We start from the raw sequence: 226,194 nt of genomic DNA on the forward strand, positions 1-226,194 counted from the left end.
AAGATCGTGCAGCAGAGACCAGTGTTGGTGGATTTCGAGAATGAAGCAAAAAGAAAGAAGAAAAAAGAAGAGAGGGAGTAGAAGCGATTGATGGAGAAAATCGAAAGGAAAGTGAAGCTAAAGAGGCTGAGACTGCATAAAACCTTTCATAGAAGTGATGGCTTGACAACTTTTGAAGAATATTTTCTGTTTCTGCTGCTGGTAAGTGTCGAAAATGAACTCATCTTCATTAGAAATTGAAACGTCCTCCATTATTTGCATAGCAGGAAGGTAGGAACTTTAACGCTCGGGAGAGCTTTGTCTTTGCATCTGTTGCCTTTTTAATGGAAGTGCCGCCTCGAAAAGGAAGCATTGCACGTGTAAGACAGACTGCGTTCATGTCTCCATACAAAACCCCAGTTGGGAAAAGAACCAGAGCCCATACCTCTCCACGGCGACATCTCTCCAAATCCCACTTTGAAACGGTTTTTGAGCGATTCTGAACTGGTACATGTGTTGGTAAGCTTTGAAGAAGAAAGCTGTCTCCTTCTTATCTGCTTCTCCTGTCTCTTCTCTGCTTTTCTTTCTAGTGGGTTGATGAAATGGGTACGCAGATGGGAGATGGATTGTTTTCGACAGCAATGGATGGACATTGGAAAGAGCGGGCGTGAAGCTTAACAATGAAGGAACCCTCTCGAAAATTCTAATCTTGTGTTTATAAATTAGAAGAATTTTTTTTCAAGAAACTGGTTTTTGATTTTGGTGGTAGATTGATTTATTATTTATACTGTGGAATTAAACAAGAATTGAACAAAATAAAAGCTTTCGGAAATGTCAAATTTAGCAGGAATAATATATCAAAGTTACCGGAGCAGAAAAAGAAGAGAAAGAAAGAAAAGCCATGGATGTTTCATTCCCTTCTTCCCCGCTTGGGCAGCTCGCAGAAGTTCTCTCAATGTAATCAGACTCACAAAGAACCCACGGATTTGTACATGCTTCTTCAATCAACAAGTTGAAGAACCAGTGGATTAAGAACAAAAAACAAGAAGAAGACAATTGAAAGAAAATAAGAACCAGTGTCATCAAATCTCCCCTTCCTGCCCAACTCCATTTCCATTTAGGTCCGTATCTGTGAGAGTCCAGTGATCTAGTTGCATCTTTCGCATCTATTTTTCTGCACTCCTTCAGTAGGGAGGGCGGCCTCCGCCTGCCCAATAAGCGTCGCTAGGTAATTGACAGGAGTTGAGAAGGTTGGGAGGTAAGCTATGAAAAAGAGGCGTGTTGGGGTCCGGCAAGAGCTGCTGCTGCTGTTGTTGCTGTTGATGCTGTGGACTAACTAAACCCCCACCGGGAGAGCCAAGTGGCCCTCCGCCGGAGATTGGAATCGGCTCTTCGTCTTCCAAGGGCAGCCTTTCATATGCTGCGTTACCGAATGAGGCTGCCATTATTACAACTGGACCCGATGCCACTAGCGCTCCTACAACGCTTCCTCCAACCACCTGACCTTGTCCCCCAGCCAAGTATATCGTCAATCCCGTCGCTGCGGGTGGAGCCGGCGGGGGTAAGAAGGACCCTGAAAGGGATAGGATTTCAAACCTCCCATGTAAGGTGACAACTGCACCGGGGGCCGCCGGCTGCCTTAATGTGACGTTCGTGACGGTTCCGGTCCCGCTCAAAATGCAGACTCCCCGCTGGCGCCGACGTGCAAAGGTGGCGACACTCTCGCCGACGTCGCATCCATTAGCGATCTCCATCACATGGGCACGGAGAGCGTTGGCGCTATCCCGTGTGATGATAATCGGTGGTTTGGGCTTGTTCTTGGAGCCGGCGGGCCGGCCTCGCGGTCTTCTCGATACCTCACCTTCGCCGGTGGCGGAGCCTGCTTCTTTACTCTCATCTTCGTTGTTGATACCGTAACTTCCATCTCTGTCCCTTTTCTTGCCCCGATTGAGTCCAGAGCTTCCGCTATGTTCCTCTTCGGAATTCTGCTGTTGTTGCTGCTGGTGATGTTGATGTTGGAGATGAAGGTGGTGTTGTAGATCTCTTGTGTGGAAAGGAGGTGGAAGAGAGTGGCCATGCGCTGATGCTTGTATGGGATCCATACTGCCACTAGCAGAATTCTTTCTTCTTTTTCTATTTCTCCCCTATCTTTTCTTCCAGAGACAAGCTACAAAATCCTAGTGGATTGAAACCTAGGAGATGGAACAGTATAAAGAAAGGAAAGATAGGGAGGTAAAAAGAAAAAAAGAAAAAATAAAGAGAAAAAAATAGGGAGAGAGAGAGAGAGAGCACCCGAGAAGAAGAAGAAGCTAAAGAAGAAAAAAACTAAAGAAACAAAGAAGTCCGCTGCCACTTCTCAGCTCCTTCTGTTGATGAGTCAATCAATCGCGACTCTACCCTTCACCGGGAAAGCTAACAGGAAGACCCTTTTGGCATCACCCACCAATTTTCCAGCGAAATCTCCCATCTTATCTCTCTCTAACCTCGTCTATCGGGTCTTTCTTTGTTGGCCGGGAAGTGGTAGTTCGAGTCCAGCTTTTGGGTTAGGGTTAGGTCGTGGGAGCGGATCGATGATGGGTTGATGTTTCGGTAAGACAGCGTGCGCAAGGGCGGTGCCCGGCCCCACCTTTTTTCTCTCTCTTTTGTCTCCTCCTGCACACCACCCTGTCTCCCTCTTCGCTTCCCTCCTTCCTCCTCTCTTCGCTATATAAACCCTTTTTTTTCTTTCCTCTATTTCTTCTGCAACTTCTCCATGCAAACCGCAGACCTTTCTCCTTCTTCTCCTCAAGTCATCTAAAATACCATATTCATCTTCTCCGTCCCGTCTCTGAATATACTGTATACCATAGTTAAAGCTAACACTTAACTGCCCAGAAAACAACACGAAGAGTTGACTAATGGCGTTCCGGGTGTTGAGCTCTCCACTCAGCGAAAGGAAAAGCAGTTTTTCTCCACCGAGAAGGCAAAGCAAAGGCTTTTGGATTAATGTTCAACAGCTCTGATCGTAAAGGAAGACGGCGTCATTTTGTTTAATTTATCCATCGCTGCCCAATATTTTAAGACCCAGTGATTCGTCTTCTTTACATTACCGAGCCATATAATATTTCACCATTAATAAAAAAAATTACGACCCAGTGATTGACGTTGGTGGCTTGCTGACGAATAACGTTTCTGGGCATTTTCTCACCTTCAACCTCAGAGAGCGAGAGATTGATTCTTTTTCTCTTTTTACTTGTCTCGCATTTAACATTTTGATTCAGAAATGTGGAGAAAAGTGACCGGGCACTGAGAAATTGGAGAGGAAAGATTGGAGAGACAGAATGGGATGCAAATACGAAATTGCAGAGAGGTGCATGTGGGTCATGGGGAATTGGAGCGGAACCTTATAATCACGTCAGCGTTTGTCTCTACAGCAGGCTCGAATCTCGGGCTCTCTTCTCCACCCGCCACTGTTACAGTAGACACGTTTCGCCTCCCCAAACGATCTGCTCTCTCTTCCTTCTGTCTCTTCACTCCCTCTCCGGGCGGCTTTTTTCTAGAGTAGCTGGATGGAGCCTGGCAGTAATGGGACGTTTGACACGTGACAACTGCATGTTAAGATCCCGGAAGCACGTGAGATAAAGTGAGCACCGATCGCTGTCGCCGGCACGGCGGGTAGCCGCTGATGTACGTGCCGTGACGGTGACAAAGCGGTAAAAGTAATCTGTAAAAGGCTCTGCGTTACGACAGTTGAAACTTTTAAGAAACTGACAGAAACACCCTTGACAAGATAGGAAAAAGGGTCAAAAGGCGCTGAAAAGTACGCCAAGCGATGGAGGGCTTTTTGGGTCAATTGCTGAAATCAAGGAACGGACTCCGGCAGAAGCCAGAGATTGGACAAAAGCCCGCCGTTTACTCGTCAATTGGACAAAATCCTGTCGGTCGTATTAAGGAACGGTCGCCGGCAGTAGCCAGAGATTTTCGGGACTTTCTTCCTGAAAAGAACTCCGTTCACTCGTCCATCGACAAAATGCTGTCGGTCGTATAACGGAAGGCCGCCACGGCTGTAAAACGATAGTGGTGTTATCGTAATTTCACAGAAAACAGAGTGAAGGTAGTAAGAAAAACAAAAACTCATGTTGTAGCTTTGGGCATATCGAAGATAGTCTCCATGTCATTTAATATAAAATACCTACATATCATATCATATCATAAGTTATTTTTTAACCAAACTTTTTAGTTTGACTTACACCAACTAATACTAATATGGGTAGATACTAAGGTTTTCTAACTTTCAAGATCGGATTTTGGACCGGCCAATCGAGTTGTAGGGATTCGACACTTCTAGCCTGGTCACTGGACCAATACTTATCGATCTGACTCGAATTTTCATGTGTCCAAATTGAGTATTGAATCTGAGCTAAAAAACCCAGATAGATATCGCCTTAAATATGATACCAAAATGCTCATCTTTAAATATTTCTATGGCAAAGGGGTGGTAAGGTGTTTTATTTATTAAGAATTAGACCCCTCAAAACCAAGGTTCCTTTTTCGAAAAGCCTTGTAAATTCTCTCTTAAAATTTAATGATAGAATCTTAGTGAGAGAGTGGTTTAGCTATCCATTGAAGAGTATAACATCAAACTTTACCTGCTTGTTTTGGTGTTTCTTTATGATTCATTAACACATCTCTAATCCCAAACTTAGATGGTACTTTCATTTTGATGTTTTAATCTCTCAGCCTTTCTCTACTTCTCCATTATCAGTAATTTATCGTAATATACCCTCCATTTCTCACGAAATATCACCCAAAAAACATTAATTTTTTCAAAAGATTGACGTTGCCTTCATCTCTACAACACTGTCGTCAAAGAAAATCTTACTTCTAAAGGTTTTTCGCTCCCATTCGGTACATAGAAACAAAAGCATCAAGCGAACTCTTACCTTCGTTAGAAAAAAAATGCTATTGCTTAATGGAAATTCGTACCCTCGTATCAATGGTTAGAATTGGAATTGATAAGAGAATGAGAAGTTCTCTGCCTTATGTAAATCTATATCCTTTAATATAAAATAAAATAAATTCTCAGAGTTAATGAAAAAAGAGTCTAACATGTTGCCTTCGAATAAATTTCTATCATTTTGTGTTATCACATAAAAAAATTATGAAAAAATCAAATTTGATTTTAACTATTTTCTCAGAGAAAATTTTTATATTGAAAAATAAGTTTAATTCACAAGTTATCTTATATTGTCATTCCCTAAAATTGACAAAAACACTTGAGTAATTTTGTCCAAAAAAACTTTCATTTATACTTTTTTCCCTATAGTTTCATATGAGTACAAAGAGAACATTTTCCATTGGTTGAATCTTAAGATGAATGTGTGATAAAACTTGGAAAAAAAATAAATTTTATTTATCAACGAACAATTATTACACATGTCCACAAACAAGAACACATAAATTTACCATCTTAGATGGTTTAGAGTACTTTACATATGTCTAATGGACCTAAACCTCCATGAATGAAGAAAATTTTAGCAATTTGCATGGATGGATCAACAAAAATCCTAGAAATATTAGAATAACATGCCAAAATTTGAAAATATTTTTTAAAAAATGTCTATCTAAACAATTTATTCACCGAATGTTTGATCAGAATAGTCTAAAAAAGATTCATATAGCATTCAAGATCATCTTTTCACACATCAAGTGAACCATACGCGAAAACGGAGAGGTTATCGACATACCAAGTGTTAAAGTTGGGTCTAGGTTCATCCTGAAATTACTAATAAATGAATCGATAATGAGACCTTTTCTCGATCAATAATCACACAAGTTTTTTTTTTTTTTTTTTAATTTGCATGAGATTATTATTACTTACTAACACAAGATAACCCTAATTTTTGAGACATATCTCTTAAATTTTTTTTGTGATACCAATACAGCTATGATTTACATATAGACATGAGACCACTTTTTAAATGGCTAAAAATCTGTGGGTGTAGCTGTTTTCAGAGCAGAGAGAATGATCTGTTAACACAGAATGGCATATTTTGAACTGATTCTCCGACGACGAAAAAAGTGTTTGTTAATGGCGGAGTCTTCAGTAACAGGAGCAGCTACCCAGTTGATTCGATCAGTTCAAAATCCCGGGCACTGATTTAAGTTCAAAAACCCACTTTGGATTCTGGCTGCCTTGGATTCTCTCGGAGATTACGATCTGTGTAAAGACGTTCGTTCCTGCATTTGTGAAAAGATTTTTTTTTTTTTTAAGCGAATGCGTCCAATTAATTTACCCTTCTGTAGCCAACTCCAAATCGGAACAAAAAGAAAGAAGTTTGCGGATTATCCGGAGGGTTCGAAGATCGAGCGGACAAGCCTCCAAGCGTGAGGGCCGCTGACAGGGAGAGACTCACGGAAGGGAGCAGAGCTCAATGGAACAGTATCCGCCCACACCTGAATCTGAGAAGAGAACCAACCAAGCCTTGTGCGCAGTGATGAGACGCGCCTGCTCTGCAAGCTTTTGCTTCTTCTTCTCTGATCTCTGCTCTCTCTCTATCTCTCTCTCACGCTCTCTCTCTCTCTTCGTCTGGGATTCTTAAACACGCTCTCATGACCCACGAGCGGGTTTCAGGAAACCCATGAACCAGAGATGCTCTTTGTCGGGCCATGCAGTTCTTCCTCCCTTTCTCTCTCTAGTAATTACCAGTGGGACCTGCTCACTCTTTACGTCGATCCGCTTTCATTCTTGATGGAGATGGAGGGCGACGTGAAATCTTCCATTGCTCAGCTAAGAAGATCCATGGAAGAGACGAGTTCATATTAATGTTCGTGGGGCCCTTTCCGGTGCAGCTTATCTCATCTTCGACGACTGGGAGAGAGAAGCGAGAAGGCAGGCCTGCTGGCAAGAAACGAGACCTCATTGTATTCGAAGCCTGAAACTGCTTCGTAAAAGTAAAAGAATTCGTCTTCGTTCAAGAAAGCAAGATCAGCACCAAATTCGCTGATTCAACTGCTATTCTACACTAATATCTCCTCAGATTCCGTGCGAGTCTCTACGTGCAGATTCAAACTTGCGAGACTAAATCAACCTTCCGCGATTCGTAGATAATTATCTCTTCCAGAACTGAAGAAACAGCTTCTACTGAAAAACTGTAACGATTATGTTTTCTGAGTCTAGCATCAATTTTCAGGAAACTAAAAATTCTCGAAAGTATGATTTCAGCAGGTGAGGAAGGTCTTCTGGGCAAGGATTTCCAGATTCACATAGTCCGCCTTTTCAAATCATTCTCTGAGCAGAGAATGTTGATCAAATCCTACAAATTCGGTTATTGTCTCTTCTGGCTCGCCAGGTTCCAAATTCCTCTTCCAGTGGTACCCCCCTCAGTCAGTCTCCAGAGTCAAGCAAGTTGGATGGAAACCAGTTACCTGAATTGCCACCATCAAGTTACTGACTCTTGAGAATGCTAATTCCAACCTTTCTAATTGTTTGAGACTGTAATGATTTCATATCGATCAAGTTAAGGAAAACCCTAATGAACATGAGCATCACTAATCAATTCTTCAAATCTGTTTAGGAATTTGTTTCTTTTCTTGCAGACAAACTGTACTGTTTCGATTCTGAATATGTACTGTTTCTCATGGCAGAACTGTAAACTATGAAAACATAACTATGATCAAGGAGCCCTGCTGTGATTATCCAAATCATGGATGATCGTAAGCTCCATGTCTTTTGGATTAAACAAAGAAGAGAAAAGCCGTCCGATTGAGTGAGCGAGAAGCAAGGAAGCTGACCGATCCAACTGCAGCCTGTTTCATGCCCACAAAACAAGGGCGAAGGCTGCATTCAACTTTCTTATCCGTTTCTTAATTGGGTGGAGCTACTGAAGCATCACAAGTCCAACTCCGGGGTGACCGCTCCGCTTTCTGCTCGTCTTCATTCTCATCTCCACTTTTCGTTTCTTCGTCTTCCTTGGAAATCAATCCATCCATCAATCAATCAATCAACAAACGCAACAAGACAAATCAAACTCTGCCCAATCCTCGCCACTGAAATCCATGAATTTTCTCCAATCACAATTTATTATCCTGTCTTTTACTTGTTTACTATTTTACAGTTATTTCTCTTTCCCTCGCTCTGAGTTGCACAGCTGCAAGCTTCTGGGAATCGACGCTTTTCCATTAAAATACAGCTTCAAGTCAAGAATCCCAACAGTAGAGTCTCGAGGCGATCAAGCTTGTTAGTTTTAACTGTTTAGAATTCATGGAGCCTTATGGGAAAATGCTTGCGAGACCCATAATTTGGCCTAAGGTCAGGCAGGCGATTGATCCCGAAGTGTTCCGAGAAGACAGATGGATTTAGGTGGACGATGATGTGGGCACCGGTGAATAAGGGAAGTTGGGAAGCCAGAGGTCTTCAATGGTGGTCACCCTCGTAGAGATTGTTGCAGCTCGAGAACAAGTGACATAATAATATTCTCCAAACGTGTATCTTAATCAAGTCTGGATTATTCTATTTGGAGAAAACTAACCCATTACCGTCTCTTAATAAACAATTGCGAGCATCGCGGTAATCTCTGGACCACTTTGAGGATTAAAAAAGGGCATGTCCATGTGACCGGCACCACAACTGGTCCAAGGGTGTATAGAGTAGCATGCCTCCACTTTCTCAGATGTCGACTTTCCCTGCAAGTGACCCATAATTGTCGCTTATCGGCTTGTTTATCGTTCGGAGTAGACTAACGGAGAGCTTTCATGAGAGGTTAATTAATCCGATTTCATCGAGTTTTGGGGATTATTTTATCAATAAGCAACCGACTTCACAGATGTTCCCACGTTATCGATTGCGATCGATTTGGAATCATGCCAAGGATTCTCCTCCTCCTCCTACTCCTCCCCTTTTTCTTCTTCTTCTTCTTCTTCTTCTTCTTCTTCCTCCTCCTATTTGATCGAACATGAACCAGTGTTTTTGTCCCTATCCATTTTGTTAGACAAATTCTCTTTGTTAGGATTGTGGCCAGTACTATAATCCCCTACTTTGGATTTTAAATTCTTCACTATTATCAAAGAGCTTATCAAAATTTTCAGTTTAAATGAAAGCCAATTAGCTTCACAGCTCGATTTTGTCACAAATGAAACTTATTATAAAAATTTCTGTGAAGAAAATCTAAGTGTTCTCATTGATAATATTAGAACATGACAACTAATATCACTCTTTTATGATGAAGAAAGTATCTTTCTAGTTTCTAAATCGACGGGGTAGAATGATTCCTGGCCGTCGGCCCTATGAACTCCAACATTACGAAACCCTAAAATATCTTTCGTCTTAATCTAAAACTAAAAGCAAAGACTAGGTGTAGGTTTTCTCTTAAATAAATCAGGAAATCATTCTCATAATGCTGCTAATATCAGAATGAACCAAAAGTTGCTTTGTATTGAAAGAGTTTAGCAGCTGATATCAATTTCTTTAGGGTATGTTTGGAACCCTTAGAAAAGAAAAGAAAATAAGAATTTGACCATTATTATTCCTAAAAATAGTTAGTAAAATTGAGATAATGATCAAATTCTCCTTTTCACAAACTAATTTTAGAAATAATAATCGTCAAATTCTCATTTTCTTTTCTTTTCCATGGGGTTCCAAACAGACTCTTAGGGAACAGCTAGCAACCTCTTCAAATACTCAAAAAGGAGATGGATAATTAGTGCAAATGTCGATAAGCTACAATCAACAACCATATTATACTCACTAATACAGAGAAGAAAAATATTTCTCTTCATTTGTTTCAAGGTACAATACTCGAGTTCTATGATGAAAATGCAAGATAGTAGTACTCAACCTCAACTAGTGGATTTTGTTTTTCAGCAAGAAACAGTAATCTGGCACTGATTTGCAGAAGACATCCAGATAAATCACCAACTCCTAAATTATTTAGAAAACCCTGGCCTCATCATGGACATGTTGACAGTAATGATTTTGTTTCATTAATCTTCTACCTTTGAGAAAAGAATTGGGTGCTCAAAGCTTCTTTCATTATGTCAAGCAATTAAACAAGTTTTTCTAAAATACAAACCCAGAAATCCCTGTACATGTTTTAAGCTGAAACAATACTTTAACCAAGAGCTTTCTTGTGCTAGAGAGAAGGAAACTAGAAAATCATTGCTGCCAACATCTCTGAGTTCTAAACTAATAAGAAAACAGAACCCTTTTGAAGCTGTTCCAAAAGGGATTTAAGATTGCCTAATCATGGTAGTTCTTGGTCGGGAGTATCCAAGACAACTCTTGCTTAGACTTCGATATCGATAGAGTAATTGCAGATGGAAAAACACTTTAATTAAGCTTTACCTCAAAGCTGAAGCTTACAGTAAACGTGAGTAGCTGTTAACTTCTGGGTTAATCTCTGGTCATATATAATCAAGGAGAAGGGATTCCTTCTGGTTCGATCGTTTTCTAATGTTTTTAGTTGCAGAGTTATGTTAGGACAACTAATGTGCAGTCGATCCAACAAGCCAAATCTGGATAAAGCCCAACGTGCAGCCATTTGACCATGAAATTACACTGGTGACTAATCCTTGTGATTCAACCCTAGATTTTAAGATTATGAAGGGTAAGGGGAATCAATATATCAAAAAATACTCTAACCAATGAAAAATTTGTTGCTAAACTGTCTTTTTTTTGCAAATTTGTTTCCCAACTAAAAGTTTCGACATGAAAAAATCGTCTGTAGATAGCTATCATGTAAGATTTTAAACATGAAAACCCATAGTCATCGTAAAAAAAATGTAACTTTTAATGACTCATGTGATGTTAATAGGTAAAACTAATTAAAACTTGATTTGGTTTTTAAAATTCATCTTTAATGTAAAATTGTTTGTTGTTTGAGCACTACAACAAAAAAAAACTTTTAAGTACAATTTATTTAACAATTAACTAAATTTCATCGTCAAAAGGAATCTCCAGTTGTCATCAAATGACAATGCATAATACCTATGAGAGTGGCAACTTTCGGAAAAAAAAGAGTTTATCAACAAAAACAATGTTTCGTCATAAAAAAAAGATATCTAAGTATGGGAAAATTTTTTTTGCCCTTTTCCAACAGAAGTTAAGCTCATTGCTTAAAATAATGTTTAGAGAGCTACTTTCTTAATGATTTTTTTCATTAGACCTTTCATTTTTCTTATTGTTTTGCTCTTGCAAATTCATAGTTGGCAAAAATTAAAATTCTCTGATTTTTTTACCGAAATTTTTTTTTATCAATAAAATATTTATTCAAAAATAAATTATTTGAATAAATTAATTTTTTATCAATAGGGTTTTAAATGTTTTTTAATTTAATTTTTTAGGCAAAATTTAGTTTTCTCGAGAAAGGGTTAGGTTTATAATCAAGCTCTAGAGGGTAGGGGTTGTCAAGAGGAGAGTGATAGGTCCGGTAAGGAACAAACCTAGAGGGAGAGGGGAGAATATGTTTGTTTAATTCTATTGTTAAATTTAACTCTTTTTTAATTTATTTTAGTTATCCTTTAAATGTGTTCATGATTTAATTGATTCAATGTGTCAAGATGGTTTCAAACAAAGGCTTGTGTATATCAAATTCTAGGGTCTTATGCATAGACTTGCTTAGATGAACAAGTGAAAAGGGTTGAGAAGCAAGAATGAAAGAAGAGGAAGATGAAGGAGAGAAGAGAGAAAGAGTTTGTGAAGAGTGTAAAAAATGAAACACTAGAAGAGGCAAGGCTCTTCCACAAGAGCATAGATGGCTCTCCTCCTCTCCTTTCTTTATAGCCAAATATAAAAGAAAATTACAAGCATTGACAACTATTCCCTTAGGGCTATGTAAGTGTATGTCAAGATGAAAAGGAATCAACTTTAAGTACAATGCTTCTTAATCTTTAATACTCCCTTTCAAACTAGTGTATAAACATAAAAAATACCCATCTTAGAATATGCATTATGAAGAGAGTTGGCAGCAACTCCTTTGTTGAATATCTCTATTTTTTCAAAGGTATGTGATTGCATGCTGATGATTCCACCTTGGAGCTTCTCCAAACAAAGTGATAATCAATCTAAATATGTTTTGTTTTTTCATAAAACACTAGATTAGTTTTTATGTGAATGATTGTTTGATTGTAATAGTGTAGCTGCATAGGAGTTGTGATCGAGAAACCAAGTTCTATTAGCAAGGATTTCTACCATAACATTGCACTCATTGCATATTTCACAGCTCAAAATTTTGATTCAACACTTGATCATGTTATAATATTCTGTTTCTTACTCCAACAAAGGGCATGGTTACCTCCTTCCATTGTACAAATGCTTGGAGTGGATTTTCTATCATCAGGTGAACCAACCCAAGTAGTATATGCAAATCCTTTTAAATTGATACGTGCACTACAATTTTTTTTTGAGATACAAGAAATCAAGTCCTTTCTAAAGCTTTCCAAAGTGTTAAAGTTGATGCATAAATTGGATAACTACACTCTTTGCAAAAGGAATATCTGGCCTAGTTACAATAAGATATATTAACTTACCAACCAATTGTTGAATGTTTTCTGCATCTACATCGTTGCAAGTTCTTGCACAAAGCTTCACATTTGGATCCATAGGAGTGTCAAAAGGCTGACATCCCAATTCTTTCTAGTAAGTCCAAAATATACCTCCTTTGAGCCAATGCAATCCAATTTTTGATTGCATCACCTCTATCCCAAGGAAGTACTTAAGTAGCTCGAGGTCCTTTCTTTGAAAGATTGTGCTCAATCCATCTTTAATCTATTGATTGCCACTCTTGTCACTGCTTGTTAGCATAATATCATCAACATAGACTGCCATGAGAATCATACCCTAGTTAGTATGTTTAAAGAAAATTTAGTTCATTGCACATCTTTTGAAGATAAAACCAAACATAATTTAGTAAAACTTATCAAACCATGCCCTTGGAAATTGTTTGAGTCCATATATGGACTTAGTCAACACGCCTTTCGCCCGTCAACCACAAATTTGGGTGGTTGAGACATTTATACTTCTTCGTGAAATTCACTAATAAGAAAAACATTTTTACACCCAATTAATGAATAGACGACTTGAATTAGCAGTTATAGAAATAAGATCTCTTACTGAATTGAGTTTGATCACTGGAGAGATTTCTTCATATTCTATGCCATAAGGTTGAGTGTAGCCTTTAGCAACTTAACACTTTTAGGATAATATTGGGTTGGTATCTCTATCTAAGAAGTCTTATACTACATACTCCAAGATAGACGATTTATTTTTACTTAGACTAAAAATGAATCGCATTGATTTAGAGTTTGTAAAGACTAGTGAAATTAATAAAGCAAGTTTGTCACTATCCATAGGTTTAAGTTAAAATGTTGAATAATTCCTAATGAGATATTTGGCTGCTAGATATCTCCATGCTCAAGCTAAGAGTGAAATTCTAAAATTTGTTGGTTGAGAGTTTTTACCAAAATTTTAAAGGTATTTGATTTCTGGTCATTTTGGAGATTATAGAATACAAGTTGGTTATGAAGTCTTAGAGTTAAAATTAATTCTACCTCATTAAACAATCTTGAACTAGTTCTTGTATAATTAAGTTAACTTAGAAAATTTAAATTCCACATTAACTAAATTATGTATAGCACTTGTTTTAACTTAGTTGAGGATTCAAAAATTAGATGAGTTTGAAACTTTAAGCATAGATTGTTTGAAACCTCTTAAGGCTACTTGATTGAAGTTTTGACCTAGAACACAATCTGAGACTTAAATCCATAGTCGTAAGTTAAAGCTTTGAAAAATAGTTGTATGCATAACAAAATGAATTTGGATTGACATAATAAATTTAGCGATTTAGTTGACATGAGTTTATTTCATAATTTTTGGTTTTTAGGATTCCATAGATAATAACTTTGGGCAAAAGAGAGAAGGATTAAGGAAGCAGAAAGAAGAGAGAAGAGAAAGAGAGAGGAGAGAATATGATACATGTCCAAGAGAGAAAAAAAAGAAGCTAATCTGTGAGGAAAAAAGAGGAGGAAACTAAGGTCTTAGACTTTGTTCAAACCATCCCCCTTAAGTTGTATTTATATATTTCAAAAGTATTAATATTACAAGAATACCTTTCACCCTAATAAGACTAAAGAAGAGACAAAAAAACATAAACTAATTACATCATTGCCACCCTAATTACATTATATCTTCCAACACTTTCCCTCAAGCTGGGAGGTAATGGCAGTGATCCTAGCTTGAACCAAATAACATAGATGTAGTAATAAGCTTATCCATCACGTTGTCCCAACACCGAGCACATACTCTCAATGGGTAGAAATGGGTGATAAAATATGAGTCGAAACAAACATCAAAGGATTTCGACCAAATATAGTGATAATAATCACTAGAGTGTGTAATGTATGTCATTCACAAGACGATGATAAAAGGCCCAAGGGTACCAATAAAACGTCTCAAAGGATTCGAATCACTCATATAAATAAAAGGGACCAACCAAAGCAACATTTCAAAAAGGGTTGGCCAATGGGTTAAGTAAGAGTCAAATAAAGAATAGTAGGAGAAAGGGTGCCAAATAATAAGAGGGTAATGGGAATCAAAGGAAGATAAGATGTTGGGGTTGCCATGTGCTTTATTTTCCTAAGAAATTCAAATCTTCATTAGAATAACCAACATTGATAAAACTCAGCAACTAAGGAGTCCTTCAATAATAATGTTTCAGTCAAATAGACACAATAGCAGCAACGGATATGGGCCAATGCCCAAATAACACATACCAAATAAAGAAAGTCCTTAATAAGGACACATGAAATAATCCGCAACAAGTTCATCCTAGAATAAAGAATATGTGCACCAAATAATAATAAGTTTAAACCGAGTAATAACTGGCTAATAATTCAAGATAATAATCAAGTTTGAGCCTAGAAATTGGGTCAAGAGACTTGGTGGAGAGGACTGAGTTGACTCGCGAGTCCAAGTTGACCAAGTTGACTGGGCCCAAGGCAGACATTGCTGGTCAGAATTAATCCAAGTGAACCTGATCCGGGCACTGGTTTGTCAGTCCGAGTTATGAAGAATCAGCAACTTAGAAGTTGCTCTATACTCAACAAGTTTTATAATGTTTTGTTGGTACCAATCATATGCATATGATACTAATAAAAAAACTCAATAATCGTAGATACCAAACTTGGGTAAACTCTTGGCAAGCAGTCGGCAATAGCAGAGCCAAAATACGTTGGCAACAACAGAGATACAATACAGAGAATCAGCCAATCAGTCGATACTAGGCTAGATATACTATGTTAATCAAAGAAAACCAAGAAAGGAATGATAGGATCAGTCAAGTCACAAGTATTAGGAAGTAAGCCTGATTTGAATGGCCAAATTAATCTCACGGGACCAACTAGAGATCTCATGAATAGCACCTGGACCAACTATAAGATGTATTAGAGGAGTTGCAACAACGTGTGCTGGAATTCAGGAGAGATGAGATGGCAGCAACTGCTTCTCTTATCAATGCAGGTGACACTTGACACAACACTTTGGTTTCTGAGTTTGTCTTAATACGGTGAGCAAAATATAAACCTCTGCTGCTGAGATAATTCAAATGGTGACACTTGACACAACACTTTGGTTTCTGAGTTTGTCTTAATACGGTGAGCAAAATATAAACCTCTGCTGCTGAGATAATTCAAATCAAAACCTGGTGCTCCAACGACTACTCTCAAAAGAAAACGGAGGAGAAAGAGCTGCTATTGCAAACCAGAGGAAGATATAATTGAGAAGAAGACACTGCTGCTGCAAACAAAGAAGATACCAAAGCTGTTGGAAGAAGAGGACATTCTCTTGATCTCTGTTGCTACAATTTTCTTTTCAAAGGAACCAGAGAAGATACATGACAAACCTGATCTGCAATCAACAATGTGCATTAGATGTGTAATATGGTGTCTGAGAAAAGAGATTACAGAACCAAGAGAGTTTTGAACCCCAAGCTTAATCCAGCCTGTAACGTTTGACTTATAGAGAGCAGCAGGGATTAAATCGAAAAGCTTCTAATCAGCAAGTATGGAAAGTTTTTGTAATTGCATATCTCAACAGTAAATAACAGAGATTTATAAAGAAACTGAAAATCTATAATAAGATTAACATATCAGCATTTAATGATAAAAATTGCTGTTAGAATAATCAAACTCCTCTTTTGATGAATCAAAGAAACTCAAATCAAAATCCTTACTTTGCTGCTACCCATCGGTGGCAGCAAATACTTCTCAAAACAGAGAAGAGAATGACCTCTGAGGCTTAGAATATCGTCGTCATATAAACGTCAGAATACGCGCAACTTCTTATTTTTTGATTTATGAAGGGACAAATTATCCTTGAAGATGTATGTAAAAAAACCACGATCATCCACCAAGAATAATTTGATTATGCTTTGCAAACTCATTCACCGAACAACAATTAACAATACAGAGAAGAGGATCCTTAGAATAAGATTCACAACTTCATGATTCATAATCCTAGCAGAAAAATAATTTGAATCCTAAAAATCACAGCTCTTATACAATGTTGATTTTTAGGATTACATAGATAATAAATTTAGGCAAAGGAGAGAAGGAAGAAAAAAGAGGAAAGAAGAGAGGAGAGAAAGAGAGGAGAGAATATGATACACGTCCAAGAGAGAAAAGAGAGGAAAATATGTGAGGGAAAAGAGGAGGAAATTAGGGTCTTGGACTTAGTTCAAACCCTCCCCCTTAAGTTGGATATCAAAAGTACTAATATTATAAGAATATCCTTCACCCTAGTAAGAGTGAAGAAGAGACAAAAATAATTACATCAGTAACACCCTAAATACATTATATCTTCCAACTAATGATTGATTTTCTATTCTTGCAAGTCATGATGTTTACATTTACTTGGGTAAACTATAAATGTACATTAGGTATTTGCTCAGAACTAGAATAGTTACACATATAGGGAAATGTAAGTTTGTTAGAGAAATGAAACTCATGAAATTATTGTCTCTTTCCAAAAACTAAACGAGCCTAAGATGATAGAAATTGATTATGACTCATTTAGAAGATAATTAAAAAACTTTTAGGTCCTACTACCACTCTGGTCACTGTAACTAAAATTAGATTAAATGTGAAATCTTAGACATGTGGCTACTGAGGATGTCTTTTGCCTAGTCCATGAAATTGAATTGGAATTATTTTAAGAAAAATATATAAAGATATTCCAATCAACTTACACTGTTTGAGCTTTACTTGGATAAAAAGAGCTAATGAGTTGGGTGAGTTAAAAAGGAAAATACTTGCTTATATCTATAATAGGAGTTAATGTTTAGGTACCCTATACTTTTGAATTAATGTGTTTGTATTTTGTATCTCTATCAAGAACTTGAGAATCTCACCTTATGGCTATGAATATATTTTCACTTTAGAATTTGATTCTATGCATGATTTTTATGCTTAATTCTTATACATTGTTAATAACATAGACATAAATGATCTTTTTAGAGTTCTTTATAGTACTTTAAATAGTATTTTGATGCTCAGTGCAAATCTAATTTGCCTACTTATGCTATTAGAATTTGACGTTCACCCTTCATGGAACAGTGAAAATATTAATGGGAAATAGTATAGATGCATGCAAAAGATCGTAACAAAAGCACATAGGTCTATGGTTAGATAATGAATTTTATGAACTAGACCAATGATAAAATTGAAAATTATGTTGTGCTTAGATTGGAAAGACCCTCTTTTGAGTCTCAACCAAGCTCAATCTTTAAGTGTGAGGCTGTACTAGTTAACTCTTTACAAATCAAATATTAAACCTCTCATTAGAAATTGAAGTCAATGCCTTGAACAAGAAATTGAATCTTCTATTAAAATTTGACTTCGGTCCTTGAACTTGAATTGGACAAATTCTTCAATTTAAGTTTTGATTGGTTATTTAGTCAAAATTTGATGAGTAACAATGAAGAAATTTATTTTGAGACCCTTGTAATCTATTTATGCATTGGGCATGCTTGTTGAGTGATTCTAAGTGTGTTTTATTTCTTTTGGTTGAAAGTCAAGTGGTAGACAAAAAATTGATCTTTCAACATGAAAATTTGAGAAAACAAACCTATTTGGAAGATGGGGAACATTTGTTTCTTCACTAGTAACCAATATTTCATGACCCAAACATGTCATATTGTGGTCCAAGGGATATTTGAGAATGTTTAGTTGAACTTTAATGGGATGAACCTTTAAAATCCTAAAAAAAAGTCCAATTTCTTGAAAAGTTATCTTTAGGACCTAGAAAGTTGGCAGAAGGCAGGTTGAGTTGCCTTGAGCATGCTAAAGTCACCTTACATGGACACGAGATGAATTGGAAAATCTACTCCCACTTTGAGTCATTCGGCAATAAAAGCCATTGCCCATTTTTGTATATATAATCCCCAATACTTACCCCCATAATTTATGAAGAGTAATTTAACTCCTGATTGTGCAACAATTGGAATCATGAATATTAGTTGCTCGGAATGAACTCATCCATAAAATTAGAATTCCACATCTATTTATTTTAATATTTATTTTTAACAAATGACAAAAGGGGGGAGAAAAAGAAAATTTGAAGAGAAAATTTAGCTTTAGTGGGAAAGTAAATTTATGAGTACATTAAGCTATGAGACCTTCCTAGGGCAATAATTGTTAATGACCCACAGGAAATATGATAAGTTTCTCATTCCCTCTCTAAACTCTTTTTGATGACAACAAAAGTGGGAAAAAGTAAAGAGCTTTCATCTAGGGGGAACACATATGAAGGGGGAGTGAAGTCCTTGTGTTAGAATGTTACAATATTAGAACTTTATTCATATGATTGATATATTTTGGAATACGACTAGAGTTATCATATATTAATAATATTATAATATTTTTTAATTATCAACATATGTTTTTGTTTGTATAGATTTCATGTTAGGGATTTTGTCATCATAAAAAAATGGGAGCTTGTTAGATTGAGTAAAATCATGTTGGTCTCTATTATTTTGATTATAACAAGATGGGTAGCCTAAAAGTGTGATACTAATGGTGTTTTCATTTGTATTTAGACACAAGACTTTTAGCACAATGTGGTCAATGGCAAAAGCTCAAGTCAAATGTTAAAAAATCAAGTTACCAAGTCAAGACCGAAAATAAGAAGACATTAATATATGATATTGTGAAAAAGAACTTACATGAAGAGTATCTTAAAAATTGAATACTAGAGTCTAGGATAAAAGTCTAGAATTCAAAAATTCTAGGAATGTAAGAGTAATCTTCCTTCTTCCAAAGTTTGATGTAGCATGAATGGATCATTTGGTCATTCATATTTTCAAAACCATACGTAAAATTATCATATATATTTTTAGAGAGGTTTTGTAATTATAACAAAAGTTTTCAACAAATATAAACTTCATTTGAAAATCAAAACTCATTCTTTTGAACTTCAAAGATCATTGATTTCAACAAAAGATATTGGGGAATTATATTTCAACAAAATCTTTAGAATCATCATATAAATATTTTAAAATGTCTATGGAACCATCCTTCAAGTTTCACTAAGTTTTGAATCAATTTAAATCTTGAAAGGGGTTAAAGTGAAGTGTTATTATAACCTGATGACAAAAATCAATCATTGACTTACAATGATCAATAATCATGATTCATCATCCTTTATAATGCATGATCAATCATCCAGCATGCAAAAAAGAAAAATTATAAAATATAATTGATAATCTGTAGTGTATGATCAATCATTGGGATTTACCAAACCTTGAAAACCCATAGTAAATGGTATGATCAATCATTAGGATATGAGAATTCAATACGGAGAGCTGTTGGAGGCCAATGATCGATCATTTAAAAGTGGATGATCAATCATGGGTTTAGAGTTGTTTTTTTCTCTCTTCTTCTAATGTTCTAAATAGATTGTTTTTCTTTCTAACTTAAAAATAGGGGGTCTTCAGCATATCCCAAATCATGAACAAACACACAAATCCTTTGTACTCATGGAAGCAAATCTCTTTAAGTGTATTCTTGAGAGAGAGAGAGAGAGAGAGAGAGAGAGAGAGAGAGAGAGAGAGAGGTTTTTGACTCATTTTTTCAAATCCTTGCAACCTTCCATTCATTTTTCATTCACATTCTAGTCAAAACTCCAAAATCATATGCTAGCTTGTGCTTAAGGTTAAAAGAATTGGAATCTTCAAAACGAGTGGTGTGGTTATCTATGTTGTAAGTTTTGTTTCCACTTTAATTTCAATTCTTCCTTGCAAAGGTTGTCTACAACCTTGAATCTAGAATGGGGGACTGTCTAAAGCCAAGAATCTAGAAAAAGTGCTTGCCAGAGCCAATGTCTAGCCTTTATAAGGAAAATCTCTTGGGAAGAGATTTTGGGAGTGCTAGAGATTGCATTGATTGGGCTCAAAGGAATTGTGATTCCTTTTTTAATTTCACTACAGAGATTAGTGAAGTTTTTCAACTAAGTGTTTTTGGGCAATGAATATAACTAGGGGAACAAGTATCAAAACTTATTGGCTTCCTTTGTGTTGTGTACATTCATCTTTGAAATTGTTCGTCTATTTTGTCACACCCCCGATTGCTGTGTCACAAATCAAAGCAGTGAGAGGTCACACTCAAAGCATTTGAATAAATTTCCTCAACTTGTCAAACACAGTAGGTGAGGATCCAAAAAAGTTGGATCCAAGTAGGAAAATGTTAAGTTGTGGAGCCTAATTAACACCTTACACCTTACGTGGATCGTTGTGTCATGGATCAACCTTCGTGATAAGGTTGCCGTGGGGGTTGGAAGGGGGCGGAGCCCCCGAAAGGTTCATGATATATTGATTGTTGTTTCATTAAGGGTAGTTTGGAGATTTCACACTTGTATTACGAATGCCCTAGTTTTCTCTTTATATTTAAGGGCACTGTTGTTAGGATTATCACCCGGAGGAGCATCATCAGTTGCGGCTGAGAGAGGGTAGAGAAAAATACGAGTGTGTGTGAATTCTCTTGTAAACTATTTAATCTTTATAGTGAATTACTATAGCAGCAAAAGACAGGACATAATCTCACCTTGAGGTGAACCTGTATATATCTTATTTTTTTCCATGCTTGTTTTTTTCTTCTTCTACGATTATTATTGCTCTCATTATTGTTGAATTTGGGCGTCTAATTCCTAACAAGAAATTTTTTTTGTTATTAAAACACAAAAGAAGACCATAAAGTAACTCTTGCATCTTTTTACTTTGGAGATGTTAAATATTGGTTTAGTCATTGGAAGGGTTCGCACAATAACATCTCATGGAAAGAATTGAAGAAGTCCCTTCATATTTAGTTTTTTCCAATCAAATATGAAAACTTAGATGTAGCTTTATGCTTTTTGAAGCTGATAGGTTCAATGAATTCAAAAGGCTAGCTACTAGAGTGCATTGGTGGTTAAAGAATGCCTTGGGGGGTCGTTTCATGAGCAGCCTCAAGGAGGATTGTTGTAGAAATTCAGATATTTGCACATCACAATATTTTGCAAGCCATCAATCTAGCTGAGATGGAAGAAGAGAATCTAAAGATAGCTAAGAAGAGTGGAGTACCCTTCCTACCAAGAAACCCGTGTAATTCAACCACTACTTTCAGCCAGAAGAAAAGCCAACCAAGGTACACAAGAAAAAGTGCCTTACAAAAAGCTAATCCAGACAAAAAAGTTAGCACAATGTGGGAAAAGGTTGTGGTGCAATTGTGACGAGAAATTTACTCTAGGGCACAAGTGTAAGAAGCGACAGTTATTCATGCTGAAATTGATTCAAGATGCTCCACCAAATAAGGAAAAACCAAGTGAGACAGATGAGGAAGAAGTTCAGCCATAGAGTGTCCACTTTTGTCAAGAAGTCTTGCAGCCACTAGGCACATTGGCACCAACCACAACTACTTAAGCACATAGTGCTCACATTCTTAAGTGGCCCCTCAAAATAATATCATCATTAGGAGTGCAAATAGGAGATGGAAGTAAGATGATCTCCAAAATAGATGACAATTCAGGTTTTCTTTGGTGTCACCTGACAAATCTTGGCCAACATTTAGAAATTACTTTGAAGCCAATTTTTATCTCATGACAAATTTAAATCATGAGACCATCTTGGGTGGCTAGAGAAGATTAGAGATATAATATGGAATTTGATGGACGACACAATACTCCTATAAGATAAACACATATATTTTCAGGTAAAGAGAAAAATATTTGAAGGTGACCTAGCTTCTAAACTAGTATTGGAAGATGGGCCCAAACCCACACGACCAAGGAAGGCCCAAACATCCAAGTGTGTTAGAAGATGGGTTCAAGTCCACAAGACCAAGGAAGACCCATATAGAGAAGCTCTCTTCCTGGAGGTCCTTCTAAATATCGCGATATTCTTTCTAGTGCTTGCCAGTGAGTAAGTTATGGTTTGTGCATGTATTGACTCACCACACTTACTGCATATGATATATTTGACCTTGTTACACAGAGATAAATGAGTTTTCCCACAAGTCTTTGATATTTTCCGATATCCACATCTTCTTTAGTGCCTGTAGATAATTTTTTATTAGAATCCATAGGGGTTTCTGTTGATCTACACCCCATCATTCCTGTCTCTTCTAGTAGATCAAGGACATAGTTCTTTTGAAATAGTATCATCCCATGTTTGGACTGTAGTACTTCAATACCTAGAAAGTATTTAAGTAGTCCAAAAATTTTTGTCTTGAATTTTTCACATATCTTTTCCTTGGTTTCCTGAATGCCCTCAGGATCACTACCGATTAAGACAATATCATCAACATATATGGCCAAAATCATTTTTTCTTTAGGCGTGTCTTTAAGAAATACGGAGTGATCTATGGAACATCTATGAAATCCGGCCCCTTTTGAGTGCTTGGCTAAAATTATCAAACCCAAGCACGAGGAGATTGTTTTAGACCATAAAGAGATTTCTTCAATCGACATATCGACTCCCCCTCAACTACATATCCAGGTGGTTGTTGCATATAAATTTCTTCCTTTATATTCCCATTGAGAAAAGAATTTTTTACATCAAGTTGATTGACCGGCCAAGAAGAATTAGTTGCAAGAGGTAATAAAATATGTACCGAGTTCATTTTGGCCACCGGAGAGAATGTTTCCTCATAATTGATCTCATAACACTATGTATATCCTTTAGCAATGAAGCAGACCTTAAGGCGAGCAACTGACCCATCCAGATTGTGTTTAATAGTAAAGACCCACTTACAACCAACATGTTTTTTATCTGATGGAAGAGGAACTAGAGCCCATGTCTGATTCTCATAGAGTGCCTGCATTTCTTCGTCCATTGTTACCTTCCACCCTTGATGTTTCAGAGCCTCCTGATAGGACTATGGGACTGAGATGGAGAAGATAGAAGCAAAAAATTGACAACATGAAGGGGATAAACGATGGTGGGACACAAAATTGGATATGGGGTAAGAAGCAGAGGGCCTAATGCAAGTTCTGGGTTATTTTCTTAAGGCAATGGGTCAAGTATCATATTGTGGTCCAAAAGGAACAGGAGAAGATGGACTTACCTTGATGGGAACCACAAATTCCGTTGGTGTGGTGTCAGGCAACACTTCAGGGGGTTGAATAGTTTCGTAGCACGGGGCACATCGATCGAGGAGAGGCTGGTACAGAAGAGAGACCTGGAGGATCATTGTCAGAGCATTATGAAGAGTCTTAAAAAAAGTTACATCCCTGGATACAAGTAACCTTTGGAGAGTGGGATTGTAATAAATATATCTCTTCTACATGTGAGAGTATCCTAAGAAGATACACTTGACAAATTTTGGATCAAGTTTACTATGTTGTGGGGAGGCCATATGAACAAAGCATGTACAACCGAAGACTTTCAAGGGAAGCGAAAAATGATCACCATGTGGAAACAATAAAGAATACGGTGATTTATGACCTAGAATGTAAGAGGAAAGCCTACTTGTAAGAAAACATGCAATAATGATGGCATGCGACCATAAAAGTATGGAACTTTCATGGTATACAATAAGTTGCGAGCTACTTCAAGAAGGTGACGGTTACTACACCATTCTGTTGGGAGGTGTAGGTACAAGATGTTTGATGGATAGATCTCTGGAAGTATATTATTTGGCATTATCAGACCTAAGTACTTTGATTTTATGACCAAATTAAGTGACAACCATAGCAAGAATGGATTTTAAAATGGATGGTATTTTAGATTGCTCTTTAAAAAGAAAAAGCCGTTTGGTACGAGTAAATTCATCAATAAATGTAATAAAGTACTTAACTTGGGAAATGTTTGAGACGCTCAAGGGTCTCCTTACATCTGTGTGGATCAACAAAAAATGAACAATACTTTTAAGTTCTAGGCGAGGTGAGTATGTGGTCCTCTAGTGTTTGCTTAGTTGACACACTTGTGCAGATGGATGTCCCAACCAATTGTGTCATAGAATTGTCTCAGTTTCCTTGGTTGAGAGGACATTTATTTGACCCACGTCGAGGTAATAGATCCCCCCTTGTTCACGACCTCCACCAATCACCTGCTTCATTGTAAGATCCTGAAACACACATGAAGAGGGTGAGAAAGTAATTGAGCAATTAAAATATTGTGCTAGTTGACTAACAGATTAAAGATTCAAGGGAAAAGTAGGAACAAAAATAATATTTTTGAGGGGAAGTGATGGTGTAACAGATGTGGATTCTTTCCCGAGAACTTTAGTTTGGGAGCCGTCAACTATGGTTACAAATTTATTCGAGAGACAAGGAGAAACTGAGTGGAGTAGATTTTTGTTACCTGTGAAATGTTCGGAGGCCTCTAAGTCAATTATCTAGGATGAAGAGGAGGAAGTGGCAAAGAGCATACCTGATGCGATGGTGGCAGTAGCAGTTGAGGAGGAACTTGGAGGAGAGACCATCAGTGTTTTCCTTTTCTGGAATAAGTCATACTCATCATCCGTAAGGGTTTTTCTTTCTGAGATAGATTGGTTCACTTTTGTATCACTTACTGAGGCTTGATTAGCCTTAATCCAATCCGATATGCCATATATTTTAAAACACTGATCTATAGTGTGGCCATATTTACCACAATGGGTGCATTCTCTGTCGTCTATTATGAAATAACCATTCCTCCCACCTCTTCCTCTTCCTTATCCTCCTCTATAATTTCTTCCACGACCTCGACTGCGATCAATTGATGCTTCCCTATGCCCGGAGTACATAGCGGATGATACTTCAGTAGGAGAAAGAGAAGAAGAGTCTGGAATGCGGAGTAATGTGGTACATACATCATCAAAGGTGGGAATAACAGAGGCTCTAGGGAGTTGACTTGTAGCAACTTCAAGATATGACGTAATGTTTGCTAGGAAAATGATGGTGGTTAAGGTTTCTTTCTGTTTGTCTTGGATAGAGACATCAGTGGAGGTACGTTGAGCTAGCTTCCATTCTTGAAGAAGACCTTTAAAACGAGCCAAATATTCATGAATATTTTCTCTTTGTTTAGTGTTGAACATTCTTTGGAGAATATCATAAGGCCTATGTAAGTTGTTGGAGCTAGGGTAAAACTTAGAACATGTCTCTCAAATTTGTTTGGCGGTGTCGAGATGAATAACATTGTCGAAGACAGGTTCTTTCAAGTTGTCGATGAGCCAACTAATTACCAAATTGTCATTTTTTTAACCACTTAGCATAAGCAATATCTTCTTCATCAATGAGTGACCCAAGTTTGGTGAGGTGATCAAGTAGATCCCTTGTTATAAGGAACCATTGAACCGATGTGGACCAGCTCAAGAAATTTGATATCCCTCACAAGGGTATGGTAGTAATCTGGAGAATATCATTCTTGTTACCCATGTATTCTTCAGTCATAAGAGACAATTCAAAGGTAATAATGTACTCAATTTTGAAGTAGCCTAAGTAAACTGCTTGGAGATTCAAGACCAGTCAAGGCTAGCTTATCAAGTCTTTAAGCAAGGAGGGAACCCTCTTAAGCCAATCAACTTGCTAGCCAACTTTTTATATAATTAATTCTCTAGTCTTCCTTGTAGAGAATAGCAAAAATCAATCAATAAGCATAAGATCAAGTAAGGTAAAGTAACAATTCCGAATTAGATCTTTCCAAGATCATTCCAAAAAAATATTTGACTCCAGCTTGGGATACACCAATATATATTAATTTCCTCATGAATTAGGCAAGATATAATTGATAAAAAATAAAATAAAATTAGGCCTAATCAAGAAGATATTGTAAGATATTCAAAAACAACAATCTTTCTTCAAAGGGATTGGTGTCAACCAGCCACTTCCTTTCTTATTTTGTTCTTGATTTCTTTTATGTAAAACACAATATTCGATGTTTGATTTTCCAAGAACAATCATCCACCTCGTGGCTCTCCAAAAAAAACACAAAATCGAGTAGAGTTCTTCAAACAACTCTGTTAATGTAGAAGCTTTGCATAGAAACTAAGTAATTAGAATTCTGAAATCCAATGGATGAAAAACCACTCTTAATAGGCTCAAAAAAAAAAATTCTTCATTAGGAAAATCTTGTTCCCACAAAATTATAAACCGATTTTCAACTAAGAACTTGCAAACCCACAAAATTGCCTTGGTAAACTTCTTCTAATCTGAGATGCATAAATCTCAAAGTAAACCGATTTTCAGCAAAGAACTTGTAAACCCACAAAACTGCCTTGGTAAACTTCTTCTAATCTGAGATGCATAAATCTCAATAATTTTATAAGATGAAGACAACAATAAAATCATCTTTGAACCATCTTCTAAAGATCCGAAAACCAAGAGCATGAAGTAATAATAACAAGAATGAAAAAACTTATCTCACAAGCTTCAATCTTGCTTCACAAAGAGCCTTCTATGAGTAACTTTGATCATAACTTCTTAGAACATTCTTTTGATGTGGGGATCCTAAATTTTATGTTCTAATACCATATCAAATTTAGGACCCTATGCTTGATACCTCAAACAAGATGAGAGAGGGAGAAGAAAAAGAGCAAAGAGAGAGAGAAAGCTCGGGAAGAGAGGAGACAAGAGAAAAGAGAAAAAAAAAAGTTTAGGCTAGAAAGAAATTCTTCATGAGTTGAGAAGTGGAAACTTGATTGAATCCTTCAACCAAGACCCCTATTTATACTATTTCAATTGCATATTAAGAGATAAGATAGGATCCTACATCATGATTATCTACATCTACATAAATCAATGGAAGAAAATCGATTAAGGAAGATTGTCAAATCTTTCAACTGATGTGATAAGGATTCCAACTCGTGTGATGACTCATCATGCTACCTGACATGATCATGTTGGGTCCACCTTGTAATAGTTTTAAATCATCCACATCCAAAGAAAATTATTTAAGTTCTAAAGCATTGTTTGAATATGAACTAAATCTGAATCCAACCAAATAAACCTACTGTTTGTGGGTTTGAACATACTAATCTCTGCCCCAAATCAAGTTGTTGTTCCCACTCAACCAATTGATATAAATCAACAAAGTTGCGTCAAATTCAAGTTTCTTTGTCGATCCGATTCGTAGACTTTGTCTCTGGTTGTTCATGACTCGCATTCATTAGACAATCAACTGTATTCATTTCCATTACCAACCGAAAGCTGGTGCCGTTTTATTTGATTTCTGAAGAGAAGTCGTCCTTAAATTTTTCGGTCACACTGTTTGCTGACATCTTTTGCAGTAAGCAAGACAGAGACCTTTAATTTAAGATACCCATCATATCATTTGACAGAGGTTTCTACTGTATCTCAACTGTTGGAGACTTCTCTGGTCGGAGCTACATTTCCAGTCGTCTTTTGCTAATTTGTCTCTGTGCAGATTTTCGGCTCTTTGTTGCATAATATTACCAAATTTAAGACTTCGATTCTAACATTTTGGAGGAAGACAATGAAAGAAGGACCCAGAAAGAGCGAGGATTCATTGTTTCTTACGAAGAAGACGATAATCATAAGATGCCCAAGAAGCCAAAACACTAATAATTTCTTGATTCAAGTGTAATTTTGTAACTACATGGACGAACTTCGAAGTTAGTCAATTACCCACTGTTTTTCTCAATTCTGTCTTGCAGTAATCTACAAGTAACTTCCTACAAAATCAAAGTCTGCAACTGTTCTTGAAATCACTGTATGGTTATCTCTGTTCTTCTTCATCGAATGACAGATGTTTAACTAAATCAGGACTTAAATCCCGTCATCATTGATTGAAATTCTTCGAAATCGACCAAACCATCTCCGTTCCTATCGACCCCTCTGATCATGAGAAGGCACTCGTCGAGATTGCACTTTCTGTGTCCAAGACTGACTAGCACTCTCTGCAACTCATCCGCTGAGATGAACCCGTTTTTATCGGTATCAAACATCAGAAAGGCCTCCATTAGATCATCTCGGCGCCCACAGGCTTCCTCGCTCCTCGAACCCATTATCTCCATAAACTCATCCAAATCGATAAATCCGTCTCCATTGAAATCCACCTCTTTCACCATTCCCTCAGCTTCAGTCGCAGCTTTGGACTTGTCGTAGCCCAGGCGGACGAGCAACTCCCGCAGCTCCATTGCGGAAATCCTTCCATCTCCATTGGCATCGATAAGTTTGAAAACATGTTTCAATTGGCTGGACACTTCCATGGCAGCAAATGAGCGCGAGAGCCAGTCAAACCCGTTGGACAGCCTTCTGAGCCTTCTTCTCTTGCATCCACATCTCATTTGGCTGAGGAGAGACAAAACCCATTTCCTTGGAGAGGTGAAACGAAGAGGGCAAAACATGGCTCGGACGGAATGTGGAAGATCTGTTAAGAAACAGAGGTTGGAAGATGGTGGCTGGTAGTTATATGGTAAGATCGTTTGGTGCAAGAGACAGTGATAGTTGGAGAAGAAGGTGGACCAAGCACATGAGATGATTAGCAGCATGTGAGGTTTCCATGTGCGAAGGGTCTCTTTTGGTGATATTTGTCACCTTGCAATAATTCTATATCGAACGAGGCCCACTATAGACCAAAGGACTCTTCGCCGGAATCTCTCTGTCTATCCCTCTCCGGCAGCATCTGCAGGCTGCGAGAAAGAGAGAACAAAGAAGGGAAGAAGAGAAACACGAAGGAGAAGCGCGAAGAGTTTGGGACTGGTAAAGCAGACATGAATTGTTTCTTTCTTCCTATTTATTAACAGCGATAACTCCAATGGAAGGTAAGATTTAAGAACGGGTCCGGCACACTGAAAGAGAGATTTAATGAGGGCTCCTTACGTCTGGCTTTTAGTACTTGCCGGCCGATTATGCAGAAACGTGCCGGCATTTATTCTCTGATCCTTCCATTTTTTATTCACCTACTTTATAATAAAACTCTCGGCAAGTCATGGAGGATGGAAGACCTCTTGACCCAGTCCGAGATCTGAGGCTGAGCGCCTTATGACTTCTGTACCTTCTAACACAGACCATGGCCGTGCGAAAAACCAAAGAAGGGCGCCCTGTTTGAAGGAATTAATAAGACGGCAACGACCGTGCCAGCGGAATCCACAGCTATTCTACAACTACCCATCTCAGAGGCAATTATCCAAACAGGTCGTATGCAATCTTTGGTGTAAACTTAACATGATTTCCACCATTGCTGCCGGAGTTTAGCAAAGGAATTGATGGAAACCGTGTTGGGTCCACGCGCTGAGTACCATTTTTTCCTGGCCGAACTGTCAACTTCGTTCAGAGGAGTCTTAAAAAGAAGGCAACAAGCAATCGCTGCTGTGTTCGGTCTATACATGACAGTTGTAGAATGCAAGATTGTGGAGGCCACGCTGGTCTATTGCTTGTAGATTATGGCACTGAGATCACTCCTTGATTGGAGCAGATGTATCTGGTTTTCTGAGTTTTTCTATTGTTGCATCTGTTGATGAAGCAGAGCATGGGCAAGAATGTCCTAGCTATCCCTGGCCTCACAAAGGCATTCTCAGCTCCCTTGGCCATGCATCGATCCATCGAGGCCATCAAGTTTGTGCATCTTGCCACTCGATGTCTCTTGTTTCTTATCGTGATCTTGTGGGAGTGGCATACACTGAAGAGGAAACCAAGGCTATGGCAGCTGAGATTTGAGGTTTTCGATGGGTAAAATGATGAGAGTGAGATGTCACTTAACTCGTCCTGGGAAGTCAAGTGATGGCTTCCCTCAGCCTTATGCTAATGCATACCCTGCAAGGTTTGCTAATGGAGGGGCCTACCCTCCTGATCTTAGCCTCATCAAAAAGGGAAAAATTATGTATTTGCACTTACTAGTTATCGTGATCCTCGACCTCGTGTATTGGAAGATATGATGTAATTAAGTTGTCATTGATGTAATTAGTTTATATTTCTTATCCATTCTTCACTCTTATTAGGGTGAAGGGGGTGAAGGGTATAATTATAATATTATACTTTTATTAGTTATAAATAGAGTTTAAGGGGGAGGGTTTGGATACAAGTCCATAACCTCATTCTTTCTCCCCAATGTGTGTTCTTTTTCTTTTTCTATGAGGTAATCCATAGAGTCTTGAAAACCGACATGTTATCAGAACATTGATTTTCAGGACTCATAGCTATAGTTTTTTAGAATTCTAAACTTGTTTTTGCTTAGTAGAAGAATGACTTGCTAATGGTATCTCATTGGTTTACAACGTTGTTTTTTTGTTGTCTTTGATGGTTTCTACCTTACTGTCATTGGTATCTCTTGCTAATACTCATCACCATATTTTTACTAGAAGTTTGCTCTGTTCGGCCTAATGTTATTGTTTGGTATCTCATCCTATTATTGCTAATCTCCTCTGGTATTTCGTGTGATCTCGTTGGGAGAAGCACCAGCCTCCATTGCCTAGTGGTGGAAGAGGCTCTCTTGGAGATATAAGTTCACCATACAAGCTTGTGGCAGACACTCATCTCGGATTATCCAGTGAGTCCAGTCCGAGCTGAGTCGAGTTAACTCGACAGAATTGCAAACAGTAAACAACACTCGGGTCACTGGTGCACTGGGAGTCGTAAAACCCAGATCGAAGAGAAGAAATGCAAGTATCTAACTGTCATTGCTGCCATTTCCAGCCAACTCTCGATATACATCCTTCGTCAATCTCGTTGGACGAGTCAAGCTGGAAGTTGCCGTCATCGACGATAACTCACAAACTGGTTTAGTAATCCGAATCATTAAGATTGACATGTCGTGAGAAATTTTTTGCTCAATTACAGTTTTTTGTGTCAGCTACTGTGTTGCTCTATGCACTCTCTCTGTTCATTAATGTGCCTTTTTCTTGCATTGCTCTCATTGTTTGGCTGTCTCTGATTGTCAGTTCCTATCTTGTTGTCTATGCTACATTTTCGTCTAGAGCCTTTGGATATCCCGAGGGGAAGTTTCGTAACTCACTGATGTCTCCTTCTCTGTTCATTAATCTCGCTGGTGGGAATATTTGTTGTAATCTTGTAATTTTTGTTGATGTCTCTGTTAAAAGGATAGTCTCACATACATTAGTGAGTATAAATATCTTATATTTATTAGATAACAAAAAGGTTTCTTAAGTGGCTAGTCATTTTGGGATAGGGCCTTCGACCCAAATTTAATAGTCTCATAGTTGTCTCTATTAATCACTCTACCTGATCTCCACTGTCATCCAACCCAAGACTTCGAGCAAATTTCTCTGCATCAATCTTTAGCTAGCATCGTTATTATACGAAAGCTTCTCTGTTGGATTGATTTATTTCGGGAAATTTTTCATTAGCTCGTCTCCGCTGATCTAGCCTAGTTTATCCTTGGTTTACTTTGGCTCATCTCATCTTACTATTGTTTCTGTAATCCTTGGTTTACCATACTGCTAGTTGGCGCTAATTTATTTTTGGAAGTTGCACTGGCCACCGCTGGTATTGTTGCACTAGAGGACGATGACTCAGCGATTGCTATCTCTATTATTGCCGAGTTACCCGCTATTGATTTATTTGTGTCCTTTTTTTCTTTATCAACCGTGTTTGAATTTAATCTTTTGGGTACAACACCTGCTTTGTTTTTGTTTCTAGAGGACGAATACTCTACCGCATTGGTCCCACTGAGTTATCTGCCATTACTGGCTATCCACATCTTTCGAGTTCATCACTGCTTTGTTTTTGTTTCTAGAGGACGAATACTCTACCGCATTGGTCCCACTGAGTTATCTGCCATTACTGGCTATCCACATCTTTCGAGTTCATCACTGCTTTGTTTTTGTTTCTGGAGGATGACGACTAGGTCTTGACTCAGCTCAATGTCTCCTCTTTTTTCTGGTACCGAGTTACTCTATCAAAGCTCGAACTAACAATCTAATCTTCGCGACATTCTATTGATTGAGTTAACTCAGACCGGGTCAACTCGGACCGAGTACTAACTCGGCTGACTTGCTCTCTGCCTCTGTTATACTAGTCCAGGTCTTGAGTACTCTATCAATTCCTCATGCGACTCGGCTATATTGATTTGATACCTGACTCGGCTTGACTCGGTCGCTTGCCTCAATCTGACTCAATCCCTTGGCTTCGGCTTAATTATTATCTTGGATTATAGGCAGCTTATTACTTGGTTCCAACTTATTATTTGGTGTACTTCTTCCTTATTCAAGGATGGACTCGTTGCAAATTATTTCATATGCTCTTATTACTCATAAGGACCTTCATTATTTACTGAATTTTCACTGTTGCACATTTGGTATATGTTATTTGGGCATTGGCCCATTCTCGGTGCTGCTATTGTATCACTTTGATTGAAACATTATTACTGAAGCAAAACTCCTTAGTTGTTTGCCTTGGGTTCATTATTTGCTTAAGAAAAATAACGCACATGGTGAACCCAACTTCTTCATTTTATCTCCCTCATTACCCATTCCCTTTTCATCATTTGGTAACATTTTTCCTACCATCCTTTATTTGACTCTCACTTACCCCTTTGACCAACCCTTTTTGGAGTGTTGCTTTGGTTGGTACTTTTACGAGTGTTTTTAAGCCATTTGAGACTTTTTATCGGTACCCTTAGGTTTTTAATCACCGTCTTGTGAATGACAAACATTAGCCATTTTAGTGATTATTATCACTATATTTGCTCGAAATAATTTGTGTTTGGTTTCAATTTATCACCTATTTCTACCCTTTGAGAATTTATTCCCGGTGTTGTACTTATCCTGGGATACCATGATGGATGAGTTTATTACTATGTCTATGTTTTTTGTACCAAACTTGGATCACTGCCATTATCTCCCAACTTAAGGGGTAATGTATTAAGATATGATGTAATTAAGGTATCATTGATGTAATTAGTTTATGTTTCTTATCCCTTCTTCACTCCAAATAAGGGGGAGGGCTTGTATACAAGTCCATAACCTCATTCTTTCTGCCTTTTCTCCCCAATGCGTGTTTTCTTTCTTTCTCCATGAGGTAATCCATGGAGTCCTAAAAATCAACATAAATTAAAGTATTGACTCCCCTCACCCCATCCGATTTAGCTTTCTAGAAGTAACATTGAGACATAATTTTAGCAGCTTCCTTATATGCTGAATAACAAAATATAAGCCATTAAAAAGATGAAACAATCTACGAATGTTGTGGGAAGCATTTCATGGAGAGAAACTCTGCCAGTCCTTATTGACACCAGAAAAATGGACAATCCAGGCACCGGCATGGAAATACGAGGTTGCAGAATGATAACAAGGTACTAGGAGAACGATCTTTGGAATACGTTTGCAAAGCCAAGTGTAGAGACAAGCCCCACGATGATTATGGCTATAAAAGCCAGTTTAGAAATTGAACCCACATCTTGAGTACTATTATAGCTTTTACAATTAACTGGGATGGGTAGCCTACCAGTTTTGCTGGTATAATGTATCTGCTATTGAAACTTTTTTCTTGTAAGCGCAGTTGGACAGTCTCAGAGAATACAAGGGTCCAAACAGGCTATGCCAAAAGACATTTTTACTGAGAAGGGAGAATAGATTTGCAGGAACTGATTTCACCCATACCCTAAAAACTGTGGTTGCAAGTGGAAAAAATACCCTGAAACAAACAAAAAAAACGGGCGAGCCTCCAAAACAGTTCAGACATATCCAACATATTCAAAACTTTAGCTGAATTTGACAAAGAGTACTCATAGTTTGTTGCGGACTCACGACATGTACATCTAGGTCTTGCAAACAGTAGTTTTATCCATACATAACTCAGCATGCCACCTTATGTCCTTAGCTGCATTATTTGATGTAAACAACTGCTAAAGTAGTAGCTTGAGCAGAAAAAAGCTTAAGACCTTGTGCAGGACCGGCTTCCATTTTGGTGTTGATCTTGTATCTCAGGAATGGATTCCACCCACCCCACATGAAGAGATCTTGTTCCCACAATGAATAAGAGTGAGCAGTTTCAAAGAATCGCTGTTTTTTCCTTTTCTGGTTTCAGGATCATGTCATGCTTCAAGTGGAGAGAACCTCTGCTGGAATTCTTTTTTACATAACCAAATAAACTCTCCCTTGTCTTCATTTTTGCTGAGTAGGAGCCCCCAACACAATACCCCTACAAGCTGCACAAACTGATCAATAACACCAGATTCATTTTTTCACCTAAATGGAACCTAGTTACATGTCATAATATAGGTCTCTACACTATTGGAGAGGGAAGTTCGTCTAACTTATGAAAAATTTTCAGGAAGGAGAAACTGGAAGAAATAGCCATAAATAAGTATTACAAAATTGGTCACTATTTACAGGAAACAAATTAACATTGGGACAGTGAATATGCTACGGGTTGGGAACTCAAAGGGTTCTTCTGTATCACCTCCTATATGGCATGAGATGGTAATGTGGGAAATCAGAACCAAATTTTAGTGACTCTTCATCAAGCTTTTTCTTCAGTCTCCTCCAAGTCCTTAACATATCAGACTGTATTAATCCCTTATAAAGTGTTTCAAATGTTATCTTCTGAGGTAGAAAACCCTTCTCTATCATCTCCACAAAAAACTCACATGCTTCTCTCCACTTCCTTTTCTCACAAAGTCCATGAATGAGTGAGGTATATGAATCCAAGTCCGGCCCCGAGCCAGTCTCCTCCATATCATTGAACAGTTCCCTCACAATCTCCATTTTATCCATCTTTAAAAACATTCCTAACAGTATGTTGAAAGTGTCCATGCTAGGCAAGCAAGAGCCGTCTGATTCCTTCATTTTCCTGTACAATTTCAAAGCATTTTTTGCATCTTTTCTCCCTCGATACTCCTTAAAGAAACAATTATACGTTGCAGCTGTGGGAGAAATGCCATTAGCCACCATATCATTCAGCAGTTCCTCTGCATCATCCAACCTCCCGCATGAACACAGACATTTAATCACAGAAGTGTATGTGGCGATTGTGGGGCAAATGCCACTTTGCCTCATGGAATGAAACTTGGCAAGCGATATATCTGGCTTGTGTGCCCGACTATACACATGAAGCACAATAGAGTAACTCGTTATATCAGGGTCTATTCCTCTAGTTCGCATTTCATCAAACACCTTCTCGGCCGCGCGGATTGTCTTCTCAAATCTTTCGTCCGGATGAAGGCTTGATTTCCGGCAAATCCCATTTAATATTACATTGTAGGTAACAACATTCGGCTCAAGCCCTTTATCAATCATTTCTCTCAAAAACCGCTCGGCCATATCCACCCTGTTGGCCCTGCACCACCCATAAATCAACACTGTGTAAATCTTCTCGTCCAGTACATAATCAAACTTTCTCTTATTAAATATCTCTGTGGCAACCTTGATATAGCCATACTTCGATAACGTATCGAGCAGAGTAACAAAATCCTCCCGACCCGGTTCCCGCTCAATAAACACAGCCATGTCGTCAAAGGTCCGGATGGCCTGGCGGGTGAAACCCGCAGCAATGTAGCGACGAATGAGAATGCAGAAGGACTTCGCAGAGGGTTTAACACCACGTTGGTCCATATCTATAATTAACTGCCATGCCACATCAAACTGCCGAACTCGTCCCAATATATCGATCATGAGTTCGAAAATATCGACGTCGTGGTCATAACTGGGCAGAGATTTGGCCCAGTCGAAGAATCCCAAAGCGATTTTCGAGACGTTTCTGAGGCGTAGAAGAGTTTGGAAAACAAGGTCGTGGGACAACGTGATCCCGTTCAATTGGAGAGAGGATTCCATGGCGTGAAAAGGGTTGTGGTGTTGAATGAGGATTTTGGAGATGATTTCTGCATCTTGAGATGGTTTCAGGGTTTGAGAAAAGCCGAGACCTGAGCCTTGTGTCGAAGAAAGGTCGGAGAATAGGCGACGCTGCCGCAGGAGAAGGGGACGAGCAAGCATGCACCGCATGGTTATGGCTCTGGTGTGAGTATCCGGAGGAGAAGGGGAGACGATACGTTACAAAGTATAATCCTCGTCCTCATCTATTCACCGAGTCTACTCGCCGAGTCGGATCGAATTTCTGACTGAACAAATCGAGTTAATGGAAAGACTCAGACTTGCACTCTCAGACTGAACAATCTCCATTTTTACATCATCTTGCACTCTCAGCCTTGGCACCTTGAGTGCATATTTAATTGACTTCCATTTAGAATTTGATTTAGTGATACCATCTTGTGCTTTTTATTTTCAAATCATATTAAGATCGGCTGATACTCTGGTAAAATCACCTAGAATGGGTATTTTGATCTTACTTTTTTAATATTTGCCTAATTAGAGGCATTATTATGCTTCAATTGTAACGTAAGTGGCATTAACTATAATTCTTTTTGTCGATCGATCGACCATTTATCCCAAGTGTAGATAGATGTCGTTAAGCTGGTGAACATAAGGAATTAACTTTGAAGCACAAATACTTTGGGAGTGGATTAGTAGTTCGTACAAATGGTTATAAACCACTATTAATCGTTGTGTCATTAATTGTAGATACTATGTTTTAGTTGATTATTGTCTTACTTATGCATTTGAATTGCATTAATCGGAAGTAAAACTATAACCAATCATAAAATTTTGATAAGTCTATAAACTTATTCACCTCCCCTCATGTTTGTTATTGTAGAACCTAACATTAGATGCTTTAAATGGAACAAAAGTCATGGTTTTGCAACAACTCGCCCATGTCAATTCTTGCAGAAAGTAAATTGACTTGGTTTTTGAAGTAATCAATTCGGTGTCACGTCTATATATATATACAACAATCCCACAAGTAATATAAGAAAAATCATTGGTTATGAATAATAAGCTTCTTTGAGGTATACTCCATTTAAAAAAAAAAAAAACTTTATCGATGTTTCGTGAATTATAAGCATATTTAGCTCATATAATACACTTGTGGTGCAAAGTTGGGTCCAAAGCCTATCCCAAAATGATTAGCCAACTTGCTCTGATACCATGTAAAGTTAGGTCCAAAACTTATCTTCTTCTGCGAATATTCCATTTACTAACACTAATCTAGTTGCAGTTTAAACATCTATAATATTCTAAAGGCTATCATTAGGGATAAAGATATCAAAATGGAAGCAACCTTTACACTTAAGTTGGATTGATGGGTGCTCCGCATTAACGAGGCATTTCCAGATTTATTATACTCGGAAAATCTTTTTTGAGTCACATCTCAGCATGAGATAGAATCAGGGTCATTCATTCATATGAGTCCCACTTGAAATATGAACAATGGCTCCATCTAATGCAGAGATAAAGCTCTGGAAATCACAGTTCATAATTCTTCATCGGCCTTATCAGTATCTAGAATGAATCAGTTGGGTGCTAATGGAAGTAGAAAATGATGTTGATAATGTCTTCTTTGGATTCTGAAGCTCAGGATACGTTTGTTCTGCATCAAACTCTGGTTCTTCACTTCCGAATGATCTCACCGCAGTTTAACCGGAACTGAAACTCATCTGGACTTTCGTGGATCTATCTACAGTGACCAACTAGTAATAAAAAAAAAAAAAAGGAAATAAATCTTGAATCAGCAAGGGAGAAAACCATGAAAATGAAGAATCAAAGGGTCATCCCAGTACCTCACGTCTCTTGCATGAGAAATCAGTATCGATGATGTTTACTTGTTACAGACAAGAATTAATCATGGAGGCGAATGATAGAGGGAGAACGAAAGCAAAAGGGGGTGACGAAGACGCACTAAACGTACAGATTTTGTTGCTTTAAGAGTGGGCTGCAAAGTGGGAAATAATTGCTCTCTAAAATAGGATACGTGCTTTAGTGCCAGTCCACTACAAAGAGCACTCTCCTGCTAACCTTGCTTCTCTCTTTCACTCGTCCAAGCTTGTCTCTTTCTTCTTCATCGCACATTCGACGAGCAAGATCAGTTGTAGCTCAACCAGCTCTACTGTATTTCCGTTCTCAGCCATCGTGTCAAAGAAAAGTAGCCTTCACAAAAGAGAGATTTCTTTTCGTTTTAACAAATTGAAGGTTGTCTTATACTCAATTGGCCGGAACCGGACCGGTGCTCAGGACAGAGAATTCTCAAACAGGAATACCCTTTGTAGTAATTCTCGTTTGGGTAATCGTAATCTATGACGGAGTATTACATGTTTCAACGCATAAATCCTCGCCAGGTGCCAATGGCGGTTACAAAAGGAGAGTTCTTCTCACGCATTTGAAACGATGAACACAAGCTCGCTGTGACAAGAAAAGACGATAGATATCTCTCAAAGTTCTATGGAATCCTCCTCCTGTTTTACTGAAGGATGGGTAAGAAATCCCAGAAAGGATCTTCTAGCAGAGGTGAGGAAGCAACGACCAATCGCGCTTCCGTTGATTGTGATGAACTTGACGTGGTTTGCAAAGATCGCGATCACGACGGCGTTTCTGGGCAGACTCGGTGGGCTTCAGCTCGCCGGAGGGACGCTAGCTTTCACCTTTGCTAACGTCACTGGTTTCTCTGTTTTAGCCGGGCTATGCGGAGCCATGGAACCCATCTGTGGCCAAGCTTATGGGGCCGGAAATTGTAAGCTCCTCCACAAGACGCTGCTCATGGCCACTCTCCTCCTCCTCCTGGCTACGCTGCCCATCTCTTTGCTCTGGTTCTATATAGACAAGATACTGATGACCTTCGGCCTGCAAGAGGACATCTCAGCTGTAGCAAAATCTTATGCAATGTATCTCCTCCCGGACTTGGCAGTCACTTCGTTCCTTTGTCCGCTTAAGGCTTACTTAAGCTCCCAAAGCATAACTGTTCCGATCATGTTCAGCTCAGCTTTGGCGTTGGGGTTTCATGTTCCGATCAATAGCTTGCTCTGCAAGGCCAAGGCGCTCGAAGGAGTTGCCATGGCAGTCTGGATCACCGATCTCTTCGTCGTGATTTTGTTGGGTAATTACGTGTGGGTGATGGAAAGACGAGAAGGGAAGAAGAGATGGAACGAAGGAGGATGGTGGGATCAGGGACTGAAAGATTGGGCTCAGCTGCTGAAGCTATGCGGCCCCTGTTGCCTCACCACTTGCCTTGAGTGGTGGTGCTATGAGATCATGGTTCTGCTCGCCGGACACATGACTGACCCAAATCGGGCAGTCTCGATTCTCGCCATCGTCCTCAACTTCGATTACTTGCTTTACTCCGTCATGCTTTCTTTAGCCACGACTGTGTCAATTCGAGTCTCGAACGAACTCGGTGCGAACAGGATGTGGGTTGCTCGTCGCTCAGCCTATCTCTCACTGGGAGGAAGCATTTTGGCTGGTTTTATAGGTGGGGCTGTAATGGTGGCAGCCAGAAGGGAATGGGCAGGTCTGTACAGTCACGATGAAGGGATTATAAGAGGGGTGAAGAAGACGATGCTGTTAATGGCTCTTGTAGAGGTGATCAATTTCCCTTTGGCAGTCAGTGGAGGAATAGTGCGCGGGACAGCCAGGCCTTGTTTGGCCATGTATGCTAATCTTGGAGGCTTTTACTTGCTGGCTCTCCCCTTGGCCGTGGTTTTGGCTTTCTGGAAAAAGCTGGGGCTCGGAGGCCTGCTTCTGGGTTTCTTGGCAGGGATGATAATTTCTGCTGTTCTTCTGATAGTAATGGTTTCCAGAATTGATTGGGTTGAAGAAGCTGGTAAAGCACAAAAACTTGCATCTGCGAGCCACAATGTTAATGGTGATGCAGAGCTCAAAATTGTTGCTAATGATCAGGATAACAACAACAAAGAGGAGAGTCTCGAGTGTACAACGATAACACCTTCAATTTTCTTGCTTTAATATCAAAGAATCCAGATGTTTCTTGTAAAATAACAAGAATGAACTGAGATAAATGAGAAGGAATAATATGAAAATACAACATCCATTCAGCTTTATATCCAACCTAGACCTATTGCTTTCTACACAACAAAAAGTAACACACATTACCCACTCGGTAACTGTTAACTCTTCTGCCACTAGCAATCTACACATCCTCGATGATAACTAACAAGAGAAAACAGTAGAAAAAAAAAATTTATGTATAAAACTCCATCTCTGCTCAACAGGATTGAAGCAATATGGGACCGAGAGTAGTCCCTAACATGTTACTTAATGCAAGCTGAACTTCACCAGACCCATGCTCACAACTGATGAGGCCTGCTAGCAGTGGAAAGAACAGAGCCAGGTTCTTCTCAAATGAGGAATCTTCGAGTTCACAAATTGCTTGGAGAGTAGCAACAACAAGGGGGGCACGAGCTGCCAGCTCTCTTCGCCTGGCAGAACCAAGTGGGATCGACCACCGAGGCTTTGGTTCAACAGCTACTGTTGTCTCAGGTCTAGCAGCTTTAAGGTAGACTTGTAAGATCTCTTTGCACAGGTCGATTAGTTTGGCCTCCACTGGGACCTCATCATAGCTTAGCGGTCTATCCAGCATGAGATTCTGTAACAACGTGAGGCATAACTGGTAGGACTCATTCTCAAGGCGCAGTAATGGTGGATCCTGCAACTGAGTCACAGAACCAAGCTCCTGAAGCTTCAACCGCAGATTAATATTGCTGTTTATCTGATGCACATGTGATGCTACTGCATGCAAAGCTTCAAAAAGTACAACTGTGTTCTTTGCAGAAAGTTGACTTCTATATGCAGTGTAGATCTCCATTACGCCCTACAAATTTTGGGAAAAAGAAAAGAGCTCAAAACCCTGCCATGACAGACTAGAATTGAAATGGCATCATTTAAATGTGCTGGGACTTCAGAAGGATTACAGATGGAAGTTAATTATAAGTTTAGTATTAAGAAAGTGGTCTTAAACTGAACACACTACTACTTTCTTCATCAACAGTCAGGTTGCAAGTAACAGTTTTACTTTTAGGAACTCAAAATTATGTTAAGTTAAGAGTCCTAAGTATTCTATTCTTATGGGTGTTATGACACTTCATTTTTGCATTGAAGGTTTCACTATGAAGGTTAAAGAGCTAACTGAAACACCAGTTTTGACGGTTCTCTTTTTCTTTTTGTTTCTCTTATAGATTTGTTTTTACATGTTATGATAGCATTTATGGTCTGATTTAAGAATTTTTATCAATGAAGGGGGGGGGGGGGGGGGGGGGGGGGGGGGGAACTTCTAGAAGAATCAGAGCTCTTGAAAGTTATATTTACATTTTTCCATTCATGATTCTCCCTCAGATCTTCTATTTTGATCAATCTTTTAATATTTTCATTTCTTCCTTACTGAATGTTACATCGACTGTAAGTCTTAGCTTCTAAAATAGACATTGAATAATCAGGCAATCATTGTAGAGAGCACTTTTTTCTCTCCATCTAGTGAGACCAGACACATTGTTCTGTTATTTAGTGTTGAAACTCAATTATCTTGGTTTTGAATTCAGAACTCCTGTTTTATCTGTTCAGACCTAAAACTACTCTCTTTGGTTCAAATTTTTATATTATCTAAGGGAAAATGAAATCCTCTTTTGGAAAATTCATCTCAAGTAAGTATCAATATGCTGGTAATCTTTGGCTTCCACCTTCGCACCCTTTGCCCGAGCATCCAGCCTTTGAAAGCATATCTATAGGCAACAGCCCCACTATGTGGATGGTTTCTCGATCTAGGTCAAGAGAAGGGACCTCAACTCTTTCTAGTTGGACATCTGGGTGAGAGAGCACTGTTCTGCAGATTCCTTTCCTATACTATTCACCTAGCTTGAGATCTTGGAACATGGGTAAAAATTCATAAAATTCCGTCAACGTCTCCTGCAATTGGAGGGTGTCATTGAGGTTGTCATGCATTGCCTTTTTTTATGTAGGTGCACTGATCACAGAAACAGCAGATGACAGCTCTCATTTCCTTCTCTCACTTTCTCCTCTCTGTTTCTCCTCTCTGTTTCACTTATCATTCTTGCTCTGTACAAAATAAAATTAAGGCTTCCAATCTGACAAAAACAAAAAAAACCTTGAGAAAAGAATTTTTCAAAAGTCTTAAGTCAGATCATCAAATTCATGTAGTACCGCACAGTCCTTGTAGCTAGATCTATATATGCTATTCAGGGCTACTACAATGAAGTCTTTGACCACACTAGGGCTGGGAACTTGACTGTGCAAGGCAAATCACTTGGAACTCACGGAAAGAAGTGCATATTTCCTGCATTTCATTTTCTTTTTTTGAATTTCATTTAAAAATGCACTGAATTTCCAGGCAAATTCTGTGATAATTTCAGCCATTTCCTCTAAATAAACACAGAAAACAGAACAACAGGAAAAACACAGTCAGTTATCCAAAAGATGCAAAAATACCCTAGAAACCACTCTGATTTTATCAGAGAAACTACTAAATAATGTCCGGAAAACACAGGAGGCAGCGAGGAGCACCCACATGGAATATACTGGTTAATGCTTGTCAAACTATCCAATATAGAGCTCACAATTAGATGAAGCAACAGAAACAATTTTTATTTTTGTTTGTTAGTTTATTAAACCAAAACAAATAATACAAAGGAAGAAGACAAGCAACAGGCCTTGTAGAAAATGGTACTGATGCAGTCACCTAGCAACATTAAAATTTCATTAAATAGTCCATCATATATTTATTGACCAATTGTTTGGCCAATCCTGATCCACCATCTGAAAGGTCCCCATTAAAGATTGGCCATGATCCAAAATCTCACCAATTGGGAAGCCAATTCATCCCAATGCATGTAAAAAAACCATAAATTCCACAATAAATGAGTTGATTTCTTCCATGTCTTAGCTTAGCTCTGGAATATAATCTTCACCTTAAAAAAAAAACAAAAGATGCTTGTTCCACACTACATATTTTATTTGACTCAAATTTAAGCCAGGGTCACCATCATGTGCAGCTTCATGCACTAGCTCCACAAGTTACAACGATGAATATTTTTGTTAACAAAGAGACAACAATGAGGTTTTTTGTTTTGAAAACAACAATAACAAGATTTTTTAAAAAAAACAACAATAGTGAGTACTTTAATCCTCTATATGTATCCTAGATGTCTCCACTTGGTACTGGGACCCAGATGTGGTTATCAGTCTCACCCATTTCTTTTTCTCAAAAGGGCATTCAGAAATTAATACAAAATATTATTTTGCATTTTGATTACACCCAAACAGACATGCATTACACCCCAAACCCTGCTAATCAATTTTATAGAAACCAAAATGGCCATCGAACCAGGGCATGGCCAGTTCTGGTCAAATCCAATTGACCAGGTTCAACCAGTGGTTGGACGGAAAGAGATTTGTTCATCTGTAACAAAATAAAATTGTAAACATACACTATTTCAACTTAGAATGCTAAAGAACTATTGGATATACTGGCAAAATAAATTCATCACTTTCTCACAAAAAAAAATATACTAGTAAAAGTCATCTCTTCTAATCCTCCTCCCAATGTTATGTATTTAACATGAGACTTCAAGTATCCCAAGTAATTATCTGAACCAGAGTTGTTCAACTGGTCAGATTTATGGCCAAACCGGGTCAACTGGCTAGGTCCACCAGTTTTCAGCACAAAAGTAGTCACTTAACCAAGAGACAATCCACAAAATCAATTCAAAACTATGGGAAGAAAATGAAGAAGACAGACTATAAGAATGGGAGTCAGTTTGCTTCATACCTGAATCAAGAGAAGTTGAACAGCAGCTCGGCACTTGGCATCAGTGATTGCAAAATGAGGGCTTCGGGCTCTCAGGCTCTCCATATTATCATCAAGGACAACTGACCCACCTAAATCACTACTACCAGGTTTGTCAAACAGCTCTTCAGAACCACTACCAATGATCTCGTGGTCAAGTTCATTCATGATAGCTGAAAAATCTGGGGCTGTAGCCTTAGCAGCTTCCTTTAAAGACAAGACCACCTCTAGCCACTTTTCCTCTGACAACAGATATCCAGCATTAGTCATTAGACGAACAAAAGCAGCAATACCAATCCCAGCAAGACTTTGATGAGGCCGCTTGATGAAACTTATAAGCAAAGTCAGCACTTTTTTCAAGAGAGGATTGACTGTATCATAAAATTTAACAAAGAGGTCTACGACCAATTGGAGCGCAAGAGTGCACGTTTCATAGAGCCATGTATCTTGATCTTCATTTGCATCAACTCCTAGCGCCTGGTCTGGCAGTGTCCCACCAGAAGGGTCTATAGCATGCCGGACATAGTCAAATATGGGGAAAAGGACAGAATCAAAGACTCTTTCCCACAAAGGCAACGAGAAAAGATGGCCATGGTTTCGTAATGTTTCAAACAGCACCTGCAAAGCACTTTTCCTGATTTCTGGTCTTGGATCAAAGCTTAGTTCTGACAACCCTGCAGGACATAAGAAATGAGTCTGTTACCAGCAATACGTGAAACATGAATACTATTACAATCACATTCAAAATAATAATAATAATAATAATAATACAAATAATAATAATAATATTAACAATAATAGTGATAATGATTATAATTATATCTTACAATCAATGTGGATTACTATCCCTTAAGGCATTGCCAAAAGACCAAATTTTGTTTCACTAAACAACAACAAAAATATGTTTTTCTCTGGTTCCAATATTATGTTTAGTACATCAGTCTTAAGTGCCTTTTTCACACAGCCTCAATATAGACTTAATCTACCATATTTGACACTAGAGGTAAGCAATCAGGTTATTGATACTTCACAAGAATCTTGTTTGCATGATGCAATAGCATAGTATTTTCAGCCACCAAATTAAAGAAGACATCCCACCTACCTATTATTAGGAACTGGAAAGCATTTATCAATTCAATGGTTGGATACCCCGTCTGGATGGAAGGCTTAATTAACTACAAAGGAAGTTTTTTTTTCTTTTTAGAGAACAACTTCAATGGAAACTATTAAATTGGGTCCAAGGCCCTATCCCAAAATGACTAGCCAACTTAGGAAACCTCTTTCCCAACTAATAAACTCAAGATCTTTATATTCACTAATCCATATAGGACTATTCCTTAACACTTCCCCTCACGTGTAAACCCTCTTTTATGGCTCTACAAATAGATAGTTTTTTAGGTGCAGACCCACATATGAGTACCTGCTCTGATACCATGTTAAGTTGGGTCCAAGGCCCATCCTACAATGACTAGCCAACTTAGGAAACCTCTTTCCCAACTAATAAACTCAAGATCTTTGTACTCACTAATACATGTGGGACTATTCCTTGACAGAAACTCACAGGGCAATCCTAGGCCATCTAGTGGGAGTGGTGTTATAAAGGATTCTCCAGGTTAATTCTCTTGTTTTCCCTGATGGTTTGGTCACTGAAGGTCCACGTTTGTGGACCTAAGAGCCCTACCCAGGGTCTTCAGGTATACACTTGCAGATTTTCATGTCCCCTAATTGTTGAGACTAGGTGGTGGTTATCAACTGGAAAATGAGAAACAAAGCTCCCCCAGGATTCCATTTACTTGAATGAAATAGAAGACATCTGTAGAACATTATTTACAATCTCCTAGAGAGATCAATTTCACATAAACATTGGCTAAGGGAGGTGTCACCCAACAACAACCCATCAGCTCCTGTTTTCCCCCTTCACCGTTGTTGTATCATTTAGCGTATCCCATATATATTTTTGGTTTTGAGTCTTGGGCTTGTATATACTTTTCTCCCTCAGGAGTTGTCTTCACAGTACTGCAATACAAACTGATTGCATTGTTTCATTACTTGAAGAAGCACATATAAAGAAGAACAAGGACTACTGATTATTCTATCCACCACACATTTGAAAACCTGACTTACACAAATTTGTTACCTGCCAATAAAGGAAACCAGAAATATAAATGATCCTCTTTATCCACAAGCTGTGAAACCTCTTGTTTCCCATCTCTATCCTTGTTCCTGGCAGCAGAGGCCAGATCACCTTCTGCAAGCTTCACCGCACAGAACCGAAGAAAATCTATAGCATTGAGACTGATATCCTTGTTGAACCTACTATTAGTAAAGGCAATAAGGCAGTTCACACAGTCTGTAAATGTGGTTGTTTCTGTCTCGGTTATATATGGAAAATAGTCTCGTACAATCTTCTCAATTATCTCAAATGCCAAAAGAACGATATTCTTATGGTCATCATAAGCTGCAGTAGTAAAGACCTGAAAAAGAAACCACAATTAGAACCTGAACTCAGAACCTAGACCTGATACTGGAAAGAAAATGCATCAAATGAAACAACAATGCTTCCATTAGTAGTAATTGTTTTCAGAAAAACAGCTTTAACAGGGCAAAAAAGTATGGACAGGTGTCATGTTTTCTATCAGTGTATGCCCACTTTCTCAAAAATAAATAAGTAATACATATAACATATATCTTCATATCTGTGATCTGATAGACACATGCATGAACTGGTACACCAAAACCCAGGAGTAAGATAGTATGCTAGCCCTTCAAATTGCTTATCCAATAAAACATGATTCAATAGATTTATAGAGGTAATTACCATGAACATGCTTTTCCACCCAGACTTGACATTATTAACACGAGACAAAACCATTTGTGAAACACATCTGATGATTAATTCTCTGATCTCAACAGCACTACTCCTGCGCATTACAACTACAAAGGGCTTCATAAACTCATTCTGAAAGTTGTAATTGGCCAATTCTTCTCTGTCCAGAAACTTCATTGCCAACTGGCGAAGGGAATCCATGGCAAATATTGCTATTGAGAGGTTCTCAGAGCAGCCAATAGTTACAAAAAAATTGGAGAGAACATGCCAGATGCTGGACCACACAAGCCTAATACGATTCATGTTATAATGCCTGAAATCACAAATTTCTATGGTTATCTCTTGTGGAAAGAAAAAAAAAAAGAAAAGAAAAGTTGAACATATGAAGACATGATTTCTCACGCAATCTCCACGATCTTCGTAAGACTGAACACCCGTGGATCTGATGTAGAGCGTAATTCCTCCATTGAGACCTTGCAGAGAGCCTTTACAAAATCTACTATTGCTTCACTATTCAACTTGGGGCTTCGCGTAAATATACGATTCATCTCAGAGCTTCCAACCTGTTCTAACATGTTTAAATTAGAAACCAAATTAGTCATTTGTTCAGAAGTGACCACTCCAGAAGCATGACCTCCAACTCCAGCACTATCATAAGAGCCTCTTCTAGCAGCTGAAGCTGTATATTGGGTCCGTCCAGGACCCTTTTTCTTCAATACAGGAAGCATAGTAGATTTAGATTGTTTAGATTTGTCAAGGTCATTTTGATTAACTGCAAAAAAAGTAGCATCTGGTGGGGCTCCCTCTCCTAAGAGATGCAAATGTTCAAACCTTGACACACATGTTAAAATGTGCTCCCAGGCTTCTTGTAGATAATTCCCATCTTCATCAGCAATTTTAAGGATTGCCTGCAAAACAAAATGAAAAGTATCCTTGTTGAGCACTACAGGTATATTAAAAGTAAAAATATGCAAAGCAAGGAAAAAAAAATACTCAAAAAGGGATTCTTATTAATCAATATCCTCCTGGTCAGAGAAATGTCTTTAGTTATAAGAAAAAATCTTTTCTTGCCCACCTTCATGTGTTTTCTCATTTGATGGCTTGTCACGATAGACTAGCCAAAAAACAGCTCTTTATTTTTGCTTGATCCATGCAAAAGTTGTTTGTTTAAGCAAATGTGGCCACTACGAAGAAATCGAATATAAATAGGTGTGTTATCCAAAGTGATTAGTTAAACCTAGTATAATATAAGGCGCAACTTCTCTCCCCTCTAGAGAGACACCATCTGTTCCCGATCTTTCGGTTGGCTGTTAGACTTTTTGTTGGCGACGAATCCGGTCTCAACTTTTGGACTGATTGGTGGGCAGGTGTTGGTCCTCTTGCCTCCTCCTTCCCCCCGCTTCTTCAGCTCACTACATGACACGACCTTTCTGTTAGTGATGCTTGGGTAAATAGTTCATGGGATTTCCATTTGAAATGTGACCTCTATGATGAGGAGGCCATTGCCGTCCGCGGCTTGATTGATGATCTTGGTGATATCACTATTTGGGCTCATGTGGTTGACCAAATGATTTGGCTCCCCGATGATAGTGGCCGTTTTTGTCTCCTCGGCTGACCGGCACCTCATGGGTTGGACCAAAACCCCTACTACTCACCCTACTATTACAATTTGGCGCCTCATGCCCCCCCCCCCCCCCCCCCCCCCTCCTGTTAGATTATTCCTTTGGAGTGCTTCCCTCAACAGGATTCTTACAGTTGACAACTCATCGCCAGATCCTCTCTGCCCTTTTTGTGGGGTTGAGCAGGAATCTACCTGTCACTTACTCTTGCATTGCTCTTTCACCTGGCAGGTGTGGTTATCTCTTCTCAGCAGCTTGGGCCTCCAGTATTGTATACCACAAGATCTCAGCACTTTGTGCCTCTTCCCCTTTGGGACTCGCCTACCTAGATTGGGCAAGCTCCTTTTATCTACTTGCATTGCCCACATCCCTTGGTGCCTTTGGATGGAGAGGAATTCGAGGAGATTTGAACTTATCTACCACACGGCTGCAAAGGTCTCTTGCAGTGCCACAGGCCTCATTTCCACCTGGATGCACTCCAAAAAGGAATTTGAGTGTCTCTCTTGTACTTTGTTGTTTTTCTGGCTTTTCCTTAAATAAAATTCACTCCTTTAAAAAAAGCACATCTATATTCTATATTTTTTTAAAGAGAGATTCTTCACTTCAAGAAGGATCTATGGAAAATTAAATTTTAATGTTCCATAAAATTATTTTAGGTTTTGTTTAATTTTATGATCTACTTATCTATTTCATATTTTATATCTCATAATTTTTTTGAAATTCCTTTAACAATTTTGATACGGCTCTATTAATGATTGAATGAGTCATGACCCAATAACCGGAGATTCAAATTTAAAAGCTCTCCTCTAGAGGTACTTGTGGAAAACATTGTTGGTCAGGTCTCCTCCTAGCTTATGAAAAAGAAGGATTTTATTCACCTCAGTAGGACTGATTTTAGAGGGAATTGGGCCTAGACATTTGGTTGGATTTTCAACTCCTTCAAGTTTTGAGAAGATGGATTTTAGGTCAAGTAATTGGAGCGGGGATGAGTTTTTGAACCTGACCATGTCCACGCCTAAACAAGACAGAGATGGGGTCGGCTTTTGAGCCCTATCATGGGTTTTTGAGGGGATGGATTACTCGTCAAGTTTACAAGATGGGGACAGGTTCTTAAAACCCCACCCTTAATTGGAGGTGTTCAAAGGAACCAAGACAGTCAGATTTATTGAACTTCTAAGGCCCTTTTGGGCACAAAGACTCTTTGCAAGCCAAAAGTCAGGCTATACTTCAAAGATAGAGGCTCTAAAAATACTACTATAATCAGCCATGGTGGTTGAAGGAGAATGAGAGTCAGTAATTGTGTGTAAGAAGTATTTAGATCCTCCATGAAGGTTGAAGCAATACTTTTAAGCTAAGGACATAGCTCAACTTCTTGAAATCTCTAGGAATTATACTCTCCAATCCACTAAGTCTACTGCAAAATGAAGGTACTAGTCAACGGCTTGTTGCTGGTCACCATGTGCCTTTTTAATTTTTTTGTTTCCTTAAGTATGAGTAGCTTTGGCCTCACCCTCTTATTTCTCTCTTTGTTGCCTTCTTTCTCTTTGGTTTCGTTAGAGAAATCACAATTCAAAAAAGAAAAAGTATGGCCATGCCAAACTCCATACTTTTACTTTATGACCTTATTTCTTATTGCTCATTTACTTTCTAGTTTATTTTTATTTTTTGAATAGTGAAAATTTACCTTCTAGTTCCCAATAACTTTGGGTCTACCCAACGAAGTCAAAATTAGTATTTTTTAATTACTCCATATGAGCATCCCGAAATACAACCAGGAGGCCAAAAAAAAAAAAAAATCAGGGGTCTTGACACTCTCCCACTCATCCTTTCCTCCCCCCCCCCCCCCCCCCCCCCCCCAAAGCTTCCCTTGAGCTTAACTTAGCTTGCAGCCTTCAAAAACCCCAATCGATTCTTTTCACCCCCTAGGTGTTCTAACTTTCTAAGGCACTTTGGGTGCTGCATCTTCAGAAGCATCAAATGGCTCCAGCTCCAAATAAACAATGTCATAATACCAACCTGGTATAGCCCCTACTCATTTATAAAATGTCAAATCACACCAAATTACTATTGATCATTCATTTACACATTTACTTTTGACTGAATGGTAACAAGACGACAAACCAATATTTCTTAAAAGAACCATACCAAATTATTTTTGCATTGAAATTCTCCTCCACCTTGGAGGCTCACAATGGCATTTTTATAAATATAATAAAGTAAATAGCATTCTTGTAAATAAACTTTTCCAAGGAAGGAAAACTTGGGTGCAGCGAAGGTTGGCTGTACTTGAGTCCAGCCTTCCTCCTGTCAGAAATACATATGTATATACATACATACATACATAGAAACACATACATACACATAAAAAGACAGTACAGAACCAAGGGAAAATCTTATTGCCATACATCACAAGAAAAAAAATATAGAAACAAGGACAGACCTTGATAGCATCAATATTCTTCTGCTTGATATCTGCAGCAGAATGGAGGGAGGTGAACTTTGCAAGTGAGGTAACAAAAGCATCTCTGTGAGTCTTCATGGACATTACTGCAGTAATATGAATTGCATGACGAAAGCCCAGAAGACACTGGGATATTACTTCTTCTTCATCACTCTGATCAAGTGGAACACTAAAGGCAGCTAACATAGGAGCCCAGCAGACTTCGATCATGAATTTTAAAATTACTACATCTTGTGCTGCATAATAAACTGACCTACACTTCCAAAAACATTTCAAGATTAATAAGTGACAAACCTTAGACAAGATTTCAGGACTAAGGTTATAGTGTCTACAAATGTGTGCCAAGTAGGAGGTCCTCACTCAGATTTGCGAGCTTTTTCCTTAAATTGCTCTTGCATATGCTTGATGAGATCATCACTGGTTTCCATAGGTCTATCATCCACTCTGTGAATCACAAGGTTTAAAATACTATCCAAACCTAATATTCTATTTGAATTTGTAGAGTGCCTATGAGAGGCAGACAAATCTTCTTCCTTCATTTTAATCTCATTCTTTGATATACGTTCATACAACGATCTCAAGTACTCTTTAGGCAAATCTTTTCCATCATCAATGCCACGATTGTTTTTTATGAAGTCCTCCACCTTCATCTGGATCAACCAAAGCATTATAGAGAACTTTTTAATACTGATACAACAAACGATTAATAAGTTTAAGTTTAAGTTTTTCTATTCAAAAAAGACATTAAGTTTACAAATGACAAACCTTATCCTTGACCATAGGATTGTGAGCATCAGTGTTCAGCAATATTACAGAGTATGCCAGGACATAGGCAGTGTCTGCACTTATAAAAGCTTTTGGATTGCATTTACAATAACGCTCTGCAAACTTTTCCATGATTCGGTCAATCTTCTGTGCCTCACCAGGCAGCCTAAAACCTTGCAGAAATGCTCTAATAGCTTCATCAAACTCCAAACCTTGGAAGTCAAATGAGTCTACATATGCATGCATCACTTTCAAAGGTAATTCTTCCCTCTCTCCTAAATAATCACCGATTAGAGTCTTGTTTAACCCAGACTCATTTTTAAGGAAAGCAGCAATCTCTTCTGGCGATTCTCCTACTTTCTTTGCATTAATAAGGAATTCAATACCCTTTTTTGGTTTCTGATTGAAAAGTGAAATACCTTCCTGCAATACCTTCAAGATTAGATTCCACATGCAAGATACAAATATTGCTGCTAAGATCAGTTCAAAGAAAGAAAGTTTGTGAAGGTGCCTCTTCTGCCTCACATGATGTTTAAACCCACATTCACTTTAGAACTTCTGAATGGAAATATTGAGGGAATATTTATTTACCTGAAGTTCAAGCTTGTAAGCCCTACGTTGCTCTAAAGCCTCTGCTTCAGACACCTCATTTGAAGCCTCAGACTGGGAATCAACTGCCTCAGAAGACTCCTCTACTTCTCCATTTGCCAGAAGATTGTTTCCAGATTCAACATCACTCTCAGAAACTTCTGATTTCTTAGGAGACTGGTTGTCTGGAATGCGTAATTGCCTGTTCATCCAATCTCCCATAGACCTCAAAATTGCCACTAAGCATTTCATGGCTTCAAGTTTCATTGTAACCTCTTGAGGTGGCAATAAGGTAGTCGTTACACCAGGTGGTACACCTTGAGCAGTTTTTAGCAAGCCATTTACCATCCTGTGACAATAATAAATTAAACAAAGAGCTTCCTCTATCTCACCCAAGAAATGAAAAAAAAATTGTTTGTGAGAACTTTTTAAGGCCAATCACAATGTTCAAAATTATAACACTCATCCGCTGTTTGGACACAAATAATATCACAGCCGATCGAGGACAACTATGGCAGTGTCCCTTCGAGGAAAAACCAAATTGATCTGCTAAAATATGACCATTTGTATGGTGTGCCATGCAACTTGAATGATCTAAAATGCTGTTGGCCATGGTCATAGCAACATGATTCTGTGACCAAATCTAATCAGTTTGCATGTATATTTGGATGAACTTGCAGTTGATTTCTTCTTTACAAAGATTTTAGTCATGGCTGAAAAGAGAAGTGAAAAAATAAATAAATAAATAAATATGGTATCAATAACACTTGTTTGACAAACAAATCAGGTCAATTGATGTACAAAATTAAATAATGAACATATCGAAGCATTTCAACATCTTATGCAGAACAGTCACCAATACCTCTCAAATATATTTGATGAATGAACATCGCAATCATAGTTGATGAAAATATCCACCAATATCTGTGAATCAACACAAAGCTTGTCCAAAAATCGCAGTACAATCATTTTCTGTTGAAAATTAGGCTGGGCCACATTTTCCAGTACTCTGAGAACAATCATGGGAAAGAAGACTCCTATCTCTGCCTTCAACCCAGCTCTAAATCTAGAAACCAGACTAATAAAAATGGAGCAAGATAGCTGGAAAACAATCATAAGAGTTGAAGCGCTGTTCTTCAGAAGAGATAGACAGAGATACTGCTTAATAGCACCTAAAAACCTGTTTAAAAGAGCAGTGTGTCATCAAAGGTGATCCAACTGACTGAGTAAATAAAGCAACTTAAGCAGTAAGCAGGACATGATTAAAGAAAACCGAAAAGTTTACAAGTACAAGTGGATCGACAAGCCACGCCGATTGGCATATTGATAGCAACAAATTTTTGTAGTCTGATGAATGACAGAGTATTTTTATTAAAGTTAACAACAATCAAGAGAAAATTAAATGTAGACAATACAATCTGAGTCAGTAACCCGCTCTTAAGGCAAGTTTTGCCTCCGTATCATCTTCCTACCAGCCTCAAGTACTGTTAATCTTCAGATAACTGATTACAATAATTGTAACTTTGTCTATGTAAGATATAGTCTACCAAATGAAGGAGCTGCTCCATACTTTTTACTCAACTGCCTTTGCTGGCTTACAGCAAAAGAAGGAAGTTTAGGCAACAAGATCAGTGATTTAAGCAAATGCATAAATGCAAGTAATCCTTCAGCCAGCGTTAAGTCTGCCATCAGAGAACTAATTACGTTGCATGACCTGAAGGTTCTTATCATAGACAAAAAATTAATAAGTGTTATCTTTGTAAGTTTTTTAATGTCAGATTTAGTCAACCACATGAAGGAGCTGTTCCTTGTGTTTTTCCCAATACCGTCGTTGCTTAGTTTAAAAGATGGAAGTTTGGCCAGTAAGGTCAGCTAGCTAAGAAAATGCATAAAAACTTGTAACTCTCAAACATGAAGTAGAATTGCATCATAAACTAGCAAATTCTCTGGCTAAAGGAGTTCTGACATAATCTCTCTTAACCAGTTATAGTCATTCTCGAATGTCATTTCTTCCAAGTTTTTTGTTGTTTGTCTTGATTTTACGATGCTATTATTCCTCACTTTCAGAAACATATAATTATTGTTTACTTTTCAGCACCAAAGATGAAAAGAGAGGGAGAGACATGACAGATCCATATTGGATACTAGTTATTGTATACTTGATAAACAAAATATTGATTATTTGAACATGGCAGATCCAAATCCATTGTTAGCTGATCCACCCTATATCAGTTATTTTAGCATTCTTGAGCGCCGCTATGGCATCGAAAAATAATTATCGATCCAAATTAAATAGATCAAATGAATAGCAAGAAGTCAAACTTACACATTTCAAGTTCTAATTGAATCACCGACATAGTAAAAAAGAAACAACACATACCTCTCGCTTGTCCTAAAGATGGCCCCTGCATTCTCCAGCAGAATTTTGAGGAGCTCCAAAGCAACAATCTTTCCCCTCATTAATGAGGGATCTCCCAGCGCCTCCTTCGGAGGAGTTTTCATGGAGAGCTTACAGAGTGCTCTAAACACAAGAAAGGCATCCCTTCTCAGCTTATTACCAATCTGAACCTCCAAATCATCATCCCTATCCATCTCCCCATCGGCCAATTCCCCTTTCCTCCCTTCCAATGCAGTCTTATACATACTGATCTCCCAATATTTAGCATCCAACATATCCTTATCCGTAGAATCCAGTAAATCCGCAGGGTTCGTGGTCTCCACCGTTGTAGTTTCAAATGCGCCATCATGGACACCAGCAGCGGACTTAGAAGACGGCGTCGTTGGGTTTAAGACAACGTCAATATCCTGCATGATCTTGGTGATAAAACCCTGCACAAACTGGGTCATGTTCACGTCGGCCCCGGATTTCTCCAAAGGCTCCATCAGTTCCGCAACCACAATTGGCTGGACAGGCACCGTCGACGAGTCAGCCTCCATTCTGCGGAAAACTATAACCAGCATTTGGGTCAGAGAAGCCTTGGCGGTCGTCTGATTAACCACATTCTTACTCCCCAAATACACATCGTAGCAAGTGCGGACGATCTGCAAGAGGCAGTCCCCGTGAATACGGAGGGAAGTGGAAGTAACAGCGGATAAGAGGGTCCTGAGCACCATGAGCTCGACAGCATCGTCCCCGAGGTCGTGGCACTTACAAACGGAGTCAATTAGGCGAGAGAGAAGCTTGGAATCGGGGCCGCCAGAAGGGTCGGCCTCACCACGAACGCAAGCATGGGCGATGAGCTTCTGGATGCAGTCCAAGGCGGGATCAGCAATCTTGAGAAAACCGGAAGAGCAGGCGGAGAAGAAAGGATTGAGAACGATCTCGGACTCGGCGAGTGAGTGCTGAAGAGGGCCATCGTGGAGGGGTCCGGGAATGGAGTCGGAGGAATCCGGGGAAGTGGGGGAGGGAGGGGAGGGCGAAGAGAGGCGATCAATGAGAGCTTTGCACTCGTGAGCAAGCTTGGAGTGTTTGCGCCATGACGCGTTCTTGATGATTTTCTCCAAGGCAGGGATGAGAACGGGGTTGAGGAGGGAATCCGCTTCCGAAGAAGCCATTCCCTGGCGTGAGAGGGCAAGGCGATCAGATCTGTGAGTGTAGTGTAGGGTTTTTGCAGAGACAAGTCAAGTCAGCTTTCCACCGTCAGTAGCCAAGGGAATCCAAATGCGACAGCCGATCCACGAAGGTGGAAGGCGCCTTGGTGGGCAACCGGGAGAGGAGCATCAGAGTATAAGAGTAGGGAAAGAAGAAGAATTCAGAAGGAACGGCGGCTCCGTTGAAACGGAAATGGGCAGGCAAATCGTGACAGTTGGAATCGGAAAATGCAGGATTGCGGCTGTAAATTTCACCTTAACCCAACCCTCTCGTGTCCTAGACAGTCGTCCTGTGCGAGTGGCGCGTCCTCCGAAACCTGTCCAGACTCGAGGGCTCCGAGCAGTACGCGTGAAACGTAAAAATGTGAAGTACATGTCGCTTCCATGGCGTGCCAAGCAAACTCAGTGATCAGTAGTGAGTGATTACAGGGGGGTAACGCGTCTGAATCTCTTTCGTTTTCTAAAACCCTTCGGCTTTACGTTTCATTTAATGCTTGACAGTATTATATGATCTTAATTCTCGTGTTTTTAACTTTCAACCATGAGCAATGGAAATTGTACATCTAGGTTAGTGTTGATCTTAATTCTCGTGTTTTTATCTTTCAACCATGAGAAATGGAAATTGTACATCTAGGTTAGTATTAGAATGTATTTTATCTTTTGAATATTTTATTATTATATAAATTTATAAAGTTACTATTTTACCCTTTGTAACCTGTAAACTATACGAAACTTGAATATACTATTTTGAATCCGATTTTCTCGTCTTCTCGACTAAGTCTCCCCGACGACAGAGCTCAACGACAGAGCTCAAGTTGGTCCCGAGTTCGAGTCCCGCTCCCACCGAATTTTGTCTCAGGTATTTCTAGTGAATTTGTCCTGAGTTTTTCCAGGAATTTGTCCCGGGTTTTTTCGGTGAATTTATCCACGGGTTTTCCCCGTGCGGGAGAGTATTGGAATATTTGTTTGTATCGATCAGGGCAATCTTTGTATAAGATTCGTGGGGTTGCTTTCCTATTAGGTTCGAGCCTTTTAGATCAATGGTTTTAACATGGTATCAAAGCGAATGATCCGCCATCTCTGATTTTTTTTCGGACGACAATATACATTCGTCTCTCTCGCCTATTTTCAGCGATTCTTCCCGGTGACGCTCACCGCCAGTCATTTTTTCCGACAGAGGGATTTTCGTTCCCTTTTTCATCTCTGTTCGGAAGGGGCTCCGCGATTCAAGCTGTAGGGAGGCGATTTCTGACGTTTCCGGCGTTCTGCAGAGGTTAGGTTCCTCGCTTCGTTGGTTATTTCCGGTAAAGAGGTTAGATTTTGCCCCTCTTTTATTTTTCGTCTGGATTTTATTGCCGAGAGGCTGGCTATGCTGTCTGCGTTCGATCTCTGGATTTTCGGCGCCGATTTTGAGCGTTTTCTTTGACGAGATATCAGATCTCTGTTTTATTGTTGGCCGAGAGGTTGGCTCTATTCGTGTGATTGGTTGGATTTCTGGCTGGCCGAGAGGTTCCGATTTTTTCTTTGGGTGTTCACGTTGAAGTATCGAGGACAGTGCATATTTTGGTTCCTTCTCTGGATTATTCCCGCTCGAATTTTTTTTCGATGTCACTATTGGATTCAGACGTTATGTCAAAGGAAGTGATTTTTTTTGGAGAGGATTTGGTGGAGAATTTATTTTTTTGGCGCTGCATTGACAGTCAGACATTCAGATTCGGTCAGTGTTCCATGGAGACTTATTCCTCGATGGGTGCTTCTGATTCTGGTCTTCGTACCAGTTCGACTCGTTCCGTTTTTTAAGAACCATCAAACCCCTATTATATTCACCATTCGGACAGTCCCGGGCAAGTTCTTGTCTCGTAGCTGCTTACCGATGAAAATTACATTAGTTGGAGTCGTGCGATGCTCATTGCCCTATCCGTGAAGAACAAAGTGGGCTTCGTCGATGGTTCCATCCCTGAACCCCAAAGTGTTGATCCCATTTTGCTCAACTCCTGGACCCTGAATAATAATATGGTCATCTCTTGGATCTTAAACTCAGTTTCCAAAGAAATTTCTGCTAGTGTTATTTTTGCTGCTTCTGCCCGAGAAATTTGGCTTGACCTTTAGGGTCGTTTTCAACATCGAAACGGCCCTCGCAATTTTCAGCTTAAACAGGAATTGATGAACTTGCGTCAAGACAAGGATTTCGTTAGCACTTATTTCACCAAGCTAAAAACCATTTGGGAAGAACTGAGCAATTACCGTCCTCACTGCTCTTGTGGGAAATGCTCTTGTGGTAGCGTTAAAACTCTTACGGATTACCACCATATGGAGTATATCATGTCCTTCTTAATGGGCCTTGATGATTCTTTCTCCCAAGTTCGTGGTCAGTTGCTCCTTATGGAGCCGATGCCCTCCATTAATCGTGTTTTTTCTCTGGTTATCCAAAAGGAACAACAAAGGAGGACTACTCATACCTCGAGCTCGAACCCCCCCACTGACACGATGGCATTTGCTATTAAATCTGGGAAGACAGAAGTTACTAAACCTAGTTCACTAACCTCTCAGAAATTTCATTCACCTTATAGTGCTCCACGGCCTCCGCACTACAATGCTTCCCGGAATCAGGATTACAGTGCTCCTCTGAATCAGAACAAGGACCGATATTGTACTCATTGCAAGAATATGGGTCATACTATTGCTCGTTACTACAAGCTCCATGGTTATCCGAATGGCTCTACATCCAAAACCAACCACAATTCTCATGTTGCTGCTCATCAAGTTTCTATTGCTGTTGATAACCAAGGTTCTCCTACTGTTGGGAGTTTTGTTCAGAATCTGGACTCAACTCAATATCAGCAACTCATGTCAATGCTTTCTACCCACTTGAGTAACTCAACAAAGGTCACAACTGCTCCGGAATCCTCTACATCCAACTACTTGGCAGGTATTTGTTTTTCTGTATCCTTAAATTCTCTAATTTCTTCACCTCATTTCTGGATTGTCGACTCAGGAGCTACTCAACATATTTGCTCTCAAGCTCATGTTTTTGTTTCCTTGCATGCTATCCCTCACACTACAGTTACTTTGCCCAATAATTCTCAACTTTTGGTCCACTTTGTTGGTGATATTAAATTGCATTCTCACCTTGTGCTTAAAGACGTATTGTTTGTTCCTCAATTCAAATTCAACTTGATCTCTGTTAGTGCTTTAGTTACTGACTCTAGCCTTACAGTAAGTTTCCTTCCTGATTGTTTTATTCTCCAGGATCTATCCCGGACAATTGGCAAGGGTGACAAAGTCCAAGATCTTTATGTCCTCCGCACTCCAAATTTGAATTCTGTTTCTCATGCTTTTGTAAACAATGTTTCTGGCCATGTTTGGCATAATAGGCTAGGACACATTTCTTTCAAGAGACTTGCTTTCTTGAAAGATCGGTTGAACTGTGATATAACTAGATTACATAAATCAGATCCTTGTTATATTTGTCCTCTTGCTACACAACGTAGGCTCTCTTTTGAATTTCATAATCATTTGTCAAAATTTCCTTTTGATCCTGTGCACTGTGATATTTGGGGACCATATCAAACTGTTTCTTATACTGGTCATCATTTTTTCTTAACTCTTGTTGATGTTTGTACTAGATTTACTTGGATTTATCTATTGAAGACTAAATCTGATGTTGTTTCTGTGATACCGCAATTTTATAACATGGTTTCTACGCAGTTTAATGCCAAAATTAAAGTTTTTCGATCTGATAATGCACTAGAGTTATCTTTTATTGAATTTTTTCAAGCGCAAGGTGTGTTGCACCAATTTTCATGTGTTGAACGGCCTCAGCAAAACTCGATTGTTGAATATGAAAACATCAACACCTTTTGAATGTGGCTTGGTCATTGTTCTTTCAATCCCGCATTTTCGTCTCTTTTTGGACATAATGTATTCTTACTGCGACTTTCTTGATTAATAGAACTCCTTCTCCTCTCTTGCAACACAACACACCTTTTTCATTTGCTCTACAACTCATCTCCTGATTATTCTTTTTTTTGAGTCTTTAGCTGTTTAGCTTTCGTTTCCACCTTAGCTGCTCATCGCACCAAGTTTCACCCTCGTGCTCGGGTCTGTGTGTTTCTTGGTTATCCAGTTGGTGTGAAAGGTTATAAATTCTATGATGTGGAGACCAAACAGGTTTTTCTTTCACAAGATGTCGTGTTCCATGAGGATGTTTTTCCTTTTCATACTATTACAGGTTCAGATCAAGTTACTGATCCTTTCCTGATTTGGTTCTGCCTCACTCCTCCATCCACACTCATCCTCTTCCCGCACTTGATTCTTCACCTATTCATGATTCACCAGTTATTTCTGATGTTTCAGTTCATGATCTTCCACCTCATACTCTTCCCACACTTGTTCCTTCCTCATCCGTTGGTGCTCTTATTCGAAAATCTACTCGGCAAACTCATACACCGCATTACTTGCAAGATTATCATTGCAATTTACTTGTTGGTTCCCCTCCATCTACTTCACCCTCTTCGCCTTATCCACTCTCTAACTCCATTTCTTACCATGCCCTTTCTACTTCGCACCGACATTTTGCACTCAGTCTATCTTCTCAGGTTGAACCTCAATACTATCACCAAGCAGTAAAGTGTCTTAAATAGCAGTTGGCTATGCGTGATGAGTTAGACGCTCTGGCAGCAAACAACACTTGGACCGTCACTCCTCTGCCTCCTGATAAACATACCATTGGCTGTATATGGGTTTATAAAATCAAGTTTAACTCTGATGGTTCCCTAGACAGATATAAGGCTCGTTTGGTAGCTAAAGGCTATACCCAATAGGAAGGTTTGGATTTTGTTGACACTTTCTCTCCAGTGGCCAAATTGGTTACTGTGAAGGTTCTTTTTGCTCTTGCTGCCTCCCATAGTTGGCATCTCGCTCAGCTTGATGTCAACAACGCATTTTTAAATGGTGATCTTTTTGAAGAAATCTATATGGATCTCCCTCTTGGTTTCCCTCGACAGGGGGAGCCCACTTCCTCTCACACCAAACTTTTGGTTTTCTTCAATCGAAATCCGAATACTCTCTTTTTACAAAAGGTCATGGTCCCTCCTTTGTCGCACTATTGGTTTATGTGGTTGATATCAACCTTACTGGTCCTTCCTCTCACGTTATTACTGAGCTCAAACACTTTCTGCATACTCAGTTTAAGCTCAAGGATCTTGGTTGTCTTAAACACTTCCTTGGTCTTGAGATTGCTCGTTCCAAGCCAGGTATAGTGCTTTCCCAACACCATTACACCTTACAATTACTTGAAGACACATGTTACTTGGCTTGTAAATCAACTTCTGTTCCAATGGATCCCAAGCTTCGTTTAAGTACCACTGAAGGTGAGCTCCTTCCTGATATAACTCACTATAGGCGGCTTGTTGGGAAACTTCTTTACCTTACTTTATCTCGCCCTGATATTACTTTTACTGTTCACAAGCTCACTCAATTAGTGGCCCAACCTTGTCTTCCTCATCTCAAGACAGTGCATCACCTGCTTCGTTATCTCAAGAACAGTCCTGGTCAAGGGTTGCTGTTTTCCTATAATTCTTCCTTGACGATGCGTGCTTACTCTAATGCTTGTGCTCCAGTTCATTTAAAAGCTTTTTCTGATGCTGATTGGGGATCATGTCTTGATTCTCCCGATCTACTACCGGCTTTTGCATATTTATTGGTGATTCTTTAGTCTCTTGAAAGGCTAAAAAGCAAACCACCATCTCTCGCTCCTCTGCAGAGGCTGAATATAGAGCTCTTTCTTCTACCACCAGTGAACTTATCTGGTTACAACAACTTCTTCAAGATTTTCAGGTTCAGGTTGCCTCTCCTACGCTGTTATACTGCGACAATCAAGTTGCGATACATATTGTTTCTAACCCCATATTTCATGAGCGTACAAAACATATTGAGATTGATTGTCATTTTGTTCGTGAATGGGTTACTTCGGGCCTCCTCAAGTTACTTCTCATTCGTTCTTAGTACCAGTTAGCTGACATGTTCACTAAACCTCTTCCTTCTACCCAACTTTTTTCTTTGTTGTCCAAGATGGTTGTCAAAGACATTTACAAGCCACCTTGAGGGGGAGTATTAGAATGTATTTTATCTTTTTAATATTTCATTATTATGTCAAATTTTAAAGTTACTATTTTACCCTTCTCTTGTATAAACCCCTCATTGTAACCTGTAAACTATACGAAACTTGAATATACTAATTTGAATTCGATTTTCTCGTCTTCTTGATTGAGCCTCCCCGACGACAGAGCTCACCGGCTCTCTGTTCGTTTGAGTCTCTAACAATTAGCAATGTTTTTCTATTTACAAATTGGAATTGTTGTGTTGAGAATCTGTAGAGAAGAAGATGGCAATCACATTGTAGAAGAAAATAAAATCTTTCAATTCCAAAGATCTCTTTTATCTCGAAGATGAAGATGAAGAAGAAGAAGACGAGTTTGGATTAGTATTCCCTTTTGTTTGGCACTGGTACAAGAGTCTGCATAAGGTTCCTACTTCATTGATAATAAGGATATTAGCAGGCATAGCGGAGAAAAAAAAAACTTAAAGAAAATTGTTTGTAGTATATCCAATCGATTGAACAACCTAATAACAATTGTTTGATCGAATTGGAGAGAAAAAAAAATCTCAAGAAACCTTCATCTGGGGCAGATTTGAATGGCCCAAACGAAAGGTCAGCACAACCAGCAAGCGAACCCATATAACCGGTAGGAGAGAGAAAATTCTATATTGAAGACCATTTGCACAAACATCTAAACAACTAACCTAGAAGAGGTAGAAGAGAAAAGATGAAAATAAGGCCATATAAAAAAGATGTTGGATCAAATGTAGACTATCTAAATGAAGATGAGAGGGAAATGTCTCGAAAAACATCTATTTGATAAGTCATTTGGATAACATGCCAATGAAGCTAAACACCCAAAAAAGAAGAAAGAGGCATCTAAGAAAAATCGTCAGACCAGTCCACAACCTCCAAATGACCCATTCCATAAAAACTATGGAACAAAATTGAAGATGTCTATGTGATTAGCAAATCATCACGAAAATATTAAATATTTTATCATGATTTTTAGTAGATATTTTATGAGTGTCACAAATGAACAAAAGGGTTTTTTTTCCAAGCTCAATGGTTCATATCTTGAATGTTGAGAACCTTTCTATCTAAGTCTCTTGACTCTAAAGGCTTCCACGATCACTCCCAAGTACTCTTACACTTTAAAGTCAATTAAGAGATTGGCTATGGATTTTCCAAAAGACTATCCTGCCAAGAGCTAAGTAATTTCAAGTTTTTACTTTTATATCTTGTGTGCTTAGCATCTTTTATACTAGAATCGTTACTAATATACTCTAAAATCATACCATTCATTCTAGCATTTAGATTTAAAATGGAATGTTGCATAATGTTAAACGTTTGGGGCTAGACTTTCAAAATCCAAGTATTTAAGTGTATATATTTGAAATAAATTGATTATACTTGGGAAGTAAGGTTGAGAACCTAGATTATAGCTCGAAAATTTTAAACCTATAAGTTTTGTAACCATATGTCCCTAAGTGGGTCAATGAAGAAGAAAATTAGACCACTTAGGACGCTATTTGACTACGTGTGAAAAATATATAAATCTTCACACCAAACAAGCTTAGAAGAGTAATTTTTACGATTGTTTGATATAGGTAAAATAGGCCTGCATGAGTCCTAGCCTCACACTATTGTTATAAGCAAATGACTAGACTAAATGAGAGGCAAAAGATGTTCATATGCATGATAAGCATAAATATCCTTGGTAACCATACTTTGATATCAAATGCTTGTGGTTTGGTTCATATTCAAGATTTAGAGAATCTAATCTTGTGGCAGAATATATCAACTATGATCATATTGTGAAATCTATTATTTGATTATTTTGCCTGGAAATTTGATTCTCATTCTTGAACTGTGACCTAGACATAAGTGGTTGTTGTTATTTAGTTATTGTGCTTTTTAGAGTGTCTTGAATTTTCTTAGAGGAATTCAAATATGTTTACCCATTTGAAGATTGAATTAGGTATTCACCTCTCCATATATTTGGGGAAGATCTTGATCTTACATAGTTAAATGTATGACACATCTTCAAAAAACACAAAGGTCCTAAATCAAGATTAGAAAATCTTAAGATTGGTACCTAAACTTGAGCTACAATTCTCAAATCAAATTGTGTTTGACAGATTGTGATCGCTTTAGCAACCCAATTTAGCTTATTCATTAAGTTTTGGAGCATAAAGGTCTGTCTATAAAACTCAAATGTCAAAATGTGTTAGATTGATTGAGAAAAGTCTTAAATTGAAACTTGAATCAAATATGAGCATTAGATTGTAGCACCTACGAGATTGGGGTTAATCTTCTCACTCTACAAGTGAACTAGGCAAAAATTAAATGGATGTCAGCACATCAACGATCCTTGAATTTATTTAAGAAATGAACCATAGAAGTTAACATCATAATGTGTGTTGTATTTGTACATGTGTCTCCATGGTAGGCTGAATTTATGAATGTGTTTTGTTGTTTGTGCCTAGAGCAACGAAATCTTTGGTGTGTCTTAATCAATCTACATCTTTGAGTATTGAAACACATCCATGTAAAACTCAATGTTCAAATCAATTACCCACCCATTAGAATCAAGACCTCATAGTAAATTTCACAAGTTTGACACCTTTAACACAAAATTTAAAGATAGGCAAAATTTTAATAAACAAAACTTAACAAGAAATTGATGAAATAAAATGCATCATTGACAGAAATTGATGGAAAAACCTAGGGTTGAAATGAGAATTAAAAGTCTCAGTAGCACAATCATTTGAACAACCACAAATTGTCCAAACAATCCAGCTTTAAAACTTTAGAAAAATTGAAACAAAAAACAAATGTCAAAGCTAACAGTTTGAATGGTTAGTAATTGTTTGAATGCTGCATGTAAAAGTTGGAAGTCCCAAACTATCCAATTGAATGGGAGACCAAAAAAGAATTAAATGAACAAAACCCAAGAGCTGCATAAAGCAAATCATTCAGCCAAATAGCATCCAACTGAACGGCTATTTATAGGTTATAAAAGCATATAGTGAAAGTAGAAAAGTAGGAGAATGCAAGTGAGAAGGAAGAACCCATAGAGAATGAGTAAGGGAGAAAATCTCTTAGTGCCCAAATCAACGTTAAGGTCATGATTCTTGAAGGTAACAAGATAATGATATGCAAAGTGGAGAAGCTCAGTGAAAGGTCACCTTGGTGTCAAAAAGCTAGAAGAGATGGTTAATTAAAAAAATGATATTAGATGCAAAGGACTGAAGCAATGGGAGATGATGAGATGGAACTAGACTTTAAACTAATTGCATCTCATTTGAATAAGAAAAAGATAAAATCCCCTAAGGAGTTAGAGAGTCTGTAGAAAGAAAAGGCGGATAAAACTAAGCCATTTACACCCCCAAAGAAAAAGTAGAAGTGTAAGCTCAAGATTTTTGAAGGCTCATGGATAAAAGAATGGTAGGCCTTGAAGAAATAATTGAGGTAATTAGGATAAAAATGGAATGCATGCTTGAAGCATTAATTGGGACTTTTTGGCTAAGGAGGGAGTAAGGAGGAAGAAGTGCAATATTAAATTAAATAAGGAAATAACAACAAATAAAAGAGCCAATGAACAAAGGTAAAGAAGGAGTAGGGCTGGCTCAGAATCAAATACAACTTATAGAAATAGTTACACAAGTCCAAGTCGTAGATTTAGAGGTGGAAGAACCTCATAGAAAAACAACGATGGAAGGTAGAGGAAATGAAGGTAGCCTAAGTTGTGAGGCTATGGAAAATATTTCTAAAGAAATTAACAAAGGAAGAAACCAAAAAGGGAATGGATCCAAGGAAAGAATTCTAACTCAAGAGGAATGTTGTAGAGAGTTACCTCAATTTATTTCCCCATGGTAGTTGACTCATCTGCCTATCAGGGGATGATCTAGATTAAAAGACAATTGTAGGTTAGTCTTTGTCTATGGTCTATCATTGTATGATATTGTAGTCATCCCTTACTCTCATGACGAGACTCGTTTTGGGATGTAATAAATGTTGTGCTTGAATTAGATTTTGAAATATAATACTGATTCTGTATGATTGGATACCTTCATGATTTGAATTTTTCCAGTGTGATTATGTTTATAAATTGATATGTGTGAGTGTCTAATATTAGGACAAGGTCCATTAACATAAAAAAAAGGCAAAAATAATGAATAAAGAATGAGTAACCCAGTTATCTACCTACCAAAAAGAATGAAATGCTACCTACTAAAGAATTATGGGTACAACTCAAGAAAGTCTCCTAAGAAAAATACAAGTACAACTATACAAAAAAATTACACATTTTGTTATGCCTACTATTTTTTGCCTAAAGGAGGCTCTCCTAGTTGGTACTAATAGCTGACAATACTCAGTCTGTCCCCCGATCATCTAAAAATGTATCAAGACATGTGTAAGAAAGCTTAGTAAGTTCTATTTCTAACCACAAATAAAACTACAAAACCATATGGAGAGTCCAAAACTATATATATGTAGAGAGAGAGAGAGAGAGAGAGAGAGAGAGATTGATTATGGTACATAATCAAATCCAAAACTTATGCATGTTTAACTCAAAAATCTTGTATATCTCAAACTACCAGGAAACCCTACACATGTATATTTATGCATGCACACTCGACAAATACGATAAAATACTATCTAATAATAATAATAATAATATTGCTTTAACTTGGAAACTTGTAAAGATATTTGGCATATACATGGATCTAATTCAATTTCAATTCTTTAGTCATACAAATTTGCATACTAGTAAATCTTGGTACGGATATCTCTTGTATATAACACCGTCTTAAGATATATCCTTGTTGAATACGTGAACACGGTCCTTGCCCCTCAACACTGGTGAAAAACAACAATTTCAAATTTCATATAATTTCATTTATTCATATAGACACACCCTTACTCACTTGTCAAGTAAGGTCCTTATTTTTCATGTAGTAGTTGTTCTACTCATAGTCATATAGCTTTATTGGTTTCCTGACAAGATCTTTATTTCTCGTGTACTCATTGTTCTACTCACACACACATATCCTTATTGGTTTCCAAATTAGGTCTTTATTTCTCATATAGTAGTTGTTCTGCTCACACACACATACCCTTATTGATTTCCCAATAAGGTCCTTATTCCTAGGGTAGTAGTTGTTCTACTCACACACACATGCCCTTATTGGTCTTCCAATAAAGTCCTTATTCTTCATGACAAATGACGCATAGCACTTTCTAGAGTTGGACTTATTAAGTCCATAAATATAATACTAGCTAGTCTATATCCCTCAATTAACGTCCAAAAAGAGGTCATGATTCCTCACTTGGCATCCAAATGAAGTCCACATCTTCTTGTCAGTATTCTGACAAAGTCCATATAATCTTCCTCTGGACAGCCAAGTGAAGTTTAAGACTCCCCACAACTGAGGAGACCTAATTATTTTTCCTCTCGTGGTCACCCATTTAAGGTATAGAATGGGGCACAATATTTTTTCTCTCCTGGTCATCCAGTTGAGGCCCACATTTTCTATTGCAGTTGGGGAATAATTATTTTATAAGCATATGCATAACCCCATATGTCAAGAGTCTAAATCTTGTGATTGGTTTTCAAAAGAATTTCACAATTCTACACTCTTTAACTAAGGTCATTTATGACCATCCACTCATTTCTATTGTAAGACTCTTAGTCGAAGTTTTGAATGTTTTATCCACTATTATTGCTTATAAAATCACTCCTTGACTCATAACAGTAATTCAATATGACTACCTCAACATTTCTTGTTATTCAAGAAGACATACAGACTAACTTGTTAGGAGTCTAATCCTAACTTCCTAGAACTTGCATTCATCGTGACTTTTGCCAAGATTTCTCAACAAAGGAAAAACCTCTGGAATGTTGTCAACCCCTTTGTATAACGTTGAAAGGAAACTAAGGAGCAAAATTCAATTGGGATGTAAGTTGACTTCTTAGGCTCTCCACATTAATACAAGGCAAATTAGTAGAATATTGTAACTGCATACTCTTAATATTTGGGACATAATCATATATAGTCACCTCACGAGTTAAAAGTTCACCATGCCCATTCCCATTTCTCTCTTTTAAAATAAATTTGTAGACATCAATAATAACCAACCGGATACTAGATTTGTTGTTTGTGAACAAATTATAATTTTACACAACTGAACAATCAACTCTCAAATATCCTTACATATGAATGAAGAAGGTAGCTAATAGAAAGGGAGGAACATATGGAGGAGTGGTTGTGGGAGCCTTAGTAATCGAGAGCTTGAAATTTTGGGATAAAAATCAACTTAAATAAACAAGTTCTAAATGTTAAAAAATTGAACCATTGAGCTTTAAAAGAGATATTTTGTTTTTTTGTAAAACTCGTTAAAATCTAATCACATAAATAGGTCACATATTTTTGAGACCTATTTTGGCCGAATAAAAGCTTGGAACCTCTTTGATAGATGCCATATTCTGACATGAGAAATAAGTTAATTATAATAGAATAACCTTTATAATTGTGTTATAGGTGGTTATTTATCGATTTTCAAATGAAATGAGCATTTATTGAATTTGGTATTAATCACTGTCGATATTGCATATTTTTCTCTCCTGAATTATATTTCATTGTTTTTAAGGTTTATTTCTTCCTGAAATGCTTTTTATAGATTCAATTATGGAATTCAGGAGAATTTGGGTGGAGAAGAAGATATTTACCAAAATGCCCTTAGTGAAATGGAGGTAATTTTTAGGGCAAATTGTTTTAAAATAAGGAAAATCGTATTTAAACCAAAAGGGGAGCGTCGAACGAAGGGGGGAAGCGTGAAGAGAAAACAGAAACGGAGACCAAAACAGAGGACTTTGACCGGAAACAGGGGAGCACCCGAGAGGAGTTCCCCACCGTCGTTCGTCGGGCCAATACCTTTCGCCGCGCCACCGTTGTCCACCGCCGTCCAACAACCGAGAACAAACCCGAGGAGAGCTCGAGAGAGTCTCCGTCGAGGTGAGTTTGACAGTCGTCGCTCGCCAGGCCGAGAAGTGATCCGAGAGGGCTTCTCCAGTGCCACTTCCGCTTTCCGACCATCCTCCGGCGTCGGTTACGTATTTCTGACCATTCCCAGAGCGACTCCGACTCCGATCGAGACTCGAGAGAGCCGGTTAGAGAACTTCATCTCTGTTTCGTTCTTCGCCGGACGTTACCTCCGTCCGTCGGCTTCCAACCTTCGTCGCCGGCGTCGTCTTCACTTCTGGCCACTCACTCTTGTTACCCGAAGCCATTAATTTTGGGAAATTGCAGCACCCGTGAGAACGAGTTGCTGCCCGAGCGAGAGGAAGAAGAAGGGGAGTAATTCGTCATTATTGAATTTAATTTTTTATATAGTTTGAACTTAAGTTTTGAATGTTAATTGAATCTGATTTGATAATTAATGTTTATTTAAGATTTATTTTTTGGATATTTGATTAAATTAGCTAATTAGGGTAGGACTATAATTAAGGTTGGATTTTGGTATTTTAATCTGATTTCTGTCTTTCACTCTATGCGCCCGAGAGGGTCTAGACGCAAGGATTGAGAAATCGGATCCGTGGTTACGTGGCGCTCGAGAGAGGCACGAATCACTGTAAAATCTAGAGTTGACGTTTCCTGTTGTGCAAGTAGTTAACCAGATGATTGCTTGATAATTTAGGATATAATTAGTGTTTAGTTAATATTAATTCATCATATTTGGTTAGGCTAGTTGACTGAAGAATACACAAAATTCAATCCTCCCTGTGGATATGACCCTCGCTTCCCGCTAAATTACATGAACGATTCGTACACTTGCAAGGTATTAAAGCCGATGTAACTAAATTTTACATCAAGTTTTTGGCGTCGTTGCCGGGGAGGCACGTATTAAGTGTATTTCTTTGTTCTCCATGGTCTTAGGTTAGATTTATTTTTATTTTATTTATTTTATTTTTTGCTTTCATAATTTTAGTTTGGTGATTTTTTATGGAATTATTTTTATTTCTTCTAGTTAGTTCATATTTTTAGTAGTGAGTTTGTTAGCTTAATTGATAGTTCATTTTGTTTCTTTTTTGTGTTTTTATGCACGGGCGCCGCTCCCTAGGTGGACCATTAGCTCCCTTTGTTGAAGAGGTAGAACATATTTGTAGGAAAACACCCGAAGTCAAGTTAGGAGTTACCATGGCCAATCAGGGTGAGCCATTACAGTTACATGCAGCAGGTGACCGTAGAGCCCTGAGGGATTATTCTATCCCATCCCACTTCACATCACCTTCTTGCATTATATTGCCACCCACTACTGCCGCGAGTTATGAGTTGAAACCGGGTGTGATCCAACTCCTCCCTACATTCTATGGGTTGGAGAAGGAGGACCCATATTACCACATCAAGGAATTCTTAGATATTTGTGCAACTTTCAAATTCCAGAATTTCTCAGATGACTCTATCCGGTTAAGACTTTTTCCATTTTCACTTAAGGATAAGGCCAAGTCTTGGCTTAATTCCTTAGAGGTGGGCAGCATTACTTCATGGGACACATTAGTCACAAAATTTTTGTCCAAGTACTTTCCCATTTAGAGAACTACAGGCCTCAGGAGAGAAATCTCCAACTTTATGCAGCAAGAGGGATTTGATCCGTAGGTGTCCGCATCATGGGTTTGAGAAATGACATTTAGTGCAATACTTTTATCAAGGTCTTACACCCCCGGTTAGATCCATAGTAGATGCAACGAGTGGTGGGAGTTTGATGGGTAAGAGTGCTAGTGAGGCGTGGGACTTCTTTGAAACGTTGCGTGATCAATCTCAGCAATGGGGTTCGTCATTTAATGTCAATAGGAGATCCCATGAAGCCAAAAGAGGGGTCTCTACGAGGTTAGTGAAACACCTATGCTCATGGCCAAGATTGAGGGGTTGATTAGAAAAATTGATGCCCTTATGGTGTCCAAGAGTTCACCTGCTCCTAACCCATCTACTGACTGTGCCATATGCTCTAGTTCCCCTCATCCCACACAAATGTGTCTATCTAGTTCATCCTACCCAGAGCTCATTGAAGACTTGAATGCAGTCCAAAATTTTTATAGACCAAACCGGAACGATCCTTTTTAAGAAACATATAATCCGGGTTGGGCTAGGCACCCAAATTTCTCATGGTCCAAGGGCCCACAGGTTGGGGGTCCTCCAGGGTTTACTCAACCCCAAGCTCTGCACCCACACTTCACTCAACAGCCATTGATTCCACAAAAACCTTCACTTGAGGATACACTTCAATTATTCATGCAGAATACACAATCCTCCATTGCTAAACTTGAAATGCAAGTGAGTCAGTTGGCCAACCACATGAGTGAACAAGCACAAAATAGACTCCCGAGTCAAACCATTTCTAACCCCAAAAGCACACATGAGAGTGGGTTGAGTTCCAAACCCCACCATGAGCAAGCCAAAGCCATAACCACCCTTAGGAGTGGTCGTGAGTTGAACAATGGGGTAGGGATCACTAAGTCTAAGGAGTCAAAAGATGACAATGGGGACACATCATTGAGTGAAGAACCTCCAAGTTCTCCACCAACAGCCAAGCAGATCCCTAACCACGTCCCACTAGCTCCTTATCCGCAGAGGTTATCGGGCCCAACTAGGAAAGGAGATAGCATGTATGAAACGTTGGAACTGTTTAGTAAGGTTCACATTAACATTTCACTTCTTGATGCTATTAGGCAAGTCCCTGCCTATGCCCGATTTTTGAAAGACCTTTGTACACAGAAGAGAAAACAACATGTTAACAAAAAGGTCTTTCTTACTAAGAATGTAAGCTCAATTCTGAAGCACAACACTCCTCCTAAAGTTAAAGATCCTAGATGTCCCACAATTTCATGTGTCATTGGTGAACATACCATCCAGAGAGTTCTTCTTGACTTAGGAGCAAGTGTGAATTTGCTTCCTTTCTTTGTATACTAGCAATTAGGTTTGGGGGAATTGAAGCCTACCCCCATCACACTTCAACTAGCTTACTGTTCTGTCAAGATACCACGAGGAATAGTTGAAGATGTTTTGATAAAAGTGGATAAATTTCTGTTCCCGGTTGATTTTATTGTTCTTGATACAGAACCAGTAGTCAATGTGACCAACCAAATTCCTGTCATCCTAGGACATCCCTTCTTAGCCACATCTAATGCTATCATTCATTGTAAAAGTGGTGAATTGGAGTTGTCTTTTGGAAATTTTAAGGTCTCATTGAATGTATTTAATGTCGGGCACCACCCACTTGAGTCTGATGATCTGAGTCCTGCATTTAAGATAGAAACTGTTATGCTTGATGACGAATCCACTCTTGAATCTTTTGAGTCTTGCATAACATCTTTAGACATGGACTATTTTGATGAGGAAACATATTTTCGAGAGGTTAATTCTTTACTCAATTCTATACCTCTGTTGGAGGAAGCTTACGAGGTTATCACAGCTGAACATCCACAGGATCCTTCTCTTGACTTGGACAAACCTCTTGAAACTTCCAAGCTAGATGTTAAGCCACTTCCTCCCACGTTGAAGTATGCGTTCTTGGGACCCATGAACTCATTACCAGTCATTATTTCCTCTGATTTGAGTACTGAGCAGGAAGAACAATTGACTGAAGTTTTACAAGCACACAGAGAGGCATTGGGGTGGACTCTTGATGCCTTAAAAGGGATTAGCCCCTCCATATGCATGCATCGTATTCATTTGGAGGAGGGGACTAAAGCCTCACGTGAGATGCACCGTAGGTTAAATCCCCATATGCTAGAGGTTGTGAGAGAAGAAGTCATCAGGTTGCTTGTGACAGGAATCATTTACCCTATTTTCGATAGCACTTGGGTGAGTCCAATTCAAGTTGTCCCTAAGAAAGGGGGGATAACTATAATGAAAAATGAGAGTGGTGAATTGATTCCCACAAGAACTACCACCAAGTGGCGTGTCTGCATTGACTATAGAAAACTTAATTCCGCCACTAGGAAGGATCACTTCCCACTACCTTTCATTGATCAGGTACTAGAGCAATTGGTCGGCCACAATTTTTATTGCTTCTTAGATGGATACTCCGGCTACAATCAAATTCCCATTGCTCCAGAAGACCAGGAAAAGACTACATTCACGTGTCTGTTTGGCACCTATGCTTACAGACTCATGCTTTTTGGTTTATGCAATGCGCCCGCCACTTTCCAACGGTGCATGATGAGTATCTTTTCTGACATGATTGGTGAATTTTTAGAGGTCTTTATGGATGACTTTTCTGTGTTTGGCTCTAGTTTTGATACATGTCTGCACAATCTTTCACTCCTATTGTCCCGTTGCATTAAGTCCAATTTAGTCTTGAATTGGGAGAAATGCCACTTCATGGTGAAAGAAGGAATTGTTTTAGGACATGTAGTGTCTGAGCGGGGTGTAGAAGTGGACAAAGCCAAGGTTGACCTAATAACCAATCTGCCACCACCCACTTATGTGAAGGGGGTGCATTCTTTCCTTGGCCATGCTGGGTTCTATAGGCGTTTCATTAAAGACTTTAGCAAAATTTCTCGTCCTTTGATGAATTTACTTGCTCAAGATGTTGCTTTTGCCTTTGATGATGCCTGTATTCATGCTTTTGAGACACTGAAGAAATGTTTGTCCACTGCACCCATTGTCCAACCCCCTATTTGGTCTTTGCCTTTTGAGTTGATGTGTGATGCCTCTGACTATGCATTGGGGGCTGTTTTGGGGCAAAAGACAGATAAAATGCCCTGTGTCATTCAATATGTTAGCCGCACTCTTCATGATGCTCAATTGAATTACACTACCACTGAGAAGGAGTTGCTAGCTGTTGTGTTTGCCTTGAACAAATTCAGATCATATCTGTTAGGGTCAAAGGTTATAGTATTCACTGATCATTCTGCATTGAAGTACTTATTATCCATCAAGGACACTAAACCTCGCTTGATTAGATGAATCTTGCAATTGCAAGAATTTGACCTTGAGATTCGAGATAAGAAGGTTGTGAGAATGTTTTTGTTGATCATCTATCTAGGATCTGTGTAGTACCTCAGGAAGGATTCCTTCCTTTAAATGATTCCTTCCCTGATGAACAAGTTCTCCAAGTATCCCAGTTGCCTTGGTTTGCTGACATAGTCAACTATCTTGTAACTCATAAGATTCCAGATTATTGGAGTAAACAAGATAGGTTGAAATTCTTTTCCAAGTCAAACATTTTTTTTGGGATGACCCTTATTTGTTCAAGGTGTATTCTGACCAAGTCATTAGGCGTTGTGTACATGAGCAAGACTTTGCCAACATTCTTGAATTTTGTCATTCCCACGCATGTGGTGGACATTTTGGTGCTAGAAAGACAGCAGCTAAAGTCTTGCAATGTGGTTTCTATTGGCCTTCATTATTTAGAGATGCCCATGAGTTTTGTCAGGTGTGTGATAAATGCCAACGAACTGGTTGTTTGTCTAGGAAGAAAATGATGCCTCTTAACCCCATTCTTATTGTTGAATTGCTTGATGTGTGGGGTATTGACTTCATGGGTCCTTTTCCTGTCTCGTTCGACTATCAATACATTCTTGTAGTTGTTGAATATGTCTCTAAATGGATTGAATCTATATCATGTAAGACAAACGATCACAAAGTGGTGGTAAAGTTTTTAAAAGAAAATATCTTTAATCGGTTTGGTACCCCGAGAGCGATCATCAGTGATAGGGGATCTCATTTTTGTAATAGAGCATTTGAGACCTTATTGAAGAAATATTTCATCACTCATCGGGTGTCCACTCCGTACCACCCGCAAACTTGTGGTCAAGTGGAAATCTCTAATAGGGAGATCAAATGGATTTTGGAGAAGTCGGTTTGCTTTGATAGGAAAGATTGGTCCACTCGATTGGACGATGCCTTATGGGCCTATCAAACCGCTTATAAGACTCCGATTGGGATGTCTCCATTTCGCCTAGTGTTCGGTAAAGCATGTCATCTACCTGTTGAGCTTGAGCATAGAGCTTATTGGGCCATTAAGGCTTTAAATTTTGATTTAACTCTAGCGGGTGAGGAGAGAAAGTTGCAATTGAATGAGTTGGAGGAGATACGTCATGATGCTTATGAGAATGCCAAACTGTATAAGAAGCGAACAAAGCTTTTACATGATAAATCTATTTTTCGCAAGTCTTTTACTGTTGGGCAGAATGTTTTACTTTATAACTCACGATTGCATTTGTTTCCAGGGAAGCTAAGATCCAGGTGGTCCGGTCCATTTGAAGTTACACAGGTGTTTCCTCATGGCGCTATTGAGATCTGCAATCATGGAGACGGGTCGATCTTCAAAGTTAACGGTCAGAGGCTCAAACCGTAGCTTGAGAATGTCCCCACACCGGAGGAGGTGATGGTGATTTTCTTGGAGGAACCTGTCATTTCATCTTGAATGTGTCAGAGTCTTGCTTATGACTATAAACTTAGCACATTGTAGGCAATCCCCACGTTTCTATCCCTTTGTACATTACAGTTTTATTTTTATTTTATTTTATTTTTGGTTTATTCATACTCTCTTGTCGGCTGAGAGCATAAATGGTTCCGGTAGTCGATGACCAGACTTTTGGTCCCTAGTTTGAGAGGTCTGTACTCAAACAACCGTTTTGGGATTGACCAGTTCGATCTTGAAGTATTGAATGAAAACCTTATGGTGAGTAACTTAAGGACTTGTGTTCAGCACTTGATTCCTGCTGCCTTTAGTGGCCAGTCACATGGAGATTTCTTCAAAGTGTGATGTGGGATAGCGGTTTCATCTACAGATGATTACCTACAAGTACGGCTGATACGAGTAAACCTTCTTCGAGGGAGACTATGTATCATTCCTAGGGGTCTTTATTATTCTTTTTTTGTGTAGTCGTTATAGTGTTTTAACTTTTCCCCATTGAGGACAATGTCAGGTTTAGGTTTGGGGGGGGGGGGGGGGGGGGAGGCAAACGACTCTTTTATGCCTTAGCAATAATTTTCTTTTGATTTCTGTTCGTGGTTTTCAAACTACTCCTCTTAGTATGTGGTTAACATTTGCTCAAATGTGTTTCAAAATTTTTGTGGAAATTTGTGTAGAATATGCCTATTAGAAATCTGATATCATTTGTTGTGATTCATGAGAATTCAGTGGGATAACTTACTATTGCATTAGACTTGGAACTTAGTTGCAAAAAGAGAACATGTAAATCTAGTGTTGATCTATGTTAGTCTGAATAGTCTTGTATGCCTGTTTGAACTCATTCTTTTTTTTTATACCTCAGTGAAATTCATTGTTGTAACGTATGAATGCAAATGGAAATGTTCTTGCTTTCAAAAGACAGATAACTTCAGAAACAGCCTGGGCAAACCCAGGGACATGCACCGGAACAGTCGGTTACTTAAAAATAAGTGCATGTGCAGTGAAGACAAATACAAAATGGTGGTAATACCAAAAGTATTCAGTGAAGAAAAAAATTTACGCTGGTAATAGCAAAAGTGCGCTGGTAATAACGTAAAATGGTTTTAAATCTGGAAGCAATGAGTTTCCTTAACTTTGATGATGAATTGTAATTTGAAAGAAGTTGCAGGTCAAGATTGAAATTGGTATATTTCTTTTGTGAGATTGTCAGACAACAGGCTTACTCTACTATTTTCTCTTAATTGTGATGTGACCAGGATTTTATTGTTATTTGTTGCCTCTTTGTTCTGTTGAAGTAATAGCTTATGGGTCACATTGGTTCAGGTGGAGTAACAATGAGTGTATTTGGATTGATAATAGGCTATATTTTACACAGGTTTTAAAATTTCGTAAGATCTCATATGATTTTCATATATTTTACGATACTAAGTGTTAGTCATATGCTAATGAGGAGTAAATTTTCTTTTTTATATTATTGATTTAGATGAATTTTGTGGGTAAATTCCATGCAAACCCTCACAAGACATAACTCGTCCACTACTGCAAAGTAAGGGTTTAACGGCTTGTTGCATGCGCTAAATGCAATCGTGCTCCCTACGAAAGTGGCATTTTGTTTTCCTAGGCTTAATTTTGGTTCGATTGTTGTTTTGCTAGGGATTAGCAAAGATTTAGGTTTGGAGGTGTGATAGATGTCATATTCTGACATGAGAACTAAGTTAATTATAATAGAATAACCTTTATAATTGTGTTATAGGTGGTTATTTATCGGTTTTCAAATGAAATGAGCATTTATTGAATTTGGTATTAATCACTGTTGATATTGCATATTTTTTTCTCCTGAATTATATTTCATTGTTTTTAAGGTTTATTTCTTCCTGAAATGCTTTTTATAGATTCAATTATGGAATTTCAGGAGAATTTGGGTGGAGAAGAAGATATTTACCAAAATGCCCTTAGTGAAATGGAGGTAATTTTTAGGGCAAATTGTTTTAAAATAAGGAAAATCGTATTTAAAGCAAAAGGGGAGCGTCGAACGAAGGGGGGAAGCGTGAAGAGAAAACAGAAATGGAGACCAAAACAGAGGACTTTGACCGAAAACAGGGGAGGACCCGAGAGGAGTTCCCCACCGTCGTTCGTCGGGCCAATACCTTTTGCCACGCCACCGTTGTCCACCGCCGTCCACCACCGTCTAGCAACCGAGAACAAACCCGAGGAGAGCTCGAGAGAGTCTCCGTCGAGGTGAGTTCGACAGTCGTTGCTCGCCAGGCCGAGAAGTGATCCGAGAGGGCTTCTCCGGTGCCACTTCCGCTTTCCGACCATCCTCCGACGTCGGTTACGTATTTTTGACCATTCCCGGAGTGACTCCGACTCCGACCGAGACTCGAGAGAGCCGGTTAGAGAACTTCATCTCTGTTTCATTCTTTGCCGGACGTTACCTCCGTCCGTCGGCTTCCAACCTTCGTCGCCGGTGTCGTCTTCACTTCTGGCCACTCACTCTTGTTACCCGAAGCCATTAATTTCGGGAAATTGCAGCACCCGTGAGAACGAGTTGCTGCCCGAGCGAGAGGAAGAAGAAGGGGAGTAATTCGTCATCATTGAATTTAATTTTTTATATAGTTTGAACTTAGGTTTTTAATGTTAATTGAATCTGATTTGATAATTAATGTTTATTTAAGATTTGTTTTCTGGATATTTGATTAAATTAGCTAATTATGGTAGGATTATAATTGAGGTTGGATTTTGGTATTTTAATCTGATTTCTGTCTTTCACTCTATGCGCCCGAGAGGGTCTAGACGCAAGGATTGAGAAATCGGATCCGTGGTTACGTGGCGCTCGAGAGAGGCACGAATCACCGTAAAATCCAGAGTTGACGTTTCCTATTGTGCAAGTAGTTAACCAGATGATTGCTTGATAATTTAGGATATAATTAGTGTTTAGTTAATATTAATTCATCATATTTGGTTAGGCTAGTTGACTGAAGAATACACAAAATTCAGTCCTCCATGTGGATATGACCCTCTCTTCCCGCTAAATTATATGAACGATTCGTACGCTTGCGAGTTATTAAAGCCGATGTAACTAAATTTTACATCACTCTTCACATAACGATTTTGGGTTGCATTGTTCTAATGCATGAGGGGTCATTGACCTTCCTACTTCTTTAGTCATTCACCCATTTTGAACTTGCCATTTAGATGTTTAAATTTTGATTAAACATTCTCCATTAGATGCCTCTTTTCTTTTCTTGAGTCCATTCAGACGGATAGTCAAACAGTTTGTCATAATACCTTTTCTTTCTAGTGGGTGTTTAGCTTCTTTGGCCTAACCCTTAGGACTCTTTATTGAATGGATACTTCCACTGGTTTTTCTCTCTCATGTTTGTTTGAATGATCTTTGTTCGGTTAAACGGTCTTCGTGGCTATGCCTTTTCTTCTTCTATCTCTTCTTGCCTTTTGTTGCTTGGTTGTTTGTACGTCTAATCAAACAGTCTCTAATAGAGATCTTCCTCTCTATTCATGGTTAAAATAGCTAGCTTCTTGCCTTGCTTGGTGTGTTGAGTATTCACTTGGGCCATTTGGATGATGCCTCAAATGGTTGCTTCCAAAAAACTTTCTTTCTCTTGTCCAATCAAATGGGTATTGCTAATCCATCCGGATAATGTGCTTTTTGGCTAGAGCTATATATCTCCTTTTTCAATGAATTGTTCAGACATTCTTTGGCCAATCAAATAATTATGCTAATAATTTTTTTGAGACTTTTTTTGCTATCAAAACATACTTAATGCACATCGTTCGTAGCCTAAGTGTTAAAATTTATTATTAGTGACATTTTGTAAAAATATTGTTAAAAAATTGAGTTTAATCGTATTATAAAATATATTGTGTTATTATTTAAATATAAATATAAAATAATAAACCCTTTTAATATGTAAAATAATGGGACACTACTTTTTATGTAAAAAGATTATTTTTAAACTAAAAGTAAAAAGTCATTTTTCATACTTAAGCTCAAAAGTAGTGTTGGCATAGCTTGTTTAAAAATATATTTTAATTATTTGAAGACAAACATGCCCTTATTTATACATGGATTTTTAATTTTTAATTTTCTTTTAAGCAATAGTTAAAATACATTATATTATAAAATAAAATTTAAAATATCAATAAAATTAAAAATTCACAAAATTACATTTTAAACATTATATTTCACAAATTTTCAAAAAATAGAATATAAATAATTAAAATTTATAGTTCCTTTTAAGCCTGAGTTAATCTACATTTTATACACATTAAAGTTAAATTGCTAGTTTATTAAAATCAAAATTTAAGTTTCATAACCTACATCTACAACTCTTTAAAAACAACACTTGTTGATAGTTTAAAAATATCACCCTCTACAATTCCTCCTTGTATTCATCAAAGTATCATCACTACCCCAAATCTTACTCCTCTCTCTGTCCTCACAAACATGAGATATCTGAAGTCTGTCACCACTATGCACAACTTATCACACCCAATACAAAACAAGAGGGAGAGAGAGAGAGAGAGAGAGACAGATCCTATTTTCTAACTCATAGGTGTGTAAATTAGCTTGCCTACAAAGGTGAGCAACAAAATTGGTTGCTTAGATTAGATTTGCTAGTATATGTACTAGCAATGGAGCTAGTCCCCTCCAATAATAAGAAAAGAGATGAATCAAACCCATTTAAATAGAGAAAGAAGACTATTTCATACTCTCCATGTAATTGAAGGGAACAAGACTAATCCTAATACTAACAAAGTTGACTAGAGAACAAGAAGTACCTAGCCATTTTGCCATTAAGATTCTAGACCTTAAATGACCATTTTTTAAAGAGACAAACATAGAGCAAAGTGCAAACAAAAAGAGAATTTAAATTGAACAGTCTTAAATGTGATGAGAATTTTTCAACATAAATTTTATAATTGGCCAAAAACTTTAGCCCACCAGTCCAATTTGTAGGTTATGGTCGAGTAAAAGTACCCCGAATCTAGGCCCAAAGAGTCTTATCTTAAAGGGCCGGTTTACCTGTTGAGCCAACAATTACAGGTCTCCATATAAAATAAATAAATAAATAAATAAATAAATCAAAGTCTATATCGTGTTGATCTTTATGATTTCTCTTTACCATCATTACCTTAATCACTATCATCAAATAATTAATAATTTAGTCTGGAAAGAAAGGAAGAGAGAGACTGTTGTTAGAAAAGAAAATGAAAATCAACATCACCAATGTTGGAGTATTATAATATGACTTAAAAAAAGAATGATTAATCTAGTAAAAAAGCCAAGTTTTGGCAATATCTATAGTTTTCAAAAATAAAACTATTCATAAAAGATTAGTATCTTTCTCTTAATTTAAACATTAGATTACTAGACTCAACACCGACCACAAACCAACTTGAGATGGGTTTACTTACGATAAAACCTATCCCCGCCCTATGGGATAGGTTTTTAGGACCCACTCCCACATTAAGTGAGGCGGGTTGGGTGAGTTCTACGTCAAAACTCGCCTTGTTATCATCCTTAACTCCGAGTCTTTCTATATAAACTGCTCTTATTTAAGTTAGTTTATCTTCCATTTCTATAAAAATTTCTCCAGTTTCTAGTTGTTTCACAATTTTGCGATTGATTCTACTAACTACTTGTCCATAATTCTAAGTAAAATCTAATTATAAGTTTACATCACATTATTTTATTTATTCAGTATTTTAGCTATTCTATTAGAAAATTTGTCACCCTTTTATTTACTTTATTACCCTTTAGGTAAGGAGATAAATAAAAAATAAAAAAAATTCAAATACCCATCAAACATAAAATATCATTTACAATCATATAAACCTATAAACTATTATATAAGTTAAATTAATGAGTTCTTAGTTGAATATCTTAAAGGATTATATTATTTACTCTAAATAATAGATATGATATAATCACCACATTATCCTTAATATAAAAATCACAACCTCATCTATTTGTTTGAAGCAATTATTTGTAAAACTATCTAGGGTTCAATTTTTCGATACCGATAGAGAGCAAGTGTACTCTAATGGCCTACCAAAATCAACCTCAAGGACAAACGAGTTGGGTTCTAGGGTCACATGCTTTGTTATTATAGTTTTTCGACTCATAAAGTCGACTCGTGACTCGGAGAGTCGACAAAAAGAAGTTGAGTGGTAAGGAGAGACTCGACTCAGTGAGTTAGTAAAACCTGGTTGACATGGGAAAGTAGAAATTCCGAATTTCCGAATAGTTACAGTAACGAGTCAACAACTGAGACGTTGATCGCTGTCAAACTCTGCGTCTACGTCCGGGAACATCCTCCACAGAAGAAATGCTTTAATCCGGTAGCGGACGAGAGAAACCAGACATTCAAAATCAAATCAAGCCAAATCAAGATGGGAAATGAGTAGTTCTCAGCGGCATGAATCTCCATCAAAAGCTTCCTTCATTAATGGGTGTTATGTTATTTACAGATCAATTTTCCCTCCCGAGGTTTACAGATTGCAGGGGCCAGAAGCAAAACGAATCCTCTACTTTTACGATCTCCATTGAAGAAGATCCCACCTCCTTCCTTCTCCCTCTCGCTTCCCAACTCGGAAAACATTTCATGGAAAATACAGCAACAATAACGAAAAGGAGAAAATTAACGAACAAAAAATTCTTAACCGTGAGAACTACTCTCGAGTCTCACCGGAAACCTCCCTGTCTTTGTGGTCAACTCTGTGAGTTCGGTGACCCGTAAAACTCCGTGCAGGCGATCAAAGCCTTGGCGTTCATCTCTCTCTCGAATCTCCATATGTAGTTGAGGCCGACGAGCAGCTCTGTAATGGCGGCCTCCGCTTTGGCCTGGTTAGCGAAGAAGAGCGTCTGGAGCAAGAGGACGTTGGTGCTCCTGCGGACCACGCTCTGCTGCTCGAAGCTCCGGTCGCTCTGCCACTTGATCATGTTGTGCGCCAACGGCGCCAGCCAATCCAAAATACACGCCAGCGCTTCTCGCCACTCCGCTGCCAGCACCGGATTGGTTGCGCACGGCCCCACTCCTCGCAGCCGCGCCCCCAGCGACGCCCGGAGGCTCGCCGGTAGCATCCCGTACAAGTCGTCCCGCGCGTCCATGCCGACAAGGTGCGGCGACCGGATCATCTTCTCGATCACGATGATTAAGTTGGCGTAATGCTGCGCCAGCGCTGCCAATCCCAGAGTCGTCGGCGGCGGCTTTAGGAGCTTCGTGTTGGAATTGAAGAAGCCTTCAGCGAGGTCCGGTTGGTCGGGATTTTTGGTGATCAACGGCCAGGAGACGAACTTGGACGAGGGCGTGGAGTTTTCGGACGGATAGACGGTGGCGGAGAGGCTACGTGGGAGAGTGACGGGGTTGTCGTGGCCGCGTCCGATCCCGAAAACTAGTTTAAGTCTAGCAAGGACGGTAAAGACTGATCTCGCGAGTAACAACACCACCGGGTCGAAGCTTCGGTTCCAAAGAGAATTCTCTTTGAGCCGCTTCACCTCCTGCCGCTGCCAAAACAGCTTCTGCTGCAGATCGGAGATTTTCTTGACACGGATCGAAGATTCCAACTCCGTGGAGCTCAGAAGTTTCCTCAGGCTCTGCTCCGTGTCGGCCAACACGTCAATCACCTTGTGTAAACGGGCAGCGGCCGCAACGTAGCGGTTCATCTTCTTCACCACCTTGGAGTCCATATCGCTGCGACTAAGAACCCAGCACTGCGCGTCTTTACCCAAGTCTGCAAACTCCTCAAAAAAACGGTCAAAGGACCAAAGCGCCGAATCCTCGCACCTCTTACCGATCCGGCCGACTGAGGTGGCGACGTGGCGGAGAGATTCTGAGATTTCTGCGCAGGCAAGGGCAAGAAGGAAAGCCTCATCGTTGGAGACGATCTTCCGAACGCCCTCAACCGCTATCGCCTCGTGTCGAATCCACAGGACGCTCTTGTCAGAAAGTGCTTGCCAGAGCTGCAGCAGCTTGGACATGAGGCCAGCGATCTCGAACACCAACACCCCAACATTCCCTTTCTTACCCTCCCTCACCGCCGTCGTCTTGACCGTCTCGATGCCGTTGGAAATCACCGTTTTCACTTTCAGAAGCCAGGACTCCAGCGCCATGGACAGCGAGGAAGCAGAAAGAGATAAGCGCGGCAATAATATCTCCTACTTCTCCGGGTAGATTCTAGGGTTTATAATTTCGGATTCTGAATATCATGGAGAGGCGGAGGAGAGCTAGAAATAATTGAAGAGAGGAGATTCCGGATGAGAAAAGAGAGAAATTTGCAGAGAAAAGGCTAAGAGAAGAAGACGAGACGCTAAAACGCAAAACAGAAACCTTTCCTAAATAAATTGTCGTCAGGGCCCACCACAGTGAGCCCCACTCATTCAACGGTAGAGATGATAGATAAGGAAATATCTGGAAACGCTCTGCGTCTGCCATGTGTATGGTCAGGATTAGTCAAACTGAGGAAAAACTTCTTCGTAAGCATCATTCAGAAATTTCAGTTGAAAATACAGGGAAATCCCACTTACAGAGATCGAGTGGAGACGAAGAGCAACTTCCACTGCAGAATCCTCCTCTGTATACGGAAAAATTCTGACTGTAAGAGTACAGGAACAGAAATGGAGTAGATTCCCGGAGGCTGCTTTTGACTTGTCGGAAGATTGACGGCAACGGATTATTAGGGTTTTGATGCTATCGATGTGAATAGAACAGTAATGAATCGGATTTTATATATTATATGAACTTGATCGGGAACATGATGCTTGCTGGAAGCACGCCTACAGTTCGGAAAAGCCCTTGCTGTGCGAAGCCAGAACTGGGAAAACTTGGCAACGGGTTTGAGCAGTTGATGGGTATTTCTGTGCAGTAGTTTCAAGACATGGAGAATCACGCAGCTCATGCATGAACCTGTGTTCATTCGTAAGATTTAAGAATCGCTCAGAAACCGCGAATTCGTCTTCTACGTATCTCTATCTTCTTCGAGAACGGCAGAACATTATGACAGGCACCATGGCTTTGACTCAATTTAACTCCATTAATTTACCTCCTAATTTGGCCATGAATCAGAGTCACGAGAGGGTGGAGTGATGAGAAGGGGGACCGAATGGAATTGAATCGATTCTAAAAATCTGTAAATGTTTGACCGACCCACCAACTGGAACGGAAAAACGAGCCGGAAAGTGGTCAAATCTCTCAAAAATACAATCATTCAGTTCATGTGCCATGTGTCATCTAGATTCTGGATACTTCTCCTTCCACTACAGGAAGAACAGTGAAGCCAAATGAGATATGTGAAGCAGGAAGATCGTTATCTGCTCGGAAAACCTTCCCACTGATCCATCTCCCTCGAACCCAACTTGCGTGAGTAAATCAAATCCTCAAAGGGAGCTTCCTTCAATCCAAACATGAGAAGAGAAAGAAAGAACAAAAAAAAAGTCTCGAGGACATGAGTGACGAGTGTGCCACATTGACGACAGGCTCCGACCCATTAATCAATGGGTGGTTCACTTTCCGAAGGGCCTCGAATCGATTACCCACCGGAACACCGTGGGTCCGGGATGTCTTGACCGCCGTAGAACCCACAAGCTTGAAATCGATCCGGCGGGACTGAACTGGCGGGTGAAGTCCGAAAAGGGAGATTGCCTTTCAATGTCAAAGGCGGTGCAAAACCAATAAAATATGGAAATTCACAAAGGAGAGCCCATTGAGGCACTCAAGCTCGATGTGGACTTAAAATTGCATTACTTGGATCCCACTAGCTTCAGCAACAGTGGTTTTTTTGTGGGTTTATGAAGAATGATGACGGAAAAATGGGAGTGGGAGGGGGGAGGCGTGGGAGCCGGCACACGCAGCACTGGATGCTTCGTTTCATCTTTGCAGAGGAAGAAAGATGTCCGCCTTTATGCGAACAAGATCAGACTGCAGAGAAGAGATGGTCCCAGGAACACTGCCGGAGTCGAACCGTAGAGTTGATCGTTGATGCTTCAGTTTGCCCAAATCATCATTCCGTCCACGGCGAGGGGGAAAGCGGTATCATTTCTGTTCGCTCGCATGCATGCACACATTCACGTGTAACTACTTCTGTGCTATATACCTGGATTAATTGCCGAGCCTGTTAGTGCCCCCATTGAAAATGATTTTGGTTCGATATATATTTCCAAAAAAACCTTCAACCCTAAGTGTTCTTCATCGAAAGCTAAAAATGTTTTTTCTATGATATATATTTCCAAGAAACCTTCGATATAAAATCTTATTAGTACCTTACTAGGTTTTTTACGCAACCTTTATATCTTTATTGACCAAATTTAATTTTCATAAACTCCTTCGATCGATCGACTCCATTAAGAACGATTTAACATATAATAAAAAATGTAGGTCATGGAAGACTTTGCTCTTAAAAGAAAAAATGTGATGTTGCAGCTGTCTTATTAATTTTATAGGACTCTAATCGACTCTTTCCATTTGTGGTTTGACTTAGAAACTAGATCACTTCTAATTTGGTGAAGATGCAACTAGGAATCATGAACTATAGGAGTTGAAAGTCACTACTTTGAATAAAATGGTAAATAAAAACTCCATTTGAATTCGCAACATAAGTCGTTCCAATCCATTTGTAGATATAATTCGTGTCGGGGTATTGCACCCACTCATGGTCAGGCATAATTGTTGACCTCAAGATTTCCACTTAGTTAATTCTTACTATAATAAACACTTAGAAAACTAATTGTGAAATTTGATTGAAGAACAAATCTAAAGTTTTAACAAATGCATCTTTCAGACAAGCCTATGACCACTCGAACACACTATGTAAGAGAATAGGATGTGAATTCAAGTCGAACTGCTAATTGTTCGACTAAACATGAGAGAGAAAATCTTTGTTTGGATCCGAGGCCAATGAAGGCTAGAAGACAAAAGAAGAAAATAATACACAAGTAGAAGAACTATTCGATTAGACACACACCATCCAAGTGGATAGGGTAGAGGAAGCTCTGTATTTGAGTTTGTTCCCCTGCATATTCAAATGACTAGCCAACAAAGGCAAGATGAGAAACTAGAGGAAATAAGTTCTACCGAGAAGACCATTTCCCAAACGGACTCCACTTGAATCGATCAGAGAGAAAAAGTTCTATTAGGAATCATCCAATCATTTGTTTGGAACGCAAATAAAAGATAGTTCACTTGGACCACAAGCATTCGAAAGGTTTGACCTAGAAATGTTGTGGGTGAGATTCAAAGCTATGGTTTAGCCACTATTAAGTGACCTATCATTGTGATTAATAGCTTAAATAGATAACATCATATTTTTTCATGTTTTAATATTTGATTTGGCCAACTTAAAGGGCACAAAAACTTTTCAGAAAAATAGAGATACAAACCCACTTGCGGAAGGTCCTTATCATTTCTTAAAATTCCAATGAAGATTTGAGACAGAAAGGTTAAGGAGGTTGGCATAAGAGATAAGAAGTGAAGTAAAAGAAGAGAGGGAGATAGAGAGAAAGGGCTAGGGCATGATTTTGAGAGGGCAAAGAGAGGTAAGAAAGATTTTGAAAAAAAACTTTGGCAATATTTTTTTCTTCAGCCAATAACCCTATTTATAGCATTATTTGGAAAACTCTTTAATCAACTACGATTACATAACTCAATGAGAGATTGTACGAAATTGAAAGGATTACATCAATCTAAGAGAGATCGTTAGAATTGAAAGATTACTTCTTCCCACACAGGAGTAAGAGGGAAGAACGGGCTCTACCCCTTTTTCTTCTCTCCAAATGACGATGCAAGGGATGAGGAAGGTCTTGCTTCCTTTTTTTCTTCTCTATTTTTATTTCAAAGACTCGAGAAAATGACAAAGAATGTTGATTCCTTCGTGTTGACCAGTGTGCATGACAAGGGTGACTCTACTCTCCCTCTTCAAACCTCTACGTATAGAATGACAGTTGACAAGGTCAGTGGTAAGATTACAATAGGGGTTTGGCGAGCCTGTTAGGGCTATCTACATTTTCATATTATTAAATTAAAATTAACAATTATCCTTTAAAATAAGTTTATAATATAAAATAAGTATTTATATGTTTATTAAATTATTATATTGTATATTTTAAAATTATTATGTAATATGTAATAATATATAATATTTTATTACTCTCACATATTTCTAAAATCGTGATTATTATATATTAGTTTATATCTTATAATATGCTAAAAATTATTTTTAATTCTAATAACTAATGTAAGTATTTTTTTAAGTTTAATTCTAAAGTAGAATTTCAATAAAATTAATTTAATATATATAAAACTTACCTCAGAGAAATTATATATTATTTTTATATTATTTTTATAATATAAAATATTAAAATTTTATATATTTTATTTTAGTATGAGAAGAGTATGAGGGAGAGAGGTAAGGACATAGGTTTTGAAACTGGGTGGTATTTCACAAAGGCCAAAACTCAACCCAATATGATTCAAATGAAGACCCTTAAAATCTGATAAAATAATGATGATTCTTTTATTCCAAGTAAGTTTATTTAGTAAAATAATAATGATGATTTTTCATTATTTTCTGAAAAATTATACTAATAAATACAAATTTTATTAGATTTTTAATCAATTTTTCTATTAACACACTAATAAGATTTTAAATTAAATATTTCAAAAGCCTTATAATCCACAAGTACATTTCTAGCTTTTCTAAGAATACCCATGGCCTCAATTTTGAAATAACATCTATGATACTAACAAGGTTACATCAAGGTTGAATTTGAGACTAATTCTCGCAAAGATTGTCAATTTAGAACCCTACTAAAAGAAAAGAAAAAAAATTTAATCATTATTATTCGTAAAAAATAGTTAGTAAAAATGAGATAATGATCAAATTCTCCTTTTTTTTTAAATAATAATAGTCGAATTCTCATTTTCTTCTTCTTTTCCATAGGTTCCAAATAGACCCTTAATGCTTCAAGACAATTTCACAGCATAACTAAAAACAGTAAAGATGGCCAAACTGTTAGGAAACAATGCTTACCGGACTAAAAACAGTAAAGATGGCCAAACTGTTAGGAAACAATGCTTACCAGGTGTCTGAAATAATGTCTGGTAAATGCATTAAATCTCCTGATACAGAGGTCAGACAGAAATTCAAATAACACAAGTTAGAACTCGACAAGTAGTCTGGTTGTTCTGAAATACGAGTTCTTGGATGCATATTACAGCACAACACTGAGAAAAATAGTAAAATAACCAGTGTAGTGTATAGCAAGGCTTGTAAAACGGTTATCATGATGCTTCTTTTGATAATATAGTACAAAATTTGACCTACTGCCTCTCTACGTTTCAATAAGTTTTACATCAGCAACAACAACAAAAATAAAAAATAAAACAAAGGAAGAAAATGATACAATCAGTCATTAGCCATTTGAAACTTGTAACTCTGACAACGATGGGAACTTGAATGGCTGAAGCCAGAGCCTACCATGGATGATGGACTCTCTTTGAAAGTAATGCAGATGAAAGATGCTTTTAGGTTGAAGAAATCACAATGCAGGACTTCAACAGTGAGACCCTCACCATGTCCTTCAATGAAGACTTAACAGAGTTTCCGAGTAGAAAGATCCTGTGTACACCACCAGGAAGCTTACACAGTAGAAATAATTAATGATATCGAAACCAAGGGGATAAAATCAAGTGATATATAGCTGCCCTGCTCAGATTGAAGAATCAATATAAGCAGCAGAAGCTGAGTTGGGCATCCAAGGCTCTGAAAGGATCATCACAATTTTCACAAGAAAGCTATGCCAAGGGAGAGGTCATTCAAGTTGGTCATGACCTGAGCACGTGTTGTCCCAATTTGATGAGCAATCTCCAACTGTTCCTCCCAAGGTAGAAGTTCATAACTGTATAAAGCATAGATGGTACATCAAAATCCAATGAAATTCCATCCACCTCAGAGTCTTCAAGAATGACATGCTTTACATAACACATGATGTTGAAGAGATATCATGCCATTCCCTAGAAATATTAATAGATGAGGAATAACAGTTAAATGGAGAACGGTACTTACTGGAAGAGCAGCTCACAGTCAACAATATTGTCAGGGCCTGGGCGGTGGGCTTTCCCATTAGATCGGAACTGTCGAAAAGCTCTGGGATTAAGGCCACACACATGGGGAGCAGCATCTACCAGTTTCTTTTGCAGGGACTGAAGCCTGCGAAACGTGATCTCTTCAAGGGGTGCAATGCATCCAAGGCTTCCATCCAGAGTCCCAAACAGAAGTGCAAAGCGATTGGTTTTTTCTGAGCCAGGGGCAGCTGTACCAGCTCTATCAAAGGATGTAGGGAGCATCTGCAACCTCAAGAACCTTGTAATATGTGCCCCTGCATGAAACTCTGCTCTAGATAAGAGCTTCTGACCTTTCCAACTCTCCATATTCTTTGGTGCATAATAGAAGATCTGTTTGATGGAACAGGTATCAAGTTTAATATTGTTTTAAACATCGTATTTTTGGATTTGAAAACCCAACAGCCAGTAAACAACTGCGGGTATGAGCTCACTTTGATGTCATCTGACAAATATATCTGATTGCCCAAGCCAAAAGAATTCATTGACAAACTCCATAGAGAAACCAGGTAATTCATTTTCAAATGAATCAGCTTACTTGATTGGTTATGTGTCAACATGTCATGGGCAATCTCAACTCGTTGGAAATTTATATGGTACTTTTCATTACCCAAATCCATTCCAGACTTTAAAGACAATCAGTCCTTTTTGCAGAAAGAAGAACAGGACATTGTAACCAAGAGGCAAAAATGTTGAAGAAACTACTCTCGCAATTAAGACAACAAAGTGCAAAAGAACAGCAAATTAAAATAAACAAGAGAGAGAGTACATCCTGAATATGCTTTTTTTTTCTCAATGTAATTTCTCCTCGTGATGTCTTTTTCAGCTCCAAGGGAAGTTTCTCATAATGAAAACTTTTTCATTGTTATAAAAAAAAAATGTAGAAGAGAACAAACCTGAATATTCTTTTGGTCGTCAGAGACAACAAGACTCAAAGTACTTCCATCAATTAAGAATTCTGTAGCATAACAATCAAGTGACCCAAAATCTTTGGCCAGCAAGCTCAATTGCGAGCCTTGCTCTTTCCAATTGAGAAAATAAATGCTTTTGTGAATATCGCCAAGAAGGATAAAATTCTTAACCTGCAATATATTTCAAATACATGGTGGGCTTAAAAGATCAATGTTATGAAAGAAACTTACAGTCATTAAGTAATAAGGAGTTTAGAATCTGATAAACACCCCTAAAATAAAATCGACAAAGTTAACAGGAGTAAATTTTCCCAAGCAAACAAATATGTATATACATACTATGTTTAAGCTCACAACATGCAATGGAGGAGCATCATAAAACGCTACGCCATTCAACTCAGTACCAGTCCACTTGTGTAATATAATCTTTGGGCCAGAAGCTACCAGCAAATGACCTTGAAGAGAGGCCAAAGCAGAGATAGCCCCTTTTAACTCCTTTGAGTAAATTTCAGTAACCTGTAAACCGAGCAACAAAAAAAACCACATGAAAAGAAAAAGGTAAGTGTTCTCTACAAGTTTATACATTGGTTTTATTTAATTGTTGAATTTATGGTTCAGCTTTTACCAAATTCTGAGAATTATCAACGTTTTTCGTGAAGGAAAATAACAGGACACGTCCTCGAGCAGCTACATCCTCTCCTTGGACATATGCTGTCCCAATAGCCAAAAGTGTTTCATTTTCCTCAGTGATGGTATTCTGTGAGTTACAATACAGTAAGAATTTTCAAATTATTGCTGACAGAATGTCATTTAACATTGGGCCTCATATTAAAGGCTAATAAGTGAACAAAGATTATTTTTCATTTGAGTTATGTCAAAGGCTTACAAACAGTGTAACCATGCGGACAGTGAGAGCATTCTCAGATGTTTGCATTGGAATTGTAGCCCTTGTTACCCATGGCCCACCAGATTTTTCAGGTTCTAAAATTCGGACTTCAAATTCATCCACAGTGTAAGTCCTATGCAGATCATCTGAACCAGTATTATCATGTTCAAAGGGATGGCTAACTTCTTGATCAACCAGCGATTGAAGAACTTGGTTTAGTGGCTTCACAGCCTGTGAAGAACAAAACACTATCAAAAAAGGGAAAAGAAATCATGATAGTGTAAGCCCAGTTTTAAAGCAAGATATGGTATAACTCACTGGAACAGATACTATAAGTGGATAAAGATTCTTCTCAGCATAGTAAGTAACTTGATGTGGAGTTGCCTTCAAAGGAATCTGATCATGATGGAGAAATTTAAAATCTATAAAGAGATAATCACTTAACAATCTGAATGAACACAACGCACAATAAAGAGCAAAATCATATTAAAGCACCTTTTGGACTGGCCAATAGTTGTCATAGCTTGCAACAGTTGGTAATTGACAAATTTTCAAGAATCCCTAAGAAAAAGATTAATCATGCAATATTTAGTATCCACAACAAAAAAATGTAAGAAATATATCCACGCAAAAATGTGATTCAACTTTACCTGTGAGGTGACATATATTAGACCATGATTGCAGTTCACATTATGTAGAACAGTAAATGCAATGATGGGCCCATCACAGGACTGCCAAAAAAAAACACAATTATCACTTGCCAGTCTCAACACATTCACCAGGGCATACACAACATACATAGGAAAAAAGATGAAGGAGAGTATTACAAACACAATAATTTTCACACCTGTGGATGTATTCGCAATCTTTCCCTGCAGAGCATGTGCCATGATGGTCTAGATCCAGAAAGGAATAGACCTTGGTAACCCCCTACATTTTTGAATACGGTCATCTTTTGGCAAGTGGTGCCAGGTGAGGAATCTTCCCTCGTAAAAGACTCCAAGGATACACGGAAAAATTTCAAATTTCGAAGCCTGGTTGAATTTATACCACTTTCACCAGTATTTTGAGCAGAACCATTATCTTCGTCTTTAGGAACATTTTCCTGGCTCTCGTAGAGGTATGCATGGTAGCATATCATTGTTCCATCGCTTAATAATCCAAAAAGAAAAGGGCGACTGTGTGGGCCAGACCACCTTTGCATTGCTAATTCAACAACTTTCATGTTTTGGACAGGTTCTTTGCTGGCTTGTCCCGTTTTCTCTTCAGACTTTATCTTAGTATTTTTGGGGTCTGCCAAATTGCCCCTCACAAAAGTGTCCATTAGATGAGTTTTTCCAGACATAAAATTATTCACATAGAAAACAGATTTGAAAGTAGGCACCTCAAAAATTTCCAGCACCCCACTTTCATAACAAACCACACAATATACATCACCCTGGTCTTGCGAGGTACCATCAGATCCATCAATAGGTTCTGAAATGCCTGTAGAAAGCCAGGCATCAGTACTAGCCTTACGAAGCCATGGTTCGGGTCCTCTATCATGATAAAGTGTACAGGCACATATTGTTTCTATTGTGCCATCAAACCCAGTTGGAACAGTAACAGAAACTGTGCAATTAGAAGGGTCTGCAATATTGAAGTTCAAGATAAGTAATTAGTCAGACATGATAAATATCACTAAGAAAATGAAGAAAAAAATTTTAAAGCACAATACGAGTAAAGTTGACTAGAATATACCAAAAATACTGTGATTGCAGAGTATTATAGTTAGTATTATAGAGGGCAGACCAATAAAATTTGCAGTAAAACCTGTCTCTTAGATGTATGAAAAACTAGCTTAAAGGAGGAAAACTTGAGGAGGCTGCTGCCCTACTCCTTCCATGTCGCAACTCTCTCCACTACGGATGTCGTCTCTCTTAAAAAACCATTCAGCCAAAAAGATATTGAAGCTGCAATCCACTCTCCCCGCTAGAAAAGCCCCTGGACCAAATGGATATAATACTAAATTTTAAAAAACGAGTTGGGAATTTCTTCAAGGAGACATCCTCAACTTATTCAGGGATTTCATTTGAAAAATCAACAGTGGGATAATGAAAACATTTTTATCTTGTTGTTGGACCCACATTCCGAGATCCGCAAATTCGGTGGCAGATGTACTTGCTAGGCAGGGAGCTACCCTACAATCACTGTTTGTAAGGGAAATGCTCCCTCAAACTTTGTATTTTTCTTCTGTTTTATTAATACATCTTTTAAAAAAAAACACATTTTAATTGGATTTATCCCAAAAATGGAGGGTGTAAAAAATTCATGTGACTCCGTCCCATAAGCCTCATAATCGGTTCATATAAAGTTATTGCAAAAGTCCCTGCCATTTGTCTTAACAGAGTGCTCCTAAGATTACTCACTAACAACCAAAACACTTTCCTCAAGGGTAGGCAAATCCTAGAGGTGAAAGGCAAATACAACGCTTTCCAATCAAAGGACCTTCTTCTTAAACGCTTTCCTCAAGGTTAGGCAAGTCTCTTCACAAAAGTAATCAACTTGGAGCTATTCTAAGTTGGGCATGGAAAAGGCCTTTGACTGGTTCAATTGGTCATTCCTTGACTGTCTTTCTTAAGATGGGCTTTGATGGTCATTGGAAGATGAGAGCTGCCTCTCTTCAGCCATTTTCTCTCTCATCATTAATGGATCCACCCAGGCCACTTTAAAAGCTCCAAAGGCCTCAAACGAGGTCCTATCTCCCCCTTCTCTTTAATATTGTTAAACAATCAAAATGCTTTCCTCAAGGGTAGGCAAATTCTAGACACGGGCTTATCAACTCATGAGATTCTTCACACTCTTCACAAAAGTAATCAACTTGGAGCTATTCTAAGTTGGACATGGAAAAGGCCTTTAACGGGTTCAACTGGTCACTCCTTGACTTTGTCCTTCTTAAGATGGGCTTTGGTGGTCATTGGAGGATGTAAACTACGAGCTCCTCTCTTCAGCCACTTTCTCTCTCATCATTAATGGATCCACTCAAGGCCACTTTAAAATCTTCAAAGGCCTCAAACAAGGAGGCTCCATCTTCCCCTTCTCTTTAATGTTGTTAATGAAGCTCTCACAACCATATTTCCCGCTACTAGAGGAAGGGGGTGGATCACTTGACCACCTTCCATAAGTTTTTTGCTATGAGCTTTTTAATCCAGCTTGTAGATGACACCATCTGCTTTTGTAGTGAAGATATTTAATCAAATAAAGAGCATCAGATCATCAGGCCTTCTTAGCAGCATATGAAGAAATTTCAGCGTCAATTTTACTCAAAATCCTCACTATATGGTATTAACATTAACCATGATGCAATTGCCTTATTCAACAGTGTCATTGGTTTGCACTACTTGGGCTTTCCCTACTTGTCTTGGTCTACCCTTTTTCATTGGAAAACCTCCACAAGCTCTATGGAACCAATTATTGAGTGGTTTGAGAAGTACCTTGATAATTGGCATGGTAACCTCATCTCTTGAGCTAGACGTGCAACTCTTACTAAAGCAGGCGTAACACCTAGTTAATTGGCTGGAAGTGTGCAAACCTAAGTGCACTGGTGGCTTCGGCATCGAAAACATCAAAAGTATGAATTCTGCACTCCTATCAAAACGGGTTTGTTGGTGAGCACTGATAAAGAAAGCATGTGAAAAAAAATTGAAAGGAAACAATACAACTATTCAAATAAGCTTTGGCTCCCCTTCCCCACCCCCAACTCATGTATCTAGCATTTCGAAACAAATTTTTAAAATCTTCCCCCAATTTGAGGGTGGATTCACTATTTATGTCTACAGCGGTGACCACACCTCTTGGAGGACTGCTGTTGAGTAGGAAAAAGTGTCACATTGAGAAATGGGAAGAAATGTTAATGGGCTATAAGATTGAGCAATAAGCCTCTTAAAAAACTATTTATTTTGAAGATGAACCGGGATCAATCCAAAAGTGATAGCAAAGCAAGATGTCTGCATGGGCCAAGGCGCAATCTGTGCTCCCCAGGTTATCTTTGTGTTCACACTCCATGAGGTTGGAGTCTCTGTGTTGTGAGCTCATGCAGTGAGAATTTATGTGTCGTTTGCTTCATTAGAAGTTTGTACCCACGTCTCAAACCCGTTATGTGTAAGCTTGGACATGAGGGGAAGTGTTGAGTAGGAAAAAGTCTCACATTAAGAAATGGAAAGAAAAGTAAGTTTTAAGATTGAACAATAGGCCTCCTAAGAGGCTAGTCATTAAGGGATGGAATCAGGCTCAATGCAACAAATGCAGTGGCTGGGAAGCCAAATCTAGTAAACATTTTTACAGTTAGGTAGAGACTAGGACATATTTGTTAAAAACTCCTACTATACACAACTCAATGTCAACATCTTAGAATTTGAGCCTAGGAGAATGTGAAGAGACAATCAAGAGCTGGATTCCATGACCTTCATATAGGTTCTAGAGAACACTTACCTTAGAGGGATGAGAGGGACATTTGGTCCAGAAGAAAAATGCCCAGGGACTATTCACTATCACCTCCTCATATGCCTTCTTTGAGGCTATGACTTTCAACAAAAGGTTCTTGTGGCCATCATCAGGAAAACAACCCACCCCCCCCCCAAAAAAAAGAGTTAAACACTTCCCGTGGTCTGCAATAAAGGATAGAATCACAACAGACTAGCTCCTCTAGAGATGAAATAATATCGAGGACTATGCTGAACACCCGAAAATAATGGACCACTTGTTCATCCATTCCTCAAACTTTGGACATATGGACTGCAGTTTTCACTATGTTAGGTATGCAATATTGCCTCCCCTCCTCTCTTCGTCTCCCCTCTTGGAACAATTAAGTCTACTAAATTGGTACATATCTTTGGAAGCTATTCTTTGCTGCAATTATGTGGAATAAAAGAAACAAGCGAACTTTGAAGGCAAGTAAAATAGGCATTACTAAAGCAACAACCCACTGCATGCTCGTCTGGGCGAGCAACCTTCATGACACCTCCCATCTCCCCAGTGCCCTCACCAGAAGAAATTGGACAGTAAGAACTAACTCTTCAAATCACATGACTCCCAATCTGGTCCTTGGATCCCTCTAGATGGTTGATTGAAGTTAAACTTTGACAGCAGCTCGTGGGGAGCCTGGGTCCGATTGGAGGAGGCAGTGAGAGTAGAGACTCCATAAGTAACATCCATTTTGTTTACTCTGCTTGCTTTGGTCTTGGGAACTAACTCTTCCATTTTTTGAGGGCCTTATTACAATGCATAGGACTTTATGGAATAAGGTTCATGTCCCCTTAATCGTTGAAGGGGACTCTGCAATTGTCATCAGCTGGGAAATTCTCCCACCAGTTTTAGTGTACTTAGATGAAGTTGAAGACTAATGTACGGACATGGATGTAACTTGGCAGCATACTACAAAGTACCAATAAGACTGCTAACACTTTAGCGAGGGAAGGGATACTCCGACAACACCTCGCTGTAGAAACCTCGCTTCTCCTCTGACCTTGCCTTGGCACCATTTGTTGTGAAGTCTTGCTTTATTGCTTTCGTTTCTCTCCATGTATAATGTATTTGTGTACTCATTCCTCCTTCAGGAGTGGTCTAATGGAGTCCACCAAGACATTGAAAAAAAAAAACAAAAACAAAAGAAAAATGTGTGAAACCGCCATAGACCAATAGACACCACTTAAACCAGGCCTTCCACAAAAATTGAGATAACACAAAGAAATAATGACATTTTCAAGAAGCTCCACGACCACCCAGGTTGTCACCTTTACATTATTTAAAGGTTACGACACAATGGGGTCACCTCAGGTAACTAGGTACAAACCTGCATCCTCAGTATATAGAAGAAAAACAATAGCTCACAACAAATTCAATAAATCAGCAACTGGGTTCAAAACCACATAGTCCACAAATCCCAAGCATTTGTTATCACATTCGAAATATACATAGATGATTCCTTAAATCACAAAAATACCTCCAACAAGGAGCTGAATACTTCCATCAACCATTTTCAGTAGCACATATGGATCAGCTATATAAGCAGATAAAACTGTTGAATCAGAGCTCGAATTTGATTCAGAATTAGACACTGCAAGGTTCACATCTTGGGTCATAAAAGAACCATCAAGAACACGAGCACCGCGTGCAAAAATCTGGACAACACGGCGCCTACACAAAAATAAAGCAGTAATCAAAAAAAAGTCTACTAAACAAAAGAAAGTGGAAAGAAACCATTTTGAATCTTCAATCCAATAAAACCTTTCAAAACTTTGAAATTTAAGATTATGGCATTATAGTGAGGCCCATGTTTTGAAATTTTAGAATATACTTACAACAAAATGGTGGTTTATTGTATGTTGAAGCACAAACTTTCACCCAAAAGAAAAGGAAAAAAAAAAATAGTTGAACCTTCAATTGGAAATCATTACGTGGGACTCCCAATAAGTCATAGTTTTAAATTACAAAAAAAATATATATATTTTCTTAATCAAAACTGTGGCAAATAAGAAAAACAAGGTAAGGAAATTTCAACCTTCCAAAAAGATTTCCAGCTGCAATAGTACTGCCATGAACATAATAGTCAACACTTTCCGTAACTTCTCCCAAGAGATCAGCTGTCTCAAGAACCTATAAAGGCACCAGACATGGTCAAAACAAACTGCAAATATGTCATCAAACAAAATGCTGAGAAGTGGCAATCTCATAACTGCATAGACACCAAGTTTAGGAGGTCCATAGAAACAAATTCGAGATAGAAAATAAATTAACAATCAGCAAACGAATGGTTATATCATTTTATCTGGAAATGCATCCCACAAACAATATCAGTCCACATAAAATGCTTAAAAGTTGCAGTTCTTTAACATGGTCAGTGAATTACATCATTACCATGGTCCGAGACTCTAGGCTTATAATCAGATATGCATGATACTCATCATCCTCAGAAACAATTCTAGATGAATCAGCACCATGACCACGTGCACTCTTGTGGTAGACTGTCCAAATTCCCCTGCAACCCGGTAACTCAACCTGCTCATAAACATACATAACAAAAGTTTAGAACATCCGCTTTTCTCATACACACCATGACAATAATTTTCACACACTCACAATAGATTAACACACGGCAGGGAACATCAAATTACATCAAACTTTGTTACCCAAAAAAGAAATCATATGGATAACAAAAGCAACATTTTAAGACATATTTTCCAGCATCACTGAATTGAGTTCAATCATGTTATTATGTTTCCTTTCAAGTGTGGTTCTCCAAATGATTTTTTTTGAATGAAATGCAAATTTTATTCAAGGAGAGAGAAAAAGAAACCTAGTCAAGGAGTGCTCCCTATACAACAAGGGATTGGAGGGAGGCTCCATCTTTGGCTGATCTCGGAACATGAATCCAAAAACATTCCAAAAGGGGCAAAATGTCAAAAATTATTGATTACATTCCAATGCCTCCAAGGAAGGAAGGAAGCGGAGGAACACCATGAGATGATCACTTGAGAATCGTCCTCAATGATGAGGGGGGCGGATAGGTGGTCCTTGAAAAAGAGAAGCCCTTGCAGCAAGGCAAAGAGCTCGGCTTCTGTGGAGTCGGTGATGCCTAAAGAGCCGGAATAAGTGATGAGGATGTGGCTTTTAGTGTTCCAGAAGACTCCTCCACAACCCGCAATTTCCGGACAGCCACGAGCACTCCTGTCAAAGTTCAGTTTGAGAGTGCCTAGGGGGGAGGGGACCAGGTAACAACACGGGGAGAACGTCTACAGAGATTTAAGGCTGGCGATCACACTCCAATTGATGCTAAGGGGAGAGCCGATGGGAATGAATTCTTTTCTGGTGGCCAACCAGGAGGCAACAAGGCTGATGACATTGCTGGAAATCATGCCGGCAGTGCTGGCTTTGAACTTGAAGTGTCGCTGATTACGCTCTTTCCAAAGGACCTACGGGATGTGGCCAGCATAAGAGGAGAGAATGATTTTACCAAGGCGAGGGAATGTGGTGTGCATGATGGATTTGCATGCACCGAGAACAGTGGTGGGTAAGCAAATTTGAAGACCAATAAGGTGTCTGATGCTGGGCCAAACTGTCCAAGCAAATTGGCATTGCAACAGGAAGTGGCGGGTAGTTTCCTTGGCAGTGTAGCGAAAGGGCAATGGATGTTGGACGAAGTGTTGCCTCGCTTGTGAAGGTTGATAGCCGCAAGGATTTTGTCTTGGGCAGCACACCAGAGGAAGAAACACACTGAGAGGAGCAACCAGTTTCCAGTGAAAGGAGAGATCATGCAGGGGATGAGGACCATCCCTTGATGACTTGATGAGCATATACGCAGAGGAAACCAAGAAGGAGCCATTGCCCTCGGGGTGACAGACGATCTTGTCGTTGACGTGGGGCCTAATCTGCACTTGCTGAAGGTCAGCATGAAGAGAAGGTATCAATATTGCCTCCAAGTCATTGAGGCCTCTGCGAAAGTGAAAATTCCATTCATCAGGAGCCCAGAGTTCAGTGATGGTAGCTTGAGGTCTGGAACAAACAGCATTTAGAGTTGGATAGGCAGCATCAAGTTGCTTGCTGCCACACCACCAATCTGACCAGAACAGCAGAGGGGATCCATTGCCAGCAAGAAATTCGATTCCCTTTCCAAGGAAAGAATGCCCGCCATAGGAGGGAGAGCTTGTGATGTCGACCACCAGAAGTTCTCCAAATGAATTTGCTAAACAGTTTCCTACCATCTAACAAAAGATGGTTGAAAAATTACACACTATTTTCCTCCCTTCAACTGAGTTTTAAATGCATCTCAACAAGACACTTTGGTAATTTTATGGAAAAGATTCAGCAGAAAAAGAGCTTTCTCGTATAGATCCAACACCAAACACCTTACGTAGAAAACCATTTGTAGTGGCCTGCTAAGAGATATAAGAATTATTAGGTAGGGGTGACAGAAAGGGGTACATTGGAAATTAGGGATGGAAAAGAAAGAAAATTGTTAGAAATTGTAGTGTCAGGGGCATTTTTGTCTTTTCACTTACGTAATTTTGTCCTTGGTCGGTCAAGGAGTGTCATGGTCTGATAAGTTCAGCAAGGAGGTGACATGTCTCTCCCAGAGTTATTGTGATCACTTGAAATTGGCATTAAGGAGACAAACAAAGGTAGTGTTAGTTCTATATGCGGATGATATAGTTGAACATGTGAAAGAGTATTTGAAGAGAATTCCTAGATTGAGCACTTGGGACAGCTCAAATATCCTTAGGATCAAGGCGATGAGAAGTAGGGCAAGAGTGGTGTTATCTCAAAGGAAGTTGGACATGTTACAAGAATACAAAACATCGGGTAAGAGGCTGTAAATCTCCTTGATCATCAGTCTTGAACTCAAGGACAAAACTGTAGAGAAGGTTGGTTAAAAAACTGATTTATGCTGCTATTACAAGACCATAAATATTCTTTACAATAGGAATAATCGGCCAATTCATGGGAAAACATGCAAATTTCACCTCGAGGCAAAGAATTCTATGGTATTTCAAAGAGACTCCTGAAAAGGGATTGTTATATAATCTCAAGAGAAGATTGAAGTGATGAGATACTCAAATGCTACTTATGCATGATCCAAAACTGACGGAAAATCTAGTATAGGGTATAGCTGCTTTTTAGGAAGTAATTTGGTGCATTGGCAAGGAACAAAACGTAGTAACCAGATCAAGCATAGAGGTTGAACACAGAACGATGATACACACAATTAGTGAGCTCACATGGGTAAAGTCAACTATTGAAGATTTAGGCCTTGAGATTGACAATCCTATAGTCATGAAATGTGACTATTAGGCAACCATTTTCATAGCCAGAAATCTTGTCTTCCCTGAAATGACTACACACATTGATGTATGTTTATACATGGAAGGGTAGTTGTCATTCCAGCCTTGTCGTATGACCTCCAGTAGTAGCAGTAAGCTAGTTACTTTAGAACTATATGGTTCAATTTTCATGTCATTCTGAGTTGTATTTAGTGAGTTATTAAAATTATTTGTAACTTTGTCAATCATTTTCCCATAAGTGATTATTAAATAGAAAAGGGTGCGACTCTCCTCCCATTGAGCGCAAAGTTGACGCACTCTTCCCCTCTCCCTATTGTGGATTTTTTAAGGGGGTTTTTTCCTGTGTCCCAAGGTCTGCACTTATTCTGAAAAAGGCGAATTTCAAAATTCTCTACCTCTTTACCCATTGGTTATTTGGTAGCCTTTCTCCTACCATCCTTTACATGACTCTCACATACCCCTTTGGGTCAATCTCTTGTGTGTTGCTTATTTACTGGTTATCTACTATTATACTACTGCAAATTTGGTACATGTTATTCAGGCATTGGCCAATTTCCGCTATTGCTATTGTCTCTTTGATTGAGACATTATTTCTAAAAGAGAACTCCTCGGTTACTTGCCTTGGGTTCATTATTTGCTGACTATTGTCGGCATTGGTTCGTTAGATGCAGAATTTAAATTTCTTAGAAAAATAAAACACCTGGTGGCCTCAGCATTTTATCTTCCTCTTTACCCATTGGTTATTTGGTAGCCTTTCTCCTACCATTCTTTACATGACTCTCACATACCCATTTGGGCCAATCTCTTGTGTGTTGCTTATTTACCGGCTATCTACTGTTATACTACTACAAATTTGGTACATGTTATTCAGGCATTGGCCAATTTCCGCTACTGCTATTGTCTCTTTGATTGAGACATTATTTCTAAAGAATAACTCCTCGGTTACTTGCCTTGGGTTCATTATTTGCTGACTATTGTCAGCATTGGTTCGTTAGATGCAGAATTTAAATTTCTTAGAAAAATAAAACACATGGTGGCCTCAACATGTTTTTAAGTACTTTTTATATGTACTCGTAGGTCTTTTATCGTCGTCTTGTGAATGACAGGCATTACCCACTTATCACCAATTTCTACCCTTCGAGAGTTTGTACCTAGTACCCAGGTTGGGACACCGTGATGGAGGAGCTTATTACTACATCTATGTTATTTGGTTCAAGTTGGGATCACTGCCATTACTTCCCAACTTGAGAGGGAGAAATAGAAGAAGAAATACAAGAAAGAGGTATTTTATTCTATATGTTGTGGTAAGTTTTATGTGACCAAAATATTCAAGAAAGGGGAAGCACAAAAGACAAAGTTTTTGCATCAATGAAGAATTGTATTTGTCAATAACTTTTTTCAACAAAAGAAAATTGAAAACCAAGAATCATTTTCATTGCAATCTGAAGTTATAAACTTCACCTTGAGGGGGAGTGTTGAAGAACAAATATGGAAGAGTCGTACATGACTCTCACAATAAGAAGTCTTACAAAGCCACAATTATTATGGAAGGAGGTCTCATAGAAGAGTTTCAGTTTAAAGGTGTTTTAGTTATGTTAGTCTTCTATTTATGTTGGGTTATTTAATTATGCTAGGACTTATCTTTTAAGTGTTAGAGTTTGGGTATAATTGGGACAAAGGTAGTTTAATTGGAATTGGACTTTACTACTTTCCTCTATTATAAATAGGGGTTCATGTACTCTGATTACAACAAGTCAATGAATTATTTCTCTTTTCCATAAATTCAACAAAAAGGTATAAAGAAAGGTTGGTGGCAAAAAAGTTATACTCAAACCAACAAAGTAGATTTGTTTGAAACTTTCTCTTCTGTGGACTGAATGAGTTCAATGCATATTCTGATTTTTGTGGTTGTAAGGGATAGACATTATCTCAATTACACATGAAAAATGTTTTCTAATATAATAACTTGCAGGAGGAAGTGTATGTGGAAGAATCTCCAAGGTATGTTGCTCAAGGGGAGGTTAGCAAGGTTTGTATACTGAAGAAAGCTATCTATGGTCTAAAACAAAGTTGAAAGGCTTAGTTTGATAAATTCACAAAGTTATCATGTCCTTAGGGTTCTCCAAAGGTCATTGTGACCATCCCTTGTTTGTTATAAAAAAATCATTTGGAATTGTAGTTTTGATAGTACATGGTGGATGATATTGTATTACCAATAAGTGATGCAAAGGGGATTGAAGTCAAAGAGTATCTCAAAGGCCATTTTCAGATAAAAGATTTAGGATCACTTGGGTACTAACTTGGTAATAATGTGGTTAGGAGTAAGGCAAGAATTGTTTATCACAAAGAAAATATAATATATCACATACATACTACAAAAATATGGTTTATTGGGGACAAAACTAGTTGAAACACCTACGGAAGAGAACCAACTCTTCATGATGATGACTTAAGGGCAAGCTTGAGTGTCATGAGTCAATTTGTGGAGAATCCAAGAAAAAATCATCTCAAGGCAGCCAAAAGGATCTTGAAATATCTAAAGGGAGTATCTAAAGAAAGCTTATTGTACAAACCACATGATCATTTGCAAGTAATTGGGTACTTTGAAGCAGATTATGCAGGGTCAAAGTTAAACAAAATATCCCTATTGGATATTGTGTATTCAGTGGAGGTAACTTAATGAGTTGCAAGACTAAGAAGCAAAATATGGTGGCCCACTCAAGTGTAGAGGTAGAATACTGGGTGGTGGCTCATCCAATTAGCAAACTTCTTTGGGTAAGATTTGTTCTGATTAAGATTAGATTTCAAACTAAGGTTCTTATGGTAACAAATTGTGACAACAAAGCAGTCATCCTTGTTGCAAGTAATCTGGTATTACATGAGAGGACTAAACATATTGAAGCGGGTAGTCACTTTTTTTTGTGATGTTGTGATGAATGGCATTGTAGTAACTCCATACGAGAAGTTTGAGGACCAGCTTGGAGATTGTCACCAAAGCACTTAGAAAGCATGAGTTTGGTAACTTTTGTAACAAGTGGAGTTTCTTGATGTATGCACTCTAGCTTGAGGTAGAGTGGTAAAATATGTAATAATGGTCATTATGATCATTCACTATGTATGAGTTAACCATCCTAAGTTAGAACTTTTTTCGTTTTCATTACAGTCAAGCTGATCCAATGTTTAGAAGAATCTGATGTGTTTTATCAAATTATGAGGTGTTTAGAGATGAGTGGTTATTTAGTCCTTTCATGTAATGATGTTTAAAATAGCTTATAAAAGGAGTTACGGACGTCTGACTCCAAACGGCTGTTCTTCTGATCATGCACCTTTCTCCCAGCTTTCTCTTCTCTCTTTCTCCTCTCTCACTCAATTATACCTTAACTTCCACAAAGTAAATTCGAAACTTCTGAAAACCACTGCTTGAGTGATTTTTTTTTCTTCTGAAATTAGAGTCCAAATAGCTTTATTACTGGCCTCCAACAAAAGTGACCATTTAAATGAACATATGAAGCTACAAGAGCATACTCTCCATTAAAATGAATATTCCTTTTTCTATTTTAGGCAAAAAATGTAAGAAATAAATATTTGCATACCTGAGTAATTAATTCTGGTCTAATTGACCGCTGAAGAACACAAAGAGCACCATTCTTGCCATGACCAGAACAGCAAACCTGCAACCATGACAGGCATCATCCAAGGAGTTAATCTGGCTTAGCACAATACCCAAGAAGAATTGGAAAGTGAATTAAGCTAAACTGCAAAAAAATAGGCAAATGCTAAAATTCAATGCATGCAGCAGAAAAAAGTAAACAAATGTGCATAAACTCTGCTTTAGGGTCTCTTCAGATCAAGGCTCCAAAAATAAAAAAATTTAAGAAGAAAAAACAGAAGTTCGGTTTTTTTCCGAATAAAGGATAAAATAAGGGCACCATGGTTTTTCTGCTGCTGCTACAGTGCATATTTCTGTTATCTTAGCAGTCAAGAATACAGTGAAATTGTTAACTTACATGATATTTACCAATATTAACAGATCCAACCCGGTCAGGTAGTTGGTGGGTCGGGGTCAACTAGTTCAACTGCAAAAAAACGCCTGTTGAACCAGTATGACATCATTCCTGATTTTTTTCTTGAAAATTTGAGAGAATTTCATTAGCAGGAAAATGGCCATTACAGGTATAAAAAAAATTAAAATGGAAAAAAAAAAAAAAAACATGCAGAGAGGGGCAGAGCCTTTGCCGCCTACCTCCTGCATGAGAAGGGTTCCCACCTTCCCACAAATAAACTGACTTCCCTGCACCTAGATGGAAATAGAACTATAAGTTGGGTATAGTTAAATGCGGATTATGTGGGTCAAAATTGGAGAGGAGGTCCACCAGTAGGCACTATAAGTTCATAGATGGTTTTCTTATGATCTAGAAGAGAAAGAAGCAAAGAGTGGTGTCAAGATCCAATGCAAAGGCAGAATATAGAATCAAAGCACACACTGCTAGCAAGATGATCTAGATAAAGCCATTGCTGAATGAATTTGGGATCCAAGTTGACAAAGCAATAAACATGTTCAATGGCAATCAGGTTACTATACTCCTTTGCGGACCTTCTTGGTATCTCCAACTCCACTACCGCAGAACTCATTGGGCTACTGCAAGGCCTCTCGGTCTTCCAGGACTGTCTCATGGGGCCCCTCATCATCAAAGGAGGTTCCAAGGTAGTCATTGATTAGAGTGCCAAGAAAATTACTATGCTTATAGCTATCAACTCTATATTTCATGAGCAAACAAAACACATAAAAGTAGATTGCCACTTTATCCGAGGCACTGTCATGAATGGAACAATCACTACACTTCAAACCAGGTCATCTGATTAGTTTTATAACTTTTTCACTAAGACACTTCAACAAAAGAATATTCCTTTTTTTTTGGAAAATTGGGCCTTTTAACATCTATACTCCAGCTTGAGGCTGAAGGAACAAGAGATGTGATAGAAAGTCATTATTCAAATAAAGCTCTTAGATCGAAGGGTACTTTAAGTAAGGGTAGCCGTAGTTTTGTCTCTAGGAGCATTTTCGTAGACCTCTTTATGTAACTGGTATATAAGTGAAATAGGGACAAGACTATGTCCTAATTTCTTTTCTTTTTTTACATTAAATACATCTTCTGGTCTCTCTCTCTCTCTGGTTTCTGCATATATTTACTCTACATTTTTCAACTTTTGCAAGGTGCAAGGAGACTAATGCTCTCTAATTACACCCCCCAACCATATCTGGTCCAAGATTCCCATTGAGAGACCTAATGAGATGCGATACAATTAAATCATTTCTTGAATGATTGATATAATGTGTAAAAGATTGGACCATCAACGCACATTTTTTTCTGGTGGTTGCAGTAGAAAGTTATTTGTTCTGCCAGAAAAAACAGAAATTGCTGCAAACCAAGCACACTATCATGACATTCGAGCCTATATTCAAGACAATGTTGGAGAGACTTTACCTATTTTCTTACTCATGCATCTTCAATTATGGTTTCACCCTCAAGGGTGAAAGTTTCTGCTCCCTACAAGGGCTGAATTACAAGAGCAGTTAAGATGGGACCTATTGTCTGATAACCTCATACAACTATCTACCAGATTAACATCTTAGTTGAGAGCCACTATATCCACTAACTTCTTTCAAGTAACTTTTACATTTCAAATGAAAAAAAAATGCTGCAAAACCACGAGTCTTTTCTAGCAAGAAAGTTTTTTTTGAGAAAAAAGGTCAATTTCATTAAGAAAGAGGAAAAGATACAAGATATGAAATGAGATGACTAGCAATACAGTAGCTCGACAACCAGAAAACGGAAACTAAATAAATTACAATCAATAAACATCAAAGAAAAAGAATCTCCAACTAAAAATGACACAAGAAACAACACACACAATTTTCTTCATAATGAAGAATGATAAAAGAAATGCTTTATTTGACTCAAATGAAGCATGCAAAAACAACTACATCAACCAACCAGTTCATAGTTGCTCTGCTTTGCAATCATTCCTGTAACATTTGGATCAGCATTGATCCTCAATCCATAAGAGAAGTCTTTCAGAGGACCGACATTGATAAGAGAATCCCTCACTGTAAATGAAAAGGTTTTCTACAGAAGAGTAAAGTGAAAAGAGAATAGGTCAGTCAGTGTCACCAATAATCAATAGCTTCAAAATAAGATTTCTCATATTGTACAAGAAAAAAGATTGAAAAGGTTCTCAGGAAGTTGATAGCCTTAAAAGAAAAGAAAAGTTTTGAACAACAGAAGCATTTCCGAGTTCTACATTAGGGTTTGGCAGAGATTTGAAGAGAGAAGAAGAAGAACAGGGAAAAGAGAGCAGAAGTTGTTGCAGGAAAATATGGCAAGCAGCAGGGGTCGATTATGGCAGGCATCAGAGGCAAAGTCGACCCCTACTGCCTCCTTATATTCACTTAAAAGTTAATGTGATACAAAAAGATTAATACGACCCACTCTCTTTCTTTCTTTTTTTCAGTAGTGAAAAGTTGTTAAAATATGTCCCACTTTCTTGTTTACATACGTCATAATTAAGTTGCATAAACATAAGTCTAAGACAAGAACTAAACCTAACACTTTATGAAAGAGAAAACTCAAGGACTAAATTACACATAAGAAAAATTGACAAAAATACCCCTGACAACTCTCAACACTTCCCCCAAGCTAGAGCTTACATATCATAGAGCCCCCCAGCTTCTTACAAAAAGACCTGAACCCCTGTCTATTTAGGGCCTTCGTGAAGAAACATCCAAAGCTGATCTATAGTTTAACACACGGAGTAACAATAATACCAATCATGACAACCTCCAAATAAAATGACAGTCAACCTCGACTGTGTAAGGTCATTCATGGAAAACTAGATTTTTTGCAATAAAAATCAGTGTGATTATAGCATCCCATAACAATATGATTTTAAAGATTAACCCTAAAATCAACCATAAGGGATAATAATTCACAGGCAGTATGAGCAATTGCTATATACTCAGCTTAAGCACAAGATCATTACATTCTACTTTTACTCTTCTATGTTAATAGATTACCACCAATAAAAGTACAATACCCAACGGTAGACCTATGATCCAACTCAAAAGTTACATTATCATCATCTGGAAACCCTTTAATGTCAAAATTTCCATGTGTTCTATACCATAATCCCTTTCCTAGCGCTCCTTTCAAAAACTTTAGAACTATGTAAAATGTGTCAAAATAAACTTTCTTTAGTGTGTCCATAATTTGGCTAATAATGCTCAAGTAAAAAGCCATATCAAGTCTGGTTTCATAGTTCCATCTTTCAACAATGACGCACTGATACATAATTGCGTCATTCAACTCAGGCAATTCTCATTACAATGACCCACACTCCAGTCCATAAGAGTCTCAACAAGTTTGGCTCCAAGTAACCATTCTCTTAAAATAGGTGTATATCGCATTTCCTTTGGGAAAAAAATTATCCCAAGCTTGCTCTTAGCAACCTCTAAACCGAGAAAGTATTTCAAGTTCCCCAATTTTTCGGTTTGAAATTTTGCCATAATGTGGTTTTTCACAACAACGCTTTCATGCTTCTCATTTTTTGATAAAAAAAATATCATAAACAAATCCAATTAATAACTACTACTCCAATCTCTTACCCATACAAAGACTGAATGATCTAATTGTGCACAAATTCCATTGCTAGAACCACTTCGTCAAATTTATTGAACCAAGCTGTGGGGCATTGTTTAAGCCCATAAATTGACTTTTCAACCTAGATATCCTCTCACTATCCTTAGCAACTAATCAGGTTTTGTATCTTTCAACAAATCTATCTAGACTATACTTTATAGTATAAACCCATCGATAACCTACAACCTCTGTATCAAGAGAATCACATATTTTCCACAATAACAAGGCTCTAATTTCTTCATCTATAGCGAGTTTCCACCTAGGACACTACAAAGCCGCATGCACAAACCTAGGTAGAGAAACACAAGAAAGAGAAAAAATAAAGGATCAATACGAAGAAGAAAGATAATTAGGAGATACATACTTCACTAAAAGGTGACGATTAGATGCACCAACCTATCCTAAGTGCAATAGACAACTCACGATCAGACATCTCAAGATCCCTAGTCAAAGTTGATTGTGGAAGAGCTATATCACCAAAATCACCGTCCACATGATCTGTATCAGCCTCAACTTCAACCTCATATTCTTCAAGCAATGACATGTCTTTTATTTTTACGCATCACTAACAACATGAAGAGATATATTCATCCAAAAAAAAAAAAAAACATGAAGAGATATAGACCAAGGAGAGACAAAACTCACAAGGAAAACTTACTTTAACAGATTTGGAATCAATAGGTGACTGGAATTAAGAACAATTCTCAAAAAATGTCACATTCACGTATATCTATACTTTCTTAGAAATCGGATCATAACATCAGTACCGTTTTTAGTGATGAGAATAACCTAAGAAAACACATTTTACCAACCTTAGAGACAGCTAGTTTGTGGAGGGATCAACTAGGTGGATAAAACAAACACAACCAAACACTTGTAGTGGAGAAAGAATAGTTCAATTGTGGGTTGTAAAACCTTGAAAGGAATTTGTAAAACCCTAGATCTGTCAAACATTTAGCAGACTTACACGCTAAACAGGGATCTTCCCTCCAACACCTTGTTGTGGAGGTCGGCCCTCCCCAGTAGATCATATATTTTTTCTATGTTTTATTTAATAATCACACACTTTCCCTCAAAAAAAAAACCTTAATAGGAATTTGACATTCAGCACTGAGGAAGGTATAGATTTATCAAAAAAGCATGCTGTCAATAGTGCATCCCTCTAGAAACTCTTGGGCAAAGTCATCTGAAAAAGAAGAGCTCAAGTCATTAAAGTTTGTTTATTTTCAGCTACATTTTATTGTGGAGTATAAATGCAAGATGATTGACATATAATTCCATGTGAGGAACAGAAGAAGGAAAACCAGGACGTTCTATCAGAACACAAAATCCAAACTGAAATCCTGAATTGTGTCTTCAGTTCATTAAAGAATTTCATGGCTACATCGAATACCTGGGATTTATTCTTCATGAGGTACACCCGAGTTGTCTGTCTATATTCATCTACTAAAGACACAAAGTACTAAAATTTCAAACTATTTGGGCCCTGGCCTGGGCCCCATAAAGCTAAATGAAGTAGAACCCAAACTCCTTTTATTGACTCTGGGCATAAAGGTAGATGCTTCCCAAACTGACAGGTATCACACTCAAAAGGATAAAGATGGCTTCTAGAAGGAAAACGTTGATGAAACTTAACTGAAGACAGATGGCCAAGAAGGAAGTGCCAAGATGGCCAATGTTGTTGACTTTTGATTCACACTTCCTCCAACTCATTCATTCCCCACCAATCTTCTTCTTCTTCTTGAGATTCATAAATACACAAAACTAAGGAAAACAATTTTAATAAACAATGAAGGTGCTTGGTGATTTGACTAACAAAAAATAAACTAATCGAGAAATAGTAGATAATTGATGATAATGACATAGAGGGAGTAGCTTGAACTCCCCCCTGAGCACAAACATTGGTAAACGAGCTATCAATGAGTACGACATTAGTAAGAGAAGATGAGATATGAGACATTCTACCAATCATATGGGCTAATGCCCCAGAATTGATGACCTATTTACCAGCAGTAGAAGCATAAAGAGCAAGAATACCTAAATAAACTAATGTAGTAGACACGAAAATGGATGGAGAAACTTCAAATATATGATGAGATTGTGAAGTATCGGCATTTTGTGATTCGGTGGGTTCACACATTGCGTAATGCAAATTCAGTGGCTGATTCATTAGCAAGACATGAAGCCAACCTTCCTCATCTTTTAGCGGCTGATTCTTATCTTTCTTATGTTCATTAATTATTTTAGTTTTTATTAAATGTAGGGATGAAAGTGGTTTTCTCAGCAATCTCTTTGTATAATTTGTATCTTCTATGAAACTCTGATCATTTAAAAAATTATAGGGAAAATAAAAACTAAAATGAATTTGTAGAAATAGTACATTACATAAGTGATCAAAGATTTTATTTTTTTCCTTTATTTTTAAACACACCAATTAAAAACTACACCTATGCACTACAGCAAAAAATTGGAGATAACTTGCAAAAAGTCCATAAGGTGTTGCATTGCTATAGGATAGAATCTGGCATTACCTGTGTTGACTCTGAGTTGTTTGGAGCAGAAGAGTATAATGAAAGTTCTTCACCACTAACATCTTGTAGAGAATCAGAAGAAGCCCTCCGAAGCCGCTTTGCAGGGGGGACATCACCTTCAATATCTACTACCTAAGCAGAATTGATCGCACTTTAATTTAATTTTCACAAAACAAAGAGGGCATGAAGTAAAATCAAATATTGAGACACAAGTGCACTCAAGGAAAGAAGAGCAGATGATACTATTATCTGTCTGCCAGCTCTACATTTTCCATTTGTTATGTTACATCAACTTAATGTGCAACAGTCATCAATATGACCTCCAGAACACCCTTTTCATCTTTCAGTTTCAACATGGCTCTAAACAACTGTGATGAGCATTAAAGAAGATATCCAACTCAAAACCTGAAGCTTAGAGTGGAGAGGCCCCACCCAAGTTCTTAACTAGGTCTTGGATCACTTCATAGCTTTTGTGGGACTCTTTTTCAACACTCCCCTTCACATTTGGGCCTTCTTTGTGCTCCACACAATAGATTATTTTGGGCAGACGGCCAACCATTATTAGAAGCTCATATTGTTTGCTACAATACTATGAAAAAGGACATCAAATGCAAACACTCGAGCTTAAGAGTGAAGAGACCCAACGCAATTGCTTATACTAGGTCACAGATCACTCCATAACAGATGTGACACTATTTTCAACAAGCTCAATGAACTAATAAATTACCATGCTGATACATACCTCATCCTTTCCATGGCTGGAAGGCAAAGATGTTGCAATTCCGCAGCTATATTGCACAAGGAGACTATCTCCTAAACGACTACCCAAGAAGAAGAATGCATCACCCAAGGTAGTAATGCCCTTACAGATAAATAAAAAATAATAATAAGTTGAAGTTTCACTAATGCGTAATCATTGATCAAAGATTGGAAGATGGCCTGCCAAGATAAATAGTTGGAAAAGCTTTGGGATTTATGCAGTGTAGCTAACCGAAGTCAAATTTGAAGCTTTGGACCTTGAAAGTTCAAGTCTTTGCACAATCCTGAAAACAGTTGGGCAAGAACACACAGATTACCTTCATAACAAAAAACTTTAATAGTGGCGTGCTCAAACATAGATGAGACACATCAAGTTCATTTACCTCCCATCATAGACCAAAGTAAGCAGCAACAGTTCTCCAGTTTTGGTTGAAAAGAGGGCAACGTCAATGGATAGCCAAGTTGCACTGGCAGCATCAAGTTCCACACTAAAATTTGATCTTGGCATATCTTGGCTGGAAAACAAGTCAAAAACAGTAAACGTATCTTCATGAGCTCCAATAAGAACATGAAGGTACGAAATTTCTCACCTTGAAGAACCTAAAACACTTTCATTATATTTTCTTTTTTGTTGAGAATGATGAGAATTTCATTTAAAAGAGAACCAAGATTAAAAGGATAAGAGATAAAGATTAGCAAAAGCATACAAAAAATAAAAGCGAAATAAACAACCAGAACAGCTTGTTTATGGTCTAGTGAGTTGGAACCGAACACCTAATGTCAACAAACACCTTAAGTGATCATTACAATGTATCATAAATAAGAAGCCACTTCTGTGTCTGGACATGAGGGGGAGTGTTGAATGAGAATAGTCCCACATTGACTAAAAGTTAAGAAATGTCATTGATTTATAATGTCAAGCAATAGACTTCCTAAATGGCTAGTCATTTTGGGATAGAATCAAGCTCAATTCAACAATAGTACCTGTTAAATTGGGTCCAAGGCCCTATCCCAAAATGACTAGTCAATTTAGGAAACCTCTTTCCCAACTAATAAACTCAAGATTTTTGTACTCACTAATCCATGTAGGACTATTCCTTAACACTCCCCCTCACGTGTAGACCATCTTTTGTGGCTCTACAAGTGGATAATTTAGGAGTAGGCAGTTTAGGTGTAGGCCCTCTTTTTGTGGCTCTACAAGTGTATAGTTTTAGGTGTAGATCCTCTTTTGTGGCACTACAAGTAGATGGTTTTTTAGGTGTAAGCCCACATATGAGTACCTGCTCTAATACCATGTTAAATTGGGTCCAAAGCCCTATCCCGAAATGACTAGTCAATTTAGGAAACCTCTTACCCAACGAATAAAATAATGTGGGATTATTCCATTCAACCCTCCTAATTATTCCTCAAGTCTACATGTTAGAAAATAATGTAAAGAAGCGTTGAAAATTTTTACACTATCTCCATCTTTTAGATTAACAATATCTTATTCAGCATGTTTGAGAGTTTATGTAGTTCCAGTTTCAGGTAATTAGGAGGGGTAATGTAGGAGTAATAAGGGTTTAAGTGAGTGAGGGTATAGTTGTCTTTATACCTATTGTTTCACTTAAACTATATGTTAAGGAATAGTCTCACATGGATTAGTGCGTACAAAGATCTTAAGTTTATTAGTTGGAAAAGAGGTTTCCTAAGTTGGCTAGTCATTTTGTGATAGGCCTTGGAACCAACTTAACATGGTATCAGAGCGGGTACTCATATGTGGGCCTGCACCTAAACTATCTACTTGTAGAGCCACAAAAAGAGGGCCTACACCTAAACTGTCCACTTGTAGAGCCACAAAAGAGGGCCTACACCTAAACTGCCTACTCCTAAATTATCCACTTGTAGAGCCGCAAAAGAGGGTCTACACGTGAGGGAGAGTGTTAAGGAATAGTCCCACGTGAATTAGTGACTACAAAAATCTTGAGTTTATTAGTTGGGAAAGAGATTTCCTAAGTTGGCTAGTTATTTTGGGATAAGCCTTGGAACCAACTTAACACTATATACAAGAGTTAAGGGTAGATTTGAACCCTAACCACAAGATCCTCGCTAACTCTCTCGTAGTCGTCTCTCTCCTCTTCCTTTCACTCTCAACCTTCTTTATTACATTATTTTACATGGTAGTAGAGCAATAAGACCAAGTAACAAGTGAGTGGAGCTTCCCCATCTCCTCCATTGAAACCAATAACCTCTCACAATGAAGAAATTAAGGTTTGATTGCGACTGGTTGATAAAAAACTTACCTTTTGTTCCTTTTCTCTATCATAACCCTAGGGTTAATGATTTTTGTTGCCTCTAGAGCAGTATGATGAGTTGTTAGTGCCCTAAAGGGGTTATTGTCATCGGATCTTTCCCATCTACCTGGTGCACAACGGCTCAGATTGCCTACATTATCACTAGGTTGGCTGACTTCAGCCCTATTCTTGAGATTTTTTTTGTGGGATCTCTGAAGTATTGCCATCAATCTTGAGGGCTTTGTGAATTTTGGCTAAATAGGTAAAGTTGTGCAAACCCTAATTTTTCTAAGAAGTGAGGCCTATAGTGTCTACGTAGGCTATTGATTTGTGTTCAATTGTGATTGTTTGTAATTGATATTCTTGGAATATATAACTAATTCCGGTGAAGTTATCACCCCCTCAAGGGATTATGGAACCTCATAGGGAAAGGATTCAATCTTAATCACTTCTGAGAGGTTAAATGGAAAAAACTACCTCAGTAGTTAAAGTCCATTCAGATTTACCTCAAGGCCAAAAGAGAGTCAAAATTCATCAAAGATGCCCTCCACTTTCCTAGATGATGACTACGAAGCAGATGACAATCAAGTCATAACGTAGCTAATCAACAATACTAATTCCAAATTACGGAATCAAATTATGAATTGAAAACAGCAAAAGTGATGTGGGTGTCTTTAGGAAGTGTTGTATATATAGGAGAGCAATTTATCCTCTGTGTGTACGTTCTATGCTAGATTGTTTAGCCTCAAACAGGGTGATCGATCAATTACAAACTACTACAGTAAGCTGCTTCAAGTCGTGCAGGCGACTAGTATTTTCCACCCCTCCACTACTAATGAAAGAGAGTTGAAAAAACAGGGACATCTACACATAGCAAAATTGTTGGATGGTTTGGGACAAGAATTTGATGCAACTAGAGCACAATTACTGGCCTCGGATGATATCTTGTCACTATCTAACAAAATCATGTGAGCTGAAAAAGCAATTACATCCAAAGGGAGTAAAGAGACTAAACATGTTGATATATCAGCCCTTCATATCTTAGGCAACTCAGAATCAGTCAAAGAACATGGTGGACCTAGTAGAGGCAAAGGCAGAGGCCAAGGTGACAATACGCCTAACAAGAAGTGCATTCATTGCGGCTGGTCGAATCATTTTTCTGACAAGTGTTGGAGTAAGTTTGCGATGCCAGCCTGAGCAAATTCACTTGTCCATGAAAATGCAGAAACATCTATTAGACCCATTGTGAATATTGTGTCAAGCGCACCTGATGAGATGTAACATTAGCGCATGGCACAACTGGTTCCTACTCCTCCTGTTACAACATCCGTAGTTCAGCCTCCACCTGCCACTGCCACTTTAGCCAGTCCAGCAACATCAACTCTACATATGTGACCTTCATCTACTTGGCCTCTAGATTCAAGAGCCACAATTCAAATGTCAGATATGCCTTCCATGGTTTCTATCTTAAAGGAGTCCTCTCATGTTAAGTATGTCAGTATTGTTGATAGGTTAGTGTCATCAGTTCAGAAAATGGGTACACTTGTTCTATCTTTTTTTATGTAACCACAGTCAGTGTTATTTGTTCCTAAATTTCCATTGTTGTCAATAAGTCAACTCACTAAGTCTATGAATTGTTTTGTAACATTTTATCTTTCTTACTATGTATTTCAAAATCTTTTTTTTAAAATGAGGTGTATATACTATAAAAGAGAGGGAAAATAACAAACAAACCTAGCTAGGAGGGTCTTCCTCCACAACGAGGTGTTGGAGTGAAATACCCGATTTAGCCTAAATGTCTACCAAATGATTGGCAGAGCGAGGAATGTGCTTCCAATTACAATTTAAAAAAGAAATTAAATTACAGATTTCTGAATACATATCCCAATGACGCCACGAAGGTTTGATAGATTTTGCACACCACTTAATGACAGTCTTTGAGTCCCCTTCAATGAAGAGGGGGCCCACGAGCTGGCTAGTGAATACTTTGATTCCGTTCAGCAATCTAGAGCGTTCAGCAGTTGTGGAATCGAAGATGCCAAGAGGGCCCGCGATGGAGAAAAGGATACAACCAATTGCATCATGAATGACCCCTCCATAACCAGTAGGGCCCAAGCAACCAAGAGCGCTTCCATCGAAGTTTAGCTTGAAATGGCCCGTTGGTGGAGGGGCTCAGGTAGCCATGATCAGTGGGCAGGAAGGCTGAGACAATCCAGCGACCAGCTGCCAATTTCCTTTGAGGTTATAGCTGCTGAGGTTTCTGAATTCTTTTCGGGTCAAGAGCTTGATAGAAACTTGACCCATAATGTTATCAGACAAGATTTCAGCAGGGGAAGATTTAAATTCAAATTTTCTCCTCTTTCTTTCTTTCCATAAACCCCATATAATGTGCCCAATGCAGCATGAGAGAAGCATTTTTCCGAGCTGTATTTCAGAATCTCACAACGAGGAAGACAATTGGTTTCGCGTGTGAGAGGGGCGGACTACATCATCTAGAGGGACACTCACAAGGTCCATTACATGCTCTTCATATTGCAATCTAACCAGTCCAATGGCATCTATGGTTGGGACATCCATCTCAAGTAAAGTTGATTCTATTTCCCGACTTTCCTTCAAATTTATCTTTTCAATGTGACTCATGCAAACTGGGCAAGCATCAACGAACTATATTTCCCTTCAACAAAACAAGAAGCACAAGTTTGTTTGAAATTGTCCAATCAAATGTATGGGGGCCATGTTTTGCGTTCAGTATCTTTGGTCACAAGTATTTCCTTTTATTTATTGATGATTTCAGTAGATGTACCTGGGTCTATCTCCCATGGGAGAATTTTGAAGTATATGATGTATTTCAAAACTATTACAATGAAATAAAGACCCAATTTAATGCATGTTTTTCAAGTTCTCCATACTAACAATGGCTTAGAGTTTATGAATCACAAGTTTGATAATTTCTACCAAAATCATGGAATTATTCATCACTCTTCATGTGTGTTCACTCCCCAACAAAATCGAATAGTAGAGCGCAAGAATCGTCATCTGTTGGAAGTTGCACGCACAATGCTTCCTCATATGACTGTGCCCAAGCAATATTGGGGTGATGGAATTCTGACTGCATGCTTTCTTATTAAGAGAATGACATTTTCTATCCTTGGAGGGAAAGTTCTCATCCAATTGCATATGCCCTCAGTTCCTCTATTTGCCTTGACTCCACGTGTTTTTTGGTGTGCATGTTTTAATCATGTGTTGGGATCAACCACAAATAAATTGTTTCCCCGTGCAGTGAAATGTTTCTTCCTGGGGTACTCGCTGGTAACTGACGATTGGGTCATACTGACGAGGCAAACTCATTGTCAAAGTGATTGAGAGAGGGAGAATGAGGTCTAGGGGGGATTGGTCCAGCAGTGGGGGAAATGGATCCATTTGGGCACAGTTTTTGCTGACGGGAGGGGTTATTGCTGCAGAGTGTGGCCGAGGTTCGAGCTAAGATTGGAGGAGGGGAGGTGTTGTGTCTGGGTCGTGGGGTAGGGGGGACCAATTGCGTGATGATCTTGGTTCCGATTGAGACAAGGGGGAGCCTCGGTGCTGGTTAAGTAGGGTGGGAGGATCAAGCTGGGTGGAGGTAGTTGAGGGGTGGGGGGGACAAAGTTTGGTGAGCTAGCGGGTTCTCCAATGGCAGAGGCAGTGGGAGGGTCTGGTTCCAAAGAGTCAACAAAGCCAGGAGAGGGACAGAGGGGTCAGCAGAGGAAGTTTTGCAAAGGTGGGTCGGGGTTTGAATTTGAAATGAACGGTAGGGGAGGTAGCCACTGGCAAAGTGGTAGAAGGCTATCAGGGGGCTCAAAGGTGACAGGAGGGGCAGGGAAATTGGCGGGCAGACCAAGTGACTCACCGGGTTGGCCGAGTCATGGCAATAGGTGAACCGAGGTTGGGTGTCGTCACTACTGCTGCTGCCGTCGAGAGTAACAGCATCATCAATGAGGTCTCCAAATGTAATGCAGATCCAAGAGGATTGGCCAGTGTCGATTCGCAGGAAAGACTTCCCAAATTGAATGTTGTTGGGATTGACGAATAGTTAGGCCAGGTTGAGTCGCCAGCGGTCAACAGTGCAATCATCAAGCCGAATGACTGTGTCGTACTGGTTGGCAATGAGTTTGAAGACATTCTTGTCCACAATTCTGGCGGGAGGCCCACAATTTGAATCCACTGACCGAGGCATCATCGGTGTAGAGATGGAGGCAGAGACGGGGAGTCGAACTGCTATCCATCGATCCCCGAGTAAACAAAAAGAGACCATCCACTCACAAGGATAGAGGTAAGAGGACAGCAGTCTGTAATCTTGTTGCAACTGCCTAGAGAACCAATTGGAGATAGTTAGGCCATCAGTAGGTGAGGCATCCAAAGCAACCACGGTTGTGAATTCCCTCTGTCGAGGCCAGAGCGAAGCAGATGTGGGGTGGGTGGGCGGGACCGAAATGACTAGATGATCCCAAGCAGAGGCCATCTAAAGTTGGCGACTCAAGTTTTGCGGGGATGAAATGGGTGAGTGAGCTAGGACATGAAACGGGTTAAAGCGGGGGGTGGCGGGGGTGGGTTCCAAGATCATTGAATCAAGGGTGGAGTGTTGGGGATTAGCTGGCGACGAGGATGGGAGGAAGTGTCAGAGGCATTGGGTGAATTGGGTCCAGCCAAAAGAGGTATTTCTGGCCTCTAGAATGGTAATGCGAGCCATGGTGATTCAGTCTCGATATTGGACAATGCGGCATTCGGCAGAGCTTCCCATGTGGACAGTGAGAAAATTAAATCGCCAAGGTCCAGTCCATAGCTCTTTGGGCCTCAGCGGGGAATCGCGATCAGCTTCAGTAACTTTCGTGAATTGGGATATGAATGAGGAGCAAGCTGCGAGGGGAATGGTGATGAAGGCAAGGCAAGGCCCAGACTTCGCCATCACCCGAACACAAGATGTGGCACATAGAGCCACTCGAGTGATTGATAAGAGTGGTATGGCCGTACGAGAAGCGGAAGGGGGCAGTGGAGAGCGTTGCGGGAGTGCTGGTATCAAGTCCGCCGTTTGCAAACGGTGGTCCAATCAGTGGCGGCACCGTCTTCTTTGGTCCTCGAAGCATCGAGCAAAGAGCCAAGCCCGGAAGTCCTCGCTGCATCATCTGCATTGTGGCAGTGAGATCGGAGCTTGGGCAAGCCGTCGATCATCGTTGGCGATGATTTCTGGTGCTCACCAGGAACGAGAGTTCAGCAGGATCGACGGGCTTCATCCCCGAGAGTGAAGGGGTGGGTGTTTGCAATCGGGGGACAACGATCGCCTCTCTCTCTCTCTCTCTTGTCTCATCGCATTCTCGAATTACTTGAGCATCTTAGTCCTTCAATCTAGTGCTTTTTTACTTCTTTCTCTAGTATTTCTTCCTAAAAATGTTCAAGAAACCCTTAAATCTCCAAAATGGAAAGAAACAATGGATGATGAAATAGAAGCACTAATCTCCAATCAAACATGGAAACTGTTCATCCATCAAAAGGGGTTGATATTGTTGGATGCAGATGGGTATATATTATCAAAAATAATTCTAATAGAATGATGGAAAGGTATAAGACTCGTCTTTTAGCTAAATGATATACACAAACGTATAGTATGGATTATTTAGAGACTTTTACTCTTGTGGCCCACTTAAGCACGGCTCGCGTCTCGATATCAGTGGTCATTGTTCCAGTTGGATGTTAAGAAAACATTATTACATGGAGATTTGGAGGAACAAATTTACGTCGACCAACCTCTTGGATATATTGCTCGGTGGGAAAGAGAAAGTGGGCAAGTTGATCAATGCTATTTATGGGCTAAAAAAATGTCTCCGAGCCAGGTTTGATAAGTTTAGCAAGGTTGTAATGTCCTTTGGTTTTGTGGTAGTCCTTTGGACCATTCAGTGTTCACATGTAAGAGGGATACAAGTGTGGTCATCCTTATTGAATAAAACGGATTGAGGTTGTTAAAACTCATTTGAAGTTTCATTTTCAAACAAAAGACTTAGGGGGGTTAGTCAACTTGAAGTCCGAGATGATCTTCAACCGCATGATGCCTTTCAACAGATGAAGTCGTTAGTGGAGCGCAAATGACATTTCATCTGGATGCAGGGGATGAAGCGGTCCTTCATCTCCACGGTTTAAAATCCTTCATCTCGTTGAAGACCATTTTTGGTCTTCAACGAGATGAAGGACGCGGGCGGGCTTCCTTTGTTTCGTTTTTCCCCTCTCTCTCACGCATCCTCATTTCTCTTTTTTCCTCCCTCTCTCCCGCACTCCCTCTATCGTCTCCCTGTGCCCCCGACGTCGCTGTTGTTTCTCTCTGTGCCATTTCAATCTCCCTAACCACCTCTACATCAAGCTTCTGCGCGAAACACATAAACTCAAGCAAGCAGAGCATGGCGAGCTGGAAAGATTTTAGACATGAACGCTTCCTGCCGTTTGGGACTCAGATTTCAGACTTTGGAACAGAAGCTCCAAAACCCAGATGTAGGCTTCGCCGTAGGACCTGGTAAGCGAAGCATGAGGTTGCGGTGAATTAAGGAGACGCCAGAGAGGACCTTACTCAATGGAGTTAATGTTGTGCTGGTTAGTGCTGAGAATGCGTCCGCTATGAGTTGCGGCGGCCGATCGGCGAAGGTAGTAGGGCCTTTCTTGGTGAGGGCGTAGTGGGCCAGGGCGTGATCGAAGACGAAGGTGTTGGAAATTAATATCCCGTTCTAACCTTCTGGAAAAATCACCCCTTAGATCTGAGACGGTTAATGCCCAACCTGACCGTTAGATTTGTAATCACTTTCATATGACAGTTCAGATCTATAATAGTTTTTTATCTTACCCTTAGATCTATAATCCCTCAATCCAACGGTTTATATCTTATAATTGAATTCTAACTGCCTGATCTAACGGTTCATATTTTAAATTTCGAAGATGAAGAAGAAGATGAACTTGTCCACACTAACACCATCTTCGAACATGAACTTGTCCACACTAAACACCCATTTCGAAGATGAAGATCATGTAGATGCATGAGATGAAGATGAAGATCAAATTTCTATTTTGTTGACTAACCCCCCCTTAGGGCAACTCAATATTAAGGGAATAGAAGTGGCAAGAAGCAAGTAAAATAATCTACTCAGTGAACTTGAATAACTTGGAGCAAAGCCGGTAGATACCCCGATGGGAGTTAATTCAAATCTACATGATGGACTAAGTCCTATTTTGTATGACAAGACTCAATACAAGTGATTAGTGGGTAAGTTGATAAATGCAACAGCAACTAAGCCTAATATTTCTGTAAGGAATTAGATGCCCTAATTTCAAACTAACAAGAGCAATAATAATAATCGTGGAAGAAAGAAAAAGCAAACACGAAATCAACAAGATTTATATAGGTTTGCCTCAAGGTGAAACTACGTCCTGTCTTTCACCGCTGCAGTAATCCGTTATAAAGATGAAATAGTTTACAATAGAAATCGCACACACTTACAGGTGTTTTCTCTAACCTCTCTCGGGCTACAAATCTAGCTCCTTCTCGATGATGATAAAAACCTAATAGTGACGCCCCTCAATTATAAAGAGAAATTTAAGGCAACCACGATACAAGAGTAAAATTTCCAAACTGCCCTTAATGAAACAACAGTTAATATATCATGGACCAGGCGGGGGCTCTGCCCCTACACCCCCGGGAGGGAGGCTTCCACGCCAACCTTACCACGAAGGTCAATTCGCGTACTGACTCAGCGTAGGGCGTTGATTAGGCTCCACGACTTAACAATTTCAAATGCAATGAACATCATACGTCAGTTTACGGAAAGCCCTAGAAGTTGTGTGTAAAAATTCTTCGATATCTGAAGGATGCACAAAGACTTTTATATAAGTCAATTAGGAATTTGAAGATTAAAAGGTTTTCTGATGCTGATTAAGCTGGCTCAAAGACAAAAAGACGATCAATAAGTAGGTATTATACTTTTCTAGGTGGCAACTTCATTACATGGAAGAGCAAAAAGTAAATGGTGGTCACTCATTCTAGTGCAGAGGCAAAGCACTCTGCAATGGCTCATACAGCATGTGAGCATATTATGGATAAAATCATTAATGGAAGAGTTTGGTTTCAAAGTGGAGAAGCCAATAATAATGGATTATGTCATCAGGCTGCTATATTTGTTGCTACTATTTAGGTATTCCATGAGAGGACTAAACATATTGAGGACGATTGTTATTTTAATAAAGATGCAATTATAGGTGGAAAGATTGCGACTCATTACGTCCAATCCACTACAACTTGGAGATAGTTTCACTAAGTTCCTTGACAAGAAGCAATTCACAACATTTTGTGACAAGCTAGGGCTTTTTAATATATACTCCAACTTGTGGGAGAATGATGAAAAAAGTTTCTAAAGGAATTTTAGTCATTTTACTAAGGTGAGTATTGTTTTAATTGTTCTCTTATCATTGCTATGTAGCTCTGGTCATGATGTGTTGTTTAGTTTATTTATTTCTTAGCATTTTATGGAATACAACTAGTGTATTAGGGGGGGAAGAGCATTTTTGTTCTTGTACATGTCTTTTACTTAAACCTTATAATATAAGAGAGATGAGAACAAATTTAGGCTCCTAAAGTGACTGCCAGAACTGACGGCATGGCCTATTTCCCAAAAACATATTCTCCCCTTGACTTCTTTTGGCTGATAACCCAGATTCTTGACCATTTGTGGATGAAGATTTGATCGTTTAACAATTATTAAGAACGGATGAGAATGAAACAAGTACGTTATCTAAGTCATTTGGTTAAACATATCATAATCCAAGCTATTTATTTTTAGAGTCATATAATCCAAGCTAAGATAAAGAAAAATGTACCCACAGTATTTTGCTACACGTGTCAAGTAATGCTCCTCAATATATTATACTTAAAAAGGAAGGATTTTTTATGTATGACGAACAGATCACAAATCTATGTGGTGATCAAATAGACCAAAGCTTTGACATAAGGAAAATGACGAAAAGGAGCAGAATTACCAGACTACAGTGATATACTACAAAAGATTGAAAAGAAAGAAAAAAGAAAACAAGTTGGGATGGAAAAAGAAACCTGGTATCAATTGGTGCAGCAAAACTATTTAGTCCAATCATACAAGATGCTGACTGCACAAGCAAGAAGAAAACACCAAAACTAACAAAATGAGTGCTCATAAATAAGACCCAAAAAAAAGTATGAATCAAATTCCTTACTTAGTCCATTCCTGCCCTCCTAAAATTAAGCATTTTCTCTGGTGTGCTTCAAAAGTAATATTTGTTAAGTTGAATCCGGTTCCACCTTAAAATGTCTGGTCACTTAGGAGGTCTATTATTCAACCTTACAATTAAATCATTTTTCTTAACACTTCTCAATGTAGGACTTTTTCCGACTCAACACTCCTTCTCATGCCCACGCTTGCACATAACAAGCATGTGAGGTGCTCACAACATACAAATAACCTGGTTCTCACTTCGCTCACACAATACAAATAACCTAGGGAAGACACATTGGGGCTCGGCTCACACATACAACCTGCTCTAATACCACTATTGAGTTGAGTTCGGTTCTATCCCTAAATGACTAACCACTTAGGAAACCTATTATTCAATCTTATAAGTAAATCATTCTTCTTAAGATTTCTCAATGTGGGATTTTTTCCCGTTCACCAATATTCTTACTATTAATCTGTTTAATGTGTCTCAAACTATTGAGAATGCAAACTATAAATTTTGTAGCTCTTGTGTTGAATCTGGACCAGATTTTTTTGCATTGCCCTATTTCTTTTGTTGTTTGAGGTGTTATTTTGCAAAACTTTGGCAACACTTCTTGCTTTCCAACTTCATTCCCGGATTTTATGTTAGCTTTCTCTGTGAGGCCCTTGGCAAAGTTTGAGAAGGTTTTGTGGAAGATAGTTGGGACAGCTACTATATTGGATTTGTGGGAAAATAAATAACAGGATGTTCAACAACAAGTCTAGATCCATCTGTGATGAGACTGAACACCTTATTCATTATAACCAATTTTCAGGCCAATAAATCATCCTATTTGATCATTTGAAAAGTGCAGTCTTGAGGGCACAATGGAGAGATGTGTTTTTTTACCTCCTCCCGGTGTGTGCCCTTACCCCAACAGACTCCCCCTTCTGAGAGCAGGCTAAAGCTTAAAAACTTTATTTGTAGCTCAAGAGGGAAGCAAGCCCTACAGAAGGGGGAGGGTTTCACGATCATTTGTGTAAGGATATTTGTGTATTTTCTACTCCCTTTGGGCAGTGTGACTCAACTAGGAGCTTTGTGCTCTCCTTTGTGGTTCTAGAATTTCTCAGTAGTTCTTTTCAGGTCCTTTAGAAGTCTAAGGTGATGTAGCAATGATATTAGTTGGTTCCACTCTGATGGATGTGGCCATTATAGCATTTCTTTGACGAGATTCATGACATAGCTAGTAGTTACCAGATCTCTTGGTTACTTGCCCCACTGAGTGCTAATTCAATGGCAGACAAGCTAGGTCGTGCAGGATTAGTCACTTAGAGCCATTTCCTCTAGTTGATCCCATATGATGTATTTTATTTATTTTTCTTTCTCTTTCTATAGCTAGCTAGGCTAGCTTTTGTATTTTCTCCTACTTTTATGGAATTCTCATTATTCAATAAAAAAAAAGTAAATCAGAGAAAAAGAGAGTAAACTATACAATTTTAAAAGAAAAACAATTCTTGGTAAGCAAAGGAGATTACTTGACTGTGATAATGAATGCTATTGGCACAAACTACAAGAACACCACCAATTGGAGAAGGCACAGAAAGAAGCTTGTAGGCATCATGTGGAAGATTCTGAATCAATTAAGAGAATTATAATGAGTAAAGATTGGAACCTTGTGATGAATTATTTACATTCACTAATGCAAAATAAGAGTAGAAATTGAATGGATAAGTAAAATTTGAGACAAATTCAAGCACTTATATCAAATGTTTTAAATACACTGTGAAAATAAACTACTTACAGCAGCAGACCATATAAGAGGATGCTGCTTTAAAGTTGTACTTATACTGAGAGCCGAAAGCATGCAAGTGTGATGCTTCCACGAGAGTCTACCAGCCCAAGTGAGCTCTCTTTCATGAAGAACTACCATAACTGGTTCAATATAACCTGCATTAAACAAATAATTAGATAAGAAAAGAAAACGGTCAAATTCAATGGGAATGATCTCAAACAGGTAGACCAATTATTTCATAGGAGCAACCATAAAAACAATGTTGCATTGCTAAATATTTATTGCCACCTGGCTCTTGCAATGACTAACAGAAGTAATATCAATGTACTGTATATAAATATTATTGTTTTTTTTTTTTTTGAGAGGGCCGTAGCTAGATTCGAACTCACAACCTGACGCACCTAATGTAAGAAGAATACCACTAGACCAAACGGCCATCGGTTATATAAATATTATAGTACTATGCATAAATTTCCAATTACCACACATAAATAATGTGTTTAATTACATGAAAAACAATGCGTACAGCATTCAACAAAAAAAAAGGATGGTTACAGACAATTTTCCTTACCGTGCACAAAAGTAAAATCTTTAACATGCTTCATGTCCAAATCACGTAGACCAATAACATATGAGGACTCAATATGAGGAGAAACAGTGCCCCCTGAACTACTGGCTTCATCATCCGCAACAAAGCCGTAACCAGCCTAACAAATATCACAAATTAAACTAGAAAGTGGTCAAGAATAGAAACTTCAACAGCGTATGAATCTCAGCAAGAAAAAGAAAGGTAAAGGGCACCATTGGCCTTAGCATGACAGATTCATTTACAACTAGTAATGGACAATTTCCTTTCACAAGGATCCAAGCTTATCTTATACAGCAGCTCCAGCTGTCTAAAAAGGCTGAGATGAACAGATAAAGCCAGTATGTGATTGGTCTGTTGTTTCTGCCTTTAAATGACAAAACAGGGTATATAATAAGGAAATACCAAAGTTGAAATTGGGAGAAAATGTGAACCTGAGTAGCCTTGAGGATTATCATTTGCAGACCATACACAAGGACACCACCACAACGACCCTGAGGATCCACCTTTACTAAAGGTCCTCTCGCAAAAGATTCCCGCCCTCTTTTTAAGTAATGCCAGTCTGGCCCCTCAAAGCAGTGCATAGAACTGCAATGTCAACAGCAAAGCAAAAATCATAGGTAGAGCACTAAAAGACATCCACCAGCATAGCCACCAAAACCTGCCCAGAATTACGGATAAAACTACAACTAAACCTTCCTTCTAACAATTAAACAAGTATGATGCAGACCAACAAAAGGAAATTTGAAGCAGTATAACTTTTATATTGACCAAATGAAACACAAATACAATATAAAGGGCATGCCTGGTTTTCTGGATCGTTTTTTTATGAAATTCACATCGTGCTAGCCATTACTAATGAGCCTAGATAGTTAGTGAAAGCACATAATTGTCACAAAATCAAGTTAAATAGTAAGTGAACCAAAGGGCATGTCACTTGTAAAACCAAACATGCTGTAAGTTATTAGAACCCAGGAAACTAACCTCCTTTCACATTCTCTTTCAATATTATAATATGAATATAACACCTTTTCCCTCCCAAACCCTAATATCTTTGGATTCTGTTTGATTTTATTCAAGCCATACACCAGAATCATTACAATTATTCATAGGTTAGATAGAAGTGAGTATTTGCTGTTTTCTGCTTTTACCTTGGCTGGAAGTGTAACAAAATAAAAATTTTAAGGCAATGAGAAAGGCAAATTCATTAAGAAGACAAAAAATGGGCAAAGGACTACAAAAGGAAGATAATACAAGTGAGAGGTAAAAGACAATCAGAAAAACAATAAAGGCCAACATCAGCGGACACAAAAGAAAAAAACTACAAAAAATCGTAAGGGTGTGGTGTATGCGTGTGTGTGTATGTGCGTTTGGGGGGGTTTTGGTTCCTGAAAGCAAAATGCACTGGGCAACTCCAACCCTAGCCAAGGTATCTGCCACACCATTGGCACTCCAAAGAACATGGTGCCAGTATATGCCACTACATACTTATGAGTTCTAACTGATTAGCATATTGGGACTTCAAAAATAACCAAACGTGCTAATGTACAAAACATAAAAAGTAATGGCAAGAAAAAATGGGAACCACTATGGTTGATTGAAGTAGGGAGAGGTCAGAAAAAGTCTGACCCCCACTGGATCATGACTTTCAAACCAAAGAAAAGAAGTGTTCAGACCACACCAGCGACTTTAGGCCAGGGCTTATGTTGTATCAGTGGACTTGTCTGACTCTGCAAGCTCCTTTAAAAAGCATATTGGAGTGATCACTTCAATTAATCATGCTGATTAAAAACTTAATTCTTTTAGTTGATTTCAGAAGAAACAAGAATAAACTCACCTAGTACGAAGTCCATGGATTGAATCATCATACTCGAGCACAACAAGTTTTGCATCTTGGAAGGCTAAGACTATGGAATCTCTTCTTCTGCTGACATCATCACCTCCTAGAGATAATACGGCCAGTGATTCTACATTACCATGCAATCTTGAAACCATTAAGAAAATAGATCATTAGAATAAAGATCTCTATGCATACATGACCCTACATGAACAAGCATTATAACATAAAAATTAACTATTGTTGAACAATGCAAAGCATGGAGAATTGATTAAGGAGGTACTGCTTGAAAAGGATGAAGCTTCTATGAGTAAGAAGAGACAAGCTTCTTAGTGTTTTTCAGAAAGCAACAAAGAATAGATCAATGCCAAGTTGTTAAGAAAAACTACTTATAGATGAACAAGAATCATACATGAAGCATTTTCAGAGAGCAGAAAGCCCTCTGGGTCAAACGCCCAATGTTATGGGTCCACAGGTGCACATGCTCAGGAAGGTTGTTTGAGTGTGCAGTGAGCGAATAACCCCACAAAGTTTTAGGCTTGGAAAGATCATGTATTATTTAGTTGAGCCCTCCTACTTCAGGCAATCATTTTCAGATGGACCAAAACTCAAATTCAACAAGAATTTAAACAGAGAGGCTTCACTGATACTCCCAACAAAGTTCATGCAGCAAAAATGTAGAACAATTTCGAGTAGGAAGACAACTTGATGGGAAAAAAATCAGTGGAATCAAAACTAATTATCTTCTTTGGTAATCAAACAACCATTTCCAAAAAAAAATAATAATAAACCACAACAAAGAAATTGGAGGTAAATCCATCTCAACACAGCTTGCAGTTTCGAGCACATTTTATGCCTTTCTTGTATATCTGAATTCTGTATCTACAATGAACTATTAACACAGTATGAATTGTGCTAATCAACATTTTGTTATCAGATGTTATCATAGGATCCTCGATCTTTAAATTCAGACAACAACTGAGCAGCTATAGAGCACAAGAAAGAAGCGGATATATGTTTAACCATGTTAACATGAGAAAGAAATGGATATCAATGGCTGAATATGTTATTACTTTGTTCTGAAGCCAAGTGTAGACAGGACACTCAAAAGTAAACGGTTTTCTGAACTGTAGGCAGATAAGAAGCATCATGACCCCATGTTTTTCAACTCCAGGTACAAGCCATGGCTGAACCTGGATTAAAAACTCACCAATCAAGTACGTTAAGGTCCAATAGATGTTTTGCAAAAGTTTTGTGGACATGATACTTCCAGACTGTTTAGACTGGTCCAGACCTTGAATTCATTCGGTAGTTAAGAAGTATCCTCTGCAAGTTACAAATGTTAATGGCAGGCATACAGCCTCCAGAAAGAAAACAGCTGATAGAGGTGTTGTCCCCATTTTAAGTTCAACCAGCCAATTCTTAGGCCAAAAACTCTAAACTCTTTACATAACTAATTTTGGAAGGAAATGAGGTAACCAAAACAACGGGACCTAGAAGAAAAGCCAGGAGGACACTTTTCTTCGTGAAGATCGAATTCTAGCAGTTTTAGCTTACGACGTCAACTAAGCTTCGAACTTGCGTAAAAGATTCGGACAGCTATTCCTCGTAGCTTCCTGATAACCAGTAGATTCTTTACAAAGCGAAAATTGAAATTAAAAAAAAAGCGCTCGTGGGGTTACCTGTAGTGGCAAACCAGCTCAAGAGAAGTACCCGCGATTCCAGCCATTACACCACCACGCCAAACTTCCTGCCGCGAAGCCTTTGCATCTTCTTCATGGACTCTGACCACATAGACTTCGAGAACGTTTCCGGCAGTGACAACAAGATTAGGAATGGGCCCTACAGCCCGCTTGGTTGGCCATTCCGAATCGAGATCATCAGTTTGGATTGGAGGTATTTGAGGAACAAAATCTGCGGCCGAATGGGTAATGTATCCAGAACCGCAATTCTCTATCCCCGTCGGCCAGTGCAACATCTTAAAAGTCGCATAGCTCATCTTCGTAGGGTCCTTTTAGGTTTTCTGAGCAACAGAGAAGATTGAGAATGTCGACTTCACAGGGAAAGAAAATAAGAAATATAGGAAATAGTGACCCTCGCATGCAATTCTCTGTTCAGAATCGAAGTGTGCTACGGCTGGAGCAAAATCTCCCCGGAGGTCCGTTGAAACAATGTTAAACCCTAACTCAAAAGTACTGGCACTTTGGGTTGGCGGGACGCGGGAGGGAGGGAGAGACGAGTTAGGATTTAAAAAAGGACACTTATGTAATTCAAATTACCTTAGTACCCACCTACGTCAATTTTAAAGTAATCTATTTTTATAAAAAAAAAAAATTGTGTTAATGTGTCATAAATAAGGTGCAATAAAACGCATTTTTCTGTCCTTATTGAAAATATTAAGGAATTTATCAATAAAATAAAATTTCCTATGAAATAACTAAAAAAAAAAAAAACTCACATTCTTATTGGCCAGTTAAAATTATAAAATATTTTTTTAAAATTATAATAAGATAAAAATAAATTTATCTAATTGCTTAGTTTATTAATTAAATTATATAATATTTTAAATTATTAATCAATGTATTTTAAATTATATAAAATAACTTTATATGATTATAATAATAATCATCAACTAATATACAATAAGTATATTTAATCAAAATAAAATAATGTGTACTCATGATTAAAGTTACCTATTTCAAAAATATTTTTGTTATTTAAATAATTAATTAAAAAATACATATAATTATGATTAAAAATTAAATTTTATCCACAAAGGTTTTAAGGAGTAATGATAAAAATAAAATATTTATAAAAATAAACAAAAAAAATTTAATTCTACCAGTGAGATGTAGAATTTCAGATTGATTTAATGAAGTGAATTGTACTACAAAGTTTTTGGAGTTATGAAATTCTCGTAACCGTTCTCGTTTCAATTATTTCCCGAACTCCTCATTTCAACAATCAGTTTTGACTCTCCACGAAAAACTGAAGCAAAGTGAGGGAAAGGAAGGAGAAGAACGCCTCGAAGAATGCCTCAAACTTAGATGGTCGAAGTATTAGTTTTAGTTTACATTGTTAAAAGTTGGTTTTGCACGTTGGATTGTGTCTATCATGTCATGTTTATTTTTAGTTGCTTACAGTTGAGGAGTTGTCACCAAACTTAACAGAGCTGCGAAAGGATTCATCCAAGTCAGAAAAATGTCTCATTTTCTCCACACATGTGGTTGCTACAGTTGGTGTCTAAATACCACATGTTTTGTTAAGTTTTTTTTTTCGCATGACATACCATCACAAAGTTGGTTGCATATGAGCAGCTTCCTCCAAAGATGACAAAGCAATGTCACAACAAGGGAAAGAACTCTCTTATTTGCTTTCATCGTGGGTGAATATCATGAAGCCCAAGAGAGCTGATTGGCTTTCGGTTCTCAAAGAGATGGATAGCAAGGGTAGCCCTCTGTTCCTTGAGGCGATACTTGTTGCTTTTAATTTGATTTCTTGTGTACTCGTTCTAGTGTTTTGCTCCGTCTTGTTCTTTATTTTGCTTTTTGCAATTGCCTAACATCTATATGAAGAAAATTGCGTAAGAATGACGCAATTTACTAATTGTTAATTTCTTTTTCTATGATAGAATTAAAAGTTCCATTTTTCTCCAAAGCTATTGAAGTCGGCGTGTCGTTTTTTTTTTTTTTTTAGGGGATTTCACTTAAATACCCATTTAAAATAAATTATTTTCAAAAATACCGACGTCATCAAAATATTTCTAAAACTACCCAACTTTGACCGGTCAAATGCCTATGTGGGCAGTCAAAAGCGACACATAAGCTTTGACTGCTTATGTGTCGCCACGTCATCATAGCAATCAACTTACATTGACACGTCGTCCGACACGTCACTATTTTACCACGTCATCTGCCACATAAGCTACCACGTCACTTAAATAAAATATTAAATAATATTTTATTTAAAATAAAAAATCTTATTAATTTCTTGCCACGTAAGCCCTCACTTAAGTTTTTTCTCAAAAATCTCTCTCCTCGATATTTCTTTCCCCTCGCGTCTCCTCTCGACCCCTCTCCTCTAGCCGCTGCCGCCGCTCGCTCTCCTGCCGCCGCTACTCGCCCCTCGACATCCCCCCCCCTCGATATTTCTTTCCCCTCGCGTCTCCTCTCGACCCCTCTCCTCTAGCCGCTGCCGCCACTTGCTCTCCTGCCGCCGCTACTCGCCCCTCGACAACCCCCCCCCCCCCCTCAACCGCTCTCTCTTCGTCTCAACCCAGACTTCGTCTCAACCTCATCTCTCATTATTCTTTTTCGCTCCCCTCTGTTCATCCTCTCGCCGCCCCTTTCTCAAAACCGAAAACTATCATTTCATCTCTTCGGCGCCCTCTCTCTCAAAACCGAACCCTATAATTTCCTCTCAGGGCCCCCTCTCTTATTACCCTATTATTTCACTCTCTCGCCCCCCCCTTCTCTCAAAACCGAAGCCCTATTCACCCTCCAAACCAGAATTTGAATTTCAGAAACCGATTTAGCAGGGTGATTTTTTAGGGTTTTTGTTAATTGAATCTAATTACTGTGTTTAATTACTGTATTGATTTTTTTTTTGTGATTTACTGTTTAATTACTGTATTGATTTTTTTTTGTGATTTACTGTTTAATTATTGTATTGATTTTTTTTTGTGATTTACTGTTTAATTATTGTATTGATTTTTTGTGATTCACTGTTTACTGTCAATTGCAGATAAATTAAAATTATTGTAAAGTTTAACTTTAGTTTATGGATTCCTATGCCATTGAATATTGTATTTTCTGAAGTTGTTAGTTTAATTTTAGTTAATTTCGTTTAATTTTCTGATCTATGAAGTTGCTAGTTGTTGAATAAATTTGAAGTGTCATGGAATGATCATGCCATGTGGTGAGGAGTTTTGGGTGTTATAAATATCCACCACAAGGTTTTTTTTGTTTTGTTTTTGTTTTCTTATGTTTGCCCTAGTTACTAGGATGGGTACAAATTCTGATTAAGAGTAGGTTGGGTCCAGTTCAAACTAGGCTGAGTCGCCTGCACGAGCGTCCTTTAGCCAACGAAACCCGACCCCCATCACTGACGAGGTACGGTTCGTAGTGACTGCGAAGTCATATGGGGCTCTACCAGGGGTGTTCGGTGAATTTGGACTTAGGTGTGTTTTTGCATTGTTAGGACTAGTTATCTGTTATAGAATTATCTGTTAGGACTAATTATTTTTTAAATGTTGAATAATTTTGAAGTTCTATGGAATTATTTTTTTGTTTATGTTATATTGAGTTTCCATGTGTCCCTAGGGATGGGTAGAGAGTCTGATTAAGAGTAGATTGGGTCCAGTTCAAACTAGGCTGAGTCGCCTGCACGGGCGTCCATTAGCCAACGAAACCCGATCCCCATCACTGACGAGGTACGGTTCGTAGTGACTGCGAAGTCATATGGGGCTCTACCAGGGGTGTTCGGTGAATTTAGACTTAGGTGTGTTTTTGCATTGTTAGGACTAGTTATCTGTTATAGAATTAGTTGGATTATTTTTTAAATGTTGAATAATTTTGAAGTTTTATGGAATTAATTTTTTGTTTATGTTATATTGAGTTTCCATGTGTCCCTAGGGATGGGTAGAGAGTTTGATTAAGAGTAGATTGGGTCCAGTTCAAACTAGGCTGAGTCGCCTGCACGGGCGTCCATTAGCCAACGAAACCCGACCCCCATCACTGACGAGGTACGGTTCGTAGTGACTGCGAAGTCATATGGGGCTCTACCAGGGGTGTTCGGTGAATTTGGACTTATGTGTGTTTTTGTATTGTTAGGACTAGTCATAAAAATTAGAACTTAGATAATTTTTTGTATAAATAAACTCTTACTAATGTATGTAGTTTTTATAGATTATATGGCGTCAGTGGTTGGGTTCTTCTGTCGATACAATGGAAAATTGAAGGAGAAGTCTGGATATTTTGATAGTTATGATGGAGGTCAATCACGAATGATAATGATTACGGTTTCGACTAAGTTTAGCGAGTTCTTATTAATGATGTACGAACTCACGGGGTGGGATAGTGATACTCATCAAGTGTTTATTAAGGCCAAAATTCCATTTTCTGATGGGGTTTTTGTTATCTTACATGTGCAAAATGATTACGATTTGACTCAATTATTTGTGATGGCTTCAAATAATCGATCCATGGTTGAGATATTCTTAGAAAAAGTCTTAAGACAAAGAGCCCATGGAGGGGAAGGTACGAGCAATCGAAACTTTATTGGTGAAATATCCTATCCCCTTCCCCAAGAACAAGAATTACCTTGTACACAAGAGTAAGTATTTATGTTTGTATATTTATGATATGAATTATTAAGTTTATATGACTTGTTTTTAAGTACAAACTATTATCTATATAGGTGTAATACAGAAGGGCGTGAAGTGGGGTTTTTGAACCCCTTGCCTATTGCATCACTATCTGAGTGTGGAACATCTTCTCCCATGTAATTTTTTTACCCTTTCGTTGTTAAATGTGTGAAATTTATGTTATCCCTACTCAGATTTTTATGTCTATTGTTGTGTTTATTCAGGGTTGTTACTAATGATGAGAGTGATAGTTTTAGTGATGGTTTTAGTGATGATAGTGATACTATTAGTGATGATAGTGATATTGGTGTAGAAGATATTGAAGGGGAAGGGGATGAGATATTTGAAGCCAGAGTTCATAGTAACAGAGTTGAAACAACAGATGCAATTGGGTACCCGGATATATATGAAGATTCTTGGGAGCTTAATACTAGATGTATCAAAGATAATTCCAGAATAAATGTTTTAGACTCAACATCAAATAATATCAGTGTAGGTCAAATATTTGAGGATAAGACCCAAATGATGCATTTTTTGAGAAAGTACTCGGTTGAAAGACATGTTGAGTATGAGACATTGAGGTCTAGTAGTTATGATTATAAAATTAAATGTTGTGTAGATGGATGCCCTTGGAGTGTTTTTGCATCATGTGATCGGAGGATTCGTCAATTTAAGATAAGAAAGTATGGTGGAGATCACACATGTGTTAATAGAATCATTCGTGACAATAATAAAGTGTGTACATCATCTTTCATTTGTAAAGTCATTATGCCAACAGTGAGGGCGAATTTTACTTTGAGTCCTAATGATATACGACTGATCATCAAAGATAAATATCATATCTCTATCAAGTATGGGAAAGCATGGAGAGCAAAATGTAAAGCTATAAAAGCAATTTATGGTGATTGGGATGAATCATTTAATCTTTTGCCACGGTTTTTAGAAGCAATAAAAGAGGCGAATCCAGGTAATGAATATGTACTGTGTTGTGAGGAATTTGGCCATGAAAGGATGTTTAAGCGTGTTTTTTGGGCTTTTGGGCCATCCATTGCAGGATTCCAACACTGTAGACCCCTTATTAGTGTTGATGGAACACATTTATATGGGAAGTATCCTGGAACTCTGTTGATTGCTACTACTCTTGATGGGAACGATGGTATTTTTCCTCTAGCTTTTGCTATTGTTGAAATAGAAAATCAAGACACTTGGGAATGGTTTTTTGCTTATTTAGATCATTTTGTTATTAAAGGAACAAAACCATTCACTCTGATTTCAGATCGTCAAAAGGGTTTAATAAGGGCAGTCCAGACACAATTTCCACCTTCAGAATGTTATCATCGTTATTGTTTACGTCATTTAGTTGCCAATTTCAAGAAGATGTTCAAAAATGAAACATTGAGTGCTCTCATATGGTCTGCAGCAAGGAAGACAAATATTACTGATTTTGATCATACGATGCAGTTGATTGAACAACAAAGTGAGAGAGCGAAAGAATTATTGACAGAAGGACAATTGAGTCTTGAGTTTTGGTCATTGGCACACGATGGCAATGTTCGCTTTGGTGTGTTGACCACCAATATGTCTGAGTGCTTTAATAATGTTCTAAAAGGTGCTAGAAGTCTTCCAATTCAAGCATTGGTGGCATCAACCTTTTATAGATTGAATAAATTTTTTGTGAAAAGACATGAATTTGCTGGAAAGATGACATCGTTGTGTACTCCCTCTGTTGATGCTTCTCTAAAAATTAAGTTGGATAGAGCAAGAGTATGTCATGTATGTCGGTATCAGAATAATATGTATGAAATCACTATGGATGATGGAATGGCGTATCAGGTAGATTTGGTGAATATGACATGTACATGCACCCATTTTCAAATGGAAAAAATTCCTTGTACCCATGCCATTGCAGTGTGTAAAAAAATCAACTATGATTTCAATCAATTGTGTGGTCATTGGTATACAACAGAGGCATATAGAAGAACATATGCAATGGGATTTTATCCTCCTAAAGATAAACTCTATTGGCCTAATACGGGTGGGCGAGTTGTGCCACCTATTGCAAGGAAACAACCAGGTCGTCCACGTTCAGTTCGTATACGTACAGAAATGGATAAAGGAGAACATGGCACCTATGTCTGTGGTAGATGTAAACAATCGGGGCATAACTCTAGAACATGTCGAAACCCGCCAGTTAACGCTCCAAGAAGTAGCAATCCAAGGTGAATATTTTCATTACTCGTGAAATTTAAGTATTACCATTGATAATTGCCTTTTATATTTTGGTATTCTATATGTATTAATCAGTCATTTTAAAATTTTATATTTTGTAGCCGTTCTTAGTGGAAGTTGTGGTTTGTGCTCATTTGGTAAAGCCCTTGTTTGAAGATGAGGGCACGTCAGTGGTTGAGTTTCTTTATAGATTCACCATTTGTGTAAAGATTGGTGATGATTCTATTGTTTCCTCTGTATTTTTTGTTTCATTTCAACATATAGAGTACTTAGTTGAATGCATTAAGGTTTATTTTTCCTCATTTCATGTAGGTTCAAGATTTGATCTCCCCATCTGGAAATAATCAATCAAAAGCTCGGATCGGATGGGTCCTCCGGATTCGTTTGTAGAACTTGTCCAACAGGTAAGAGTTTGGTAGAAGACCTTTCCGATATGATTCGTGACTAATTTGTTTCAATTGATGCATGCTGGGAGAACACTCCAACTTGAAGAAAACTGTGAACTATGAATGAGGTAGATATAAGCACGAGAGGGTGAAAACATTAGAAAGAAAAGACAAGGATCTTTAGCAAGAGAAAACTTTTATAAGACATTAACTACCTGATTTCGAGGAAAACATAACACAGAACACTAGTCAGAGTAACATGTCCTGTGTTTAATGCCTCGTTCTTCAGTTAGTTTATCCTTATATTGATATAATCTAATTCTTGATTTCTGCAAAGAACTAGAGGTCTGCTGACTGGAAGGCAGCAAGAGCTTACAAGGATAGTGGGGTCATCTATGATGGTAGGGTTGAAGGCTTCAATGGTGGTGGTTTATTAGTCCGGTTTTACTCTCTGGTTGGCTTTCTTCCTTACCGACAATTAAGTCATTCCCATTCATGTAAAAGTAATCTCTATGTTTTTTGCTTGAAATTAGATTTGATCATGTAGTTGTTCAACTTTGCAGTAATGACATTTTCAAATTTTTAGTATTGTGAAAACATGTGGTAACTCTCTTAGAAAGTTTCTTAAAATTTTAATTTTCAAGAAATGTGCACTGATAGGTTATTTTCAAAACTAACAGAAAGTGCATCCCTATGGGAATTTAGTATCTGAGGGAGAAGACCCTAGATGTATAAAAAACAAATGGAAGCATCGGAGGGATTCTGTCATACATTTCTTGTGTTCATTAACCATGAAATATATGTTATGTCTCCGGTTACACAAAAAAAGTAATCATGCACAATATGTAAACTAAACCAACAATAACTAGATATATCTCTTTATCTCATTTTATTTTTCATTGCTAATAGTGAATATGTAATTATTTGTGGGACAAATATTTAGCTAAGTTTCATGAGATTATGTGAATTTGGAAACATGTAAGCAGTCTTAAATCCCGGTTAGTTGATGTGGCCTTCCTAAATTAGTTGTATTATGTCTTCCTGCAGCCTAAAATGGTGAATGCTTCTATATGAGTTTGTTCTTTGTTATCATTGTTTTCAATCCCTTTTACACTCTTCCTTTCACATGTGGATGAAATAGTAATGTCTTTATTGAGAGCATGAAGTCAATTGAAACAGAGAGCAATCCCAAATGTGGAACTGGAGACCTCAAAGCACTGTATTAGCTCCATGCAGTTCTTTGAGCCTTTCTGCTCTTTTGTATGTGCTACTTGTCGGGTTTGTCGATGGTCCGATGTACAGCTTCTCTTGGGTGGTGTTTGAAGCTATTGTATTGTGACAAGCAACTTGGATATCAAGTGCAGCCATAATTGCATTGAATTAAAGGAAACTTGTTGTCTTGGTGTACCCTGATCATCCATCTTCATTTGCTATAACTCACACCATCTGACATGCATGTCACATCAGTTATGGTTCTCACATTCTTTGCCAGACGGTTTATTGTGTCATTTATCGTGTGTTGAATGCTTATGGTGTCCTAATTATCCGGTCATCTTCGCATTTGGTTTTAGAAAGGATAACCAATTTTTTTTTGTTTCCTTGTCAATGCATCTTTTCTATTTCTTGCTGGAAATGATCTATCTTTGAGTGCTTGTTGCTTTAGGATTTGATAATCAAGCTTCATTTGCCTGATAGGTTCTTGAGCCAAGTTTTGCTAAGGGTAATCGAGTGATGGTCTTCTGTAATATCTCAAGTCATTCAATCTTTCAGAGTTGAAAACCCGAAGAAGTACAAAAGTGACAATGGAGATTGCCCAACCTTGGTTTGCACTGATTTGGCTGCTCGTGGGCTAGACTTGGATGTGGATCATGTCATCATGTTTGACTTCCCCTCAAAATCTGTAAGCTTGCAACCCGAACAACTATTTGGTTTAGATTCAACAACCTCCATTATATTTGGAAAAAGCTCTTATCTGGTTATTTGTCATGATCTTTTAGATTGACTATCTTCATCGCACTGGACGAACTGCTCGCATGGGAGCAAAAGGTATATTTGAAATTCATCTATCAAGTTGTTGAACAAAAAAACTAATTTGCCTTTAAGCCGTGTAGAATTGGTAGTAGTTGCTGATAATTTTGACTTTTGGACGTAGCTGGTTGTTCTTTTGATTCGTCATAATGTTAAATTGACATGAATGAACTTTCAAAAAGAAAAATATTGTTGTGTATGAATTCTTTTAGAGGTATGGACATCATCCCTGCTTCTTGTTACAGGCAAAATTACGAGTGTAGTTGCAAAGAAGGATTTGATGTTGGCAACCCGAATAGAAGAGGCAATAAAGAAGAACGAAAGCTTAGAGTCTGTAACTGCAGACAGAGTTAAAAGAGATGTGGTGAAGGCACGGCAGGGTGATCCGAAGAGAAAAAGTATGAGTTTGGTAAATGCTTCAAAGCAAAAAAGAAAAGGAACAGCTGCATCTGCAAATTCATCCAGATCAAAAGGTTGACGGCAAAAAGAAATCAGTCGGTGACAAAAGGGGAAGATTATCGTTGACTAAGAAGCCTGTAACTCTTGCAAAGCCAGTAAAAACTTCTTCTCCTACCAGCCCAAGAACAAGAGGGGAAAGGAAGAAGCCCGGTGTTGTGAAATCCACAGGATCTAAGCTAAGCGTCGTGGGGTTCCGAGGACGAAGTTCATCTACAAAAAGGGCCATATGATGCATAGTTGGATTCTTTAAGAACGTATGCTTAGTTTCACATGAAATCCAGTAAATTCTGCAGAACAGGAAAGAATTTCTGTGAGTGTATCTTTAAGTTGATCCAAGTAGCAGAGCTCGCTCCCATTTCAAGTTAACACGAAATTTCACGATTCTTTTAATATGCCCTGATCGTCCAAAACATCCAAGTGGAACAAAAGGTAGATGACACAACGTTTATTTTTGTCAAAAACAAAAGGATTGCTAACTCAATAACATGATACGACTTTAAAAAAAACTATTTAATAGCAAATGGCAAGGCTATATTTAAGTCGGGTTCCCTTCACCCAGCCCCTTCCCCATCCCTTCTGATAAATCTCTCTAGCGGCATACCATTTTGCGCGTCTTGCGAGAATCAGGCCTTCCGGCATCCGCGACGTCTCAGATTCTGAAATGAATTGCGCTCCATACTGGAAGTCGTAAAAATGTTTTTCTTGTTACCTCGGTTAGTACTCTGCTCTCAGCAGTCCCAGCTCAATGTGTGAAGAAAAGAAACGAAACGAGGAGAGAATTTTGTCTACTTATTGAAGAGTGGGTCACAGACAGACAGCGGCAGGAGAGCAAGCGACGACAGCGGCTAGAGGAGAGGGGTCGAGAGGAGACGCGAGGGGAAAGAAATATAGAGGAGAGAGATTTTTGAGAAAAAACTTAAGTGAGGGCTTACGTGGCAAGAAATTAATAAGATTTTTTATTTTAAATAAAATATTATTTAATATTTTATTTAAGTGATGTGGTAGCTTATGTGGCAGATGACGTGGTAAAATAGTGACGTGTCGGACGACGTGTCAATGTAAGTTGATTGCTATGATGACGTGGCGACACATAAGCAGTCAAAGCTTATGTGTCGCGTTTGACTGCCCACATAGGCATTTGACCGGTCAAAGTTGGGTAGTTTTAGAAATATTTTGATGACGTCGGCATTTTTGAAAATAATTTATTTTAAATGGGTATTTAAGTGAAATCCCCTATACCATCCTCTCATCCATAAACTCCAACTTGCAAGTTCAAGGCTGGTAGCAGAACTTCTTGCCATTGAGCTACAAACCAGTATTTAGATACTATAAACAAGCAAGTGCATCTGTTTTTCTGGTTGAAAGGATCATTACAGGATTGCTTTTGAGTGCAAATTTGGTATCGAGTTGTCAACGTTATGTGACAAGCAGAGTAGAGTATCACAACAACTTCTCACCAAGGATTACTGGACATCTGTGTTTTTTCTACAGCAGTGATCATGTTTTGGCAAACGGGAAACGTCATTCTGTTCCCTTGGTTACATTTCTTTAGTGTTTAACTGTTACATGTCCTGGTTTTTAAGCAGAACAGGGTTAATGATTTCCATACTAGGAGGACACGAGGCTGTGCTTCTCTTCTATCTATTTCTGTCACTGGTGAAACAAGTTTAAGTTTGTTTTTAGCACCAGTCTATAATGCACTGCAGCACTGTGGTACAGAGCATGTAAGTGTTTTTCATACTTTTTCCTCTTTCAACAAAATTTCCATGTTCTACTTTTTGTATTTCACATATTTCTCATTTGTAAACACAGATGAATGCATGTTTGCATGGTCCACATGGAATGGATAATATAGAGCTTAGTAAACTTAACCTACTAAACTGATCCTCTTGATACATCAATAGAGAAATAAGCTACTCCTTGTTTGAATGATTTAACTTATCATTTGGCATTTTCTACTAAACTATGTCTCTGTATGCAAATTCACTCTTTTTAAGGTAAGTCTCTTTTCTAAGTCTGATGTTATGTGATCAGCATTCGGATAACATTGAAATGATCAACCTTGTGGTGATGGAACTTTCCCTCCTGGAAGAATCCTTTGAAGCTAATATCCATGACTGAGCCAAATTGATTGTCAAAAAGTACTCATAAGCATAGAGGCTTAAAAGATGCTGAAAAGACCATTGCAGCCATGAAAAGACGAGGTTTTTCTTGTGACCAGGTCACCTTAACTGTTCTTGTTGACATGATGGTAAAACAGGCAATCTAAATCGAGCTGAAAAGGTATTTGAAAAGATGTATATGCAGGCTATGTTGAGAGCTTATTCGATTGCAGGTGACACAGGAATCCAAAGAGTAGTTGAATCCATCCAGTTAGCAGGAATAGTTCCTGATGCTAAGCTCTGTGCACTTCTGATCAATGCTTATTGTGTAGCAAGTCAGAGCAAGAAGGCCAGCAGTGTGTTGGAGAATCTAGAAATGCAAGGATGGAACCTAGTCATAAATGTGTAGCTTTGTTGCTAGTTGCGTATGAGAAATATAACAACCTCGACAGGGCACTGGCTCTGGGTCTTCTTATAGATTTGAAGAAGAAGCTTCACAGATTTTGGCCTACTGGTTCTGGAGGATAGGACTATTGAAGGAGATTGAAACTGTTCGGAGAGCACCTGCTCCTTAATCAGAGAAAGAGAAGGGAAAAAGTCCTGAAATTTTCTTCCTTAACCTGTGCTTGTGAAGTTATTCTATACCAAAAAGCTGGGCCAGATCACTGCTTTATTCACCTAATGTGCTGTTGTAATGTTTACAAGTCTACTCAAAGCAAATGCATGGAATAAGTACTGCATAATATTTGTAATTTCTTTAAGCTTCTTTAGTGGCAAACTAGAAATGGAGCAGCTAAAATTTAGTGCAGAAATCATTTTTACCGTCTAACTGAGCCTGTTTGTGTCCAACTGATAGATGGAGGAGTTCTGATGATTCTATAAATCCCAAGAAGCCACTCTCATGTTGATATAATGTCATGGCATATAAATAAGACCAGCTTCAGTGAGTTGCATCTAATCGCTTCTGGGAAATGCCTTACGAGAAGGATAATTGATCATCTCTCTAAGGAAGCAAGGAACCAAATGAAACAATAAATAATAAGAATCAACTAGCAGCAGCTCTTTGTTCTCATAAATATTGATCAACACTACCAAAACAGGAAAAAGAGAAAACGAAAGGAGATCATCCATGGAAAATATTTCCTCTTCAAATCAACAATAAACAGGCTGGGATGCATAAGAAAACCCAGATAGTAAACCACACCTCTTGGAAGACCCTCACCGGATTCATTTTGGGTTCATCAATCAAAACACTTTTCGTGGACTAGGAACTAGTTATTTGGAGAGTGGAGGATCAGAAGAAGAGCCGAACATGGACCTGTGTCTGTCAAGGAGCTCTATTGCCAATGTCTGGAGATCGCCTCCTCCAATTGTGGAACCTTCTGATGTACTTCGCCCTGCTCCGAGGCTCCGGAGCTCCATCTGTCGTTGATGGTGCGGCCATGGAGGTTGCATTAGAGGATCAAAGAGCGTTGAAAGATCGAAAGTCGTGGGCACGCACGAAGCTGATGGAAGATCAGATATAGAAAGAGGAGTCGGGTGCATTAACGGAGGAGGAGATGGCGGGAGAGGAGGAGGAGACGGGAGCTCCATTGTTGCAAGGTGAGCTTGCATGTAGGCCAGCTCGGCTTGTAAATTCACCACCTGCGATGCAAATTTTCAAAATCTTGAAGTTAAGCTGATTGAACGGCGGGCATGCCTTCATTTTTCTGAAATATTTGGCTAGACATCTCACTGAAAGACAAACAGATAAATCAAATGAAGGGACTTGAGCTATATTTAACTATTTCAGACGGTAATTAAGAACTAATATATCCTATCCTCTTCCTTCCGCCGACACGCAAAGATGTGTTAGAAAATGGGAGAGTTGATCATGGATACCCAGATCAAATAATTAAGAACCAGAACTAGTAACCAGTCCAAGAATGCATTTGTTTTCAGGAGGTTCTTCTCCTCTTCAGCCAAAAGCAGACAAACTCTTTATTTCGTCGATGTTTGATGGCAAAAGCAAATCAACTAACCTAGACTGGAAGAAGGAAAGAAATCTAGAAAGCGCTTTTGTTTCTGTATTATTACTTCTAGGACTGAAAAATGTACTGCAGCTCTAACTTCTCATCGGAGAAGACGGAAAAGCCAAACAAATCACAAAAATCCGATACAAACTTCCTTCTTGCTTCATATGCTAGACTCGACTCGTCAGAAAGGAGGGAGTTACCAGATTTCGAAAAAATCCTTACGGCACAATTAAACTTCTCTCATGATTTCAGAAGTATATAAACCGCCAACCGTTCGTTCTTCACAGTCTGGTTTGCAATTGTTTCTTTTTGCTTGTCGGAATCCGCTACAAATTTCTTAAAGACGAAGGATTAATTAAGCACAGTCCGTAAACCAACAAAATGGAAATTGTTTCATCTACGATCAGCTAAACAACAACCAAGTTTGGATGCTACCGTGGATCACACACCACATGTGAGAGAACTAGCGAAGGAGATACATGGCGAAGGGGCACGTTAAACAGAAGCAGCCACACTGGTTGTTCCTTTATCTTTTGAAAAAGGAGGTGAGAAAAGGTTAACAGAACAGTCGCAAGCAATTCGTGACCCGATTCCCTGCAGCCCGTCCCCGACACCGTCGCGTTTCCCGGCGGGCAGTCCGGCGGAGATTACTGAAACCCATTTTCCAGTTATATTACAGTGTTTGTTTGTTCATTTCTTCAAGCAGTTTTAGCCATATTTTCACAATTGAAGCAGAATGTGGAGAACTACAGTAGAAGGTACCTGTTGCTGTAACGCGAAGATGTGAGCAACGCAACCATAGACGGGATCTCGGAGCCTGGCCTGAGCTTCGTAGCAGATGGTGACAACAGCATCGAGGCGCTTGTGCACGGGAATATGCAAGAGCAGCTTGGACACGTTACTCGCTCCGAAGACCTTGTGGACCGTCGCGAAGTGAGCCGCCCCCTGCTCGGAATCAAAATAGGGTGCGAAGATGCACCCGGTCACGCACTTCCTCCGCAGAAACTTGCACGCACCACAGGGACCACCGCCGCCGCTACTACCACCACTGCTGTTACTCCCACTCATATTCTCTTCTCTCTCCAATCTTCTGCTTCTTCTTCTTCGTCCTGGACTATGACATGGCAGAAAGGAAAAGGGAGAGACGCAGTATGGGAGATTACGGAGAGGGCCGGAACGAAGAAGTGTTTTCTCTTTTCTATCTTTGGTTTCAAAAACCAAAAACCAAAAAAGAAAAAAATATTTTGTTCTTGAATTGAATCTTTAAAGCCACGGCAAGGGAGGCTGTTAACCCTTTAGCAGCTTGCGTGAAGCAAAGACGAGAAAGCGCTAGCAACGCCCAACCGCCACTCTCCCTCCATGTAACTATCTGTAAGAAAAAATGAAATCTACTGCGGGTGTAACGTGTTAAACGTCCACTCATATATATATATATATATATGTGCGTGTTTTCAGGTGCGTAGAGGGCAAAAGACGCCACCCTCTTCTTCTTCCGCCTCCTGTTATTTCATCTTTATCGTTTTCTCCACAACAACTGCCCTCCATTTTCATGAGAATATCGTCACAGTCATATACGTATAGTAACAGATTGAGGTAGAAGCATTCTCACTCTTGCCACCTTCAGTTAGGTCAAATGGCCAACTCATCGGAAGGTTAGGGTTCTTTCTTCACACTGCAGATAACCCATCAATCTCAGCGTTGGATACGTTACTTACTCGGAGCAAACAGATTTAACTACGAATGATTGAATTTCACTCAACTGGGACAATCTCGTAATTGCCCGACTCCAATCAAACAGATCGAATTCATATATTATCTGCATATTGCAGTATTAAAATTAAGAAGAGCATGTTTATCTGCGTCGAAGACGACTTTGAGTCTCCGTTCTGTTACAAAAGGGTTTCGTAGAAACTGAGAAAAGGCCTTGAGATAGTCTTATATAGAAAAGTTTTACGAGCTCGGCTAGCACCATTTCGGTTTCCGTCACGAACTACTTTGAGACGTGTACGTCAGAGATTGAAATTGACATGTTTGGATTCAAGCTCTCTCAGAAGTCTGAACTCTGAAACTACATTCCGGCCTCTACGTAACGCTGAAGAGATCAGAGACAGTAATCGTAACATTGGAGAAACATAAGGGTTCTTCACGTTTAGTTATTTATTTCTTTTTGGTTTGCTTGAGAGTTGGGACTTCAGATCTGCGCCAGCAGAAACATCGGATTGCCTATTTTTAGCAGTGGTGATGGAAAAATGATAAAGAAGAAGAAGAAGAAACAACGGCGGGGGGCGGTGGTCAAAGGGGAATCGGCGTTCAAAGTGCAAGAGACCGGCCGTTCTGTACAACATACAAGAAGCGCCCACGTTTAACGTAAGAAGGGAATCGTAACTGCCGGAGAAGGGATGACCTCACGAAGGGCGGGACCCATGCGCCGTTCATTTGGAAAAAGAAATGGCCTTTCGATGCTCGGATTCCGATACACGGTTTCTCTGGTCTCTTCTCTCTCTCCATCAGCGCGGCGTCCTTGTTCTTTTTGAAAGAGATTCTCTGCACTCTGAAGTAAGCAGTTCGTAACGGCGCATCGCCGCGCCGTCCGGCCCCCTGTCCTGCCCATGTGTTTCCGTGAGGAAGCAACACGGGTGACCCCCAACCCCCCCTCTCCCCTCTCCCCCCTCCCCGCTCCCGGCAAGTTACGTTACCGGGAAAAAGAATCGATGACATTCGTTGTGATTAGTCAGCCTGACAGCATTTTTCTCAACTCAGAGAGGAGAAGTCCTTGCGATGAAAGAAAGTTCCTTCTTCCTTTAATCTTTTGTCTCCCCCGCCCTATTTTCTTGAATTAAGGAGAAAGTCCTCTGTAGGATAGTAGGGAGGTGTCATCCCCCTGCCTTTCTGTATTACTGATGACAATTGTTAGAACAGTTGAACACAAACAAGTCAGTACCAACAAGTAAGTCGTTTTTCTTCTCACTGTCTTTTATCCATGTAACACGAACAAGACAATTCCAATTCAAGTTTTAAAATATTACCGAAATAATATTTTTTAAATAAATAGCTACTTCTAGTTAGGGGTGGCATCAAACTCGGGCTCGGTCCGCTATGTTCCATTCAAATAAATCCGATCTCGAATCGAATTTGAGATGAGTTTCCAACCAATTTAAGTAAATGAACTGAACAAAGTTTGGTTTGATTCATGAGTTTGTGAATTGGCTCATTTACTTAAAGAGTTGGGACTCGAGACTCAGGAGCCGAGAGTCAGGAGTCGAGACTGGACATGAAACCTTTCCCTCTCGAATTTTTTACGGATGCAAACTAATGTTTCCAGCTTCCTGGCACAACCGTGCCAGTCATGATGTTGACGGTCGTAGATTTTCCTACGTGTCATCCATCGTGCATCATGACCGGAGATATGGTGAGTGGTTGGGATGAAAAAAAGTGGTATGAGTTCAAATTTTGAGGAGGAAATTTCAGTTTGCTGTTATTTGTGGACAGAGGTTGGACTTGGACCTATTCGGATTCTTAAAAAATGAAGAAACACCTTTCTGGGTGCGTAGGTGTTGGAGTTCGGCATCATGGCTGGAGGTTGAAGATGACCTCTAGGGTTTGAATTGAGTTGGATGCAACTCACCCATTCCAAACCGCGCAATCGAGTCTCCATAATCCTAAAATTATATATATATTTATTTATTTGTTTGTTTGTTGATTGTGGGATTTGAAACCATGCTCTCAACTTAAATTTTATTGTGTTATTGTTCGATACATTTAATAGATATTTGAATAACTAAAAAATCAGTATATTTGTTTTTTATGCCATTTCTCATTTAATTAATACGAATTAAATAATTTTACATGTATATATGAATGAATAAATGCATATTTATGATCATTTTTATCTTATGAAAAAATTTATTTAGGCTTTTATGCATACTTAATTTTTTATGCATATTCTTGGTTGACCTAAATATAAGGAATTAATAATTGGCATAAATTTTAGTCAATTGTTTTGGTGTCATATTTTTTTTTCATATTTGAATAATTGAGTAATAGCCACAACATTCTTAATTATAAAAATGTCTAGTGACATTAAGCTTAGTCACATAAAGTTGATGACATAAAAATATGGTTAATCATAGAGATATATTAATTTAACCTCACGGAGTAAATGTTATATTTAAGTGATTAATCAGGAAGGGATAGAAATATTTCAAAAAAGAAAATCTAGTTGCCCATTGGCCTAGAAAATTTCTTTATAGACAAATTTTGATCCCATCATAAAGTGATATAAATCGCTTATGTGTTATAATCTAAGCCCACAAAAAAATTATAATGACATTTTTATTTATTTGTTTGAATTTATTTACATGGATAAATAATCGATATTTGGCTTCATTGCATGTTTTAGTAAGCTTGTTGTTTATTTTGAAGTTGTTCAAACTTTATTTTTTCTAAATTTTGATTCCTCCTATATTATATCTCTGAATGCAGACAATTATATTGATTGGAAGGAGAAAATTCTCATGTCATTGGGATGAACGGACCTTGACTTGGCACTTTGAGTGGAAGAACCTCCAAAGCCCACAAAATCTAATACCCAAAATTGAGACATGTATTTTATACAGAGTTTTAAATGTAGGTTAGAGCTCGAACTCGACTCGAGCTTAGGCTCAAATTCGGTTAAAATTATTGGGCTCGAGCTCGATTCCAGTTTTAGGCTCAAGGCTGGGCTAGGCTTGACCTTGAGTTCGAAGTATTTAAAACAAGCCCAGTTCGGACATATGTATGTTCGAGTTCGGCTTTGTCAAGAGGACTTAGTAGACTAGTTGATTAAGTGCGGAAAGCCACCGCTCACAAGAGTGGACGGAACCACTCTGACACCCACCCCGCCCATTCTCTACCGCCTCCCACGGGATTCGAATGCGGGACGTGGCGTGCTCCAGAACTCCCGATGTCAAGAGGTTGGCCAATATAACCTAAATGACTAGTTAGTTAAGTGCGGAAAGCCACCGCTCACAAGAGTGGACGGAACCACTCAGACAGGCTTGACAAGGTGCCACCCCTTCTTCTAATACTCAAAAGTGTCTCTAATTAGTTTACTCTTTGAAAGAGTTCATTTTCCAAAGAGGAGGAAACTAGCACTTTGGTAAAACTACAAACCATAATTTTTTTGGGTAAGAACTTTTTTAATAGAAATATGAGATAATAAAATTGTTGAGAATGTTGGTGTCAAAATTTTAATTAAGATAATTTTGATGATAACAAACAATCGAGTTATTAATGATATGTACTAAGTATGTTGTGCAATTCAAAAATGCCTTAAAAGAAAGTTTTCGGTAGCATATAAGTTTAAGTGGTGAGAGAATGTCCGAACGACCTCATACATCAAAAGGGTAGAAGCAGCTCATGTCAAGAAGTACACCAATATCGAAACAGCCTAGTAACACTATTTGACCGAACAACAAGAAGAAAATCATTTTTACCATAAAAAGAAATACGCTAACAAATAAAAGGCGAGGAGAGTAAATCCAATAAAAGAAAACGATCAAATGAAGTGTCAATGGCTGAATGAATCAAGCCTATGCATAGAAGTTAAGCACATCACTGAAAAAGATTGAAGCATTGAAGAGAAAAAATGAAATGAATCAAACATATGGTGAAAAATGATCAAAAGGAATTGAATCCTATAGAAGGATTCAAACCCATTGGAATGCAAAAAATTTAAAAGGGAATCAAATCCTACTTACAAAAAGTTTCAAAATTAAAAATGGATTTGAACCCTTTAGGGAGAAGGATCTAAATATAAGGACTAAAAGAAGATTGTAAAGAAGGAAAGATTCAAACCACTTTTTTATGTAGAGACAATACTTTCTCTCTTACAGAGGTTTTTACAAAGAAGAACTATTTGATAAGGGCCTTCTCCATGATGCCTCTACACAAAAGGGGAGCCAACATAGCCTAAAAATCCAAATATCTCATATCTAAGAATGCACTGCCTGCTCCGACCGCTTATTATCACCTGACACTCTCAGTTGCAAAGGTTAACATGGTTTCGATTTTCTGGGGACACGGCCGAGGGTGCTTATTTTCCCTAAAATGAATGGGAGGTGCGTGCCCCTCGACCCAGTTCCTCGCCTTCGTGCGGTCAGCGCATGAGAGTCACGATTTGGGGGAGTTTCTTCTATCCATTAGCGGATTTTCAGTTGAAAGAAATGCTTTTTAAATTACACGATGTCGCCCCAGAAGAAGCAAATCCATTTTGTTAACCTCAATCGGTTAAGTGCAGGTAACGTGTTTGAAACAAAGTCAAAGAGAGAAAAGAGAAAGTTCTGTTGGTTTTCAGTCGAAGGAAATGCTTTTTAAATTACACGATGTCGCCCCGGAAGAAGCAAATTCATTTGTTAACCTCAATCGGTTAAGTGCAGGTAAAGTGTTTGAAACTAAGTCAAAGAGAGAGAAGATAAAGTTCTGTTGGATACCCAACAAACCTTCTCCTTCATGAATGATCTTTCTACCTTAAAAGTCATCCTTTTTCACATATTCTAAGCTTTTTATGTAAACTAGATCATCGTTAGGGTGACCCTATTTTAAAGAAATAGAGTGGACATGCGTCCACCTTGAATTGAATTCATCAGTGTTCAGTTTCTTCGTTTTGAATCTATTGAAATGAATATTTTAGGACGAATACATGATATGCTGAGAGAGATCTTCAACACATTTGGCTTATCTGCATCGTTTTCAATTTTTGACTAACAGAGAGCATGGATGATGGAACCCACGACGAGGTCTTATAGAACACATGCACATCTTTATCTGTCATTTCAAAACTGAACTATTGAAAGAGAAATGCTGCTGCATTCTCTTCTTACTAAATGAACATGTTGAATACTGTATCTATAGGCATTCTTGAAATTTTATGTTATCGACTTCACAAACAATTTGAGATTTGTATCTTCACACTTTACTTTCCAAGAGATAAATGATGAACCAAGCAAGGGCACATAGTAGTTTTAGTTTTGTATAGGTCAATACAATTTGATTCATAATATGTGTTGGCTGATACATATCAAAATATAAAGGTCTTCGTACCAAGATGTTGAACCCTATTTATAAGTTTTGGAGATAGGAGGAGCAGAAGAACAAAGGTTGGTTTCACCCACTTTAGCATGTTGATTCTCAGTTTTTTTTTTTTTTGAATGAAATGTTGATTCTCAGTTTTTTTACATCATTTATAAGTTTTGGAGATAGGAGGAGCAGAAGAACAAAGGTTGGTTTCACCCACTTTAGCATGTTGATCTCAGTTTTTTTTTTTTTTTTTTGAATGAAATGTTGATTCTCAGTTTTTTTACATCTCTAATGTCTTCATTTTCATCTCATTTACCAGATTATTCACACAATGAGTTAGCATTTCCTCAAAATAGACTAACCATATCACTAGGTCTATTGTTAAATATGATAACAGGACTAATTATATTACATGTACAACAACTATGTTGGATGTCTTAGAAATTGCATTGGCAATGAGACTATTTTCATCTTTATCCTTTACAACCTATTTTCATAGATGCTATATAGAATGAGTAAATGACAAAAAACAATAATTTTTCAAATGAAATAAGGAAAGTATCCAGTCTAAGCTTTCATTCTTGTTGCTTATAAATACAAATATTCTTTATACATTGCACATTATATGATACAATACCTTTTGCATTTGTCAATAAAACAATATACTCTTTTTAATATTATACAAATTATCCTCATCAAAATCACACTATGGGCTTTGAACTCTAAAAATACTCCAACATGAACAATGTAAAATATTTATCATTCTAGCCCGCCCTTGGATTTGCCAAGCTCTTATCAAACTGGTAAGGAACTAATTTTTTTTTTATTAAAAAAGAAGATGGTCCACTTTTTCTTTCTCCATAGACATTAGGATTGAAGATGAGGGAAAGATAAGTGGAGCAGTCAAGAATGGGAGGGCCAACAACCTGCCCTCATTCTTTCCCTCAATCAAGAATGCCCTCATTCTTTCCCTCAGTCAAGAATGCCCTCATTATAGCCTTGGTGAAGTTATAAATAAATACTCAGAGAAGTGAAAAACAAACGATGATTACCAAGTCTTACATGGCTTTGAATGTCTGGTTAATATGTGCACATAATGATTTGAAAGCAAATGTAGAAGAGAATGAGAGAGACATAGTTAGTTGGTAAGGAATTGTTTTACATTTCTGTGTTGCCTAATGAATAAGTCTCAATATAACAAAATTCCAGTTTGGATAGTAAGGCTCTGGGCAGAACCAGAAAATGTACCTCGTATGAAGAACAACTGTCCCCGTCAATGACCAATGTGACAGCAATTGGCTTCTGGTTCAAGATGTTCTCCAATACCCAAGGGGTTTTTTTCCAAAAAAATTAAATTTTACAGGAAGGTCTCTTATCTGTAGGTCAGTACAGCATCATTGTCCATCTACAAAACAAGAGGAAAAGATTGACTTTAGATCAGGCTAGTTTGGAGCTTCAACATTTCCTCTAGAACGATGGACCATGTCTGATACTTACAGATTTGGTGAGTTCCTTGGCTTTCTCATCATCAAAACCCATAGTAGCCAGTATCTTGTGACCAGCTGACTCTTTCTCAGACCAAATTCCTAGGAGCATGTGGATTGTATTGGCTTCACCACCTTCACCTACATTTCAAAGTTCAATTTAGAAGTACAAAGAAACAAAGATGAAGACTTGTGAAAGCTAAAACAAAATAGATAACAATCATAGGAAACAGGAAACAAAAGAAAGATTAGTTTTGTTGCAAGTATGATAAGAGAGGATCTTGACTCCACATCATCCTAAATAACCTGATTATTATCTCCCTGGCATGTGAATAATTTCATATATTGTAAGAATGTGAAGTGCTTCAAAAGACACAAATAGAACATCCACAGCCAATCACATAATATGTAAAGTTCTACAAAGAAGCTGCCATATGATTGCAGTTTACAACTTCCATGAGTGATCATACTCAAGTTGATTGTATTAGGAAACATATGGTTTTTTTTTTTTCTTATTTTGAAAAGTGGAAATTCTATAGAAAAAAAGAAAAGAAAAACAGGACCAGAGCGTGGACAAGAACAAGAAAGATTACATAGCAACAAAGAACTTAAGAACAGACAAAAAACACTGAAAAAAGAACATACTAGCTAACACCCAAGAGAAATAATCAGTCCCTGCTCAGAGCGCCCCCATCTTTGAGAAATGATCTGACTCTGAATTTGCTTCTTGCTTGACATGGGACCACTCAATCTGTATACTCCATGAAAGATCTTCAATTTGGATGAACTGCTGGTTAAATCTCCAAGAGTAACTGCTATCATCCTTGGCCCAAGAGATTACTGATCTGGTGTCGCCTTCAACAATCACAAGCTTCTAGAAGTGACTTCGATACACCTTCAACCCATTTAAAAGATCATGCACCTCAGCCATTGTGCAATCTGTGATAACCAAGGGAATATAATAGGATAATAAAGTGCATCTGATATGATCCCAGAAGATATCACCATACCCAGAGGGCCCTGGGTTCCCAAATGAGCTACTGCTGGAATTTATCTTAAAAAAACCTTTGGGGCGAGGAACCCAAGCGGATAAGATCACAGGATTGCAAGAGAAGAAGACGCAAGAGTTCTCCAGTCCTCACAAATAGTGGCTGAGATTCGTTTGCCAAACTCATGCAAGCTTCAACCATTGCAGAATCAGGTGAACAGCCCTCCAATCACCCCACTGATTGTGCTTTCTTTACCAGCAAATGGCTGCTCTATATGTACTTTTCTTTGACGACCAAAGACAATCATTGAGGGTGTTTTCTCTTTTGTTAATAGACCAAAACAGTCTCTCGTGGTTTGTAGACTACTTAATAGGAACAAATCATTAATCAACATCTCACTTAATCCAGTTTACCAAATTGATAGAGCAACTAGAAAAAATAGAATATGTCACTAGAATTACAATTGATTAAGAAAAGCATCCTCAATCATACCGGCAGCTTTGAGAACTCCAATATTTCTAAATGCTAACAGAAGTAATACAAGCTGAATTATATAAGAAGCAATTGGCCTTCAATTACCTGATTTCATTTTCTCGTCAATAGCCCAGTCAAGTGCCCTTTGAGCAGGTTCAGTCAATGGTGGATGCTCAGGACTAAAATAGTACATGTCAGATTTTCCAAGCAATTTCACAATTTCATCTCGTACTTTGAAAAGTGTAATTCCATTTGCACGCAGAAACCTGGCAGCATAACTGGTCCCTACAAATGGAAAGCAAAACAAGAATTGGAAGCTAAATTGGTCAGTTAAACAATAAACAACATGAGATTTTACTTTTTATTGTGACAAAATGAGAAGCAATCCTCAAACTTACGTTTTTTATCTCCACCACAAGCTTAAAAAAGATAAAAACAATGGCTAGTAAATAAAACAACAATATCATGTAACTTGATTATCCACTTTGTATTTTATATACTTTGAGCTGAGTCAGAAAAACCATTTCAAATAAAACAGTCCAGAGAAAACCATTTCATCCATTCAAAATTGGATTTTTCCCAAATAATAATTCTTTTAAAAGACATTTTATACTTCCAAAGCCAGCGAGACCAAGCAAATAAATGTGTAAGAACTAAGAGATGTCCAGCAAGATGATATCGTCCATTCTTTGGTAAAACTAAGAAAAATGACAACAAGTAAATAGTTGCTCACAGAATCTATGTTACTTTCATTGAGCTTTGCTGCAATGCAAGGTCCTTCCAATACACAAACTCATGGGTTCAACCCTACGAAACCAACAGCCACTGTTCCCCTTAATATTTGATTCACCTCTTTTATACATAAAAAATTTAGCTCCAACTTAAGATTTTATATTAACTGATAAGAAGGATCACACTAAGAGCACTTCCAGTGAGGCAAGAGTACAAAGAACAAGATACAAAATGAAGCAAAAGAGACGAAGAACAACATCCCCAAAACAAATGTTAAGGAAGGTGAAAAATTGCAAGAATAGAAGAGAAAGAAGAGGGAAGAAGGAGAAAAAAAGAAGAAACCAGGGAGAGGAAAGTGCAAGTTGAGTAGACACGTTAGGGTTGAAACCTCGAGCCCTCACCTTTAAATATATCACTTTAAGTGGAAAAATGAGATAGATTACAAAAATGCCCCTCATTACATAAAACTCAATAACTTCCTAAATACTTATCAGAATGAATTGAATTTTTGAAGTATAAACTGCTGCCCTGGTGACTAACTTACTGCAATTCCTAGAAGGACATGTACTTAAATAAAAATGACCAAAATGCCCTTACATATGTACTTTAACACTTCCCCTCAAGCTGGAGCATAAATATAAAAAAGCCCCAACTTATCACAGAATGAATGATGCTCGCATCTTCCTAGAAGTTTGGTAAATATATCATCAAGCTGATCATATGACTTCACATATGGAGTAACAACCTTTCCATGTATAACAACATTTTTGATGAAAAGACAACTTCGATATTTTTTTTTTTGAAGTAAGCTGTATTAAAAAGAAAAGAGAGATTACAATACCTTACTAAACAGGGCCTCCTTCCACAACAAGGTGTTGGAGAGAGACGCCTAGTTTAGCCAGGGCATCCGCTAAATGATTAGCAGATCTAGGAATATAATTCCATTTACAATTTAAAGTAGAAATTAAATTACATATACTATAAAACATATCCCAATGCCGCCACGGAGGATGTTCATTATATGCGCACCAATTGATATCAACTTTTCAGTCACCTTCAATACAGAGGGGACCAAAAGCACGACTTTTGAAAATCCGAAGTCCGTTAAATAATCCAGTTAATTCAGCAGTTGTAGAATCCGAAATTCCAATTGGCCCGACATAAGAAAAGAGAAGAACTCCATTTTCATCATGTACAACACCACCAAAACCCGCAGGGCCCAGACATCCATACGCATTACCATCAAAGTTCAATTTAACATGGCCAATAGGGGGAGGGGGCCAAATCGCCATACGAGGGGGCCTTGCAGCATAGGACATTCTAGCTACTATTCGCCAGTTTTCACGGAAGTTTTACCCTCGAAGATCACGGAATTCTTTACGCAATAAAATCCACGAAGTAACTTGACCAATAATTTTTTCAACCAATATTTCTCTAGAAATAAACTTTAGGTTAAAAAGACAACCTCGATATGGTGTTTCTGATAACACTTTCTCAATTTGGGGTTAAAAACAATTCTATTGTGTTTCCCCAATTCACAAAAATCATAAGGCAAACTAGTAAGAGACTATAAAGATGGAACTAGTGCCTTTAAGACAGACAAAGAGGGATGACCTAACCTATTATACCACTACACTGCTTATTGATTTGATGAATCAACAATCGAGATACTTTGATTATGCAAGAAGTAAATACCTCTCTCATGGCCTCATTTATGGCCTCCACCAATCACCTACTTTCTCTAGATGCCTTGAAAAACACAATGAGGGAAAAAAAGTGTACAAAACAATTTAAGTTTTTTGGTTAACTGGTTGATAGACATTAGGCTTACTGGGAATTGAGGAACAAATAAACATTAGAGAGAGATAAATAGGAAAATACAGTGGAAGTATCAATACCCTATACTTTTGTTTGGAACCATCAACCATAAAAACAAACGGTCTGTAGAACAAGGTGTTAAGTGGAAAACACATTAACAAAGTTAGGAAAAGTTAATGGGGGGACAAGGTTGAGGAATAGATTTCCTAAGTAACTAGTCATTTTGAGGTAGAGCTAGGCTCAATCTAAAAGTGGTATTAATGCAGGATGTGTAGATAGGTTGACGCCCAATTTGTGCTCTCCAAGTTATATGTGTGTTGGGCTTTATGAGGTAGGAATTTGTATGTTGTGGGCTCCATGATGTGGGAGTCTGTGTGTAGTGTGCTTCATTGGGAGATTGCACCCACGTTTCAAATCTGTTATGTGTAAGCTTGGAGGTGAGTGGGAAAGAGTCCCACGTTGAGAAATGTTAGGAAAAGTTAATGGGTTGAACAATAGGTCTCTTAAGTGGCTAATAATTTTAGGATAGAACCTGGCTCAATCTAATAGAGACAAAGGAAAAGTTCCCAATTTTACTAGTAAAATTTTCAGAGACTCTAGATCAATGATCCAAGATGAAGAGCTAGAACATGAAATAAAAAAAAAACGTACCTGTAGTAGCAACAATGGCAGTGGGAGCACTATGTGAGGAAGTTGTTATACTTCTTAGTTTCTGCAAAATATCATAGTCCTCTTCTGTGAGAACCACCTTACCCTTTGAGGGGTTAGGAAGTCCCTCCTTGTTTGCTTTAGAGGTAGTGACCGGGCTTAACTAACTCTAAAAAATCTAGTTTTCCATGTAGTTTCTATCACTTCTCTATTGCATGATTAGATAAGGCCATAATAGGTGCATGACCTGAATATTGATTCTCCACCACCCTGACCTCTACCATGGCCACTTTGGCCTCCTCTTCCGTTATTGTCACTCCCCTTGGCATGGGAGAACCAAACTCTTAGACTGGCCAGGATACGATTCTGGTACTCTGGCTAGAATTCAAAGAATAACAGCACAAACATCATCAAAAGAGGGTTTAGTTGTGGAGCTAAGAATTTGTGATTTTACAACATCAAGGTAAGGCTTCAGGGTTTAGGGCTTCAAATTTATGAAAAAATGGTTTAAAGAAGTGCTTCTTTCATTTTTTCTTGAGTGGCAATATCTGTGGAATAGGGTTAAGCAAGTTTCCACTATTGTAGAAGTCCTATAAACCACATAAGGTACTCATTGAGGTTGTCACTTTCATTGGTCATTTACATCTCCAATAAATTATCATAGAGCTTTTGAATACAGTAAGAAGTAGAATATAATTTAGCACAAGTTTCCCAAATATCTTTGGCTGAGTCTAGATGAATAACATTATTAGCAATGGTCACATTCATGCTATTAATTAACCAGCTTATCACTAGGGAATCCTCCTCCTTTAACTACTAGAAGATGTCTTCTTCATTGTAAGATGGAGAAGGCTTAGTCAAGTGTTCAGCAAGATCACTAGGATTGAAAAAACATTTGTTAGAGTGAGACCACTAAGGATAATTGGAGAGATCCATAAGAGGTATAATAGTAATTTTCAAGAAATCATGCTTGTTGAGTTCAGAAATTGAATCCAATGGCTTTTGAGAATTTGCTGCCATGATTGGCTAGAAAAACTTGAAACACTTGAGGTCGAAAGGTTTGTAATACACTTATGAAGAATTAAGAAGGTAAAGTATAAAATTTGGAGCAAACAAGAAAGTGAAATAATTCACATAAACATATGGGACACGAGTTGAATGGTGTTGCATGAAGAGAGGTCGAGAATAGAATGCCTAAAGTTCATTATGATATGCAAGGCAAGAGCTCAAAATACCATGAATTAAACCAGAAAAATCCCATGAAAAACATATGTAAAAATCATGAAATTCTCACAAGGTTTTAAGAGAGCTCAAGTGTAGAATATAACCAAACCCTGATTTACGTTTTCAAGCAACATAAATTCAGATTTCTAAAGAAACTCAAGGAGGATGAATTCACCAAAATAAGGGACCCATCGAATTGGTGTTGGGAGTCGAACAAACCCAAAAATCAACTTTTAATCAAGGCAATGTGTAGAATAAAAGAAAGTTGATTTCGACCTCTCCAATTCATAGAAAAAACTATACATGAAATGGGCTGAACAAGGAACTTGAATGCTGAATTAAAAGATTGATGTGCTTGCTAAGCAGGGAGCTACCCTACAATCTCTGGTTGTCAGGGACTGCTCCCTCTTCTGTAATTTCTCTTGTTTATATAAATACATCTTTATAAAAAAAAAAATATCTTGCTGAACTTATCTGGAGAAGGAGGTAAGGAAAAAAACCACAGATTTTTAAACTTCCATGCATTCCTTTCGTTGAGATAAACGTCCCTTATTCTCCCTTGACGTAGGTAAAAAATTTCTAGAGTGGATTGTTTGCAACCCTAGAACCCCTACTCTTTTACCATGTTAGATTCTAGGGTTTTGTACTTGAGTGAGGTTGAAATGGAGAAGAGAAGGAAGAAAGAAGAAGAGAATAAAGTTAAGAGGAGAAAAGTAGGAGTAGGAGAAGGGAACAGTGAGCAACTTGAGAGAGAAAGAGCTCTCCCTTTTGAGCATGGGGACTAAAATATTACGAAGGGACTAAAACACCCTTATACATCCATGCATGATAAGAGCTGAAAGTAGACATAAATTACATAATATGCTATGCATAATTACATAAGAATGCTTCATCTTCTCACTACAGCTATTCTACTCACTGGTTAATACAAGAAAAATCAGAATTAAAAAATATCAATATCATATATGTAAAGCCTCTCACCCTCAACCAAAATTCCCATCAAAAGGGCTTCCGTTCCTGTTGTTGGATATTTCAACTTCCTGGCTTCCAATTCAGCCATCGCGAAGGACTTTATAGCCCTGGCAGACCACCTGCACCATTCACAAACCGATATCATCGAAAAGAAAACACTGTAGTTGAGGCGGCAAATAATTAGAAAAAAAAAACGTATAGAAAATAAAATTCAAAAGAGAGAACAAATCTACTGATTACACTGACTTCGGAATCTTCTCCACTGGTGCCCTATCAGGCTTTCTACAAAAAAAAAAAAAAAATTAAAAATTAAAACTAATAATCGCAATGAAAAGCAACCATTTATACTTCTAATAAGTACTCACGCAGTAGGAAGCATGAAGAAAACCGTAGAAGAAGACGAGGTTCGTCTTCTCCTAATATCAGGTAGCAAATTCGACGGCTGGATAGTGAAACTTCCGAAGAGAGAGCTTAATCCATCCAGTTTCTGATATTTCGGCACTAACAGAAGAGATGGAGCTATTTTCGGAGTATCTAATGAAGAAAATGCCAAGGAAACCGGTAGAAGGGAAAACACTCGGCTACCCATTTCTCAAAACCCAGTTCCTGAGTGGGTGAGCAAAGGCTTTCGAGAGAAATGAAAAGGATTTAGGTGGTCTATTTCGAGACTAACGACGTTGCCAAGGATGAATGCTTCTGCATTTCTACTCCAGGCTTGGCAAAACGGAAGCGACAAGGAGAGAAGGGGATAGATAGAAGAAAGGAATCTTTACCGATTAAATAATGGCGTTCTAATATTTACAGTTTGTATATTACTTTTTGCATTATTACGATTTTAATATTCAAGGACGAAAATAACCTGGCTTCTAAAACCGAACTTAGATTGAACCTTTTTATAATTTAAAATGGAACCAACCCAGACTAAACCAATCAACCCCAACCCCCTTTTTTTTTTTTAAATGATCAACCCCAACCCTTTAAGAATTTAACCATAAAACTTACTTGAATTAAACCACTATTCTCTCTCTCTCTCTCTCTCTCTCTCTCTCTCATTTTTCTCTCACATATCCCAACAAAACACAAATGCAACTACTAGACATGAACATGAGGGTGGCTTGATAAATGGAAATAAAAAAATTAATTTAATTAATTATAAAAAATAAAATCTTAAAAAAAAATGTTTACTCTAGATACTTGATCAAATTTTTACTTTTATAATACCTTATTTATCACTCTTAAATTATTAATATAATATAATGTTAAAAGTCATAAATATAGTAAATAAATAAATAAAATATTTTAATAAAATAATATGAGAGTTTCCATTAGAATCCAACTGAATTAGTTTAGTCTCTACTTTGAGTGTCGAGTGTACCAACGAGTGAAAGTGTATTCACTGGTCTCATGGAATAAATTTATTTTCACTCATTTTTTCACTTAAACGAGTGAAAACGAATTACCTATGTAATTCACTTTCACTCTCCACTTACACAGTACATTAACGCTTTTGGAGCCACTTTCCCTAGCGAAAGTGAATTACACAATGCACTAACAAGCCCTTAGTTGAAATGGGAAAGCATATCCTTTTTGTAATATTGATGAAAATGAGTTTAATGTCAATGATGAATCAAATATCTAATGAATCAAGAACCATTAGATGACATTGTCAAGGTTAATGATTTAAAAGTATGTACAAAAAGTTTCCAACAATAATTGAATTTCAAAGTAAAGTAGGTGAATTGATGGAGACATGGTTAGATGATAATCAACTTATGGTAGAGGTGTCTCTATATGAACACTCACAAATATCACCTCGATAGTTATTAGACATGATCTTTAAATATTGCAATGATTTTATGCAAATTACTAGTTCTAAGGGATCTATATACACTACAAATTCTTCCCATTAACTGTTCTGGTTTCATCTGTCCATTGGCTGCATATAGTTTGTTAGACTATGACTCGAAAATATTTTGGAATGTAGTCCAAAGTCTAAGTTCAATCATGAATGAACAAACAAAAGTTCCATCAATTTGTTCTCATATGGTTTCATTCAACTGTGTAAAAACTCAAAAAGTATATAAAAACTAAAGTAGAACATACAAAATGTAAAGAACCATAATAGGCATTAAAATTTCAAAAGTCCAAGTGTTGAGTACAAGAGAAATTTTTGTCTCAAATTCAAAATTTATTTTCAACAAAAAAAAATGAGAAATTTGCTCAATCTCCATTTTCTCAACTACCTTAGACCACAAAAGAATAGATTGAGAACATTTGATATTTAAAGGCACTTTTCATTTTTCCTCTAAAATGTAGTAGATACATAAGGTAATTTATGTGGTGGGAACCACCCTTCTTCCACCTCGAGCACTCTTGGATGTAGGGGTGGCATCGAGCTGAACTGAGCCCGAACCTACCTATGTTCGAGTCGAGCTTGATTTAAATATTTCGAGTCGAACTTCGAGATGAGCCTCGTCTCGAGCCTAAAATTGTTATCGAGTTCGAGCCCAAAAATTTTAACCAAGCTCGAGCTTCAACATGCATTTAAAACTTTTCAAAAAATATATATAAAATAAATTGTATATAAAATTATGCATACATTTTACATAAAATTGGGCATGACCTCTAAATAAAATTGAGCATAACCTATATATATATAATACATGTATAAGATTAGGGATGACCTCTACTTAAAATTGATCATAATCTATGTATATAATACCTTTATAAAATTCGGCATGACCTCTACTTAAAATTGGGCATAATTTATATACATAATACCTCCATAAACACTCCATAAAATTGTCTATACATTTCATAAACACTCCATGAAATTGTTTATACACTCCATACACTCCATAAAATAGTCTAAACACTCCATACACTGCATAACATTATGAATAAACTCCATACAATAATCAAACACAACAAAATTAAATGAAATATCACTATCAATTTACAATCACCCAAATAAAAACTATAAATTCATTATAAATTTACAAACTATAGTTGTTTTTCTTCATGTTAGAAAATAATATATGTCTTTGCATGAGCAAAATCTCTACCTATGACAAAAACAAAAAAATAAAATTAGTTATTGTCAGATAAAAAAATACTCTTCCGCTACTAGTTACTTAATGTCGTTAAAAATATTAAAATTACCATGATGAGAAAAACATGAAAATCATGTAGCTGGTAGCATTATCTCTACATTCTTCTTATCAGGTTGTAATCATAAAACAAAATTTTAACAAATAAAACTAAAAAAATACTAAAAAATATCATAATAAATAATTAATCAAAGAAATTCACCTTTTAATTTTTCTTTATGCCATGAAGAGCCCGAACCCAATCACTGCCATAAATCAGAGCTTGAACTGTATTTGGTGCCAAGGAAGAACGATATGGGTCTATTACTAAATGTAAAATTTGAAGCTACTGCAGGAATGAGAATTATAAGGAGGGGTGAATCAACAAACTTAAAATTTAAAATTCATCTTCATCTCCTACTTCAAATTCATTTCATTCATCTACCTGAAATTCAATTTCAAACTTGGTATTAGTGTGGACGAGTTCATGTACACGAAAAACAGTTTCCAGTGTTAGTGTCCCAAAATAAAAAATATATAAAAAAAAGAAAATGAGGAACTTATAATAGTATACTTAATTCAAAAATAATACTTAAACCCCAAATTAGGTAAAACAAATATGATTACAACACGAATAAGTAATTTAATGTATAATTAAAATAAATTAATATATTAAATAATTAAATTAGATATTATATTATTTAATGATTGCAATTTATTTTACATTAATACAATAATTACGTGAGCCAATTAATTGTGTACATGATTAATTATAAAAAATAAATAAATAAACAGGAAAATTTGATCATATGCTAACTTTAACACACTATATTTTTACGTATTATTGCATCGTCCGAAGGAAAAGTAGTACTAGAGGCGGTTAGGGCTAACAAAATTGCATCGTTGAAAACAGGTTGAGAAAAGAATTTGTAATTTTTTTATTTTTTTATTTATAAAAAAAAGCACGACATGAAACTCGCATGTGTGAAGAACTGCACATGCGAGTTCACATGTTGTGCGGGACGATCGTCGAGGGGGGAAAATAATTTCCCCCCTCAACTTAGGTATCCGGGGGGTTTTGTGCCGTTCCGGCGAGAGCAGTGGCCAATTGATCTGACGGCGGTAGCAAGCAGTGGTAGGGGGTGACGATGACGAGAGAGGGTTCAGAGCAGCTGCTCTAGCTGTGGTACGACGAGGCGAGGGCGACACTACAGGAGTTGACAGCGACGACGATGAGAGGCAAAGAAGGAGATGCGCGGGGGGAAGGATTAGGTGCAGCGGCGGCGGAAAGGGCACCGACGGCGAGAGGGAGAGAAAAATTTTGGAAGAAGAAGAGAGAAGGGAAAGAGGAGACCAAGAGAGCGAGAGAGACCCAAAAAAATAATTTCGAGAGAGAGAGCAGCATGGGAAATGGCAGACTGTCAAAAATTTCCCAAATCCCTTGAATCCGCTGCTCGTTAAATTAACGAGCCGGCTCGCGAGCCGAACCTGGCTTCCGTCGAGCTTGGCTCGTTAATTTAAACTAGCCAATTTCGGATATCGAGCTCGGCTAGAGCTTGAGAGATACCGAATCGAACTGAGCCGACACCGAGCCAAACTCGAGTCGGCTCGGTTCGAAGCCACCCCTACTTGGATGCTCATCATTCATGGGAGATTTTGCTCCTACCATGTCTTCCATCACCTCTTTTCATGTCTTTCCCTTTAGCCATCCATTATTCATGGACTCTCCCCTTCTCTTCTCCGATGCCTCCCATAGTTGCTTGTTTTTGTCCTTCACCGTCATCTTGCAATGACTCCTTGACTAGTGTCTTCACACCTCTATATGGCTCCATTGATGTTGGTTGTTGCATTGGTATAGGATGTTGTATTCGGTTAGTTTGGGATATGAGCTCATCCAATTTTGCCTCCATGTTGTAAGTATATTATTAAATTAGGTCGAAGACCCTATCCCAAAATGACTAGTAAGATTTCCATTTTCTTCCTTTGTGAAACGATGAGATGAATGCAATAATTTATAAATTCTTTCTTGGAAATTAAACTTATATGTGCAATATCATTGTCCAGAATACACATAGTTGAAAAATATTGTTACACATCGAATCAAGGATGAAACTCGACATACCAAGCAATAATTCAAACTCTATAGGCATCTCAACCTCCATGACAAGCACCTATTACAAAATTTAAACTATCTTAACCTTAGCATCAACATTCAAAAATAATAAATAAAGAATATACTCTACATTGACACATGTTTACCTTACAAGCATGTGTAGACAACACCTTCAACTTTATTGATCATCATCATGCAAATCTCATACCTTCCCATTTGATAGGAAGAAGAGCATGGTCTTTCTCTCTCTCTCTCTCTATATATATTTTTTTATTATTTGACTTTCCTACTCTTTCACTATTTGAAAATTTGAAAATAGTTTCCTCTTTGTTCCTTCTTAGTTGAAGGGAGTAGCAGGCAAAGATAAAAATCGATAATGTGGCATTTCTTTCTATTTACTTAGAAGTCTCCGTTTCTAATCTTCTGAATTTGGAAAGATTTACGTTCTGAAATATTTCCCAACTCTATAGAATTGAGAGTTCTTAGTTCAAATCCTTGCAACGAAATTTTCGTAAAGAGCTGTTGGGTTGGTTGGCTTATCCAACCTAAATTGCAGAGACTTTCCCATCCCGTCTCCATTCTCCATTCTCCAAGCATTCCTGTCTCCAACATTTGGCTTTCTTGCCGCATCCAATACTCTCGAGTAGAGTTCCTGCACCGAGTTCTTCTAAAATAGCTCGCATTTGTTGATTTGTTCCCGGAGTAAATTATTCCTGCCTGACTGAGCTCACTTTGCTCAGATCGCTGTTACGTTATGAAACTGACAACCGTTTCATGAGCTTACCAACTTGTAGATTAGATTATTCATCTTCTTATAAATTGGTGAACTCTTTTAAACAATTCCACCATTCTGCGAATCTCCTCTGCAACTAAGAAACGCACTGCCTGAGAAGGGTCAGGAACGTTTCTGGATTGAACTGGGTATTCAGAGGTCTCCAGTATTACTAGTTAAGGATCAAGTTTTCCCCGACCTCAATTCCGCGGCAGGAAACCAATATGAGTGATTGATGAGTTGCTGACAAGAAGCAAGAATTCTGCAAGTGGGGTTTTTTCCCCTTGTCATTTACTTTCGAACCTGAAGCGGTGCAAGATCGACGGCCACAATGACCGTGTCTGCAAGTACAGTACGTCACGCAGCACCGGAACCCATTCTCACCTCTCTGTAGCTGCCTGCAGCCTTCCGTCCCTCGGCATAAAATCGCAGTAAAATGCAACGTTTATCGGCCATTGGTTTTCGTTTATATTTTAATGTTTACTTTTTCTCTCCTCCGGACGGAACAAGACAGAGGACCAGACGGCGCGGCCGTGCGAAGTATTCAGTAGCTCAATGGAGGTCAGGTCAGAGTTCAGAGTTCAGAGAGTCGATTAGAAATCGCAAAGAGACGAAAGAGAAGAGTATTTTAAAGGGAGAGAGATGACCTTCGAGTCTCCTTACACTTCTTCTGCTCACAGTCTTTGGTCACCACCCTCGACCGATTTCGAATTGAACGGCCGCTGGCCCCCCCTGTCGGCCGGTGACCTCATTCATTGACACCTGGTACGACGTAACCCTAGCACGACGGTACCTGCACGTGAGAACAGTTGCAACATGATTCTCCGTGCCAGTCAGCGGTAAGTAAGTAAAGTCACCCTATGTTTTCGACTGTCGACCTCTCTTCTTCCTCTGAATCTGTACTTCTCTCAGTTCAGCCACTCCATAGCTTTCAATAAATGAGCTTTTCCACAGGGAAAGCTTAATTCTCGTCGCTGCTCGCTGCAACTTTCATGCAAATCTTTCTTTCTTTCTTGCCGTTTTGTTTTCTCTTTCTTCGTCTCCATGAGGTTTGTTCTGATCATTTTCGTTTTCGAATATCAGAAGGAAACTGAAAGAATTCTGGGTAGAATTAGAACGGAGTCTTAATTTCGTAAAAGCTTGTCCAAAATGTCTAATTCTGAACCTTGAAAAACCTTGATGGAACCTGTGGAAGCAAACAGGGATTGAGATTTCACTAGCAATTAACAAATATATTAGTTAACAAAGACTTCTATCCAAAGTTAATTAGTCGATTAGAAATTGAAAGGAAAAAATTATATTTAATCGCGCAGTAACGAAACGACGAAAATTCAAACGCATCCGCGGACACGAAAGGGAAAACAACGAAAAAACAACAAAATTTGCTCTGAAGCGCCTTTCCCCATATCAGTCCCTGCATCGTCTTCCTGGTTGATCGAGCTGCAACAGTAGAAGGAAGAAAGACGGTGGAGACACGTAGGGAGAGAGGGAGAGAGAGGACGTGGGCTCATGTCATCTCCACGTGCGGGTGGCACGTGGGAGCGTTTCACGGCGGTTGGGAGTTGCTACAGGCGACCGCATGTTTGCTTCACGCAATCTGCTTTAAAGGGTAGCTGGGTTTCCGTGGCTTTAAAGATTGAATGCGAAGAACAGCTCCAAGACTCATCACCGAAGGCTAAAACAATTTTCTGTACGATCTTCTCAGTTCGGCGCTGTTTCAATTGGGAATAAATACTCTCAAGTAACAAAAGCAACAGAAGAAAGCAAGAAAAGTAAGTCTTTTTCTTCCCTGTCTTCCAAGTTAGCCCTACAGACCGGCCAACCCTCTTTTCTCTCTGTCTATCACTCTTATCTTTCTGTGGGACGTGACGGATAATGCCATAAAGGGGAGAGAAAAGGATTGCAGCAAGGCTAAAAGAATGAGCAGAAGCAATAACGGGAGCGGCGGCGGAGGCGGTGGGCCATGCGGCGCGTGTAAGTTTCTTCGGAGGAAGTGCGTCAGCGGGTGCATCTTCGCTCCTTACTTCGACGCCGAGCAGGGAGCCGGGCGGTTCGCGGCGGTGCATAAGATATTCGGCGCCAGTAACGTCTCCAAGCTTCTTGCGCGGATACCAGACCACAAGCGCCTAGACGCCGTCGTCACTATCTGCTATGAAGCTCAGGCCAGGCTCAGAGATCCCGTCTACGGCTGCGTCTCCCATATCTTCGCCCTTCAGCAGCAGGTAACCTCCGGTTTATTTGCCTTTTTCCTTCTTCTCGCAGACAATTAATTTCGCTACAGAAAGAAGGTTATATTATCTATGATCTTTACCCAGTTTTAAATGTTCCTACGGAAAAGATTCTTCTCTTTTGAGCAAGCAGTAGGTCTGTGATGGAAGATATTCTTCTTCTTTTTTTTTTTTTTTTTTTTTTCGTTTCGATGACTTCTGGGCACCTCCATCTCTGCTCGGTAGTTCAGAATTATCTGGCTTTACGGAGATGGAGACCGGCGGGCTGGAGAATTCAGATGTAACTCCTTTCTACGTTTTGTCCATGAATAAAACCTTTCCACATGTAACTCCTCTTGATATGCTCTTCGAGTTTGAACTTGCAAAGACAGAGTTGCTTGCGCTGATGGATTTCATTTATGACGATTTTTCATTTGGAAGACTTATGAACTAGGGTTTGGTCGCAAAATTTATAAAACAACTGTTTCATCAAATGAGCAGCAGCCGTTGTCAGAGGCACAGGGGAGGGGTTTTTCTGACATCTTCAAGATGAAGTCAGCATGATTTTCTGGCCGTACGATCATGGGGAATGCCATCGATTGACTGTTATGGTTCCCTCTTAATTCTTTCGAACCATCCAATCAATCTATTTGAGATTTTTTTTTAAAAAATGATGCACGAGTTCCTGCTCTTTCAGCTTGAAATGGGTTGCCGATTGGACCTCTTAAAGATTGCTCATATTTCACTTAAAAATGGTTTCTTGGTTATCGTTTTGATCCAGTGGAGTCTTCTGAGGCCCCGATCTTCTCTCTTCAGTCAATATCAAATATTCTATTATAAAACTAGTAATTATTACATCTCCTATAAGCTTTGGATAACGACGCAGAGTGTTCTTTCTTCCCTGACCTCCCTAGACTTCATTTTCAGCGAGTTGGGATTTCAGTACTTAATCCCTTTTCAGGAAAGGAATGAGCAATGCCTGAAAGCAGCTCAAGTTCTTCCCACAAGCTGATTGCTGGCTGAGGTCAAATGCGAGATCTACAAGCTTTCCTCATTTGATATATTCTAGTCTTGCTTGAGATTGTAAACTTGCATGTCTGAGATTCTGAAGCCTGTTCTTGAAGACACACCTGTAGTGCAGTTGTGCCGCATCAATGGCAGAACAAATCTCTTACTTCAGTAATGGCTACAACTCTCCGATTAAACTATCTTTGTCTTTTGAAATTCCAGGTTGTGAACCTGCAAAATGAATTGGCAGTAGTTCAAACTCATCTCTCAAGCATGGACATCCCAGCTCCACCTTGCTACCTAGCAAACAGCTCCATCTCATCGACTCTGGTGCCCGTTGATGATCAGTTGCAACCAGTTCCCAATTCTCGACAGTTGCAGGCTCTTCCAGAGACGATGAACACCGGGAATATATCAGATCAGCGCAGTGCAGAGATCGAACTTCAGTTACTGGCACAAGAATACCTCTCTAGATACTTCAATGAAGGACAGTTTCAACCACTACCCAAGTATTCTTAAAGGTTTCTCTACTTTTGCTCTAACTGTAGCTGAACTGGGTCTAAGTTATTGATGACTTCCTAATCTTAATCAAGTCTGGTTAAACTTTCAAATCTTAGACTTGAGTGATTTAACCCGCTTCATGGTTCATGTTCACCATTGTTAAGCACTTACAGATGGTGAAACTGCATATTGGAATTTCAATAACTTTCACAAGTTTCACAAGCACTTGAAGGCCCTGCCAAGCTGTTGATTTGATACAAAAGGTTAGCCTTAGAAAGACCAGCTTGTGTTTCTCAATGGCAAAATTTCACAGATTTCCAAGTGAAAATGCCTAAACCAAACCTTATTTTCCTCTATGAGAAAAAAGATTTCTAGTTTAACAATTTATCGTCCTTGTGCTAATGAAGACTTGAAGAGGCGATCTCTCTGATGTTTAGGAAAAGGAGAATTTGATCATTATCTCATTTTTACTAACTAATTTTTTGGGAATAATAATGGTCAAATTCTCATTTTCTTTTCTTTTCTAGGGGTTCCAAAGAGACCCTTAAACAAACCAAGAATCAAGTCCATCGTGTAGAGAAAATATTGATACTGAAAACAGAATTTGAGATAACTCGAGATTTGTTTTGTATTCACTTTATTGAGTTTAGAAGAATTGTTTGCCTTTAAATAGGCTGAAAATTTTAATGTTAGCATGGTTATAGAAGTTCCCAAAACAAAGGAGAACACTTCACAAATATTGAGCAAGAGAGAGAAATAGGAGAGCCATCTATTATGAGCAAAAGCTTCCCCTTGCCAAGTACTACTTGAACTATTGACTTGAAAGTGTATGCTTAACAACACTCCAAAGCATGTGATTTGTTAGGGTTTTGGTAAATATATGTGTAATTCACTAATATAAGAAATGAATTGTACATGTAAATCTTTCGATAATATTTCAAATTCTTAATAGCTTAGCTCACCTCAGATTTTTATAGTGGTTCATAATTAATATTTCAAATTATTGTTACCCTCCTAGTGAGCTCTTGCCCTGGAATTAAACTATCAATAAATATCAGCCAAATGACTTCTAACCCTCCAAAGATATATGACACCTAAACCCAATTGAAGGGGTTTTCGATTACTCTCAATTCACTTATACAAATCTTGATTGGTATATAAATGCAAAGGATACTTGCTTAGCTCGTTACACATACATATAGTATTTTCATCAACAGATATTACAATTAAGCATATAAATAAGGTTATATCCAATCCTAAGGTAAATCTACCAACAATTAAGCAGTTCTAATATATTAGGTATTAAAATAAGCTACAGTCAAGAAATTTTTTAATTCAAACAATTGATGTGAAAATCATTGGTTATTATGATGTAAAATTTTGTTACCAAATCACCATCAATCAAAAACCAAGTAATTTAAACTAATATTAAATCAATGCACAAAAATACTTTGCTTTGAGTGAAAAATATGTCAAAAGCACTTCTTCTTGAGCTCTTAATATGACACTAGAACTTGCAAATCACTATAGGAGCCCTCGAGAGCTTGAGATTTGTGTAGGTAAGACTATCTTAGAGTTTGGGATGAGTTATATATATATAACACAATTCCCAACGTAAAAAAAAAGTTATTGTGAATGGATAATATCATTTTTGGTATTTTATAAACTAGATGAAAATTGGGTAAAAAATTATGAAAAATTAATAGATCTTATTTTTTATTGTTGAACATATTGGTAGGTCAATTGCAAAATTTGAAGCTGTACAACATCCAAATCTAGGTTTACCATCTGAAAATTTGAATTTTCTCACCGTGGGTTTGAATCTTGTGCCCTAGGTTCAACTCCATCTTCTTCGCCAACTAGGTTGAAAATTTCATATGTTTTGAAATTAACACCTAAGTTTATACTTCTATGTTTCAATGTGTTTTTAACTCCCTTCACTTTCTTGTTTATGTTCAACCATTTTAGCTTCACTTTTTAAATTTCAATTAGTTTACTCCCCCTTAATGAGAAAAATGCTTTGTTACAAACTCCATTCTTTGTGGTCTTAAAGTTATCTATCTCTTTGTACTTCACAACAAGAAATTGAACTTATACCAGCGAATTTTCTTGCTAGCAAAAGTTAAGTTTGTTGGCAAGCTTTCTATAAGCAAAAAATTATAGTAACATTTGTTGGTGCATTTCAGCTGGAAGAGGCTTCTGCTAGAGAAGGTGGCAAAAGTCAAAATCCCTGCCTGTAAAATAAAAAAATTTGTTGGCTGGGATTTTGCGTCTCTACCAGTGAATTTATTTAATTTGCTGGCAAAGTGTCCACCCTCTACTACCGAATTTAAATTGATTTCATTGGCAGTGGACCCTTCTTATGTGCATCTTTTGTCAGTGAATTCTTAGTTTCATTGGTAGATAGTAATTTTTTTATTAATTTGTTAACTTAATTTCTTTGTTTAATAAATAATTTTATTTAAAAATATATATTAAATTTAAAATTTTAAAAAAATAAAAATATGCATAACAATATCCCAAAAAATTTAAAATTTTTACAATTTCTATTAATATAAAAATTACTAAGTATACAAAAATAATATAAAAAAACTATAAACCATTAATAGGAGGGTGTCTGTGGCTGGATCTAAGTCTGCATCTATTGAAAAAACCATAAAGCACATAAGTAGTTAATAGAAGCTAACATTTCTTCCTCCAATTCTTGTAAGTTTTCTTTCTCTTTATTCCTATAATATGACGAAGACATTGGTTCAATCTAGAGATCAAAAGGTGCCATATATGTACCAAAAAACAAAAAGAGAACATGTGGAATGAGAACTCTTTGTATGCCATATCATATTGAAGCCATAGTTGATAGAATCACCATTTTTATTTGCCAAAACTCTACTTACAAAGCTGAAAAAATAGAAAATCGCAAAACTTCACTTACAACCATTTATACAAGAAATCATACAGGTTTCTATCCGAACCGAGTTAACTCGATCCAGTTCTAAGTCAACTCAATGAGTTTCCCAACCGTCGCAATATTTATTATTCTCCTTATTAAGATTTGCAATAATTGTGCAAAAAAATTATTAAACCTCTTTTCTTGCAAAAAAAAAAGTCTATTTAAGGTAGTGTTATAAAATTTGGACTAAATTGAGTTCAACCAAAGAAAAGCAGAGGGACAAGGTTTCAAGTCCCATATAATATAAAGGTCAGGGAAGAACTTCTCTAAAGTAGAAATTCATTTTTATTTATAATTATGGTATGTCGATGATTTGGGACAAGTGATGGTTAGACCTAATTGACCCTAGTTTAATTTGACGTTATTATTATAAAAATTATAAATAATAATAATAAAATAGATTAAATTATTTAAAACTAAAAAATATTACAGCATGTTTATAGTGTCCACAGACAGTACAAAGTCATATAACAACATGCATATAAGGTCCTTCCCACATAAGTATGTAAAAAATTATTATAATACCCTTATATAATCGGTAATCAAGTAAATGGGTATTACTCAATTCTGTTCAGTTTAATGAAATTGTGATGTAATGGGTAAATGGATAAAATTATCCAATTACATGTATAGGTAAACTTTTTGTTTCATATTCATTCCGTTTAATAAACGGCGGACAAAAAATCGAATAATCAGATAAAATGGACACCCCTAATATTCCTCATTTAAACTATGGATACCCTTCCGAATATACAGTTTTTAGGCTATGGTTTTTTTAAAAGTTGTGTTCATATCCAATCCACCCATCAATTGCCCCCACTTGAGGAAGCTTCTTGTAGTGCAAAACCTAGTTGGAAAGTGAGACATCCCCCCACCTTATATGCTTTTCTTTCACTTGTTTAACCAATTGATTGATGTCAAACTTTGGGTTCCAAATACTTACAATCATAAACTGTGTCACGTTTGACCATTTAATTTCCTTTGTAATTCATTCATTTGATTGTAGAAATGGACATGAATTTGTGTTTAGGGTAAATTATAGAAGAAAGTGTAAATTAATTTTTACCTAAATAAGAACTGAAAAATAATTTAATTTTGATTTAACCCAATTGAACCGGCTAATTTGGTCCGGTTTGAGGTCTGGTCGGGTAAACCGACCAAACCCAATTTTGCTAAGGAGGGTAAATTCAGAATTTCTCGTCTCCCAAATGGATAAAAATCGGACAATTTCGTTTTTGTTTTTCCTTTTTTGATAAACGGATTTATATGAAATTACGTGTTTGCCATTGAAGCGAAAAAACACAGCCCAAACGGACTTGTTAAAGAGGGAAATCCCGAAAATGGGAATTTTTAGTTCGGCGTTCGACGTAGTACGGATAAGCTCGATGCTCCAGTTGCAGCCACAACAAAGATCGGACAAACGGCACAGCCCTCTCTCTCTCTCTTTCTCTCTTTTGTCTTTGACTCGAGGTAAAATCAGAAAAACCTAGGCGCCTCTTTTTCTCCTAACTCTCCTTCAACGCTCGTTCTTGGCCTCCTTCATGAACCTCAACCACCTCCACCACCATCTCCAGCCGCCCATGGACCCCACCCTTCAGCCTCCTCCCCCTTCCTTTTCTCTCTTGCCGGAAATCGTTGTCTTCCGCGACGACGATGACGAGGAAGACGAGGATGAGAACGAGAAGCGCGTTTCTTCTCCAGGCCACAGCGATCAATCCTCCTCCTCCGACCCTGACCGTCCCCCTGCTTTGCCGTCCATTCCCGGACCCGCCCCACGGGAGGGCCCAACCCCTTTCATTGACCCGGAGCCCCATATCTCTGCCCAGTTCTATACTTTCAACCGTGACTCACACGCCCTCATGGTTCTCTGTATCTTGGAACGCCGTTTGGCTACTCCGGCTGAAATCCGAGCCGCCACGCCTCGCCCCGTCCTTAAGTCATGGCGCCTTGTCTGGAAGGACCGGAACGAGGACACCGCGTATACGACCGCTTGGAAACGCATCCAGGACAAGCTCAACGCTCACGTCGACGAGCATGGCAACCAGGCCCTTTACTTCAAGAACAATTCCCACCAGTACGTGTCTCACATCGACCAGTGGCAGGATATAGTGATGAGCTTCCATGGCGACGCCGATCTCAAGCACCTAGGGCTTAAGGAAACCGTCGAGAGAATCAAGCAAGTGTGGACTGTCGGTGCCAAATTTTATGGTATTCCGGAATCCTTTATTAGGGTTTGTGTTACTGCATGTCCAGTCTGCTCCGACGGGTGTCCTTCCTCCCAGCGAACTAAGCGGAGGAGGTTCGAGTACACCGAGTCGTTTGAGGTCCCTGCCAAGGAGGTCCCTAGCAGATTGCAGCAGTTGGCTGCGAAGCATAAGGTGGTGCTCTGTATTCGTCAGAAGTACATCCGGTACAAACCCTTTATGGCCGAGGTTAAAGATTATGCTTGCCACCGAGCTGGGGAGCCTGCCTCGGCCAAAAAGGCACGGGCTTTGAAGCGGGAGCCCTACGCTTCGAAGAGGTGTGGCTGTGGGTTCCGGATTAGGGCAATTGTGCCTATAGCCAATTACAATGAGAAAGACAAGACCTTTGTGTATCAGGAGGAAGGGATGGCAGTTTTTAAGCTTTATGCTGTGCATTCGGGGCATGAGCCAGGACCGTTGGACGGAAATGCTCGAATAATTCACAGGGTTTTGGGTCACAAAGGGGGTTTCCCGATGGACCAGGAAACTGTTTATGGTTTGAATGATGATTTGGACTCAGATGGATATGGATTGATAGCGAAAGATGAGAGTGATTCTCAGTTTGCAGTTCTGCAACAGCTGCAGGACCTTAGGGTTGAAATTGGAGTTCTTGAAGCTAAGATTGCAAAAATGCCAAGGGAGGTTTTGTCTTCACTATCCAGAGAGTTAGGTGAACTCGTGAATCGGGTTAGAAGAATTGGGGATGAGGCCTCAAGGCCGGTGGATCTCCTGCTTGATAAGCAGCACTCAGATGAGGTTCTGGTCGATAATGAATTGGGTCAATGGGGAGATCCACACCATAGGATATATGGAGATGGTAAAGATGCAGAATTGATTGAGGAAGAGGAAGACAGTTTTGTACAGACATGGGATCAAATGAGTCAATGTGGGGATGCAAAGGTTCTTATGAGGGACAACTGTAAATCGGACAAGTGGTTGAAGGACTGTGGGGACTTTGATGAAAAAAGCATTCTTGAATGTGAGGAGGATTCCAAGTTGATTAAACCAATAAGGCATGATGGAACTATAGTGACAGACCCCAGTTTAGTAGGAATACAGGTGGACAGTTTCTATCCAGATAACCCTAAATGGTATGATTCACCTTGTGGCTTAGACCCTACCACTGATTGTGGGGATGGTAGTTTCAGACACGGAGGAATTGTATAGAGTCCATGAAGAGGGCTTACTTGTTCTAACAGCTGGCTGAGGTGGATATTGGGTTGTAAATTTTGTATACTGAAGGTTGGATTTCTTGAGAAGTCCATGTTTGGGCTTTTCGCCACAGAATATCTTTTGATTACTTTTATAACCATGATCATTTGGCTATGCATTTCTTTCAGTATTTGTCTTATTCTCGAAATTCTTCTTTACTTGAAACTATTCATGGAAATTTTATTTTAGATTTTTTCAATAAGCTTGTCAACCTCTTTCTGAGGTCACAGACAGAAACAGGCATTAGAATGTGATCTACTGCTGCGTGTGAATCGAGACCTAGAAATGGACATAGTTACTGCTCAACAGATAATATAAAACAAGATAATCACGGGGAATTGGGTCAAACTCTCCTCTTTTTTTGTGGCGCTGTTGGTACTTTACTTTTCTGAAACCTTCGCTCTAGCTTATACTGATACGCTTTTATCTAGCACTTGCAGTCGTCTGCAAATAATCAATGTAAGGTGCCAAATGCTAACTTCTGCCTATAAACTCTGTGACTGATTTGGTAGGTAATTTCCAAAGTCTTAACTCCTGTTCTCCTGATCTGAGTGACTTCAATTATGCTGCTTACTTGCATGTGTTAGTATATCTCCATTTTGATTTGAGTATGCTGTTATTTTCTAATATATGTCATGTTTCCATATTGCATTCTTGTTTTCACCTTACATATTTTAATCATCTTCTCATTGTCATATTTTACACTCTTAAACTTATAATAAATAGTCAAATAACAAGTTGCCACAAACCAAAAACAAAAAATCAAGTAACAGGCACTTAGCTGGTTGACATACTTGATCCAAAGCCCAAACCTTACAGTTACAAGGAGAGGGAAATTTCAACAGAAAGCTGCTGCCAAGAAACTCCCTTGTTTGCTAGCTGGTTGTGACTGTTTAATGGTAGCAAGACACACTCTGGTTCAACTATCCAAGATGCACATAATACTGTGATTTCAGTTGATGTCTATTGCACTCCAAGTTGGCTATGAATTTCTTGTCATCCTTGAGATTGTTGTGGCAAAGTCACCTTCAACCACCGAAGTACCTGTGAATCTTTGAGCGAATAGTCCAGCTCCTGTGATGAGAACCATAGTTTCAGCTTCAATGGAATCACATACCCTAGCTGGGCCAGAGAATGCGAAAAGAAAAACACTACTATGGTTTCTAACTATGCCACTAAAATAGCAGGGGCAGGATTACACAACAAGTTGCCATCAATATTCAATTTCAGCTCACCTTCCAAAGGGGGAACCGAGGGTTGTTTTGGTGGGTTAACAATTGAATATTGTAATGGTTTTTCAGTGTCTTGTAATGAGAGAGCTAGGTAGAGGAGGCTTTTTTTTTTTAGCGGAGCTGTCCTAAAGGAGGATGGATATTTACATTGCCTCAATTACAAGCCTCCAGTGGGAATGAAGTATGCTGAAAAGTTCATCTTCTACACCTGAGCCAAAAGTTTGAAGGAACTGCTGTCATATAAATTTTCCAAGGAATTTTTCCATGTTTAGGGAGAGCCCAAGTGTGGCAACAGCTATGTGGAACAAATAATATATAAAGTCTAAAACAGCTATGTGGAACAAAAAATTACCTGCAGTATTGAAGAACTACATTGGTCTTTCTAGCTCCTTACCTAGTCTGTCATCTAATGAGTCACTGGCTACTGGAGGAAGGTTATTGACCAATTTTCTCTCCTTGTACAGCAATTACCAAATATTATCAGGCTTATCATCCATTAAAAATTCTATCTTCAGAGTTTATGGTAATCTGGATATGTGAACATCTATTTGAGTTATCTCTTGATGATTTTACATGTTATTGTGTCCGAGGAACCATCAAGAGACCAGTGTTGTATTTGTGAATCTTTGGGAATTGGGACAAGGAAGGGTACTGCAATGATCCATGTTGTAGTTGTGGAAGTTCAATAATGAGAGAAGGTAAGAAGTCATTGGAAAAAAACCTTTGTATGAACCATGTAGTCTTGAAAATATTAACTTGTTAATGAACATAGGATGACAACAGCTACATTACCCTTCTGGGACTGAAATATGCCTGAGCAGATATCTATATGGCCTGTACTTATTTCTAAATGATAGCTGGAGTAATGTTCTGGAATCAATCGCTATGGCTTGTCCATCAAGTTAAAACCCCTTAAAACAACCAAACGAGTAAAACAAGTTTCTGACAAAAAAATTTACTATATATTCTTCAGTTACTTCATCAGTACTTGTGTCTCAATGATTGAATTGGGCTTGCATTTTTAGCCTATTAGGTTAGACAGGTACAGTTGTTTCACAATTTCCTTATCAAATAGAACCAGGTTTTCCTTGTCATAAGACTCTTTTCTTTTCTTTTTTTGAAATGTAAGACTCTTTTCAATATAAGTTAAATTAAAATTTTGGCAATCTGTGAAAAGTTTGGCAATCGCAAAAGATACCGGACTGGGTTTGAATCCTAAAAAACCGTTGCTTCCTCTCTCTCTCTCCCTCTCCTTCTCTCTCTCTCTCCCTCTCCTTCTCTCTCTCACTCTCTCTCTAACACACAGAGACACACACACACTCATATATACTGCAATATTTTATACTTTTCCTAAAGTCTGTAGAGGCATGCTCATTGATGCATTATAGAATTTCTTGAACCACCGAATGCATAGTGAGCAGTGGGTTCTGATATATATATTTCCAGTGTGGTGAACCTTAAAAATTGATGCTTGGAATTAAAAGTTTGAGCATACCCACAGCGTAGATTACTATAAATATTTCTTGGACAGGTCTGTTGTGTAAGTTAAGAAGTGGAATATGGTTGTTGTTATCTTTGATAGATTAACACACTCATAGCTTTGTTAATTGAGATCTGGTTAACTGGATGAAACTGAAACAGAGATAACAAAAGGTTGCTCAAAAATGTTGGAGGAATTTTGAGGGGCTAAATAGGAAAAATCTTAAAATATTAGATCATGAAAATTTCAGTTTCCCCAGGAGACAGGTATCCACTTCTTGAGGTGATTTTCTTTTGACTAGTGAAGTTCAGGTAACTATGATTTGTTCAGAATATACCTAGCCCTTCTAGAATTGCTGATCACTTAAAAAAGGGTTGCACCGGCTGAAAACTTATTTGGTCAGCATTTTGTTTCTGAAATTAGGAACAGCATTTTCCTTTCCCACAGACTGGCTGAAAGGCAGTACCACAACAAACATTTCAAGTCCTGGTACGTATTTTGTTTCTAAAATACTTACTATTTTGTGTTTAGAATTGCAATACTGGAATTTTATTACTGAATATTGTTTTTTCACATTATGTAAATCTAGAAATAGAAATCCAGAATTAGTATTATCTTTGAAATTACAATTCATACCTCTATACAATAGAATATTTATGTTAGTTAAATAAAATAGAGGAAGAAAATTTTATTAGATGACTTAAATGTTGTTTTAGTGAGAACGAAGCTACTAATATATAATTAAGTGAAAAGGCTAAAAAGAGTATTTTTGGCATTGTTGTGAGAAATAATGTATAAGTATTTTAGTCATAGGTCATAAAGGTATTTTCATCATTTAACATGACATGCACACAATGGGTACTTTTACTATTTTATATAAAAATGAAAATGTAGCTTTAAAGTGTGGCTTCAACATTTCAAATCTACAGTATTGAGAAGGTAGAGTATTTCATCTTTTCTTATGCAATGTATTAAAAAAGGCTAAAAGGGTCATTTCATTATTATGTGCAGACCACAAAAAATATGTTAGAGGGGATTGTTTTTATACATTGACTGACATGTTACAAGTCAGAAGGGTATTTTTGTGGAATTCTACTTCATTCTCTGTTTTCCAGTGATAACTCTTCCATGGTTTCTTTTGTGATACTTAGCTTGCACAGGCCCAATGATCTGGAAGACTTAGCGCTTCCTTCACCTCACCCTTGGAGAAGCTTCCCTGATGGGGTTTAGTGTGTTAGGAATTGGTTTGGAATTATTGCTTTTAGAATTTTGCTGCTGTTTGTTTTCGAATGCCAGCATTAGGGTGTCTGGAATTAATGCTCAAAAGAGTTCCTACAGTCAAAAAAATTCTTCAATTTGTGGAATTCTATTTCATTCTCCAGCAGTACAGATAAACTCTAGAAAGGCAATTTTTATTGCAAACATGTACCTCAGAAAAACCTTCTCTCTGGAAGTAACTTTTCATGCTTCTTTAAAAAAAAAAATTAAAACATAACAGAGAACAACAATGGCTTTCACCATTCTCTAATGAGATAACCTTTTTGAATTGACCATGACTTTAAATTTTTATAGTAACTCTAGAGCCACACTAACTCTGCTGTATTCTGAAAATATTTATACTAAAAAATTATGTTTCAGTAATGAAATTCAAGAAGGTATATCTTAGAAATATAATCCTAACATGGTTCCCTTTTTTTTTGTTTAACACTCTCTCTCTCTCTCTCTCTATCTCTTATTGTAGGTTCTATCCACCACCTTGAACAGCTCAGAATTCATGGAACTTGTAAACCGAGGACTTTAGGCCTCTCAAGCATGGCCAAATCAGAATTGCGTGGTAGTAGGTTGATTTGGTTCCATTTTTCCAAAGAGTACGTTAGATGCGCAAGATCTGTTTGAAATTTGATTAAAACCGTGAAATACCTGAGGTTGAAGCTCCCAACATTTTCATTTTGCATGATGTGCCCCTGGTTTCAGTAGCCTTTGATATAAAAGATTGTGCGGTGTTGGTCCAACTACTAAGCATTTGTTTGTAACTGGTGGACTAGTAACAACATATGGCCATTCATCAAAACGTTCTTCAGGTGTGAGAATAACTCTACAAAACTTGCGTATCCCCTTTTGGTTTGTTGGATCCAGTTAAACATGGGTTAATCAGGTTTAACCAGTGGTGATGTCTTATGAGATTATATTTATTTGAAAAATTGGGATACTTGATATTATGGGTGGAGTCTTGCCCCTTCCCTTTCCGCAAAAGGGAGTTAAGCGCCATCTTCCTCTTCTTCTATTCTTAAATTTAAAAAGAGAATGAGAAGGGGGGACCGTTTGCCCCTCTAATTCTCTTTCTTTTGTGCCAGTAGGGCCCTCATCCTCATTGCCATTGATGGCTGGGAAGGAAAGGACTCCTTTTCCATTGGTGGGAGCTTCCTCATTTGTTTTGTGTCCTACAGGGGGCATTTCTCCATGCGACTAGTGAGTTGGCTGACTGAGTTGGTTCAGCCAATTGAATCAATCAATCTGGTCTGGGTTTTATTACATTGATCAAATATCATTTGTGGGGTTGGAATGGATTGGTGAATCCGTCTGCAGTCTCTTATATTGGATCAGGTACCAAATCAACTTCAGCTGCCCAGGTGACACCAAATAGACAGATAAACTTAGCGGTACATTGTGGTATGGGCAAAAGAGTTGCATTGCCATTCACCTGTAACTAAGACTTGCAGAGTTTTCAAATTGTATCGGAGGATGGTTGCGAGATGTCTTTGGGAGCGTGAAGGGGAAGAAAGCTAAACTCATTTGTGTGATTATACTCTCGATGTGAAAGAGGTGTCTCACCTTCTGTGGAGAGAGGGGCTCTCTAAGCAGGACTCATATAAAGCTTCTCTTGGTTTGATGATCAACTAGGTATGCATCTGTTGGCAGTAGCAGGCTTTCTTCAAGTGCTTCATGGGGGGAGAAGACTGTCAGTACTGGATTCTTCAATGCTGTTGCTTGCGCCAACTTGAGACAAAACATCATCAACTTCCTTTGAGGTGCTAGGACCCGAACATTTGATGAGTCCCTGATACTAACAATTTGATTGATTTATTTTTAGAGCTTTACAGAGAGTAGCTACAAAGGCTGAAGGGCTATCATACTCAACTTCTAACTAGCCTCACTAGATCTGTAAATTGCTACAGTTCTGGAACAAATCGAGGAGGCCATCAACTCCCTGCCCCCTTCTTTAGTCCTAGATTTGGATTGCTTTATCTTTGACTTCTATTAGATGGGTTCAAGCTTCCTACAACAGGACATTCTTGTCCCTTTTAAGGACTTGTATCACCAGAACATCACCAGCAAGTGGATGTAAACTTCATTGCCCTTATTTCTAGTTTATATCAATTGCTTAGGTCTTAAGCACAAGATTTTGTACTGGGCTCACCCTTTTGACAGATTTATAGCTTGCGAATATCAGACAACTTTTCCAAGCAGAGAGAGATCTTTAACTCAGCTCTTCTGACATTCCAGTCAATGCCATTCATTCTTAAACTCTAACATGGAAAAGGGTTGTTGACAAAGTAAGTTGTTTTTGAACTTGTCAGTTTTAAGATGGCTTTGGTACTAAGTAGAGAAGTAGGAAAAGAAGTTGCATCTCTTTTGCTTTTTTTTCCCTTTTGATTAACAGTTCCCCATCAGGATGTCCTCTATTCATTTGTCTCTTCAACATTGTGGGCAAAATGCTTGCAGCTATTTTTACTCTTGCCAAGCAAACTGGTTCAGACTCTTTACTTCACCACTCTTTTACTTTTCATCAAGAATGCTTATTTCTTAATTCATTGTTGAATAATCTGCTTTAGTAACAGGAGGAAAGAGGGTTAAGTAGTAAAAAATCTCATTGTTAGGTCTCAATCTTAGCATAAACTTTTGGAGAATATAATTTCAGTCCTTGGTAGCAAACCCTAGCCTTTTGATCCTCTTATCTTGGCTTTTTTTTACAACCACTTTGGTAGGAATATCTGGTGATTATCTTTCCTTTGACCTTCTACATTATGAACCCATGGAGGCTATTAAAAGTAGATTTCCTTGGGAGGGAGCATCATTGGAATTTAGGTATCATCTTTGTCACTTTTAAAATGGTTTGCATTCTGAAGTCAAAAGATTTGAGGTAGGCATCAAGCTAATAGAATTCATCAATTACATGTTAGAAAAACCCATTGGCCTGAGCTTCTCTTTAGTGAGCACTACTATTTGAGCCCATATTATATACATAACTGAGTCAGTTATGTGATTATAGATAGTTACACTTCCCTCATGGTGGAAAGTGCTGATTTATCCAATATCCTTTCTCTACAAGTTCCAACCAGAGAAAGAAACTACAATGGACATTCGTTATCACAAAGTCGATCATGGTGTCAGGTAGGTTTCTAACCATTATTCTTTTTTTGTAAATTTTTTGAAAATATTTTATATTTGATATCAGAGCCATGATTCATCCTTGTTTGTGCTTGAAGAAAGCTTGTGCCAAGCTAGAGAATATTAGAGAAACTCAATGGCCCGAGCTAAGTGAGCCCTACTCTTTGGGGCCACATTACGCTTTCCTAATGGTGAGAACATATATCTAGAACAAATTTGTCCAATCTACGAGTTTCGATCATGTCCCATCGATAGAAACTCATCCAGAGAAAGAAATCATTGTAAAAATTCACCATCAAGAGAAAATTGATCATGGCATCAAGTAGGCTTCTATGTATCATTCATTTTGTGTAAAATTTTTGAAAATATTTTACATGACATACTATCAAAATGGGTTTGGAGGTCAAGCATTGACAAGACAAACATGTAGAGATCCATTATATGCTAGTCTTTAGCAAAACATACTCTTTTGGTCTGTTTGGAACTCTTTGAAAAGAAAAAAAATAAAAGAAAATGAGAATTTGACCATTATTATTTCCAAAAAATAGTTAGTGAAAATGAGATAATGCTCAAATTCTTTTTTTCACTAACTATTTTTAGGAATAATAATGGTTAAATTCTTTTTTTTTTCTTTTTCTTCTTCCTCCCTTTCTTGTCCATTTTCTTCTCCTTTTTTAATGTTAGAACCTTATCGACTCTGATATCATGTTAAGTTTCAGGAAGGAAGCAAGGAAAAGAGAGAAAAGAAGAGAAAACATGGAAGACAAAGGTAAAAAAAAAAAGAGGCAAGAGAGCTGGTGTAGATTAATATGTAAGGAAAAATATAAGAGAGGTGTTATGTTCTCTTACATCATGTCCTTTTATAAGTGAATACGACTTAAATCCTACTAAAAATAAACTTTTCTAAAGTTCTGAATTACACCAAAAATATAACTTTTTAGGAAAAATGAAAAATTCATCTTTTTTATCTTTTTTATTTCTTCTGGGATTTGTCTTACGGGATATTCACTTAGACTCTACGAAACTTGTAAAATATACTTTGCATGAGACTCATCTTAGACTACTTAATTAGCTTCTTCAACAAAAATAAGTTAAAATCTTTGAAAAATAATTAGAGTACTTATATCTTTTACATAATTGTCTAAAACTCTCTCTCACAAGATGGAGTAGAATGGCTCTACCCAACATATATAAAGTCCAATGACACATCTATCTTACTCCAATATGGATTCCTCTTCTATCTCCGCCTCGCACTCAAACTCAAACTCTGGCTAGTTGAGGCGTCCCACAATAGCTGACCTTGATCCCAAATATGGCACCTAACATGGGTCTATAGGCTAAGTTTCTTAAAAATTTAAATAAAAATATGTTTCATAAAATAGTTTTAAAATAATTACTTATAAGACTATTTTTAGAATATCAATATTTTGAGTATAATTGATAATTTTTCGAGCTTATATTTTGCCCCTAAGGGTGAATTTCTCATGGAATAAAATCTGCCAACTCCATATAAAATATGAACTCTCCAAAAGCTATATGCATTAAATAAACAATATACAATCATTTACAATATTAAAGAATCAAGTGTCTCAAATAAAGTTGGATCAATTCCTAAGATGAAAGAAAGTGAGATAATAAGGAGTACAAGATCATAGGCTCAAAAGGCTAATTAACCAATTAAATGGTCACTTGTCCTATGTGTTATACACACAATATTGTATGGTGATGTAACACAAAATATATGATTCAGAGGTCATACTCAATTTTGCTACATCTACATGATCATTTTCGTTTTTACTGGGAAATCGCACTCTTAACTATCCAAGAATAGTCTCATATAGATCAGTATTAATAAAAAAAAATGTTGGTTTATGAAGTTGAACAACAGATATCTTAAGTGGCTAATTATTATGGGATGAAATCATACTCAATCTTACCATGGGATTATAATAGGACATCTGCTTGAACTTGAAAAGGATTGTACTTCTGAGAAGATCTGCTATAGAATGAATAAATTTATATTTTTAAGTGATTCACATCTTCATGTGTGCCCAATTCCAAGTTTCATTCCGAATCAATTAATTATAGCAACCAATATATCCTATGGTAACAAAAATGTAATATTATGAAGTATATCAAGATCCAGTCTCTTGTATCCAAGGCGTATCTTAAAATGACAGTCAATTAATAAACACAAGATCTTTGTACTCATTAATCTATGTCGGACTATTTTTTAACACTCTACTTCATGTGTAAGCCACTTCTGCGGCTCTACATAGAAAAAAATTCGTCTAATTAAGTACACTAACTCTCCTCCCCTTTTAAAGCAACTTTTACATAAAAATTTTTATTAAGTGTCTTAGAGATGAGATATTTTTAATCCTTTGGAAAATTTAGATAAATTAGATGTTAGTGATAAAAAATTATTAATTTGATTATAATTGAATACAATGAGTCTCTATTTATAACAAAGGAAACTAGTATAATCATATTACAATTAAACTAATCTCCTAGTTACACTCAAAGTCAAATACTTAAAAGATAAGTCTTGGTACAATTAAACAATTAAACACAAATAAAAAAATAATATATCAAAAATACATTTAAATAAGGCTATTTTGTGAGACTTCCTCTCATGAAACTCCTGTAAAACTCGATCATATCAATTTCAGTTATATGAGATTTATTATATATGAGAATCATATACAAATCTTCTATACCTAGTGTTTCAATAACCATGATGTATAATAGAGATAGAGATAAATATAGTGATAGATATAAAGATAATGATAGAGATAAAGATAACTAGTGATTGAATTAGAGATAGATTCAAATTGTAGAGTTCTAATCACCTACAATCTCTTTGTGTAATTCTATAAATAGTTTACACTTGATTAATAATAATCACGACAATATTATTCATCATTCCTATATTCTATATGGTATCAGAGTTTCCGATTGATTAATTAGAACTAGTCTGCCGTCGCTGGCAATCTTTATCGGGAAATTATTCTTTTATCTCTTTCTATATGGTAGCTGCAACCCACTGCCGCCGCTCATACTTGGTATTTTCTCTCACTTTCTCCGTGCAATCTCGTCAGAGGTATTTTTGAAAAAAAAAAAAAATAATTCCTATATTCTTTATTGTACTCTAACTAGTGAGTTTAGATATAACAATTGGAATAGAATTCGAATTCCGTAGAAAGGGTAGATACTAAAGTAAGACTTTCTCCAACTTCAGTTTCACACGTTATTCGAGCTCAAGCTGGCATTCCAACTGTTTAACCTTTTACAGCAGATATTTGGTCCTAGTAAACCATCAGTGGAGGATTTCTCCCGACACCTTTCAGCTTGCAATCGTCTGTGCTAATCTCGTCCATCGCCGCCCCCTTCAGAGATGCTTCACAGCACTAACACAGACGGCCTTGGAAAATTTTGATTATTTTCTTTCTCCTTTGCATTCATGTTAAGCTTTGGACAAATTCTGCCTCCACTTCAATTCGCTTTTTAATGGAAGCTTACTTTGTAAAAGGAAGCGCGGAATCACAGCCTTATTTTGACAGTTCACGCGCGGGTAATAAAGGTTTAGATAGAGGTGGGTTTTTAGTCAGAGATCTGTTGCCGCAGGCTCGACCTGGACTGGGCCGCCATTAATAAGGATTACAGAGCGGAACAGCTTTGGCCAAACTGTACCAACCAGACTGAATGAAGCTTTTAGCTCTGGTTAATGGAGAAAGGGGAGTTTCTAAGCCTCACGTGCGCTGCTGCTATCCACGTTCCCATCTTCCCTCTTGCCAAAAGAGGGTGGCCACCAAATGTTTGATAAATTGCTCAGCACAAAGAGATCCTAACAGGTTTGAACCATCTCTGGGGCATATTTGCTGCGTAAAAGCCTTGCTTCTCTATCATTTGGTTACTGGAATCAGCCGGAAGAAACTCTGGCAGGAGGAAGAACCCACTTCCCTTTCGTCGTTAACAAGTCCATTTTAATGAATGATTGATAGGTAGTGAGTGTATTAGCATCGCCTGCGATGTGCCCTCTTAATGGACATGTGCCATCTTTGAAACTCGAAACGCCTTCATTCAATGAAACCAAAAAGAAAACCTTGATTGTTTCAGTACGATTTCTGATTTTGCCTGTGTAGACGAGTAATGCAGAGCGCGTTAGAGTTAAAAGCGCCATTTACGACTGTTCTGGAAGAAACATGACAATGCCAGTGTTGCAGTGAAATCATGAACTTGGAAGACTGGAAAAGGTCATGCCCAGGGTCGTTACTGCGGGAAGAGGACAAGACTTCCTTTCCCATGATTCATGACTCGTGCGTCTGAAAATGGAGGTGGAATTCTGATGAGAAAGGAAATCTTCAAGAGCAGACTTCATTTCGTTCCAGTACTGTTTCAATGATATGCAATTGGCTGCTCTGTAAGTCTGCTTCAAATCTCCCTACCGTCAACCACATCGTCCCCGTGGAATCACAACTCGAAATTGAATAAACTACTACTCTGTGTCAAAGATCAGAAACACCACAGAAGGTCATTTAAAACTTAACCCATTTTCCATTTTCCCGTCGGTAAAATGGGAGAGAAATTATAACAAACACACACATTAGCGTCAGCGGCCTGCGCTTGCTTGAGGAAAACGCCATGAGAGAAGACTGAAAAAAAAAAAAAAAAATGCTCACAGAGTCGCAACTCATCCAAATGTCAAATTTAGGTAGAAGACGAGATCTGCGGTGGTTGATTAGATCCTCATCCCGAATTAATTACAATCAACCAAAAGAAAACGAGGTGGTGACTTGTAATCTCCACCATAATCCACACTGACTCAAGAGATTGCCGCGTCGTCAAGTTAACGAAGCTCTGTGGCTGTGAATTGCCCGTCAGCGAATTTAAAATTTTAAAATCCTTGCAAGTTGCAGGTACGAGGCTTGAATTGCCGTACGCGTCGTGGGCCCGTCTCCTTCCCACTTTCTCGCTGCTCCTCCTCGTGCCTGGTTTTTCCCCGCGAGGTTGGTGAGGGAGTTGCCTACATGAGGATTCGATCGCGGGTCCATTAAATAAAGCGCGGGAAATAGTTACTAAAATGCCACTGAGTTACTTGAGACTAAGACTAACTTTTCTTATTATTATATCATAAATTATAGGTTGCTCAACTACCATATTACAACCTAATTATTGACATAATTAAATTAAATAAAAGGGGGGGGGGTACCCCTTACTAATGGGGTAGGTGACAACAAGAAAAACAAAAAAACGTGACTTATAAGTCTAGTTAGGACAGGTAATGAGGTGGTTGAGTTCCATCTACATCTAATGAAAGGTTTCGACATGGTACAGGTTTCAAGTTCAAAAAAATATGGGAAAATTATAGTTATGATGAATCATGGCTTTGATAGTTTGATTGCAACTTATGGAAATGTGGACCTGAAATTTTTATGTCAAAATCAGATTTTTGCATCACCAAGCTATTGAAACTTGGCCTCAAAGAAACCCTGAGGGTATTGATGGTTTGACCTCATCAAATGTGTCATCCACTTAGTCTCAATTTTACTTATTTACCCATTTTTTTGTTTATTATTTATTAAATAAAAAAATTATTCAATTAAGTAATCGGGTCATTTTATCCAATTATCGTATTCGAATTATCTTATTATGTATAAGAGTAATTCGATCATTTTTTATATAAATATATATTAGATAAAAAAAGGGTAATATTCTTTTAATGGTTTTGTTTTTTTTAGATGATTATATGATTTTATAAAATTTATTTTATTTTATTATTATGTCATTTATGTCATAGTGAGAAGTCAACTCCTCTAGGTGGTAGCTTTCTGCACCTAACAGATCGGTATATTAGGTATATTAAAGGGGTATTGGAGATGGTAATTTTTATTTAATGACAGTGGTGGAGGGGGGCCAATGAATAGGAAAATTAATTACATCGGGCAATGATTTACTTTCCAAGGGGGTAATTGGATTCTCGATTGAAGTGATTTGAAGGCAAGGAATGTCTCCCTACTTGCTGGTGTAAAGGAGACTTTCCATGTCACCGAGGTACTTTCCACGTCGGTTTTTTACTTTTCGTGTAAAAGACTTTTAATCATGATTTTTAAATTTGTTTATTTAACTCATAAATCGGACTGAGTCGGGTCGAATTTAAACTGAGTCGGGTTTCAAAAGAGAAGAAATAAAAATCCCCCAATAAATACACATTAAATAGACGTGGAGATTTCGTCAAACGCGCAACTGTCCAATGCCTGCGGGTTGACTGATTTACAATACACGCGCTCTCACGTGTGGCACAAAACATGGTAGCCAAAATACGGGTCGCACGTACATGACTGTGAGTAGTACGTGCGTGGGTCATATCCAGGGACCCACTCGAGGAAGAATTTCTAACACGCATCTCGTGGTGGTTTGAATTTGCGCGGGAAATCGATACGGATGAATTGAAGCGGGGAACTCGAAAGAGGAATTTTTTTCTCGATCGAACGTGCCGAATGCCACGCGGCGGTATATTCTCTTCCCACGTCGGCGACCTCTCGGGCCATCCAAAGGTCGCGCCTCCTCTCGGATAATCCGGTTATTTGAACTTGGACGGCGACCGTCGTAGTAACGATCGAGGCGCGATGTGGATCTTCCGTTACTGACGTGGCTCCGCCCGCAACGCCAGATATCTCGCCAGCATGTGGCAGGAATTGGCGGGAAGACAAGTGCCGTTACGCGCCAAATTTGTCCTAAAAAAGCCGTTGGTCGCCCACTCCCACCCGCGGTTCTGTCGTTGTCTCTGACCGTTCCGTTGGACTGCCACCGTAAAAACTGCTTGTCTGCTACGCCGTTAAACTGTCACGCATTTAATGCTTTGTCTCCTACGTGGCCTTATCTAGACGGTCAGACCGGGATCGTGCGGATGACAGGATCATTCTTTTTCGAAAATAAAATTTACTCACTGACGAACTCGTCGCAGATCATGTCGGGACGGATTGAAGACAACCGCCGCGGGTAGGCCTCACGTGACCCCCTGACACCGATCACGTGACCCTTGGCTTTTTATTTTATTTACTAAAAAGTCCAAAACTGGCAATCTTCGTGACACGCGGTGCTACAGTAGATTATGAGATACGTACGAAAGCGTGCGCCCACGTCGTCGTCGACCATAGAGAGGGTTTTCCCCCAATGACAGGTCGCAACGTGGCAGTACGGCCGGCTTCTGACTCGTTCCGAGTTGAGTCACTGAGTTCTGGAAGCAAACAGGGGTATAACGACGAGAGGGAAAAGCGGAAGGATCCGACAGCGGAGGCATGTGTGAATAATTCCGGTCGGCAGATACCTGCTTGACGAGGAAGCCAAAACCCTCGGATCGCCACGTCGACAGTGGGCCAGGTCGTTGCCACGTAGGCATTACGGAAGAATCTCTCAACAACTACCAGGAGTGTTGGAGTCGGTCTCACGCAAGAGAGTGGAGCGAGCGTCGAGGTGGAATCCGAGCTGGACGCTGGAACCGTTTGAAAGAGTTTGAGTGGAAGACGTGGAAGGCGAGTGGGCCCGGACGGTGGTTGACTTGGATTGAAAATAGCTGGCAGGTAGGTCAGAGCGGTCGGTTCCACTCACGCCATGTGACCGTCCGCCTTTGCGTATGGGCGTGGGTTTGAACTTTAAATAAGACGCATAAGAGGCTGAGAAGTGCGTGAGATTTCTAGAGAGGGTAGTGAGGAGAGAGAAACTGAACCAACAAGGAAAGGGACGATTTAAGCAGCTCTGAGATTTTGGGCGAACTTTGCAGAGAGCTTTGCCAGCGTCTTGGGTGGCGATTTCGTCGATGGGTGGGGGAGTTTGGACGGAAAGAGGAAGCGGGAGGCTCTTTAGCTTTGGTTTCTGAGCTTCTTTTGCTGTTTGTCTTTGTTTATCTCGTCGCCTGTTTTGGGACACGAGGACATATAAGGAGGAGAGAATTAGGGGTTCCTGTCCTGAGACTTTTCGGTGGGAAAGAAGATGGAGTGGCCGGCATCTTTGAACGAGTACGATAAGCTTGTCATAAGGATGAACACGCCTAGGTTCGTCTTCCGTTACCTCTGTTTTGTTAGTCTTATTGTTTTTGTTCATATTGTTGATTGCCTGGTACTTGGTTTTTTTGCGGATTTCTCATACTGAATGCTTGGCCTCCTGGCATCTGTTTCTTTTGTTTTTGTTTTCGAAATGTTCGGTTTCTGCTGGAACTAGAAACTTTCTGATGTTCGTGTCGTTTTTTTCTTTCGTTTTTGTTTGCGCGTGTTTTTCTACCTAGTGATTATTGTAATCTGAGAGTAGTTTGCGTTCCTCTTCCACTTGCCATCACTGAGTTTTGCCTTGTATTTACATCTGCTTCAATTATTTGCGTGGCTTTCTCAGGTTTGTTTCTCTTCTTTACTTTTTTTTTGGTGAATTTTCTCTTGGTCACAGAAATTTTCAGACGGTGGTCGCCTGATTTCGCTGTTTTTCATCAAATCTGACGAATTCATTTGGACTTTTCTTTCACATGTAGCGTGTTCTCAACCGGTCTGATGTTCGGTCTTCTACGACTTTTCTCAACCGCTTTTGATTTTTCTCCTATATCTTGCCTCCTCTCTTGCAGTCTATTGCATATTTCCCCTTTCAATAATTTCCTCTTTCCAGAAAGTTTCTTCTGACGGTCTCCTTAACCTCTCTGACTTCATCGCAGGGTTGTTATTGACAATGCCGTCTGCGATACAGCCACTCTCGTCAAGGTAACGTCTCAGAAATTCTTTAAAGAATACGTAGAAATTTTAGCAAAAGAATGACTAGGCTGAAATTCTTGTGTTTGCCCTTCCTTTCCCTTTCAGGTAGACAGCGCGAGAAAGCACGGCATCCTGCTTGAGGCCGTACAGGTCCTCACAGACCTCAACCTCTGTATCAAGAAGGCGTACATCTCATCGGACGGCCAGTGGTTTATGGACGGTAATGTCATGTTTTCTAATGCACTGCACCTTCCTACATACTCCCTTTCCTTTGAACACCCTCTCATTTTCATGTTTGCTTCTGAGCAGTTTTCCATGTCACTGATCAAAACGGCGATAAACTCACCGACGAGAGCGTTATCAGTTACATTGAGCAGGTTGTTACAGAATTTTAATCTCGCAGTGATTAAAGGGTCGTTTGAGCCGGAAAACGCGGGAATTTTGTTCTAACCGCTTGATTGCTCTTATTTTCGGTTTCAGTCGTTGGCGACCAGTTACGCCCACAGGCCAAACGGATTCATTGGCCTCACGGCGTTAGAATTGACGGGGACCGACCGTCCCGGGCTTCTGTCGGAGGTATTCGCTGTTCTGGCCGATCTCCAATGTAATGTGGTGGAAGCCAAGGTGTGGACTCACAACGGCCGGATCGCCTCCCTGATCTACGTCAAAGATGAGGACTCCGGCTCCCCTATCGAGGACTCCGTCAAGATCGACCGGATCATCGGACGGTTGCGGAACGTACTCAAAGGGGACAACGACATCCGCAGCGCCAAAACTGCAGTGAGCATGGCTGTCACCCACACTGAACGGCGGCTGCACCAAATGATGTTCGCCGATCGCGACTATGAAAGGAAATCGACCAACTCGTCTCCGCCAGCGGTATCCGTGCAGGACTGGTGGGAGCGCGGTTATTCTGTTGTTAACGTACAGTGCAAGAATCGGCCGAAGCTGCTTTTTGATATCGTGTGCACGCTGACGGATATGGAGTACGTCGTCTTCCACGCCACTATTGTCACCGATTGCGCGCAAGCTTATCAGGTTTGTGTTCTCTCTCTCTCTCTCTCTCTCTCTTTCTTACCTTTGAGCTTATAGATCGTGTTGATTTTATTCGGGATTCGTTGTGGGAATGCAGGAATTTTACATTAGGCACACAGATGGAACTCCAATTAGCTCAGAAGCCGAGAGGCAACGGGTGATTCAATGCCTACAAGCCGCCATTGAAAGAAGAGCATCCGAGGTATTGTTTATTGTTTTACAGTGATTCTCTGCGAAGTGGTTTTCAAATTGCGCATTGCCGTTGCATCTGATTCTCAATATCGTGTCCGGACGTTGTGAACAGGGGGTGAGGCTGGAGCTGTGCACGGCGGATCGACGGGGACTACTGGCGGATGTGACCCGGACTTTCCGTGAGAATGGGTTGTCCGTGACACAGGCGGAAGTTTCGACGAGGAGCGATACCGCTGGGAACATTTTCTACGTGACAGACGCGGCGGGACAGCCGGTGGAGCCCAAGATAATCGAATCCGTCCGACACAGAATTGGCTTTAGCAGCCTTAAAGTTAAGGAATTGTCCACCTACCCAAAGGCTTCTCCTTCATCAACAAGGGATGCATCGTCTGGAGGGGCGGCGGGTCTCTTTTCGCTGGGGAGTCTGGTGAAGAGGAATCTATACAATTTGGGGCTAATCAGATCCTGTTCTTAGGGGGGGGTCCCTCACCCTGTCATCTGTAGCATATACCTTGCTTCTGTCTTACATATTAGTCCTGTACATAGAAAAGAAAAAATATCTCACAGTCAGCAGTTGGACACAACCCCCCACCCCCTCAAAATATATTACAGAAAAACAAGAACAAAAAGAAGCAAAGAAAAAGAGCCAAGTGAGGGGGAGGGAATAGAAAAATAGGAAGATGTTGGGTTCGTCTGATTGTTTAGAGGGTGATGTTGGCTAGGAAGTTTCATACACTGTTGTACATATAGTTACTGTTGCTACTAAAGATTGACTAATTGCCGATTTTCTTTTTCAAGTTTGGATGGAAAGAAGATGATCGAGCTCTGTTCTGTGAATCTGTTTGATGAAATTGAGTTCAAAAAGCTATGGCGAAGTCGTAACTCAGAAGACCCAGAAGTATTTTTAAACTGATAAAGGCTGGGAACGATTTAAAAACAACTTCATCTAACTAAAGATGTCTTTTAAAAAACATTTAAATTAGAGATTGGTCATGGTTTTCCTCGTCAGATCCTCCTCTGCCTCACATGGGGGCTCTCTTCTCTTGAAAAACTATTGGCCTCGCCCAACATAGTTCCTGCTTTTTCTTCCTTTCTTTTGCTTTTAGTTTTTTTCTCAATGGAAAGTCTCCTAGATATTCAATGAGATTGATCGATTCTTTTCATAAACCAACGGCAAAACCCAGAAAGCTGCGGGGCTCGATGATTTATTAAAAAGAAAAAAACTCGTTCATGTGACCAGTGATCTGAATTGGCTGAATCTTATTTTGCATTGTCTCGAACACAGAGAGGAGAATTGAGAAAAGGGAGGTTTGGGAACTCGGGAGGCAAAGACACAGTGAACATAAACCATAACCATCTCGAGCCGCATTCTGTGCGCGATAGACGGGCAGCAATTACCGCCAAGGCCGCATCTGATACCTGCGGAACGAGCTCAAGCGCGTCCCCCAACAGGCACTGGATTAAACGAGGTTTCCTTCTGTAAGGCACTGTTTTTAATCAACTGGAAGAACCCATTAGTCAATTGGTTCAAAGGACCAAGACAAAGAGAGAGAATCTTTAAACAATTTGGGACTCTTATCAAAGCCATTCAAACGCAACCCAGGCACACCTATGTCACTAACACCTACTCCATTAACAGATATTTAACTAGATAATCTTTTATAAACCAACTAGGGGGTTGACCTAACTAATATTTTAGCATCTGATTTGAACAAGGATTCCCAATATTGTAAGCATTTATTCTTGGAAGAAGAAGACCAATGTGCATGAGCACATGCCAGATTCAAATAAAACAAGCAAGCCCCATCAACAGTCTCTAGAGAATGATGCCATTCCAATTCGAAGCTGAGGTTATGGTGAATCCTTTCTTCCCCAACTTGGTATTGGGACTGGGGAGGATCCAACTGTGGTTGGTGCCTTCAAGTATAGCCTTTTTGGGTTCTTCCCCAATTAAAGTATTGGGAGGATCTTCCAACTTGGGTGTCATCACTGTGATTCATTCTTGTATTTCGTGTGCTTTCAAGTTAATCTTGTGGATAAGAATATGGGAGTGGAAGGATTTTCTTAGTTGTTGTCGGTATTTCTAAGTGGGTATCTGAGCTTTGTTCTAAAAATCATGGGTATCTCCAAAGTTGACTTAAAAATTTTCATCTTAAATGTTAATTCTTAGTTTGGAAGTAGAATTTTTTTTTTTTTTTTTTCTGGGGATCCTTCATTCAATTTCTTTGCTCCATATTAATTGCAAGCAGTTTCTGAAACAAATTAGTTCTGAGTGAGTCTTACTGAAGTAGGATACAGACTGGTCAGAAGCACTTCTCCCAAGCTATATAGCAATTCAGTGATTTGCTTGATGTAGCTTTCAATGGAGTAAAATATGGAACTCGATTCTAACTGCCGTTGAGGAATCATGGTCGTATGCTGTAAGCTGTTTTCTCTTCTATGGAATCTCCGTCAGCAGTTCAAAAGTGCCAGCCGAGGTGCCGCAGTTTGGCTGTTTGCAGATATGACACACACAGTTTTGTAATCTAATTGATGGCTTGGATAATGGATTCTTCACTTTGGTTGCTTTCGTTGGAAGATAAGCAATTGAACCTATCCGCTTCATCAGTTCACTGGATTTTCTTAATCGGTTTCTTACTCCAGTTCTCCCTACGCAGGGAAGGGACCAGTGAGATTTTCTTCTTCTGAAGAAATATGCTTCAAGAACTGTTCATAAACAGCACTGAAGATGAAAGCCTGTAATTAACAGAAGTGAAATGCTATTCTTGGTTGAGTTTCTCTTCAAGGAAATCGAGAGCTGAATTGATTCTTGCAGGAACAGTTCCAGCAACTTCATCTACTTAATAGACCAACCATCCCCAAAATGGAGCTGCTACCTGTTGAGTTTGGTGTTACTGTTCTTGCACATAACTAGAAAGTCCATTTTTGAATCCCTGATGTCTGTACTTGAATGCTAGCTGTGTCTTTACTCATTTTTGTATTCTCTGGCCAGTCTTTGTCTTGAACAAGTAATCCAAATACTATGAACATGATATGAGACAGGAGACCTCTGCAGAAAATTCTGTAAAGTGATTCTTTAATGAGGCAGATCTTCCAACATATAAGATTTGTTTCTGAGAGTAAGTTGGCAAGGCAGTTGGTTCCAGTGCTGTTCTCATCTGGATTTGTCTTTCTTAGCAGCTTTTAGTGAACTGGGCTTAGGCACAGAGAGTTTCATTTTGTGTCACCTGAAAATTGCTTTTCTTCTCCAAAAAATCATCCAGAGTTCACTGCCTTGAAGGGTCACTCACCCTAAAATTTCACTGCAACATCTCAATAATAGGAAATTCTTGTCAGGATCATGTTTCTGAGTCTGACCATCCAAAACTAGCATCAAAATCATGATCCTCCAGACTGAAATTTCAACTCAAGGCCAAAATTGCTAAAACAGGATAACTGATGAGATTGATCATCTAAACTCTGGCTTCTACCCTTTCCTTGACTTTGCCAGTATGATGGTGAGTAGGTCAGAATCAGGTTAAAGAAGCTTTTATTACACAATGTGGTTGCTCCACCCAATTGTTACCCTGTGCATACAATGTGTTTGTCTATTTTATTAGCAGGAAATTGCGAATCACATGGATGCTCGAGAGATTAGTTGTGGGTTTATTGGAGAATGTCTCCTTGTTTTATGTAATTGGATCGGACTTGACTTTACTTGTTTACCCAGTTAGGTATTCAGGTAATTTTACCCGATTATCCATTTTTTGTTTATTAAATGAATGAAAATGGGTAAGGGTTATTTTGTACCCGATTAACCGGTTATTCAATTATATATGAGAATAATTCGATCAATTTTTATTTGAGTAAATATATGTTTGAGATAAAACATAATTAAAGTGCCTTTTAAAATAATTTTCTAAGATATATATTTATTTTTATGTATTAGATTGTTCTTAGACTTTTTATGTATCATAATGTGATTTTTTATATTTTTTATGTTATAATATTTTGAATTATTTTTTTATTATTCTAAATTATTTACCTAATTACCAGTTCTATCATTCAATAAATATGTAAATAAAAGGTATAAAAAAATAGCTAATTCTATATACCCATATAGTAAATATAAATGGAACATGGTCCACATTTTATAAAATTCTCCTAGATTATAATATCCTATAGTTTAACATCCTTCTTGTACCTTGGTCATGATAATGCATTTTCATTTAAATTTATTTCTGTATTTTAAGTATTTTAAAGGTCATATTTTGTTTTTTGCATAATTATTTTTATTTAAAAATTTAAAATATTTTTTCTTTCAAAAACCTAAAAATAAATTTTAACAGTAACCATTCGATAGGTTTCTTGCAAATTTTATCTCATTAAGAAATGAATATAAGTAAAATCTCTTCGAAGAAGGGAATAATAGATAAAATTGTTTGATTACGTCTGCTAGCTCTATCGGCTCTAATTGGTGGTGCAGGAGAAATGAGAGAAATTTTTTTATAAAAAAAAAGTTAATTACATGAAGCTTATCATATGGACCTTATCAACTTCTATTTTAGTATAAAAAAGAAAAGAAAAAGAGAGAGATAAAGGAGTTATATATAGTGAAATTTAAAAATCGGAAAACAAGTGTAGTGTATTATCTTTTAGGACTATCAATAATTATTGATAGAATCGTTCAATTTTATTATTGAAACATTCACTAGGAAGGAGATTTGAGAAGAAACTATAGTTAGAATATAGTGAAAGACAATTGACTCGATCAATGGCAACGGGGTTGTGGAGAGTGCATCAAAAAGGACAAAAAGAGTTTTTTTTTTTAAAAATAATAATAATTAATAGAATGAAGATTTTAATTAAAAACTCATGTTTTAGTACAAAAATATAATTAAATTTAAAATTTTATGAAATAAGTGTAATTTATTTTCTTTTAGGACGATCGATACAATCGACCCATATTATTGTTGAAACAATTACTAGTATGAAGGAAACTATAGTTAGAATAGGGTGTAGACTATTGAAACGATCAACAGTAAGACGGTTGACGAAGAACTACAGTTAGGATAAAGAGAAGATAGTTCAAATTTGCTAGTTCAACCATTAGTTTTCTTCCAATTATAAGAAAAAAAAAAGAAATTTAGGCTTATTTATGTAGATAAATTGGTTGTAAGAGATCAGTTCAATGCTAGTACATATGAACTAGATAAAAATAACCACCCCAAGAGGGGAGTAAACCAATTTATATTTCTAGTATATCTATGTATTTGCTCATAAATGCAAAAACATTGCTTCACCAACTCTATTTAAATTCTAATGCAACTCTAATTAAATGCCATGTGATATGTTTTTTTTCTAGATGCCACATTCTATTTCTAGTTGAATGCCACTTGGCATCTCGAATTGTAATCTTTTATTAACTTGGTTTCAGTTTGTTTGATTATGATTAATTATGAAGATCCAACATAATTTTATATATTTCTTCTCCGTGATTTTGATGAATTCTCCTTTAAATATTATACTCAGTAATCCATTCTTTAATTCTTGTGAAATCACTCAAAAAAACCTTTCAATTTAAAACAACCTTTGGAGTTCCGATTTTTATTTGGAAAGGCGAAATCTCTCTATGACCTAAGTTTATAATGAATTTTGCTAAGACATTTGTATTTGCTTTGTTCCATAGTCTCTAGAATCATTGCACATTGATTTCAAATTCTTCATTCTTATTCATGAAAAGGGTATTTGAGAGATAATTGCATTAGTTATGATTGAACTTTAAAATTTGAAGTACTTTGAAGCCTTTATTTTAAAATTAATTGATTGTACTCGGTCAAGGTTCTTTTATTTTCAAATCAATTTAGATAAGTTCAAATCATAACTTTATGTTGTAATTTCAAATCTTAACATCATTGAGCTACTTTCGAGATTGCATTCGATTTGAAAAACCAATATGAGAACCTTTTGACATTTGAATTTTAACAACTAATTAAGTTGCCTCTACAAAGATTAGACACATAGGATTGGTTGTATTGTTTATTTGTGCTTGTAATTTCTAATTAGTGTATTAAAAGAATTTATGTATCTGTTGAACACAATTTACTAAGATAACTTTTGTGCCTATAGTTGAGATGTCAAAATCCTTTTTGAGGGTATCGACTTATGTAGACAGAAAGCTGCAAAAAAAGAAAAAAAAGAAAATGCTTTCATGAATCTGAGTTTTTGACCCGAGTTTTCTTTCGTAAATCCATTTGAGGAATTGGACTTGAACGGGTAGTATGAGCTATTATAAACGGTCATATGCAAGCAAAAGTTCTACTAAGCCTTGAGGCCTTGTTTTATAAGTGTTGTTAGGCCTATTTACCCTTACCCCCTAGGTTTGTTCTTCATAGGACCTAACAGATTGGGTGTATGATCATGAGTTTACGATCATTTAATCGTGTTGAATTTTAAATTAACTTACAACAATTTTAGAGAAAGAGATATTGTTACTTGACTAAGAAATATAAAACTATAATCACATTGTTGTTTTCAAATTTAATATCCTTAAAGTTGGAGTTATACTATCAATCTTTTGTCCCTTCTAGCACTAGAAAAGTTGGTAATTTGGGGATTATTTGAGTTATAGGAAACTAAAATGATAAAAAAAATTTTAACCATATATTGATTTTTCTGAAAAAAAAAATATATTTATATATATAATTTTATTTATTTTATTTTCTTGCATGTATGGTTATAATTTTCTTTAGGCCTATTTTCTTGCATGTATTGTTTGTTTCTCTTTGTAGTTTATTACAAGAAAGAAACACCCATTACAATTATATCGCATACTACTCTTATTGTCAACAAGTTTCAACTGAAGTTTTTCAATTGAAACTCAATTGTCAATTGAGTTCTAAAGTCGGAATGAGTATGATCTAAGTGATTTATAAAACATTGTTAGGTTTTTGTAACGTATTTATGAACATAAGACTTTATGAAAAGATTTCACATCTGCTACTAAAATACTAATGTTGTCGAACTTGGATTGGACTAGCTATCAGGTTTTATAATATAATGAAATAGGAATTGGTCTAGTTCCAGGATATTGACCTAGTCTTGATGTTTACCTACCTTAATTAGGTCAATTAGTGATTAGATCTTACTCATCGGCCCGTATGATTAGTAGGTGAAGTGGCACCCATGCATCTCCATACCTCCTTTGTCGGGTGGGGTACCCTATTTGTTATGTGGTCATCTCTTATTCCCATTACAAGAAGGGGTAGAATTCCCTCACCATCCATACACGAGAGAGAAGAGAGAGAGAGAGAGGTTCACTGCTCTTTAGAAATTTTAAATATATGAACATGCGATAAGTCAACTAATAGTTAAACCTGGTTAACCAATGTTCAATAAGACCAAATTGCCTTGTTAGGTCAATAACTAGGTCAGGTTTTATAATCTTGTTGCCAAGCATGTGCATAAAACTTATATTATGATATTGTCTAATAGTTTACATAATTTACTTGATTCTTATGTACAATTCAATAGCTTAATTATCAATGAAATTGACCTAAATCATATCTAAATATCCATTACCTTCCCACAATTGCTTGAAAACCCTTCTATTTCTATTAGATTTATAACAAAGAATGTTGTTTCTTGGAAAAAAAACCCTGAAGATACTCAAAGAGTAGTGAATATTTTCCTATAAAATATTTTTTAATTCGAATCAACCGCCACTTGGACAAAGAACTGACAAAAACTGCGAGATTTTTTTTTTTTAAATTTAGGTTTTGTAAGGATAGTGTACCAAGAAAGCAGAACAAAAAAAAAATCACAAATGAGATATTTTCTCCATAAAAGATATTATTTATTTTTTATAGACAAAATATTCACCACTCTTTGTTCTCTGTGTATATAGTAAAGTTAATATATAAATCGATATATTTTATATATTAGTATTTATCTTAAAAAAATCACTAAAAGGTGTATATTTCTCGAGATTATATGATAAAGCTAGAACGAAAGATGAAAAAGAGATCAAGAAAAGAATTCCCTTTCGTTTGCCAGCTTTGGTTGACTCCTTTTTCTTTCTAATTCTTCAGGATAATGAATTTTCTATCAATCTTCTCGTGCAAAAGTAATCCCTTACCTCATAAGTGCTCACTAGCCAAACTGAAAGCGAGATGAAACACTTCGATATGGAATATGCTCAAAGCTGCAATCCACACTTGATGTGGTGTTAATGTATCATGGTTTTTAGACCGACGGGGTTGACTTATAATTCGAGTGAATCAGATCGGATTTTGGACTAGGTGAGTCGGGTCATAGGGTGAAACTCGACTCTATTGTTCTAGTTGAGTCTCTAGACTAGTGAGTTCTAATCTAATTCGACCCATCCGATTTGGTCTAGTGAAAAACTGTACAAATCCATCCACATCCTACAAAAGCATGGAAGGACTTCAAAAGGGGCGGCGTCGCTGAGTCAGCTCCGACCACCTGGGTCCCGCGAGAACCACCACCTGGGTCCCGCGAGAACCGCGGTTCGTGGACCACTTTCTTTCTCTCGGTCCGATGACGATAAGAAGTCGTTATCCTCCTCGTTTCCGCGGCGTGCATGCAGTCGCAGGAGAAAAGCGGGGGTCGATAGGGGGACGCAATCATTACGCTCATCTCCTCCCATCATTCGATAACAACAACCGAAGCGAATCTCCCATTCATCAGACGTCCGACTCTGGCCGTTGCCGGCGGTTCTAGATATGACCGCATGAGAAATTTCTTATTTTTTCTAAAATCTCCTTTATTTTTTTCGTCTTCGTAGTTCTTACCCGTTTTTTATTATTCAGATTCTAAAATGGGTTCACCCAATCAGACAGAGATACCTGTCGACGTAAAATCGGTGATAAAAAATAGCCAAGATTGAGTTTTTTCTTACCAAAACGGAAGAAAATGAGAACGGAATAGATTCAATTAAAAGAAGTCGGAGTTCATAGAAGAAAGGGAAAGAGGAAAAGTATCCTATTACCAAATTCAAAGCTTTTCATATGTTGATGGGAAAGACGACAACTCCTTCCTCGCCGGCGGGAAGAAAAAGGGGGCTAGGGGCTTCTCCTTTCTCCTCCCCTTTCCTTCCGTTTTGCCCGCCTTCCATTGGTGACAGACCTGAATCGTAAGAGTGAAATTGGGAAGGGATACTACGCAGGCGGACATAATTTTAACTGCCTTGCTCATCAAACCGGGTTAGACCGGGTGCAACCCTAGGTTAGATTAAAGTTATATATTTTATTTTATTAAATTTTTTCATGCAAGTGTTTGATCTTCACTTTGAATCCCTCACACAAAACAAAAATTTAAAGTCTCTTATTGATTATTGAACTAGACCTAATTCGACTAGTCCGATTTATGGTTGGACCAAACTAACCGACTGGGTCATCTGATTTTAAGGTAAATCTACGTGTTGTCTAAATAAAAACTAGAAAAAGTTTCAATCTAGTTTACCTAGTTAGGTCTAGTCCGATTTCGACAACATTAATCTATACTACATTTATTAATCTAATATACAATACCAATATGCACCACTTGGGAATTGACAAAGAGAGTGACCGACTAACCGGCATTAGTATAAATAATTTATTTATTTACATAAAGAAAGTTATTTTTGGATGGATTCCAAGTTGTTTTGCCTTTATATTAAGGGAAAGATGAAGCTGCACCCACTAATAACACTGGGTCAAGTCCATGTCACTCACCCATCAAGGAACACTTAAAAATGCACCTCTTCTTGTCTCAGTTAGTGCTCTAATTTATCAATTATTAGATTAATTCAAATATATGTATGTATGTATATATATATATATATGTTTCAGGACGAATCATAAATATATAAAAACTCAACTTGGTTTCATTCCTAGTCGGAATCGATGAATGTTTTTGGTTGACTTTCTTATATCGGCCCCGAAGGACTCCATTTTATGTCGAGTTGTTAAAACTTCGATAAGTTGATTAAAAACATAAATGAAGTTTTATAAATATACTTTAATTTTTATATTTGTCAAAGTTAACTTGAAAGATTTTTTGAATTATATAGATGGGTTCTTGGATGAAGATTGTGAGAAATGTGATATAACTATAGTGTTTCTTACCTAAATTAGGAGATAAATTACTATAATCTTCGTTTCTAATGGGAGTATTTCTTCTTCGTCATCTTCGTTGTCGTTGCATTTCCTAAAAATTTCATAGACAACAGCTCCGTCTCCAGAAATCAACGTGATTGCAGAAAAAAACTAGTTTGCGTTCACTGGGAATCCGCCGTTTGTGAAGAGGGAAAGGCTTGTTTAAGCTATCTGATTGGATGGATTAGACTTCATTAGACATGACGAATTATTAGATTCGCATTGACTCTGGCCAGTACTACTGATCAGGACAGAATGACTGACTGATTTGGGTTACCTCACGGGGGCCCGAGGCGGGTCTCTGTTCTTCTCATTCAGTATCCAACACGATTGATTGTGCTCCGGCGAGACCAAATTCAGAATTTCAGATCGAGCTCTTTTTCTCTTTTTCCGTCTTTGATTCCGATTGCAGAGTCGCAGGAGGTTGAACCAGAAAACGAGCGATTTCAGTTTCTGTCACGCCAGGAGGCGACAAGCTTCAACAAATCACAGCCAGTCCGTCGGTCTCCATCACCCCATTGGCAGCGCAACAGCGAGCAGTCTGCGATTCCTCCGGCCACGTGCACGACACGTGAGGAAGCGAGTATATTAAAGAAGAGAGGGCATTTCTGTACGATCAAAAATTTTAAGCGAGGAAAAGGACAAGAGCAGGTCAGTGGTAGGAAAAAGGCGGGCTTGGCGGCAGCTTTAAACTGATGACCGACGAGAGCAAAAAAAAAAAAAAAAAAAAAAGAAAAAAAGTCGTTTCCTTTTTCTTGATTTTTTTATTTGTTCAGTTTTTAATTGATTTTGGTTGAGTTTGAGAAAGAGTTGAGCGGACTCGAAATAATTTCTGAGCCAAAATGCATATTTGGGGTTTTGTGGCTCTTCGGATTAAAATAATGGCGGATTTCTTTTTTGGCGAATTGTTTAGATTTATTTATTTTTATTTTTTGCCTTCTTTTTCTCTTTTGCGAAGGCAGCAGTATCCCGTAGATATATCTTCGATTTGGAAAGTCGGCCTGAGACGGATCGGGCAGCGGTCTTTCCGACGTAGACCGGTTTTCGGACCCGAAGATTGTCGGAGAAGGAAAAATCCTGAAACGTCGGAAAGATATCCGGGGGAGGGGGTGGAGAAAGCAGGAAACAGCAAGGAATCTGATTTTCTTTTTTTATTTTTTATTTATTTTTACTCTGGCAAGTGAGTGTGACATTGATTCGAGGGGGTTTCCGGTTTTCCCTTGTGGAGTTTTGCTTGTTTTTCATGTATGGAAAATGGGGATGGTCAGGAAAAACCAGTGTTTTACTGCCTGCCGAGGGAGTTAGAGTGGAGTGTGGAGTTTGATATTTGAAACGGAGAATTTGGCGTGTTTGAGTCCGAAAGAAATCTTTGTTTCTGAGGTTTTCTGGCTTTTGAGGAAAAAAGGCGAATCGGGTCGTTCAAATACATGGATTTTTTATAGCTGGTGAAGTACGATCTCTTTGCTATCGAGCTTAAGGAAGCTGGATTTGTTCGGATTTGCGTGGGTTTTTAGTTTTATGATTTTGTCAATACGTTGTTCAAAGGGTTTTGAAAGGAAATCTATGAATGGAAGGAGGGGAAGGGATGAGCTCCCCAATGCCGGAAGCGGCTGTGCCGAGGAGTGAAAGCACTAGTCAACCTGGTGTGACGGCCGTGGTAGCGCCGCCTGTCAGTGTAGCGTTGGCAGGTTCAGTCACACAAGTGAAGAAGAAAAGAGGGAGGCCTAGGAAGTACGGGCCCGATGGGAGCGTCTCTTTAGCTCTCTCGCCGATGCCGATATCATCATCGGCCCCAGCAGGGTCCGGCATGGGCCCAGCGGATTTCCCCTCGGTGAAGCGGGGTAGAGGGCGGCCAGCTGGTTCCTTAAATAAGCCCAAGAATATAAATTTTGATCATTCAGGTAGTGATACTGTATGCTCCTCCCTTTCTCTTCCAATCTCTTCTCTTCGTTTTCTGGTCGTGTTGCCTTGTGAGAGAACCTTTACTGGGAATTAGGGAGTCTCTCTTATCTCTCTGGTTGTGGGACCTCTATGAAATCTCTGTCCTCAGATCTGAACGAACTGGTACTTTTTCCAGAGCAGAAAAAGTGAGTGGTGGGTATTCGTGGGGTTGGTCTTGCAGTGAGAGGCATCTCTTTTACTGCTCTTCTGGCCAAGATTCCTTGGTTCTTGTTTTGTAGTGACTCCTATTATTAAGAGCAATGCCAATTAGATGTTTAGGTCTGGGATACCTCTTCTACGGTCAGAATGTTCTAGCTTTAAATGCCGAAAGTTCTGTCTTGTGAAGAAAATTTACTTAATGTTACCTTAAGTACCCAGATTGATGCTGAGATGGAGAGAGATGATAGTTCCTTTATCCACCTATTCATTTGCATCATATTTAGTAACTTTGTATGGAACCTTATCATTTCTTGCAATAAGTGTTCTAGTTTGTTGCAGAGTATGTATTATACATATCATTAATGCCGTGTAATGTCAGGGGAATCTGCATTAGTGGGGTCATCAGTTATTTTGTGGGAAGTTTAGTTTTCTGATATTGTTACTGTAGCTTCTAATGTCAAGGAGGCTCTGTTCGTTAGGAATTCATTCTGTCAGATAAGTATTATTTGAAGTACTTCACAGTAAAATTGTTATTTTTGCAGCGCATCATCCCTGAGACACTAAATTCTCTAAACAGATATTCTGTACTACTTTTGGCATGATCCAACTTAAAACTAACTTTGATGGGATTTGAATATTTACTGCACTTACTTTCTGAACTTGTGATTTGCTGCAGTATTTTTAAAGAATGCCATTCAGTTTTTCAAAGAATTATGCATGCAAGATGTAACATTGTGTACATTTGGGGACCTTTTACTAGTGAAAATAGCTCCATTGTGGATTTGATTGCTAATAGTGCTGGGATTGAGAAACTGGCCTTACTTTGGGATGCATATATTAAAAGCAGCCTGTCCTTTCCTGTTTTTTTCTGTATCATTTATTCATTCATTTTTTCTTTAATTGATTTGGTTGGTTTTTCTGGGCTAATATGGTTGAGGGGAAGGTGTCTGACAAGGATCTTTAATTTTTTTCTATAGGTGAATGGGCTGGAGGTTCTGTTGGGGGTAATTTCACCCCACATGTTATTACTGTTGCTGCAGGCGAGGTATAACTTTGATTACAATATCATGCTCATCTCTCTAGTTTTGCCTTACTAATTTATGATGTTACTCTGTTTTTCATCTTTATACTGGAATATGTAGTTAAATGAAAAGAAAATAATACCAAATAAGGTAAAGTTTAGAGGCAGATGAAGGTTAAGACAAAGCCCAATTAAAATGCCACAAACAAAGGGATTTATGTCTATTAAATGATCAAAGTCTCTTCTAGATAATTGTGGTGCTGGAATTTTTGTTGTTCTTTTTTCTTGACGTTTTAAATTATGATAAAATCTCTTAGCTTTAAGACAAGGCCCAGTTAAAATGCCACAAAACTGAGGGACGATCAAATTCTCTTCTGGATAATATGGATGTGGAGCTGGATATTTTTTGTTCCTTCTTGTTGATGTTTAAAATCATGTCAAGATCTCTTAGAAGATGTTGTGGATGGTTCATTTTGTGATCTGCCAACTTCCTGACTTCTGTTTTATAACAATTTCTGTGCCTTCTTTTTTCTTTTGTCTGGGGGTATGTGAAAGGCATTAGCTCAAACTATAAATATGTAATCTAGCATAGGCTACTGTGCATGGTGATTTTTCTTTAAGGTTCTTGAACTGGGGGGCTACTTTATGAAACTAATTTATTTCTGAACTTACTAGGTCTCTATCAATTTTTTTGTTTGAGTGGTTTGGTATATGTTGTGGCTTCAAAATCAAATCTAAGGCCAATGAAAATTGCTACAAGTAACTAGTTTGAGAAGCTGCATTCCTAAATGTCTTTTGTCCCATCCCCAAGTAGAAAATAAATAGGACAGAGGACAAGCCACCATGACATCAAGGATACTAAGATTATATTCAAATCATGGTACTGGTATCTAACAACTTCAGGATCCAGCTCCATTTAAAGTCTTATTTATGCTGCATTCCCAATTTGCTGTGCTTTGGTGGATGCCAACTGTATTTGCTAAAAAGTACCGGGTATGAGTCCTTCATCTCAAACGTGAAAATATAACGGTTGTGCCTCAGCCTGTGGACCAAGTTGTTAGTTTAAAAAGAAGTATTTCTTCATATGCAAGACCTCACCGATCTTTTGTCGAGAGAGTTTGAAGTATCGTGAGAATCCCAAGTCGTCTCAACGGCAAAAGGAGAACCCTAGTTGCAGAAGATCATAAAATTCTAAGCTTTAAACATAGAACAAAAAGGACCATGGAGGTATGAGGTCAGTAACATTCATTCTTAAAATATTGAATCAGGGGAGGAAATCCAAGTGCCCTTGTATTAGTGTTTCCCATAATATCACAGTTGACTTGTTATAGAAGTTTCCCATGGTATCACACTTTCCCCTTTAAACAGATACAATCACAAAGAAAAAAAAAGAAAAAAAAAAACAACATTTACCAACAGGTTAATGAAGACCAGGAGTCTGCTGTGAAGACTACAGCTTGAAAATATTTTCTCTGTATAGTCTCATAAAAAAGAAAGAAACAAAAGAGAATTAAAGTAAGCGTCGAAGAGAATATCCACTCTGGAACTTTCGAAATCTTTTTTGTTGTGTCTATGAGTCAGCAATCAATGAATTTCAATTCATAAGATTTATGACAGCCAAATGCACTGCAGAAAGATACACATCTTTGTTGTACAAAGATTTGCATGGAGGGAGAAGAAAAAGAACAAGGACAGAAAATGCTTTCCTGATGTGTAGTTGATTTAGTGTTATTATTTTTTATCGCTTCATTTTCTTGGTATGTTTTATTCATTGTTTAAAGGGTCATGGTTTTGAGCCAAGTACACATACATTCTTCTCCTGAGTTTTATGGATCTTTTTGTTGATTTAATGAAATTTCATGACATTTTTCTTCTTCCTCTCACTTGAAAATATTACTTTTTATGTATTGGATATTATAGGAAGACCTGTACAGCTCCAAGTAATAGCATACATATATGCTTGGTGATACCTTTAAATGCATTGACCCAGGATAAATATGATAAACCTTAATTTCAAGAAACTGTAAGGTATCATCTGTTGTCAACTGCACGAATTCTATGATCTCAAACAGCTCTGTGCTTTGTTAAAATTTTAGGTGTTGGTTCTGGTTTTTCAGTGTATCATCTGTGCTTGTCTAGAAATCGACTCTTTACTGTTTTGTGTGGAGAGTATGGTTTTCTTAATCAATAACTGAATGCTATTACTATTTTCTTGTTTTTTAATGTATAATTTCTCTGTACTTGTATTTGCTACTTGTAGGATGTCACAATGAAGATAATATCATTTTCTCAACAAGGGCCACGAGCCATATGTATTCTTTCTGCTAATGGTGCTATCTCAAATGTGACTCTCCGTCAGCCTGATTCTTCTGGTGGCACTTTAACTTATGAGGTTTGACAAGATATCCTCAATAGAATAATAGTGCTTTTAACTTAATTTATCTACTTTTCATACTACCCTGTTTGTAGTTTTGTACTTGCTATTTGATTATTTTTCTAGCAATTGCATTTATCATTCCTTATCCTTTCCCATCTATGCTCTCACTTCAGCATTCTGTCGCCTTCCAGCATTTTGAAAGGCTTTTGGTACAATGTGAGCTGTTAAAAGCTAAATAAGTAGCATAGAAAGAGAGACTAGAAAAGATAGTGGATGTCATTTTTAAGGGACGAAAAGTTGGAAATGTTATTTGGTAGCTGGCCCATGTTTTAAGGTGTTTTGTGATTTGAAGCTTTTTATATTCTAGTTATGCAAAAATGAGATTAACTATTAATTTACTTCAGATTTAACTTTTTTTAAAAGATCCTACTTAACTTTTTGTATGGAAAATAAATGAAAAGATAAAATTTTAAATTTCATTCACTTTGCGGAAAAGATCCCTTGTGGCATCCTTGAAGTATATAATTTTTCATCATGGTTATGTAACAACCATGCCTTGTCTGTATCTCAATGAAAAATCTATTCTTCTGTAACTCCTGGAGTAGACTAGCCTCATTCCATTGGGCCTTTATTTCTCTTCAGATATGAATTTGTTCGTCATTGCAGTACCACAAAATTGCTCTCCCTTACACCATGTTTTAGAAGAGAGTCTTGGACTCTACTCCCTCTCTCTTTCTCTTTAAATGTGTGTAAGATATGGTAGAGTTGTCCTCTCTGTAATTCATTTTGGACTGGTGGTATATGAGGAAATGAACAATATTGTCATAAACATTGTTGGAGAATAAGCACTGGAGTAGTTTTTTGCTTAGCAGTTCTCATCAGAGCGAACCATATTAAACAAAGCTAAGGACGTATCCTTCATTTATAGCTTTTTTTTCTTCAGAATCACAACTTTTCTACTTTATTTCCTTTTTGTGTTTCTACTAAAAATCTCTTTATGTTAATGCTCCAAAATGTATAAATTGAGATCAAAAGAACAACATTAATAATGGACCTATACATAAAAATCTTGGCTGTGATCATACCAACAATGCAAGCACCTCATATATCAATCACAAGAAGCATACTCGTTACTCCTGCAGCATGCAAGTTGTTATAAACCTCACTCCTTCCCCAAAGGTGCTGATGAGTAATGTGTAATTTAGGCAGGTCATATACAATTGATTTTCAGTAATTGTACCTGTAAGTACCTGTTTTTAATCTTGGGCAGGATAATTGTCGGAGTTTTTTATCCTTAGTCGAGTTTAATGGGTGTGTGTTTGGGAGGTTGATCCACCTGGATGCACCGTTGAGCGACAATGCTTGTGTTCACTCAGAAAGGTTCACTTGGCACCGCTTTTATGTTCTCTATGATTGGCTATATGCCAAATATCACTTCATTGTTCTGTCCAAGACGTTTATAGTCAAAGTATGGTTGACTTTTCGTATTTGGTCAATGCATAAACCTATCCTGTGACTGGTAGAATAGCCAATAAGTTATTGCACAGATAATGTTTCAATGCAATACGTGAAGTAAGAACAAAAGATTGTTAAATCCATTAAATGGTTTATGATGGTTATCTACCAACTTTATTATATTAGAGTGCTGTATGACATGTGGCACATTGTTTTGCTCTTGAATATGAAATCAATTTGTTCTGTCACTTTGTAGGGTCGCTTTGAGATATTATCTCTGTCTGGATCGTTTATGCCTACTGAGAGTGGGGGAACAAGGAGTCGATCTGGTGGAATGAGTGTCTCTTTAGCAAGCCCAGATGGTCGTGTTGTTGGGGGAGGTGTTGCTGGTCTATTAGTAGCTGCAAGCCCTGTGCAGGTAAAAATCTTAAAATATAAGATGTATTTGTTTTTCCTTTAGTAAACAAAATTCTTGTATGGTTGAGTTTAATAAAATAACAATAATAATAATATTGTCATTATTTAATTTTTATTCCATTTTATTTTTTTGGAGAGGCTTGAACCCAAGATCTCACACTAGAAGCCTCCCATATGACCATTGAACCAAAGGTCCTAGACGTTGGTTATTTATTGATTTTTTCAATCTTCGAATTAGTTTTTTATTGAAATTTTATTTGAATAATCAAATACTCTGTTAATTAATTACCATGAAGGGGCTTCCTTAAAAGATTTCTGATTTCAACTTATCTGCTGTTTGAGAATGGATTTGTCTCTCCTATCTTAAGCATTCAATTTCTTCCTGGTACTTCAAATATAGAAACACAAATAGCCATACAGATAAAAACTTGCAAAAAGTCTGTCATGTTAACAAAATACTTCATTGAAGGAAATAACCATGGTGTTTAGGTTCTCTCTCTGTTTTTTTCCTGCATTCTTGCTTCGTTTGCTTACCTTTCAAAATGCATTTCATCGTTCTTGGTTCCTGCAGTACTGATCCTCACAGGATCATATTGAGTTTGTCTTTTTTATTTCTGATCTAATTTAGCTACTGAACTAATCTTACCGTGGAGGTGGCATCTTGTATCATAAGATTATTTGTTAGCTCACAAGAAAGAGAAAAATGATTGTACCTCTTTTGCTGAATCAGGTTGTTGTTGGAAGTTTTATGCCAAATATGCAGGATCAAAAGCCAAAAAAGCCAAAAATAGAGCTCTACACCAGTGCCATCCCAACTGCTGCTGTTCCAATCTCTAGTGCTGAAATGCACGAGGTGTACAGCACACAGGGCCAACGTTTGCCAACAACCCCAAGACCAAACCTTACTCCTTCATCTTCATTCAGGGGAGACAATTGGGGAGCTTTGCACTCTATGCCAGAGGCCAGGAATTCCTCCTCAACCGATATTAACGTATCTTTGCCAGGAGGGTAACCTAGTGGGCACTCATCTTGATCTTTGTCACTGACCAGATTGTTGCTTAAAGCTGAACTGCTAGAAGTGTTGGATTCTCATGTTGTAGTTGGCATGTTTGTAACCTTGGTAGACTTTGATTCGGCAGCAAACAATGAGTTGAAGATAGAAGGTCTTGCCCGATTCTCGGAGTCTATTTCGGCTGCTTAGGTCGACCTTGATTTGTTGTAACTGTGAAAACATCTTTTGTTTCCTTTCTTTTTGATGTTTAGATGTGTAACACTTGGTTTTGAATTTTGATTTTTGAATTTTTCTACTGGTTTTTAGCCTTTCACATACTGGCTGCTTTCTTGATTATCTCTCTTTTTCTTCTAATTGCTCCATTAGATTAACTACTGAACAACCCATACAGTAATCTGAAAGAAAAAAACATTCCATCTATATCAAAATAAATACGAGGATTAGATACATTATATTACAATTAATCCAAGCTTAATTTTTTTAGCATTTACCCCCCACACCTTTAAAATATTGTATTTTTGCTTTACATAATCTTAGGTTTAATATAATAGTTCCAAAAATATTTTCATACCCTTACTATTAAATACAGTAAAAAGAAGTATCCAAAAGTATAGCATCATAGGTTTGTCTTTCTTGTATGCTTATGAATCCTTTAGGGTTTGTTTGGAACCCTATGAAAAAGAAAAAAAATAAGAATTTGATTCACGATACCAATATTTCTCATTGTTTTGAAGTTGGAAAAAATTATCGATTATTGATTAAATAATGTCAAAATTACAATTCTTTGACCAAAGATTCCAATTTGACAATGTGCCAATGTTGGGACAAAAATTCCCTTGGTTTCTAGCCCGACGCAAGCCATCTACATCCATACGACCCAATATTCTCCTCCTTAAACCTCTCCCTCCTTACCCTGCCTTTCCCAACCCCATCTATATCTCCTTCGAAATTTTGAAACGCAGAGTTGAAAACTATTATGTGCCCTAAACTTGTTTGTCTTCAATAAGCAAGATCCCTAGTAATATCCTATTTACTAAAATGTCTTTTACCTGAGAAAATAACCTAACATACTTCTATACTATCCGTGTAATTGATGTTTTACATGGTCTTTAGATGACTTCTCCTTTGCACAAGTGTGGGTACTAATGAATCTCTTAACAATAAGTTTGTCTCCATCCTTTGAGGCACAAATGACCCACTTACAATCTTTATGCACACATTTGATTGCATATGCAAAGTTTGAACTGATAGTGGTCTTATATACAAAGTTTGTATAATTGATTCATCCTGTAGTATTGGCAAAAACTTCAAGGTGATTTCTATGATCGTTTGTACTTAGATACTCCAGTGACAAACTCATCATCATCTAACCCTCGCTCCATTGCCTCATCAAGGACAGTTTGAACTCTTAACATAGTGGTATGTGGGTGGTCTAGCTCATAAGCGCTATCGCTACTAGTATCGAGGTCATAAGAAGGATTCTCATTTGGTAGATCCTCATCAAAGTTGACATTTAAGTCATCACTAAAATTTAGGTTATCAATCAACTAAACTATTTTTTATATTCTGGACTTTTGCATTGATATTCACAAGTTGATCCTCTAGCGGTTGTCATTGGCTTATTCATCAATGATATAATTCAATGGCTTATTTCCTTGTATATCATCTATACCCATCTGTTGTAATATGATGAAGATAATGACTAATAATTCAACTTTATACAATGTAAAATACTATAAACAAATATGATCAGCCCACAAATCCTGTAGTTGTTGTTTCTTCACCGATAATAGTACTTTCATAGCTTTCCTTTATTAAGATATTCTCTAATTATTCTACAATAGGGGCAATCATAATATGTCGAGGTAAATCGCAACCACAAACCTCAAAGTCAACATCTATTGACTTGGAACTAGTGCCATCAGAATCTTCACGCATATTACAAATATCAAACATGCTGCAATTTCTTAAACACTAGCATATCATTAATACACATGTAAGAGGGCATGCTAATACCTAAGGAATTCATTTATGATTACAAGAACTTATGATTTGATTTTCCTCACCATGTATAATGATGACATTTTGGACAATTTTGTTATAATGAGAAGGAAGATTGCTTGTGGTTCGATGTCATCAATTATGTTAAGAGGAACAATAAAAACAGGCAACAAAAACGAGATCATTCATTTCTTAACATAATTAGGCAACAATAAAAATCAACACTTTGTTCAATAGTTAATCATAGGTCAAATATTTTGACCAATTGTGATAACAATTCAAAAACCACAATCACGAGTTAATCCCTAGTCGATTGATAGTGAAAGATTGAAACTTTAACAAATAATACAAGTCGAAGTTGGTGACTAGAGGAGTCTACTTGAAGTCAACCATTGTTAACATAGTCAACTAGAGGTCAACCTAATGTGAAAATGATTGACTGAATCAGGAGGGATCACTATGAAAATTAAATCAAGTACATCATTGAAGCCCTTCGATCAAAGATTAAATCGTTCGATCATTATAGTGTAAAGTGGCACATAAATCATACTAAGAAAGCGATATAGGGCACCAACAATAGTGCCATGTGGCACAACTGAAATTCCATGTCATCTAACTTGTGGCATAATCAAGAGAGAGACTTGGCCTTGTCATGTGTTGTGATCTCATGAGAAGAAGATTTCAAGAGTGGAAGACTTGACTTTGCCATGTGTAATGATCCCATTGAAAGTGGACTTGGCAAATAGAGATTGAGGGAGCGAAAGGGTAGGGGTAAGTGAACCACCTCCACTCCCTATAAATATAGTGCCCCCTTAAGTTTTAAAGTTTTTTTTTTGGGGGGGTGTGGTGGGGGTTTGGTCTTTGATAACCCAAACCCTACCCTAAACCTACCTCACAACCCGACCTTGATAAAAACTCGTAAAAAAACCCAAGACCTAGACCTCAACCTCTATCCAACTGTGTCTCCGCCCAGTCCCATCCTCGATCCATCCTTGTATCTTTGTCCCGTCTCTACCTCGTTTTCATATTCTCGCCCTATCCCCGTGGGTCAGGTTCAGGGAAACCTGTCCTTGACCCAAAACCTAATAGTTTTTTTCTCACTCTGTTTACAACCCACATGGTGAAACCTAAAATCTTAATTCATGGTTTTTTAGATCAGGTCAGGTCGGGCCGGATTGAGCCTGTTCCTGACCCAAAAGCTGATACTTTTTTTCTTTCTCTGTCTACTACCCACGAGGTGAATCCTAAAATCTGAATCCAGGTTTTTCAGGTCGGGTTAGATTAGGTCAAGTGAGGTTCATTGTAAAACCTAACACAATGTGCACCCTTGTACCCATTCACAACCTTGTGTGAACCAAAGGATCTCTAAAGCAAAAAATTTACCCTAAACCCTTTATACAAACATATGTAGGAATTTTTGCTTTTACCTCCCTAAAGTTTTAAAATTCCCCGAAGTTTGAACTTCGAATTTGCTTGACAGTTCTCCCGTCTCCAAATCCATAGCCGACAGGTATTGCCGCGTTGGTCCTAGAGGTAATCGGACCAAGGTCTATTAACTGGGACGCATTTGTGCTCAGGCCATAGCTTGCCGCAGAAGAAAACGAGTCTTTTCTCATAAAAGGCTTGATCTTCCTTCATTGCTCTCGAGTGAACTGCTGTTTCTTCTTCTCGGAGACGAAGGATGGGAGACAGCCAATATTCGTTTTCCCTTACTACTTTTAGGTATGAATCATTGGATACTTTCCAAAATGGATGTGTTCGTATGCTTGCAGAGTACTGATCTCGTGATTTCTTCTCCCGGTTTGTGTTTATTTCTGCTGCAGCCCTTCGGGAAAGCTGGTTCAAATCGAGCATGCCCTCATGGCGGTTGGATCCGGACAAACTTCTCTAGGGATAAAAGGTGATCATCTCTGTTTTTCGCTTTTTCATCATTTGGGTTCAGCATAGACCGACTTTACAGTTGTGGTTGAGATTAAAATTGATGTTTTTTGTACGAGACAAGATATATTACACTAATGTGGTAGCTGAAGCCCTTCCGGCTTCTAACAAAAGTCTCATGTGGCTATGATTTAACACGTGATTATCGCATATGTTGAAATTTTTAATTTACAATGTAGAGGGAGCCAGATCAAGATATTAGCATGAATTTTTCGAGTTAAAAATTGTTATTTAAGAAACCTTTGCGTTCCTTACTTCGTTATTAATCTGTACTTAAACGCACGCAGTGTCACAGAAATCGCCTCACGAGTTAATACTTCTCTGTTTGAACATGGGAGTCAGTTTCATTCACGAGTAATGTTATCCAACGATTTTCTAGTTTTATTCTTTAGTGGATGTTAAATAAATGTTTCTTACCATGGAGGATGGTTTGAGTTGAAAAATCAGTCTCAATTTAGCTTCGTTGAGTACAGACTAGTCCCATAAGCAATGAAAATTATCAGTTAAGTAGGAGCATCACATTTTTTTGACTCTGAATGTAGTGGATTATTTTTTATCTCAAGAACAAAGTGGAGTCTGTTGTGCTAAGGAGTTTATTCATTCTTTCTCTGTGATTCCCTATACACTCAATCCTTAAGCTCAATTTGCTGTTCCATTTATCCTTCTTGCAGCTGCCAATGGTGTTGTTATTGCAACAGAGAAGAAACTACCATCTATCTTAGTTGATGAGGCTTCTGTAAGTATTGCTTCTGCATCTCTTGTTCAAGGTTCTTTAGGTCAATTATGAGATGGTAACCGCTATGTAGTTTTTTTTTTTTTTTTTACTTAACATGTTTCAAAAATTCCCCATATGCTTTTCTTGTGGATCCTTGACCACAATACCTCATCGACACAATTCAAATGGTTATGGAGGACTGTTGTGCCCAACTATTGAGTACACTTGATATTGCCATTGCTGTTGATTTCTAATTCTTTTCACATGTATCTTATTTTCCTTCCTGTTAGAACTAAGTGATTCATTACAGGGAATATAGTTTCCTTGTTCGTAATTGGTTTTGATTGATGTGTCAAAATAGTGGGGCAAATTTGTGTCATAAATACAAAATTGCGAAGTTCAATTTATAAATATCCATGTGAGTTTTTGTGTTTTTGACTGGGATAGTAGGATAATATGTTATTTTATTCCCCTTTGCTTTATTTTCTAGTATGTGCTTTGTGAAACTATTATGTGACTTGAGTTTGTGTAATTTCAGGTTCAAAAAATTCAGCTTTTAACTCCCAACATTGGAGTTGTATACAGGTTGGTTACTATTTGTTGCTTATCATTTTGTCCAATTGTGATTATGGAGTGCTTATGTCAACCATAATTGTATGTTCTGACTTTTTCAGATTATGGCTTCGCTATGGATTATCCATCAGTACTTTGTGATATATCATTACCAAATTTTACTTGCCTCTATAACACCTTCACTACTGATTGAATGATCAGGTGACTGTCAGAAACTAAAAAATGTTAAGATTAATACTGGAGGTATGATCTTCAAAATTGAGAGCTGGCTTGGAAAAGGGGTTTTGATGCAATGATAAGCAGTGGTGCTTTCACATTCTGTGGGTTCCTTAGGCTGTTGGAATTTTGAGCTTTTTCTTTCTCCACCAAAAGACTTTTCCCTATAATGATTGTCTTACCCTATCTAGGTTTTATTCAAAATTTTGATGCAAGGCCTCTGGTGGAGTCTTGGATTGGCAGTGCTTTCCTCCATAAATCTTCCCACTGTTCGGAGGTCTTGCACGGTTCAAGGGGAAGAGAAGGAGGGGGAGGCAGCAGCAGCCCCTCCCTCATTTTCTGAGATTGGGGAGTGGTGCAGCCTGCTCATCCCCATTTTGTTTGTTGACAAGCCCTGCCTCTCTAACGTGTGGCACTAGTTGGGGAGGGTGGAGACCTCCCCACCTCTTTCAATGCCGGTAGGGAAGGGACCCCATCCCTCCACTCTGTGGATGTCTCGCACAGTTAAAAAGGAGGGGGGGCTGCCCTGCTAGATTTCTGGCCTCTTTGTTGCTGGTAGGGCGAGGGAAAGCTTCCCTTGTGCGGCTTGCTTTCTGGATTGATCTAGTTGAGTCAGTCGTATAGCCAGCAAAACCCAGTTGGTCAACTGGGTTTTGATTAGTTCTTGGGTCAAAATGCTTCATATAATTCAAGGTGGAATTTTGTCCAATTGAACCTGTTTGTGGGTGTGTAACACTGCCTGGACCCAATGAACTAGCCTAGTCAAAGGCTAAGGTTAGGTTTGATAACATTGGATTGAAGTTGTTGGAAGGATTAAACTGAATTTTGGTGGAAGTTCTAAAGGTAATTAGGGCCCCGCTGGAGGTCTTTTTAGAGATCACTCGAACGTGATCCTTTGTGTTTTATTTATTCACTTGAGTATTTGTAGCTCCTTGGAGTTAGATTTTTGGGCTCTCCGCCATGGTTTATGGCTCTATAAGCAGGTTTTTGGTGCTCCTCTCATTATTGAAGGAGATTCAATCATGGTTATTTGTTGGCTTATGTCTACGACGCATTATCCATGATGGTTACTCAAAGTTTATGATAAGATTCATTCTCTTTGTATCGATGTGACATTTGTTTGGGGTTCATATTTTTCAAAGTGTGAATTGTAATGTGGACTCTTTAGCTAGATTGGGGGTTGATTTGCATTATATTGTTGTGGGTGACTGATTCCCATAGATACAGGATGAGTTTTTCTGTGCAGTTACTTGCTCTTTTTTTTGTATCTTTGTGTATTCTCTCTTCAATGAAATTTCTTGCCTTATTCAAAAAAAAAAATGTTGGAAGTGTTGTGGCACATCATGCAATATGTTGATATTTTGAGAAGCAATCATTGTTATAATTAGGTAAGCTATATTTTGTATCTTGGATTATTTAATTTTGAACCCATCTATTATGATAAGTATCAAGATATATTTGTAATTTTTTTCTTAATACAATTTAGTAATAAGGGGTGGAGGCTAGAGTAGATCGACTGGAGTCACTCTATGGTCTTCTCTTCTCCGTTTCCCTTTTTCGTTCTTCTTCCCACCCCTTTTGTCAGTGGCAATTCCTATTGCTGTAAGATGAAGTTTATGTAGAGAATTGAGCCTTTCCTAATTAGAGATAGAGAATTGAGAGAAATTCTCATATACACCAAAAAAAGAAGAAGCAAAAATAGGCTTTGGGTTTAAGCTTTGTCCCTACACTTATGATCTCTTTTATTTATAGTTTAAAAGTTTACAATCATGAGGATTCCCTTGAGAAAAATTTAACTCTAGGTCCTACTTTTCCTCTAATTCTTTCTCTTGATTTCATTCTAATTGTAATTTTAACTATTACTATGACTTTGACACAGAGTTGGACGTCCACTTATCCAAGTCAACCGATCCTTTCTCTCCTAATTACTAATTTATCCCCTTTCGATTACAGAGAATACCCAAAAGTCTCTAATTATAGGAATAAAGACTGTTTTACACCTAAGTTCCTGAATTTTTCTGCTTTCAAGAACCTTGACTTCGAGGCTTGACTATGAGCAATGCTGTTTTTGTCATCCATTGTCTCATGGCCCTGCGCATTTGTTGATATCTGCTCTCAATTGATAATCGAATTGCTCACTCATACTTGGCAAGAGGTAGTCATTGGCATTGCTGGTCTGCGAGGGCCAAGATGGCAGGAAGCTTGAATGGCCATCAACTAGTTGGTGGAACTCTGCCTTCAAATTGACCACAAAGATTTTGGCTTGAGGTCAGAAGATGGGAAAATTACATATGGCAAAATGGAGTCCTTTCCAAGCTCAAATCTGAGGAAGTCAATACAACCAAGGCTTCATTGCGGTGGAGGAAGAAGGTGATTGGCTGTCTTAGCTAAAAGGGGTGGCTAGAGCAAGTTTATTGAATTCTCTGGTTGGATAATCTTTGTTGATAACATAGCAGCCATGCCATGCATCTCTTCTTGGTGTTGAATGGAACCCTAGCCTGAAAATCCTGAAAATTCTCTTATTAAGGTTCTAATTGTAGCTTCCATTTATCTCCTTAACTAGTGTATTGTAGTTTTAAATCTTGGATACGGACATACTTTTTGTAGCTATCTAGGTTTGGTTGATGCGATTCAAGATATGTTCTAGGTCACTTGAAATTTGCGCTGAAATTTGATTGTTGTTGGACGGGGATGAGTTGACTTGAGTTGGGGGTTGATTCAACTTGAGTTATCGTGCATCTAGCTTTCTATATGACCTTTTTTCTTCAAATGTTGATTCTTCCTATGCAAAAATTAGATTGAGAAGCCGTTTCTTGTGTTAGAAATTAGACTCAATAAGCTTTCTTTCAAGGTATAATTGAAACTTAAAGTTCTGTTACTGATGGCACTACTGGTTAATTGGTTTCAAGCTTCGTTTTACCACTTACAACTTTTTTTCTGCTTGACCTTTGCTGGTTTCAACACTGATCTCTCTTTGTAGAAAAATCGAATTGATGAGATGTTTGTTGTGTTGAAAAATAGACTCAAAAGAAATTTTTAAAGAGGTATAGCTTGTAATATAAAGATGGCTGGAGATCCTAGGCAAATTCGCTCTAATACCATTGTTAGGAAGCTGTCCTAACTTGAGAGAAAAAAGAGAGAAAGTCTGAATTCAATATAAACTAAAATAATTTTGGGTCTAAGCTTGTCCATGCTCTAGTGATTTCTTCAATTTATAGATTAAAAGTGTTAAATTCATAAAGATTCCTTGGAGAGAAATTTGGCTATAACTCTAAGACTTACTTTTGCTCTGACTCTTAACTCCTTTCATTCCGACTCTTAACTACTACTATGTATTACATAGACTAAGATGCGTAGAAGGTTTGAAGGAAAAATCGAATCTGCAGATCGGGTGGCGGATCGAGTGGTTGGGCATATTTTCTCCTCATTTGTGGGAACTCTTGTCCGTGATAACTGGTTTAATTTGGCTAGGCTGCACTTGAAGACAAATGGCCGGATTATGCAGGAATGGACCCCTCCTGATCCTGGTTACCTTAAGTTGAACTTTGATGGTTCTTCTTTTGGTAACCCTGGACTCTCAAGGTTTGGCGGGGTTATCTCGGATCACCTAGGTAACCAGCTTTATTCATATGCCGGCCCTCTAGGCACCTCAAACTCTACCTCGGCAGAGCTTCACGGCCTCCTCAATGGGCTTTGAGTTTTTCGAGATAAGTGCTCCGGCCGTCTCCATCTCGAAGGGGATTCGAAGGTGGTCATTGGTTGGTGCGAACGTGCATCCTCTCCCCCGTGGCGTCATTGGGACATTTTTTGGGAGATTATTGAAAGTTGTTCTTTATTATCTTGAATTTGGTATCACATTCCGAGATCCGCAAATTCGGCAGCCGATGCGCTTGCTAAAAATGGAGCTACCCTACAATCCATGGTTGTTAGGGACATGCTCTCCTCTTTGTAATTTCTGTAATTCTCTTGTTTATATATACACACATCCTTTTCAAAAAAAACATAGACTAAGATGTCCTCACATCCTGAGACTCTATTTTCTCTCCTAATTACTAATTTATCCTCTTTTGATTACATAAAATAACCCTAAGTCCCTGATTACAATAATAAAGACTATTTTATCTCTAAGTTCCTAATAGATTCGTGTTAACAGAAGCGACTAATGTAGGATTTACCCACCTGTATCGAATGTTTGGGTCCCAACCTGTAAATCTGCCAGCTCTGTTTAAGCTTATTTACCATTATAGCTGTATATAAATATTCATTCATAAGCTAATTAAACAGTAATAATACTTTTATTTAAATGAGACTAGCACTTCTAAATACCTTGTAGAGAAAGCACAACATTGTTGTCATCATTATATATCAGAAAGTGTTTTAGCAGCAGTATATTATCTGCATGACCTATTTCTACTCAAAGACATGTATATTTGCTAGTTATAACTTTTAGGTTGTCTATGTATGCCATTTCAATCTGACTTCTGTAGGATATTACATGTTGCTTTTATTGTTTTCTCAATTTGTGGTCTTTTTGATATTTGATGTCAATCATATCAATCAATTTTCTCTTTGCACAGTGGGATGGGTCCTGATTCTCGTGTTTTGGTGCGGAAGAGCAGAAAGCAGGCACAACAGTATGAGATGTTATATAAAGTATGTTCTCTCTCTCTCTCTCTCTCTCTCTCTCTCTCTCTCTCTCTCTCTCTCTCTCTCTCTCTTTCTCTTTCTCTTTCTCTTTCTCAGTTGTTGAAGTTCTTACAAAGTTATCTTGGATTAACTATTCTCTGCTTGGTCTAATATTATAATATCCATAAAATATGCAATTAGTCCAAATATAAGTTTGAATGCCTGATTGTACATGCACACTACACCCTAGTCTCCCAGTGAGACTTAAATCCAAGACTTCAAACTAAAACAACCTCCCCTTCTAGGCCATCGAGCCAAATGCCCAATTCACCTCCAAAGTTAAGATCTTGCAAGAAGGAAAAACTCTCATTTGACATTGAGCTACTTCAGCGAGTTGCCAAATGATTTTAAAATGGAGATGGACTTAGGGTGATATTTTTTTTTTATTTGGTCTTAAAGGCTTTTCAAAATTGTATGCCATCAGTAAGCAGGATAAATATTTTGAGAATTTTCATGCCGCAAACTTTGCTTGAAACCTGGCAAGTTGTCCTGTTTTTGGCTCAGTCACATCAGATTTGGCCAGATTTGGGACGTGTCCTATTATTTGCTATGATGCCAATAATAGTATCTTTCTCTGCCTAACAAGACTTACATCAGACACTTTGCAGTTTGTAGTTTTATATATTTTAAAGAGTTTTACTTAGTATTGAAACCAGTTGCACTAAAACCTTGAGGCATTAGTGAAGGCGCAACATGAATATAAGAGGAATCGGCTCGGTCGATATTAAATTCTCAACACTCCCCTGTACGTTGCCATTTGTGGCTCGTGGAAATTGGTGGGAGCGAGACTCGAACTCGGGACCAACCTTGCTCTGATACCATATTGAAACCAGTTGCACTAAAACCTCGAGGCATTAGTGAAGGCGCAATATGAATATAAGAGGGATCGGCCCGGTTGATATTAAATTCTCAACACTTGGGGTAACATTATATGATGTCATCATAAACTTTTCATGTCCAAACAAATGGAAAGTAAGCTTTCTTATCCTCTTTCTGACAATATGTCTATGCCTTTACGATTTCTATATTTTATAACATAAAAAATCACAAAAAACATCGTATGAACTGTGAGGATGTTTTATAGTGATTCAGACCACTACCTCGCTCTAAATCTATCTCCTATTAGATGTTCCAAGGTTTGGATCTAAGAACTTTTTCTTTGTCAGGGTGTCACAATTTATATTATATAATCCAAAATGATGACTGAAAAGTCGCTCAAGTGATTGGAGCCGGTAGATTATGTAATTACAGCTTTAGTTAGATATGCAAAGTATTTGGATTGAAGAAAGAAATTGATTAAATCAGACGGTTGTGTGCTTCTCAAGGTATATGTGTTTTGGCTTAAATTTTGACTGAAGTATTAGATAAAAGTAGCATAAATGTATAGGAAATGGACAGATTTATTTCTTACTTTCTTTTTAGAATATTGACATTTTTAATGATGTTTTTATCAAATCCAAGACTCGTTCTTATCTCAGCTGAGCTGTATTATCTTCAAGATGAGGTGTCTTGCATTTTGGGCAACCTGATGTGGTGGTACCCAAGACCAACTTGCACAACCATGTTTGAGATCCTGCTGTTTTTCATGTATATGTTTTGCAGCTGCTATGTCTATGTATGTTGAAATCTGAGTTGATGTGAGTGTTTTTGTTAACGTGATAACAATGATTATGATGTAATGTCTGGGAAATGCAACCAAAAGCAAACCACGGAATAAAAAAGTCCAATAAGTAATTATGATTAACTTAGATCGTTCTCTTTCTTTCTACTGTTCTTACATGGATTTTTATGCAGTATATCAAGCTGCAAAAGTTTATGCAAGAGTACAATATTGATTTTACCTTTGGATATATTCTAACTTCTGTTCTAATTAATGGTTGCAGGAACGGATTCCAGTCACACAACTTGTAAGAGAAACTGCAGCTGTTATGCAGGAGTTTACTCAATCTGGGTAAAACTTCTCTCATCTTGTTTTCCAGGAAATAGAATGAATACTCATAACTGCTTCAGAACTAGAAACTACCGTGTCAGTCACATCATCTTTGCAGAATGGGTTCATGTAGTTTGACAGTTACATTTTTTTATAAAGCTCTCTCGTATTCATTTTGTTTTATCCTGATATTCAATTAATACAGCATAAATTAATAATCCTTGTAATTGTGTTAAGCTTGATTTTCTGTTGCCGGTGGCATTGGAAACATCTGATTTCTAGTATTTGCAATGGTGCAATTGGTTCCCTTTTTCTTGCTTGTTACTACTGATTAGAACATATGGATTGTAATTATGGTAGAGAAGGTATTCTCCAATCAGTCACATTTTCATTTTTTAGGGGTGTGAGACCTTTTGGGGTTTCCCTTCTGGTTGCTGGATATGATGACAATGGTCCACAGCTGTACCAGGTTAATTTCTGCCCGGTGATTTTTTTCCTTTATAAATCGGTTTTCTAGTCATGAGTTCACCTTGGCTTTATCTTGCTGTAGGTGGACCCATCAGGTTCATACTTTTCTTGGAAGGCCTCTGCCATGGGAAAAAATGTATCTAATGCTAAGACTTTTCTTGAGAAAAGGTGCTTCTCTATTTGAACATTTTCCACTCCAATAGTCTTTCTCCCATCCATTGATTGTTCTTCTAATGTGTCAAAGTGTGACTCATTCTGTCAAATCTTGTAGATATACTGATGATATGGAGCTTGATGATGCCGTCCACACAGCCATTTTGACTCTAAAAGAAGGGTATGCTGCTCTTATCGGTGAAAATGTTTGTCTTAGTCTTGGCTTGTCTACTATTTAGTTCCTTCTACTGAGATAGTATGACCGTGTAGGTTTGAAGGGCAGATTTCAGGGAAAAATATTGAGATTGGAATAATAAGTGCTGATCGAAGTTTCAGGTAAGCTTCTTCCAGCTTTTGGAATGCTGCCAAAAAAGAAGACATGGGTCTTCTGGTTTTCAGTTTCTGGTTTATTTGAGCATGTTTTTCTTGTTAATTTTAACTTCCACTAATTTTTTTTTGCTTAAATCTCCTCGCAGAGTACTTACCCCAGCTGAAATTGATGATTATTTGGCTGAAGTGGAGTAACAGTTTCATCCATTCTACTTGCTTCCTATAGTGGAGCTACAACAGATGTTCTCTTCAAAATACTATTAAGAAATATCAGATCAGAAATTCTTCTGTGGCACATTTAGCTTAGATGTACGATTTGTACGCCTAAAGGGCAGTATTAATTTCCATTGTCATGAATTTCTGCCTTTTTTCTTCTTTCAAAAAAGTTGGTTATGGGTGATGGTAAAAAAATATTTAGCCTCTTCGAGTTCGTTTCTGAAAGCTATATATGTTTTCTTATAGAACATTTCAGTGTTTGAAACCAGTAACTCGTTTTAGTTGATCCAAAGCTTCGTTCACATTGAACCTCATTTGTGCTGTTTACAAAGAAAATGCAAATTATACTTGTAGTGGTCAACCTTCATCAGATGCTTGTTCTTCAAGCTGTGGCAATATCCTCAGCAAATATTTTAAACGAAGGTTTGCTGAAAAGTTCTCGTTGTAAGAAGGAAACTTCCTTTTCTAAATGAACTAGATGAACTAAAGCAATTTTCCCGAGCAAGAAGCAGAGGTGAGATTCTTGTTTTTAAATTTATTATCGAAAAAATGGCAGAATTTTTCATTCATTTGTGGGCTTTTCCGTAAGCATTGGAGAAGATTACATCTTCTGAACTCAATGGAGTAGTTATGAAATCAGAGAGGAAGGGTCTGTTGCATCTTTTCAGATATCCATATTCTATTAATCTTCTCAATGAATTCTTCCGCTCTTCTCCTCAGTTCATCGTCGTCTTCCTTGTTGTCTGTGACCTCCTCTGTAATTTTCTCCGCACCAGCAGCATCACTCATTCCACATTCTTCATCCCCAGAATCCGAGTTTACGGACTCCTCGGCAGATGAATTACGACCATCACATTCTTCATCCTCATCATCAGATCTCGAGCTGGGACTGGAACAGGGAGGACCCTCGATTAAAAGAGCAGGCGGATGAGACCTTGAGCTGCTAACGAGAAGAACAGCTATAATCACATTGCAGATGCAGAAGACGAGAAGAGAATTGGAAGCCACCCCGGAGATTAAATCAACCGTAGACTGTATCATGGTTACAGAAATCTAAGGGGAGGAAGCGAGTGGAAGTGTTTGCTCCTGTCTGCTTGGAAAGAAGGTGAGGCAAGCCATCTAAAGCTTCTCAAAAGTGTACTGAGGAAGCTGGAATGAAACGAGACAGTGGTTGTGTTGAGAAAGCTAGTGAATTCTTTAATGGCTTTTTTTTAATATAAATGGGAAGTTTCTTCCAAGTTAAAAAAATGGGTTCTGTTCATGGCGAGTCCTCTGCAACTTGTGATCTTTCAGTCTGAGAGCTTTCACCATTTTTATTTTTTTTAATATTTAGCATAGAAAGACAATGCCATTTTTAATTAAAATTTTAATTATAGCTTGGAAATTCAACTTTGAAATTTGAAAAAATAATAATTATATATTATATAAATCCTTTTGATCATTTTTTGTAATTTTAATATAATATTATAATAAAATAGGTGGGCCCCATCTCAGCTCTTCTGTCTTGCTTGAAGTGGGTCCCACCTACAAGTATTAGCCAAAAAGGTAAAAATTAAAAATTAAAAATATTATTTTTACTTATTTGTCTATTTTTTAGTATTTTCTAGATTTTTCATTACTATACAAGGAAGTAATGATAATTATTTTTAATAAATATGGTAACTTTTAATTATTGAATGCAAGGATTTGGCCTTGCACATGTTGGCCACATGGGGTTTTTAATATTAAAAAAAGAATAAAAAATATTTATTTATTAATAAATAGGTCTTAATTACTAAATAAATTTAATTAATCATTTTCAACTAAATAGCTGAGAAAATTAATTAATATAATTAATTAGTTAATTGCTTTAGATTGCATGAATATTTAGGTGGCAAATGATTTATTATTTCTGATTGTCATTTAATGCTTAAAAAGTATTATTAATTATTAACACATTAAAAGCTTTTTATAAGAGAAGTTTGTTAATAAAACTCATTAATAATTAATAATTTTGATTAATTAAAATTTGGTATTCACTAATTTCTAATTAGACATAAGCTCCTAATTAATTACTAATTGATTCATTACTTGTAATTTATTATATTAATCATATATAAATTTGTCATTAACTCCTAGGTTACAACACATACAACTATATTCAAACACCTAAATTAACATGAATAAAAGTGTAATGTAAAGTTGAACCATATTAGTCGAATTGGATTTGATTAAATTACTCGATTTTGCATGAAGAGGAAGAAAAAGAGGAAAACTTAATTTTAAGCCTCTAAGTCACCATCAAATGTACACAAGATCAAAGTTCCCAACCTCACCTATCACACAATGACTAAGAACAAGTTACAACTACTAGTCGATCAAGGAGTCTCAAACCCAACCATTGGTTAACTAACGGTCGCACCGCTTTATAGACCAAGAGACCAAGTTGGATTGAACTCGATTAAGAAAATACAATGTATTGAT

General features: G+C 38.0%; 14 protein-coding genes and 1 pseudogene across 15 annotated transcripts; 7 read left to right on the forward strand and 8 right to left on the reverse strand.

Moving 5' to 3' along the window:
• Positions 1–1,163: 1,163 nt before the first annotated feature.
• On the reverse strand, positions 1,164–2,081 carry LOC137948529 (AT-hook motif nuclear-localized protein 22). Its single transcript, XM_068794612.1, has one exon. The coding sequence runs from the start codon at positions 2,079–2,081 to the stop codon at positions 1,164–1,166; it is 918 nt and encodes a 305-aa protein (XP_068650713.1).
• Positions 2,082–27,964: 25,883 nt separating this feature from the next.
• Positions 27,965–29,127, reverse strand: LOC137948727 (calmodulin-like protein 7). Its single transcript, XM_068794880.1, has one exon. It carries the CDS (start codon positions 28,906–28,908, stop codon positions 28,177–28,179), a length of 732 nt encoding a protein of 243 aa, XP_068650981.1. The 5' UTR covers positions 28,909–29,127; the 3' UTR covers positions 27,965–28,176.
• Positions 29,128–34,043: 4,916 nt separating this feature from the next.
• Positions 34,044–36,315, reverse strand: LOC137947766 (pentatricopeptide repeat-containing protein At2g13420, mitochondrial-like). Its single transcript, XM_068793533.1, has one exon. The coding sequence runs from the start codon at positions 36,313–36,315 to the stop codon at positions 34,774–34,776; it is 1,542 nt and encodes a 513-aa protein (XP_068649634.1). The 3' UTR covers positions 34,044–34,773.
• A 2,331-nt stretch (positions 36,316–38,646) lies between these two features.
• Positions 38,647–40,164, forward strand: LOC137947767 (protein DETOXIFICATION 56-like). The gene has a single exon (XM_068793534.1). It carries the CDS (start codon positions 38,647–38,649, stop codon positions 40,162–40,164), a length of 1,518 nt encoding a protein of 505 aa, XP_068649635.1.
• Positions 40,131–56,171, reverse strand: LOC137947834 (brefeldin A-inhibited guanine nucleotide-exchange protein 2-like). The gene is made up of 11 exons (XM_068793633.1): positions 54,655–56,171; positions 53,137–53,454; positions 52,278–52,623; positions 51,687–52,109; positions 51,282–51,571; positions 50,901–51,174; positions 47,244–47,749; positions 46,833–47,154; positions 46,152–46,488; positions 43,997–44,688; positions 40,131–41,029 (listed from the first exon to the last, which is right to left on the reverse strand). Exons 1-11 carry the CDS (start codon positions 55,827–55,829, stop codon positions 40,424–40,426), a joined length of 5,289 nt encoding a protein of 1,762 aa, XP_068649734.1. The 5' UTR covers positions 55,830–56,171; the 3' UTR covers positions 40,131–40,423.
• Positions 56,172–81,840: 25,669 nt separating this feature from the next.
• LOC137948879 (protein PSK SIMULATOR 1-like) lies at positions 81,841–83,682 on the reverse strand. The gene has a single exon (XM_068795081.1). The coding sequence runs from the start codon at positions 83,525–83,527 to the stop codon at positions 82,127–82,129; it is 1,401 nt and encodes a 466-aa protein (XP_068651182.1). The 5' UTR covers positions 83,528–83,682; the 3' UTR covers positions 81,841–82,126.
• Positions 83,683–88,663: 4,981 nt separating this feature from the next.
• On the reverse strand, positions 88,664–130,034 carry LOC137948129 (cleavage and polyadenylation specificity factor subunit 1). Of its 2 annotated transcripts, XM_068794088.1 has the most exons (26): positions 129,532–130,034; positions 127,850–127,996; positions 126,447–126,600; positions 125,998–126,133; positions 125,436–125,581; positions 125,170–125,265; positions 123,516–123,568; positions 112,511–112,642; positions 112,360–112,411; positions 112,111–112,230; positions 111,369–111,500; positions 107,137–107,268; positions 104,734–104,811; positions 98,220–98,360; positions 97,864–97,958; positions 97,306–97,499; positions 92,173–92,954; positions 91,976–92,056; positions 91,821–91,886; positions 91,644–91,721; positions 91,326–91,556; positions 91,065–91,196; positions 90,779–90,955; positions 90,425–90,610; positions 89,473–89,861; positions 88,664–89,305 (listed from the first exon to the last, which is right to left on the reverse strand). In XM_068794088.1, the coding sequence occupies exons 1-26, from the start codon at positions 129,846–129,848 to the stop codon at positions 89,191–89,193; spliced, it is 4,362 nt and encodes a 1,453-aa protein (XP_068650189.1). In that variant the 5' UTR covers positions 129,849–130,034; the 3' UTR covers positions 88,664–89,190. The 2 variants fall into 2 exon arrangements, with proteins under 2 accessions (XP_068650189.1, XP_068650190.1); XM_068794089.1 differs by lacking the exon at positions 107,137–107,268.
• A 1,155-nt stretch (positions 130,035–131,189) lies between these two features.
• LOC137947768 (pentatricopeptide repeat-containing protein At1g01970-like) lies at positions 131,190–141,992 on the forward strand (annotated as a pseudogene).
• Positions 141,993–142,692: 700 nt separating this feature from the next.
• LOC137947949 (LOB domain-containing protein 18-like) lies at positions 142,693–144,500 on the reverse strand. Its single transcript, XM_068793821.1, has 2 exons — positions 144,195–144,500; positions 142,693–143,061 (listed from the first exon to the last, which is right to left on the reverse strand). Exons 1-2 carry the CDS (start codon positions 144,498–144,500, stop codon positions 142,693–142,695), a joined length of 675 nt encoding a protein of 224 aa, XP_068649922.1.
• Positions 144,501–151,602: 7,102 nt separating this feature from the next.
• Positions 151,603–159,561, reverse strand: LOC137947948 (ATP-dependent Clp protease ATP-binding subunit CLPT1, chloroplastic-like). The gene is made up of 6 exons (XM_068793820.1): positions 159,195–159,561; positions 159,076–159,111; positions 158,839–158,948; positions 153,541–153,720; positions 151,986–152,113; positions 151,603–151,893 (listed from the first exon to the last, which is right to left on the reverse strand). Exons 1-6 carry the CDS (start codon positions 159,416–159,418, stop codon positions 151,861–151,863), a joined length of 711 nt encoding a protein of 236 aa, XP_068649921.1. The 5' UTR covers positions 159,419–159,561; the 3' UTR covers positions 151,603–151,860.
• Positions 159,562–166,722: 7,161 nt separating this feature from the next.
• Positions 166,723–168,537, forward strand: LOC137947769 (LOB domain-containing protein 30-like). Its single transcript, XM_068793535.1, has 2 exons — positions 166,723–167,025; positions 168,241–168,537. Exons 1-2 carry the CDS (start codon positions 166,723–166,725, stop codon positions 168,535–168,537), a joined length of 600 nt encoding a protein of 199 aa, XP_068649636.1.
• A 4,337-nt stretch (positions 168,538–172,874) lies between these two features.
• On the forward strand, positions 172,875–175,055 carry LOC137948718 (uncharacterized). Its single transcript, XM_068794867.1, has one exon. It carries the CDS (start codon positions 173,011–173,013, stop codon positions 174,877–174,879), a length of 1,869 nt encoding a protein of 622 aa, XP_068650968.1. The 5' UTR covers positions 172,875–173,010; the 3' UTR covers positions 174,880–175,055.
• Positions 175,056–189,722: 14,667 nt separating this feature from the next.
• LOC137948036 (ACT domain-containing protein ACR8-like) lies at positions 189,723–192,784 on the forward strand. The gene is made up of 7 exons (XM_068793952.1): positions 189,723–190,079; positions 190,724–190,769; positions 190,866–190,980; positions 191,070–191,137; positions 191,241–191,798; positions 191,893–191,997; positions 192,100–192,784. Exons 1-7 carry the CDS (start codon positions 190,018–190,020, stop codon positions 192,460–192,462), a joined length of 1,317 nt encoding a protein of 438 aa, XP_068650053.1. The 5' UTR covers positions 189,723–190,017; the 3' UTR covers positions 192,463–192,784.
• Positions 192,785–203,099: 10,315 nt separating this feature from the next.
• LOC137947973 (AT-hook motif nuclear-localized protein 1-like) lies at positions 203,100–210,843 on the forward strand. Its single transcript, XM_068793851.1, has 5 exons — positions 203,100–204,024; positions 205,201–205,268; positions 207,505–207,636; positions 209,333–209,494; positions 210,224–210,843. Exons 1-5 carry the CDS (start codon positions 203,691–203,693, stop codon positions 210,503–210,505), a joined length of 978 nt encoding a protein of 325 aa, XP_068649952.1. The 5' UTR covers positions 203,100–203,690; the 3' UTR covers positions 210,506–210,843.
• A 3,128-nt stretch (positions 210,844–213,971) lies between these two features.
• LOC137948077 (proteasome subunit alpha type-2-A-like) lies at positions 213,972–224,096 on the forward strand. The gene is made up of 11 exons (XM_068794015.1): positions 213,972–214,228; positions 214,330–214,406; positions 215,116–215,180; positions 215,698–215,744; positions 220,526–220,601; positions 222,518–222,585; positions 222,964–223,033; positions 223,115–223,200; positions 223,304–223,366; positions 223,456–223,521; positions 223,662–224,096. Exons 1-11 carry the CDS (start codon positions 214,188–214,190, stop codon positions 223,708–223,710), a joined length of 708 nt encoding a protein of 235 aa, XP_068650116.1. The 5' UTR covers positions 213,972–214,187; the 3' UTR covers positions 223,711–224,096.
• The last annotated feature ends 2,098 nt before the right edge of the window (positions 224,097–226,194 follow it).

The sequence above is a fragment of the Aristolochia californica genome, unplaced genomic scaffold (assembly GCF_029961685.1).
Source record: "Aristolochia californica isolate CCGP_79_NKW_82.1479 unplaced genomic scaffold, dmAriCali1.0.hap1 SCAF_13, whole genome shotgun sequence".
In the NCBI taxonomy this organism is placed as follows: Eukaryota; Viridiplantae; Streptophyta; class Magnoliopsida; order Piperales; family Aristolochiaceae; genus Aristolochia; species Aristolochia californica.

Coding starts and splice junctions, on each gene's coding strand:
- LOC137948529 (XM_068794612.1), bottom strand. CDS start 2,081: ATGGATCCCATACAAGCATCAGCGCATGGCCACTCTCTTCCACCTCCT.
- LOC137948727 (XM_068794880.1), bottom strand. CDS start 28,908: ATGCTGCTAATCATCTCATGTGCTTGGTCCACCTTCTTCTCCAACTAT.
- LOC137947766 (XM_068793533.1), bottom strand. CDS start 36,315: ATGCGGTGCATGCTTGCTCGTCCCCTTCTCCTGCGGCAGCGTCGCCTA.
- LOC137947767 (XM_068793534.1), top strand. CDS start 38,647: ATGGAATCCTCCTCCTGTTTTACTGAAGGATGGGTAAGAAATCCCAGA.
- LOC137947834 (XM_068793633.1), bottom strand. CDS start 55,829: ATGGCTTCTTCGGAAGCGGATTCCCTCCTCAACCCCGTTCTCATCCCT. Junction 52,110..52,277: donor CTTACAAGCTTGAACTTCAG/GTAAATAAATAT, acceptor AAGGTATTGCAG/GAAGGTATTTCACTTTTCAA. Junction 47,155..47,243: donor ACGAAGATCGTGGAGATTGC/GTGAGAAATCAT, acceptor TTGTGATTTCAG/GCATTATAACATGAATCGTA.
- LOC137948879 (XM_068795081.1), bottom strand. CDS start 83,527: ATGGCGCTGGAGTCCTGGCTTCTGAAAGTGAAAACGGTGATTTCCAAC.
- LOC137948129 (XM_068794088.1), bottom strand. CDS start 129,848: ATGAGCTATGCGACTTTTAAGATGTTGCACTGGCCGACGGGGATAGAG. Junction 126,601..127,849: donor ATCCATGGACTTCGTACTAG/GTGAGTTTATTC, acceptor TTGACATTGCAG/TTCTATGCACTGCTTTGAGG. Junction 125,266..125,435: donor CTCTTATATGGTCTGCTGCT/GTAAGTAGTTTA, acceptor TAATTGATTCAG/AATCTTCCACATGATGCCTA.
- LOC137947949 (XM_068793821.1), bottom strand. CDS start 144,500: ATGAGTGGGAGTAACAGCAGTGGTGGTAGTAGCGGCGGCGGTGGTCCC. Junction 143,062..144,194: donor TCTTCGCGTTACAGCAACAG/GTACCTTCTACT, acceptor TTTGCATCGCAG/GTGGTGAATTTACAAGCCGA.
- LOC137947948 (XM_068793820.1), bottom strand. CDS start 159,418: ATGGGTAGCCGAGTGTTTTCCCTTCTACCGGTTTCCTTGGCATTTTCT. Junction 158,949..159,075: donor CCAGTGGAGAAGATTCCGAA/GTCAGTGTAATC, acceptor TGAATGGTGCAG/GTGGTCTGCCAGGGCTATAA. Junction 153,721..158,838: donor GATGGGAATTTTGGTTGAGG/GTGAGAGGCTTT, acceptor TTCCATTTGTAG/GGACCAGTTATGCTGCCAGG.
- LOC137947769 (XM_068793535.1), top strand. CDS start 166,723: ATGAGCAGAAGCAATAACGGGAGCGGCGGCGGAGGCGGTGGGCCATGC. Junction 167,026..168,240: donor TCTTCGCCCTTCAGCAGCAG/GTAACCTCCGGT, acceptor TTGAAATTCCAG/GTTGTGAACCTGCAAAATGA.
- LOC137948718 (XM_068794867.1), top strand. CDS start 173,011: ATGAACCTCAACCACCTCCACCACCATCTCCAGCCGCCCATGGACCCC.
- LOC137948036 (XM_068793952.1), top strand. CDS start 190,018: ATGGAGTGGCCGGCATCTTTGAACGAGTACGATAAGCTTGTCATAAGG. Junction 190,080..190,723: donor ATAAGGATGAACACGCCTAG/GTTCGTCTTCCG, acceptor ACTTCATCGCAG/GGTTGTTATTGACAATGCCG. Junction 191,138..191,240: donor TTATCAGTTACATTGAGCAG/GTTGTTACAGAA, acceptor TTTCGGTTTCAG/TCGTTGGCGACCAGTTACGC.
- LOC137947973 (XM_068793851.1), top strand. CDS start 203,691: ATGGAAGGAGGGGAAGGGATGAGCTCCCCAATGCCGGAAGCGGCTGTG. Junction 204,025..205,200: donor TATAAATTTTGATCATTCAG/GTAGTGATACTG, acceptor TTTTTTCTATAG/GTGAATGGGCTGGAGGTTCT. Junction 209,495..210,223: donor TAGCTGCAAGCCCTGTGCAG/GTAAAAATCTTA, acceptor TTGCTGAATCAG/GTTGTTGTTGGAAGTTTTAT.
- LOC137948077 (XM_068794015.1), top strand. CDS start 214,188: ATGGGAGACAGCCAATATTCGTTTTCCCTTACTACTTTTAG. Junction 214,407..215,115: donor AACTTCTCTAGGGATAAAAG/GTGATCATCTCT, acceptor TCCTTCTTGCAG/CTGCCAATGGTGTTGTTATT. Junction 223,034..223,114: donor ATGGTCCACAGCTGTACCAG/GTTAATTTCTGC, acceptor ATCTTGCTGTAG/GTGGACCCATCAGGTTCATA.